Source organism: Lineus longissimus, chromosome 1, assembly GCF_910592395.1.
Source record: "Lineus longissimus chromosome 1, tnLinLong1.2, whole genome shotgun sequence".
NCBI classification, from domain to species: Eukaryota; Metazoa; Nemertea; class Pilidiophora; order Heteronemertea; family Lineidae; genus Lineus; species Lineus longissimus.
The window spans coordinates 9,838,170-10,085,359 of NC_088308.1; the positions used below are offsets into that span (position 1 = coordinate 9,838,170).

General features: G+C 41.3%; 10 protein-coding genes across 17 annotated transcripts; 3 read left to right on the forward strand and 7 right to left on the reverse strand.

Moving 5' to 3' along the window:
* Positions 1-7,526: 7,526 nt before the first annotated feature.
* On the reverse strand, positions 7,527-11,998 carry LOC135499057 (very long chain fatty acid elongase 1-like). 2 transcript variants are annotated; one of them, XM_064789700.1, is made up of 4 exons: positions 11,797-11,997; positions 10,672-10,712; positions 9,212-9,377; positions 7,527-8,814 (listed from the first exon to the last, which is right to left on the reverse strand). In XM_064789700.1, the coding sequence occupies exons 3-4, from the start codon at positions 9,356-9,358 to the stop codon at positions 8,230-8,232; spliced, it is 732 nt and encodes a 243-aa protein (XP_064645770.1). In that variant the 5' UTR covers positions 9,359-9,377; positions 10,672-10,712; positions 11,797-11,997; the 3' UTR covers positions 7,527-8,229. The 2 variants fall into 2 exon arrangements, with proteins under 2 accessions (XP_064645770.1, XP_064645777.1); XM_064789707.1 differs by lacking the exon at positions 10,672-10,712 and having other exon boundaries at positions 11,797-11,998.
* A 1,757-nt stretch (positions 11,999-13,755) lies between these two features.
* On the reverse strand, positions 13,756-16,408 carry LOC135488013 (very long chain fatty acid elongase 1-like). Its single transcript, XM_064772375.1, has 3 exons — positions 15,989-16,408; positions 15,175-15,319; positions 13,756-14,926 (listed from the first exon to the last, which is right to left on the reverse strand). Exons 2-3 carry the CDS (start codon positions 15,304-15,306, stop codon positions 14,339-14,341), a joined length of 720 nt encoding a protein of 239 aa, XP_064628445.1. The 5' UTR covers positions 15,307-15,319; positions 15,989-16,408; the 3' UTR covers positions 13,756-14,338.
* A 12,542-nt stretch (positions 16,409-28,950) lies between these two features.
* LOC135497029 (DNA ligase 1-like) lies at positions 28,951-29,933 on the reverse strand. Its single transcript, XM_064786691.1, has 3 exons — positions 29,739-29,933; positions 29,435-29,598; positions 28,951-29,210 (listed from the first exon to the last, which is right to left on the reverse strand). Exons 1-3 carry the CDS (start codon positions 29,744-29,746, stop codon positions 28,951-28,953), a joined length of 432 nt encoding a protein of 143 aa, XP_064642761.1. The 5' UTR covers positions 29,747-29,933.
* Positions 29,934-51,462: 21,529 nt separating this feature from the next.
* Positions 51,463-64,476, forward strand: LOC135488021 (uncharacterized). Its single transcript, XM_064772388.1, has 6 exons — positions 51,463-51,603; positions 56,428-56,584; positions 57,925-58,034; positions 58,565-58,683; positions 59,151-59,284; positions 62,653-64,476. The coding sequence occupies exons 1-6, from the start codon at positions 51,567-51,569 to the stop codon at positions 62,909-62,911; spliced, it is 816 nt and encodes a 271-aa protein (XP_064628458.1). The 5' UTR covers positions 51,463-51,566; the 3' UTR covers positions 62,912-64,476.
* Positions 64,477-67,001: 2,525 nt separating this feature from the next.
* LOC135488035 (uncharacterized) lies at positions 67,002-84,160 on the forward strand. Of its 6 annotated transcripts, none has more exons than XM_064772434.1 (3): positions 67,002-67,132; positions 78,015-78,284; positions 79,312-84,160. In XM_064772434.1, the coding sequence occupies exons 2-3, from the start codon at positions 78,032-78,034 to the stop codon at positions 79,920-79,922; spliced, it is 864 nt and encodes a 287-aa protein (XP_064628504.1). In that variant the 5' UTR covers positions 67,002-67,132; positions 78,015-78,031; the 3' UTR covers positions 79,923-84,160. The 6 variants fall into 6 exon arrangements, with proteins under 6 accessions (XP_064628504.1, XP_064628477.1, XP_064628495.1 ...); XM_064772407.1 differs by lacking the exon at positions 67,002-67,132 and adding an exon at positions 67,248-67,620; XM_064772425.1 differs by lacking the exon at positions 67,002-67,132 and adding an exon at positions 67,248-67,407.
* Positions 84,161-100,594: 16,434 nt separating this feature from the next.
* LOC135497040 (snaclec bothroinsularin subunit alpha-like) lies at positions 100,595-108,700 on the reverse strand. The gene is made up of 5 exons (XM_064786703.1): positions 108,472-108,700; positions 106,656-107,111; positions 102,604-105,742; positions 101,228-101,393; positions 100,595-100,838 (listed from the first exon to the last, which is right to left on the reverse strand). Exons 3-5 carry the CDS (start codon positions 102,674-102,676, stop codon positions 100,595-100,597), a joined length of 483 nt encoding a protein of 160 aa, XP_064642773.1. The 5' UTR covers positions 102,677-105,742; positions 106,656-107,111; positions 108,472-108,700.
* Positions 108,701-112,828: 4,128 nt separating this feature from the next.
* LOC135488065 (hematopoietic prostaglandin D synthase-like) lies at positions 112,829-151,296 on the forward strand. 2 transcript variants are annotated; one of them, XM_064772472.1, is made up of 6 exons: positions 112,829-113,099; positions 121,817-121,859; positions 123,388-123,542; positions 144,717-144,925; positions 147,806-147,910; positions 148,811-151,296. In XM_064772472.1, the coding sequence occupies exons 2-6, from the start codon at positions 121,843-121,845 to the stop codon at positions 148,973-148,975; spliced, it is 651 nt and encodes a 216-aa protein (XP_064628542.1). In that variant the 5' UTR covers positions 112,829-113,099; positions 121,817-121,842; the 3' UTR covers positions 148,976-151,296. The 2 variants fall into 2 exon arrangements, with proteins under 2 accessions (XP_064628542.1, XP_064628534.1); XM_064772464.1 differs by lacking the exon at positions 112,829-113,099 and adding an exon at positions 116,947-117,219.
* Positions 151,297-160,795: 9,499 nt separating this feature from the next.
* LOC135488079 (zinc transporter ZIP11-like) lies at positions 160,796-172,355 on the reverse strand. The gene is made up of 8 exons (XM_064772485.1): positions 172,189-172,355; positions 170,594-170,800; positions 170,048-170,159; positions 168,514-168,754; positions 167,988-168,086; positions 167,244-167,402; positions 166,377-166,473; positions 160,796-165,481 (listed from the first exon to the last, which is right to left on the reverse strand). Exons 1-7 carry the CDS (start codon positions 172,294-172,296, stop codon positions 166,395-166,397), a joined length of 1,005 nt encoding a protein of 334 aa, XP_064628555.1. The 5' UTR covers positions 172,297-172,355; the 3' UTR covers positions 160,796-165,481; positions 166,377-166,394.
* A 1,158-nt stretch (positions 172,356-173,513) lies between these two features.
* LOC135488087 (pre-mRNA splicing regulator USH1G-like) lies at positions 173,514-197,931 on the reverse strand. The gene is made up of 3 exons (XM_064772498.1): positions 197,637-197,931; positions 195,936-196,120; positions 173,514-181,238 (listed from the first exon to the last, which is right to left on the reverse strand). Exons 1-3 carry the CDS (start codon positions 197,802-197,804, stop codon positions 179,852-179,854), a joined length of 1,740 nt encoding a protein of 579 aa, XP_064628568.1. The 5' UTR covers positions 197,805-197,931; the 3' UTR covers positions 173,514-179,851.
* Positions 197,932-204,856: 6,925 nt separating this feature from the next.
* Positions 204,857-225,658, reverse strand: LOC135488088 (uncharacterized). Its single transcript, XM_064772513.1, has 3 exons — positions 225,225-225,658; positions 209,664-209,930; positions 204,857-208,622 (listed from the first exon to the last, which is right to left on the reverse strand). Exons 1-3 carry the CDS (start codon positions 225,391-225,393, stop codon positions 208,306-208,308), a joined length of 753 nt encoding a protein of 250 aa, XP_064628583.1. The 5' UTR covers positions 225,394-225,658; the 3' UTR covers positions 204,857-208,305.
* Positions 225,659-247,190: the final 21,532 nt, after the last annotated feature.

The following is a 247,190-nucleotide window of genomic DNA, read 5'->3' on the forward strand; positions in this document are numbered from 1 at the left end:
ATGGTGTTATTCTCAGCCATTCTGACTGCAAGTGTTTCTCTGAAAATATCAAATGTGCAGATGGGATTTTAAAGGCCTTCGCTTGCTCAAAAAGTTTGAAAAAGTAGCCTCGAACTTTAATATTTAGTTGTTTAAATGCGCACTGACTATAAATATGAACAATGCCGTTGTGTAGACGTCCATGTACGCATATACATCGGGTGGATAAAAACGCGCCAAAATTCAAGGGTTAATGACTTCTAAGATATCCAGTCTGTGGCAACAACTTGAGAATTAGATTTATTGCAAAATAAAAATGCAGTGTCAAAAAATGCAGTGTCGAATACCTCATCAATACTCTCTTTAAGACCAAATGTTACGCATAAATTCAGAGCGCTGTATCTCAAAAGGCGCCCAGCCCATCCCAATGAAATTTCATGTATTTCATAATCCGCGCATTTCCCCTGCACAGTGCGTTTGTGAGTTCGAAATCCGGCTCGGTATGACCCGTGCCAGCGGTTGTCTAAAGTATTAAAAAGGCCGGTTACAACCGATTAGGTGACTATCGCCCGAATAAGTGACCCAGTGGCAACTCGTGTGTACCCCCTTGGAAAGGAGATCACTTTATTGGTTGATTTTGTGTCACTTATTCGATTGGGTCACTGAATCGGGCGATGTCACCTAATCAGTTGTAATAGATACAAATGTACATTTTCAACACAACACAATTGGTATCAATCTACCTTTCGATATCAATATATACATGTAGCTATCGAATGGACCACCACAATTTCCCCGTGGTGCCAACGTACCCAATTACATTTATGAATGTGCATGGTTGATCTTATCACAAACTTGCAGTAAAAAAAACCCAACTCGGAAAGAAAAGGAAATTGATTCAATCTACAAGTAAGATATCGTTCGCTTGAGGCACTGCGCAGATCGAGTAATCTGCATTACTTACCTGGTATATACTAGTTATGAAACCGTAGCACTGAGTGTGTATACTCGTATTCGAGGTTTTAGAGCCGTGAGTAAGTTATGTCTGCCACATACCATTGTATTGTGTAGTACATCATCAAAAAATCAATCTTTCCATGGCAATTGGATGTGCGTGCCAGGAGGGGAAGACCAGGTGTTCTATCCTCAGGGTTAGGTAATATTTCAGAAACATTATGACTGCTACGCTGTGGCCTGTCACTGTAAACATTGTCTCGTTTTTTACTAGAAAATTGGTCAACTGACATGACTTAATCCGGCTAGGTGATCTACGCCGGAATTTTAAACAGAACACGAGAAGTTAAATTTTCTCATGGGGAGAAAAAGTAAAATGAAGCGGGAAATTGACAGATCGATGGTCTTTGGATGCTCTCACGCAAAGTCTTTCCCGGGGCCTACTCAATTTTTACCATCAAATCTATCACATAGAATTTTACTGCAAGATTTATGAAAAGTATTTGAGGGAGGTACTTTTGCGGGAGGTGAACATATGCGACAGGTATTTTACCGGCCGCATATTTCTTCTTTATGTCTCCTCCCACGTTCCATGCATGCATTTGGTCAAGAGTGACCGCATGTGGAACCAGTACATACAAGGCATACCCCACTGTAGTGGTTCATGCTAGATTAAAGGGAAGGGCCCGCCAAAAAATGGGGAGTTTTGGACGGCCCGGTCAAAACCTTAGGCGGGAATAAGGTTTCATTGATAAATATAAGGAGTTTCAAGGCCCCCAAATTACTTGTAAGGTTCAATAGATACTGGCCTTTCATTGGTTTACCGTTTGCGTATCATTTACATACTCTCATCTTGAAAAATATGACAATATTTACGATCACGTTATTGATTTTTGCAACATTTTCGGTAACGCGCCCCTTGCGGATCTGTAAGGTACCACTCGGATGCTTGAAAAATGTTAGTGGCGTGGCTCCATCTGCTACAGCTGTCACCGCGCCGGTGTTAGTCTCACGTCTTGGCGTCTGCACCACCCTTCGGGGACACCTCAATGCCGTTGGCGTACTGACGAGACCAGCGTCTCTAGAGGCTCCGACATTCGCCATGAGCAGTGACAGGTCACTTGGCTGGAATGGCCCCATCTCCTCTTCACTCATGTTCATTGCCGGCAATTCTGGCAAATATCATGAGTCGTCACGGTTGTCAAACAAGTCTTGGATAATATGCTGCTCCATTTCTTCTGTACTGTTCGGATCAGGGGCCTCGCTCTTCACCGGCCCAGAATCCACCGGCGACTCGAAATCTCTCCATTTTCCATTTTCTCCTCTCTCCAACTCACTACTATCGCTATTGACTGCGTAACATACACTAACATTCTTTCGCTATCATTGCTAACTTCATTTACTAGAACACTGGCCTATGTAACCCCTAGTGGACAAGGAGGATACCGCGGTGACGTCACGGCTTTTCCAAGATGGCGCTGCATATTGTAAACAAACTCGATCCACGGCCAAGGGAAAATCAAGTCATCAAAAAAGTTAGATTTTTCGCATCAAGTCAGAGTTATTAGTACTTTTCTGCTATGATATAAGTCTTCAGACAATAAGCTATCATTTGAATAATGAAAAGTGCTGTTTTGATGGGGAAAAATAGGGTTTTTTAAACCAAATAGCCGGCACCGATCTTCCAAAATTAGCGATGGTTTCAAAACAGTCTCCCAGATATGGGGCAATCTCTTCATTATCATAATGGGATTTGGAGGCATGTTTACAGATTTTACAAGTTCGAGACCTGTAATACCTAAAACTCGCATAGATCCCCATAGATCCCCTCTATTTGTCGAGTTAGCGCCCCTGTAAGATCATGCATTTTCGGACACTAGAACGAAATCTTCCTGCGGATATCGCGGTTTTGGTGATGATTTAAGGAGAAATTGACTGTTCTTAGAGTTATATGGGACAGAAATGAGTTCATATACTTCATGAATACATGAATATATTATGATATGGGCGGGCTTCTAAGTCAAAACAATAACAAACTCAACTGCATCTCTACTGTATATTGCGTAGTGCATTGCCTAGTGTATTTCGTAGTGTATTTTAGCGGAGACATTATTTCCGCACTTTGGCCACGCCAAACGTCTTTTTTATTCGTGGAAGTTAATCTGCTCTGTAAATTTTATTTTACACAGGAAGAATCCATACTAGGTATTGCAATATTTCATGTCTATTGGTGTTTTTGTGTACAGGAGCGCACCAGACAGCGAGACGTGGAGATGTGTTCAGTGCTGGTGCTGTCAGTAGACTGAATCTGATTGGCCATAGCGATCACTAATATGGGTCGGGATCACGTGATGTGACGTCACCGCGGTATCCTCCTTGCCTAGTGGAAACACCTGACAGCGCCGCCCGGCATGATACACGTGCTACTGGCATATTTATAACTCGTAGTAAATAAGGTTGTAAAAATATGCAAATGAGATGCCGTATATGGAAACCATGACGTCACTAAGCAGTGCTTATTTCTGCTACGGGTGGCGCTGGTGCTTGCTTCTGGAGGCGCTATTCAACCTCTTTAATGGTATGTCTATGTGCATTTTCTTACCTTATTTTAGCGAGCCAACAACTTATCTTTTCGCGATGCCGCTCCTACTCCGTCGTAAGGTCACGCCAAGAGTGAGCCCATTCTACAACGGTGTTTACCTCAGTACACATGCAAACACATGCATGCAAATGTTAGCGGTGATATATTGAAAATGTTACAAAAGCTTTCCCGTGGATCGAGTTCACCGCACGAATATTTCACTTCATCACTATGGCAAATATTCAATAGTCTATTCAGCACAACTCAAATCCATTCAGCCGCACATCATTATTAATTTTATCGATTTAATTTTAAGGTCCAACATGTATGCTGCATGTGGCCATCTATACATGTATACTGAACACTTAAAGGGGATATTCAGTCAGGCGAGTGCACATCAGACAAGCCTATGAAGAAAAACCAAATCGTGGCTTTATCTTGTGACAAACCATGCTAAACCGTTGTACAAAAGGTATATGGATTTACTTTGGCAAAAGGTCGGGATGCGTGCAACAGGGTCCGATTTTAGCGACACCCTTAGGGCCCTCTAATCTTAAGAGCAGGAAGATGGACGACTCCATATCCCCTTTAAGTATTTTGAAACGTCCAACACTCTGTCTCTAACTATCTTGAATGTTTATGATGCACCACAAACGAGCGATTTCCGTCGCAGCGACATCTAATCAAGATCGCATGCGACAATATTTCGTTACCTTGCCGTTTTCATTGTAGGTGTCTGTGATTGACAAGAATCAGTCATCGCTGGAACCTGGCCGAATACCAAACAGTTTCCCGTTTCCCGGTGGAGTCATTTGCGGAGCGCACAAGCCGATTCCATATGCATCGAGGACAGCGTTTCAGAGGCGTTGGACTAATTTCGATAAAGGCTAAAGAGCAATGTAAAATCTCACTGGGAGGGGCTGTGCCATTATGAGTCGCCATTTGGGTATCTAATGAATTAAAATTCTACCTGTCCACTTCGGAACAATAGCTGGAAACCAGGTTAGCAGGGAGTGGGCGTCCATGCCATTAGCATGACAAAGTCTTATGGTGTCCAATAAAAATGCAGGATTGAATAGAAAATAACTGTTCAAAGTAATGGAATACAACTATGTAAGTCCAACATGATCATTAATAATTTAAAACGATGAAATGATTTTGGCAAATAATTCAATTCCCAAATGGCGCCTCATAAGCCCCTCCCTTTTAAAATTTCTGGATCCGCCATTGTTCATAATATCACTGGTCGACCGTTGTTAAATCGGGCAGCGTACAGTGTACATTACTGATCTCCTAAATATGGGCATGCACGTCACGACACGCCCACCACACACCCATGATATGCACCAATCAGCGCTCCGCTTACTACGCCACCCTACGGGGCCTAATTGAACTACGAAGCGATGTGATCATACAGGGTGACACAGAGAAGATTGACTACATCATGCAGTACCGGCTGGCACTTATCCGTACATAATCTTAAGCATGACAAGAAACGTATAAGAAGATTTATTACCGAAGGTTTTAGGTGGGTTTGGAGATGAAAAATGAGAACGAATTCCTTATTTTCGTGATGTCACCAGTTCTCAGCGGACACATTTTTTAGTGATTCCCGAGTGAATGTTTGTCTTATCTTCCAAGCTTAAACAGAGCATCATATATACAAAATAATTTTTAGGAATTAGTCGCAGATCCGTTTTAATATTCCATATTTGGGAAAAACCCAAACGTCCTCCGGGTAGGCCTAGTGACCGGTTAGTGACCTAGGCTTGGTAAGGTCCGTATAGGCCTACCCCTGATGTCACTAGCCGAGTTAAAACGAACCGAGTTAAAACCAAGTTTATCCCGGTTTAAAACCAACTCTCTGTCTTAATTTGACCACATGAAACTGCCCTAGGATTAAGACTAGATTGAAACCGAGATAAAACCTTAGATAACTAGAGAGTAAGTGATTGCTCGCAATCACTGTTGATGCCTCCGCTAAGCATTGCAGCTGAGCCATGGTGTCTATCAAACGTGGGAAAATAGTATGGCAATGTAACTGTTCTTGACATAAAAGCATGATGGTGAATCTGATGGTGAACAATATTACAACAACTGCAGTTGTTGTAATATTGTTTTAGGGTGCAGTTAGAATAGACGCATAAGTGATAAATGGCTTAACAAAAGAATTAGGCCATGGCCATGATGAAACCTTTTTGCCAGCACACACTTTTTTTAATGGATAACATGTTCTTACTATGATGTAACTAAAGCCATTGCGGCCATACTGGTCATCCGATGACGCCGAGTTTCGAAAGCAACGTTCCCCCAGTATGTACAAATGTACCATTCAAAAATGTAATCAATCTGCTCAATCGTTCTCCGTTAAATTAACAGACACCAAAATCAAGATGGCTGCCATGGCGGCCATACTGGTCATCCGATGACGCCGAGTTTCGAAAGCAACGTTCCCCCAGTATGTACAAATGTACCATCCAAAAATGTAATCAATCTGCTCAATCGTTCTTCGTTAAATTGACGGACACCAATATCAAGATGGCTGCCATGGCGGCCATACTGGTCATCCGATGACGCCGAGTTTCGAAAGCAACGTTCCCCCAGTATGTACAAATGTACCATCAAAAAATGTAATCAATCTGCTCAATCGTTCTCCGTTTAATTGACGGACACCAAAATCAAGATGGCTGCCATGGCGGCCATACTGGTAATCCGATGACACCAAGTTTCGAAAGCAACGTTCCCCCAGTATGTACAAATGTACCATCCAAAAATGCAATCAATCTGCTCAATCGTTCTCCGTTTAATTGACGGACACCAAAATCAAGATGGCTGCCATGGCGGCCATACTGGTAATCCGATGACACCAAGTTTCGAAAGCAACGTTCCCCCAGTATGTACAAATGTACCATCCAAAAATGCAATCAATCTGCTCAATCGTTCTCCGCTTAATTGACGGACACCAAAATCAAGATGGCTGCCATGGCGGCCATACTGGTAATCCGATGACACCAAGTTTCGAAAGCAACGTTCCCCCAGTATGTACAAATGTACCACCCAAAAATGTAATCAATCTGCTCAATGGTTCTCTGTTAAATTAACGGACACCAAAATCAAGATGGCTGCCATGGCGGCCATACTGGTCATCCGATGACGCCGAGTTTCGAAAGCAACGTTCCCCCAGTATGTACAAATGTACCATCCAAAAATGTAATCAATCTGTTCAATCGTTCTCCGTTAAATTAACGGACACCAAAATCAAGATGGCTGCCATGGCGGTCATACTTGTCATCCGATGACGCCGAGTTTCGAAAGCAACGTTCCCCCAGTATGTACAAATGTACCATCCAAAAATGTAATCAATCTGCTCAATCGTTCTCCGTTAAATTAACGGACACCAAAAGTTTGGTCGGGACGCACCGACGTACGGACGTACGGACGTACGGACGTACGGACGTACGGAAAACCCGAAAACATAATGCCTCCGCTTTCCCTAAAGCGGAGGAATAAAAACTAATATAAAACCAGGCTAAAACTCAAGAATTTGCTGAATCAGTTCTCATGCATCATGCGCTGGTTTAGTCTCAAATGCCTCTCAATTGGTTCTCCGCTGAAGGCAGGCTTTCTTACAAAGTTGTCTCCTCTTTGCTGAGCAACAGCAGCTATTACAGGTAGAGCAAACATGACTGCTGGTTTTATTCTGATATTTGACCTCAGCACAGTCTTAAGTCCTAAGACTTAAAACCGACCATGTACATTTGGTAGTGCATTTTACAAATCTTTTAGCTCTCTGTTCAGATTAAAACTTCCAAAGTTTTATCAGAGTTTTCAAACTTGTCTTAAATCTGTCTAAAGACAGTTTCAAGACAGTTTTAACCAAAAACATGTTGGGAGGTCAAATACCAGTTTTAGCCTAAAACTTTCTTAAAACCGGTTTTAAAATCTGGTTAAACCCAATACTTGACCTCATCCATTCCTACATATTTGAAAATATAATCAGGAGAAGCAGATAATGTAGAAAGAGAAATTTATTTAATAAACGAGAGCGAAATCGAAATAGGTGACGTAGCCTCCATCTAATTTATTCGGATGGTGATAGACACATGAATCAAAACTACATGTCCCTTGCACGTTGTTTAGTGTATCATACACTGCTGATAACATAGAGCACGTTGGTTCTTCATCTGGAACAATTTGCTTGCTAAAACATATAATGGCTAATTATAGTGTATTCAAAATTATATGGATTTCTTGAAGCTATATGTGACTACAGTAGGTGGTCCAAACATACAATATACTCTCAACTCGGCTGTATAAGACCAGGTCATATATTTCTTGCCCGCCCATGTAGGATTACCCAAAATCACGATTCCAACCAATGAAGTCTGACGAGAATTTGTATAGGCCTAACACCTCTAACCTGGATGAGTATCCTTGTGAATAAACATCATAAATGTGGTATTGGGCGGTATTATCAACCTGGTCTTAATTATAGAGCCGAGTTGAGAGTATATACCAATTTTTTTACCTTATTTTTGATTAAGTCGCCTTTTTGTCCAGTACGAATCGTGAATGTATTATGGATAAAAATGTCAGTGACATAGCATGTGCTTCTTGGAGAAAACCAATTCAATACAATGAACGATGTTTGATTTCTGCTGTATGTAGTGATACAGTGATACAGTGATATACAAGCCAATGACAAAACTATCTCTCTATTCCGCTTTGCTTTTTTTTCTCCCAAGATCCACGGGTCTACCGACATAGGAATGGTAGTAAAAGTTTGAAAATAACACAGTCATGATAAGTGCATACAGAATGGAATAGATGCAGAAACTATGGTTGAGATACCCGTAGACGCCGAAACAAGATCCGATCAAGAACTGGGCTATTTGAAGTTGGGTGACTTGTTTTTTCCATTGAGGTGGGTCGTCAGGACACATGGCGGCCATCCCGTAATAGATGTAGAGACAGATATGGACAAAGCTGTTCATGCTGAGGTAGAAAGCTATTGCCGGCCACGGGGTGTAGGCGGCAGCAAAGTTACTCAGCATTACCATGGAACTGTGATGAAACACGTGTAGGAAGGAGATCTGGCGTTGTTTATGTCTAAGCACCATGAAGACAGTGTCCATCAGTTCTAAGTTCTTCGTAAAGTAGTACAGGTAGTACACTTTTCCCAAGCCCTCTGCGGGTTTCATATCGTAGATTGACGGACTTTTGATGAAACCGAAATAGACAAATCCGAGGAAGGTGCAGATGCTTACAAAACAGCAGATGAAGTTGTACACAACTAGTACCTGAAGAGTCGAGAAGGGAAATGTTGAGGAAACTTCGCCTAAAGAATAGATACTGGACTGGAGGCATTGTTGTCTCTCCTGACACCGCAAGGGTGGAGCTAAAATGGTGGCCACAACCGATTCGATAGCTGAGGTCTTGGCAAAATACCATGCCTCTCCCGCGACCCGAGCGTTGTTCTGTGAGACAACCAATACTGACAATGAGGTATCTAAAGTATTTATCAAATTACTTAGGCCCGAGTCGACACACGGCATCAAATAACTAGCAAGATCAGAAATTCGAACGGGATGGGGTGAGATGCATTTAAGACGCTGTTCAGCTATTGCACCTTCTTTGATCCCCTAAACGAATACTACTCCTACCGAATACTGCCTATTAATGATTACCCCGACTTACCGGTCTGACGAATACTGGCTTGGTCATGGCCTGCCACAGAGGCGACATCAGCACCAGAAACATGTAGGCACAGAACGTTTTAAAGGACGGCAAACCAACCACTGTATTGAGGAAGATGGTTAACGTAATGGTGTTATTCTCAGCCATTCTGACTGCAAGTGTTTCTCTGAAAATATCAAATGTGCAGATGGGATTTTAAAGGCCTCCGCTTGCTCAAAAAGTTTGAAAAAGTAGCCTCAAACTTTAATATTTAGTTGTGTAAATGCGCACTGACTATAAATATTAACAATGCCGTTGTGTAGACGTACATGTACGCATATACATCGGGTGGATAAAAACGCGCCGAAATTCAAGGGTTAATGACTACAAAGATATCCAGTCTATGGCAACAACTTGAGAATTAGATTTATTGCAAAATAAAAATGATGTGTAAAAAAATGCAGTGTCGAATACCTCATCAATACTCTCTTTAAGACCAAATGTAACGCACAAATTCAGAGCGCTGTATCTCAAAAGGCGCCTAGCCAATCCTAATGACATTTCATGTATTTCATAATTCGCACTTTCCAAGTGCGTTTGTGAGTTCGAAATCCGGCTCGGTATGACCCGTGCCAGCGGTTGTCTGAATTATTAAAAGGGCCGGTTACAAGCGATTAGGTGACTATCGCCCGAATAAGTGACCCAGTGGCAACTCGTGTGTACCCCCTTGGAAAGGAGATCACTTCATCGGTTGATTCTGTGTCACTTATTCGATTGGGTCACTGAATCGGGCGATGTCACCTAATCAGTTGTAATATATTCAAATGTACATTTTCAACAGAACACAATTGGTATCAATCTACATTTCAATATCAATCTATACATGTAGCTATCGAATTGACCACCACATTTTCCCCGCCTGTGGTGCCAACGTACCAAATTACATTTATGAATGTGCATGGTTGATCTTACCACAAACTTGCGGTAAAAACCCCCAACTCGGAAAGAAAAGGAAATTGATTCAATCTACAAGTAAGATATCGTTCGCTTGAGGCACTGCGCAGATCGAGTAATCTGCATTACTTACCTGGTATATACTAGTTATGAAACCGTAGCACTGAGTGTGTATACTCGTATTCGAGGTTTTAGAGCCGTGAGTAAGTTATGTCTGCCACATATCATTGTATTGTGTAGTACATCATCAAAAAATCAATCTTTCCATGGCAATTGGATGTGCGTGCCAGGAGGGGAAGACCAGGTGTTCTATCCTCAGGGTTAGGTAATATTTCAGAAACATTATGGCTGCTACGCTGTGGCCTGTCACTGTAAACATTGTCTCGTTTTTTACTAGAAAATTGGTCAACTGACATGACTTAATCCGGCTAGGTGATCCACGCCGGAATTTTAAACAGAACACGAGAAGTTAAATTTTCTCATGGGGTGAAAATGTAAAATGAAGCGGGAAATTGACAGATCCTTACCAGTATGCTGCGCGAGCAGTCCTCAAAATTGTCAGAATTATCTGAAACGACACGCAGAACAACCTGACTATTTCATGCAATTACTCGCAATACCATTATCTGTTCTATACGTTTTGAACTCTCTCTTTCTGATCGCGCGTAATCAATGCGGATGAAAAAATCGATGATTCTGGTGTGTTTACAGCCTAGTATCTCAACATCTCGAGACATGTAGCAGCGAGTTATGCAATGCCAGCTCAGATTCATGTGACTCAGTTAGTTATCAAATTCACACATCTTCATATTATATGCATCTCACAGTCTATGAATGTCGTAAAATCTCTGATTAAATTAGCATGGCCATATTGAAAGGGTTAGTAGTTTATGTATAAAACAACACTCGCCAATAAGAATCATACCATAACCTTAGACCAGAAGTATATTAGCATAAAGTTGCATCTCCAAATCGCCGCTGCATATCAAAAACCGCTGAAAATGGTGTACGATTTTCAGATTTTCTGACATTGTAAAAATTGCCTGTTACATAATGAAGAGACAGTATTAGCTGGCCAACTGGATATACCATTCTCTGCTGAAAACCGCATTCAACTATCTTATTCTATCCCTGTGATATTTAAAAAACCTGTGGACATTTACTTTCTGATAGGACTATACGTGTAGCCATAGAAACAGGTTCTTCCGACCGTAAAATTGAAGTTTCAACTACATTGTATTGGCAGTATATGGCGATAAATACTTTAGTACTTCTAACATGTATGTCGAGTCCATTTTTCACATTATTTCTAAAATGGGGAGACTCGGTTGACATTGCTGTGTTCGATGGTCTATGGATGCTCTCACGCAAAGTCTTCCCGGGGCCTACTCAATTTTTACCATCAAATCTATCACATAGAATTTTACTGCAAGATTTATGAAAAGTATTTGAGGGAGGTACTTTTGCGGGAGGTGAACATATGCGACAGGTATTGTACCGGCCGCATATTTCTTCTTTATGTCTCCTCCCGGCCCACGTACCATGCATGCATTTGGTCAAGAGTGACCGCATGTGGAACCAGTACATACAAGGCATACCCCACTGTTGTGTTTCATGCTAGATTAATGGTATGTCTATGTGCATTTTCTTACCTTATTTTAGCGAGCCAACAAATTATCTTTTCGTGATGCCGCCCCAACTCCGTCGCAAGCTAACGCCAAGAGTGAGCCCATTCTACAACGGTGTTTACCTCAGTACACATGCAAACCCATGCATGCAAATGTTAGCGGTAATATATTGAAAATGTTACAAAAGCTTTCCCGTGGATCGAGTTCACCGCACGAATATTTCACTTCATCACTATGGTAAATATTCAATAGTCTATTCAGCACAACCCATTCAGCCGCACATCATTATTAATTTTATCGATTTAATTTTAAGGTCCAACATGTATGCTGCATGTGGCCATCTATACATGTATACTGAACACTTAAAGGGGATATTCAGTCAGGCGAGTGCACATCAGACAAGCCTATGAAGAAAAACCAAATCGTTGCTTTATCTTGTGACAAACCATGCTAAACCGTTGTACAAAAGGTATATGGATTTACTTTGGCAAAAGGTCGGGATGCGTGCAACAGGGTCCAATTTGAGCGACACCCCTAGGGCCCTCTAATTTTAAGAGAAGGAAGATGGACGACTCCATATCCCCTTTAAGTATTTTGAAACGTCCAACACTCTGTCTCTAACTATCTTGAATGTTTATGATGCACCACAAACGAGCGATTTCCGTCGCTGCGACATCAAATCACGATCGCATGCGACAATATTTCGTTACCTTGCCGTTTTCATTGTAGGTGTCTGTGACAGAAATCAGTCATCGCTGGAACCTGGCCGAATACCAAACAGATGTGATTCTTATTGTAGCTCATTGAGAGTAGCAATATACACGGATCGCTTGTTTGCGGTGAAAAATGGGAGCCTCATGCGATAAATACATCTTGATTCCCGGTGGAGTCATTTGCGGGAAACTCTGTGACTGGTCTAGCGATCATGATTAATCGCAGGTTACTCATTTGCGGAGCGCACAAGCCGGTTCCATATGCATCGAGGACAGCGTTTCAGAGGCGTTGGACTAATTCCGATAAAGGCCCAAGAGCAATGTAAAATCTTACTGGGAGGGGCTGTGCCATTATGAGTCGCCATTTGGGTATCTGATGAATTAAAATTCTACCTGTCCACTTCGGAACAATAGCTGGAAACAAGGTTAGCAGTGAGTGGGCGTCCGTGCCATTAGCATGTCAAAGTCTTGTGGTGTCCAATAAATAATGCAGGATTGAATAGAAAATAACTGTTCAAAGTAATGAAATACAACTATGTATTAAAGTCCAACATGATCATTTATAATCTAAAACGACGAAATAATTTTGGCAAATAATTCAATTCCCAAATGGCGCCTCATAAGCCCCTCCCTTTTTAAAATTTCTGGATCCGCCATTGTACATAATATCACTGGTCGACCGTTGTTAAATCGGGCAGCTAAAATGTAGAGGCAGCACAATTCAAGGCAATGGTGCATCCAGATATTTTGGAAGGAGATCAGAATCTTGGAAACGTAGGGAGATAAACAGTTCGGGTCGTCGGACTCCGCTGCAAAATTTGAGGGGCTTGTCCTTTTGCCCTTGGTCCTGACTGCATCCCCTTCCGTGTACAAAATCGTACATCCGCCCCTGATGTAGCCTTGCCAATGATTTGCACATCAAGATTTAGTTGGAGGGATTTTTTTTGCGCCTCTCTTTCTTGAAAAATCTTTCTCAATAACCATAAGGTTGCCTATACACCGCTCAGACACTGACACAAAATAGCGATGGTCTTTATATTCCGAACATCGAACCCAAGACCTCGCGATTATGAGTCCGGCCTATAGCCTAGTATAAACAATATGGCAACAGCTGTTGATACAGAACTGGTACAATACAGTAGCAGTCCTATTAATGTCTCGTTGACCCTTGATTTCGCACTCCTCTCTAAACAATTTGTTAAGTGACTCGAAACAGGACAAATTAAGAATTAAAAAAAAATTGCGATTGTTTCTTTATTCGTTGCATCATAACAAGCAGAAGTCCATCATGGATTTATGACGGGGATTAATTATCAACGCTTCATCCATGGGCCCATCCATGGATCTTTGATGGAGAATCTCCATCAAAGACCCATGTTGGTTCCATCCATGGATCGATGATGGAGAATCTCCATCATACATGTATATACATGGATTGAACCACATACAGTCCGATCTACAATCATGGGTCCATCACTGATCCATGGATGGAATTCGTCATAGAATTCTGGAAGGGCCATCGAAGAACTTATGTAAGAATTGGGGGGATATTAGAATTATATTAGAATCAGTGGATTTGCCATTGACCAACGTAGAATCTATGGGATACGTATATGTAAAACATGGTTTGATGATAACCATCAAAGATCCATCGATGGACCCATCAATGATCCATGGATGGATACTTTTGCCTGAGAGGGAATAGCATGAATATGCATTGGGACATTATACAGTGTGATGACCATTGACAATGACCACGGGACATGTTATTACATGACTTGATGTCATCACGGCGCCTCGTCTGGCACGAATGTGATGTAATGATTCATGAATTTTCGTGAAAGATGAAATAGTTACGGATCTTTACTTTTTAATGGTTTAGTCCTTTCCCGGTGTTGTGTAAGGTAGGCAGCGTAGTAGAAGTTAGAAAAAAGGATCATCATACTTAGTGGATAGAATATTGAGTATACGCAGAATTTATGGAACTGGTAACCATAAAGTGTGAATACTAGTATAATCATAAACTGGGCGATTTGCAGCTGGGTTAAAGCCTTTTTCCACTGAGGTGGGTTGTCGGGTTGCAGGGCTGTCAAGCCGTAGTAAAAGTAGAGGACAATGTGAACGAAACTGTTCATGCCGAGGTAAGGTGCGATTGCGGGCCACGGAGTGACTGTGGCTGCATAGTTACTCAGCATGACCATTGAGCTGTGATGGAAGACGTGAAGGAATGAGATCTGTCGCCGCTTGTGTCTTAAAACCATGAAGACTGTGTCCATTAGTTCGATGTTCTTGGTGAGGTAGTAAAGGTAGTAAACGGAACTCAGACCCTCAACGTACTTCATGTAGTACAGTGATGGACTCTTGACGATGCCGTAATAGATGAAGCCAAGGAACGTGCAGCAACTCAGGAAACTACAGATGAAGTTGTATGCGACAAGCACCTGCAAGTACAACAAGAAAACAGAATTTACCAAGTCAACTCGTTGGCTAATCATGTCGTCACGGACCTTAACTAACCTCAAATGCCAGATATGCATTAACATTAGTGACCAGAAAATCATTGCTACTGTGCTCTGCCGCATTTTCGTCGTCTTCTTCGGAATCGTGTCAAACTATACACGTGTATATATCTGCGGGTTGACTAAGGACGATTTTACATGTACATATACGGTACCGTGGCCGTACTTACAGGTCGCATATCAAGGGGCTTGGTTATTCTCTGCCAAAGCAGCGATAGGAATATCATCATCATGTAGAAGCAGAACGTGATGAAAGATGGCATGCCCATCACGATCTCAAAGAAAACCCAGATCGTGATCATTTTCTTTGATTATCTGAAAATAAGAGTCTATTATAGTCAAAGCTCAATTGCTCGAGGACCAGCCGCAGTCGCAAAATCATATGCGGCTGATTTAGGCGGCTCACAGTCGTGTCCTTGACCTCGGGTTTTTGTCGCAACAACTATTTCAGTGTGTTTTTCATTTCTTTTCGTCGTACTTCTGCCAAATTTGCCCGCTCTTTGTAGAAGCGCAATCAACGGTATTCGACACTTTACTTTTTCCTTGGGTTATGATTCAACACTTACATGTGTGCGAGGTGGTGTGAGATTTTAATGTACCACTGCATATTCGAGTTAGTTATATCGTACAAGCGTTGTGGTCATGGGCGAGCGATCTCAGCTAAACATAGAAACCCGAGAGGTCAGTCTCCCCCGAAAGGGATCACGACACTTAATTTTATTTCAGTCATGCTGTGTTCCGTCTTAATAAAGATTTGCTATAAAAAGTGGATCGTCTTCAAAACTCTCTTCTGAAACACTGCTCATCAGTAGTTCGATACTGCAAAATCAGCCAGGAGCCCTCGCGACGCCTTGGCTTGCATAGAATTACAAGTAGGTCGATAGCCTCAGCTGCCTTATTGATATCCTTCAAATTCACGAGCAGAGCTCGTCCTTTCTACAGTGACGATTCTATAAAATCACAGGTATGACTGGTTCTACTCACGTGCGTTCTCGATTAGATGGTCCTTTCTCAAATTTTCCAGAATTTATCGAGCCAGCTATGAATCTTAACCTACATGTATAAGTACCCCGTCCACGACCATATCGGTCTACAGCCGTCTGATGCCGGGACTGGATCGTCCTCTTTACTTTGTGGCATACATAAATGTGTTTGGGTTGATGAATGATCTAGAGGTCAGGGTCGAGTGATTATTATTACCACAATCTCGCTTATATCCCCGGGCGTATATCAACAATAGCAGAATATGTTGTTTTGACATGTCTGCATTTTGATAGTCTGTAGATAGTACATGGTAATAGAGTGAATCAGTTCTACATGTCGGTTAAATTTCCATGATCCCAATCGTGTAATCTGCGTGTCCGTCTCCTGGGCGCAGACTCATGGCAGACATGTGTAACTGTATGATCATCCCTTTACCTACATTCTCCAACACGTATCACTATCATGAATATACATCACAAAGCAGGGTGCTGCCATCTTTCCGATATAACTATTGGGGATTCCCAGATGTAACTTCCGGAGGTGATCCCGTCATTTGCTGCATTGTCCGCTTTCAGTCATAAATTTGGTAGTAAGCTTATATATTATTGGTAGGTCTGCCCTTTTACCCATGAGTTGGTGATCCATGATACCGTGACTCTTTGATTTAGTTCGAATCACAAAATCTATTATGGGTGTGCGCGCCATGTTAGTATTTATTGGGGGTTGGTTCAATACCTGGCACTGGGAGGCTGGCACTGGTACTGGCACTGGCACTGGCACTGACCCAAGGATGCATTCCAAAAAGGTCTGCAGTCCACTGAAGTTCATACGCCAGTGAAATGAGACTGCTGTCAGTCATCATCATGGGCCTTGCAATCATTGTCTTCGGTATAGTCTCTCTAGTCCAATCTATGCCTTGACCTACATGTACTTACTGCATAGTGTAGCCCATGTGTAGGCCTGTAATTGACATGATAGAATATAAGTTAGTGCAGCAGACTAGGGCTGATAAGCATTAGGTGTAGGCTGCAGCCCACTGGCTGTGATGAGGCTGTGATATATATTTTTTTATCTTTTGTTTTTTAAACTTTTGAATTGATTTAACTCAATGCTGACAATCAGATTTACATTTGTGAGATCTATTTGTGACCCTGAAAACTGTATTTGTATTTTCTGGCAAAGAAATATGTCTGCAGTACCAGTGCCAGTGCCAGTGTGCCAGTGCCAGGTATTTAACCAACCCGTTTATTGGTGTATTGAAAAAGAAAGTATGGCTAGTGGTACACTACATGTAGGCCGCGCGGCAATGAAGCCCGGGGCTGGAAGGTAAAGAGTTAGTCGTATAAATGTAGGCCTACCTATAGCACCCTGAACCACTGCACTGGGTTTTCGACTGCTTACGAGGTCTACTAATTGTGTGCACATTCTCCACAGCAGCGATAATATTCAAGTATATTCTAGGAGTATGACAGCCTCATCACCCTACTATCACCGCGCAAGGAGGACGTTCTAACAAAGTACGACCATAACGCAGGTTGGCACGCGTATGACTGGCGCGAGCAGACGAAATTCAGAATTATGCCACGGCATAAACAGGAATTGTGGTACACCATAAATCAACCAATCAAAACATCGTATCGCGTGAATTATGCCGCGGCGGAATTCAGAATCATGCCACGGCAGAAAGTGGCAATCGTTAATTTGTGATGCGGCATAAATCGCACTTCCGTCCACAATTCCTATTTATACAGCAGTATAATTCACGAGATCCGAGGTTTTGATTGGTCGATTCATGGTGCACCACAATTCAGATTTATGCCATGGCATAGTTCTGAATTCTGTCCACTCGCGCCAGCCATACACGCGAGGTAACGCACTTGCTTGCATTCAAAGCACTCACTGCAGATTTTTGGTAGAGATTCCTAGCTACACATTAGCAATTGTTTTGGGAAATTCTTCTTGGCACGGTGGAACATGTTCCTTGTGGAAGCACAGTTGTTAACTGGACCAATGGAAAAAGCAACAAATAAAAAGTTCTTGATTTTTTGCTGAAAGCATTGCTTATGAGATTGCGCATACATCCGCTTTCTTTATGAAATATATGTTGATGACTAATGCGCCGGTCGGGGAGGGGGTACTGGTTGGGTGAAGATATAAGAAGATAAGAGATGATAAGAGAAATTCCCCAATCCATTATTTCAACTTTCACTTTCTCTTTACACGTGCCTTCCTAAAACCTCTGTGTCATTATCCCGCTTGATTTTGTCACTCTCAACTCTCCTTCATAATATACATGTACCTAATTCATAGTCAATGCCACTCTTACCATCCCCACTCGTAGTCATTACTCACTATGTCATCTTCACCGTCCACTGCAGCTTGATGTTTATAGGAGGTTGAGCAAACTCGTCCCAGTGCCGAAATAAAAAAAATTCAGACACTGGAATTGAACAATTGCCGCCATCTTGGATGTCGGCATCCTGAGATTCGGGGTTTTCATAATCTTACGTCATCTACTGCATCACCAGTTCGGACTGTAAATCTTATTCTGGCCGGATTGGTGCCACTTTCTCTCATAAAACGTTTTATTTTATTAATAACTAAAAAAATATAATCTTTATAAATAAAATCTGACACTTACTGGTGGGTTTTAAGATGATTGTATGGAGAACTATAAACGTAGCGTAGTGCAGCAATCATTTTCGCGGGCTTAGTGGTGATGTGTAGCCACATTATAATAAGAAAGATTCTTTCCTTTTCTACATCCCTACATCCGCGGTACTGCTTTTCAAGATGGTGGCAACTTACTAGTTCTAGAGGCGTTGTAGGTAACGAAATCAGCGCCTCTAGTGTCAAGATATGGAGGTTGAGATCTGTGACTTATCACGGGCTACTGGACTTAGCGCAAATAACGCAAACAACGCAACGGTCTCTAGGTGTATTTTCGTATTTGGTAGGCAGCTCACAGTGGGGACGGGTCCGTTTTGTCCCCCCTCCCCCCCCCCCCAAAGAAATGTAGTTCATAAGGCACAGGTCCTTTCGATGTTCATGAATGGGACCATCCTGTTCCAAATACTATTTACTTTGACGCCCTGGTCTTAGTTCGATTTGGTGATTTTATGAGGCTTACTGGACTTTGCGCAAAGAAAGCAACGCAACGCAACGAACGCAACGGTCCCTAGGTGTGTCTTCCTATTTACAATACACAGCCTGGTCATCCTAGGATCGTGGTTACATGGGGAGGTATCATTGCAAAAGTAGGCCAAACGCAAGCTGGAATCGATCAAGCTAGCACATATAACTCTAACACTTACAAGCCATGACATGGAACTGCAGTACACATAAGTTTACAATATTGACTGGCAGCCAAAGCGATGGAATATATGTACTATTTTTAGTTACAGGTGATTCACTGGCAGTTAAAGGGACGATTATCTTGTTACATTAGGTTAATATTGAATTTGAGTTTGGCTAAGTTCATGGTGATGGATAGGTGGCGCCAGCATCTAACCGAGCATATATTTGCTTTATGGTCATAGAGGGCGCTACCAGTGCAAAGCACTGGCAGTTAAAGGGAGCTTGTGACATTAGGGTAGTTTGGAATATCAATTTAGGCTGATTCATGGGGATTAATAGGTGGCACCAGCATCTAACTGTGCATATATTTGCTGCTATGGTCAGGAATATGGGGGCTACAAGTGCAAATCACTAGGATTATTATCTTGTGACATGGGGAATGACAGGTGGCGCCAGGACGACGAATAGAAGGTACGTTACATATTGAAGTAAACAGGGGGCTGAGACCTGCACCACACCAAAGAGTAAATTTCAAAATCGAACCCATGACCGAAGCACCACACCCCCCCCCCCCCCCCATTGAAAAGAATATGTCCAGAATCGAACCCATGATCGTAGCACTACACCAACCCATTGTAGTGAATATCTCAAGAATCGAACCCATGACCGAAGCACTACACCACCCGATTGAGGAGTAAATATCAAGACTCAAACCCATGACCGAAGCACTTCACCACCCCATTCTAGTGAATGCCTCAAGAATCGAACCCATGACCAAAGAACTACACTGTCCAAAGCTTATGGAGGTAATCTTTGGCCGTGTTAGCCCCCAGATAAGTTTTAGAAACAAAAAACTGGCGGGTTCGAAAATAATGGTAGCTCCCTCATTTCGCGCGTTGCGTTGCGTTGCGCTGCTTTGCACAAATTTCCGTACGCCCTTATCACAGATCCTTATACGTACATATGAGGGGTTCAGGCGCAAAACCCCGTAAACGCCATTCCTATAAAAAATGAGATAGCTGTACCAATGTACAGCTTTTGGCATGTAGATGACGTTAGTCAAATCATATTGTTGCAAAATCCCGTAAGTCCCATCGTAAATGCCTACCTTAAACCCAGTTTGTTTGCAAAACCCAGTAAACGCCACCACCATATTGGTGCAGAAACACGTAAGTCCCTGAAAGCCAATCACTGATGAACTGCATGTCACATGACGCACAAAATGGCGGCGCCCCCGTTCGCAAGGCTTTCGCTGTAGAATAGCGTTTTTTTGTCAATTTCTGCTGAATTTACGCACAATTAAGATGAATAAATTGGATTTTAAAAGTTTGGCTTTATGGGAGGCATTGAATTAAATTGTGCAGAAATTTTCTGAGGTGCCCAGTACTGATTTCATTCACTTATCACAGCAGGATGGCTTGGCCTCCCAAGTGACTGACAGTCGGTAGTTTCTGGTTTATAGACTCCAGGCAAAAAACACTAACATTCAAAACTATTCAGACAGGAATTTGCTCTTTTATTAATCCAATTTGAGTACATTGCTAACTGTGTTGTGTTCTGTTACATTTTCATGCATATTTTTCCAGTGATAGGTTTTGCAAACACAGATTTTTTGGACTTACTGAATTTTGCAAAAATAACGCATTTGGACTTACAGAGTTTTGCCGCCAATATCAATCAAAATTGCATAATAATTAGTTTTCATAATAAAGGTTAATTTTTGAAATTCTGGCCTTTTGTTTACCAACCAAAACACTATTTGATTACAATGAGAGTAAACCAGTAACCAATGAACCTACTCCCAAACAAAAAATCTTGTTTTAAAACAATATGGGTATTGTGGACTTACTGGGTTTTGCGCCTGAACCCCTCATATATATGTATAGGCAATGCTGATCGAATTGCAAACAAATTTCGGCCATCTTTCCGACGAGTTTTATCCGTATACGTATAAGGAGTCGCGATAAGTCGCTGTTCTCCACCTACCTCTTGTCGACCCACCGCCGTAATTCATCCATAGTCCGATCGCATTGTCGTTTTACATTTCAGCACGAGGCTCAGCAGTATGACCCTGATAAGCAGGTCCCTCAGCTTTGAGTCGCGCAAGTTCGACTTGGTGGTGGCGCTGTTTCGCGATGAGAAGGCACATGAGGCGAGGACTATGGTATCCGAAGTTTACAGGCGAGGGATTCAGCTTCAGCGCGCTGGTGCGGGTCGAATAAAAGAACTAGAAATGAAAAAGAGGGAGTGCCTAAAGGACATCAAACGCAACACAAACCGGCAGACAACGATGCAGAGAGAAGTAAGCGCCCTGCAACGTTCGGTAACAAGGCTTTGGGCAGGAATTACTGAGAGGAAGGAGAAGCTACGGACACTATGCGAGAACATTTCCAGATGCAATGCAAAATTGGGCCAAGTCGACGAAAGGTTGAAATGTACAAAGATTGCACGTGCTGGTGTTCTACGCTTAGCTGTTCATTTTGTAGACGTCTGGTTAGGGTTTGACCGGAAAAAGATTATTGACGACCTGGAGCAGGAGAAGGTGAGGCTTAAAAATGTGAAAGAGCAGATGGAGACGTCACTGAAAAATCAGCGATGTCAGCTGACGGAAAAACAAAGATCTTTGTCAAAGTTGAACAAGAAATTGAATCAATGCAATCGAGACCTGTCGAATTCTCACAAATCAATCTCTTGTTTGAAGAAGGATATCTATCTTACGCAGATGGCGTTGACTACGTGTAGAGAGGTTGAAGTGAAGTTGAACTCTGCAGTGGAAAAAACCGCTGGTATTTTAGACATCTGTGACGCTGCACGTGGCGATGGGAACACTTGCCTGCTCTCTGCGAGAGGAACGATGGCGACTTTATATGCCTGGGGTACAGCTTGCGAAGGCATCAGGCAAACTTCTCAGTCAAATGGAGTTTCGTCTCTGACGTATTCGCAATCGCTCACGGGATTGAGGTCTCCATCAGAGAGACCGGAAGCTAAAGAAACTGTTACATTGGTGTACCTTTTCGTATTATTGATCCTGTTGTTTTTCATGAACCAAATTTTGGCCCTAGTCTACTTCTTTTTGACTCTCCCTGTCTACTTGGTGTATGGACTAGCTTATTACGTACTATATTGTCCGTTTTACTATCTGATATGGTGTCCGGTTTATTTCATTGTTGGGAGCGCAATCTGCATCATTCTTCAATTATTTCCGTTCGCACTTATCGTTTGTCCTTTAGTCAACATGTTTTCAAAATGCTATAACAGGAGACAGAGTAGGTAAACGAAAGTAAGTGCTTAATCAACGGTGAATTGACTTTGGTCAGAAACTTTTAAATGGGGGACTATAGGCTGGTGACTTCATTCAGGTGCCGAATGTTTAAAGTTGGGGGTGTGGGTTGTGTTTTATTTAGACATACAAGCGCGATATTGTTTTGATGTCCTGTGAGATAAAAGATACCCCTATTGACGACCTAATGTACCTTGAAGTCAATTGATATGAACAATTTAGAGAATGTCTACACATGTAGATGTCACCCTGAACAGTCGAATGTAAAACGCCCCAAAGCTATGAGCTTGCATATCGGAACATAACTTGTATTGGACCTATTGGGATAGAGTGCATCTGGCGTGTGATGATCATGAACATGTTAAGGAATAGATTTGTTGGTTAGGCTTCAACATGTATTTGGCTTTAACACACTGTCACAAAGGCAATTTGCTGATTCCAACAACAGATAATAGGCCTTTACATGAATGAAGAATACAAGTGACGACCACATTTCTTGGAAGTAAAAACTTCATTGTCGTCAAAATCATGCGTGGATTAATGACTTCGAACAAAAATTCCCCAGGATGTACAGGCACTGTCATTGTGTTACCTTATATTCCTCCGGAAGCTCGGGCGATGTGGTGAGGCAGACACTTCCGTTTTCCTTGTCTTTGTTTTCATAAAATCTATGTTATTTTTTGGTTGCGAGCTCGCATTTATGTAAGGGCTGAAGTGCTATATAAATTGTTGATAAGTCCCGTTCATGCTTGAATAACGTGAGGACTGTCCATTTTTTTGTTTCTAAACATGATATTTGACTTTTTCGATTTGGAATTATGTTAACCATACACTACAGGTTGATTTTGAAATAGGAACTCATTTTCTTGATTTTTCTGGGGTGGAATGACATGATCTTGTAGGCAGGACACATGGTCGTATATTGTCACAAATTCTGACATGTCTCAGAAAAATGCCTTAATGACACAAGTTATTGTTTACGAGTCATTGTTTTATATTGATATGGAAAGCTGTCAAGATATAAGATTATGCTCCTGGAAAGTTTGATAAAGACTCCAGCGTTGAATTTGTTTTAAATCAGAAAAATAGATATACATGTACAGAATGTATGTGAAATTTAATAGTATGGCTGTGCTAAAATAGTTATTACAAACTCCTCTATCATACACAATGCACTAGTTCTCTTTATTACCAAATACAGCAGTCGCTTAGAACACAGAAGTTTTAATGCGACCTTTCTCCGCTGAGTGATGATTCCTGGAAATTTGCCCTTAAATTGTCTTTTCGCTTACAATACTAGGCAAAACCATCATACAATCTAATGACAGCCAGCGGTGGCCGAAGTTCCACCGGTAGACCATAGCTGCGATCGGCAACAAAAATATATCTCGCCTGCGGGGAACCGGCTACATGTATCGCTCGGTTTCTTGTGGCAGGCGCCCACCGCAAACGAGTGACTTTTATACGATCATGATCGTAAATCGCAGAAACAAAGATCGATTCATTTCGGGGCGCGCAGATAGAACCAGCTCGTCTTTTTACCTTATTTGTCGGGCTCACACATCAAAAGACGAACTAACTCCTGCCGGAAGGCTTTACATCCCAGACAATAGAGATAGAAATTGGAGGTGATATTAAGGTAGGCAGTGAAGAGGCCTATTTCTAATGAGACAGACCGCGCGCTGGGATTCGCAAGGCCGGCATCGGGAGAGACCACATGAAAAAATAGATAATCTAGATTGTATGGTAAAAGAAAGATAATGAAAATCCATGTCACCAGAATGAGCATAATGGTCAAAGAGCGTTCCTGAGAGGTTTGCTTGGCCTCATTGCACTTGGCACTTAGGCCATTTTGCTCCTTGCTGCTTGATTTCATCGTTACCATGATCTGGACGTTGAAGACAAGAAGTAAAGTCATCGGAATTAATATATCTATAATCTCGTGTCCTGCTTCAAAGGCATCTGAGAACCAGATTGGAAAATATTCAGTCGGGAGATAGCATGAGCTTTGGTACACTAAGCTCCCGCCTCTCGCTGCTGCGCGGAATAGATGAGGGCAATAGTAGACGGCGTGGATGGCGACGTTTCCTGCCACGTAAATTCTGGCGCGGCGGACGGTGCATAAGGTTTTCGCCTTTAAGGGATATCTTACTGCAATTAGACGATCAAATGTCATGGCGACAACTGTCCAAATGGACGTGTCATAGAAAACATAAGTAAAATATAGTGTCAAACGGCAATAGAGGAGATCCCGAACGAGAAAGGGTAAACCGCCGAGTTGCACGTTTATAATGTTCAAAACAAGGTGGCCGAAAAGGTACCACCCAAAGCAACCGGAATCCGTAATGGAGAGGGCGCGGATGTAGAAGCAAAACACGTGTTTCTTGAAGCGTTGCCGGCCCATGACGGAGAAGGAGAGTTGGTTGCCTATCATGCCAAAGATAGCGATGATTGGTGATAAGTAGCCTGATAATATCCGTGTGAACAGTTCCACCGCTGGATCCACCTCGGACTTTTTCACCTCCGAAGTTATATTAGTTTCCATACCGAATATGCTTTTAGTCATAACTGAAGGTCCTCGACGAACTTGACTAACGTTGTAGCATAAATCTGCCAGTTGTTCAGTTAGCTTTACTTAGATTAGGCCACTCTTCTCCTGTTTTGCCTTTCAAAAGATCAAACTGTGGTTTTATTAAAACGGGTTTAGATTCACCATAGAGCAGACAAACGGGCGTGTTACATTGCTAACATTTTAGGGATGCGTTGAACCATATTGTCTTGCCCCATTCAAATTTGAATTTATTTAGATCGGCTGGATTGCAGAATCCCTGACAAATGCACTTGTTTTGCAATGATAACCCTTTTTTAGACATTGGTCGGGGATTCTGCAATTGAGCCTTACGATTTCCTGGCTTTGTTTTCTTGAGAAGTGACTGGCATCTGCAGGGTGACAATCAAAGCTTTCAAAACCATTGTGTTACAGTAATGAAGGTGATTGAGCGGCCCCGACCCTTCGTATTGGTACATGCGATTTTCGCATTTAAGTCCATTCGTAAATGTTATGTCCGCAGCGTTTAGGAATCTGGAGGGCGAAGTACTGGACGGATTTCTTTTCAGTTTGTTTTTATTGATCCTTGCCCGAAAACCAAACAGGAATTTTTCATTTTAGTAACAATAGTGCATTAAATTGCCGCTCTGTACAGCTTAATTCTCAACCAATCTGGATGAAATATTTAAGTCATTATCATTTTGTGTCCAGCTAACCATGTGTCAAGAATGAATGAGAAATATCCAGATACAAAATACTTTCGCACGCCTAAGGCTGATGTTACATAGGAATGAGCTACTCACGCCACATTTTTCATCGACTCACGGCTCATTTTCACGTGTCACTCCTCATTTGTCACGAGTGACCGCGGCGGTTTACATACAGATCATTTTTCGCTCGTTCATTTGTCACTTGGATTTTCTCGGCGACGCACATGGACTCAGAAGAAGAAGAGATGGCAGCCATGCTGCTCCTGATGGAGAATAGAAAACGAAAGCGGAGGCGACGGACGAAAACAATGTGGTACATAAAAGTGCTGCATTTTTGCATTTTTTGTTTCTCATTTCCAGTCGAAATTAGCTATTGTATTAATGTGTAAACTAATGAAAATGCCGAAAAGTAGCTATACTCACAGTTTCGAAGGCGATATCACTACAAATGCACATGGACGTCCATTTTCTTTGCCAGCTCATTTCACAAAGAATGAACATGTCCATTCATCGCCTCACGCGTGAAATGACATGAAATGACGTGAGGCGACGAATGCGGGCAAAACTTACAAAATTCACTTCAATGAGAACAGGTCAATAGGTTTTCCAATGTCCATTCATCAGCTCACGAATGACAAGTGACAAATGAGTCGTGAGTCGATGAAACGTGAGGTCTATGTAACTTCAGCCTAACGTCCAATGCAGTAAGCCAGTTTATGTGTTCATTTTGGTAGGCCCACGACGGAAGTAAGTTTCTTGATTGATTGACCAGCATCATCAATGGCAATAGTGGCTTGAATAGAAGGCCTCAAATTTCCCCCATTACGGGCCTAGAAATGTGCACTATGTAAGGATCTGGCTGGACGTTAGAAGTGAAAAACTAGAGTATTGGCCTATCCAGGGGACTCTCCAAATGACCATTGGACATTGCTGAAGAATTTTCTTTATTTCTGCCAAGAGAATATTGAACCCCTCATATCATGTTTAGTTTTGAAGCAAGGATCTCCATTTCACCTGGCTGGTCTATTGTCACCAATAATACTCTAGACTCGCTGATCTAAGACTGTTTCTGAATAGGCAAGCAAAGCCCCCGTAGATGTTGTGGGCATTATCGTTCGATGCAATTCACCACTGTTCAATCGGGATGAATAATTGATCGACCACACCATAACCACTGATAGAAGTAAAGTGGATATGTCACAAGTGATCAATTCAATTTGCCAATCACTGTCAATCAACCTACCGCAATTGAAGACCGATACGTTTGAGCCTATCAGTATGAAGGGACCTTTGCCTGTTCAATGCAAATTATACTGGGGGCGGTCATGCCTCGAAGTAATGAACCGGCGGTCATTACTTAGTATTTTCAATGCAATACGGTTGGGCACCGTGATAATAGAGAGGTTGAGATCCACAAACTTATAGCAAAACTTATACTTATACTGATACGCATACATATACGTCACAACGTATAGAAAAATGAGTTGAGAAAACATCAACTTAAGTGACGACGTATACGTATAGATATTGTAACATGAATGCGAATTGGAGGTGCCAAGTGCTCCGTGGCCAATCGGAGCTCGCTTTACAAACGAGCAAGATTATTTGGCAAAATGGCTGTTCCACTTGATGTGATGAGTTTGGCTATGTCCGAAGAGGAGGATTTTGCTCTAATGTTTTTGGCTAAGGCAGAGAAACCAACGAGAATGGGTGTGACTTTGAGTGAGCTGACGAACGAACAGTATAAGAGTATGTTCCTTTCCGAAAGGGACGACATGGAACGTCTGGCCACCAGTCTGAGAATGCCAGCGACCGCCAAGTGCTGCAACGGCACTGTAGCCGATGGTATGGAAGGACTACAACTGCTTCTGTGGAGGCTGTCCCATCCGAATCGTCTAGTTGATATAGCGATCGACCACTGGAGGACTACAAGTGAGGTTTCATACATTGTGAATGAAACATTGGACATCCTGTACGATGAGCACAGCCACCTGTTACGTGACCTCGACCAACCCTGGTTGTCGGAGGACCAGCTACGTTAATTCGGTGATGCTGTACAAGCGAGGGATGCACCGCTTCAACAGTGGTGGGGCTTCGTGGATGGGACTGCCCGACCAATAGCGCGACCCACTAGGAATCAAAGGATCGTGTACAGTGGCCACAAACGACAACATTGCATCAAGTTCCAGTCGGTGAGCACCCCAATCGGAATGATTGCCAATCTCTATGGCCCCGTCGAGGGACGCCGCCATGATGCAGCAATGTTGCGTATGAGTGGCCTCCTAGAACATCTACAGGAGTTGGATAGACGCCATCCAGGGTACAAGATATACGGGGATCCCGCGTATCCCATCCGTCCCTTCTTGATGAGGCCATTTGCTGGGGCCCAACTTCAGGAGGCTGAATCCACCGTCAATCGGAGAATGTCCAAGGTCCGCGCCAGTCTTGAATGGACATTCGGGGAAGTAATTTCCAACTTTGCTTTCGTGGACTTTGACAAGAACCAAAAGCTGTACCTCCAGCCTGTAGCAAAGTATTACATGGTGGCTGTAATTTTAACCAACTGTCAAACATGCCTGTATGGAAGCCAAACAGGAATATACTTTGGCCTCGATCCTCCCGCATTAGAAGACTATCTTGGACGCCATTAGGCAATAGTGATAAAGACGTGTTGTGGACATCCTTTTTCAGACACAAACACAACAAAACTTGTGAAGGACAAACTTATGTAACAAAATGCTTTATGTGGTCAACAAAAACAGATAAAATACGTTACCGGTACAAAACGATTTCGCTTTAAAACTAAAAATATGTCCGGATTTGTAAGAACAAGTAAAAAACAATCTTACGTAAAATACGTTTGCAAGAGAAGGTGTTTTTGTGAGGAACAAAAATAACAGAATAGATAAATCATTTCTTACACGATTGTTTGTTTTGTCCGTCAATCACCGGAGATGGCTATTTGTGACTAAACGGGAAATAAAACCACAGATTTTAACACACGAAAAGGAAAGGTCTCATTTGGGCCAGGTTTTGAAATAAAAATGATGGTCATCCTCGAGCATCAAGCTGAGCTTGGGTTGGATTGTTCTTCATCTAAAATACTTCACCATATGGTGTATTCAGTTTATTTGTCCAGTACAAACTTCTTCATCATTTTGAACGAAAGTTGCTTCTCCTGGTCCTTCCTTTCCATACGTTTCTGTCGTTCTTCCCGATCCAATTTGAACCTTTCCTCTTCAAGCTTAAGTTGCTGCTTCTTCAATTTAAGCTCTTTTTCCTTTAATTCGTGCTCACGACTTGCTTTCTCCGCCATGAACTCGAGTACCTGGCCTGAGGTGGTCTTCTGGCGTTTCAGCGCAGGCTTAGTTTCATCGTCACCTCCATCTGCAAAAAAATAAGCTACGTTTATATTTCAATGAACCAGATACAAAAATGTACATTGTACAGGAGGAGAGATCACCACTTCCCAGATGCCAACACCTTCAAGTTTTTAAGAGAACGAGAGGGTGCGCAAAAAACGGGCCATTTTTTCATTAGGACCTTTTGGACTTCCAAAAACATTCCAAAAAAATGTATCATTGAAAAATAATCACTGGCTTTTCTGTTACCTTTTCGTTCTGTAAGCGTCTCCAAAGCTTTTTTCCTGATTTCCTTTCCTCGGGTCTCATCGTCTGTTTTCTTCTTTGTCTGCTTCATATCTTTGTCCAACTTCATGTCCAAGATGTCGCTAAGTAACTGTTCGTTCTCGGTAAACTCCTGTTCTACGCCGGACCTGAAAACAAGTTATAAATGAAGCTACAGGCATGTGTATTCTGAGGATCCTAAATAGTAAATACAAAATGCATGTATATAATACTGCAGTTTGGACACGCAGTCGAGCGTGATTCATAGAAACAAAACTTTCATACTCACGCCTTCATGTCTTTTTTTTCATCCTCTTTAAATTTATCCAGCAGCAACTTGGTCCTCTCCCGCACGCGTCTTGAATCAACTTCCAACTTGAAATAAAATCAGCCTTATTCAAAGCATATGCGATCTGGGCCCAACTGTTTCCTTGTTTGTACGGATTTTGAGCATTTACTTCTCTAAGCAGGAGGGTATCGTCTTCATCTGAGAAGTTGACCCTTTTTTTTCTGGTGGTCTGTTGTGCTACCTGGTTTGTATTGTCCATGCTGAAAAATGAAGAAAAAAAAGTGAAATTTCACGTCATAGACTCATTGCGGACAAATTTAATGGTCTGTCCAAGTGGTGGATTCAAGATCTTAAAAGATTATGGGGGGGGGGGCTTGCCCGCCTAGTGAATTCCTGGTAAAAAGCAAAGATCGCCCTCCCCCTTCAATCGGCCCATGTCCGAACCCGCAGCAATCCAAAGCCTCGAGACACGCAACACCGTCGATCACACACACTATGGTATAAGTCCTATGCATGCGCCTGGCCTTATAGCAAAAAGCTGAATTTTTAGTGTACTCTATTCAACTAGAAATCGTGTTGTCGGTGGAAGGACAGAACCTTCAAGTAGTGTGATATAGATACCCTGACGATCTAGTAAAAATGTTTCAGAGTGCATTAACTATAGAACAAGAGGCCCAAGGGCCTGGCGCTCAGCTGGATGACCTAATAACATAGGACTGAGGGTATACTATAAAGTAGTAAATATCGGCTTTGTACTACTTGTTTGAAGGTCAAGAGAACACGTTATACCACTAAAATTTCCAATGCAGAGCTGCCAGCTGGATGAAATATGATTGAACTAATCAGCCATGGTATGTAAATATTACAGGAGGCAACGGAAGATATCTAGTTCAGTATGTTGTATCAGTAGCTTTACAGAAAAAAAGTGTCAGAGAGGATGAGACTTCTCCATGGACAACTGTTGTATGGCCAGGCTGGGTTGTACAGCACAAGGATACAAAATGCTGTCTGTAATTGAGAGGTATCCTGATTTAACAGAGGTCAAAATAAATAGAAATTACCAGTTTGGGACTAGCACCACTTTCTTTTTTTTTAATAAGGTAGAGATTACAGGAGTCAACAAAATTAATTTTATTGAGAGAAATTGACCTGTTCTGCAGGTGATTGGAATTTACAATACAAAGGGTCGTTTTTCATGACATTGTGCTCTACTGCGTATTCCTAGTCATAGTGAGTCGATCTGGAACCAATCTATCCTTGGCGCAGACAGGTTCAAATTGGCTATATCTTGAATAGATCGAATTGCGATGAAAATCTAATGCAATAAAGGAGCAATATCGAAGAGACAAATTAATCAAACCAATTGTCCACAGACTCGGACCCTGAAATGGCACGATGTATGCGCGCATATAAAAGTATATCAATTGGTCCCATAGAGATGATGAGGCAATGTCAATATGCCTTGTTCCTTAGTCAGCAATATGCCCCTTTTTATACGGAGAAGAAGGAGAACCCAGATAGGCCTTCACATGTCGGCTTCCAAATGGCTCGAACCAACTGTACTATCACTACTATAACTTTAAAATGCGTGCTCCTCCTAGTCCTACATGTAGCAATGTCTCAGCCAAAAAGGCAAAGTGAGCAGCTCCTTGGTATAGTAAGGCCATGTCAGGTTCCGCGCGCCTCTTCAGATACATCAAGTATTGAAAGCTGTGGTGAGCTGAGCACATAAAAGACCATGGTCACCTTAATTTGAAAATCCCTTCATAATCAAGTGCTACCTCTGACTAAAACAGCACAATAGACTACCAATTTGATCCAGCTCCTAACTGCGGGAAAACCCAAGTCCAGCAACCAAAAGTACCAAAAATACATTTTTGTTTACATTTGAACTGCACACATGCGTTTGTTTACAATTTCATTTCCCGCGAAATCTCGAAAATCAGGTGACCTGCAATCGTGGATTGAAAATAACATTAACCTCGGTTCAGCAGGTCAGCAGGTATACCGGCTGTTCCAATCATCCCCCTACAGCCAGCCGTTCAAAAGGTAATGTTATTCACCCCACAGGGAGTGCAAGTAATTGATTAAGCCCCTGCATAACTTAACAGCAATGGCTTGGCTTCTGTGAGTGGTAAGGAGAACTGACAGTTTTTTTATGGGAGTAACATTATTGTGTTGCTTAAAACGTCTACTTTTTACTCATGTAAGAATCGTAGTACTAATAATAACTTTCAACTTATTTTCCAGTTATGATAACACAACACGCATCTTCATGATCATGATCTTTCTCAAACTAACTGAATGACCTAATCGCCTTGGACGCACAACCTAACCACATATCAATCCGCCCCGACGATCGACACATCCATTCGATTCGATAACCCTCGATAAAGTTTGATAAATAAACTAGAACTGAGATTTCACAGGAGCACCTGTGAATTCATGACTCCAGGGTTGTTTTGAGGGCGATATTGTAAGAGTTGGTCTTGAGTATTGGGACGTGAAGGTCCGTGTGAGGCACCTGGGGAGAGAAGACTAGTTGAACGATGGGATCATGGAGGTATAAATAATTATTTATACCTCCATGATGGGATCTGACACGGACACTACTATTGATCTCATTATATGAATACCATTTAATACAAAAAAGTGAAAACAGATCATATCATATTCCTTGGCATCAATTAAAATAGGAGTGCGGGAACAAGGTTTTTTAGCAGGAGGAAAGCGAGAACATTTTGCGCCGTCATATTCCGATTTGGCTGGTTGGTGGTGAAATCTGCTTTTAATTTTGCAAATTAACATATTCGTTTTTCTGGTTCTAAGGTTGTCTGAATTAAAGATGCTTTCCCAATGCTTGACTGGTCTGGCGACATTGCCAGGAAAACGTGACGTCATTTTGGCCATTCTTCTTACCGCACGCCCATAAAAGCTCTCCGTAAAAGTTCCTGACATGGTGTGAAGTGGGAGGGCGCACAATGGGAACCACACTGCCGCGATGTTAATAGTTTCTATTTATAGAATTCAGCGGCAGAGATTTTAGGCACGGAAAAAGTGGATTAACTCGGCTAATCTCAATGGATTTTACCCAGGAATGTTTTCAAGGCGAGAGAAACATCTGATTTAAGTACTGCGCTTATTAGATTTCATGTTCAGGCCGAAGATACCCAGGAATGTTTTCAAGGCGAGAGAAACATCTGATTTAAGTACTGCGCTTATTAGATTTCATGTTCAGGCCGAAGATTGGCCTAAAACGTGGACGAAAAGAGTGCATTATCGAGTGTTGGAGAGGTCACGTGATTGGACGAGTATGGCAAGCCAAAGCGGAATTTATTCAAGACTTTAGAATAACCATTCAAGAAGTTAAATATAAGTTCAGGAAGGAAATATATGTTCAAGACTAAAATATGTTCAACCTTGAATCAAATGTTTTCAACCTTGAATCAAATGTTTTCAACCTTAAATAAAATATGTTCAACCTTGAATAAAATATGTTCAACCTTGAATAAAATATGTCCAACCTTGAACAAAATATGTCCAACCTTGAACAAAATATATTCAACCTTGAACAAAATATATTCAAGACTCACATGACCATATTCAAGACGCACGTGACCACAAAATTGATGACGTTGTTGCTCATGTTTTGATGCTTTACGGACTTTCCCGAACCCGCGTCCAGACTTTCCCGAACCCATGGTACTTGTGTTGCGTTTCGGAGCTCGAATTGTTCGCACGAAGGTTTTGACACATGGTTGTACACGTACCTAGCCGCCTACACCTGACATGTACTGTAATCCTACACATCATGACATGGATGCCGAGTGAATGTCAGAGTCGATACATGTTTCACAGACATATCAGGCAAATTATAGGTTCAAAATGCGCAATGCCTCTCACCTTTCATACCACTGTATCGGATTCTTGTTGTCTTTTGACATGTTTGAGTGTTTAGGCTATACAGGCAATCAATCACGTCGTGAAACAGAACGCATCAGAAGTACCACAGATTCTACGCTCTACGTCATCAATTTTGTGGTCACGTGCGTCTTGAATATGGTCACGTGAGTCTTGAATATGGTCACGTGAGTCTTGAATATATTTTGTTCAAGGTTGAATATATTTTGTTCAAGGTTGGACATATTTTATTCAAGGTTGAACATATTTTATTCAAGGTTGAACATATTTTATTTAAGGTTGAAAACATTTGATTCAAGGTTGAACATATTTTAGTCTTGAACATATATTTCCTTCTTGAACTTATATTTAACTTCTTGAATGGTTATTCTAAAGTCTTGAATAAATTCCGCTTTGGCTTGCCATAGACGAGAAACCTGAACAAAGTTTTCGTGCTTTTAGCTGTCAACATCAATGGCTATAATATACTCCTGCAGAATAGTAGAATTAATAGAACTAATTTCCGAAGTTTCCAATAGTTTGAACACAAATCAGAACATCACCCATCAGCTGGACTCAGATCTGCATAAATTACGATAAGTAATGAGGTCGTCGCTTCAATTTCGCAAAGAAAGTTGACTCCATTCGAATGTTGTTTTGACCAAATTCTGTTGAACTCATCGTTATGAGGGCATTTGAACACATTCTCGTAGACCTTTTCTATAAACGTGTGAAGTTTCGTACCAAAATACGTTTCCGTAAAGGCTTAAAAAAGAAAATTTGTCACTTTAAAAATCGTCGCTCCGGTAGAAATAAAAAGGTCACCGCCATTTTCTTGATGATAGTACTCCAGGTAACCTCGGCGGGAAATTTAAAGCGGGGTCATCCGGGGTCAAACAACAGTTTTGCTCACTACCGCCAACTGGTGATATAAATCGACACTAATCTATTTTATATCAAAACTTCTGTATCATGAAGACCTTTTCAACTTTATTTCAAGCTTTTATCTGCTGGAATAGAGCGTCAAAAAATTGTTTTTTCATTTACGCATTTTGCCCCCTAGGGAGCTGAATTTGAGTCGAATCGCCCAAATTTGTTTCCGTAAGCAACATTTTCTGCGGTGTTTATAAGCAAGACTAGATTTGAAGTGCCTCGGTTGTATGATTACAAAATGCCCAACTTTGTCTACAGATGGCTGGATGGATGGAAGGACGGACACCAATCGAATAGCTATTTGACTAGCTCCGCTGACTTTGTCAGCTGAGCTAAAAATCGAGTTTTTGATAGCAGTAAAGCTCCACTTACCTTGAAATTCGGATGCGTTGTTTTCATATGCTCTCGCGTATGGAAAGACGATTACGTAATAGACTCGGCGCGGATCAATGACGATGGCCATGAACTACTATCGATAGGCTATGTCATTCGTTTTGTATTTAACTAGGGGCCATGTTTCCGAAGGCGACTTATAGAGCACAAAAGATGTCCAACAAAATAGGCTTTTAGATGCGTATAAATCGTTTTCTCATTTTTCTAATTCTATGTCAGATAATGATCCATCCTTATCAGTTACAGCTGGGTTGTCGGATTTGTTACACAATAGCCATATGAGCAACGGCAACATTTTAATGGAGCGAAAATTAAACTTTCGCTAGAACGTATCAGAGGGGAAAACTCCTCCCATACTTGATGACGTATTTGGAAAAAAAATAAGTATAAGTATCGGTTCTTGCTATATGTCGTGGATCTCAACCTCACTAATGCAATTTTTGCGAACACTCATTCTTCCGTTTACGCTAATCGCACCACGTGGCTGGACTCTTCTGCAAAATTGATTGATTAACGGCTATGACTCCAAACTCGAACATCAGCCTCGAATGCTCTTTCTATGACTTACACTCTGTAACCTGGGTATTCACTGAAAAGCTGACCCCCGAAACCAATTACAGATTAAAGCTATCTGACCCGGCAGTGAACTTGGTATGTTCCCTTTGCGACCAAATTTTATATACCAACCCCAAAACAATAAACCCCATTAAAGGTTGAATGAATGCGAAGTCATTGTTGTTCTCTGATGACGATATTGAGATGATATCAATGAAGTTAGCGTGGCAACTTCTTTAGTAGGCCTATCTACTTTCACTTGTGTCCATTCGATAGGTGCTTAAAATCAATCACAGCGGACACAAAAATAATTCTACAGATGCTTTATTCAAGACGAGAACTGGCGCCGAACAGAATTTGGAGGCAGAATCAATGAGACCTCACCATAATTTTGAGATCAGAAAACTCGGAGCTGAATACGGGAATAATTACAGGATAGGACGGACCGAGTCGCTTGAGAAGGTTTTGCTGCTATTTTGATATCGTATTTCGCACCATTTGATTATCACCATAACGATGACTAAATTGCAATATGTGTTTTTCCTTATATCGTGTGATGTAAATTACTCTCGACTCGAGTGGCTTTACTGTACCGATACCAGTGTAAAAGAAATGCAAGTCCCCCCGGATTCAAAGTCCGGGTCCTTTTGTTAAAGGGAATAGAGTCGCCGAGTTCCCTTGTTGAAAATTATGTCGCTGACCCTAACCAAACCATTAACCACATTCGTTGACAATACACAGCTATTGTATGGGGTCCTGCATTCCTAGGACGTCCATTCCTTTTACACCTGTCTACCCGTTGTTAGGAGTACATGAATGTTTTTCCGCCCTCCGGAAATGTTATTGTTATCCTCAAAGCAGTGTCACGCAACGCGTATTCTATCTAGAGTTATTTACAATGAAGAATGCTTACTCACTAAGATTGGAATGATATACTCGGTTTTTGGCAGCGAATGCACCCACCAGCAATCAACATCAAACTCTTTCACCCGCAGACAAAATATATTTTTGTCGCACGTCACATCGACTATAGTCACAGGTCGCTGCGTCATATATCTCTCCGTTGTTGCGCAGCGCTGAGGGTAGGTTTCCACTGAATGCGATGGTGCTTGACACAGATTCGCGAAACCAATTTTTGAGTGTGAAGTGAGGCGTAAAAAAACAAAGCCTTGTCGCGTGCGCTGTCGCAATCGCATGTAGTGTAAACCTATTCTGAAGGTCAAAGAAATATTTATATCAAATGTGATTTTGCTTATATCGCACAGCGCATTCGACATCGCAAATAAAAAAAATTGTAGTTTCAGTTTGGGTGAAGCGGAGTACAATATCAAAGCGGTATCGCTTGCGTTCTCGAAATCGCACTCAGGGGATCATACTTATCCTGGATGTAACTGCGGTAGCAACTGCGGCGTTCTCCACATTTATATCCGCGTATATTTACGGTCAAGTAAAACGTGTCCTCCTTGAAAAAGTGTCCGGCCCTATTGTATTCTCAGGGATTATGGTTTATGATTCTAAAGCGGCCATGACGGTCAATAGCTCCGAGGTTATTTAAAGCACAATAGAGTCCTTTGTTCCCCGGACATTCTATCCTAGGACACTTTAGACTTCTACACTGGCTCTACATAAGATTCACGCTATCGCTTGACACATTTCCAGTGTGGGGATTCGCACAGTGTCAGCACTGGTTTCACTAGTCACTTGTCACGAGCATGTTTGAATAAATAATAAATCAATAAAATACAGTATATCATAGTGCCCTGTCCAAGCTCTAGGCTTGCTCCAGGGCACTGTACAGAGTTTCAAGCATTTTAAAATGTCTATATGAAAATAATACTCAAGTCCATTTTAGTTAAAAGTGTTCATACTAAAAGTGTCCAAAAGGGTGAAATGTCAAAAGCTGATTTAAAAAGGTGGGTTTTTAAAGCACGACTAAAAGATTTGGAGTCATTTATCACAGCAAGATCTTCCGGCAGAGAGTTCCACAAGTACGGACCACTACACTGAAATGAACGATGACCATTTTTGTTTTTTTGTCCTTGAAATAATTTATCTCTGTTTGAATTGTGAGCGCAGTGGCCTAGTTGGCTGGTATTTAAAAGATTGACTAGTTCGGATAAATATGATGGTGCTGTGCCATGAATTGCGCTTTAAACATGCAATAAAACCTTGAATAAAATTCTATATTTGACTGGCAGCCAATGTAGTGATTTTAAAACTGGAGTGATGTGTTCATCTCGTTTGGTTCTCGTAATAATCCTGGCTGCCATATTTTGAACCCGTTGGAGTCGGCTTATTGTTGTGTCAGGCAGACCATACAGCAAGGCATTGCAATACTCCAAACGTGATGTAACAAGTCCATGAATGAGAAACTTTGTTGCACTGGGAGTCAGAGATTTGCGAATTCTGCCGATATTCCTGAGATACATATAGCACGTTCTACTAACATTGTTCACGTGTTTTTCCATCGATAGATGTCGATCGTAAACAACACCGAGATTTCGAACTGATTCGGCCGGAGAAATAGACAACCCGTCGATGTTAACATTCACGGCATTCACGTTCTCCACGGGAAAATTTGGAAGTATACAGCATAACTTCAGTTTTATCTCCGTTTAGTTTCAAAAGGTTGCTCTCCATCCACGTACCAATCTCACTAAGGCACGCTTCAAGTCGCTGAATCTGAATGGTTTGACTCATCGCATTGTTCTTTTCAAGGAAAATGTACATTTGCGTGTCGTCCGCGTAGAAATGATAGTTGAGTCCATGTCGTCGGATTAAATCACCCAATGGCTTGGTGTACATTGTATATAGCTTCGGGCCGAGGACCGAACCCTGAGGTACACCGAACTGAAGTAATCTCGGACACGAAAACTCATCATCAATTTTGACGGACTGGTAGCGGTCGTTCAGATATGAGTTGAACAACTGGAGGGCCACACCCTTGATGTTGAAATGCACACGTGATCGTTCCAAGAGGATATTATGATCAAGCGTGTCAAAGGCGGCTGAAAGGTCTAACATTACTAGAACAGCTGCATTCCCTTTGTTGAGGGCGTCAAGAATGTCCGACTGAACACGGAGAAGAGTGAAAATATCCGTTTAGTGGGTCCGGGAATTTCACGAATCAATGCTGCGACTCAATTTTGCTCCTCATAGAATGATTATTTGCGATGACGGTGCCGTTTCATGATTTGCACTTTCAGCAGTACATAACCAACGTCATTCAAATTCAAAATATTCGAGGGCTTATCTTATCTAGGTATGTTTTAGATTTAAAAACGATGAGGTTAATGGCCAAGTCTGGTCTATTGCGGAAACAAGTTCGTTTGATAAACTGTGCTAAGATTAAGATTGTACTGTCTGTGATGTTATCATAACGTTCACATTATCAATGGTCCATGCGTTTTCCAAATTAAACGACATCTGGGCCTATTGGAATTCATAGTTCCTACACTGAGAAAATCTATAATCTCAAGATGATGTGAATTTAACGAAACCTCAAAACCTGAACCAGAAAACACAGCGCCACTGCTACACAGGTGAAGAAGTTTGAAATGTCCTGAAGGATAGAATGTATGGGGAACGATGGATTATTCTATGCGCGTTAATCTCCGAGCTTTTCACGACAATGTCCTCTACAGAACCATATACAATAAACCATCAGATGATAATAAGGCCGGACAATCGGGGACATTACTTCAGATGACTCCCTGGCCAGAGTCTGGCAAACCCTTTCATCACGTCTCGGATCGGAACTCTTCGTATGGAGGAAATATCCTATTACCAGAATGCATCTGGATAGTTTTGTTTAGTAGTATGTGAATGTGCCAATGCTGGGTAAAAGCGGATGCTGTCTGCCTGAATTCTTCATCCCCCGCCTCCACAACATGTACTCCGCAAGGGCCATGGAGCAGTGGAAACGGAAATATACGACAAACGGGTAAAACGTGTAAACCACGGCAGTCCACGCCGTCTTGCCGAAGTAGACGCTCTGTGAACTGTTCACGCTCGGGTCCTGAGTCTCAATAATCGTGCCCAAGACCCATTTTGAAAAGTTCTCGACCATCAGGAATGCGATGCATTGTATTGTGGTCGAAGATGACTTGACGTCACAAAACTGGTTCCGTTTCATTATCCAATTGATGTTGAGGACGAGTTTGGTCTGCATGGCCACGTGCAGAGTGTCAAGACAAGCTTCCATTATATCTGTTGCAGACCGAACGATGTCCATCTTGGATAAGTGTACATGCATATGTTTTTGATGATTGAGCTCCCCGTGCAACAATATATTGAAAGCCGCAATAACACACAGAAAATTGAAAATGTTCATGAGAAGTGCGGAAAGCATTATGATAACGGAACCGACAGATAAAGTTCTTCGGACGCTTGGACCTCTGTTGAGTTTCCTTGTCGTCACGATTGCGAGCAAGATGGACGCCCCCGTCATGGCGACAAATTCGATTACGGTCAGTACATATAGTGGAGTGTCTAGATGGAAGCGGTCCTTGTTGTTATGCTGGAGGAGAGTGAGTACTAAACAGATGATGATTATTGCAAAGCCAACGAATGCTAGGAATCCACAGCCGTTGTCAGAACCGTAACTGTGCTCTGGATATGGGTCAAGGCATCCCTGGCAATTGAACCATTCTTTAAAGAAAGCATTCCAACCATTTAAAACTGAAGACGAAGGCCGCTTTGTTTCAGTCATTGTTGATTCTGATGCAGTGCCGTCGCTGCTTATCGCTGTAGATCCGTCTGTGATAGATCCATATCCGCCTGTGATACTCAGATTTGCCCTCAGATTGCTAGCGCCCTCAACATGCAAACTTCTGGGGGCTGTCAGAAACGTTTCTTCTTCCAGCTCCTCACTGATTTCACGAGATTGAATCAGAAGGTTGCTTGTTTCTTCGTCATTCTCATGTTCTTTTCTTGATGTATTCCACCAGAATGTCGGCCGGGCATTACGGTTGACACTGTTTCCTGGGCTTCTCTCATATTGGATATCGCCGATATCCACTGTGCGAGAGGAAGCATTCCAAAGCATCAGGTTGAGTGACGTTGCCAAGATGCAAAATTCAGAGTGATAGGTGTACATGTAAACTTCAAGACCATTTGCGATTTGGAGTATATCTGTCGTGCCATTAGTGCAGGATGTAACATGAAGTAGTTCCTGAAATGTTGCATTCTGGAAGAGTTCATCCGTGCAAAACACATTGCCGCTTATCCAAGCTCCTGGTTCTACTTTAAGTTTCGATTCGTACAGAATGGTATAAACAATGATTGTGAAATTGACAATAGAGTTGATAACGTATACATTTCTGTTTGTATTAGAGCGGCCATGCTTCGTGTATTGATGACTTTCGAACAGCAGAAACATTGTCTGTTCTCCGAGAAAAAGGAGCTTGAGCATCAGATAAATCAACGTTATGACCTGCTCCTTGACTTGGCATTGAACAGAAAGAAAAACACCCAAGCAATCGCATGTGCCGACCAACCAAATTGAGTCATATAGAATTGTCCCTATCATAAATACGACCAATCCACCTTTGGCTACACCGGAAACAACAATTTTGTTGACACAATGCGCCTGAACATAGGAGGTTTGCCACACCCTCTGTCGGCGTTCTCGCTGCAGCATAGATCGCAGCATGGCAGTGTTGCTAACCAGAAGTAGCATGGATAAGTAAAGGTAGAGTGAGAAGTCTGACATCCCGAATCGATCAGTAATGGTCCCCACCCAATGCACGAATATGAATGCCACGGTGAAGGCCAGGAAGATGGACGACACAATGTAGTAATTCGCACGGTTCTCCGCCATCTTGTTTCAGCTCTGTAAACTTGCTGGCGTTCTCTGATCTCCCTGCTGTGTTCCTTTTTACCCTGGAAGTGAATGCAGAGGTCATTGGGTGAGGTCAAATGTCTGAGTAAACGGCATAGTAAACGTTATAGTTGACTATTGTTTTATCTGAGCCCAGATAACTCTAGCTCAGGTTTTCTAAAAGTCATACTCATAGTTTACTCTTAGTTAACACTAAGTAAACCCATGATGGTGCTGAGGCGGCCGCTGCCTGGGGCCTAATTCCAAACGATTTTATTTTCATAATCCTTGACCAGAATTTTGGAATGTCAGGATCTTCGGCTGGGAATAAGTTTTGGTATTTTAACGACGCAAATATTTTTCTAACAGTTAGTTTTCATATGAGTTGTCTGTTTCAGTCGTAAATTTCACAAATGTAATTGTTAGTATGGACAAGCAGATTTAATTCAATAAAATATTCCATGTTTGAAAATCGACGACCAACTTTTGTGATATACGTCGTCCCTACGTATAAGCTCCCGCCAGGTGGCCAGTGTGTAATCACTATTGGCCAGTTCCGGTGTAACATCTGTGGTTGTTTCCCATGTGTCAGTGTTTCCAAACAATAGGCAGCTAGAGAGACCACGACTTTTCAATAGGGGGGATACACAGAAAAACTTGTCAATCTATTTTTGAGCGTTCCAAAACAATGAGGGGAAACACTCAAAAACAGAAACACTCAAAAACATTACACCGGGCCACTCTCTGTAATGTAATCAAGAGAGAGGTTTAGTCACTCTAGGTTAACTCTGGACGCGAGGGCCCAAAGCACCGCGTAGCGGCAAAAAAGCGAAGCTGGCGAAACATTTATAACGGGTCACCGTCACTTATTATTGGACTTATAGCGCATTTACGGGGTTGCAACTATTTTGCTTTATAGTGTCACCAGGAAAGAAAAGCATGCGACCTAACGCCGATCTATTTGTATAAAGTGATAATTGGAAGGTATATACATGTAGTAGGAAAATCAATAAAACAATCATTCCATGTCGTCTTTTGAGGGCATTTTTGATTGTAAAAAAATATATGTGTACGTCACCGGAGTCCTACAATGATAATTTTATCACAGCAGTCTCGCGCAAGAAGAAGTTCTTTACCTATTAGTTCTTTACTTATTAGTCTCAATGTCTGGCGCAAAGCCAGACGTTTTCCATTACGATTTCACTACTATCTTTGACAAGAAGGAGCAGTGCGCGAGATATGGTAATGAGCAGACTTCCCTCGCTTGACTTTCGGAAGAATGTTCCATATCGCGCTAAGCTGACCACTGCTGACCATGACAGGCGTGCATTGGACTGGTACAGGTTGGAACTGAACATTGAATATGCTGGTGGTGACGCTTTCTGATGAGAAGTTGGTCGTGACTGATGCAGTATCCTTGGACTTGTCCACAGCATCGTTCAATCATTGCTCTCTGAGCTGCCTTGATTCTGTACTTACCCAAATACTGAGACCAAATGCCTGTTGACTGTGCTTTAAGAGAGACTGGCGCCATGCCTAGTCTCTCTTAAAGCTTAGTCAACAGCGACCAACCCCCTCAGACTCAGAAACCACAAACGCCAAACCCTTCCTGCTACCTTAATACTTCTGGGTAAACTCTGGGGAATCACCACCGATTCCTGGAAACCCATATACCTGGTATTCTATGCCAAATACGTAGTGGCTTTCTGAATGCAGTGCATTTAAACAGGCGAACAAAGCAAAGCGATTCAAAGTTTTGCTGCCTAAAAGCAGCAACAACTTGAAAAATGTGCACAAACAACACGGCTGGAATTGATCTGTTTTACTTTTACTGAAACATTAGGCCCTTTTCCACTACCGCACAATCTGCCCCTGTTCAACTGTGCCGTGCTCGGTCCGGACCCGGCCCACTTGTTTTGTACCATTTCCATTGCGCGCAATAATATCCAGGCCAAATTCTGGTGTCCACATCGGCCGCTGTCAGTAGCGCTACTCTCCTATTTTTGGAGTTAGGAATGTAAGTAAAATTCTCTAAAGAGGCCATTGTTATCAAGAACTTCCCGATACTTTTTTTTCATTTTTTTCACTTTTTCCTGGCACTGCTTGCCATCACGTCCTTCGAATCCTGACATTGAGAGGGACACGGCGATTTGCGAAAAAATCTGGTTATTGTGGCGAGCCCCCTCCAATTGAGCCTGTATCGTCTCCTCGCCCCAAATAGTAATCAACTGGAGCGTTTCCGGAACGCTCCATGTTGCCCCTCTTGTTGTTGCTGAAGGTGCTGCTGCTGGCATGTTGTAGCGATATAAATCAATAACTTACGACAGAACTGCACAGTGACAGAAATACCGGGGAATGACAACGGTCAAGGTCATTAGTGAGCTTGCGCACTATTACTCAGATAAGTGGGCCCGGCCCAGTTCGCGTTTCCACTGCTGATTTTTATTGCCGAACCGTGCTCGACCCGGGTCGAGCTCACGTCCTTTTGGGGGGTTCGGCCCACATGGAAATGGCACCGTGCCGAGCCCGGTCGACCCATTTCCATTACACTTTTTTTAACCGAGCCGTGCTCGACCCGGGTCAAGGCCCGGCAATTTTTGATAGTGGAAAAGGGGCTATTGTCCACGAACCAAGTAACTAATAGTTTACAGCTCAGAGGTAAAAGTAAACCCTGTACATTTTCCTGTACTGTGATCACGAGGAAACTCAAAAAGCTCAGGTTAACTAAGGGTAAACAACGTGTATACTTTCACTTTACCAAAGTATAAAAGTTGAGTTTACTTGCAGTTAACTTCTGGTTAACTTTACTTTTTGAAAGGTGGGCAAATCGTGTAGTAGTAGTAAAAGTTAACTGTGCCATAACCATTGCTATTACCATAACTCAAACACTTGACCTCACCCATTGAATATGCGCGAAAAAAAGGCACGTTGGCATTTTATAATTTCTGAAATGTGGATTCAAATAATGATGGAGACAAAATTACCAACAACAAACCCGTACTCGTTACCCCAATGTCGGCCTAAAATGGCTTATGCCGACAATACAATGGAACGAAAAGTTAAATTTTGTGCTTCCGTCAGATCGGCAAATTTGGCATTCCAAGGGCTCATTAGGGAGGGTTTTTTTTTATTCATGCGCGGCCAAGCCCTAACCGTAGTTCCTAAAACATCATTGATTTCTTGGTCCTCACAGTATGCCAGTGTTGATTTCGCAGTTGTTTTGGTAAAGACATGTCATTTGGAGTTTCTGAAACCTGGAGCGCTACTCAATAGCTAACAAGAAAGTACGCATTTTACTGTTGTTGCCGACGTATGTGTAAACTGAACTTGGGATGTGCGTTGGGCCCGTGTTGAAATGCCGTCCAGTGCCAGTTGGTGTGTTTTTCGCTGATTTGTGCAAAATTCAACATATCTCAAGAGTTCAATGGTTGACCCTCGATATTTTTTTTTTTTGTGTAACGTAAGCAACTGTCTTTCACGGGGAATGGTCACTAAGAATTATACAGGAAGAAATGTGTAGTATTTGGGGTTTTCCCTGATTGTCCGACCCAATCATGATCACGAACGTCGCGCCCGTGGGTGATGTCATCTGACATCCAATCAATTTTGTCAACCTTGTCACGCGTGAACATCGGTGCCACTTTATAAAGGGGCATGCTGTTCGTTATTACTGGTGGTCTAGGAAAATAGAAATGCAGCTATACACAGTGCCGTAGTGTAGTTATCGTGCTTACGAATTTGCTAATAAATTGACTTTAAACAAAACCCGCCCGCACCTACGTCTAAATTCCCATTGTTCCAATATTTCATCAAAGGGTTATAAATATAAGGGCAAATCTTGATAACATCGACTCCTTTATAACAGCCTTTATGGGGTCGATAGCTAAGCCCAAACCGGTGTAATGTTTTTGAGTGTTTCTGTTTTTGAGTGTTTCCCCTCATTGTTTGGGAACGCTCAAAAATAGATTGACGAGTTTTTCTGTGTATCCCCCCTATTGAAAAGTCATGGTCTCTCTAGCTGCCTATTGTTTGGAAACACTGAAACATGGGGAACAACCACAGATGTTACACCGGCATAGCAGATACAATGGAAACGCAAGGTAATACGGGTATAGTAAGATGAAGATAACGGTTAGATGACTAAGACCCGGGGCGAGAGACAACATCCCCGACATGAAGATACTCATGCAAAACCCCTTTCCAACCTAGGCCCGTGTCCACTGCGTGCGTTATTACGTGCGTTATCATGCAGCGCACTGCGCATATGTAACGCGTTGCGTAATACGGGCGTAATACTATGTCCATTGGTCCGCATGCCTTCCTTGATCCCTTTGCACATATTGCCACCCTTTCATATCCTAGGCCTATGGTCAGTTTCTATTGGCTGATCACATAACACGGAACAGAACTACGTTGCGTGATCCGCTTCATAAAGAAAATTTCTTTATGGGCCGTATTACGTAGCGCAGTGCAGACCGTGTCATGCACAAAAGGACAGCGTTCTTTGAAAAGCTATTGAACTTTACAATGCGCTGTTTCTATGCGTAATACGCTCCGTGATAACGCAGCGCAAAACGCACAGGTGGACACAGACCTTTAGAGGCCCGGGAAAGCGGACTAGCAGATCAGACGATGGGAATGTCATGGAAATGTGCCCTTGCATTGGTCATGTGCATCATATCATTATTTGCAAATCTCACCTTTATACAGACTTTCAAAGCTCTTATATGTCACGACAACAAATTGTGTTGACATACGCCCGGGTTAGTCGCACAATGAATAGACACAGCCTGATCTCATGATTATTCTTAAACACACCCATACATGTTGTAGGCCTATAGGCCTATGCCATGCATGTGTTAGGTGAGAGGACGATCAGGTTCCATTATGGAAGAGTGGCTGCATCACAAGAAAAAATAGCCAATTGTGCTCTTATTTGTTAGTTTATTATTGTAACCTTATTGTGTCCATCGTTAGACATGATCATATTTTGAGGTAAATTAACCAGCGGGTTACATGTTAAACACGCACAAAATCAATCTATGCATATTTTTCCATTTGTTCCGTCGCTTTCCACAGTATTTTCTGTACGTGTTATTCAAATCATGATTTTAGAACCTTGAATAACCAGATGAACACAATACTTCGTAAACAACACTATTTCGTTAAAGACTCCAAAAACCCACTTTTTCCATCTTTACTGAACTTTTTTCCTTTCCAAGGACAGGCCAGCTCGGCAAGCTGGAAGGCCTACAGACTTATCGACAATCTAGGGAATTTTTGGGAATTGATTCTCCAGGGCCGGGTGAGATTACAAAGTAACGCTTCTTTTTTCAATTTGGAGGGAAATTGGGATGGCTGAATTTTAGGGGTATGCGTAAAACGGCCGGGGTTCTTTTCGCTACAAAAAGCGACATTTGCACTTTAGTATGGACGGCATGTTTGACACCTACTACTAACCTAAGAGAAGCCGAATGACTGACGATTCCTACGATTATTAAAGAGGTCCTTAATGTACTCTGGACACTGTAATTTTCAAGCTTTTCATTGGGGTATCGAAAATGCCGAATTATCAATGTTTATCAGATCATTGCAACTTGTTCGCAATCCCATATCTCGATACATGCCAAGAGTGGGCCTACGGCCATTAACAACAAAAATAGAAAGTCCGCTTGAAGTGTTTATTCTTTGGGGGAAAAAGTTATTTCTACCTGAAATGTCCACTCGATGATCGATTCCGGTATTGTTTTTGCTTTTACTTGGTTACTTAAACAGTTGAGTGTAAAATAACTATTATTTTCTTCCCTACAACTGCTTACGCGAAACCCATTGCAAAATGTGTAAACATTGTTCCAACTTCTGCCGTAAGTGGTTTTGATTCAACATGTTCAAAGAATGAATTATCCGAAAGCCTGAAAGTCTATCATTTTAATGGAACAAACCGGTGGGGCTATATCTACCTACGGTGAGCAATACCGACCTTTTGATTTTGAAGACTGTTGAACCGTTTCGTCGTTGATGTCCTCTTTTCACCGCTTCCTTCCGTCCGTTTGTGAATCCTGACTTGTTATGGGGAAAAGTGATTAGAATGGAACGTCTTGTATATTTTCCTGGTTCTAAAAATATATGTCGGTCGGTAAGCACATAACGATTTTTTTCTCAGGCGTCTGACTTACTATCTCAGGCACCTGACTTGCTATCTCAGGCACCTGACTTACTATCTCAGGCACCTGACTTACTGTCTCAGGCACCTGACTTACTATCGCAGGCACCTGACTTACTATCTCAGGCGCCTGACTTACTATCTCAGGCGCCTGAGTTAGTGAAGTCAGGCGCCTGAAATTAAAAAAAATGTCGTCATTGAAGAAAAAAAATTACCATATTCATTCCCAGCCACCGCACAGATCATACAAGTAAAAAATTGGTTGAAATTGGTCGTCGGGAAAAATATTTTTTATTTCTCTCTATTTTATGGTGGCGAGAAAAAAATGTGCCCCCGGCGGATTCGTAATCCAACAAATAAAAGAAAACGAGGCCTAGGGATTATTGAGGCTTTGACGGGCTTTTAGGGTTTTTCGGTCAGCATGCACAATTACGCACCCCATGGTGGTTTAGCTGCGAAATGTCGTTTTGCAGAATCTCACAAACCATTGTTTTTTATTTTACCATTAACCCTCTCTACGCGGTGCATATTTGTGTTGCAGAACAACATAAAGCCTTTTTGAAAAGCTCAAGAACCTTTATTTCTACGAGTGTAATCATGTTTTGTTCTTGCAGTGACAGAAGACAATTGTGTCGAAAGCATTTCAGTTACCCACATGTCATGTCGTGAACAGCCTAGTTCATACTCCGACGCACGACCGCCGGCGACCGACGCACGATCAAATTCTCGACGCCGACGTCGTGGTGTTGATTCATACTTTCGCGTGCGACGGCGATGGCCATCGGCGTCCGGACGCGCGTTCGGTCGGCGTGCGATATTAAAGAGTTCAACAAATTTGAACTCTCTGCGTCCGATCGCGGCGTCGTACCAATGAATGATCACTTTTCTGGTCATGGGACCAAGGACTCATGTTTATGCATATTTTCAAAGGCGCCTAGTTCAAACTGGAAAGACGGGGAATGGGAATTGATTACGTCGTTTTACGCTTGAGCTTCCTCACATAACGAAGTTAAAATGTCGGACGCAGAAGAGCTACAAATATGTGAAGTAAAACGTTACATACATATCTCGTCGGTGGCGTTTCCTTCGCATCCTGTAGAGGACAGCCATTGCCTGGACATTTAAAATAAGCAGTGCGTCCTCCTCCTCCATTTTGACGTGGCAGAATGTTATAATCGCGTGAGCATTCATAGTCACGCGATACGACGCCTACAAAATCGTGCGATGGCATAGGCGATCGACGCAGGACGCTGCGTTCGACGCCGGCGATGGTCGTGCGTCGGAGTATGAATCCACCTTGAGCCATCGCACGATTTTGTAGGCGTCGTATCGCGTGACTGACATAGGACCAAGTACTGAGCATGCGCGCGGGTGTGGTGTTGAATGATTTTAGCTCCGGAATTTTTGCCAAATTCATTTGTTCTCATGACTATCTCGCTATTTATGTCAACTAATCTTGTGCAGTATCGACCCGATGATATTCTGACGGAGTTTCGTGATCAATCATCCATCCTACGTGTCTCTTGGTCCCTCTCGTGTACCTTGGTCCCATGACCAGAAAAGTGATCATTCATTGGTACGACGCCGCGATCGGACGCAGAGAGTTCAAATTTGTTGAACTCTTTAATATCGCACGCCGACCGAACGCGCGTCCGGACGCCGATAGCCATCGCCGTCGCACGCGAAAGTATGAATCAACACCACGACGTCGGCGTCGAGAATTTGATCGTGCGTCGGTCGCCGGCGGTCGTGCGTCGGAGTATGAACTAGGCTATAGGCGACCGACGCAGGACGCTGCGTTCGACGCCGGCGATGGTCGTGCGTCGGAGTATGAATCCACCTTAAGAGTACGTCCCAGTTAATATTTCCAGCAAAGGTTATGAAAGTGTCCCACACTCTGGATGAGGCCTGGTTGTGACGTTGTTTACAATGGTCTTTTTCTCGGCTGGTTGTGATCTGTAGGACCCAACAGTGATCATTGCCTGTGAAATTCTGAGAGAGGTTTGGATGTCTGCAGCCTTTTCCGAGTTTAATATTCTGGTTTGATCTTACTCATAAGAAAACGGATAACCCTTAACCAGAACTTTTAAGTTCTGGTTCTGGTTAAGGGTTATCCGTTTTCACATTAAAATGTGAATCTCAATGGGGTTATTGTCCTGAGCTCCATTCAGACAAACATAATCAGGTTGAAATCGATTTAATGTTACTGTTATTTGATGGGATATTTGATGTATATAGTTGTGATTTTGAAGCCCACTTTCTAGATAAGAAAACGGTTCATTTTCTCATCGATGAGCTTGTTTTGGCACACACATAAGGAGAGGTGTAAGGTATGTCGTTTCAATATTGTTGAACGCGCAATTTGGCGTAAACCTTACAAACATTGTGTACATCAACTTTGGAGTTACCTCATAAAAAAACAATTTACAGTATGTGTTGACAGTGATTACAACCTGGTTTTGTATTTTTTATAACAAATTGCAAACAGATGAGAGTGCATGCATTGTGGTTTGATTATTGTTATGTTTTGCAATTAGCGGCTAAATCATGACTTCCAGTTAATTGCTCAAGAGAGCTGTGCGATCAAAGGAAACTTGCCGTGACTAGACTCTTTATTTGAAAGACTCTACTGTTTGGCAACCAGAAAAGTTCCTCGAGCGCTGACTCTGCCTAAAATCGGCGAACAGAGTCCAGGCAATTATGATTCATTATGTTACACTCCAATGGGTAGCCTGGAATGTGCTTGCCTTGAGGAAAGACCTTAATAATACATATCAGAGACGTCTCGAATAATACAGCAGGTGTTTTGATTAAAACGCAGGGCTTCATTAGTGAGGTTTCGCAACCACCAGGTTAGGCCCTACGGCGACGTTTATCTATTGTGTGAGTTCACCCGAACAATAGATAAACGTCGTCGTAGGGCCTAACCGGGTGTGCGAAACTTCACTAATTTAAAGCAGACTCGTCCATGTGTACCAAGTTTCAGATTCATTGCTTTACCGGTTAAGAAAGGTACTATAGTTACACTCTAACAGCAAATTTATGTGAGCTTTTAAGTAGGTCAAACAAAAAGCCGTATGATGTATGATATATCCGTGATAGGAATACCTACTACAAAATTTTTATCCCAAAAAGGATTCACCTGATCAGCGATATAACGCACTTTGTTTGTTTTCACATATCGCACCCTAGTGGCAAGAGATGAAGTTGAATCGAAATTTTAGTGGTGTTGTACACATCAGTTGAGGAGTACCAATTGGTACGTTGAACAGTCTAGGAGGAGATATCACGTTCGGATCGGCTGACATACTGACGGACGGACAGACAGACTGACGTCGAACGGTAGTGCAATATCTCTCCACTCTTTCGGAAAGCGGGGAGATAACGACATGTAGCTACCAAAATCTCAGAAAGTACGACTGCACTATTTTTAAATCATACTGTATAGCCACAAGGAAATGTCACCGTAAATCAACCAGTTGGAATGACCATATCGAAATATCATTTAGGAGCTTCATTGCCTAGTTATTTTCAACAAATAGGCCAATATCAGAAAGAAATATAAAAGCTCGTTTACTATCTTTTGTTAGGACTTTGCACGCCTTGCATTCTCCAAACAGATCTGAAGAAAAATCTCTCTGCCAACACGGACTACCACTACAGCATGTCATCACAGGCGCTTGTAAATACTAGCGTTCAGCAATCAAGTAGCGATTGATCAACCTTCAATCACTTGAAACACAACCTACAGACAATCATTTATTGTCTGTACGTAGGTTATGTGTATTAGCAAAACACATTACTTCAAATGAATGTGTTTTTGGTATGAATCAATTCAGTCTGGACCGATTCCTACGTTTTTGGTATTTCTACGTGCCTGTGATCTTCTCCACGAATCGTAAAGTTGGTGAAATAAAATGGCGGTCGTTTTTTGCAGACCTGGAACGACGTCATCACTAAATCTAGTTCGATCGCTGCGCAGGAGTTTCAAGATTGAGCCGAGCTTTGAAAGAAACCTGTCTTCATTCCAGACTTGACCTCTGCTAATCGAGGAAGCGCCATCATGAAGACGTTTATCGCCTTTTTCTTACTCGTCGTAGGTAAGTTGAAAGATCGATATTCAAACCAGGATTCTAGGCTATATGGCGAAGTTTGTCAGAAACCCGAGTCACGGTGTCAGATCAATGACAAAATTATTTCATTCGTACTCGATATCGCTCATAAATAACAAATACAGTGGAGACGCTATTAAGCCGGTTGAAGAGTGCCTGTTGAAAAAGCCTACATTACGTGTAACAGGCCTGCCGGACAAAAACCGGCTAAATAGAGTTGACACAGTATTTGTTGTCGTATTCGCATTTAAAGTGGCAAATGGAAGGGGTGACGGGTGATTTACATAATACGCTGTTACCCCATATGCCTGCATGAACAACTGCAAAATTAATCACAACAACTAGATATGCATGAGCGAAATCGCGTACGAGTAAAATAATTTTATCTTTGATTGGAGAACGTGCGAGTTTCGTGTTGGAAATATCAGCGAGTTTCCGCATCGCTTACGATTACGATTACGATTTGTGGTTGACGTCATCGATTTTTGATGCTACGTCATCCCCGCGAAATCGTCGATGGCACATTCGTCTCGTTCTCACGAGGATTCCGGCTGATCTTCGTAAGTCAAAAACGATTACATGGATTAGAGAAAAGTCTATTTTCCACGCTACATATCAAATCGAAGGTGAAATATTCATTGAAGAATACTTTAAAACATATCTGTCAAACATAGCAACTGCATTTAATGTGACCAACGGCGATTTTGATCATGTTTTAGCGCCGAAAAAGGTGCACCCAGAGCATGAGAGCAGAGTATAGGGCCTACACTACAGGAAACCATGTACAGTCGTTGGTGTGAATGCGGAAACAAAATTTCTGGTTCATGCCGGTTTTGAGAATATTACGATTACGACTTTGAAATCGTAATCGTAATCGTAATGTTAAGCGAGGCGGAAACTCCCTATTGTCCCCTGATTGCCGAGAACACGTCACTTACATGTAGTTATGTTTAAATGCTGTTTGAAAGGATGCACGTTAAACCAACACGATGGCCCTGTTAATTAATATACATGTACTCCATTCTTCCCTTTACCTGTCTCACTACCGAACATGGCAAAATAATGACAACGTCCGAGGTAGGCGTATTTTGATTGGGGAGAGCGCAAGTTATAGAAGGGCCTAAGTTACATAAAAAATGTAATGCAAGTTGGACCTTGTGGCTCGATGTGTAAAGATGAGGTTACTTTGGGTTAAGCGTTTGCTTTGCATTTTGGATTTGTGTGGTGATTTCGATGGACAGTGATGACGATTAAGACGATGGGGCGGACGTTGAAGGGGCTGGATATGAAAAGCGGCATCTTCCTGGTTACAGCTTAAATCAGCGGTTGGACTACGTTGACACTTTCAGACTGCACCATGTGATATACATCGACCATGTCTGGTCTATGCGTTCATTTGCGAACCATTTTCGTATCCACTCACGGACTTTCTCTAGACGAGTAGATGAATACGAGGATTTGGCAGAAAGGCGTGATCGATGCACGCAAGATGAGAGAATACGACGACGCAGAATTCGACAACATGGCCGTGACGAACAAGGTACCTCAATTTTTTGTCATTAATTGACGGAAAACGTTTGCCCTCAAGTGGAGTAAAAGATCATTGTGAGCTGTTTCAGTCAGTTGCATTTTCTAGATTTTTGTTTGAATAATTTCGATCTGGGGCCTGTAGTGAATCCTTAAAAACGCTCCGGAGAAAAAAGCAACGTCACTTTGCTTTAGACTGCCAAAGCGATCACGTCATACCAGGAGGCCAGGCGTATCCATTACATGCACACACAGGAACGTTTTGTTTTGTGTCTGAATACGGCTGCACCAAAAATGAAGAAATGCGACACCCCAAAAAGTCTCAGCCGTACTACTCTGTGTGTACCTTGCTTAAAAGAACCACTCATTCTGATGCGGATCACCAAAACTAAAGTTTCATTTTCTTTCTGTCTTTTTTCAGTATTTTGGCCAGAGATGGAAAACCAACTCCCCCCTCATCGCAGATCAATACCCGGCCCATCGGCATCATCTGTCCCGTCAAGAAATCCAACGAGTGAATAGACAGCACTCCCTCATCCCTTCTGACTTAACGATTAACCGCACTTTTAAGAGCCACCTCAGGTCCTTATGGAAAGCATGGGTAATTGGGCGTCCTCATAGTGAGGAATTAAGAAGGACACTGTGATCTGATTTCCCACCAGGAATTGGTGCGTATGATCAGTATCGGTTGGGAAAGATTGGCCGAACGAGTCATCGACAATAGATGGTGGCTGAGCTGGCTTCTTCCTGAAGGAAATGTGGGCGCAGTGATCCCACCTCCAGTAAATGGCGAGCTGATAGAGAATGATGATGATAAAGAGTTGATGTTTGAATCGGATGCCGATGATGATGATGATGATGATGATGATGATGATGATGATGATGATGATGATGAACGATTTAACAATAAACCTTTTTTAGTAACGTTCACTTAGTTTAATCCATTCATTTGTTCAAATGCTGCCCATTACCCCACTATCAGACCAACTTAACAGTTTATCATTTGGCCAGACATTCGTTTGGATAACCCTGTATTATTGTGTCTGTTCAAACTGTGAAATCCAAAATCCAAGTGTCCTATCTTGTGCTGTAACACTGGAGAGCATACGGGAGCTATTGTCATGCTTTGGCCCGGTTACATACCGATTACCTCATAGAGTTTAGGACGCTTTGATGATCATCTCAGTGCTGGGACACCGACTGTATAATCTATTCAACCAGGACATTACTATTTTGACCATACTCCCACCCCATTTTCCTGAACATTGGTCTTAGAAATAATATTTATGGGTTCGGTCGTGGGAGAGGTAAATGGAAGAATAGAGTAATGTAAACTGCACCTGTATTGGTCAAGGCACGTTAACACTACACAGGATTGAGACCTGGGACAATAAAATGATGTCATATTTTTTCTTGGTATTTGTGTTACTTCTATCTGTCTTGTCAGGTACCTTCACTTGGGGTCATGTGCAGGCCTTCACGAGTTCCTCAGGTCGGCCCAACTACAATGTAGCTTTTAAGGGTCGAATTCGGTGTAGAAGTTTAACATGTACGGGGAACAAAGAATTCTATCATGCGCTTCAATATTCAAGCTACTGGTGGTCATGGCCTTTTCTGAATAACCAGAATCCGTCAGATAACAAAAGGGCGGGACACTTTTTCCTTCTACCTATACAGGGTCGCAAATCAGGTCATAGCAAATATTACGTCACGAGATCTCGAGGTGATGAAGCGGATTTAAAATTCAATATTCCAACCTCAATTTTGATTTTGATCCGATATTGATAAATTCATTGAAAACATCGAACATGCATCAGCAAACATACCAGGTCGAGGTCTGAATATCGAATTTTGGCCTTCTAGGCTTTTGTACCGATCTGTAGGGCCCAACTCAAGATCTCACCCGAGCATATTTTTAACAGTCATATTGAATTTCTTGGCACACGACTTTTCTGAGAGTTCAATAATCGGGCTTTTGACTAATGAATGCTTATATATTCTCCCTTGGCCCTGCACTTTTCTTTAAGAATTTATAGAATGTATCATAGAACTCTTGAATTCAATAGATGTATACAGCAGATAGCATGTGATAAAGGTACCAATATTTAATAAAAGACGTTCAACTTGACAATAAAGCTTAGGCTTTATATACAAACTGTATAAACTGAATTTGAACCGCATTTGGCTGGACGAGACGATCCCATTGAACTGGGACAATGAGACATTTATCTTTAACAGCCGATAGTCATGTGACAAGGCATATACAAACTGTTGTTCGTATTCGCTAAAGGGGGTTTCGCATGACCAGTGATTTAGCCTACGTTTTACAATTTCTCGGGCGGATGAACCTTCATATTCCTGTTTAAAAGAATTGCGCAAACCAGTTGGCTATATTCGGCCTGATGGAAATGTGAACACTAGGGCCCGCAGCAGTGTTCCATTCAGAAACTCGCGTTTGGCTTGGTGATGCATCCATTATACTTTGATACCGGCTGAGGTGCGGGGAGGGCATTATATTGCTCGTGCAAAGTTCGCTTTAAGGTTTTCTTCTCCAGCACTGAACAGACCGGAGAAGCGAACACTACCTACTTTCGACCAACATTTTTCATTTTCGGGGGGGAAAGTAAACCTTCTTTTTTCATTTTGATAAGTCCGGCGTAGATCAGTAAGCTAAAATCGACCTGATGAACTTGTGAACATTCGCCCTGCAATAGGGTTCCATGCAGAAACTCGCGTATGACCTGATGATGCATCAATTACTTTGATACCGACTTGGGCGCGGGAAGGCATTGCTCGTACGAGGTTCGCTTTAAGGATGGCCATTTTTGAGCACGGAACGACTAGGCCTATATAAAGGACAGAGATGGACATTGATGATTTTGATATCATTGGCATAGACACAAACCTCTGGGGCCGGAAATGGAGGAATTATACAATTCCGAAAGTACAAGCCAGCAACGAACAGAGACGGCGACCCGCAACTGTATGTCATACACATACCACCAGATCCCCAGATCCGACATCCCCAGAGATCAGCTGACGTCATCACGCGCGAAAGTCAGTCATACTGACGAAATTAGTAGTGTAGAAATGAAATCTCAAGACAAATTTCCTCCATTTCCGGCCCCAGAGGTTGGTGTCTATGCCAATGACATCAAAATCATCCATGCCCTACGACTAACGTGTGCGCGAGGGGAGGAGGATACGACTGACTCTGGATTTCCGAGAATTTTCTCCTTCTTGTCGGAACAGAACAGTTATTTCTTGCCTTTACAATGTTTGCAGCATGCAGGGCCTATGATGTACCAGACCCAATGACCATTGCACAAAAGAACTGGACGTTCATACCTCGCTACCCTTGGTCCCCCACGGTCCAGATTGGCATCAACTACCACTCGCCGAACTACGAGTATATTTACTGCTGCCAACGATATTCGAACTGGTAAGTATACATCATAAGGCTCATGCTTCCCCTTCTAATAAATAGACAGGATTAGCAACCGCCCACTCTCAACTAATAGCCTGAAAACTGCATTGGACGAAAGAAAAGTGTATCTGATTTGTGCAATTGTTTTGATTTTGGGCACTATAATAGTTGTGGAACTATTTGCTGATCTTACTGTTAACCAGACTGTACATATTTCTTTTGTTTGTTGACCTTTTTCAAGGAGCCGCTGTGGTATAGTGACTGGGACTCTCGACTATCGGTCAAGAGGTCCTGGGTTCGATCCCCACTGTCGGCCAGAGACTGTAGGCAGGTATCAAGGCTTTGTCTTACTTGCCTCTCTGCACCCAGGTGTATAAATTGGTACCGGTCAGAAATGCTCACATTGTAGCGCTGGTTGAGCAGCTCATCTGAGGTCTACTGAAAGGTTTCAGGACGGACTGGGGTTAAAGTGTAAAGTCGGATTATAACCTTTATCATAGTTGATATCAGAATATAATGAAATGGTCCAAGGACCATGTGCTCACCTCGGGTAATGTAATGCATGTCATTTGCAGTGGATAGTTTCTGGCTTGTTTCACCAGTTTTGATTCCATTGTATTATTCTTCTCGGCACTAAAGAAAATTACCGGTACCATCTAAGTATAGCATTTTAGTTATAAAGTTGACTGAATTTCAGGGTTATTGAAGAGTGTACATGTCAGATGGAAATTGATTGACATCTGTTCAAAAGTTTAGGAGTAATAGGAGTTCGTTGAATCTTCAAGATGGCGGTCTGGCGGCCATATTTGTCAAAGGACTTAACTGAAAATCAGGGATACTATAGAGTACTTAGATACATATACAATCACATGAAATTTGGTTGTAATCCGACTTTGTTTGATTTTCAAGATGGCCGTCCTCACAAGTTAAGAACCTTCTAGCTCAAATAGAATCGAGACGTCCTATCGGTGATTTAGTGATCTTTGACCTCTGTGACCTTGAAATGTAGGTCAAAACTAAAATCCGGGTGACATGTCATTTAACCTTATTAGATACACCCACCATAAAAATTTCGTCACTCTACGTACAACCATTAGCTTCAAAAAAGCCCAAAAAAAACTATTCCCAGCATGGCGCCTGGAGGCCAGAGAGAAGGTCATATCGCGAAAAAGAAAAATAGGTCTGGGCATATTTCCCAAAGCTACCATCACACCAAGTTTTAGCCATCTAGCCCAAGCGGTGACGAAACGTGCACCACTAACGGACGACGACGGACGACGGACGCCGCGATCTCGTATAGGCTCCCCAGAGGTGAGCTAAAAACTAAACTTTAAATTTAACTTTGACCTTTTCAGGGGACGATATATTACAATTTCGCCTCTATCAAAGGTGATTTACAGACCCATAGAATTACGACAGAAACCACTGATTTATTTGAACTGGCAGATGCCAAGCAGCCTCAATGGCAAGTACATGTATATAGATTTTACGATCGCCACATTATCTCGCCGTGCACCCATATCGAGGCTTATCCAGCATCCGGTACGCCCTTTCACCACACAGTACATGTATAAAGTGGGATGCTCGCCTGCGATTTTATGCGTACGTTGGCAGATTTTTAACCACATTGGAAACACTTCGTGAAAGCAAGGGGAAAGCAGCCTTTTATATCTGGCCCTTCTTTTTCCTCGGGGAGTTGTTGTCGCCATGACGTTTCTTTTCATTGTCTGGGATTACTGTCATGGGCTAAGTACCAGTGATTACCTCGCCCCTCAGAAAATTTGGACTTACGACAGAAACCACTGATTTCTTTGAACTGGCATATGTCAAGCAGCCTCAATGGCAAGTATATGATTTGACGATCACCACATTAACCCCCCCCCCCCCCCCCCCCCCCCCCACACACACACACACTGGGGTTAAGACAAGGATATTTTTCTCATAATTATATACCGTATGGACCACATGTTATCAGTTCCACATGTGCGTTTTCAGTGGCAAAAAACTACACCTTGGTGATGGTCGACCCTGATACCCCACGCGCGGGCGCCAGGGATTTTCCACGTATCCACTGGATTGTCGCCAATCTGAACATGAGGGTCAATTGGAAAAACGTAAGTATGCAAATGCATGAGGTTTGTAAAAGACCATTGTCTTTTTCCCAACAAAATCTAAAGAAAATGTGACTTCCTTAAAATACAGGGGCGCCACCTCAGAAATGGAACTACAATGCATCTTTATGTACATCCTAGCTCATTTTATACGAGTTGTCTGTGGCATTAATATATTCCACGAAATTGGTCGTCATGCGCAAGAATATTTTCATTCAATGAAATATTTAATGATTAAAAATCGACGACCATACTTTGTAATTTACGTTGTTCCTAAATGTACGTATAAGCTCCCGATAGGTGGACAGTTTGTAGCCACTATTTGCCAATCACGGACCACACTCTGAAATATAACGCAAGACAGTGGTTGGAGTAACTCTAATCCCTGGTCATCAGAGGTATTTTTTCTCCCACCGCTAATTCCCACGCCCAAATGGTCTCTTTGAATTATCAGTTATTTTTCTTTGTAGGACACACTGGCCAGTTACAGCGGCCCGCTTCCACCAGATCAGAAGCCTCACCACTACGTCTTCCTACTCTACGAACAGAACTTGGGCCGAGTGGTCAATGCAACAGCCATGAATGAGAGCATACCAGCAAGCAGGTGAGTTATCGCAAGAGCATGTTATCATTTTGGGCAGGTCATTTTCTTAAAGTTCCGATGACAAAATGTCTAGAATGCCGCTTCTGCAACAAAATATTAAGAGAAGTAATCCCTGCATTCTGATGAAGACACTTTCAATCAGAATGGTAGATACTCTAATTTCGCCTGTCTAAGAACGGCTTGAATAGTCAGTTTAAGCTATAGCTATCATGAGCATGGTATATGGTAGTTTTAAAGGCCATATATCAAGGTTTGAAAACATGCTTGATACTCATGAAATATGTTGAGGGTTAAAAAAACAAGATCCCAGACATTAAAAAAATTCTAATGATAAAGTCATTATTTAGTTATTTCAATTTTCAATTTTAAACTATTTGAATTTCCCACCACACACAACTTTAGATTAGTTCCACATGTGGCCGCTAGGGATTTTTGATGACGTAGATCAGGTCAGTCAGAACAAAGCAAGATGGCTTCCGCATACAGTTCAGAGAGTGAGAGCAGTGAATTTGAGGATGTTTTGGTCGATACAGAAGGATATTTAAACGTTGAGCCGTACATGTTCGAGCCATTAATATCACTAGATCATAATAAGAGTGATCATTCGGACGAAAGTGATTAGAATTTGTGGTTAATCAATTTGCATGGCAGACCTGCCGATATAGCAAAGAAGACATTGATAGACGGTTGCAGATGCATAACATGTATGATTTTTGAACAGACTAATGTTGCACAATATTGTTTCGCCTCGTCAGTGTTGTATCGCCAGTTATGTCATGACGCTGAACTACTATTGAAAAGTGACGGTATTATGCACAATCATCTTGACGTGACGATATAATGCCGTGCAACGTTAGATAGGCCTAGATGTCAGATGACAATAATCTGTCATTGACAGTGGCTGTCACTGACACTGACCTGTGTCGCTGTCACCTTGCTATGGCTGGAACACAAGAAGACACTATGCGGTATCACAGGCCCCAATAGGGCCTACACATTATGTATAACAACCGACCTCAGCAGCCTCGGGCATTAAATGCAATTGACATGGTTGGAACAGCTGTTTTTAACAAGTGGCATTTAATATTCAGTTGGATGCAGATATCCGGCTTCATGTGATAATCCGTATCGATAAAGTGATCACTGCAAAGTTTGGCCGAAGGCCCAGGCTTCCAACACTCCAAACGTTTGCACTTCCGAATCCACAGCTTCCTCCTCTCTCGTTCAACTGGCTTTGGAAATTCATGAAAATGGGTCCCATCCGTCATTCGATTGTTCTTTGTGCTATCCTTGACACAATTCGGAGCCACACAATACACCATAGTGAATGAAACACATTACTTCCAGGTGTGCATAATTAATTAAGGCCCTCCTGCTTTTATGATTGCATGACATGTACAGATAACCTGATCTACATCACAACTTTTGCTGAACCCGCCGCCTGGCTCTAACAAGCCAGTTGCTAGCCTGATTAGGTAATCAAGTTGTCAAACACATAATTGGCTATATCTTCAAAATGGATGGAGCTAATTGCATTTGGTTTTCTGTATTGTATAAAGTGTTATGTACACTTTTGAAATCGTCTTACAGCAGAAAATGGCAAAAAACCTTGATATATGGCCTTTAAGTGCCATTCAACATGTTGGATTTGGATGTACATGTACAATGCATTTGCGACACAAAGTTGTCCAGTTGTTTTGCTCCAGCTTGACTTTTGTCTTTGTTTGATGTAATCAACTGGTCTCGGATCGTTGAAACTAGAGTATCGGCGTATAAACTACGGTACACGTTCTGTCTAGTCCCTCGTTGGAGGAGAATAACCCTCGACGAAAACAGTGACAACTTCGGTAGGATCGTCAGTACAATACATACAAATGCAGTCGAAGCTCTTCAAACGAATACCTAGACAGTAGTTCACTAGCTGTAGTCCAGTCAATCTATCTCATTTGCACACATAAGACTGCTATCGTATATACTTGTAAGTGTCCTTATAGTAAGTAAGGGACTATTCTGTTTAACTTCTTCTTGATACCAGCAATGCTCGAAACTGTGAATGATTAAAGTTAGAAAAACAGGTGACCAAAAATATTTATATGGGCCACTGTATTATAGGAAACAATATCCCCTTAGAATCAAACATGAATGGGCAGTAAATCATCATATCTGTTTGCTCTTGCCGGTCTAGGTCAATGAAAGCTTTTTCCTGGGTTTTTCTTCCTTCAGTTTTCCCCTGATAACTTTCTGATGCGAGAGTACACTGAATAAGATTTGATTTTGAGAATTTAGGCTGAGGTGCGAGTATGGGCCGTGAAAACCGCAAAAAATCTGTACATGTTTTTGTAAGCGGTCGTCGCTCGCGCAAACTTGTCTTGCATGTTTTTGTGAAAGAGGACGTCGGAGAACGAGGTCGTATATCAAAACAGACGTTGGGTGGCGCTCGCGCAAACTTCCCTTACATGTTTTTGTGAAAGAGGACGTCGGCGAACGCGGTCGTATAAAAAAACAGACGTTGGGTGGCGCTCGAGACGGGTCATCCTATTTAGCGTCCAGTGGCGACCAGTGGCGTCCAACGCGAAATAATAGGGTGTATATGGTTAAAAATGTTTTCAAGCTCCTAAAACACTTTCAATAAACAAGATTTAGAAGTTTGGTGGAGTTTGCAAACCTAGTTTTTGAATGATTATCACCAGAAAACGATCTTAGTATGCGTCCAGCAAAAGTACTGGACGCCATGTTTGTTTTAGCTGCCGTTCCTTGGGTTTATAGAAAAAGCGGAATCGGGATCTGGCATCAGGTTGGCATACTAAGATCGTTTTCTGGTGATGATTATTCAAAAACTAGGTTGCAAACTCCACCAAACTTCTAAATCTTGTTTATTGAAAGTGTTTTAGGAGCTTGAAAACATTTTTAATCATATACACCCTATTATTTCGCGTTGGACGCCACTGGTCGCCACTGGACGCTAAATAGGATGACCCGTCTCGAGCGCCACCCAACGTCTGTTTTTTTATACGACCGCGTTCGCCGACGTCCTCTTTCACAAAAACATGTGAGGGAAGTTTGCGCGAGCGCCACCCAACGTCTGTTTTGATATACGACCGCGTTCGCCGACGTCCTCTTTCACAAAAACATGCAAGACAAGTTTGCGCGAGCGACGACCGCTTACAAAAATATGTACAGATTTTTTGCGGTTTTCACGGCCCATATGCGAGCGGGGATTGTCTGAAGACAATAGACTGTGTATTGGGATATAGGCATGAAATCTTGTAACTGCGAGGTAAGGGCACAACGCGCGTAATGATGGGGAGGCACGCAAGGTGATTTTGGTATTCGCTTTAAAAAACTTAATGATTCCTTTTGCATTCCAGGTCCTTATTCAACGTGCAAGATTTCACGAGCCGCTTCTCCTTGACTCTGAAAGGCATCAGCTGGTTTCAGGCCCTAAATGACGAGTACGTCAACTACACCAAGATCATGAGGAATCCAGCTTCCGAACCAATGTACTGCGCTGGAAAGTACATGTGGTCCCAGCACGGCTGTATGGTGCACGCTGGAACAGATAAAATATCCATGTCCCTTACCTTCTTGATAATATGCTTCGTTGCCTTGGTCAAATTGTTTAACTAGAATCACCCCTATTACCCATCTTATCACCCAGGGCGCTGTTGTGCCACCTCCGGTGATTCATGCAACGCACATGTAATATGCATTGTAAGAACACCCGTAAGTGTTTCAAAGGCCAAAGCCGTTCATTAAAAATGTGAAATTAGTGATTGAATTTGAAGGTTTCCACTTGAGACGTAAAAACAAATTGACTATAAATTTCAGTACTGAAGTAGTGTAGAAAGATATACAATTACTATATAAACAACGTTTCTGCAAAATTGTACGCATGATAACCGCAATACGGCATTGTGTACAACTACATTCTTTCTATTTTCCTTTATTTATTTATTATTATTTATTTATTCATTCTATTTTCCTGGATCACCAATTATTACGAACAGCGTACCCCATTAACAATATGTGTCACGTCAATTACAACACAAAACTGGCCCTTTGCCTAACTAAAGACATGCCAAATCCTTAAAAAAGTACATGTACATGAACTGGCAAAATTATACTGTGCCGAAACGATACAATTATAACAAATGGAGTCAACAACATTTTCAAACGAGAAATCCAAATCAATGCAGTATTGAAATGACTGTTAACACATTAGGTATACATATATTTCACCTTAGTTTTACATCATTTAGATAAAAACACTACATGTTATATGACACTAGCAGATGTCTCAAAATGTATAACTATCTGATGTGTAGAGTATCATATCTTGAGGTAGCATATCTTGCATTCACGGTTTGTATACATTGAATTGCTTAAATAATTTTAGAATATGTAACTCATTTTGTGTATAACAGTGTACTCAGGACAATTCAGGCTCTGTTAAAAGTTAATGCTCTCTTTTGTCATGCTCGGGTGTGACTTGACTACTAGAAATACGCACCAACAGAGAAGGGGCGTACATGTAGCTGGAGGAAAAAATGTGGTTTTACCATGATTTTTAACCGAGTTATTTTACTGCACCCCCTCCCCTTCTCACCCGAAAGCCTTCTTGAACCACCTTTTGAATCACCTCCCCGGCTAGAAAGCTAGCTACACCCATGATGTACTTCGATATTTTGTGGCGTTGTACTAGAAATTAACAGATTCTATTTCTATGTAACTGAAATAACATATTTTACCGTTTTTCTCTTTATTGGCAGTAATAATTGTACCGGGTCTATAGCTAACTGTTAAAAAAGTTGTACATGTAGGTCGCCGTCCGCGATAGCCAGATTGGGTTGACGTAGGAGCCACGTCAAAGAATATGCCCTTGTTACTGGCACAGCCGGTGTAATGTTTTTGAGTGTTTCTGTTTTTGAGTGTTTCCCCTCATTGTTTGGGAACGCTCAAAAATAGATTGACGAGTTTTTCTGTGTATCCCCCCTATTGAAAAGTCATGGTCTCTCTAGCTGCCTATTGTTTGGAAACACTGAAACATGGGGAACAACCACAGATGTTACACCGGCAATGTGTAGGCCGCCAACCCATGCATGCGAATGCCGCAATTGTTTTGCAATATGCCATCGTTTACGTTGCAGATTGATGTAGGTTGATGAAATAAATAATAACCCGTTCACAAATAATATCCTTCCTTCATTTCTGAGATTTGCTAAACGAGAGATGATATCATAATCGTAGCAACGGTAGCTTCTTTTGGGTGAGTGTTGGGGGTAGTGCTTGTCCTAAACACTTATGAGAGCTACACGACTTCAGCGGGGCCAGTCGAGAGACGAGCACTGATTATGTTGGTTTTAGCACTGTTTTCAGATGGCGCTGCAGTACTTATTGGGCAGAGCCAATCCAAATAGCTGGGAATACATGTTGTGGCGTCGCCCATTATATTGCCTCGATCCGCTACGTTGTACATCGAGCCTATGTGCTATCTCGAAAAAAGTCATGATAAAAGCCATGATAAAAACAGGAGAACCCCACGGTGTAAAAATAGTTTGAGGTCACAGTCATTTTCGCAATAGGCACCTCGCACTTCGTCCCTTTTGGGGATGAAGTATTGGTCTAGTTGTGGCAAGCACTATTCAGCGACATGATTCGGCTTCTCTGGCGAGGCATAATTTAGGATCCACCACAACAGCTGAGGGTCACCACAGTTTGGAATTTTGCCACGCAATTATTCCGGATCATGCAGACCCTTAATTTTGCCAACTCCCGCTACACTCCGGAAGTAGTGGACCGGTCTGGTTGCACACCCTATTAACCACATTGACATTGGTGAGCTTTCTGGATGTTTTGTATCGACGACCACAACGAATTAGCGGGTGAATGCCCGGTGCCGATAGTTTATCAACGGGCTGGAAGGGGCGCTGTAGTCGCAACGACATTTCGTGAATTAATTTCGCTAATTCGCACAAATAAAGTTTAAGGTAGTCACTTATGTAACCTGAGATTTTATAGTACAAAGATGTTTGCATTTAATCGTTTAGTTTGTTGTTTATTCACATGTATGTCAACTAGCGATACAACGCAGTGCATACGTATACCACCTAAACCATGGGAGAAATGCAGTGTCGGGATGAAGTGTATAAAATATCAGCTACGGTAGTATGTATGCCAAAGCGGTATACGTCGAGCATTCTGCTTCGGTGAAAATGTCCTTCTAGTTTCGTTACGACAATGCCAATTGGCTCATCGTCTGGCCGCACAAATTCCCGCTATTTGAGGCAGTCCATAAGGAGACAAAATTAGGATGACGCAATGGGTTGCCCAGGGAGTCTAACTTCTGCCAGCCATATGAAATAAATGCCATGGTTTTTATGGCGGTATTGCATGAAAGAACAAACACACAAATTAGAACACCTTACACATAGGCCTATCCTATATAGGAGAGGGCCGGGCACACCATCAAGTTCATTGTAACGGATTAGGGTGGGAGTCATAGCACTCATCTCACACATGACGGTAACAACCCCTGATTGCGGTCCGCTCCGGCTGAGAACGATGGTGTTAAAAAATGCGACGGTGTCCGAACTGTCATGGTGGAAGGAAATTTCGCCTTGGCATATACATAGTTGTTTGTAAAATCCAAGAAACTTCTTCGTGAATAAAACCCATTTTGTTTTACAGAATCCATATGCGTACCTACCACACTGGGCTAATATCAGCAATCTTTACGGATCATCTAGTTATCAGTTGTCTGTTCTTGCAGTTGGTGTATGGGCGGTTATTACCGCAAACAAAGACAAACCAAAGCAAAAACACTTGTGTAGCATATCAAGGACACGTAGATTGATACTCCTATGTGTGCCACATCAAAGACATCTGGAATGCATGTTTTTACTTTTTGTTTGATACAACATAGATAAAACTAGACTAGACTATTGCATCTATTCGTAGTAGACTGTCGTATTTTGAGATCCCCTTTCTTTTCAACATCATCAATCATACTAGTATATCATAACCATGGATAGAGATAAGTTAGAAAACTAAGTGCGTTGTTTTGTCGTTGAAGATAAACTTTATTGATCTAACAGCATCCGGCCGCCAGCAATCTACAGTGGCGCCGCCTGTTGACTTCGCATCGTTATCTTTGACGTGGTGTATGGTCCAGAGAGGTATTGCGGTCATGTCTTATCTGTGCTGTGTATGGCTCATGAAAACAACTGTCCATCCCAGAGAGGTTGCGGTCTAGTTTTATCTATGCTGTATCAAACAAAAACAAAACATGCATTCCAGATGTCTTTGATGTGGCACACATAGGAGTATCAATCTACGTGTCCTTGATATGCTACACAAGTGTCTTTGCTTTGGTTTGTCTTTATTTGCGGTAATAACCGTCCATACTGGTGACCAGCTCTTCTTGAACACCACCATTACGGCATTTAAATGATAATCACTCCAAGTTCAGAGGATGAATAACGAATGATTTTGTAACCAGGAGAATTGAAAAGGGTTTTCATTCATTAAAGGTCGTGACTCTATCAAAATACCCTTCTTCTTGTCTTTGTCTGTACCACTTTGAACCATAAAGCGGCCATTGCGCTATTTATGGGTGACACCTCTTAATCCTTTTCATTGCGATGATACCCGGGAGGTCTCGGCCATGTTTGCAGCCGGGACGCCCAAAAACAGTCATCGGTCATTCCATTCCGGAGTGCCGGCCGGTGAGGTTCAGGGAGATCTTGTCATTCGATATCACGAAAACACGACGCGATTTTTTCGATCTACCTGACCGATAGTTCCCCTCGCGAGCCTCTCCATGGGTCAACCGAACTATACACGACAAAGGTATGTATGCCAAAGACTCAATAAAATTATCGAATCAAAAATTGGGTCAAATTTTTATGTGCTTTGTGATTGAAATCATTCATCGAATTTCATAGTCACACCAGTGTCATATTAACCAGTGTTAGGTTAGGCAACGGTGACTGGAATTACTTTTTAGTTACATTAGGATATACAGAATCAATTTTTTTATAGTTGTGGAGTACTTTGACGAATTGGTAAACCCGGAATCTGATATCAGAATTGAGTCATCGAGTGCACTCTGATAATGAGCTCAGGTAGGAATGAGAGGAATATTATGTCAAATCAATACACTGTATATGCGTACACAGCTGATGTAGCGAGAGACGACACATCTAAACAAATCGAAATGCTACTGCCATCAGAGTGTCCGAAGTACCATTATTTTGACTCGTCATGGAATGCGTGCCTCCCCTGCAGCAGGTTATGTCGTAACATCCACAAGTGTCGGAGGAGAGCCGAGTGTGACAGTAAGTACACTTCTGTGTCACATAGTTTGTGTGATGTAGGGCGCCATCATGGCGCGTCTGCTCTGTCAACACTGTGCTTGTAGATCGGTCAGAATCTGCTGTGGTGGTGGCGGGGGCTGCTGTTGCTCTCTGGAAGTCACATGCTTCTGACTTTGAGTCATCTTGCAGGATTCCTTTCCGGTTTCTTTTCTTCTGTTTACTCGTCAAAAGTTCCACCGAAAGCTACCTTTGTCAACAACCCTCTAATGAATATGGAGAAGCGAACGGTTAACGATTTGTCGTTAAGGCTACTGTCATGACTGTTCACTGTTCCTCAGCTCGATGCCTATGAACTGGTGAGGTGGTGTTTTTGGCCACAAGCCACTTGTCTACTACAAATAAGTGTATGTACATGTATGTCGGTCGAATCCTGCAACATTGCCACTGAATGCTTAAGACGGGTCATGGGTCAGATGACTTCTTTCAACCCTTCCCAATGTTATTGTTCGATATCCTTCCGTGCTACTCAGCTGAATCCATCTATTCACCAATGCGATGACTGCATCCTGCATCGCCTTCCTTTTGAGCTGTGTCCTGTCTCTCTGTCTGTCTGTCTCTCATCCTCCCAGCTTTTCTTACTTGTACATGTACGTACATGACTTGTTATTTACTGATTTCTTCACTTCAAATAGTGAAGAGGAGCTCCAACTTTTGAGGCATGCTTGAAACATTCCCCCAATATACAGAGGGGATGGCCTGCCCTATTTTTCTTGTTTTTCTTTCGGAACAATGTATGTCATTGACGTAGTTGTGACAACATTTTCTATCAGGCATTATATTCGTTGACCTGGATCATCGTCTGTCAACGAGAATGTCCTCTCTGTCACCCCTGGTTGGGGATCATGGCAGTGTCAACGAGTATCGATAGAGATCCCCTCAGTTGCCTACAATGTGCTTTGGTTTATACACGGTTTGGGGTACAACTAAGTTGGTCTTAGATCCATGAAACTAGAGTATATACATATATGTAAAATGAAAGCGTCTTCTTGGTAATTATATTGTATGCGCATTGACATAAATCTGTCACAGAACAATGTCCAATCGTGCCTAGGGTATGTGCAAGTACACAGGTGTTATTTTCATGTGTTGGTGTGTTGATACCGCAAATTGCACACTTACTTCAAGGAAATGTGAAAAATGCAAATTACAAGAGTTTTTACAGCTGAGTATCGGATTGTCTATCTATCATTGTTTCTTATTCAAAAGAGTATAAATATGATGATAAAGGCTTTTCTTCATGTATGCTTATTCGCATTTGACCGAAGAGGAAAATTGACATTTTGGAGAAAAACCTGCACTTTCAAAACAAGTGTACCTTTTAGTACTAGCGCGGCCATCTGCATTTTTAGTTTTGCAGGTTTGTCATTGAAACAGTAAACTTTACATGTTATGTATCTTCTTGGCGATATTGATGGCAAGCAGAATACAATGTCACCCCCTCGGCCCCTGCAACGCTATACTATCGAAGTAACATGTACACCGGCAACCAGTGTAATGATACTTACATGTATCAGTATTTCACAGCAAACCTTGAAGAAAAAATACCGGGGTAGTACTTATTTGCACACTGCAGATATGAATGCTGGCACAAACGCCACTTGCATTGTATTATCAGACTGTCGGGCGCTTACTCGATATAGGCCCGTTCCAGGAAAATACGATGATTAATGTAGCTTCAATGGAAAGTGATGCATATTGACATAGCAACAAGTTGTTCTCTGCGATCACGGTATTGATTGGGACAATGTGGGACTGGGGACACTCGATCCATGCATGTCGATGGATTGATAATATGGGGGGGGGGGATTATGAGGTGTGTCTTTCAGACATTCGGCCCATTTTAAATTTCAGCGACGAGACCCCGAAAGAATTTCGTCGAGGATATTGTCATTTTACGGCAGCCCGTTAGCGATAAAATAACTTCAATCACCATTGTTTACAGTCGGGGCGGATTTATAAAGCAAGGTCTTCCTCCTCGTATTGATTTTTGGGGCTGTCACACGTGTGCTCTGTCAATCATCCATCGTAATGAGAGTCTAATGAATCATCCGATTCAGCATACCATGTTGTAAACGCCCTGGTCCGGCTGCAGAAGAACAAATTTACTACCGGTATAACTTTGTGTTTGGTCAATATTGCATCAAATTATCATCATCATCATCATCATCATCATCATATCACTACCGACGTCGTAACCCTATTGGATTTTTCCTGAGGCATGGAGTCCTCTGTAGGCTACTGTCCACCTATGTGGGATTTTTTACTTGCCCTGGCATAGACACTCTGGTACAACGGCTTTTAGTCTCATCCGAGACCCTCGAGTATTACATGAGGGAAAGTACGGAGGAAACGTTTGTTGTTGTGTACACAAACATCATCTGCCAGCGGAAGTGAGTCCATGACTGTTTGGCGCTTGCTGACAATTGACGATGATTGATACATACCGCTGCATACAGTGCATGTACTGTCAAATTCTCAGCCTGTGACGGCCAGTAAGGAATGGGCCACGCCGCGAGATTAAGGTGAGAGATGCGTTTCACTTGTTACTGTGACAGCGGGGCTCTGCAACTTCACACTTACAGTGTAACAAAACGTTAAATAAGTGCTGTATCATCCCAGGTTGAAAAAACAACTTCCTTGTTTTAGGCGAAACTGTGGTGACCTCCAATTTGCAAATCTAAGGAACACCAAAAACCGGACAACATATTATTGTTTTGGAAGCCACGAAGACCAAAGGTGTCCTTCGAGTTACTTTTTAAAGTACATTTTCGATTGTGGATTTTGGAGTTCTAAGTGTTTGTATTGTTAGGGGCGCTTTCCAAGTAAAATCTCGCATCCAGTGACGAATAGCGAAGACTGATAGCGACCTTGTAGAAACATTACCAAATTCAGTGGGTTCTCAAAATACAAACAATCAGTTATAAATTTTTACCAACAATGGGTTGTTTTGCCTTAATTGGAAAAGCGTTCGATTGCTCGATCTAAAGAGCTAACTATAAGGTCGCTATGCGCGCACTGGTGAAGTCCATCAAAATATTAGTGATCCCTGACCACATTTATATTGTTGGGGGCTTATGTCCAATACAAACATGGTATAAGGTGTTGGCATAGCTGGTAATATGACGTCGGTCTTTCTGGGACCAGGCTTTCCACCAAGGTCGCCGTTCTCCATATATGGCAAGTGTAATAAATATTGTTATTTACCTATTCTTTTGCTTACGTCGGAAGTGTTATGTAATCGTTCGAGTGCGATTGTATATACCTGTTTAGTTTTAGTCTGAAATCATATTATACCAATACGTTGATGAGTGAAAGACTGTGGTTAATGTGAAGGACATTATGAAACTGGTGAGTAGAGTTTTTACTTTCGATATGTTGATTTTAGTTACCTGATAATTTAGACAATATGTGATTGAAATTTGTAGAAAGAGAGCTCAGCCTGACATTCAGCCCAAAATCTAGCGTGGGTGTAGATCTACATGTTAGACATGTCGGCCTACATCCATGCTGATATATCCGTGGTCTGGTAGGTCCCTAGTATTTCATCGTACGTACGATATCACGTCACTTCACGTATGTGGCAGAATTCAAAACAACAGTCATGTACCACATATGAGCCAGCTGCCACGAATAATAAGCACTTTCAACATGGCAAGTTTCTTATGATATGGTCTCTAGTGGCCTGTGTGTCATACCATGTGCATTGATTGTCATCTTATAGATGGTGTTGGTCACTAGAACGATCCACATACATGTTCCAAAAAGCAAAATTTGATTAAAAAATTATTAGCGAATTTCATCTAAACTCCTATGCAGTCCATTTCATCATCGTGATCGTCCTTCCACTGTTGTTGATGGACGAGGCCAGTCCACTGCGTCCGGTGTGCAATTTTCATCGGCCTAAAATATATTCATCGTCCCAAACCTGTTCCAGTGCAACTGGACTCACCACAGAGACTGATGCATAAGATGAATAAGCTCACAACAAAGAACGACCTTTTCGTGCACCTTACATTAACTGGAAATATATCATTGAATTTCTTCAGGCACTTATTAAGCTCAACTTACACTAGGTGCCATGCACTTCGATGTGTTACGATTGTCAAGTCTTCACCATCTCCCATTGTGTAGCCATTCTGTGGCTGGGTTCACCACGTGTCTTCATTGTTATGCCAAAAGCTATCCAGCCAGTCCGCCATCCATACGATGTGCTAGTGTGCATTGGTTTCTGTATAGCATGGAAGAGTATAAATTCCATTGTGACCGTTAAATTGTCATGGACCGTGTATCGGTTCCATCCTCATTTTATTTAGTGCGGACTTTTTGATAATTCAACTTTTGCTGCATTGATTTGCAACTATACCATGATAAAGCCGAGATACAATGCCCTCAGTCCAACCTATACCCTAGAATTTTGTTTTCTCTTCTTCATCGTTCAAAAACCGGTTGTCAACACCACAGACTCCTGGAAGTCCGTGTCCACACAAAGGTCAAGGACATGTTGTGACCATCATGCGATCGACCACTTGAACATGTTGAATGGCATCTAATAACCACCACTGTGTCCAGGGGTTTTGCTCGATTATTCACGAACGAACTGAATTAGGGCCTATATCAACTCACATCGGAATATCACGCTACATGCCTCGCGGACATGTCTCCAGACATTTAAACACCATTCCAATGCAAGAAATAATTACCTTAATGGTAACCGATATCATTTGTAACTACATTACTATGCAAATTGACACAATAGGCTTGACCAGCTGCATTCCATTCGCACCCGACAGAGTACAATCGGTAATTTCCGTAAGACCCTAGAGACCACAGGTGGGTGTCAGACCTAAGTTGTTCGAGGATTGTACACCAATCTGTCACCAAAATGCAGATTACCATTGTTGTGTACCTGGAATTAAATGAATAATCAGACGCGCATTATTCAGTTCGTGTCACACGCTTTATCACGAAGACTTCAACACATAGCAGAAAAGGCCCATCCTTGTTCATCTTCTATGAGAAAGAATCGTTTAAACATGAGTCATTTTTTGAGAATTTTTTGGACGAGTTGGTTTGCGCCGGAAGAATAGAAGAATATCTTCCCGCGAATATCTCGCTCGACCTCGATGGTTGTTGTTATTCTGACGACTTATTGTCCTTTCGTCCTTGACGCGTAAAATGCAAATGAGCTGAACATGTATTTGTATAATAGAAGTACTATGAGGAAGCTTAACAGCCATTGTTAAGGTTTACAAGTAATCCTGCAAGCAAGTAAGCATAGATATGCACGTAGACTGGGCACTCAGTTCCTGTACATTGCCAAACGGTTGGCCATATGAGCACCAGAAAAATTGCTGGTGCTTGGAATCCCCTTTTCACTATCAAGCTGGGCCCTTCTCGTTGGATAAAGCCGCTGGACCGTATGACGGCCACGTCCATCGGTCCAGTGACAAACAGTACCGGCAGTAAGTCTTCTTATTTTGTTCTTTGCGGCGAGGAATGGAGGTAGGCCCCTATTGTGTTTCACTAAAACTCTCTCTTTGCATTTGTCGGAAAAGGTTTGTGTTTCCTTTACATTCGAGTGCTTTGTGAGTCAACGTATACAAAGAAGGTACACAAACCATCTATTTCTTGCATGCTTTAACTTAATTACACCCTTGGAAGGGTGAGTCTGGGTGCAAGGAGTCATGTCATAGATACACCCTGTTCGCGATCATTTCTTGGATGTTTCTATATGTAAAGATTCACGCCCGATTGTGTCGGAGCTTCCTACGAGTTCAGGTTGCCCTAGGATTTCCAATATAAATACGTATACAGTACTCATGGGACAGCCTCGTTTCTTTGCTTTCCTCTTTGGAGGACAACACTAAAGACCACATTCATGACATTCGGAAGTTGGCCAGCGGGTAATGACGAATGCTCAGTACACAGGCCAATGTACACAGCCAGACATGTATCGTACATTTTCCAATGTTTGGTCCATTGGACAGTTTTAGGCAGGCAACGCGCGGGAATACAGGGGATACAGGGGAAGTTCAGAATGCAAAGTGCCACGCTGCGCTACGCAATGGAGATGTTTGGCCTTGGGTAAGCCATGTGTTACATAACAGTGGCTTATGGCAACGTGTGAAATAAAGTTATCTTGACCTTGAGGCGTTCTGAGTGTGTGTATTGTTAAACCGTCCATTGTAATTATCACCCTCTCCATGTCGGCAAAGAAAGCAAGTAAACCTCGCCTAAATGATCAATCGTCTAAAAGAATGTATCAGATCTGAAACACCTACATGTATCAACGTAATACTGTCGGCGCACTTCAAATGGCCTTTGGTGACCAAACCTTAGACATCATGGATCTTGCTAACTCGGTTGGTCATACAATGTAATATCTTATCGTCAATGATCAAAATTAGTTTATGATGTCCACGTCTGAATTAAATCGATCATATATAGAAGCTAAAATGCCTACAAACGATAACCTTTCAACTTTTGGGTTAACTAATGACGTAAATTGGAATATCAAAAGTTTATTCATATTTGTTTAATTGCGAGTGTTTTAGCACTGTTTTTTGGGGGGGGGGGGGTGGGGGTTAAACACTTGTTGTGACATTGGTTTGCGATTTTAGAAAGTCGTACGGTCATTCGAGAAGTTTTACTGTTCTTTCTCTGGCTAACAGTGCTTTGCTTGGATACCTCCGCCAATGGGTGGTACGAGTAGTGGAAGGATCTAAATACAAACTGTCGAAAAAACATTGGTACCATTTGACTGAAAATATTACCGAAACCAAAAAAATATATTGTGCACAATTAATAGGGGGAACTATTGTCAACATTTCAAGCCTCACTGTCATAACGAACATGTCTTTCCGCACAGCTGGTTGGTGATTGTAATTTATAAAGCCTATTATACAAACCTTGACATGCAGAGGCCTACAAGAATAGTTCTTACCAATACACAGACACGAATAAACGAATGATAGCAGTGTCGTTTGGTCAAGTATGGCGTAGCACATTGGAGCCATTGTTCGATTCTTAAAGGCCGTCTTCCAATATGTCAGTGTGGTGTTTTGGTTATGGGTTCGACTGAAACTAAAATAATTGTAAATTTAACCCGTGACCAAACACTACCCCATCTCAAAAGACAGGCTGTAAAAATCGAACTCATGATCAACACAATTTACCACCATCAATATCGAGGAAGATTGTGACGTGTCGTGTTCCAAAGCCCTACACCACCCATCACCAAATGAGTCCTGCATCACTGCAACATGACCAAAGCACTACATTGGCACATCTCATCCTCTGCCGCTCAATCCAAATGTGTTCTGTTTCGTTTCTGTGTTTCTATGTCTTATTTTACCACTACCCTACGTGTTATATCAGAAGTGCATTCGCCTGTTACAGCATTAGCATGCCGTCATGACCACCACAAATGACTTAGCATGCGTGTTCATCGATATGACCAGAGTCTTTTAAATAAAGGCTCTGATGACTTACTAATAAGACTACGTTTATATAATGTGTTTTTTCTTCTTTCTTTTCCATGTCAGTGCTCTGTACTTTTCAATCTAACGATGGTTCAAACAAACCAAACTTGACAGAACATTTTCTTCTGGTTTGCATTGTCAAAAATGTGGAACGATATCTAAGGACAGTTAATCCGTATTCCTTTCTCAGTTTCTGACGTCGTAAAGCTTTGCACTCAGTTTTATAAGAATGGCCCTGGTAGGATCATACTGAACTTCTAGCGGTATTGGCTCCGTTCCTCCGCCCATACTAGACGCGCGTTGTCTGTAAAGCTTAGCAATGTCAATACAGGGTCAAGATGTGATGAGATGGCATGGTAAGATTTCGCCTTGCCAAATGCCTCAGTGGAATATTGGCCGTTAACAGTTTTCAATACTTTGATATCATGAGATCATAGGTATCCATATTTTGTTATCTCACTTGACACATCGTATTGACGCAAATCCATAACCCACATGTCCTTCGTCCAGCTTTTCTTCAATCTGTCTGAGGCCGCCTTGCCAATGAAAGGTAACCAGGTCAGAGAAAAGACATTAAACTGCCAGTTTTGCTAAAACTTCCGCTCCCACAATGATTCTCACACGATGGAATGGTTCTTTTCCTTATTCGACTTTTCATTGAAACCTTAGAGCGCGTGTTGTAAGTTCAACAGGGACAATCTATACAATTTTATTATGAATACATTTAGTAAATAATGTTGTACGTTTAAATTCAGTGGGGCCCATTAAAGGGGACATAAATACTGCAAAGTATCTAGCTTGTGGCCTATCCGGGCTGTTCTTCAGTGACTTCCATTAAATGCCAGACAGTCCTGTTCTCATTTCTAAGCCATATCCTTGCTTTATTTCTCTGGAATATGAAATATTGAATCGTTCAGTAGGTAGCTGGGAAGATGATGCCTGTGTGTGTATAAATATTTGAACTGCATTGTGTTATAATGATGCACACTATACACACGCAGCAGTTCTGAATTTTTAAACCTGAACGGATTTTGTTTTATGTTCAGACATGTACGTTTTGATGTAGCCTTAGGAACTAGAACTAGCAACCGCCAACTGGAGCAACGCAACACGTATGAAAATAATTATATGGATTCATTGACTATATGTAAGACCAAAGGCAATTATAGTTCTATTGGTAACTTATTGTAGAGGAATGTACAACGCGATGCACTGAATCTCTGGATATGATGTCTCTCTGATGGGTGTCGGAATGAGTATGAACTGCGAGACGGCTTTTAACTCACGAAAGTGTTTATCCTGGAAAGTGTGGTGGGGCCGAGGTTCGGCGAAAGTCAGCAATCACGCTGACGGCGAAGGTAATCATTGTTCGATTTGAAATGCTGCGTCTCGATTGGTACTATAGTTTTGCTATCGTTCACTTATGATTAACAAGTTGCCGTTGATGACCTTAACATCAGTAATCTGATGTTAGTCACCGATTTGACAAAGTGTCCACTTGTCAATATCTACTATCAGTGTGCCAGTGTTGGACTTCAGGATTGAGACTCACTCCTTCTGAATCGCACATTTCTTCGGCGCCTTACCACGCTAAAGGCGCCACTACTTCATAGACCCGTCGGAATACAAATGTCTTCAAGTCTGCCTTGAATTTCTCAATGTCTGTTACTGTTCGCAATGAACATGGCAAAGCGTTCCATAGTCTTGGAAGAATGAAATGCCAGAGTTTCTTCGGTGGCGCCTTATCGGAGATGTCTTGACCCTTTCACTCAGAATCATCTCTGACGGTGTCGTCCAAATAGGAATGCAAATACAACTAACATGCCTCGGCAGTAGCTGATTGTTCCTTGGTTGTTCACCGCTTACTCCTAATTTCCGGGTCGTCGTTCCAAATTATTAAGGATTGGAATAATTGTTAGCAACTATATACAAGTTGTGTTGCAACATTCCTCTCTCCATCCATGGTGTAGTTTGCTGATTGAAGTCTCTTTCCCACTCTCACGGAGTGTCTTGTTTGTCTGTGTTTCCATAAGAGGAGAGCCTTTACTTTTTACTACCGAAGACTTTCCACTAAAAATCCGGGCTCGGTTGTTAGAAAGCATGTTAGCTCTTAACATCATGCAGACATGTCGTTTCATGGACATCAATGCACATGTAACAACTTATCAACATGATGTTATGAGAGAAAATGCTTTTTAACAACCGGGCCCACAACTGTTCTTCTTCAATTATCCCGTAGCAGACTAAGTGCCGTTCGTAACAGTCGGGCCCAACTCTTCTCCAACGAATTTCAATAATGTTTCGTTTACCGTAGCCAGCGGCAGATGGTGCCGGTAAATTGGCGAACATTTTTCGGCCAACTGCCCACGGTGACATAATCTTCGATACCCCATCGTCAAACGTTTATTTGAAATGGTAAAAACGTCAGTGCTCAACGAAAGTACGCTATGAATGAATGAACAGCTGACTCAACTCTACGGGGAAAAAAACACTTGAAAATTTGAAGTGCTGATCAAATATTCTTTCTTCATGTACAAGCTCTGATTTTCCAAACATTGTCAACCCTAGTTTGAGGACTGCCATCAACGTGTACTCTAGTACATGGATTGAAAAATGCTCTTTAATATCAGACAATATTAAGTCATGACTACCTCCAGAAAAACCAACGAATCGGTTGGCATCCTCCCACGAATTGTTCTTGAATTTATTTCTTGTTCATTATGAATGGCATATTAGCAGTCCTCTGACTAGTTCAGAAGCTATGTTTGGAGAATATATATTCCAGGCAAATATTTAGTTTCCTCCATTCCGGAATTTCAAGTAGGTTGACCCCTGAATAGCCTCCTAATGAAACTTTCGTTCATGTCTTTGCAGATTACCGGTCGGACTTCATGGGGCAAAGCGAAGTGCCGCCATGGATAATAGTTGTAATCGTGGTTGTCATTCTGCTCATACTACTCGGGATTAGTGTGTTTCTTGTCATGAAATTCAAGATGAAGCTACGTGAACTTTGCCGAGGATGTAAATTTAAAGACACACAAAGGACTAAGAAGAATCGCTTTGGTGCTCGAGATGGTTCGACAAGGTCGTCGAAGTCACTGATTCTTCCACCAAGGATACCGATACAACAGGGATATGAAAAACGTAAGTACTGGTCGCTGTAAGGTCAGAATTGGCGTATATGTACGAGGCGCAAATGAATGATTTTAGTCGCTGCTATCTGCGAAGGAGCCATGACGCCAATGAAGGATTAATTGCAAATCAACCGATTCCGAGTCATCTGATATTCCTGAGTCCTGAGTCCAACGATTGGTCGTCTTGGAAAACCGCGCTCCTTTCCTTAAAAGTCTAATTCAACTTGTGCATTCGGATCTTGGGATATTGGGGAACACGATAGTTGAAGTTTCATATTAAAGGTTGCATCTGATAAGGCTGCAATAAGTAAAAAGCTTTTGTTTTTCTTGCTTGCTTACTGATCTTTTGCTTCGTCACGTCGTCTTAGAAGAGATAAGATACTTGAAATCAGTCCATATCCGGCCAAGTAACTCTAGATCCGAATGTACGCATCAGTTAAATACTACAATATTTAGGTATGCCATGAGAGAGCCATTTTTGCAAGGAAGATACCGAGGGACTCGGACTCAGGAATACCAGATGACTCGGAATCTAGACTTGGCACGAATTGCCCGGAGTCCAGGATTTTGATTCTCCGGGGGTTCTCGGAGCTTGATATATTATGAATGTGCTGTTGTTGAAACTGCAGGTTAAGCAATTAAAAAACAAAATTACTATTCATTCTTTCTCCGTGGCACCGAGCGACAGTTTTTGGCTTGACCACTGTATCAACATTGCCAGGTCTCCAAGGAAAAGTGCCCCTGGTGTGTTTTTGTGGGACACCTTCTACCTCATTACTCCATGTGATATCTCATAACGCGTACGTTTTAGGCCACAGGAAACATGCCTTCAAAAGTGTCAATCGACACTTTAATGTGTGTAGAATTCCATTGCATTTGTAAACATTGCACTCAATATCGAGTCCCCAGACATTTTGAATAAAAACCGCCCCAGGGGTGTCTATATCTTGCATTTTCCCTGACAAAACAAACACGACAATGTTAAGGATATTGTCAAACGATATAATGCATGAAATATACATATTTCTTTTTTGCAGCTCCTCCCATGATCGACATAGAGTACAGCCGAAGGCGATCCATGATGGATCGATTCTTTAGCAGTATCGCGGCGCATCCGCCGACGTACGGCATCGACGAGATGGAGCCACTGAGACCTTCGAAGCCAGAACGAACAAAATCCAAACCACCAGAAAAGAGAGAGATCCGGCGAAGCTTGGATACTGTCGGAAGAGACACTGATAGAGACAGTGAAAAGAAGCAGTTCATAGTCGAGAAATATAATAAAGAGGATTCTCTCTGTGATATTTGTGTGAAAGGTCCTTCTGACGATAATAAAATGTCACATGATAGTGGCAGCACAACGGTGGACATTAAACATGCCCCGAGCGACACAATCATCTTAAAGAAAAACGAGGTGCCTGTAAATTCTAGTCTCCATAGTTTAAATGGCTGGGTGGATCATAATCCCCACCTACCACGGGACCTGACCACTCCTCTTGACAGGCCGGTACCGTCGTTACCAATACTGTACGCCCTGACGAGAACATCAAATCCAAGCAGCGGGAACTCCAAGACGTCCTTAAACACAGCTAGTGTCAAGGGCAGTGCGGATAACGTGACACGCGGATACCCTCAGACTACTGTGTGAGCATATCAAAACGACGCAGCAGGAACTCCAAGACGTCCTTAAACACAGCTAGTGTCAAGGGCAGCGGTGATAACGTGACACGCGGATACCCTCAGACTACTATGTGAGCATATCAAAACGACGCAGCAGGAACTCCATGATGTCCTTAAACACAGCTAGTGTCAGGGGCAATGCGGATAACGTGACACTGACACATGGATACCCTGAGACTCCGGTGTGAATATTTTGCTATTTGATTACTGGCCCGTGGTCTGTCGTCATTTTTCATAGCATTGGCTCAATGTCAGAGCTCAGGGATATTTTTTTCTTGTGGTGGTCATTTTTATGCAATGACCCAAGAGAATTCGGATGGTGCATTTCAGATTCTGGGTATTGAAAAGAAAGAAAAAAATTCCAAAATTGAATGCCTTTCCATTTTATCACTATAGCCTATATATGCCTTCAATTTGCGGAAGAGCATAGCTACTCATATCGTACAGTGTTGAGTGTGATGGTCTCGTAATTATATTTTGTACACAGGTAATAAGAAGAAAAATGTTTTAAGTTATTTTACAAATGATTTCTTTTCCCAAATTTTCGGCTTTACCAATCAGCTCCTATATGTGATACCTGGATTTAGAACGGACCGCATTTTTCAGTGTAAATGCACTATGTGCAAACGAAGCCTCGTTTTGAATTCAGCGGTTATGGTTGTTAGGCAACAGTAACCGCTTAGGTTGGTGCAAAATGTGGAAGCTGTCAAAAAGCATTTAAAACCACATTTTCGTTGTTTAATTTGATATATTTTAGAAAAGAAATTGATACTTTACTGTCGGTATTGTTTAACTCACCAAATGTTGGTCTACATTTAGCTACACCCGAGCGGTTTTAGTGAGACAACCAATACCTCCAGTGAGGTATCAATTCATTAAACATCACGTTTGATGGATAGCTCTACAGCAATACATTTGTATAGGATACTACTGTTATATCAATCATGCAAATGGTCAACCTTCACCAACTACATGTTCCAGCCTACTGCGCAGTGAAGTAGTTAATCACTGAGAAAAGAAATGGATGCTGAATGAGAACAGAGTGTAGTGAGCAGAAGGGGGGTTTATACTGAGTTGTATTTATACTGAATTGGGGGTTTATATTGTTTGTATTGAAGCTAGTAATCATGAAAGTGTTCAGTTTAATGGGTCTGGTTTTGCATGGAGGTCGTTGAATGATTGTGTTCTTCCAAAAGCAGTGTGTTCAAATACATCTTGAAGCTAAGGCCAACACTCGGCACTTTCGACCGAGCTCAGTAACCTGTGCGAGAGGAGGAGGATACGACTGGCTCGATTTTCGAGAATGATAGTTTGATAGCTTTCTGGTATAAAAGCTACTTATTTCACCATGACAAATGTTTGCTACTAGGATATATATAATTCACCAATAAATAGTTGCTCAAATAAACTTTTGATACGGAATAGCTATACATTTAAGAGTATAGTCTCAGCACGACGCTGTTTATGCCATACCAATATCATACCGTTCGCACAAGATTCATTTTTTAAAAATTTCTCGCCCTCATTGCATTGTTTAGGTCTTCTTAAACTGATTAATGATTTGACAGTGTGTTTGTCTGTGTGCCCAGAACACCAGTCATATCATTTCAACATTGCTGTTCAAGAATAGATATTTTAACCATAACTGCAGCAGCAACGACTGTTTTTTTACTTTGTTGAATATATACATGTAAGGCAAACTTTGCTGACAATTGCCGATATGCTTTGTAACAAATTTTTATACGTGTTCAAAAATGTGTCATCAGCTTGCATTCATTCGTTGGGTCAACAGGCGATTTTCTTGACTCCGGTAACAATTTTGGTCTTTGAAAAGAGTAGTATCAGCAGTTAATCAGAGGCAGTATTAATCTGTATATACCTGCATATCTACTATCTTCTATCAGCAGCACTATCAATCTGACTAGACATTCTCTACATAAACCCCATCCATTTGTTTACAGTGCACCAAGCAGTACTTACGTAATCAGACAGCGTTAATTTTAATGTGGAACCTAGGAAGTACCAGGCGAATCAATGTACGTGAGATTGTAATATCATCCTTAAGCTCGCTGCTCATTATGATGCACTAGGTGATAGGCCAGATGCGTACTATCTCTGATTAACTATTGGCAATATGTGTAGGCTTTTGGCGATGCTGGGTTACTGGCTCCGCCTCAACCACGACATCTGGCGGATAAAGCTGCAGTCTACGCATTATTCAACTTTCGCTTTACTCTTTTTATAGAGACGGTATCGACAGACAGTTCATGATATTGATGGACGATCAGCAAATGTTTCGCCTCAAGTATCATTGCCGGCGCTATTCACCAATGAAGGCAAAATGGTACTTTCTTTCGTTTTAGACATGGTTGCTGCTGTATAAATCAATGTCGCTCAAGAAAATCGCTCTGGCGCCGACTCCCACTGAGATTTCCACTGAACGCGATCGCCAGTTTCAGGCGAAAATCTCTTTCAGTGGAAATCAATCCTTAATCCGTCAAAATTTCAACACAGGGTTCCAAGAACTTCCAAAACCTGTACGCACAAGACTCAGGCTGAATAATTTGTTATCAACCCCGCACTCTCGATTTATCCCGGGTTTAGTCACAAATGTTTGTAATTTACTACCAGTTTTGAATCTTTTTTACTCTTATGGAGGGGAACCAATTGAGTTTCCGGAGGTTCCTGTGATGGTACTTTAAGCCATTACAGGGCAGAACTGCAGAAGGCTTTGGGAAGCGCAATGGCACAGTGGAAAAATTCTCGGTCTTGGTTTCGAAGCTCGGCCAGTGCGCCACTTTGTAATTTCAACTGGCCGGGAGTGGCCAAGAGTACCGCAGGACATGAAGATGCACTCCTTGGGTTCTGCTCCCTGGAGTATGCTGGGTATATGATTATAAGGCGTTTTGAGACAGGACAGCTGTACAGTATGGAGCATTTTCATTTTTTCTTGTTTCATTTTAATGGCATTATAACGAGCCATTGTTAACTTTGTGCGAGCGTCGTTAAAAGAAAAAAGGGAGAGAAGGGGAGAGAAATGAAATGATTTGATCTTCTTTGGCTTCAAGGCATTTTGAGTCGCAGTGCCCTTGGACAGTCAGTGCTGTCATTAGAAAGCTTAGGCGGTAACCAAGGAGCGGGATTACATTTTTTACAGAATAGTCAATGGTCAGTTTATATTGTATTGTATTACGTGCACGACTCGCCATAAAGGCCCACCAGGCGACCCACGGTAGGTAGATTGATATACTTGATTGTACCTTCGATGAGGGCCGGATTGGGGTGTGCGGCTATAATTTTACAATATATCGGTCTTATAAAAACTTTTCAGTGATTGTGCATAATATGAAAATGAAAATGTCATGATTTGTTTAAAAAAGTAAACAGTCAGTCAACCCTATTTGGGGAGAGGTGCAGCACGTCAGAGCAGTCATTCGCGATATGCTCTTGCGAACATGTATAACAAGTTCAGTGGCATAATAGGCTTGGGTGGGAGAGGTCCAACAACCATCTGTTTTGCATTGCGGACTGTACTGCTGAATTAGGCCTTGGTGGACTTCACTTTCACATTCCTATGGCATGATGCGATGGGGAGTTGGGGGGGGGGGGATAAACTGGTAATTCTGTTACGAACAACAAGAAAAAGTTGTCTTCAAGAGATTGATGTGAAACAATCCATGTCTTGTATTCATAGTTGCCATTAGAAGAGATTTGGAATTTTCTTAGAACATTAAAAAAAAATGTTGTTGATTTTTTCCTCTCTATTTGAATCGTTTCAAAACATGAAGGTTGACGCGATTGCTTCAAAATTTGGCAAACAAGCCTACTTTTTATCATGATCCGTGCATAGAGGGGCAGGTCTGGTCGGATTACGATATGTATCGAAGGGGAATGAGACAGTGCTTTTGCATTGGAAAGCCGCAGTGGTGTGTTTTGCATGCATGAGTTCTTCTCGTGCCCAATAATATACCATACATTTTTTTATCAACATATTTATAAGTATGAGTTGTATCAGGCGGCGTTTTAATACATGCAGTGGGATAATTTTTATACATGTGCATCATAGTCATTTTTCATAAACAGACCAGCCATGCCCATTTTGATAATCATGAGTAGTATTATGTATATTAATCTGCATATGGCTCATATGATTAATTATGTTCATTTGTATGCTTTATATATATACATGTATTGTATTGATAATAAAAGGAAAATATTTTAATCCTTGCGAGTTCACTTGGTCATGGCACGCTGTAAAATTCTTTATGTATGCCCCCCCCCCCCCCCACAGAAAAACAATCATACCAACCTGGGAGGGCACGTCATGACGTAGGCCTGCGACACACGGACTCAGTCAAGCAGGCTGATTGTTTACCTGACCAGGCCAATAGGCCTAAGCTACTGAGGTACAATAATTACATGTTATAGCCCGGAGCCCAGTTGTTCACATCCTGACGTAACCAGTGATTTTCAATATACTCCGCCTCTCGATATTTCAAACGTTTGTACTTTTGAATGCGCGGTAGGAGTATCAAAAACCTGTATCTCAGGATGAACATGCATTGGCGCACCTGTCTTCGGCCTTGCCTCACGGCAAAGCTCGAATCCGATTGGTGTGGAACTTCAAACGACGCAACCAAAGTAATGTCACCTCACCTCACCGTACCGTGTCCGGATAATTTGGGCCCTTTTCCCCTTGTAGGCGCTTTGCAGTGAGTCAGATGAATAGGAGAAGGAAACTCGTAATGTAAGTTGTCCTGTAGGTGTATAATTGTAGGTTTAATTATTGCATAGATTGGCTATAAAATATCGAAAGTCGGCAACGTCATCTCGCTTCGCCCATGCCGCATTCGCCGTCTCCGGATGCTGCGTCCGCCCCCGGGCCGCGAGTTTTTTTTACAGGTAGATTCGTACCATTGTGTACATTGACAGCCAATCAAAGCTGTTCTCATCGAAACGTCATCAACTACGTCATGATTGAAATCGAATCGAACAAAAAACGATTCAAATGAGCAATTTCATACACCATGAACTTCATATTTCTGACTCCCAGTGTATGAGTTACAAAGGCAATGCAGATCACTAACCTTTAATTGACTAAATTGGGGATATTTTGTCGAATTATCATCGCAATAACACTCATATAATTTCTGAAGTTTCCAATGTACACAACGGTGCGAACCTACCTGTAAAAAAAACCTCGCTTCCCGCCGGTCGCGGACCCGTATTTCTACCGCCTTCTCGCAGACGGCGCCAACATTATAGTACAAATGATTGTCTTGGAGTTGTGACTTGCCTCTTTGTCAATAGTGAGACGTTGGGCGAAATGAATAAAGACTATGTACAGAAAGGCCAAGTGTTAGTGTAAATAATTATACATGGAGAAGTTTAGATAAAAGCATTGCAAGTCTTTTTCATCATGTCACCCCTAGTCTCAGGTTGTGCCGTCCGACGACTACAGCAAGAAAGCATGATGCATTATAGTGTTTCCTCTCTGGTGGGTGTGCACTGATTTGATTGACTGGCTGTTGTGTTGTTTTGACTGACTTGTATTAAGCCTGCAAGATCAATCACTCAGTGAAGCAAATACCACCTGTAATTCCTTCATTGCAGCCAAAAGAAATGCTCCTTCCAAAGAGTTTATCAGAAATATGATGATTTTGAAAAAAGACTGAGGCATCATAACGATTCAACTCAAGCAATTTTGACTCCTGGCAATGACCCCAAGAGTTGGGGGCACACCAAAACATCTTCGATACCACCATCTGATCTACAGATTCCCAGGCTTGGCTAACAATGTTACATCTCCTAATCCAATGCATTCATACTTACGGGTGTTGTTGGTGTTGTCTCCCTTGCAGTTCATCCCCTGGGTCCTTTATTGGATCTTATAGAATTACATCACTGAATGTTGCCCAGAAGCGGTGCAATTGACCTGAATTCAATGATGCCAGCCATTTCACTCTCATGCGGAAGTCCTTAGTCATATCAAGACCTTTAATCCATACTTGGCCATGTGCACACGGTAGGCCTAACGGTCAAGTACAATGATCAACTGGATAGACTGCTTTCTGGATCTAGATGTGCATATGTCGGTGGACTTGATTTCCCATTGCTGCAGTCTTGGTTTCCTCGGTTCCCTCATTGTTTGCAGTGTAAAGCCGGTGGCATTTGTAAAACAAAATGTTTCATCCATATTGAAGTCAAACTTCATCAATATGTTTGAATCTGTGGATAGTATCACCCACATTATCTCCGAATGTTTGGACTCTTACTGAGAAGGAATTGTCGTGGGTAGTTGATAAAACTTGGAATCAGTGAAACCATGTAACCTGTGCTAAACCATGGAATCAGTCCTAAAAATGCATAAAAACATGAAATAATGCCATGGGATCCTAAGGTGGTTACGAATCAATAATTGGAGCTTTTTTTTACATGATCAGATCGGAATTTGACGGTAGTTTAGAAATCAGTCGCATTTCCGATTCAACAATCTATATTTTAGAACAACCCAGTCATACCTCGCCTCCAGTGTACATTACTGATCTCCCAAATATGAGCATGCACGTCACGACACGCCCACCACACACCCATAATATGGACCAATCAGCGCTCCGCTTACTACGCTACCACACGGGGCCTATTTGAGCTACGAAGCGATGTGATCATACAGGGTGATACAGAGAAGATTGACTACATCATGCAGTACCGGCTGGCACTTATCCGTACATCATCTTAAACATGACAAGAAACGTAGATGAAGGTTTATTACCGAAGGTTTTAGCCGGGTTTGGAGATGAAAAATGAGAACGAATTCCTTCACGGTGAGCGATTTCGTACATTTTCATGTACACCTCGAGGGATGGTAGAGATATTTTCGTGATGTCACCAGTTCTAAGCGGACACTAGTGATGCCCGTGAACATGTTTGTCCTATCTACCAAGCTAAATCAGAGCATTATATATACAAAACGATTCTTCTAATAAAAACGTTTTATTTCAGTATATGGAATACAAAACAATCACAAAACCTTTCTTTTGCTTTCATTGAAAAGAAATCATTAGATATTTGCAATTGCGGCCCGTCATGAATATAAGTTTATTTTTTAACGACAACAACGTATTTCAAATGCATTCCATGATGACGTCATCCTCCACAAAAAGGTGGTTTCTGGAACTACTGGCAAATTGCTATCAATAAATTCAGCTGGGACGAGATTGGCAGTTGGAAGGGTATAAATTGTGGAAGGAACGCACCCGATTTCACGCGGTACTTGCACAGTGATTCCACGGTTTAGTACTGACTATTCCATGGTTCAGCACAGGTTACATGGTTTCACTGATTCCAAGTTTTATCAACTACCATTGTCGTGGCGTTCTTGTTCACCCAGTGTAATACTTTTCCGCTCCAGTGCTAAAACATTTAGCAAGCTGGTGCAAAAAACGTTTTGTTGGATTATTGCCTGTCGTTATTTGCCTTGCAGCCAAACGCACCATTGGTCAAAGATAACTGAGCTGGACAACCAAAACAGATTGCCTTGGAACAGTTGGGAAGGTATATTGTAATTACATTTACGGACATTGTTCTGCCACCATGTCAATGGCCACTGTAGACCTCTAGGGGATGGCAATGATCACTGTTGATTGACTGGGGTGAGAGTGAACAAAATTGGTTTTTAAACATACTATCTAACCCTCAATTTGGATGAATCCCAAGAAATATACTCCCTCCAATTGCGTTCATACAATGTGTACATCCTTTTTTTCAATATTTTCAAAATTTTGTGAGGATTCGAGAACCCTGGTTTTGCATACTGACATCAAATAAAATTTATTGAGAAGTACACTGTAACCTAATAATATGTAAAGTCAAGGACTTGGCGAGCCCCCTTTAGGTCGGGGGAGCACCCCCGAACCCCCCTACGATAGCGTAACGTTTTTACCCAGTACAATGGAGGGGAACCCCCCCCCCCCCCAACCCCCCATGTTGGGACCATCCATAGTTCCTGCCGACACATTTTGGTTTTGGTAATGTAATACATTGGGTGATTTCAAAGTCAGTTTTTAGATTTAGTTTTAAAACTAAATGGAACACTAAAACCCTTGATTAAACCAGTATTGAAATGAATTGGGTTTTAGTTTCATCCTATTTCAAAGTTGGTGTTTGTTGGTTTTAGCATTATGTCCGGTTTGAGCTAAAAACTAAGGGATGGTTTTAGTGTCAAAAACCAACACCGGGACTAAAACTAAAACTCTCCACAACACCAGAAATGAAGTCAGTTCTGGTGTTAGTTTTGACACTCAGTTTTAGCATTATCCTATTTCAAATTAGGTTTTAGTTTCACACTGAAACGAATTGGAACACCAAGGTCTGATCTTAATCCTAGCTCGGTGTTATATTTGGAAGATTTGTAGTGCATTTTGTATTACCAATAAAACTAACACCTTAGGCATTAACACCGAGTGGATTTCAAAGTTGGTGTTGGTGTTAAAAAAAAAATCATGTTGTTTGTACCATTTCAAGAAGTAGTTACTGGTATTTTGAACGCTGATGGGAATGATGATGGACGTGAAAGAAGACGAACAAATTTATATAGATCGGAAGCGGTTACAATAGGGAAACAACAGTAACAACGACAACAACATGCATGTTTGGTTTTTCCAAGGTTTTATCTCTGCCCATCTTGGTGTTAGTTTTACCTGCAGAATAAAACCTCTTCTTAGTTTCAGCCCAGGTTTTAGGAGTTAAGACAAAACCAGGTGTTGGTGTTAAACTAAAACCTCGAATTGGTCTTATCTAGACATAGGTTTTTAGGGGTAGAAATTAAGAGTAAAACTGACACTAACACCCAACACTAAAACCAAAACCAACTTTGAAATCACCCATTGTGATTGTCCTTATTCACGGTAAATGGGTTGTCCTCATGCATTCACTTTCGAAACGCATTTTAAAATAGATGTTACGTCCTGTTAATGGGGCACTTCATCATCGCGTACATTTGGGAAAAACTCCCTAACGAGACCGGAGCAGACGGCTGAAAGTAGTTTAATTATTGGACGCTAGGGTACAGAATGTACGTCCCTCACCCGAATTTTTCACGCAACTATAGCTAAATAGAGCTAGTTCTAGTTTGTGATTCAATTTGATACTTCAGATTTGGGCAGTAGACCAATATAACTTAGTCGTCAGTGTGGTTTTAAGCTGGAAAAACGTATTTGTTTTTCTTAAAGTGCCTTTTTTGGACGGGTGTGTGCGATTGTTTTGTTTTTATGTCACGTGACCTCGATCATGTCGACACAAAATTGAAATAAACCACCCTTTTCTGTCATTATTTAGGACGGATATTTCTCTAATAAAAATATTAATATAATTGGCCAATTTCTTAGGCATATGATGAAGCGAATTCCCATGAAGATTTTAATTAATTTAAATTTAATTTAAATTAATTTCAACCAATGGGATAGCAACCACCACCGGAAGATCGCGGAGAAATCGGTAATCTCAACGGAGTTAATTCAGAAAAATACCAAAAAAAATTGTTTGTAGGATATACAATAGTTACTCTCTTTATTTCTCATCATTCATTTACATTATGTACTCCCGCACACACGTGTATCTTAAGAGCCCCTCCTAAGAGGGGGGCTTAATAAGCGCGCAGCAGAAAAGCCGAAGGCTTTTCTGCGAAGCGCTACTATGATTAACGTGCATACGACGTCATCCAATGTAAACAATGTTTCTCAAGTCCATGGATTCGTTTCAAATGGCTTAAATTTGACTTAAAATGGCCGCCAGAAGAGATAAACGCGCGAAAGTAGTAACTCGACAATTCTGAGCTCCGAGAGAGAACCACACGATTATTCTCACTGTTTTTTAATCAAACTTCAATTTCTGGGGGGTTACCCCCCGACATATGTGTTTTGATTTTTGATACTTTAGTGATAATATCCAAAAGATGCTTAAAATGGATTTAATCCCGAAATAATGAAGCAAAAGACGGGCAGGCGTTTCGAGAAAAAAATTTTATTTTGAGATTTCAATAAACCTTTTGAACGAATTCCACATGGGCCGTGGTGGGATCCGAAGACACCTTAAGGAGGAATGTATGTTTTTATGGGGTACCATTGGTTTTGCAGATCTTCTGGTTTTTTCTAAAGAATAATCAATATTCGCTAGCAGGCTTTTTACGCTCCCAGGTTCTTTGTTCATCAGTCTGGTGTTCCTCAAGAGTCAAGTGTCTTCAAGTCTCTTGGCCTGCAAAAACCCTTTCCAACCAATTTTTTATGCATTAACCATTCGGCAACATGTTGGTGGGGGAAAACCTGATCCCTGACCCCTTGAATTGGTTGCCCAGGTACGACCACAAGCAATTGTCTCAAGGAAGCCACCAGTACGACCTCTTGGGAGTCTTGCCAATATCATGCCAGTGAAAAGGAAGGGTAATGATGGTCGAGGGTTGCAGTTAGGGTACCATCAAAGGAGTACCTCTTCCTCGCTCTGGGTTAAACGTGTCAAAGGACTGCACCATCATGAAGGTTTGGGGGTTCCACTCGAGCGCCCCAGGGTAAGCAGCTCGGAAGGACTTATTGAGAGGCGAATAGGGGGTTTGAGGGGCCTTCCCCCCAATGCACTGGCTGAAACATGTCAGAAGGATGGGGGTGGCGGGTCTCTCCATGGCGACAGTTGCGCGAGTTCAGAGCTTGCACTTTACATTAGAATCTGCCAGAGTCCCAGACTACGATAGTTTGGACACCTTTCGGGGGGGGGGGACATTTTCCATTTCTTTGCCGGCTATTATGACGATGGAGTTGAGTTACTGCTAATGCGATACACGGAGAAAAATGTCTATCAAAACAAAAAATTGGCGGAAGGAACTATAGCAGGGTCCCAACCAGGGGGTTTGGGGGGGTTTCCCCCCCAACCTAAAGGCGCTGCGCGCTTACTAGGGCACTGCACTGATAATATTATGTAAAGTCAAGGACTTGGTGAGCCCCCCCCTTTAGGTCGGGGGAGCACCCCCGAACCCCCCTACGATGGCGTAGCGTTTTTACCCAGTACAATGGAGGGGAAACCCCCCCCCCCCAAACCCCCCATGTTGGGACCATCCATAGTTCCTTCCGACACATTTTTGTTTTGGTAATGTAATACATTGTGATTATCCTTATTCACGGGAATCGGGCGTTTCCAGTGATATACGACACAAATGGGTTGTCCTCATGAATTCACTTTGGAAACGCATTTTAAAATAGATGTTACGTCATCATCGCGTACATTTGGGAAAAACTCCCTAACGAGACCGGAGCAGACGGCTGAAAGTAGTTTATTTATTGGCCGCTAGGGTGCAGTATGTCGCTCACCCGAATTTTTCACGCAACTTTTGCTAAATAGAGCTAGTTCTAGTTTGTGATTCATTTTGATACTTCAGATTTGGGCAGAAGACCAATATAACTTAGTCGTCCGTGTGGTTTTAAGCTGGAAAAACGTATTTGTTTTTCTTAAAGTGCCTTTTTTGGACGGGTGTGTGCGATTGTTTTGTTTTTATGTCACGTGACCTCGATCATGTCGACACAAAATTGAAATAAACCACCCTTTTCTGTCATTATTTAGGACGGATATTTCTCTAATAAAAATATTAATATAATTGGCCAATTTCTTAGGCATATGATGTAGCGAATTCCCATGAAGATTTAAATTAATTTCAACCAATGGTATAGCAACCACCACCGGAAGATCGCGGAGAAATCGGTAAACTCAACGGAGTTAATTCAGAAAAATACCAAAAACAATTGTTTGTAGGATATACAATAGTTACTCTCTTTATTTCTCATCATTCATTTACATTATGTACTCCCGTACACACGTGTATCTTAAGAGCCCCTCCTAAAGGGGGGCTTATTATGTTCTTTTGCAATATTCTCACTATCTTGGCCACCTTCGTCTTGTTTAAACACGTCTCACATAACCTCTCAATCTCGTCCTCATGAAGGAACCTGGATTCAAACACCAGAGAATGAATACGGCTGGAGAGAACCATGGTTTCATGGAAGGCCCCCTTTTTATGATGTTGGTGCGGAGAATAAACGATAGATAGCGTATGGGCATAGGCAATTTCAACAGATTCTTCGATGCACAGCAATGAGCAAAGGTGACTTTTTTCTGAACAGTTACAGTATGTTTTATTATTCTCGTTGATCTACCATCATGTCACATTACGTTGACAACGCGTTCCGCAACGACCTTGAAGTCCACTAAATGCGATATTTCGTGACCGAACGATAAAAAAACAATATGACATTACCGCCTTTTCTCACCGGTATTACCGTAATTCAGCGTTCACCAGATCCACTCAAACATATGGTGCGCTGATTAATTGCTAAATTTGGCCCCAGCAAATAGGGAAGACCCCTGCCACCAGTCACGACCTCACCCTTTTGTTTACAATAATGTACACCCATATTCCCAATTAAACTAACTTGTGTTGAGGACGCAACATTTTGCAGGAAGGTCCCAGGTCCCACACAGAAGCAAAGCTTGTACAAAGAAGTTGACGCTCCAATGATCACAACTCACTGAACATCGTGAGAACAGTGTTTGTGACTTGGCTGATTTTGCCATTCACAAGGTTATCAAGAAAGGTGTCGCCAACTGGTTATCTCTGCAGTGCACCAATTGCACTTTTATCTGCAAAATCTATCCGATGAACACAGAAGTAGTCAAAACAGGTCGAGGTGCTAAATCAGCTATAATAAATGTTTATCCAAACTGGTTTACAAGAAACTGCCATTGGCAATTCGGGTTTTACCATGTGGTGGTAATACTTATTCCCCATCAAGCAGATCCATGCAAAACCAGGCCAACAAGGTTCTGAACAGATCACTTCCCTTAACAAAACTGATGCAAAACCAACTCTCAGAAGTGAGAGATATTCAAAACCTGCGCACGGTTGACAATCCAGATAAATTTAATCTGTGTTTCGACGGCGTTACAACACTCAACAGCGTAACATTCGGAGTCCGTCACAAAGCAGGTCAAAGTTGCTCACAAGCGGTGGGCATCGCGCGCGAATCAACAGCTACCTGAAATCAGGTCATTGGTTTTTGTCTTCTGAACAAATTAGGTCCAACAGGTCAGCGTGTCAAAAGTTTCGTGCCCAGGAGGTCACGAGGGCGAGTGCTTTGCGAATGTCAGTTCTTGCGAGACCATTACAGAGCGCCGCTTGGCCTTCGAAAGAGGTCCGGGTGTCGATGGCGCTGGAATGGAAGTAAAACACATGGTAACTGACGGCGATTCAACATCCGCCGTTGGGACGGCAGAAGGATTATCAAAGCAAACACAAGCAATCATACAAAATCAAAACAAACCGATCCTGTTCACCGCGGACAGACCATCATTCGCGGTGCAGGAACGGCAAGTTGGTCAAAACAAATGTTCCCAAAACCGCGCAACAAATGCTGCTATGAAGAAGGACATCATTGGTCATGAGTGAGTTATTCAAGAAATTCAACGGCAATTAACAACAACTTGATTGCTGCCAAACTTACCAAAACGGTTGAGAGCATAATCTTATGCTACTCTGGCAAGGGTCGGCACCAAATAACGGGTTGTAGTGGTGTTGATGGCACAAGACCGTCCACCTATCTGCTATGCAGTGGGGCCAAGAATCATTGAACATCACCACCACTGATCAGTTGTACTTGAGAGTACTGCTATAGATGAAAGTAAGTATGAGTGCCTTGGTGGAAGTGAAATCCAATCAAATATCAAATAATGTTGAGGGAAGCCACAGAGGTTTCAGCGCACGTTTGCCAAAAAATGTCCTTTTCCCCCGAAATGCGCGTGGTAGGGCTCATGGCAATGCACACTTGCTGAACAACAAATTTGACAAGTCGGTCATTAAAAAGGCTCCATTTGTAGGGGCTCCAATTAGGCCTGCTGCAGCCAAAACCCTGCAAGATATTCAACACAGGTATGAGTTTTCTGTTGAATAAGAACTTCCATAAATTTCAAGCTCTTCGCAAGAATATTTTGCAGGTTCGCGAACACACGCGGCACAAGAAGAGAAGTCCACAAGAAGAGGCAGAGACGAGAGCCCAAGGCCGACCCAAAGTCGAAGAAGACGCCCCAGCCAGGTGACCATTCATAGTCAACTATGAATGAGAGAAGAGCCACCTCAGTGAACACTCCGACTGTAGCACGGTATGCATTAGTATTTAAGTATTACATATTTTGAAATTTTTCAAAATACAACCTAATGACAATGTTACCTTGCTCTGGAGAAGACAACCTTGATGGTCACAGTTGTCATGGTGGTGGTGGCTGCATCAGATGAGAACAGATTCTGTTCTCATTCTTGCACCACTGTCTTGATTATGTACACACGAATGCATACAAACATGCCAAATCAGATGTATTGAATATACATGTATATTCTCAATCATATCAATGAATTTCCTTGATCATTAGCACCTTATTAGTGTATGTTGGTCTTATATAACTTGGTAAGAAAAATTAAAATCTTTTCTCATATGTTTTACAGGGATGGACAGCTGTTATTTCAACGTATTTCAACTGCATTTAATAGTTGTCCTAGGTTGTTGCCATGCATCTAATGGACTGGTTTGTCTCATGCTGAACTTAAAAGAATTTGATGTAAAGGCCCAGACTGCAGTTACCGGTTGTCTACGGTTTTGTGACGATGCATCTACTTGGTTGTGACAGTCCAAGGAACCACCCCCAAAATATCCTAACCTTGTCCATCATTCCCTGATCACATCTAAAAATTGTCCATCTGTCAGTTCCCTGGAGACGAATCTATGCCATCACCTGATGGCTCTAGTTTTCAATCATTTTCACTGTTGACCTACTTTTTGCAGTGTATGGTTCAAATACACTCACATGAAAACTTTGTGCATGCGCAGTAATCTAAATTGTCAAAACTTTTAGCCACACATATACTAAATTCTGATATATTTTTTTAAAGATGATAAGACCCTCATCCACTGCATACTAAGGATTAAATTTTTTAAAGGGACTATTTTACAACCTCGAGCGGACCTTTAAATACAAGGGCGTAACCCGAGGACGGCACCAATTCCTGATCCACTGGCATCGGTGCCAAGGATCATCTTTCCAAATTTGTCTGGATAGGCTAAGATCGGGCTTGCACAGAGTTTGTCTTTAAGGTACTAGAATGACTCTTCACATTCTTTGTAGAGGGGTCTGGCAAGTGCTGCTAAGTCCTTCACAAATTTCCGATAATAGGAGGCGATACCAGTGAAAGATCGGATGTTGGTCTTGACCAGTTTTTGATCACGTGTATATTTCATTCATCGGTCGATACTCCTCCTTCAGATACTTGATGCCCCAGATAATTAACAGAGATCTGGAACAGGAAACATTTCTTTGGTTTAATTTCAGATTTGCTTTTCGGAATCTTAAGAAAATATTTTCCAGGCTTTCAATTTGATTTTATATCGAGGAACCATGCGTCAAGACGTCATCTAAGTATATGAGACAAATTTCCCATTGGAGGCCAGCTAGAACGCATTCCACCAGTCTATCAAATGTTGCGGGTGCGTTCCTTAATCCAAAAGGCAACACTTTGAACTGGAATAAACCTTTTCTTGAGGCGAAAGCGCTCTTCAATTTTGCGTCCTTGCTAATACGATCGGCTCAAATCTAGAGTTGAAACCCACTTGGCTCCATGCAAACTATCTAAACATTCCGAAATTGCAGGCAGACAGTATCCGTCCCCTGTCGATATTTGGTTAAGACGACGATAATCTACAAAAACGGCAATTGCCGTCTTTCTTAGTGATAAGGGTAATCGGAGAACTCCAAGGTGAGGTAGAGGGCTCTAGAACTCCTGCTTTCAACATCTTCTCGGTTTTTTTATCTGCCTGCTCTTGTTGCATCATAGGTAATCTTCTGGCTGGCTGCCTAAGTGGCGGTGCGGCTCCTGTGTCTATTCGGTGTTTCACTCATAGCCCATTCCAACTTGCCTGCGCCACGGGTATAATGCCGGTACATACTAATTCTATCATATTCCAACCACAAGCCATGTGAAGTTTGTTGACGTCATCAGAAACTGTGCTGTCGGGAATAAAAGGGCCTCCCGTCACTTAATGTCTGTCTTGAGTGTTTCCAATTCTACTCGTGAACGGCTGTAATTAATCTTGTTGGCTAAATGCCCATTCCATCCACTTCCCAATATAGTAGTACAAGCTCTAAATGGGAATTCATAAACTATGAGCCGGATTGCAACCCCTCGATGGTACTTAGTTAGTCCCGGACTTCATGAGATATTACCAGATATTGAAGCTGTCAAATTCTGCGTGGGAGCCGAATGAAGACGTATTCCTTGAGAATATCGGGGTCGAATATTCTGACAACAAACTGTTGGTGTCTCCGTCAACCAGTAGCCATGTATTATTAAAATATGTCACAACAAGATTATTTGAGACATTCTGAAATATGGAATTGTATAAAGTGCAGAAACTGCAAATTTGATATATTTTAAGATTCAATTTCAATTTTAATAAATATCCCATTCAAAAAATTATATATTGATATAAGTTAGGAGCTGACCAACAATAATCTGGTGATAGTAATGTAAAGTAGGAGTAAACCTGAGGCCCTGATGGAACGATATGCTGACGAAGAAGATCCCCTCTCATGAATTGTGTGAACGTGATCAGGAATCAAACCGGGACCTCCGAGATGATAGTCGCCGATGTTTCAACTCTGCCGCTGCAACAGCCCTATATCAATATGGCTATATCAATATGGCCATCGTGTGTCAATTCTTCTCTCCTAATCATGGCGTTCCCTCCTAATACTGACCTTGGGTTTAACTTGGCGATGGCAGCAAAGCAATTGGATGTAATCTTTCATTCCACTGGCTTTGTAGTAACTCAATTTTATTGGCCGACCATGCAAATGATATACAAACTTTTTTCCTCAAAAAAATTATCCTGCGCGTTGGATATCGGCGGAAGTCTGTTGAGTACCATTTTCCATTTACTCAGTTTACCGCAATTAACGGCACGGTTTCACTGACTCTTGATTGTCTAAAAAAACGATAAGTGAATATCATCGAAGCATTCGTTAATGCCGACAGCCCTTGTCTGATTACAAGTGTACAAGAAGTGGTTTCATCGCATATGTACGATTATCGACCTGTCTCATGGCATGAGCTGCAGAATAGCCCATTTCCTGGTAATCTTAAACTGGGTCTCTGAAATGACTCAGTGTGGTTCTGGAAGCCCAATATGCCAACTCATTGATTACAGTTGATATGCATGTTGTCACTTCCTTGAAGGCGACACTTGTGGTATGACTCGGCTCCCGCACTTCGTTGCAGGTGGTCATCTGTTTTCAGACACGAAGATGTCACGTGGAATTTAGTTCAGCCCTCATTATATTTCATTCCCGAGAAGTCCTCAGACTTAGGCCGAATTGACATGTTTGTACCTAACAACTTGTTTCAGATTACACCTGATTATTGGATTGACGAGGGAAATCCGCCTGAATCGATGGCCATTCTCACATATTAAAGCACATGTGCAGATCCGTGTATAGGTAAAAAATAAACCAAACCTGCTGGTATCTCTGTTTATTTTTGTCCTATTACATGAGTGGTTCCTTTATTAATCATTGTCACATGAGTGGTTCTTTTACATGGTGTATATGAAAAATTAATCACTCTCAAGATACCTTTCTGATATCAATGTTATTTTTGTTACCCAGAAGTATTAGGGTAGCAGGAAGGGTTGGGCGTTTGTGGTTTCTGAGTCTGAGGGGGTTGGTGTCTGTTGACTGTGCTTTAAGAGAGACTAGGCATGGCGCCAGTCTCTCTTAAAGCACAGTCAACAGGCATTTGGTCTCAGTATTTGGGTTTTGATTGCCATGACTGTACCCCTGTAAAAGTCAGAGGAGGAGAAGTTTGGAATGATGAAAGCATTGAAGAAGAAGAAATGTTATTATATATTGAGGAAAGCAAAATTTATTATGAGACTAGAAGGCAGTGTCCTGACTTGATTATTTTGAAAATGGCAGTCTGAACACATTAAAAGGTGGAACATGGCATTTTATCGACTTTGAAGTGTTCCGCAGTTAAAGGGAGACTATAGGCAGCAGCTAGGTAGGCAAGATAAAGTCATACAAATTTGCCAATAGGGGTCAGTCATATCTCTAGGCATGGCGCCAGTCTCTCTTAAAGCACAGTCAACAGGCATTTGGTCTTAGTATTTGGGTACAGTATCAAGGCAGAATCTAGGCAGCTCAGAGAGCAATGATTGAACGATGCTGTGGACAAGTCCAAGGATACTGCATCAGTCACGACCAACTTCTCATCAGAAAGCGTCACCACCAGCATATTCAATGTTCAGTTCCAACCTGTACCAGTCCAATGCACGCCTGTCATGGTCAGCAGTGGTCAGCTTAGCGCGATATGGAACATTCTTCCGAAACTCAAGCGAGGGAAGTCTGCTCCTTCTTGTCAAACATCGTAGTGAAATCGTGGTACAGTGGGGCGTCCTCGAGGATTGCAGCTGGTCGGACAGACGTGAGGTGGAATGTGGGCGGCTGCACTTCTTCGTTGATGTGCGATGGCAGATAGCACAGTTGTTGCGTTGCATGACAGCTGAAAGTGAATGTGATATCATAGAACTGAGGCGTTTGCAATGAGACTATAGGTGAAGTAGAAGCAAGGAGTGAAATGGGCCATCTTCCAGTGACTAATATACAGAGTAAGGGCACTGGGTGTTGTTAGATTCAGCATTGAATGTATTCCTCGTACAAGCGTGAATAGTGTGGACATACAGTGAGAGGTGAGAGACCCCTATTGACTACTTCTTGTAACTTTATCTTGGATATTATATTAGTATTGAACTTCTAGCCATGGATTATGAAGAAATTGAAGTTGTAGGCATGGAATATGAAAAATTATTCAACGTTGAAAGACATTATTCCATGAGGCTTTGCCGTGATCGCAAAGAACGCGACGCGATTGGTTCACATGCTAATGAGGTATGATAATGATAATTACCTCTATAATGCTACTTGGATAGCGACTGTGTCGTTGATTGCAACAGTGGTCTATGTCAATGTGTGCCTGTAATGTCAATGAAGTATGATGAGGTGATGACGATAGTGCAATTGACTAGGTGGCGCATTTTAGAATCAGCAGTGAGCACTGTGTGTAACATGGTGGAGGCAGCGGAGATAATAACTGTGTCGAAAGTATTGTTATAGGGCCTTCCCTAGGCCCATGGGGTTAAATTTACAATCCACGATTGAAAAGACGTAGTTTGATCGCATTCAACTATAAATCCATTGAACAGTTGTGTTCCTTGGCTTTAGTCAACCGATGACCTTTTGTTGGGCCATGATCGGGGATTGTAAACTGTAAATGTATTATGGACTGGGAGACGGGGGAAACACAAGTGAAATAGACCAAAACAAGTGATTTTGGGGCTTTGGTTTAGACGCATGTCCCACATGCGCCATGCGGGATTATGCGGGATTATACGGTTCATGTGAACTTGTTGACATCAACATGATCTAGTGCCGTTATTGGTCATGGTACATGGTAGGCCTAATCATCATGGCAATATGTTTCAGGAAAAGCTCGGAGTAAAATGAACTGCCGATGAATAATGATGTTGTTCATGTTTACCATGTTTACTATACATAGCCATATGGTATGCACTGGCCAGTGCACTTTCTGCACGTCGTCATGGTCATGTATGTGATACGTGATACCTTGCATATTTTGTTTTTTGAATGCGCATGCTTTTTGGGCAAAATCACTTGTACCAACACTAATGAATAATGTCTTCTTATCCCTATGACTCCATACACAGTGAGGGCATTGTCCCATTCTCATCAAATGGTAACTTATTGTACCGTATTAGGGTGGAAGTTGGGGAGCAGATACCTACCGCTGCACGCCTGTCATAATCAGCAGTGATGAGCTTAGCGCGATATGGAACATTCTTCAGAAACTCAAGCGAGGGAAGTCTGCTCATTAGCATATCTCGCGCACTGCTCCTTATTGTCAAACATCGTAGTGAAATCGTAATGGAAAACGTCTGGTTTTGCGCCAGACGTTGAGACTAATAAGTGAAGAACTAGTAGGTAAAGAACTTCTACTTGCGCGAGACTGCTCTGATAAAATTATCATTGCAGAGACTACGGTGACGTACACATATATTTTTTACAATCAAAAATGCCCTCAAAAGACGACATGGAATGATTATTTTATTGATATTTCCTACTATATACCTTCCAATTATCACTTTATACAAATAGATCGGCGTTAGGTCGCATGCTTTTCTTTCCTGGTGACACTATAAAGCAAAATAGTTGCAACCCCGTAAATGCGCTATAAGTCCAATAATAAGTGACGGTGACCCGTTATAAATGTTTCGCCAGCTTCGCTTTTTTGCCGCTACGCGGCGCGTTGGGCCCTTGCGTCCAGGAGTGTTTCAAGTTTCCCTTGAGAGAGATTCGTAGTCCAAGACTTTTCAGTATCCAGTTTGTTTTACTCTTTCGAATTAAATCTTTGGAGTACACTGTTCTCATATTCATACTTTAACCTCTGCTTGCAATTGTTTGCTCGCCAAGGACAGTGCTCATCATTTAACTCTCGCATATGTACCCTTTAGCCATATCTTTTGGCTCAATAAAGGAAATGCCAGCTTGGGCCCGCTTCCTCCCCTTGATCAGCTTTGCACTGAGTTCCCCTGGCCCTATTCTCTGACATGGAGGCGCCAATGGTGTCCTGAATGCAGTTGAGGACGTGTCTGTCCAGTGGAAGGCCCGTGCTCCAACTCCGCCGGATATGATAATTCCGACCCATGGGCCGATTCCAGACTTTGATGTCCTGCAGCAAGAATTTAAAGAAAAAAGAAGACTGACAGAAGATTAAAATAGTCAAACAACGTGCAATTTGGACAAGCCATTCTCAGGAGCCAAGCCGTCAGGATCAAGTAGGACCGCATGGACCGTCAGAAAGATGACATACCTTTGTTTTTTTAAGTATCGAAGCGGATGAACGAATATTGACGATATTTCAACCTCGCATTTTCAAGAGGTGCTGATCGAAGATCGACCGTGTGTGCATCAAATTTAGTTAGTTTAGCACAACAGTAGTCTGGTGTTTCGTATGCTACTTTCTCTGAACGTGGATAATAGTCCAAAAGCACTGTTTATATTGACCATGCTATTCAATATGCTCAATGGGACCCACCGACTACATCTGGATTAGCTTACCTGACAAATTTCAACAGGAACACGAACTCTTCCATACTGTTGATGCTGGCTAGGTGTCCACCTAGAGCATGGTGCCTACATCGCTTTTCCGCTTGCGTGAAGTTCACATGCTTAGCGAAGAACTTGTAACATTTTCTATTGAATGGTCGCCATTTCTTCTGACAACCTGCACAAAACAAAAGGGGAAAGACAAGATAATCGATGTTTGCAGTTTGCATAGTTTCTTTGGCAATCAAACATGCGTGAACGTCACGTTACGTAATAGTATAGTGCTAGATTGATGGGAATACATTTTCAGAGCACTTCACTAGCATATTTGAAAAACATGATAAAACATTTGAACTGTTTTCGATTAAACTACTAATTAGAGTAGACCTTTAGTAGAAATGCCTTAATAGTTTACCATTCCAAGTTGCTTTTGAAGGCACCGATGCCCATACCTCCTCTTTAATCGCGGGGTGGCAAGAAGTCATGGATCGTCAGGGGACCGAAGCCCACGGCACAAGCAGACATCAGCAACTCCCTCAAGTAGTAATAAAAGGACTTTCTCAAAATTAGTTGATGCCACAGAAGACTTACCTCGGTTAGTCGACTGGGGGGAGGGGATTGAGGATTTTTATTTTGCTGTTTTATAGTCTCTTTGTCTCTTTGTAACATTATTTGGCATCACCCATGTATTTTTTATGCCAATCTACCACAGCATTTAGTCTCTCAAGGGGGAGGAGGTTAAGGTAGAGTCTTACCGAGTATTTTGTGGCGTCAGCTAATTTTGAGATGGTCCCTAAAGGCTATCCTCCTGATGCAAGGTCTTGTGTGCAACCAGGAGAACGCGAGTCCATGGGTACCAATGTAGCTCCTCTTTCACAGAAGTAATGTGGTCCCGCCTCCCGGTCTGCGTGAGAAGTCTTGCTGCAGCATTTTGTGCCTTTTTGCAGCCTGTACAACTGGCAGTCCGGAAATCCTAAGAAACGGGCCATTTTGAAGATCAGGACGAGACGTGACCAATGCATTCACTGTGGTTTCTCTGGTCCTTTCGTCCATTTACTTTCGGATTATTTTTTGATTATTTTCTTTCTTCTTCTGCGTTCGGAATTTTTCAGTCAGTCCGTATCGGTAACGAAGTCGGTTGTCCTAGAGAGTTCCACCACTGAGCCCCAGAGATACTAGTACCAAGCTTTTGAGGATAGATTCAGATTTATACATGTATTGTGTAAAGCTGTAATTTACGTCATGAAATAGACTGCCCAACAGATTTGTTAGTCATGATTTTAGTCGAAGGATGCATTTGCCTCACAGTATGATATCATTTAATTGAAATTATGATATTTATCAATTCCGATAATGGGTGAGTCCAATAATGGATGTGTTTCCCTTACCTGGTTTGGCGTTGATATGGTTAATGAAAACGACAACACAGAGAACGAGAAAGAAGCTTGCTGTCTTTGCCATCTCGACCGCCGCTGACAGTTGTCAATGATCCACGCATCTACCTTATCTTATATTTCCGTGGTGAGTTTATTCCACCACTGTCTGGAGTGTTTACCAAGATAAACTGACCGTCTCTAGCCAGAGGGAAGTCTGCTGTTTCAAGTCGGGGTTATGTAAAGCTACACCATTATAAAATTAAGTCATTGCCAAATATTCTTGTATTCTGCCAAAAAAACAGTCAAAAGTCTTATAGCCATGGGGTAGGCTCTTTGTGAAGTGGCACACGGATAACGACAAAATGAATATATCCAAATTAACCTATTTTGGGGCAAAAAAAGTGGAAAGAAGCCGATATCACAGTATGATTCCATTGAGCTTTCCGATGTTAAACATGTTGCAAGTCATAACACACTCATCTTGACCCGCAATGTTTTGATATCTCTTAATAACTCACCCAAACCCTTGACATTTTCCGCCTCAGAAGCTGTTTTTGGCCCAGGCAAGCATTGATTTTGGACCAATCAGAACAACGATCTCAGCAACTGCAGTAGTATCCGATTCTGATCGACAGTACGATTCTAAGCGACAATACAATTTGAAATATTCACGACCACACGTTTTTAAAATTGTGATAATTCGTGTTTCGCCATGGCGCAGCGGAAACAGGGAGAGGAAAAGACCTTTAGAATTTGTGGAGTTGAAGCTAGTTTTTGTATTGGCTATCCCAGGAGAACGAATTTCTGCCTACAACCCTGTGCCAAGGAAACGGATTCTAAAAATACACTAACAATTGTATTAGTTGGACTGTTGCCAAAACAGGCGACGAGGTTGGACAACGTGTGATCGGCGTTGACCCTCTGTAAGTTTTCAGATCAGCGCTGTGATTGAGGCACGCGCTGAGAGCGAGAAAATCGATGGAATCCGTCATGGGTTTGTGGAGCTCGATAGTGGTGTCGCAAACGCATGGGAGTCGGGATGTAACACACTTGCAACCATGACATGTTGAATTGAACGGTTTCTCTATCGAAGTTGGGTTTTAAATTGGCAGGAACCTTCACAAAAGAGTAGACCTAGAAGCCACGGATTTGGCTTGATAAAGCTGGATGCATACTCTGCCCCACGACCAACACCGGCGACTGCGCAGCGTATGGCCGAGACCGAAGCACGATTCTGTCTGCTGCTTATCGCGAGCCATAGAGCATGCTGCCAGGCCAAAATGGATGAAGTTTAAATTCTGTAAGTGGTTTCGAATATTTAAAAAAAACGAACATTTATAGCATAAGCATATATTAAACGGAGTTTAGTGCGTGGCGTTAGCATTATTACAATGGTCTGGTTGGGGTAAGCAGTACTACATTAAAAATGTTAGGGGTGAGGCTTAGCTTTACATTGCATGAATGTGCAAATCCTGCGATCACGACGTGCTACCCCAAAATGTCAAAATAGAGGTAAGTGAAGAAGTTCTGCTTTCAGTACGTGCATGTCCAGGTCATTGCTGAAGTTTATAGGATGAAGAGGAAACATCCCTCACATAAGATTTTCGGTAGTGACATCCTTGCTCGCGGGTAAAGCAATGTGAGAAAGGTAGACGTGATCACCAAGTTCTTATTCACAAACCTTTGCTTCACCTCACCATTACTGGAAGAGTTATTTCAGCTTGTTATCCCCACATTAATAATCTTTAATTCCCATTGTCAAAGCCACAACAGGAGACATTTGTTGAACTCTTGCGAATCGCCCACCGATCAGACGCGCGACCTGGCGCCGGTGACCAACGATGTCTTACAGTGGAGTATGAATTAATACGACAATCTCTGCGTCTAGATTTTGATCCTGCGTCAGACGCCGATGGTCGTGTCGTGACGGGAAAGACGGAATAAAAGAGCAGAGCCGATAATGCCATGCCGCGGAAAGAGAAATAATTAGCCTTTCCCTGCACTAGCGCTGAGAGATAGATGAATAGCCTTCACCTGCAACGCTAGAGATAGAATAGAAACAGCCTTTCCCTACGACGCCAACAGCCTGTCATGCATGTCCGTCATTCACCTCCAATTCTCGAACTGTGAAAATATTCATGTATCTGAATGTCATCATTTTCTCACCATTTCCCATATTTGTAGTAGAAGCAATCGGCTGGAGAAAGTCTCCATTATCGTTCAGTAATAGGTTCGGTTCTCGCCTGACCTTGCTCTTTGCAATACGACTTTTTATCGTCACTTTAATTACTTCACAAAATCTGCGTGCAGATATCCAGGGATTCAGTGGAATACACAACATTCTTACCATTCTCATGGAAAATAATAATTTGTTGTCGTAGTAGAAAAAGAAGATGTATTTTGAGTGCTTTTCATTGAACATTTGACACGAATATCGAGCAGCGCGTGGCATTCGGATTGATGTGATTGCGGTTTTCCTAAACTTAGGATAAAGAAACTCAATAGTAAAACGACGAAGTCGGCGATTCTGTCTCACAACATCCATGATATGTCCGTTGTCTGGGTTGAAAGCGTGTTCATGCCAATCATCCCAGCTCGGACCAGCCGAAAGTGTACCATGACCTCCTTTCCAAGTTATATTGAATAGAGTAAGCGTTGACTTTCCGTTCTTCGAGTTCCATTTGTGATCTTTACATCTTATCAAGATCATGCCATTATAAAATATCGGTGAAAGATTAAATGTATCGTAAATTGATGATGAGCACAGATGTCCTTCCGGTATCAAAATGTCATTCACTTGACCAGATATGATATCGAACATCTTATAAACTACTGTCTTAGATCTGAGTCTTCCGAATACGTGGTTTGCTAATATCATTTTCATATCATATAGTTTGTGGAAAAACATCACAACATTGAAAGAAACCGATATATTTTGAGTGAGCCTGTAATTACCATATCCATCCGGTCGGTACACAAGAATGGTTTTGATATGGTCGGCAATGTTAGCATCCCGATGATACACAAATAAAATTGAATTCGAATTTTGGTCATGCATGTACTCGATATGTTCGTCATGACCTAACATTTCAGATACAGGGGGACTCAACTGCAATCTGCCGCGTGGCTGATATACTAATATCTTTTTGTGCTGAGTGAATATAAATTAGCGTTGTAAAATCACGAAAGCTCGGAAGGCTCATTCGACAAAACTCACTTCGCCAAAATTCGCTTTGACAAAACTGACTTTGTCACTTCGACAAAACTCACTTCGACAAAACTCATTTATAAGTAGTGTACTCACCAAGCTCTTCTACCTTTAGTGCTTGTGGTTTTGGAAGATAAATACGAACGAGTTTTGCTCATCAGAGATTGATACCCTCGTTTTGGGTGGATCCGTGGCCGCCATGATAGCTACTATGACCTAAAACACATAGGTAGGTATGTAAAACACGATTTGATTGGTCGATTTTGTCGAAGTCAATTTTGTCGAAGTGAGTTTTGTCGAAATCAATTTTGTCGAAGTCTTTGTTGAAGTGAGTTTTGTCGAAGTCAAGTTTTGTTGAAGTGAGTTTTGTCGAAGTCAATTTTGTCGAATGAGCCTTCTGGGCTTTCGTATAAAATACTCCATCAAATTATACGCACAGATCACGAAGACATCTAGGCTAAACAAAGGGACATGAAAATAAACCATGGCTGTTACGGACGTTTAAAGAGGAGATGTTAATGAAATATCAAGGATTTTAGCAACGTATGCAAAACGCCTATCATCAATTCGGCTTTAATAAAGCTCGCTAATGAGAAATAATAAGCTGTTAATGAAGAGCTTAATCATTACTAATCTCGTTAAGTTGTTCCAGCTTGCAATTGCCCCTAACTATTATCAATTTCCTCACCTCAAATACCGTTGACATTCCCGACATTTACAATATCCGACTAAATGTCTGCATGGGTATAAACTATTCTCTGACGCTATATTTGCTGTACATGTATAATATTCAATAAAATTGTAAAGGACTGGACGTGCTGCCGCAAAGCAAAGGACAAAACATCTCTTGTTTTACCTCTATTTGAAACATACGATATCCCTTCTTCGCTTTAACTTCGTCTTTTTCCAAACACGTTCCCCTTTTGTAAAATGTTTGACAAATAGATTTGCCGAGATGCAGGAGTAGAGAAATAGTAGTACAGTTAGGCAGTCCAAAACAAAATGAAGCACATTCGACGGGGGATCGCCTCAGGTTTCCTTGAGAAGGTGTGGCAAATGTCAAATCATTAATTAGCCATTTGTAATTGATATTATTCGGGTTCATTTTCCTTGATCCTCTCACGCCCGAGCTTTGTTAGATAATATGACTTTTTCAAGCTGATTTTGCCGACTTGATCTTACTTATTCGAGATGGCTTAGCATCCCCAAATTTGAAGCGAGATGTATATACCAAACTGGTGTCACACGAAGCCGACTATGTATGCAACAAGTTGCTAACTCCTGGTCATCCCTTAACGCCCCAGCAGGGTGGCTGAAAAAACATAGTTAGAGAGACGTCTCATAGACGGTGGTTGGAATTTCCAAATGCATTTACTTGAAACCTGGTATGCCACATACGGAATGGCGTCTGCCGTTTGATTGATTCTGGCCCTTTCCATTCAGGAGATACACAACTTTTTTCGTTTGGTACGATTTGCTACTTTTTCACAGAATTTTGCCGAAACGAAATCGCAATTTTTCACCACACTTCTATCAAGAGAAAGGGTATATTTCTTTATGGAAAGGGAGGGGCGGTCTGGGGATAAAAGAATATATGAGGATTTTTGAAAATGACAAAAAAATGTAGGTAATGTAAAATGTGGAATACTTGGGGCATTAAATGAACCGTGCGCTTATTCTCTGTTGGAGTTGGCTCGGCCTCTCGGGAAAATCTTTGTAACAACAAAATTTGAAAATTTCGATTATCAAAGGTCGATTATCCAAGGGGTGTTGTTACATTTGAAAAAGCTGTATCTTTACACCTTAAATCTTTAAATGTAAATTCCGAAAGCCGTTCGCTCCTTGTTGGCAAGAGACATACCGAAATTTACTACTTAAAACATAGTCAACGAACATGTATTGTAGTTGTAACATCTTGATCGATCAAGGGCTACAGTCGCTACGCCGTTCCAGTCCACTCCAAGGGGTTAGGCCAGTTGGCGAAGACGACCAGAGGCCTTGATTTGTCAGGATGAGTAAAAAAGGCAGAAAATTAAAATGTAAGCAATCGCAGGCTCACTGTACACGCTTATGAGCAAAATGCCAACACCCTTATAGATGTTTATTCCAAGAAAATTCAAACAACGGACACGAAAAAATAGTGTGGCCATTCTTGATTCAAAACATTCACATCAATCATTTCTCATACGCCGAAAATGAAGGGACCAAACATGTTTCTGCCTAAATGTTTGTGTTCCTATATGTCTTTACGGTTTTTATCGAAATAAGCGCATTTGAAACGAGCTTTTCATTAAACCAGCTCATGTTCAGATATACTCGTTTCAGTGATAAAAACACCTTTCCATTGCAAGAGGAGGTATGGTAACTTGAGCGCACCCTTCAACATTCAGATCTGCAGGGCACAGCGTACACATCTGTCATGTCTGTGCAAAATCAGGTAAAACCTTACTCGTCGGGGACGCGTGGCGGAATGTTTTTCGTATAGTAGTTTAGAACACAGCAACGGTTTAGAATGACGGGCACATAAGCCCTGAGCCAATCAGGTATGAAGATGTCTTGGCCTGTTCAATTGGCATGGTGCTGGGAGTGGTCCTGCCCAGAGATAATGAACCGGTGTTAGATCATATGCATCTGTCATATGAATGTTACGAGATGGCCACAAGTAAATTTACCATTGAACTGTTGAACGAGGGGTATCTGACCGTCCGAATTTAACATTGAGAGTACATTTCTGGTGATTTCCTTGTGATTCAGCGATTCTCCCATGGCTCAAGCAGCACTATCCAGGGCAGGCTGCTCGGTATATGGTCGAAGCCCTGCCTTGAATGCCCAAGATTAAGACAAGATCCACGGCAATCTGGGGAACTGATTCTCCGGGGTGTAAGTATCAGTAAGGATTGATACATCGACTGTCGGTGTGCGGCTTCTATGAACATAAAATCTCATCTACACACATACGAATTGTGACGATAAACACAAAGAGAAATTGATAAAAGAATGGCTTTGAATCTATATGCCCGAGATGATCAATTGTTTACTGATTGATAATCGATATTTGCACTATATTGGTGTAAGGAAATACTTTTTTTAGTGAATGATAATCGATATAAACGTGAAGCACCTCGTATCTCCAATTCAACAACTCAACAACTGTTTTGTCCTTAAAAGAGGAGAATCATTTTACATGCAGGAAATTTCATCAAATCGGTCATGGTGCCGAAAATATTATTCTGCAAAATATATTAGAATGAGACGGCCTATTTTAAGAGCGAGGAGCAGAATCAATTTTCTGATATCTGAATGAAAAATCACCATTATGTCTGATAGAATCCTTTGCAATTTCACATTTCTGAAGAATGGGGCTCATCTTTGAATTTTTGAGGCAAAGTTAAAATGCTCTTGTCGTGATTAGTAAGGTCCTTACTTCACATCTCTATAGCCGATGATGGAATGTTTTATGTTCATCAGTTGCCTCCTAGGTGGCATGACAGAAGGGAGCAGGTTCGGCCACCCGGGAGTCAATCGATGAACTAAAGTTTATTGCTCTTCGCTTTGGGCATGACTAAAGTGCAATTTTCATTATAAAAGGGCAAGTTTACTTTGCGCCCGAATGTTATCGCGATAGACAGCCTAAACACGTCTATGGGCTTGCACAATTCGCTAAGAAAACGGGAACAAATCGTGCGTTCAACATGGCGATGTCTTGGCAACGGAGAGGACTAGAAGTAAGCGGCAATATCTCGGTTCCATCAACGATGGACGGCTTGGTGAGCGCTAAAGATGAGCAAAAAGTCTCTGCTCCGCTTTGCCCCTCTCTCAACCGCGAATCTAGCGACCTTTTTATTCATTTGGCTGCCAGTCGACTCGTGAAAGACACTGCACGTCATCTCGACTGCGCGGCCTGGGGCGACTCTAGAAATCACCGAAGGTTTCATTTTCAACGCACAATCCCTCAAAGTACTCTTGCCCTGTCCAATGTTGCACTTTTTTAATTTGCCCCGGATCGAACCGAACAGCCAGTCCATTGCCAGCTAGCAAAAGAAAGCTAGTCATCCTGGCTCAGAAGGAGTCCATATGAAATGCCCCAAACTTGCATCGTCAAAGAGAAATCGATATTCAATCTCACCCATTGCCGACCTGGCTAAAAAGGGTAATTTTCAAGAATTCTCCCGCAACGAAAGAGTTTTTAGATAAGTGACAAAAGCTGCAGTGGCTGGTGAGCAGCATCAGTAATGGTTGGTCAACACTAAAAGCAATTGGCCTTGGCTCCAGCAGACGAATTATTTTACTCGGAGACATCTAGTCTGCTCAAGCCTCTTTTGAAATCCTCATCTGATAGTAATTCGGTACCATTAATTCGGCTAACTGAGCCAAACGATGCTCCAGCTTATTGATAACAAACACGAAAATCATTGCAGACGTGTCATCACATACCATCTTGACACGGTATATTCGGATATAGAACCGAAGCACATGCCTACCCTAGTTATTCGTGTTTCGAAACAGTGTATGACGCCGGCTTGGCGTGGCCGTGGCGCCTCGATAGATATCAGGAATACTCTGCATGCGGTCATCGAATGGTGCCAAATATTTATTCTAAAACATCTTGATTTATTAGGAACCGCTTTTAACGGCATAAATGCTCTTCGCCTACTGTGTGACGCCGGCTTGGCGTGGCCGTGGCGCCTCGATAGATATCGGGGAATACTCAGCATGTGGTCATCGAATGGTGCCAAATATTTATTCTAAAACACCTTGATTTATTAGGAACCGCTTTTTACGGCATAAGTGCTCTGCGCCTACTAGGCGAAGCCGGCTTGGTGCCTCGATAGATATCGGGAATACTCTGCATGTGGTCATCAAATGGTGCCAAATATTTATTCTAAAACTCCTTGATTTATTAGGAACCGCTTTTTACGGTATAAATGCTCTGCGCCTACTGTGTGACGCCGGCTTGGCGTGGCCGTGGCGCCTCGATAGATATCGGGAATACTCTGCATGTGGTCATCGAATGGTGCCAAATATTTATTCTAAAACACCTTGATTTATTGGGAACTGCTTTTTACGGTATAAATGCTATGCGCCTGCGATGCCTCGTTTTAATTTCAGCGGCTGTGGTTTAAGGAATTGCTACCAAACTGGAGATATATCAAAACCGATGCGTGGTCGAGGTTTTGGCCAACATTTTAGCTCCACCCAAGCGGTTTTGGTAAGACAATCAATACCGGCACTGAGATATCAATTTCTATTCTAAAACATCCCAAATTAGATAACGAATAATGTGGTTTAAATGGTTTTTTACTGCTTCCATCTAACCATAACCGCTAAATTCAAAATGTGGCACCGTAGGAGCATAGTGCATTTACACTGTAAACTGCGGTTCATTATCAATCTATAATTTTTAGAATAGGCAACCAAAACCGCCGGGGTTGTTGCAAAATATGGAAGTAGTAAAAAAAGCATTTTAAAATCTCACTATTCTTTGTTTCAATTTAAGGAATTGAACCCGAGGCGGAGGATCTTGGTTGAGTTACCAAGACACTCTCGGGTGGAGCTAAAATACAGTCCAAACCCGAGCCGACTCCATCCTCGCCGGCCCGGCCGGAGCGCCGACAGCGCCGTTGTTTACATTATGTTACGGCAACGTTACAGAAAATGAGACATGTACATTTTGTACAGCGCGCATAGGAAGTCCGCATCGGCTCGCTCAAGTGATGCTAAAATCCGCGCAAATGGGCTATTTGGAGCGTTTTTCTCGGCAAATATGTGTAGTGCTCATTAAAAAACTTAGGGTGGTTGATGCTTCCTTGACTGATTTGTGTTTGAAGCAGTGTTTTGAGAGCCTCAAACTTCTGAAGTGAGCTGAAATTCCATTGACGTGACGTGTGCATGGTTTCCACATTTTAGTGCAACCCGAGGGAACTTGGTTGCGTGTCCAAAACACTCCGCTCTCAGAACGAGGCTTATGCATTTTCCATTTAAAAGTTGACTTTACGGTACTAAGGTATTTTAGAATGAGAAATTGATGCCTTACTTTGGTTTTTGATTGTCTCACCAAAAGTGCTTAGATGGAGATAAAACGTAGGCCACTGGCAAAACCGAGGCGGGTGGCCTACGTTTTAGTTCCGCCTTCGCGGTTTTTGGTGAGACAACCCGCCACTACTCCAGTTCGGTATTAATTCCTTATACCAAGACACCGATTTTGGTGCTCGTGTCTTAGGGTCATTTTTAGTTCTAAACCACAGGTTGGTGACAGTGCAGTCTTGCTGCTGCAAAATTTGCTTCAATCAACGTCCAATGAATTGAATTCGTAACTGGTTCGTCGCTGCCGAGGGCATTACCCAAGACCGTGGCACTGCATAGTTGGGGGCTAAGCAAATAAATTACAATTTTCCTGGAACTGGGTCCTCAGAACCGCGTAAGGGCCTAGCATTGAATGACTAAGTTCACAGAATAACGGTTGACTTTGGCTAAACAAAGGTCACATGTGGTCAAGTAATGTCATTCATGAACGCTCAACAAAACCTAGCGGATTTATTTAATTGAAAATAAATTTCTAAATATCTTTCTTGTTGCTTATCTTGACAATATTGAAGTGAGCCTAACTTGCAAGCTTACAGCCTGGGGAGACATAAGGAAAGGTTAATTGTTCAAGAAATAACATTTTTTCAATGAAACCCTGTCGCACAGCTAACAAAGAAACACTGGAGTTACGTCTAGTTATGCGCTTAAAGCTTGCAAGGTGTACACCATGCCAACGTAAATGGTAAACTGATTGTGTGATCTAAAATACAATCCTAGGCCTAGCTCAAAAAGCAAACGTCGCAGACCAATATGTCAAAGTACTAGTATGTTGGTCGAAGACGTTATTTACACACCAGCCCAAAACTCAAGGAGAATTTAATCCTACTGCGAAGACGAGTTCTGAAGAGGAATGCCGAAGGACTTTCCAGTATCCTCTTATTGGATCTGAATCATGATTTGAAGCATTCGCCGAAATCCGCAGGTCGCCTGTTGCATAATTTATCATATTGCACCATTTGCTTCTCTGGCGCCGTTGCGATACCAGCAAGGCGTATTAGTGACCGTCAGGACATCACCCGTTATAAGAGGTGGAGGCATGGGGGAGATTAGCTCATTTCTTGAGGTAGTTGCCACCCAGGGATTTATAGCTGGTCTCCAGTTAATCTAATTTGGATATCACCACTACGAATGACTTAAAAGGAGAGGTGGACTAACGGGAGGAGTTCTGGAACGGGCGGCGTCAAGAAAGAAACAAGAAAGTTAACATATTTTTTCGGTGAGTTGCCCGAATTTCTTTAACATTTCTGCTTGAGATCTGTGGTAGTTCCTCTTTGATTTGTGCTAATTTAATCTTTAACTAAACTTAGCTATCATGTTTAATGACAGAGGCTAGCTTCCTCCAAGTTACCCTTATTTATTTAGGATGGAAAAAGAATGGTACGATACGTTTAAAGGTTTTGGTCGTTGGTATTGATTAGGCAGGTTTCCCTCCCCACAAACAACGAAGCAAGTACTACAAAGAACTGTGTGATTTCATCAAGTCATCGACTCATAAATCTACTTCTATGACCGTTCTTATGTATCAGTACTTCGTCACTCTCTTCGTATGGGTTGCGAAAACTGCCAAATGTTTGCTTATGGGTCAGGGAAATTGATATCACACAAGAGCAATCAGATCAGTGCCAAGGGTCAGCGATTTGGCGTGCATGATTTTTAAGTTCTAGTCTCCCACGGGCGCAATTTGTTGAAATATATATCGTATAATATGTATTTACTCGATTGGAAATGTCTTTCAACGAACTGAGTAGATCTTTAACGAAAGTTTTTAAACTGAGTGTAAGACATGTTGCTCTGTTTTTACATTAAAATAAGATGCATACGTTTCCCATGGTCTCCTCGGGCCGCATGCCATTCAAATTTGCGGTTCTTGCCTTTCCTACCTTTAGCTAGAGCACGACGTGTGTGACAAGCGACTTCCATTGAATAGCCCATTGGTATGGCACGCTTTCAGGTAAAAGTGTATTCTGAGGAAAAACACCACCCCTTACCATACGCTTCTGACCCTGTCCCTTCGCATTATCGGTACTAACCGTCCCTGGGTAGGTGCAACTAGTTCAAAATGCAAAACCAACGCATTCGAAAACCAACCGAAATAAACTTTATTTGACATTCCTTCCCTGTTCATATTTGAAGGCATTGTTAAAAGACAAAAGTTTCATCGCTATAACAAGATTATTCGCACCAAAGTGCCAACCAAGCGCTATTATCATCGTCTATAGTCAATACTCGCAGCAGTCGAGTGTTGGTTGATATCAGATATCACTCCTCACCATAAGTACCGATCCAAGACTAAAGAGCATTTACCCAACTCAAATATTTGTTCCGTGGATTCACTCCCACCCTGAAGAATTAGCACCACGACATTTCCCGAGGGCTTTTTTTCGGTTCGGCCCGATTTGAGATGTGATTTCCTGTGAATGTCACCCTTAGTGATTCACATGTAGCACCAAAATCAAAATTTGGTGGCTCGAAAGTACATACATTTGGTGATCCGATAAAAAGAGCATAGAATTTAAGTGTTTTCAGATTTTAAGTAAAACCTGTGACAAGCCAGTAGTAGTTGAGAGAGCCAAACATGATAACTGACCTAAAATCTTTGCAACGGATGAGTTGGGAACGAAAATTTGCAGGCATGACGTGTAAAAATGTACCCCTGGTCAAGAGTCTGGCCTTTAAGGTTCCATAGAGGCCACGACCGTCAATAACTTTGAAATGTCCGATGATAGCATGTCCGGGGAACAAAGATTGTATCATGCGCTTCAATATATAACTTCAGTTTCACTCCCCCTAACTACGACTGCCGCGGCCTCGAATGTCTACCACAATTGCTTTTAGCAGTCAGATTCCCAATGCAAACTCCAGGTTTTTTTCATCAGCGCATGTTGTCATTTTCTTTTTTAGACTGAGGCCTCGTAGTACGAAAGCCCAAAAGGCTCATTCAATATTCAAAATTCAAAATTCAACAAATATACCCAACGAATATTGAACTTTTGATTTTGATTTCAACCAATTGGCGACTTCAAGATACAAAATATTCGAAATTTCAAACATGGAATTTTGAATTGTGAAGACAACTAATATGCAACTTCAAAATTCAAAATTCGAGAATTTCAAATACATGTATTGAAATTTGAATTTTGAAGTCAACCAATTGTGCAACTACAAAATTCAAAATTCAAAATTGTACGATATTGATCTATTGAGGTACCACTAGATTGGGTATAGGGGCGTTACTCTGAGCCTCATCAGCAGCATAAAATAGCAGAAACCAAGATGTGTACAGTGGTGAAAAGTCATTCGTGTTTTTTATAAAAGATGTTAAATTTTCATTGGAAGAACTAGGTAAATTATAATTTGAAATTTTTGAATTTTTAATTTTGAAGTCGCACAATAAGTTGACTTCAAAATTCAAACTTCAATATTTGTTGGATATTTTGAATTTTGAATTTTGAATATTGAATGAGCCTTCTGGGCTTTCGTACTAATGAGACTATCGTACCCTGTTTGCACAGAACACGTCGTGACGTCGGGTAACCAGTTTAACCTTCTGCAAATCTAAATCACAGTTTTCCATTGCCTATATTGGCCTGATTTCTGATTAATCTCAAGCTCATCCCAGATTAAAAGAAGGACATCTTTAATAGGCACGAAGTTACGGAATCCCAAAAATTAGGAATCGTAAGCGGCACGCGATCCACCTTGCCTGAGCAGTTCTACTGAGTTAGTTCGACTTTTTATCACCGCACGGCAGTTACAATATGTCTTCAAGCCGTCTACGTTCTAACGATTGGTTCCCACTAGCGATTCAAATCTATACCAGGTTACGGGAATCCTTTGTGGCTGGTGAAGTTGAGGGCGAAAGGAACTGACTGAAGAGAGTGCCTTATGCATGAACATATTAAAAAAAAGGAGACAAGATTTGTGGCCCATTACCGTTGTATTGAATCACCATCGTGATTTCTTTCGCTTTATGACAGTCGGAGTTGGATTATGAAAAGCGTTCTCGTCAGTTCGGTTATACTCAAGGTTCCGATAGGCTGCAATAAGTGAAAAGCTTGTCCCTGCTTTATACGTTACGATCTTTTGCTTCGTCACGCCGCCTTAGCAGAGATATGGTGCTTAAAATCAGTTCAGAGCAACCCTGAGATCCGGATGTATACTTGTACATCAGTTAAATACCATTAGGTAAGCACTATTTTCGACAAAAGACTAAAAAAATATAACGACAAAGGACTACATGTACATGTATATTTGATAGATATTGTCCATAGTTGTACTATAATTAGTACTATTGTCAGGTTTAGCTAAAAGCACTTCGGACGGTGATGATACTATTATTTTCCACTTCAGCTAAAAGAAATCATCTCCAATATCCTCTCTGCTGTGTTTTGTTTATAATCCTGATTACCTTGATTGCCGGGGAAGCCTTCTCTAGTAATCTTAAGTCATCAGCATTTGGTCTGGGGGTGAGAGACCTTGCTACCTGATGGGCTGGCACTGCAAACTACCTGAATCAACAGACCACATGCTGTCAACTGGTAGAACGCATGAGTCCAGACTAATGTCCTCACAGAATAAGAGGAAATGTGACGAATCGGACGAGGTAAAGTTTCACCTCACTGGCGCAAGTTTGCGGAAATGCTTGTGATTATCAACACTCCGCCCAGTGTCCACTTCAGAAATCGTCACTTGTGATTATCAACTCTCCGCCTGGTTTCCACTTGAGCTATTATCTTGTGATTGTCAACACTCCGTCCAGTTTCCACTCATGATAAACTGTTTTCATTTGTTATTATCAACACTCCGCCTGGCTTCCACCGAGTTCTCCACCCGCCTCAAAATACATTGTATGTTTGCGGTTTTGAGCATATTAAAATAATGTACTAAAACAAGACCACAAATCGGCAAAGATATTTATGCATATGGAACCATTAAACCAATAAACCGACATCAATAGACCAAGGAAGGGGAATCAAGTGCAGCGTATTCCCGAATGATCATATCGATTTTGCACGAGCTTGAACGACGGCATCAGGCCCTTGATATCAGAGATTTGGCACGACAATCACCTTATAGTCGTGCTAAGGCTTTAGATCGGGGGCAACGTCTAAATGCACTAAGTGACCTTGGCTTTCCGATTTTCTCTATAGATCTACGCACAATGCCATGTGTTCGATAATGTGGGTGTTCTATGTTACTAGTACTTGATTTTCCTCAGTACGGATTCATTGACGGGTTCGCTTCGCACTAATCACGTCCTTCGATTTATGGATCCGATATTGTCAGCGGACTTCCTCCTTCCGCTGGCAGTCCTTCCTGGATAAACAGGAGGAGAGGTAAGCAAATTGTCCCCGATGCGAGATTTTGGCCATTTCAGTGATACCCGGTGTGTAAGGAAACTCTTTCCCCAAAACATCCCGGGGCAAAAATATTAGCTTTCCAGAGAACCATACCTTACCTATACCTTCCGGGGACATGTCTTAGCTTTCTAGACCATAATTTAATTCGTTACCATACAATAAGGAAGGGCACTATTTCAGAAACATCTTTAATTCCGATCGAATTAAGATGCTATGCCAATGTCATAGTCCCCCTATACTATTTTTAGAGTGATCTTGCCGGGGAAGGCTCTGACAGCAGCTGCCTCTGTTTGCAATTTTAAAGTCAATTTTTTTGACATTTTAAAATTATGCGTTCAAATTTGCACGATGGGATATACCTGGATAGTCTTCTATTCTACTTGAGTTCATGACGAACGAAGTTTTAAGACACCGACCATTGGCCCTTAGTGGGAAATATCTTGGGCCCCTATGTGTATAGTATATAACTTGCCTACTTGCCGTGTCAGTGGAATATAGCGATACCATCCGTATCTCCGTAGGGCTGTCGTAATGGCGTAAAAATTAGCTCAATGGTACAGTACATAATAATGACGTAGGCATGATGGGGGTCCCAGGATATCTCCCATTACTCTTGATACATACGATACCATATAATGACAAAATCACAAGGTCTGATCTCTGGAAAACAAAGAACTGACTCCCACCAATCAAATTCGCGTTCGCTTTATTATCATAGAGTCTAATTGATTTAGTATTTCGAGTTCTGGCCGAAATGGAGGTGCCTATAAACAAACGTCTGTAAAATCATGAATATTAATTTCTTGTAAATCATATGCACCCAAGCCTAAAATACTTCGTGAGCACTACATAGGGTTTTAGACATCCCATTTTCAAAAGGGATCGTCATGTGCATTTTGACATAATGTACACCAATTCAGTCAACAGCTGATGGAGGATTACACGCATGTTTCCAGTGCTTCCATTCATGCCTATGGTTATGTACATGGCACCAAATAAATATTCCAATCTTGGTTTTGTCAACACCGTAAAACTATGAGAAAATAAAAATATGATCTGCTCTTAATAGTGTAAATCGTATAAATAGAATTTCAAGCCATCTGTTAGACTATCGTGTTAAAAAAAGGGGGCAAGAAAGAATAATATCTGTCTTCTCAACGTTGGTAGCAACGTTTAACATTTGGTTTCGAGAAGTCGCTCATATAGATAAATACCTTAATTATGATTGTTGCTTGCATGCACCCTGATATGATGTTTGCTATGTACTATATGCCCAAACGAAGAATACACTTGGCTTGTATCGATTCAGCTACATTACGATTGTGTACAATGTCACGTACCGGGGTCACCAAACCACATGTCAACGCTTTTCATTACCGCAGCCATTCTGCACTTATTAACCTGCCGAAGAAATCCCAATCAATTATTTATTATTAAGGTTGATTGTTTTGTTCATTCTGTTCCTTAAATCTGAGTAATAAAACAGGCCAGATTACGTGTCAATAGGAATGGATCTCGTATTAAGGTGAATGAGTATATCACAGCTGCACGTACCAGGTCACCGAGAACGATTTATTCCGATATCTCGCTGATCGCCTACGATAGTCGATACAATACTCAGTTTGCTGTTATGCTTATTTATGTTTCATTCCTCTTACACCCCTTGCCTATCAACGGCATTCTGAACCCCATTCTCTATACCCCCTTTATATGTAGCCGAGGTATGTATCAGTAAGATGCATAAACCTTGGTGATCAAGATGATTAACGGCGTGACAACTTCAATTGACGAACCCCGCGTGAGCATCCAAAAGGTCACCAACCCGATGCATCCACGCAGTATCTTCACGTTAAAGGGTAACTCGGCAGGAGCTCAGAGTTCAAACAAGTGGTATCCAGATTAACAATACACACATTTAGGGAAGTGGTGAAAAGTGCAGGTGTAAAAGTTTTAAATGTCCTCGAATAGAATGTCCGGGGAACTAAGTATTCCATTAAATGTATGCGCTTTTAATCACTGATGTATTGACAGTTGTGGTCTCTATAGAATCATATACATGTACATAGCATAATCCGTCAGGGCAGGACTCTTTTTGACTATTTAATATTGGTTAACAGAGAAAACGGGTCGATTTGTCATCAGCGTTGATCCCTAATCAGTGAGGAGAATACTCAGAAACGGAACACTACAATAATAGAAGACAGACTGTCCGCTATGGTTACCTGTGTGCACTGTCATGATTGTCCACTATGGTTACACTTAGCGAATGGGATTTGCTCACAGGTACAGTCCTACCAGAAAGTAAATGTCCACAGGTTTTTGTAATATCACAGAGATAGAATGAGATAATTGAATGCAGTTTTCAGCAGAGAATGGTATATCTAGTTGGCCACATATCTGTTGTATTTAGACCCAGCTAATCCTGTATTTTCATTATGTAACAGGCAATTTTTTAAAAAGTCCAAAAAGTAACTTTATCTTATTTCATTTTCGGTCTTTTTCACAATGTATGGGTGAACTATGATGCAACAAAGGTTTTTTTGCTTTCATTACTAGAAAATTCCTGCTAAATTATATCACTTTAAAGATTAATTTTAGCTCGCTACAGGTGATTGTTTTTTTCAGACAGCTGGTGACCTTTGTGAACAACCCTCATAGTCAACAATGCAGTCAGTCAGGGTCTTTATGGCCAACTCAGCTCATACATGAAGGATTGGGGGTCTTTATCAAAGGTTATGGAAGAGATAAAAAAAACTAACATATAAATCCTAAGCAAAAATGTGTATTTGTCATGACTATCGAACACACGCTATGGAATTGCAAATGCCAAAAAAGTATGGTCACAAAGCACAGTTCATCGGCACATTTGAATTTTTAGACCTTTTTGATTTTTAGACCTTTTTTGAAATGTTTGTTACATAGTGAAGGGATAGAATTAGGTGCATCCAAATACAACTGATATATGGCTAAATATTACATACTCTGCTGAAACCGCATTCAAATATCTTATTTTATCTCTGTGATATTTGTTAAAAACGGTGGACATTTACTTTCTGGAACGCCTGTACATGTAACCATAGCAGACAGTCTGCTTTCTATTATTGCATTTTAAGTCACTTTATTGAGTACTTCGAGCCAAACGCTTGCAGTCACATAGGCCTATTTTGGTGTACATGTTAATACACAACATGGTACATGCAATATTTTTCACATTTTAGGCAGATATGGGAGAAATAAGCGCAATTTGTACCCTGAATTAGGCATTGGATAAAAAAAAACCTGCTTTCTCTACATATCCAGGATAGCTACCCCAGTTGGGTGTTCAAGATATCGTCCAGAAATACAGTACCTACCAGCAAATCCACGTTGAGTGCCATAGAACAGGAAATATTCGCTGTTGAATCTGCCTGTGTTTGCAAATGTGTTGTTGTCGTCTGCTTGCGCTATGGTAACCCTTGCAGACGCTGTCCGAATCTCCACTGATATTCATGACCTTCTGTAATTTCGTCGATTTGGCCCACATTGCTCCTGCTTATAGTTATACATTGTAGCCGGCTTGGATGAAGCTAAAACAGCTAGTACAAAGTGTATGCATCTAGAGCTTGTTTGTAGTTTAGTATATGCCACGCCAATTCAATCACCAGTGACGAAAAATTTATAATATCGCACTTAATATTTTAATTACAAAAAGATATCGCCTGGCTATAGGTTTCGTCAAATTAAGTGTAATCAAGCCGGAATCGAACGCTAACGAATTGAGTTCGCCCGTACTATCCAATACAGATATGATATATGTAATACCAATACATAAATGTATATAATTGACAGTGAATACATAAATTGACGATAAGTTACGTAATCTAACCATTCCTTGTTTTCACGAAGTGTCACATACATGAATAGAGGCATACTTAAGCTTGGTCGACTTGATAGACCTAGGATAACTAAACGGAAGTACATGCGTCGTCCACTAGAATATGAAGAACATAGCACAGCTTGTCGAAGGGAACGATTCCTTGATTTTGGACTATATTTGTGAGACAAGATTTTTGCTTGTTATAGAAATGTTAGTTTTTCAAACCGCGATCAGCGATTACAGGTTTTAAGTACTGGTAAGTTGCCGTTAAATGGTGTTTATCCTCCCCCCCCCATATACCCACCCACCTATACCCACCCTCCAATTCAAATATCCTATGTGCATTGGCGTTGCCTTTGAAAATGTACCAAATCTTCTTTTCTCTCGTTGGACAGACACTCCCAATCTGATGACAAATTCAGCTGTTCTTCGGAGCGTTCTTTGTCTTCATAAAGCGGTTATATATGTAGGCAAGTTCCTTCAGGCAAATATCCTTCCTGACAGTTGGCAATCTGGTACATCTCCTCAGTCGGGATGTGCTCCAAATGTACCCAATTACTTCCGGATACCTTAAGAATCGGCCAAGCTGAGCACAATGGCCATTGTTGTAATGTAAGGACAACGAAACACATCGTTGCATGTGGTGAGATTTTGTGGTGTCACAATGATCGTAGCTTTTTCCCGGGGTGCTTAATCATTTCCTATTTTTCTTTGCAGGATTTGTCATAAGTAGAGGCTGGGCGATGGGGAATAGTTGTGGGTGAGTAAGAAAATACAGCCCCTTAAATCTAAATACTCCCCAAATTCAAATAGTTTCCGGCGTGGCCAAAATGCCATTTATTCCTTTCCATTCTATTAAAAGTGTGAGTTGTTCTGTCGAATTCGAGTCGCTATTTGCCAGGTACAGGCCATTCCTTGAATATATGCAAGCATTTGTCCAAAAATTGTTAATAACAGTATGCGCGACCCGAAGCCTCCCTACACAACTGTTAGAGGTCGCGTCAGAAGACTGGGTATCAATCTCTCGCAGGGATTGCGTACATGTGATAACCCATGCTACCAGCTCTGATGGTACAAAATTAACAGCTTCTAAAACATAATTTCTTCCAAACGAACTATCAAACGTTTTTTTTGTTAAAATTAGACGATCTTGATTATAATTCCTGCATTAAAATGCCTTTTTGCTCGATATTTTTAGAATCTATATCGAGTATCCCTCCACGTGTGCGTGGCAGAGATTGCGCATGTGTACAACATAAGAAATTGAGTAATTGAGGTTAACATATCAGTCACGTGACGGGCAGCCCTGAATGGTAATCTTGAGCGACTTTACTGCTTCTCAAGATAGTGGCTTCTTACAAATACTAGGGCGTTGTAAGGTGCGAATTCAGCGCAAGATTGGGTCAGAGTGGTTACTGTAACTTTTGCCTAAAAAGCGTGTTTTCATCACAATACATGTACATGTGAGTTTTGGTTACAAAATCAGTGTCGCACAGTTAGTTTTCATGACCTTGAGGAAAAGTACGCGTGACGCAGTCCTCGGGTTGATTAAAAAATAATCGGCGATGCCTGGGAATCGGAGTTGGAGTGATGTGTTTTGAAAGCGGTTATTCTTGCACCTAAGGAACCCATCGTGCATTGATTAGATCGCTGACGAAATCACCCAGAGGGATAGAAGAGGCGTGTCTGAAACAATACAGCTCGGAATGTATAATAATCCACCTCCTACCTTCTGCAAATAATCAATTCTTCGAGGAAAACTCCAGTTGGAGAACATAGTAAGCGCGGCTACTACAACTCATTACTCCATTCATTCATCCAGTAGATGGCCTGGTGTTTTTGTCCAGGTTAACCTCGCTTCCCGGGGGCTGATTAGCTGCCGACCACGTGATACATTGTACCTGGAGTCTGCTGAGGTTTCGTGAAATCTACAAGGAGCAGTCTGTTGTGGAGGTCAACGTGAATGAATGGCCGTTATGTGCCGTGTGACGGAGTGTTCAAGTTAAACGTGACAAAGGTCAAAGGCTCCATCAATGCAAAATGACTCTATCTGTATCCGAAGATAAAATGGGAACACAACAGCAATTGTTGCAATTCGACGGATATAGATGAATCTGGGATTTAGATACTTGGTCCCGTGATACCCTCGGCTCCAGAAAAGTTGGTTACGTCACCATACCTGCAAACGAGGTTGCCGCAGTTTCGTTGGTCAGTTTTGTGAACATGTGACCATAGCCGGGGGCTACGCGCCCACATAAATTGATGGATGCACCCTTGTAATGTTTCAGAACTAAAGGGAAAATTATGCCGGGACAACGGTACCGCCTGCTCTACTTCAACGCCCGGGGACGGGCCGAGCTTGCCCGGCTCATCCTGGCGGCCACTGGTGTGGACTATGAGGACGTCCGATTCGAAAAGGAAGAATGGCCGAAGATAAAACAAAGTAAGTTTAATCAATATCACAATTCATTATAAATTCATCATACCCTTTATTCTTTCATTCTTCCTTTAAGCTTTTCAATTTCATCATGAAAACCAGTATACCTTATCCTATGATCTTGCAGCATCGGTTAAATATTTCTAAGGGATTTCAACAAATTAAGTGGCGAATATTTTCATAACCTTCAACCCAGTCCTACTGTCTGATTGTCCCATTCGAATAGAGTACATAATACAGCTTCTCCCTCTGAATTAGTCGTCAACGGTTATTTGACGACCAAGAACATGTCTCATTGTTAGTTTCCTCTTTGGTCATTTTAATCCTGATGACGCGAAAGTGCCGAAAAGTTAGTTCTGTCATTGCGCGCTCTTCGATGAAAGCGTTATTGAAGAAGAATAAGAGAAGTATATGAAACAATAATACGTAAAGTACGATCACATGGAGGGGGGGGTATACATTTTATAGGCCGTATTCAAGAACGTATTTCAGTTAAAAACCTCCATCATTGGATTTGTGAGGCTGATGCATGGCCAACAAATACATTGTATCTAACGTGCTGAGGATATGCAGTAGTTTCCACCAAACCCCTGGTAAAAAACACACCGGTTTATTCCATTATTACAGAAAATAATCAACAAACGCGTTAAACGTATTAAATCAAGGCATTGTCCTATTGTCGTCATACTAAGTTCTCTGCAGAGAGTTATCATATCGTTGAATTCACAGCTGATTCAAATCGTTGAATCGTCCATGCAGTGTGTGCATGTGTGATGTACATTGCCCTATCCTTGGCAGGATTCATTCCAGCTATGTAACTTAAGAGCCAAAGCAGGTTTCTGTAGCTTATAGTTAAGCTTTTTCTTAATCGCAGAGAGGGGTGTCCGAAGTTCACCAAGAAGGTAACACTGATGCGTTTTGAGGCACCTGCTGTAACAAAAAGAATGTTTTTCTGGTCGCCCTTTCCGTTTATCAAAATATCATATCACCGAGTGACGGCATCATTGGCGTACCTGCCGAGCAACTGCTTGAAACACTTCCAATGAAAACTACAGTCAATAATCATCTTGAAAGGGGGAAATGCATAATTCATTGGTTGCTGATACATGTAGCAAAACGTCATTGAAAAACAGAAGAAGAAAACACGTTTCTCTACAATTGAATTTATCATTGTTGAATGCACACAAAGTCTCCAAATTATTTACACGTTACAGATTTCAGCACGTCATCCGACGCAATGATTATGAACCATCTCATAAACATCTTTCAAACTGGCCATTTAATATCATCCTATACATGTAGCTCTGACTGACTCGTTCTTCGGGGGCGTTAAGGGGAAGAGATACTGGGTGAATTTTTACAAGTCTGAAACCCAATTCTTGAAATAAAATGAAAACTGTTGTTTGCTAACTTATATTTAGTATCAATTTGAGATATGAGATATGAGACAGTCTTTCAGGTTCACAAATCATCACAACTATGAGAAACAAAGGAATTATTTTGGTGCAAGGAATAAGCAAACCTGTTGATTTTTCACTGCCAAAAACCTTATCAATATCTTTTCTGTGAGGTTTTGTCCCCATCTTGATACGCTACCAAGAATGCTGATAGGCCTAATTAGCTACATGTGTCCAAGCAGCATAAAGCTGTGCAAACCATCGATGAATGGAAAAGTCATGTAATATGAATAACAACATATCATGTCACCAAGCTCTTACATCGCTGTTTCTGGGCATGTTGGCTGTTAAGTCATCATACTTTAGAATTATCTAATAAAATTCCTGGAAAGGCCATATATTGGCCATATGCTCCGCATAAAAAAATTGTATGCCTCTGTCCATGTCTGTTCATTGGCCTTTAGGTCAAAGTGGGTTCAAAACTGGTTCCTCTCAAAACCTCATGATTAAGCCCATTGGAAAAGTTTGAGCAAACTGCAAATAAAATCACCATTTACTCATAAACTGTAGGCGATTGCTTTCTTAAAAATGCTAGCTTGCCCTAGCAATGACCCTTATTCACGCATTGATAAGGCTTTTGGCAGAGAAAAATCAGCAGGTTTGCTCATTCCTTGCACCAAAAAATACCTTTGTTTCTCATAATTAAGAAGATTTGTGAACCTGAAAAGACTGTTTCATTTATTCAATATATGTGTTACTGACCCCAAACACATCTTTGATATAAGTAAGCAAGCAACATTCTTTGTTTCATTTCATGTTTTCGGTTTCGGACTTGTTAAACGTTCAGAAAATTCACCCAGTATCTCTGCCCCTTTTAAGGGGCAGAGATACTGATTTGTCGTCCCTGAGCTGTTAAAACAGCTTAGGGACGACAAATCATTTGGATCATAGAGGGCAGGCATCAGAGTAAAAAGCAGTTACACACTTTTTGCTCTTTAGCTCTTTACCTTTTCATTCATGAAGCATCGTTAGCACAGCGAATAAACTGACTCACAGCTGTGTATGCCTTGAACCACTGACAACGATTTGTCTGGTAGACTTGGTTTCTCAATAAACATCACTATTCGATTTCAGTCCGATAAGATCGGTAAACGGTTGAATGGGTAAGAAATACAACTGGCAGCGGTTGTGTGTAGTTCAATACATCGCAGAATCAGAACAGCTGGACTTTGCTCAACCAGCAGACCAAAAATAATCAGTTGATTCAGGTCATCAACAGACACCAAACCTTCGGTTGCTGTGACCTTTCCAGAGGTCATAGATCTTGACCTACAGTGCCCGATAGAAGACAGCAAATGGTCAGATCGAGGTAGTCGCATAAAACGAATGATTCGGAATAACTAAACTTTCTATGACACCGTTTTAACAGTGTTCGGTAGTCGTAGACTTTTTTTAAACTTACCACCCGGGGTTACAACCAGTACATCACACCATGTACTATTTTGAAGCGATGGAATGAGTTGCACAAGAGATTACGAATCCTCAATATCGACCCGTCAGGGAATGCCAAATCATAATCACGTTTTGGCGATGTTTGGCCTTTATGCAAGCCAGGTGTTACACCATGGGGTTACAACCAGCGGGACAACCAGTACATCACACCATGTACTATTTTGAAGCGATGGAATGAGTTGCACAAGAGATTACGAATCCTCAATATCGACCCGTCAGGGAATGCCAAATCATAATCACGTTTTGGCAATGTTTGGCCTTTATGCAAGCCAGGCATGACGTCCCGTCTATCCTTTATGGCGACAACGACCCAAAAGCAAGCGCGACAGCTGTGAACTTGCTAAAAAAACAGTTTGAACAACTCTGACCCAACTCAACTCAAATTAGGCCTGTAATTGAAACTTTTCAAATTTACATCAAGTACTTGCTTTAAGTTAAAAATATATAAGTAAGTAAACTATAAAACATTCAAGAATTTATACCCTATTTGAGGTGAAAGTATAGTGCCTCCATTTTGCCAATCTAAGAAACGCCATAACGCATCTAAAACCCACAAAATGGTAAAAGTATCATTTGGTGGACATTGTCACATTTGGTCTCCATGGCCTCCTAATAACATATTGCCCAATTTTTGGTGTTCGATAGTGGTCTAGCGTTTCTGAGATTGGCAAAATGGAGTCACTATTGTTTCACCGTAAGTGACATCGTCGGCAGATCCTTGCTGGTATAGAAACTCGCCACTCGCCTTAAAGAGGGTGAGACCAACATAATAAATTGGTAGAAACATGTCTAAACTAAAGTATGTAAAATTTCATGAATGTTATTTGTAGAAATATATCATTCAAATAATCTACCCAATCCTAAAATATTTCGTGAACACATGAAGGTTTTAGACATCACGTTTCCAAAAAGGGCAATTTGACAGAACCGAAAGCATACTAATTTGGTAAACACTGAGCTGCTAAATGATTTCGTCGAATGTTTCCAGTGTTTCGTACGGTTTTTTGCTCGGGCCTCACATAAAAGTTTAACAGCCGCGCAGCCCCTGCCGAAACTATAAGGTGTTACATCGAAACAATAGTGTGTGACGGCTTGAGTTCAAAACAATCCTTCTAAAGAGAACATTATGATTAAACAGCATTTGAAATTCACCAGTGAAATATTTTAATCTTGGTTTTGTCATAGCGTTAAAAAAAGAGAGATGATAATTGATCTCCACGATTATCGATTAGGCATATAACTTTCGATAACGCAAGGAGGTTTGAGAGAAACCGAAATTGCGCAATAAGAAGTTTAAGAGATGACTTTAGTTTCTTATGGATAATGCAACTAAGAGTTAAGTCATAGCTTCACATTTCATCTCCTGTAAAATAATGACTAAGTGAGAAACCACTGGTTCTGAAAGTAATTGAAAAAAAAAGATCGAAGTACTCTCCCAGCAGGCTGGTATCTTTACTCTTGGGAATCGACAGCAACTTTTCCGTGGGTCGCCATCCTTTCCGATGATGTTGATAGGTCAGCAATGGGGAAAAATCAGAAAACGGACTAAAACAGACCACATTGCAAAAATGAACAAAATCTATTTTTTGGATATTTCCCTGCGCCCGAAGTGAACGATTATAATTCACTTATGTGACTCTTTGAGTAATGGCTTAAAAAGTTGGAAATTTCGGCCTCCTGGAAATTTCGGCTTCAGATCGTTTCACTCCATTTTGCGGTTCATTTATTTCAACAAAGGCTCTTTCGGCTTCCATCCTACGACGGACACGGGAATTTCTATATCTTGTTTTGATAGAATAGCACAGGGCTCGTCACTCTGCTGTTTGTCCAGGCGCAGCACCCGGACAAAATGAAAACAAATTAGCACCTGGACAAATTCATGGAGTTGGAAATGGTTTTATTGTCAGAGCACCCGGACAGATTTGGCTGCAAACTTGGAGAGAATTGAAAAGAATTCCAAAATTTGCTAACAGCACCCGGCCCAAGAAATTTGCTGTGGAGAACACTGTAGCAAATTTGAACTTAAATTGGACAGAAAAATTTATCCCAGAAAAATATGTGCTATTACTACATCTGACATGTGTTATTATTTGCTTCAGGAAGTAAACTGTAGTGGTCTAAAACTAGCACGAACATTCCCAAATTTGTCGAGTGAGAGGATTTTCGGTTGAAATTGCTGAGAGAGTTGCTTCAATAAGATACTTCTCCGCAACAGAACGTTCCCTCAGCAATACTGTTTGAAATCCTCTTGCAGCGCCGTGTTGCATCAACACGAGGGTAATAAGCTCTAACCAATGTGCACACATCATGCTGGCTATACTTAAGTTGGTTTGATGTTCTCTTCACTTCTTGGGGTCATTGAGTGCATTATAGTTAACAACTGATCGGGAGGTTTGTATTTACAGTCTAAAAACTGGTGTAGAGAGGTTAGACTCCAATTTTCTGCGCATGTTTTTGTTTTTAAGTGCGGTTCATACGGTTTGTTGACGTTTTGAGAAATCAAGTCGTGGCTCATCATGTAAATAGTTGAATACTTTGACATGATCTGGCTACGTTTCGCATTGGCGAAGACGAGGCCATTCTGGGTACCTTGTCAAATAGCATTTCAGTCAATCATGATCTTCCAGCTTCCAAAACAGTGCCTGGGGAGACATTTGATATTCCAATCTCGGCATCGTTAAAATGTAATAGGCCTAGACCTCCTTCAAAACGAAGTGAATGCCCATTTCAAGGGTGGCAGTCTGTTCTTTGATTTCCAGATAATTTTAAATGAGCATTAACTTCATTTTTTAAGAAGTTCTAATTGCTCATAGGATTCTAGCAAGAGGCATTCTGTGGTGTCAAGCGATTTCCGCAATTTCAGCGCTCACCTAATTGAAGTTTTATATTTTGAAAGACGAAGCGGCCACCGCGAGGAACTTAGTTTAAACCATGCAGATACCTCTCAAATGAGATTCGGACACCTTAAAATCGTTAACTGTAACTTGAAAATCGTACAAGGCAAGAAGGGTCACTGATTATTTCATAAATCTTAGAAACTTGTTCAGCGGTTGAACTTGCTTTCTTGCACCCTGGTTCCTTGGTACGCTACGAATTCATCACGGAAAGTACGAAGGCCAATAATTTTCTGACCGACCCGTTGATAAAGGTTACATTCTTGGTTGGTCTTATCATTAGCAATGGTGTTTATAATTCTCTTTTCATCTTTGATTATTTTTGAATGAGAAATTACAGAACTCAATATAACACATTAAACACCAGGAATTAATCAAGACATCTCTTTATTTATTCTTGTAAATACCAGTACTGATATCAAACCGCCTGTTCGTTATTCATACATGAATTCAGGAATCAAATATGTATGCCTCTGAGCACAATATTACAAACATACAGGAGAATCTGGGAATCTCAGAACTGAAACACTTCTGGATAATCAATATGGTTCCAATCGGATGACGTCGGCAAGTGCATCCTAATCCATCGGGTACTTAGGCAATTTGAAGAAATCTGCCGACTACTGTTCCGCATTACCTCGGCCTTATGCTGCTTAATTTCACCTGGCGCACTCGCTATAAGTGCATCTTTCTCCAAAACAAATCAAACCCGGCGTCTTACCTCAGAGGTGCAAATAAACTACAGTTGTGTACAGATCATAATCAGATAGACCAAGTAATTAGCCAGAACTCGCATTTTCTCTTCAAGAATAAGTACAATTATTGGCTTAAATTAACTTTGGATGTTTCTAATCGGAATTCTTCAGATTGCTCCAATTTTCTGTTTAGCGGGATATTAACGAAATCAAACGCTTACCGCCGCAATTGAAATTTCTGAGGTTAGACCGGGGAAATAGTTCAGAACTCTTTCGATTGAACCGTATGAAGAGCATATTTATGGTCTGGAGCGAGGCTGGTTACTCTAATTTGAGACATTAGACAAAGACACAGACAGGAAGTTGGTGTGGGTGGGTGGGGGGGGGGGGGGGCATTTAAGAGCTCTACCTCTCACGATGTGCCACTAATATTCGATATACCACTGATAACAGATTTCGTGCCCTTGAAAATGATTTTTTATGTCAGACACATTCAATTTTGGGACATACACAGCATAACAGCCTTTGGGTCTTGCCGGCCTCGCACAGAAACCGTCGTGCATGTGCACGTCACAGTGAGTTCTTGCTATCGTCAAATGCAAGACTTCACGTGCAGTTATAGGGAATGAACCTCTGATGTAGCCCCTCGTCTTCACGTAAGGTTTCACGTTAGGGGTGCCAGCTTTTATCTCAGAGATATCAAGCTTGTATCGATCCAATTTGTCATCAAAATTGTACTTTAATATGTTCTGTACTCTAGCGCCTAACTGCTGTATGAGAGCTGTATAACATGCCTGGATGATGTCGTCGGGGTTGAGAACTAGAGTTGTGATCAGCTTGTGATTAATTAACACATTTTCATTAATGCGTAGTGCCTGCGTAATGCCGAATTGATATCTGCTTTATAAAAAGCGAGAAAATGTACGAATAAATGTGAGTCTTTTTTCGATAGCTAGTTGGTAAAAGACGACCAACAGCGCTACATTGTGTGGTGTATTAAGTTCTACATGTATTTGTGGTTTCCTGGCACTTGTGATTGGCGTCAAGTCAAGTGGTATACAACACAGTTAATGGCCCCTAAGATATATCGATGATATTGAGTCTAATGGTGTGTTCACACTGGATGCGAATTGAAACCGAATTCCGTAGAGCGCTCTCCGGAATACGAATTGGTTAATCCAGTTTTAGAACGGTCGCGTCACACTGGCCCGAATACGCATTCAAATCGGTTTAAAACGCGCCACACTCAATGCATACTAACGACGCGCCATCTATTATTATTATTATTATTGTTATTATTTATTAACCTCCCATATGGGGGAATAAAATTTCAAGTACAAAACATATAAGTATATAATATCACAGTTTCACACAGTCATTATTAACAAGTTAAAATCGCGTAAGGTGCTTGACCATTTCCATCTCCCGGCCATGCCTATTGCCAAAGTTCGGGTCAAAGAGGAGTGTCCTCAGCGAGTCGACACCACCGTCGCTAAATGCGGAGAATCCCGGCCTCGCCCTCGAAAACGAGGCCAAAACCGGGGAAAACCCCGCCGCGACGATGTTGCTGACCAGTGTACCTTTGACCAACGAACCGGCGGCAACATACCTTGCCAGGAAATGGAAATGCAAGTCACGTGCAAGGGAGTTGATTTTTCCCTATTCTATGGCATAACGAAAAACGATTTGAGTTAATGAGATCATTTAAATACATCAGTTAACTAGTTCGGAGCACTGGTTCCCGCGGTCAATTAAGGTCACTTTCCATGCGCCGGGCGCATGCGCAGTGCGATCGAAAACCTTAATTCGTATCAAGCGCGTCACACTTGAAATCTCAATACGGTTTCGTTGATTCGGATTAGCTGATTCGCATTCAATTCGGTTTAAGAACCGTGTTGGTTAAAGCGGATTGAGATCGGTATGAACCGAATTGAGTGTGACGCCCCAATACGTATCAACGTTTTAATTCGAATTCAATTCGTGTTAAAACCCCAGTGTGACCACGGCATTAGACTTGCCAACCACGTTACCTCGGCTTCACACGGCAGAGGAAAATTAACGCCATACTATTGTACAAATCATATTAAGACAACAATCTGAATTGATATGGTCTTAATAAATTATTGGTACTATCTGTATGATAACAATCTAACTAAGAATATAACTTGTTAGGTGTCTTAATCTAGAGAACGAACTCGCGCAGTTTCTGAATCTGGAAGCAGTCTCATATGCGCTGTATCTGAATATGAAGATAACAATCTCATTTGCGCTATATCTCAATCTAGTAGACAATCTCATTTGCGCTATATCTCAATCTAGTAGACAATCTCATTTGCGCTGTTTCTACATCTAGAAAACAATTTCATTGGCGCTGTATTTGGAATAAGCGCAAATGCGATTGTTCTCCAGATTTATAGAACATCTCAATATTATTCTATATCTAAATCTAGAGAACGAACTCACTAGCGCTGTATCTAAATCTGAATTAGTGAACATCTCACTTGCGCCGCATCAACACGGGTTAGAAAACTCTCATCTCATGTGTGCTGTTATATGCATCTAAATCTAGAGAAAAACCTCACTTGCGTCCTAAATCTTGAGAACAACCTCATTTGCGCTGTATCTAAATCTAGAGCTGTATCTAAAGCTCATTTGTGCTGCGTTAATCTCATCTGCGCTCTGTCTAAATCAAGAAGACAATCTCATTGGCGCTGAATTTACAATCTACGTTAAAAAAGCGCATGTTTTAAAAAGTGATTGTTCTCTAGATTTACAGAGCAATATCAATCTACATGAAAATCATGAGGACAAACTCACCAGCGCTGCATGCATCAAATCTGAATCAGATATCACCTCTACATGTCAGATGCAGAGAAACTGAGATTGTTCTCCAAGATTAGATACAGCGCAAGTCTGTAGCACAATCTTTCTTGCTCATGAGCTGACTTACTCTGTATGTAAATTAAAAGATAGTGGCTCACTTGCTCAGTATCTTAATGAAAAGATATTAGCTGCTCTGCATCTAACTAGACCATTAGCTTACTTATTCGTTGACTTAAACCAGGGTACGACTGCTCTGTGTCTAGATAAAGTTGACTTCGGCGCATTTGTCCACTTGTATTACTGACAACGAAACACGAGTGATGGTCGCTTGTCGGGGATGAAGTCATATAAAAAGTATTGTGACCGATATGTAGTGCTAGGAAGAAGTATCTTTGCGAGCACGTATATTCCATTATGTATCCCTAGTGCTGCGTTGTTAAGTTTTCTTTGCGATTCAAACATATTTGTTATGAACTTAAAAATTGTCCAGCTCAGTGAGCCTGGTATCTTTCATGGCTTAAAGAGATCCAGTCGTGGCACAAGACTTTATTTAGACTAGCTGAAGGTGTTAGAAATAACTGAATTGGTGATTACTTCTTATGCAGCCTACATAATCAATTACTTGAGGGGAACTCGAAACTACTAACATTTATCAATGGAAGCTGATTCCCGCCTTAATTTTTAACAGGGACGTTCAAAACTCCTCATTTTTATAAGTGTCTCGCTATAGGTTTAAAGTACATATTCACCACTATAACTACATGCATCAAGGCTTCTGGGTGCACTTCAACATACCCAGTGCAAAATAGTTGGTAATCTGCCGATCGAAAGAAAAGGAAGAATGCCCTTGTCACTTTTGTTGTTGTTTTTGTTGTTGTTGTTGTTGACCAGCCCTATTTGAACTGTTTGCCCCCCCCCCCCCCCCACCCCAATTGTTCATTTTATCCTTTTGCGTACATTAGGCCTACTAATCGAAATCGTTTTCTAATCATGGTCTTGAGTTTATTGCATTGCTGTTGAAAGTCACAACTATACATTCATCGTCTTCAGTCATCTCGGAGAGATTACGACCACTGTGGAAGCAGTATTACTAGAGTACGAAAAAAAAGAATCAGCTGCAGACCAATTTGTGGCCATCCTAGGAATCCCTTGTTTTCTAGAATCCTGAAAATCTAAATGTCCCCTAAATAGGCAGTGCTATCAAGCTCTAAGCACTACACTCTATACAGATTATGGTCAGTGCTTTCAGCTATACTCTAGCCTCACTCTTCTAACACCGTTTTGGACCCGCTCTACCAAAACTAGGCGCTTGTCGCATCTGAACTTGACAGGTTGATACGGACTTGTTGTTCATTTCCCTATTGTAGACCTTTTGTGAAATGTGACCAAATCAGTTTGTAATAGATTTCACAAAAGGTCTACAATAGGGAAATGAACAACAAGTCCGTATCAACCTGTCGAGTTCAGATGCGACACGCGCCTAGTTTTGGTAGAGCGAGTCACATATGCAAGCCAAGCCCCAACGTATAATGCCTTTTGTCGTTCGATGCCATTCAACATTGTTCAACCGAGATAACCAATAGGGGGTGACATTTCTGATGGTCATGACATCATATCTTGCCCTTGGCGTTTTTGTGTTGATTTCACAGCAAGGGTTCAGAATGACAGGCAGATAGGCCCTGAGCCAATCAGGTATGAAGGGGACTTGACCTGTTCAATGCGCATTGTGCTGGGGCCAAGAGATAATGAACCAGTGTAGAACGGTGAGTTTGGCAAGATAAATCTATACTGGCTTTTGGCCATAGCGCTACTGTCACTTTTTAGGCAGTGCTATCACCGCTGATGTATCGACACTAGGGTGGTGTTAGTTCCAACAGCACTGCTTTCACCTCAATATATAGACAGTACTGTCAGCTGTTCATGCAGAACTTTCTTTCCCGATAGACAGTGCTCTGTCAGCTCTAATTGGCCGTTATGTAAGCCGTCTCGGCTATACGTTTCCGTTCGGATGACAGGAAACCGGAGACGCGTCAAAAAATATTTCAATCAGACATTTCTCTGCCGTAGTAGAACCTTGGTAAGGATCTCGCCTAACAAGGATCGCAACTTCATTCACTTCAAAGGTGAGCTTCCAACGGCAATGTACCCTGTTAACCTCGATTGATATGTGGAACTCCTTCATAACAACTGATAGTGTAACAGTAATCAGGGGAGCTCATTATCCCCTTATCTCTGCAAGAATTCCTCGAGGAAATCTTGCATATCCGCCATGTACACTAAACGTACGCTGTAAGGGGTTGGGAATACTTCGGTATAAACCTTGCTTCATTCCTTCATAAGAATGCTAAAACAGCCCTTCGTGAACTCTCGAACGTCGTCGCTTCATTTATACAGCGATCAAAAGGGCAAAGAATTGAAGATTTGGGAATCATAGCTGATCAATTTTTAAAGAATACACGAACATGTGGTCTATGATGAATGATTTGCTTTATTTTAGGTTTTTTTGCGGTTGATAGAAAATATTAATCTTACATATTTCAAAATCATATTTCTATCGTGAAACAAAGTCACCTCATGGCAAATCTAAAAATCGGGTCCTTGACGTAATTGGTGTAAGTAAGACTACATGTATTTTAAAACTCACTCTTACAAGTATTTTGAATGATGCTGATTTAAACGAAAACGCACATTGTGACCCAGCAGTAACTTTGGCCTTGATGGCTGTTAGATAAGCAAATAACGAGGTGCAATGACCCTTATCAGAAAGACGATACACACCGATTGAGTGCTGTCTCTTTGGAGATCCATGCAGATGTTAATTTACTTTTTAAAGTTATTGCTACTCAATTCAGCTTACTTTCTTGTTATGCAGACGTTCTGGTTCTGTGCCCCTTGAAAAAGGTCGATAGCTCATCATGAATGTAACAAGATTCCTAGATGATACTCGGAAAACAACTACCACCAACGTCACTGTTGTTTCTAATATCACAATTGTTGCTCTTATTCCAATCAAACGATATATCTCATATCAGCTACCTCCAACGGTATATTTACATACTAATGTATATCGTTCATAACATATCACTTTTTCGCCCATCTGTACCTCAAAAAGTGTAATGCGTCTTGCAAGGATAATATTCTAGGGACGAGCTAAGATTTGCATTCCAGTCGCGCACAGTCTGGCTTGTATTGCTCGTAACATTTCGCCCACCACTCAGATGCCAGGACGTAGTGCTATTAAATTATGAAATAAGATATGTGACGAATGTTAGCATCGTGTCTATTTCATAGTTTCTATTTCGAATTCTTCATCAACTGAAAAACAAAGTAACCCTAACATATTCATTGTTGGCATAGTTGGAATATTCGTATCTCCCGAAGTTTATCAACCGCATGACCCAGTTTTGTCGGTACAACTGTAGCAGCGCCAAAGGCAGACGACGACGATCGGCTGGAAATTTCTCTGTTTTCTACTTTATATTTTTGGACAGGCTTTCTGTTTGTCACAATAAAGAAAAATCCGTCGGGCGTACTCGTTGTCATTTTGACAAATCACAAATTGAGAACTATAGTGGCTCAGACGGTTATGGTACCTCTTTAATCATTCGATATTTGAAATTAGAGGCGTCTTTTTCAATATGTTTGCTTCATTTATCACGATATACCAGCCGTTTCCTTAGCATGACCCGGTGTAAAGGTAGAAAATGTTCCCCTGGAAAAACTGTCCGCGAATATTGTATTCTGACGGATTATGGTAAATGGTTCTTTCGAGACCATATGACCGTCAATAGCTCAGAGATGCGCATAATATAATCATTTGATCTCCGGACTTTTCAAACTTCTTCACCGTCACCTTTATTTAACGGTAGAAAAACAATTAGGTCCATAAATCGGATGCACGATAAGCTAGAAAATACCAACTACCCATTAGTAGCACTAACAGACAGCTATAATTCGAGTTTGACAGTTAGTTCTCAAGTTTACAATTCCCATGTCTCATCCCGAAGCACCTTCAAGTTACAGAGTGTTGATAATCACAGTTGTCGAGAAGTTGATTCCTTTTCCTTGCGGTTTTCACCATCCCTCAAGAAGATTTATCTCAAAAGAAAAAAAAGTTGTTGCAAGTTCGGATAACATGTTGCGTTAATCGACAATCCCAGTACTCCTCGGCGAACTTTTCGTGAAACAATCTTAGATATATTGATATCGTGGGTTCGAACGCACTTAAAATTGCACGCTCGGTTCTCTTATCGTTTAGCCGATAACAAGGTACATGTAAAGGGAATTAATGCCATGATATATCTTTTGGTTATGTAATTGAATATCGGCGGCACGAGCTAAACGATCGACCCCTGCTAGGTTCGATTTCTCGCCTCCTGCGGCGACTGCGATTGCGCTCATTGCCCGCAAGCAATTTGCTTGGCTTCGGTTGCAGAGTGCGTCAAGTGAGATTGGCACCTAACAACTCCTCGGGTAACTTTACCTGAAGCGTTTTCAGTGAACCCTTGACAGTAACCATAGCCAGTGCACCCCATGCGGTGAACCCATGATGAGTTCACCCACCTACCACCTGGGGTATGGAACGGTCACGTGATACAAGGTACAGTACTGATTATGGTGTCACGCAATGTTGTCCTGATTCTGAGGCGTCTTGGATCAGGTTTTGGCTCACTGCACTGTTTTCGTTATTGGATGAGAAGGCTCTACCTACTTGCCATATAGGGAGTTCGGGAGGGGCGGGGGGGGGGGCAAGACGGGCTCAAGAAAAAGCACCGAACTGGTGGGCAGTTGGGTTATCCATGTAGCTAATTTAAGTATTGCATCAGATGTGTCACTTTGTCCTGAAAAGGCCACTTTCGTCAGCCAAGTATTTTAAAGGGTGGGCCATCTCAAGGGTTAACGATAGGCACCACCATTTCGGCTAGAACTTTAAATCCTAAATAAAAGCAATTAGAACTCTTTCAAAACAAAGTGAATGCGAATTACAAGGGTGGCAGCACACGTTTTTTGTTTTCCAGAGAAAAGACTCCTACCCTTGCAATAGGCATTCATTTCATTTTGAAGAAGTTCTAATTGCCTTGGGGTTTGAACTTCTAGCCAAAATGGCGGTACCTATATGGTCAACCCTTGGGGGGGTCGGGGGACCCTCTTACTCCCGCCAGTTATATCGTACAACTGACTGACGCATCAGGCTATAGAATCAACCGTTCATGTAATATTACAACCTGCTAGACTGCCGCTAATTCATTGTACATAGTAGATTCTGGCCATTTCCTTCAGCAATCACCCTGATGAGGATGATACTAAGTTCGATTTTTACTTTGGTTGGGGGCGTAATCAGTTTGAACTATCATGAGAGTCTAGTTCGTCGATCAATGCGTTGATCACATCGATATTCTTGCCAGCTGCCTTGGGCGCCGATCAATGGAAGCGTACTGACAACCCTCAAGTGTCGTCAACAGCATCATCGACAACCGGTTGGTTCAAACTCAAGTGGCATGGCGACCTTGAGGTGTACATGTATTCGAGAGGTGGGCGATGAAAACTCGTTTATGCATGTATACTGCCAATCAATGCCAATAAGGAAATAATGTCAAGATGAAACGGATAATTTTATATCATTTTATATCGGGTGATCATAAAATTTTCTGGCATTGCAAGAAATAGGATTGTCATATCCGTGGCTATTAATCACCATATACAGTTTGTAGTGTCATAAGTGTGTCAAATAAGGCGTGGGTTTCATTGTCCTGTTGTGTCATATTAATTGGTTGTCAAAAAGGCTTGGATTTCTACTAACTGCGTATCATATCCAAGAGTAAGAAACCCTGCCAACACCGATATGTAAGGTACAATGTGTAGTTCTGCGTTCACTTGCCAATAATTACATGTATCTCTTTGTGTCTAGACTCAGGAGGTGACATTTCATAATGAACGTATTGTTATTTTTGGTTTTTTTGCAATATCATTTTCATTCAAAAGTTCCACCCAAAACTTTTAAAGGGACACTCACCCGTCGAGGATGTCCGTTGTGGTAATCAGATGGTTGTGACAAAACCGAAAGGTGGTGTCAGCATAACCTGTATGTGTATCTCAGTGCCGTATCCATAATCTGGATGCATGCAGCAGAGACAAATCTTACACCCCTCGGCTTGAGTTAGAGGTGTTCTAGGGGCTGTATGAAAGGGTCCCTCACTATGGGTTTTCTCACTTTACAGCATTTGGTCACATTTTTTGTCTCGAGGCTGAATATAAACGAACTAATCAACTGATTCATAACAACAGACGTCTTTTCTGCGCCAGAATTTAAGATGTCGTGCTTTTTGCTCATTAAATTCGACTCTGAAAGATAACTCTTGTCAGTCTAGGAGTTCTCGTTGTTGCATTGAAAGGTCAATGCGTGCAACCACCACTCCAACTACTTATACGCCAAAGGTAAATAAAAGCTCAGAATGATGGTTTACTCGTATATCATCCATTTTTCTTCCTGCTAGAGTGAGACATAGCATTTATCATTTCTTTTACGTTTGAATCCTGTCAGCCAACAAACGAAACTCCAACCTCGTCACAGTGCTGCAATATCAGTCGTGGGGGAATGCACGTTCCTGAATCAGACAATATCGTATGAACGAGGTTCATTTGAGGCTCGCAGCCAATTGCAATACGCCCCTAAAATGATATATAGCACAAAAATTGCCTTCGAGGGTGGGCATTCGGTGCATTATAGTCTAAGTAGATACATGAAAAGGGCAACTTGTCTAACTGTGGTATAAGAAATAATTTACCATCTCAATGGAATATAAATAATGATTTTTGAACGGTGGTTGCAGGTACAGTCGTGGGTCGACATGGCCCCGTGATTGAGATTATTCGAGACAGTTAGCGTTGCAGGCTGAACTTTGACTACCTCGCTGGCTCAGCATCAGAAAAACCTACATGTATCATCTTTCGTTCGAAGTTGATGAAAAAAAATGATTTAAATGTACAAATACTGAAGCGGGCCAAGAACACCATTTGGTTTCGTGTTGAAATGGTAACGGACGATCTCTCATTGCCCAAACCGCGCGCCTCTGATTTATATAGAATACTGTTAAGTGTCAAGGGGGTTATTCAGACCCGATTATTTATATCGCTAATTGAAAGATAATCGGAAATAAAAACAATTATGCGTTGGCAAATACCAAGAGACGATGACTATCCTGGTTTTGTGAGGTTATTGACACCAATTGAAAGACTGCTGGCAATCAAACGGAAGTAGCTGTCAAACAAATAAGGTTTTTGTGACATCTACCGAATTACAATTAGCATTTCACTTATTCATGATTAGTAAACTGGGTACGTTTCACCTTGGTTAGAAAACGTAAGTAAACTTAGATTCAACTCAGACTTTAAACGTACATGAACATAGATTCCAAATTGCGTTGAACTAAGTTCAAAATATAGGCCTAGGTCTATCACCTTAAGAACTCTCTGGCGTAGAAACATAAAACACACACTACTCGGTAGACTGATGAGTATTTCTGCATGGTCAGAAAACTTTAGGCCCAAAGTAAGTTGTAACAAAGAAAATATGAGATAAATGTAGTGTGACACCAGGGCTAGTCAAGACGCTATGTTTGTTCTTAATCAAGAACTTTGAGCACCGGTAGACGAAAGGCCTACATAAATACAGATAGTCTGTTAATTGGAAACTCCCATTCCAAACTTTAAGTTGGGTGCAGACAGTGAGAAAGAAAAACAAGACAGAATCATGTTGAAATATTTGAGTGGAATTTGCCATGTCGAAAAGAGCAAAGTGTAACGAATTTGTACGAGAGTGCAACAAAGTGCTTTGTGAACCTTAATCTTATTAAAACATGTTCAAGCGAAATAAAGGGCAACGTATTACACAGGTCGAGGCGCATCCAATTTGGTACTTTGGGGTTGAACCGTTTCAGGAATGCAGTTTTCGTCCAACTCTCAGATTTCTGCAGGTATCACCAGACGTCAGGGAAGACACGTTTGAAATGCCTTTGGGTCCGATGTCGGTGCATGGAGGTATTCGTTGAGCACTGCACTTCTTAACCTTTTGTCTGACAAATAAATAATAATGGCTTTTGGCAGGTGTACTTAAAGTTAGACCAATTACACCTCAACAATTCGACCTCAGTGACCACAAGCAAGTCTTGTGGTTGCATCTATCATCAACAACGTCAAATGCCAAGTTGCCTACATCTCTCAATGTAACAGTTCCAAGTCGACTCCTAATGGTAAACAATCGATGCATCAAATTGTACCCCTGTACCACCTGGGCCGGGTATATACAAGGTATATAATATGTTTGACGTTAATCGTTTATCAAATGAAACAAATAAATGATAGGTGATCATGAAACTCTTTCACTGTGACCATATTAGTCCGGGAGCTGAGCGACTTTCATTCAACATGCAGGGTACATGACTTGCACAAATGATTTTAATGTGTTGTGGGATACGGTAGAAACCCAATTCTTAAGTATAACAGATAGAAACATGGTGCTTCTGAGTGAGATAAGCATGATTTTATTTGTTTTTAAGTGGCAGAGTGTTTGGAAATGACTTTCTATGTATTTTGCCTTGATTTCCATAGAAACCAATTTAAAATTTGATTCCCTGTAACATATCAAAAGAAGGCTTTTGAAAATGTGCTTATCTCACTCAAAGGCACCATGTCTCTATCTGTTGGTAATACATTTATAGAGTCTAAATCCAACCGTTCAAGATGTACGTGTACATTGATGCTGGTTCTTCTGTACAAAGCTCCATTCGGGATCCAATGATGAAGTAATTGACAAAAGTTCTATCCCCTCTATCTCCTAAACTTGAGATAACTTGCTTTCTATGGTCAGGTACGCGTTATCTATCCCACAACACATTAAAATCATATGTACCCTGCAGGTTGAATAAAAGTCGCTCAGCTCCCGCGGACCATGTAGTCAGGCATTGATCTCCGTTTTGCGAGTTGTCGCCAATTCGGGCAACAACTAGAGGAATTTGACTATCCAATGCATTCACTTCGGGGAATTCGCTAAATTTTACCGATTGACAAGTGACCAAGCCAATTGACAGTGAACAATGGGAATTCGTCGTCGTTGAAATCACCGAGGACATGCGCAGATGTGCGCTTTTTTGCGCAAAACTGGTTTTAGAAAATACAACGCTAGTAATGGTAGTATGTAAGGAGTTAAACGACCCAAAATGACAAGAAACTAAACTACACATGTAGACGACCCAAATAAACAATCAAAGCATAAAGTTGAAGATCAGGATTAGATGTCATTCGGCGCACCTGTTTGGCTTAGTTTTTAAGAAGCCAAAAATAGTAAATGTGCAAAAGACTATGTGAATGATATTATATTTTATACCATGAACATACTTGACCTCACAATGCAATGAAAATTACATGTGAACTTGATCTTTCATTTCAGGTTTAAATCGTTTATTTAGCTCTTCAGTTTGGCTTGTTTTATTCGACTCGTTTCAATATTAACACACTCCCCAGTGCCAGTGCGACAATAATCGTCGGCTTACGATCGCAAATCGCTGGCCTCTCCGAAAGAAGGCTTACAACCTCAGCAGCAATAATACATGTAAATCGGTTAACACACCAACATGTGGGCTTACAACGAGATGCCACAGTGTCAGTGGTAATCTCTCTTTCCAAGCACCCAATGTAAACTAATGTACCATTGCCTCAGTGACAATTGTATCTTTCAGCACTTCAATTTGTAGGCTTACAACCGCCATCATCACGGGAAAGCTTCGTCATCATCGAAATCAATCAGCAATTGCTCTCACTCAGCTGTTCTTCGATGAGGAAGTGAAATGATATTTCTTCAGCGTAATGATAATTCAAGTTTGCGAGATGGTACTAAATATTGATCCATCACCCTCTGGCAAGCCAGGGTCACCAAGTACACAACATCGACTCAAGTCCGCTGACAGGTGTTTAAAGTGCACTGGAATGTTGGGCGCCCTTCAGTAACGTTTACGTTCACATTGGCGATATTTATAGAACAACATGTCAAAAATACGGCTTGGTGCTCAACCTCGGGGTAAGAAACACTCAACCAATTACCAAGGGTAAACAACAGTAAATAATTGTCATATTCTGCACTTGGAGCCTGTCGATCTTTCGCTTATTGTTTTACCAAGAGAATAACATATTTATGGCAACCAATAGTTTGTTGAGGCTTCGCTAGATTGATTTACGGGTGTTCCTTGACGTGGCCTTTTCTCCGTACGCATTTGCAGTGACATCCAATTATTTGTGTTGTTGCTGTTAAACGTTACTCTGTAGCCAGCGAATACTTATACTATATTATGACGCTTTCATATCCATACGGAAACGAGAATGTTTACTTACAAATAATTCAAAATTCACGAGACATCCAGCCGGGTGGCTCTCGATGGCCCTAGCTCTGATCATAAATACATGTACACTCTTAGAAAAAAGTTTTTTTAAGCTTTTGAAGAAGCGTTTACATTTTTTTTCGGCCAAGACAACTGTGAACCCCGTAAAGTTTTTTTCGGTAAAATGAAAAACTTTAGGTGATTTTTGGGATTGTGAAAAACCTTTTAAAGGCTTTTTGACTTCGCTGAAAAACCTCTACGTGACGAGGTGCGTGTTTGTGTTGGCCGAAAAACCATCAAAGCTTTTTCAAAGGTTCAAAAAGTTTTATTTTTAAGAATGTAAACAATATTGCTACCAACAAAAGACATATATCCATACCGAAGTGATGTTCCAAAGATTCTTTTGTTGGATTGTTGAAGAGTTCTTGACCGCCTATCTAATTTGATTATAAGGACGAGGTGATTTACCAAGACCACAGTTTCTTTTGCTTGTCCCCGTCTCATCAGAAACCAAGGCTAATGAGGTTTTATTTTGATTGTCATGAAGTAAATGCGATGATTCTGGCCGGACAGAAGTGTATGTGACTTGCAGCTAAGCCTATGACCCTGCGTTTTCTGGGTACTATCGATTCCACAATGTAGCTAACAGTAAATGTGCATTAAAAGTCTCTGTGCGACCCTGATGTTTAATAGAAATGACTGTCAGTAAAGCAAGAACACGTTGATTAATCATATGCGTCGTTGGCAATACTAGTAACATGCTTGGCTCTAAAGGTGATCATAAATTTCAATGATTACTGTAGCAAGTGGTTGTTTTTGATGGCAAAGAAACAGTTCACCAGGTAAAAAGGATAAATAACACAGGCTTTCACGGCAATTACACGCATTATCATCATGGGGAGAATTCCTCGAGTTCTTTAGTTCGTAACTGTTACATTCCACCAATTCCGTCTTGAGGCTTTCCTGAAGGCCACTGGCCAGGACAGCCGTACGTGGGCATAGTTGCTTCCTCGAAGACAAGGGGCATTTAGTTCACACCTCAGGGGGCTACTACTTCCTTGTTTGCGGCGGGAGTTGATATGCGTTTGAAAGGTGAAAAACGGTGCTTCTAGCATCTTCAAAATACATGTTAAAAGTACATGAACCAAACGCCCTGAAATGGATAACAATGGTGTACATGTATTCCAGCTTGAATCCAAAGACGAATTAGCTGCACAGGTATATGGGCAAGACAAGTGCATGCACTTTTAGAAAATAAAGGTTTTAGAGCTTAATTTATGAAGAACCGCAAAGGGCTATTACTCTTTGAATTGATACCTCATTGATACCTCACTGTCGGTATTAGTTGTCCCAACTAACACCGCTCGCGTGGGGCTGTCATTTCCCCAGAAATTCTTATTCCGCCTCGGTTTAAGCCAACATTTCTATCATGCCTTTTAGCCAATGCGCAACAGAAACATTAACGAATGTTTTATTTTTATCTTTTCAGCAATCCACTTTGAAGAAGTGCCAATACTAGAAGTCGATGGTAAACAAATCAACCAGAGTTACGCCATTGCCCGATTTCTTGCCAGAGAGCACGGTCTTTACGGGAAGGATGCCGTGGAAATGGCCGGGGTGGATGCTGTAGTTGACACGTTAGAAGATATGATGAAACCTATATACACGATATACTTAGAGGAGAACAAAGAAAAAATGGTAAAAGGAACATTTTAGTGAAAACAATAAACATATCACACTGTAACACTGATATGACGAATACGCATTTGCAATTGCGACTTCAAATGATTTAGGCAACAAATGTGCCCTACTCTACTCCTATCGACTAAAATCTGAGCGATTAGCTATATTCATTCAAATCATTTTCGCAAATGTTATGCAAGGCTATTTTTTTGGTTGGAAAATTCTTATTACTGTCCATAAATAGTTTTTCTCAATACATTCTATAACTATAAATTCATACTTGCTCAATGAAATCGAATCCCTGATTGATTTCTGTGGAGACCGGAGTAATAACCTCAAAAAGTATCTCAAAAACGCTTTGAACAGGGAGACAACAGAAGGAAGGTAATATAAAGGTTGTGCAGCCTCCCGACTCCCACTCCGAGGTTGAATCATAGTCACCTAGTGATATATTCAATTCCATTTAACTGACGAACGTTTTCGAATTGATATACTACCTGCATCATTATCATACCACATCACTGCGTCGGGTGAAGCCGTCTTTAGTAATTCGGGTTAAACCCCCGTTTCATCAGCAATGGTGAGACCCACCCTGATATAAGACAATATAGTGTTGTGCAACACCCTATCTTTTGATAAATGTGATCTGGTCACATTCCGAGAGTTCAACTAAGCACCTTTGCCCACAACGATATTATAACACTTTTTATACAATGACTTTGATTAGGCAGAGTTTAGTGCCTCTTGTTTGACAATGTTTATAGATAAAACGAAATAGTTTCAAAATGTGACATTATAAACTACAAGAACAGATAGATGGTTGGCGAATGTCTCACTTTTTTGAACTCTTCACCAAGAGAGTAATTGAAGTCTAATCAATTCGGCACCGATGTCAATGAGATTAACATTCAAACTGATATCAAAAAGGTACATCAAGTTCTATCGTACTATTGACCCGAAAAATGAACTCAGATTTGTTAATAAGTTGGTCAGGATATCATATTATATCTTATCAAAACGGTCATGGCCAGAAAACATCGTCTGGGAATTTATTAGCGAACGTACTTAGTTGTCGCACGTTAAGCCGGAATTGGCTCTTTGAGGCATTCTTTTTGGGGGTCGAGGGGGAGCATTCGTCCAGATAAATCCCTTCAGAACTTTATCGGTGAATTCGGTCGGTTTAACTTCAAGAAAGTCAAGAGGAGTCCAGTAGAGGAGTTTGTATTCCTGTAATGAGTTTTGTTTCATTTGTTCTGACTTTTCGAATCTTCTCAGAAGATGTGTAAGAAAAATACTGTACCAAACCTTTTCATCTCAATAAAAGTATAGCATCGTTTCAAATACGTTTCAAATACGTTTGCACGTTTCAAATACAGAGTAATGCACAATATGCGTTTTTGAACTTCAAAGGACAATACAACATCCTGATTTGCAAATCTACATTCATATTCAGTGTTTTCAGAAAGCAAAATTTGAGGGTAGCTGCGGTGGTATTTTCAAATCAGAATGCCGCATTCTGCGTTCCCGGATTGTTCATGGGAATCGAGCCTCTCAGGCCGCCCTATTTGGGGTCTAGATCCAGTCAATTTTGTGAAATGGGTGCATACGAGTAAAACAACCTGATTAAAAGGGGGTTGATTTGTTGTTCGGCAGAACTCCTTGTCTAGTCTCGAGGGCGTGCCTGTCAGTTTTCATAACAACCTGAATGAGAACGAATGTTCTAAACACTTTTGATGATCTCTGCACTGAGTGCCTGCTCTATTTCATTAAGTCTCTGTCACAAATCATTTAAGTTATGTTTATCCTAAAACGTATACTTTCGACCTCTTTATTAACACACTTATTACACTGTTATTGAGGCCAGAAGAAACATATTACTCTCGATTTATCAATTTGAAAGAAGTATACTCTGCACTGCTATTAATCATCATCAATTTGAGGCAATTTTATAGCTAATTTTCCTGTCAGCGATGATATTGCCGGGTCTGTCAATCCAAGAAACCTTCTTGGTGATTGGGGCTGTCAATTTAGTACCTACGCCAGCGGGGGGGGGGGGGGGGGGGGGGGCTACGATTTTCTAATTCATTCGCCGTTGCATTTTCACTAAGTAATGAAAAAGATGAGAGGTTTAGTGTGTTTATTGTTTTCGAACGTTACATTACCTTTTTACAAAAGTAAGTTTGACAGTGTTTTATCATGCAACATGAAAACATCAACTGTGCTGTTGACTACATACACCAGTATCAACTGACTATTATTTTGCTTACGTACATATAAGAAGGTGGTAGTCTGCGCTTTTGCGAGTGAGGGGAGGTGATAGTGAAAAATCGGAAAATTGTGCCCATACATACCAAATAAACGGCCCAAAGGGGAATACACCCACATCCACTTGAGTATTCTACACGCTATCACAAATAGTATGATACCGTACTCCAAGCAGCAAAGTCATCAGCATGTAGGGTGTTGGAAACATGCGTTGGTGCAGAAGGATAATGTCATCAATGAAGACTTAGAACAGAACAGGGGATATAACTCCTCCTTGCAGAACCCCCTCTCGGAGTTGAACTCTGTGACATGGTCTGCCATCAACCATTACTCTTGCAGACATGTGCTTATGAAGTAATCTTTCATTGCCTAACGATAGGCCACCTGATTGACCACCACAGGGACAGTATTCGAAGTAACTACCGAACAGTTACGAATTGGGAATCACCCCAGGAATGGTTTTACTTCCCCCAAAACACGTCAACCGCTTTTGATACTAATGCTGATACTGATACTGATACTGTATAGTTATAACGCTGTACGAATATTCCTGCCAATTAATCAATTAATTAATCCTAGTTAATTAGAATCATCGTTTACCTCCTAACTCCAAACATTATATCATTTCAGAGTTCGATGTTGCAAAAGTATAAGGAAAATACGTTAAAACATTACATGCAGAAATTTGAGGAATATCTTGCCAAAGAGGACACTGAATACTTCGTTGGGAGTAGTGTGAGTATGAATGGCCGTGTAGATGATTGAGTCAGCGGCGAAACATTATCGGTGAAAGCCTAGTATACCAATAGAAATAAACGGCCCGGGGCCATTTAGCTCAGTGGTTGAACTTCAACTGAGAGGAGTGCTATAGTTACGAAAATCCAACAGCCAAACTATGTCATTTGACTCGTGTGAACTTGAAAGACAGGTCAAATCGAATACCTGGGTGACATATTATGTGGGTTCCTTGAATGATAAAAAATGATTAAAAAAATGCATGGCAATCTCCGGATAGTATTAGAGGACTAAATTAAAGCACTTCCAGGTGTTCGGATTTGGCCCCCTGGTGGCCAAATAATGAAAGACATCAGACCCAACGTTTATCCCTGAGATAACCTGATGTAGGTTACATGAACAGTAATTCAAAGGTCAGCAGTCGTCGTGATGGAGAAACTTGCCATAGCTACTGAACTTAACAGCAAGTTTACTCAATTTCACCTCTCTGACTTTGAAAAGTGTTCGGAAGATATTCAAACAGTATATTTACTGGGATTACCTGCCATAAATATTTTATATAAAAGAATTTGTTTTCAGTTTTGGTCCCTGGTGGACTAGTCAAAAACAGATTGGCACGTTCCTTTCTTTATTTTACCCGTATGTGTGTGTGCTCCCAGCATTAGACACACATCGGTGTAGAAGTAAAAAATGTCTCCATGGAAAGGGTTCGACCTTATTTTCTTCTGACGGATTAAAGGGCGTATGGTTCTAAACCAAGCCGTCAATAGCTCTGATATCAAAAGGTACTCAAAAGAATCCTTTGTTATCCGGACATTCTATACTAGGACATTTCAAACTTCTACAATGGCAACTATAAAAGTAACAGTCTAATGCATTTTGTCTCCTCTTCAACTTCAGTTGACATGGGCTGACCTCCACTATATCAACTGCATGAGTTGGGTGACACTTTTCGTACCCGACGCTTTGGACAACCACCCACGGCTCATCAACCTCAAGAACAAAATCGAGTCACTCCCGCGGATAGCTAACTGGCTGGATACAAGGCCTATCACGAACTATTGAGGAACTACGAATGACGGGGAGCCGCTGTGGTCTAGTGGCTCCGACTGTCAGTCAAGAGGTCTCTGGTACGAACCTCACAGTCGGCGTGCGACACCAGGCCTGTCTCTTTTCTAATTTGACGTACTCCACCCAGGTATAATGGGTATCAGTCAGAAGTGATATGGTTGTAACGCTGATTAAGCATCTGAGGTCTGTACTAAGAACTTTCAGGATGGACCGGGGTTAATGATAACTTCTACTGAAGTAGATATCAGACTATAAACCCAAAACTTTTCTAACAAGTCTTGAATGATGCATTGAGAAGCATTAATTGAAATACTTCTTGGTACTTGACATGTACTAAGTGGTAACTTCATTAAGCTATTTACTCGCTGATTTTCTCTTGGATGAAATCTGACTGATGACGAGGCGTTTTAGTGCTCTTCAAACCGAATGACGGAGTGCTCTATCTGATTTGACATGACGCGGTATGTACCGTGATAACAGATAACTTTGTAATAATTTTAACGCCCACATTATCGATGACTTGCTCAGTTTTATCCAGTTGTTGTGTACTGAAATCAGGGTAATGTATAAGGCAAGTCTAATCACCCCGTGGGGTGTGATGTCCGTCATTTGAGAGGTACAGGTTTTGATCCGAGAACGAAATCAAGGCGTTTTTCTCTGGTTGATGCCATCAAGTCATGTTGATTGTTATGTATCGTTGTTACCAGACGTTAAAGCAACACTTACTGTTTCAATGCAATTCTGACAACAGGCAACACGATATCCGTCGATAAAATGTCACCTCCGTTCTCGTTCTCAGATTAAGTTCTGAACCTCTCTATTGTCTTTTAAAGCTTGTTTATTTATTGTAGACTAGCACTGTATATTAATGTCATACCCTTGCCAGTCTAATAAGTGATCTTTAACGCTGTGTCAAGAATTATTTTCTAGAAGTGCTGAAACGTACACCCTCATCATGTGTTGATCATCTGTACATGTACATGTACATCAAGATTGTATGTACACTCCTTGCAGGCGCAATACTGTGTCACGTGATGCTACATTGATATTTCTTAGGCATATGGTAAATTTGTTTGGAAATTCTCTTCGAGATGCTCAACAAAATGTGCTGGGGTTTTTGAAGGAACCTTTGGCATAACGCTCGTGTTGACAGAGCTAGAATTAGGGCCTACTTCATGACTTGTGTCATGCTGTGTATCTCGTCAGGGGTGCATGTTACTGTAGAATTTGGTTTCAAAATCAGATATCCATTCATATTTTGTCATTTTGAGAGAAAAAATCACTTTAAATTCAACTAGATCAACAAATATCGTGATGAAATTTTCGACAATAAAAACGATGGCTTGAACAAGAGCATAAAGTTCATGTAATTGGTTTGCACCGCGTGGTCCGATGGCTCCGACTCTCGGCAACGGTTCGATTTGGTGAGCGAATCAGATATCCCGATTGCATGGTGTTCTTTTCGTTTTTTAATGTTAACTCTTGGTAATTGTAAATAAGATTATTTGTACTGACTGAATCTAATGTGGTTTTTTTTCTATTTTAAACAAAACTTTGCGTTTCAACCCGTTGTCCAGGGATGAAGTGTCCGGAAACAAAAGGTTATTTTAAGCGTTTTCAATTTATGTGGCATTGAAGGACGTTCGTCTCTTTAGAACCATGCTAGACCAGTTCTGGACCTGCGGTAAGGAGGTTTTATCCATGCCCACGTTTCTCTCTGTCCCCTAGGACGTCGATCCACACAACGATTTGTCAAACCCGGGACTTGGGGAAAATAAGTTTACCGCAGGTTGTGGTTGTGCTGCAGCAATGGGGTATGGCAATATCGAGTTCAATTTTGCGAATGAACGAAAACCATAGATTTGTAATATTTGGTTTGGCCAGTGGAACTGATAACATTTCCATTTCTGACTCAATGTCGTATATAGTGCGGTTATTATGCATACAAATTTGCTGAAACTTGTTATTTTTAAATGTTTTAACGAACTGCGTAGGCATCAACAACTATGGTAACGTCTTTCAGTTTTTCCGGTTTTCTGGCCCCTGTCATAAGTCGTAAAGGTCATGATCAGGGAAGAAGTCGTCTTCTAAGCCGACAATTGTTAAAGCACGGTTTATTTCGCCAGTCAGCTGCAGTAGCGGCGAACACTCATATCTCCTTTATGTGGAATCTGACAGAGCCTACAGCAAACGCGAAATGTTTTTCATTTTTGCCGGGGCATTTTTGTTAGAAGAAATAATATATTCAGACTATTGGTTAACTGTAAATAAAATTATACAATATGATATTGATAAATAAACCTTGTAATTTATGAGTTGGAAAAAGGATTATTTCGTCATTCTATCCATCACACGACAAGAAACGGGCCGTTTGTACGTTCAATGATTTATCACGATGAAGCAAGTGGTTGGAAGATCAGACCGGGGAAGCGATTTTATTCCTCCGGCTTTAATCTGTGATGTATTCAAGGTTGCGGGTCAAAAGAACCTTAAAGTCTCCTGCCCTATTTCATGGCGATAGATAAATCCATCGCCCTGATATTTGGTAGAAGACTCTTTCCAATGGGGACATTTAAAAGTGTTCGCCAGCCTTATCTTGATGGAAATGCAAATGCGACCACCAGCTGATAGAATTTTCTTTCCTGGCTTTTTTGGCTTTCTCAAAACAGCCTGCAGTGTCCCCTGTGTCACAAGCGTCTGGTCATCCTAGGCAACTGCTCGTTCGATGTCAGTGCCATTTTGAGTGTGGGACAGTGTTTGATCGAACTTCATTGGAGGTTCGAACCTCCTCCTGTGAGGACAGGCCGTTTTTACAAAAATGTTCTGGTCGCTTTCTTGGGTGTTTAGGAATCTCGCATAACAAATGTTGGCTTTTCATGCAAAAATAGCTTACAGTAGGACCGTGACTTCTCCAAACAGAATCATTGAAAAATCATAACTGTAATAAAGACGTCACCCAAATGGAATGTAACCGTTAGCCTACCTGAAATTCGCAAGCAATGTCCAAAACCACCTCACTACACTTGCGGGAAATCATTATTGGAGATCACCATTTATTTGATGGTACATTGGGCGGCGCATGGTGGCTCATTATCCCCCTTGTCAAATAAATCCAACGCCCAAGTTGTGTCTTCAATGCACAATTAGAAAAAGTGGCGATTTCGGAAAATATCCAGCCGTGAGAGGGTTAAACGAACGCTGAGTATCATTTCTGATTTTGTAACGCCATATATTGACCTGATAAACGAATTGACTGTGAAACCAAAGCCGTGTGTTCCGGGTTTAATAGTCCCCGAGGACCTGTAATATTGTGCTTTGCCGTTTTTGCAATCCGTCAAAGGTAGTTTTATACAGGCCACCGGGAAAGGTCAAGGAGTTCCCGTCATCATTATTTTCGAATATGTAATATGATCCACTGTTGGTCCCAAGTGATGCCATTTGCATAGAAGTTGGCGGTTATTTTATTCATACCGCTGCCCTTTTTTCTCGGCGCATCAAACCCACTTATTGTTAGAGTGTACATGATGAGGAAAGAAGTGGAGTAAACATGGAAAATGACCCGGGTGTCTCCTCGGCTTTCGGCGCATATCATGCCACCCAGTGTGAGGAAAATCACCATCGATTCTCAACTTTCAAATGGCGATGACACATCATTATTTCCCAAGCAACTAAACAAAAACTAAAAGAACTGTATTCGACTTCGACGAGAAGTTGAGTCCACGCAAGCTACTCGTGTTTCTCACTTGGTGGGGTCTTCAACCTTCCCTGGCCTGATCATGTTAGAAGTACAGTGGTGCTGCCAGGCTAAAGGTGGACTCCCTGTGATTGTCTTATTTATTGCATCGTATGGGCTAGACGGTTGTGCACCCTGGTTCGATTAGGGCTAGTTGTGCCTGTCTCGATTCTCTCACCCAGTTTGCCACGCGGTGGACTTGATAGATCCATTTCGATGTGATTGTAATAGACTCTAGCTCTCTCTCACTGCATTTGCAACGCGGTGGAGCCGCCAGGGCCGATACGGTCTGGATGTGACACTCATCTCTCCGAGAGAGTTGGTAAGACGGTATACGGCTGCTATAGGTCCAATTCGTCCTGGTCTCTTTCACTCTCTCATCGTGTTGCTGCCGGGCATATAATTCGGTCCCCGCTCGGAAAGATTAGTCTCACATCCACTCCGAATCGGACCTGACAGCACCAACACGTTGCAAATGCAGTGAGAGAGTTTGAGACAGTCACAACCACATTTACATGGGTCCTGGCAACTCCACCGCGTAGCAAACGGGGCGGGAGAATCGAGACAGTCACAACCAGACCGAATCAAATCAGGCTGCACAACCATCTAGCCCATACGATGAAATAGGCGAGACAGTCAAAACCAGACCAACTTTGACCTGGCAGCAACACTGTGTTGCCAACATGATGAGAAAGTTTTGACGCTCAGAATCTGACTGCACCACAACAGGTAGCTCAAGAGAGAGAGTTGAGACGGTAGCAACCAGACCGAAGCGGACATGCTAACACGGTAAGAAGGTTGAGAATTTTACTTACAGGCCGAGTCGGATCCGGCCGCTCCAACGCAATGCTTCCGTTTCCCTACAGTGCTAGCAATATGCTCATAATCAGCACGAATTTGAACCTGGCTGAATCACCGTCTTACCGATGCGATGATAGAGTTGCGACAGTCACAACCGGATGAACTTGGATCTAGCAGCACTACTGTGTCGCCAACACGGAGAGAGCGCTAAGACAGTCAGAACCAGACCGAATTGCAAATGGCAGCTCCGGAGGGAGCTTTGAGCCAGTAACAACCAGCCTCGAGACCAAACCGGATCGTCTTGCAAACACTGATAAAGCTGAGACATTTACCTCCAGATCAAATCGGACCTGGCCGCTCCACCGTCTTGCTGCCGTCTTCCGACAGTGTTAGCAAGAGAATAATTCGAACCTGGCTGCTCCACTGTCTTGCACATGCAATGAAAGAGTTGAGACAGTCACAACCAGACCGAACTGCAATTGGCAGCTCCAGAGAGAGAGAGTTGAGGCATTAACAACCAGACCAAATCGGCCCTTGCCGTTCAACCATCTCGCTGTCTGATCTGTCTCACCGGATGGGAAGGGCGGTGGAGCCGGCATACCTAATTCGGTCTATCTGTAGCTCCCTCATCGCTCTCAGCACGATGGCCTTACCGTGGAGCTCCCAGGTGTAATGATTCGGTCGGCATTTACCGTCTTACCAGCACGCTCGGAGAGATGAGTGTCACATCCACACCGAATCGAATCCGGCCGCTCCACCGTCTTGCTGTCTTATCTGCCTCACCGGACGGGAAGGACGGTTGAGCCGGCATGCTTGATTCGGCCTGGTTGTGGCTCTCTCATCGTTCTCGCCGTGATGGTCTTACGGTGGAGCTATGTACCATCTTACCAACTCGCTCGGAGAGATGACTGTCACGTCCACATCGAATCGAACATGGCCGCTCCACCGCGTTACAAATGCAGTGTGGGGCTATAATTTGTAATTTGTAATTTATTTGGCCAACATCATAATTAAAGGACATGTATGAGATTTTTAACAGTGGAAATAACGGCCAGTCAGTCAGTCACAACCTAACTGAATTGGGTAAAACAACTCCACCGCGTTACAAACTGGGTGAGAGAATCAAAATAGTCACAACGAGACCGAATCGAACCTTGCTGCACAGTCGTATTGTCCATAAGATGAAAAATGTGAGACAATCATAACCAGACCAACTTGACTTGGCTGATACACCGTCTTACCAATTAAGAGCGTCACAACCAGACCAACTTGGCCTCGCAGCAATACTGTGCTTCCAACACGGTGAGAGAGCTGAGACAGTCACAACCAGAACGAATTGCAACTGGCAGCTCCGGAGAGAGTGTTGAGGCAGTAACAACCAGACCAAATTGCTCTTGCCAACACTGTGAGAACATTGAGACATTTACCTCCAGATAAAATCGGACCTGGCCGCTCCTCCATCTTGCTGCCGTCTTCCCACTTCGTTAGCAAGATGGTCACAACCGGAACGAATTCGATCCTGGCTGCTCCATAGTCTTGCCGAGACAGTCACAATCAAACCAACTTAGAACTGGTAGCATAAACGTGCTGCCAACACGGAGAGTGAGCTCAGACAGTCACACCAAGACCTGTGCAACTGCAGACCGAATCGGACCTGGCCGCACCACCGTCTTGGTGTCTGATCTATCTCATCGGATGGGAAGGACGGTTTTAGACGGAATGCCCGATTCGGTCTGCCCGAGGCCCGCTCATCACTCTGACCGTGAGCTGCCAGGCTCCGTCTACCGTCTTACCAACACGCTCGGAGAGATGAGTGTCACATTCATACCCAATCGAACCTGGCAGCTTCACCGCGTTGCAAATGCAGTGAGAGAGAGAGCTGGAGACAGTCATGGTCACATCGAATTTGGCAGAGCAACTCAAACTAGGTGATTCAATCGAGACAGTCACATCCAGACCGAATCGAATCAGGCGACACAACCGTCTTGTCCAAACGATAAAATTTAGATGACAAAGCCAGGAAGAGACCAACTTGAACCTTGCAGCATCACGATAAGAAATTTGAGGCGGTCACAAGCTGACCACCCTACAACTGGGAGCCAATGGAGAGAGTTTTGGCAGTAACAATCAGACCGAATCGCACATGCCAACACGGTGAGAAAGTTGAGGCATTTACTAAGAGATCGAGTCGAACTTGGCCACTCCACCGTCTTGCTGCCGTCTTTCCACTGTGCTGGCAAGGCTTTCACAACCAGAATGAATTTTATCCTGGCTGCTCTATAGTCTTTCCCATACAATTAAAGTGTTGAGACAGTCACAAGCAGACCAACTTAGAACTGGCAGCATCACTGTGTTACCAACACGATGAGAGAGTTGAGACATTAACAGCCAGACCGAAATGCAATAGCCCGCTCCAAAGAGAGGTTGAGCCGGGCAGTAACCAAATCGAATCGTCGTGCCAACACTGTGAAAAAGTAGAGACATTTATCTCCAGACCGTCTTGCTGCTAGTATAGTTACCACTGTGTATTATAAAGCAAGACAGTCACAGAACGAATCGACGTTGGTGCAGCCAACGTCTTGACACAGTCACAACCAACCAACTTCGACCTTCCGACAGCACTGTGTTGCTAACATGGAAAAAAGTTGAGACGGTCACAAGCAGACCGCAGTGCAACTGGCAGCTCCATGGAAAGTGTTGAGGGAGTAAAAACCATACCAAATCAAACCTGCCAATACGATGTGACCGCCTTGCTAACACAGTGGGAAGGCGGTAGCAATATGAAAGAGCGGTCAGGTCCTATTCAGCATCTTAGCAATTTTTTCGACTTTCTCACCGGGTTGGCAAGTCCGATTAGGTCTGGTTGTTACTGCCTCAACTCTCTCACCGTGATGCCTGTAGCTGGTGCTGCCAGGTTTAATTGGGTCTCACAACGAGACTGCAGCAACAAAGGTGAGCCCGATTCAGCCGCTTTAGTGCTGTTGTACTTGTCTCACCGGATGGGAAGGACCGTGAGACCGGCATGCCAAATTCGGTCTGGTTGTGGTTCAATCATCTCTCTCTCACCGTGATGGTCCGACGATGGCGCTGCCAGGTTTAACTCGGTCTCACAGCGAGACTGCTACAATCAGAGTGAGGGGCACTGGCTGTTCAAACTTGTGGGTGACATCGGGAGAGAGAGACACAACCCGACCAAATCGAACCTGGCTGCACAGCCATCTTGCCAACACGATGAGAGTGAAAGAGACCAGGACGAATTGGACCGAGAGCCGCCGTATACCGTCTCACTAACACGCTCGGAGAGATGAGTGTAACATCCAGACCGAATCGAATCTGGCTGCTCCCGACCGCGTTGCAAATACAGTGAGAGGGCTAGAGCCAGTCACAACTACATCGCATTGGGTCTACCAACTCTACCGCGTTGCAAATTGTATGAGAGAATCGAGACACCAGACCGAATCGAACTATGCTGCACAACCCTGAAGTCCATGCAATGAAAAAGGTGAGAAAGCCACAAGCAGACCAACTTTGACCTGGCAACAACACTTTGTTGCTAATAAGATTATAAATTTGTAACGCTCACAAGAAGTTGTACCTCCATACCGAGTCGAACCCTGCCATGGCTGCTCCACCGTCTTGCTGTCTGATCTGTCGCAGTGGATGGGAAGGACGGTGGAGCTGGCATGCCAGATTCAGTCTTGTTGTTGTACCCTCACCGCTCTCTGACACCGTGATGGTCTGACTGTGGAGCTGCCTGGGGTATAATTCGGTCTCCGTGAACCGTCTCGCCAACACGCTCGGAGAAGTGTCACATCCACACCGAATCGAACCTGGCAGCTCCCCCGCGTTGCAAATGCAGTGAGAGAATAGAGACAGTCACAACTAGACCGAATTGAACCAGGCTGCACAACCATCTAGTCCATACGATGAAATAGACGAGACAGTCACAACAAAACCAACTTCGACATGGCAGCACAACTGTGTGCCTAACACGGTTAGATATTTGAGACGGTCACAAGCTGAAAGCCTTGCAACTGGTGGTCCAAAGGAGAGAGTTGAGGCAGTAACAATCAGACCGAATTACATTTACTAACAGACCGTATCGGACTTTGCAGCTCTTCCTACTCTGCTTGCAAGACGGTCACAACCAACACGAATCGAACCTGGCTGCTCCACTGTCTTTCTCATGCAATGAAAGATTAGAGTCAGTCAAATCAAGGCCAACTAAGACCCGGCAGCATTACTCTACTGCCAACACGGTGAGAGTGCCGAGACAGTCACAACCAGAACGAATTGCAACTAGCAGCTCCGGAGAGAGCGTTGAGGCAGTAACAACCAGATCAAATCGGATCGCCTTGCCAACACTGTTAGAAAGTTGAGACATTCACCTCCAGATCAAAACGGGCCTGGCTGTCGCTTTACTACGGCGTTAGCAAGATTGTCATAACCGACACGAATTTGAACCTGGCTGCTCCACCGTCATTCCAATACGATAAGAGAGTTAAGTCAATGACAACCAGACAAACTTAGACCTTCCAACAGCACAGTGTTGCTAACATGGAAAGAAGGTTGAGACGGTCACAAACAGACTGCAGTGCAACTGGCAACTCCATGGAGAGAGTTGAGGTAGTATTAACCAGATCAAATCGTACACGCCAACACGGTATGACCGTCTTGCTATTAAACACAGTGGGAAGGTGGCAGCGGCCAGGTGTTATTCAGCCTCTGAGCAATTGTCTCAATCTTCTCACCATGTTGGAGTCAGTCACAACCACATTGAATTGGGCCTAACAACTCCATCGCGTTGCAAACTGGGTGAACGAATCGAGACAGTCACAACAGACCAAATCATTCGAGGCTGCAAAACCGTCTAGCTCATACAATGATATAGATGAGGCAGTCACCACCAGACAAAATTCAGACTGGCGGTACCACGGTATTGCTAAAATTATGATAAATTTTAAACGGTGACAAGCTAACTGCACGAATTCGGTGGTCACGGTGGTCACAACCAAAATGAATCGAACCTTGCTACTCCATAGTCTTGCCCATGCAATAAAAGAGTTGAGACAGTCACAACCAGACCAACTAAGAACTGGCAGCATAACTGTGCTGCTAACAAGCGAATGAGCTGAGACAATGTTACGGGTTGATTACAAGTAAAGTGTCATCATTATGTCACTCTACAGAAAGAAGTGTCACATCATAATCCTTGTGACGACGATGTGACAGCTTGAATACAGAGTGTCACGACACACCAATTATATACAGAAGACAATGTCTCATCTTGATATTAGCAAAGACCGTGTGTAACAGTTTTAGATGGAGTGTCATACAGAAGACAATGTCATAATCCTTATATTAGCGAAGACAGGGTGACAGCTTGAAAATTTAGTGTCATACAAAGACAATGACACATCCTAATATTAGCAAAGACAACTCGATACCAAGTGTATTTCTAATCGCTATGTTACCAGGAATGCCACAGAGAGATGACACAGTATCTACAGGAAGGGCAACGTTTGTGGGGTACAATTTATAACCGAATCATATTGACAACATAAGTTGCAAGCCACGCCAAATCTGAGAAGAACATAGAAAACCTAGCACACACAATCTGTGCCATGTGACCACACGCAGATTTCAAACAGGACGGGGCAAGCCTCGTCGGTGCTTGAAGAGACGAAGACTCCCATTACACCTTGTGGGCTTGAAAGCGACGTCTGTCCATCACGACAAGAGCGATGAGGGAGTCACAACCAGACCGAATCAGGTAGCCAGCTCAAACGTTCTTCTCATCCTGTGAGACAGAGCAGACGGGGGAGGTCAGATTCGGTCTGTAGGTGTCTCCCCATTAAACCTTGAAGGCTTGAAAACGACATCGGCCCATCACGGTAAGAGCGATGAGGGAGTCACAACCAGACCGAATCAGGTAGCCAGCTCAAACGTTCTTCTCATCCGGTGAGACAGAGCAGACGGGGGAGGTCAGATTCGGTCTGTAGGTGTCTCCCCATTAAACCTTGTGGGCTTGAAAACGACATCGGCCCATCACGGTAAGAGCGATGAGGGAGTCACAACCAGACCGAATCAGGTAGCCAGCTCAAACGTTCTTCTCATCCGGTGAGACAGAGCAGACCGGGGAGGTCATATTCGATCTGTAGGCGTCTCAATTTTCCCACTACACCTTGGGGGCTTGAAAACTACGTCAGCCCATCACGGTAGGAGCGATGAGGGAGTCACAACCAGACCGAATCGGGAAGCCAGCTCAAATGTTCTTCTCATCCGGTGAGACAGAGCAGACGGGGGAGGTCAGATTCGGTCTGTAGGTGTCTCCCCATTAAACCTAGCTTGTGGGCTTGAAAACGACATCGGCCCATCACGGTAAGAGCGATGAGGGAGTCACAACCAGACCGAATCGGGCATGGCAGCTCAAACGTTCTTCTCATCCGGTGAGACAGAGCAGACGGGGGAGGTCAGATTCGGTCTGTAGGTGTCTCCCCATTAAACCTTGTGGGCTTGAAAACGACATCGGCCCATCACGGTAAGAGCGATGAGGGAGTCACAACCAGACCGAATCGGGCATGCCAGCTCAAACGCCCTTCTCACCCGTTGAGACAGAGCAGACGGGGGAGGTCATATTCGTTCTGTAGGCGTCTCAATTTTCCCATTACACCTTGCGAGCTTGAAAACGACGTCGGCCCATCACGGTAAGAGCGATGAGAGAGTCACAACCAGACCGAATCGGGCATGGCAGCTCAAATGTCCTTCTCACCCGGTGAGACAGGAGAGGTCAGATTCGGTCAGTAGAAGTCTCAATTTTCCCATTACAACTTGTGGGCTTGAAAATTAAAGTTGCCCCAGCATCCAATCTGTTCCAGGAGGAAAAGATGAAAGGAGTCAACTTGAGCCGGAAACCAATCAAACAGTGTTCAGTGAACTTATCAGCGCATTCTGGTTGTGACATGGTGCCCCAAAGACAAATATGGAACAACCTGAAACTATGATAAACACCACAGGACCTCTTTATTGTGATAAAGACGATTTTCTATGCGACGTCATTGTCATTGTACTCAACTAGGCCCGGCCTATTGTTGAAGGGAACAAGCAGTAAATTGGTACATTTTCACTGCCAACGAAAATGCACTTTGTGGTATGTATTTCAATATTTGAATGGGGATCAGAAGAGCTGATCTTGACACAGCATTTGGATTAAGACATGGGATTACCCGCTTTTTCTTTTAAAAAAACACATCAAATGAAATAACGTTTGTAAGTATAAAAAGAAAAATTTATTCACCATCAACCTCAACAATAGTAAAATATCTAGTATTTAATAGTGTTACTATACTACTGTAATACAAAACTGCTGAACTCAAAATGAGAATATTCAGACTTTCCATAACCCAAAGAAACCCACATTACAATAACTTCTACATTTCTCCCATTGTCAATATCAAAGAATATGGATGATATCAAATATATGTGCTGTTGGCAAGCATATACGCCGGAATAAATGGCAGCACATGTGGGAAATCAACAGATTTTGGGCAAAGCGATTTCCTTACACTTGCCAGATGGAGCAAACTTGTCATGCTAATAATTTTAGATGATGAACAAGAGCAAGAACATCTTCATCACCAGCTTGAATGACAGATTGAATATGATCTACCCCTGTTTACTGGTAAAAAGATTTCTACTATCTTTGTACTGAGCACATCCAATATCCTCAAATGAGGCACCATTGATAGTAGAAACCTCATGTATTCAGGTGTAGTGAATATAAAATGAGAGTTGCAAATCCAAGCTACGTTCATTCAAACTAGCTATCTCTTCTGGTCAGTTTGCTACATCTAACAAGCATGGGAAAGTGAACTAACCTTAACTCCCTGTCAATTTCCCAGCTGGTGTCAATGTTTTTTTAACTCGCATCACCATTTTTACCGGTGTATATGCTTGCCAACAGCATATCATTAGGTAATGCGCACATTATTTGATACTGATCAAATGGGGTGCATTCACTCATAACATACAGAGATACTTCAGAGAGTAAAAAATTCGCAGAAACAGAAGATATAGTGGTTTTGAATGCTTATGTTTATCAAACTGTTCACATGAAATAGCACCGTCAATGACGTGTTGGTCACCTACATTGTATCACTGCAATAATTTTTTTTAAAGTATTTTTGAATGCACCGAGTATATTTTTTTGTGAAGAAAACATCTAGTCGGTTATAAACCGTCTCAATATATCTACCCGCTATGAAGAAGAAGTAGCTGGCCGAAACAACCTGAGGCTTCCAGTTCATGCTCATCTTGACCCCTCAAGCCTTGGATCAACTCCGCCGACCCAGACTCCATTACACCAAGGGGAGGTAATGGACCGACTAACAGAATGGTTCCTGCTCAAACCTGCAAAAGTGGTAAATAATCACAGATTGCACTATAGAGTGTAACAATAAAAATTATACACTTCAGAAAATGGCTGTGCATTCTTCATCATATTTTATGGACACAAGGTAAACGTGTTGCTTGACTTCAGAAACCACACCATCTGACTAACCAAACTTGTAAGTCATTCACAATAGCTGTTCAGAGAAAAGGTGTCGAAAAGGACTTGCACCGGATTTGGGCTTGCATCACCATGCAGAAAACGAAATCACTGTGCCGTTCTTTCTCACTTCTTCTTTCGCGCAAGCCACTTTTCACACCCTTCTCGTACACCATGACCAATCGCCGAATACTGATTTTGATGCTGCAACTGTCCAGTCGGTACCTTCATAGAAATGCATTGTCAGAATTACTGGGTGTACCAAAAAACAACTGCAGTCTTTTAAGTGTACCATTTTCATTGACACACCCTGTAGTGTATTCTAATAGTCCAGTCAAATTATGACTAGACCCCCCACCACTATTCGCAATTAGTGGTGGTTAGGCCTTTTTCATATTTTGACTGGACTAAAAAAATAGACAACGTAAATATCACAGGTTAATGAGTACCCATTCTTGGTTTGTACTGGCTGATCATAGCAAATACCATCAGTTCAGAGATAACCTCAGTTACCCAACTCGTTGACTGGAGCTGGAAATGTTATTTAATCCCATGCAAATCCCATCTTGTGCACTAGCCGTTTAAGTGCATCACATTTTTAATAAAGTTTATCCATGAAAACATATCTCAATTGAGGATTTTGACTTGGTCTATCAAACACATTTTTACAGGTGCTTCTTGACTGATACATGCTTTATGAAGTATGAATAAGTTTTTTCAATGAACGTGAATAGACTGTGGGTCATCGGCCCAGGAATGTTCAGCTGTGGGGCAAGCAGTTCAAAAGATAGGAAGTATTTGTCAAGTATAAATCAATCAATCAATCAATTTCAGCTTAACATTTTTGACAAATCTGCTCAGAGACTTCTTATACATTGTGGACAACAATTGGGGAAGACAACAAATTTTTCTAATCTAAAAAAAACCTTCCAGTTTCAGTATAATAATATTGGTAAGCAGAATATGCTTGACATGCATCACCCTGGAGAATGAAATAAATTTCAAGGTAAATTAACCAGCAGGTTTAATACTCTGTGGTGCACGCTAAAAATCCATCCATTCATATTTTACAATTTGTTCGCTTTCCATAGGACAAACCAGCAGTGAATTTTTCTCTTTATTTGATGCAAATCATGTTTGAAGAATCTTATCACCAGATGAACAAATTTCGTTGAAAGACTCAACAACGCATTTTTTCTAACTTCATTAATTAAATTTACCTTTCCCAGGACACGCACTCGGCAAACAGGAAGGCCTGATAAGATGCTTGGCAATGTTGGGAATTGATTCTCCAGGGTGTGCATGACTTTTCATGTCCTTGGCTGCTCCGAGGCCAGGACATGGCAATGATCTTGGTTACAAGTAGCTGCGAGTAGATTAAGCTGTATGGGGCCAATCATTTAGTAGTATGCATAAGTCTGGATTTTTAGATACATCTCCGCCTGCTCCCCATAAAATGGTAAAAATCTACAAGCACTTTTACCAGGGAGATGTGAAGCAATGCCAAAATTTTCAAACCCCTTCTATTCCCTTCCCACTCAGATGCATAGCACATACTACCAGATGGAAGGCTCCTATGGCGAAAAGTGCGAAAGTTGAAGTTAAATTCTAGTCGTACATTTAAAGTTACTAAGCGACTAAAATTATCATTTGCTACCATCATTTCCAACTCCCAGGCATGGGGAACAGAATTTTGGAGCTGTTGACAATTGATTTTCACAAGCGTCTTAAAGTTTAACCTCTATCAAGAAAGTTTCACCGGCTACCTACAAAAATAATGCCAAGGGCACTGTGCCCGCTTGGCAGTAGGAATTCGGGGGGGGGATGTTTTGGAATTCGGTAGAAACAAAAATATGTACTAATATATATGATGTACCTTTAGTAGCTGCACCTATAGTAGAAATATGAGCATCATAGCTCAAGGGATATACATGTATACCTCAAAGGATATGGGAGCTAGACCAGTTTCAAGTTTTTCAGAAAAAGCCACCTAGTTGGCAAACTAAGAATCACATCGCACCAAAAATCGAACTCGACCTACATTTTAGGGTCATATACATACATATGAAAAATTGAAAGGATCCGTCCAAAACATGATGACGCCAGAGCGCTGACAAGGGCACCAATAAGGAATCAACCATTTTCCGCCATTTGACCAAGTTTTCCCTTTAAACAAGGCCAATTCAAACACCCGTATTATATATGATGTATCCTCAATAGATATACCTAAGATATAATTGGAGCACCCTAGCTTAAAGCATGATTAACAAACAGTAATTTTTAGTTTTTTACAAAAAGCTCCCTGGTAGCCAAATGAGGAATCGAATTGCACTTAAAATCGAACTTGGCCTATTAAGCGGGCTAAAACAACTTTGGCAATGGTAGCATGTATTTTGGTTGTCGTATCGCAGTTAGTCTGGCAAATGGAAGGGAGGACAGGTGATTACATAATACGCTTTTACCCCTGCTGCCTACTTGAACAACTTCAAAAGTAATCACCACCATTAATAGTTATGCCTGAGCAAAATCGCATACAATGATTTTGTCTTTAAGTGGAGACCGTTGTGATTGATTGTAACATCATCTTGACCTGCAATTTTTTGAGATCGCTAAATCACTCACCCAAACCATTGACATTTTCCAACTCAGAAGCTGTTTTTTGGCCCAGGTAAGTAGCCTCGATTTTGGACCAATCAGAACAATGATCTCAGCAACTTCAGTTGTATCGAATTCTGAGCAACAATACGATTTGAAATATCCACGACAACACAATTTAAAATTGTGATAATTCATGTTTTGCCATGGCGCAGGGGAAACAGGTAGAGGAAAAGTACCTTAGAATTTGAGAAGTTAAAGCTAGTTTTTGTCTTGAATTTCTTGAATGAATTTCTGCCTACAACCCTGTGCCCATTAAACGGATTCTAAAAATACACTAACAATTGCATTAGTTGGTCCGTTGCCAAAACAGGCGACGAGGTTGGACAACGTGCGATCAGCGTTGACCTTTGCCCTCTTTAAGTTTTCAAACCAGCGATGTGATTGGGTCACGCACCCAGAGCGTGCCAAGAAAACAGGAAAATCGATGGAATCCGTCATGGGTTTGTGGAGCTCGATGGTAGTGATGCAAATGCATGAGAGTCGGGATGTACATGCGTAGTACCATAGGAGAATAAATTAACCTCTAGAAAATTGAAAATAATCTGTGATGCTATTTTGTTACCCTACTAAGTGATGAGCAATACGTCGGAAAGGGAAAATAATCAGAGCTGCCTGGGCGAGATCCGAGCTGCCTGGGCGGGATCTGATGATTAAATGACATATACTTCATCGACATTTTCCTGACAGTTCTAACAACAAATTTTATTCTGAACTCCCGACTTGATCAGCAGGACAGATGTTCTCTACCTTTCTCATTAACCTGAAAGAGAAAGAGAAAATTATGTACAGAAGTTTAAATCCTTTTCGGCACTATAAAAAGATTTTTCAGGAAACCGACAACAGACGACATGTATATCAGCGGAAAAAATCTCACTGTCACTACTTAGTTAAGCTTATTACATTGCACGTACGTTCAATTTGAATAAACTAAAAGGGCTGAGAGCCACTGCATATATCATCATGGTTCATCAACAAACTGTGGGAAAGCAACAGATTGCATCAAACAAATCTGTGACTGTGTGTTTTGATGAGAAAACCTGCAAAAATACCATATGATACAAACAGAGTGAAATATATGTTACATTGTCCATAAACTCAATACTACATGGACCTTTGTGCTTTTGAACAACCGGGCCCTGGTGACTAAATACCAGATTTGATGTTCATGTAATACATTTTGTATATCATAAATATTAAATTTAGGCTTTTGTTCTTTGCAAGGTTTTGAGATATCTCATAAGTTTCTGATGTGAATATACCTGAGTACGGTGGCTACATTTTTACAGAACATACTTTGTAACAACTCTTAGACGCTGTCCCCAGCTTCACTTAGACAAAGAAATCTCTCCATAAACGACAAAATAGTGCAGCATACTATTATAAATTATAAGATTTGGGGTGAGTCCCTGACAAATTCATTTCCTGGGTGAACAAGTGTTGAATCTTGGTCCATGAAATATATGCCAAATGACGAACTCCTGACGGGTCGGCGAGGGGGGGGGGGGGGGGGGTACAAGGTTGACACAATGTGCTGCTGCTGTAAATAATTACCATTGAGAGTAAAGAGTAAACTCTACTGACCCAAGTGAATATTGCTTTGATCAGCTAAGACCAATGTCTATAAACATCATGAGAGTCAAGTGAAATAGACATACCTAACTGATATTCCTGGATCAACCTAGACCAACGTCTAACGACATCATGACTAGGAAGCCTACTATCGTCCACCAGGAAGCTATTTTGCCATTGCCTCTGAAATATGAAATTAATCATGAAATATACAATGGCAAAAAATTTCCCCAAAAAATCACCATTTATATTACGGAGATGTTGAAATATTGTACAATGTTCGAATTGAATCCATTATGCACATGATACTACAGTGGAATCTCCTTGAGTTGAGACCTATTTGTTATTTGTTATTTCTATTCAATTTGACCATGGTAATCAAGACACTTCTCTATCAATGCATATGTTGTGGTCTTCCCACTGAAATTTGAAATTAGCCACACAAAATAAACAATAAGAAGACATTAAAAAAAAAACACACTATTTCGATGTTGAAATATTGTAGAACCCCATGAGATAATACAGTGGAATCTACCTTTAGTTGTGACCTCAGTTGGCACCTTCACTATGAGACATGTAAGACACCAATTTTGGTCCAAATTGGTCACTAATTCTGTTATCAACCTCTCTAGTAATGCGATCATGTTGCCTGTTCTCAGAACAAAACCTCGGCTCAAATATGCATGGTCAAGCTGTCACAGGTTGACTGGGGCAAAGCTGGCATACACTCAATAGGTTTTTTTACGATACTGATATACAATACAGTGGAATTTCCCTTAGCGGACACCTCTCTAATAAGGACAACCTCTTTATTAAGGACACTAGTTTTGGTTGTTTCCATTCAATTTGACCTCACTAATCAGGACACCACTGTATTAAGGACAGCACTTGTCAGTCCCGAGGGTGTCCTTAATATAGAGGTTCTACTGTATATGAAATTAAAGCTGACCTACCCTTGTTGAGCCTCAGGAATGATATCATCGACCACAACATAGATCATGGCACCAGCAGCAAAGGCAAGAGCATACGGGAGAATGGGCTCAGCCACTGAGACAGCAAAGGCACCAATCAAACCTGCTATTGGTTCAACCATACCACTTAATTGACCATACCTAGAATAACAAAGAATGAGAGGTATTAAAATTCAGGCTGCTTGAGGAAATGGAATAATCTCATTTTATAAAAAGCATTTTTTTTATTTTGCAAATTCCCTGTCCAAAATCTGCTTTTTATCGGGGAACTATAGAGAGGAGGAGAGGGGCTAATTTGGCCATCTTCAAGTGACTAGTATACACAGTAAAGGGCCTTGGTCATGTCAGACTCATCACGAAATATATTCCTCGTACTAGAGGGAATCATTTCAACCTACTGTAAGATGTGAGAAACTCCTATTGGCGGCTTTGTGTAACTTTATCTTGCCGGCCTAGCTGCTGCCTATATTGTCCCTTTAAACTCTGAAAACCTCTAATTATGTGGTATGGCAAATTCTGTGCGCATTTTCCAATTTACAGATTTCGGGGGCCCTTGACTTCCTATCGATCCTTCCATCCATGAAATTATTGTAAAATTATGAAACTGAAAAATGGCTCTAAAGGTTGGTTTGGTTGCTTGCTGTGGTTCCAATAACACTCGTGTGAGTTTTGATACCTGGTTTGGTAGCCAAGAGCACCCAATGTAATTTAAAACTACGCACATACCAAAAACTTTTCCAGACAGAGAGTCCTGCTCCCCTCAATGGTAAACTAACTGCCAGCCCCTCGGGGAAATTTTGGATACCTATACCAATGGCAAGATTCCTGAAAGACAAGGACAAGAAGATCACTGATCTGTACATGCAGAAGGACACTAACAGTGGAGCCAACCTCAGGACTGCGAGCCACAATATATAAAATCAGTTTATGAAATGAGAAATGGATGATTTGCGTGTCATAGTGCAAGTTTTTATGGAAGGTATGTGATATTCATAGTGGTAAACTATTGACGATATTTGAGACCAACACCGGCAAAAAGACACAATTTCATGAGCAGAATTAGTGTTGTTGATTCAACTTTTTCCAAGTCAAAAAATGTTTGTTTTCAGCATGAATGCCTCTCCATCACATATATTACATGTATAATCATTGATTCATTTCATTAAATGCTCTGGGTAATTTAAGATGTTTAAAATTCATCAACCTATTTTACCACTTTCTTTCAGCATCCAAACTGACCTAATTCACCTACCGTGCATTTTCAAAAGTAGCCTTTGACGACTTCCCAATCGCACCAAATCCGACCCCCACTGCAAGACCCTCAGGAATGTTATGTACAGTTATTGCCACAATTAAGAGTAAAATTCGCCGCCAACTAGCTGTGTTTTGCTTCTTTTCAGGCTCGGAGTAAATGCCATCATTTATCACAGAGTTTGGTGGAGTATCTGTCAAGCGGCGTTTTGTAGCAGTTGTTGTGGACATAGGGTAGACACCTGGAAATATTTTTTAGATTTAACAACAAAATACCAAAGTTATACTCTGCTGGAAAAATAATTATTCATTGCAAGCTAAAATAAAACTTCTTAACCAGTTGAATACCGGCGACAACAATAGTCGGTAGCTATTGAAGTCAAGTTTTTACCGCTGCACGGTTTTTTCGGTCGCTGCCTAATTATTTTCTGTACATAATTAGGTATAGCCTATCGTTATTTGATCGGTGTATGGAGTTGCTATGGGTTGTATGAAATGGCGTGAGAGCCTCTAGTTTGACCTAAAATGTATAGATGGCGAAACTTTTGATTATTTTTGGCGCTGAATCAGGAAGCCTCTCAGAAGCACATGGGGTGTATCATGACTTTCTGGATCGTTTCTATTGTATTATTTTACGTTGAATATGAGCTCGTGGGCTAAGTTTGGGGTGAAGGAGGCAAAGGTTGATGTTATAGGACGTTGAAAATCCCGATAAGTAGTGATTGATTATCGATCAATATCGATCAGTAACTGGTCATATATAAATTTTTCATTGACAATAAAGAGAAGACATGGTTTGCAAAAAATCTGTTTTTTTCCTGTTCATATAGAAAATCACAAAAATCAATCAATCCATATTGGTGATTGATCACCAATTTACAGATATGAACTGGCAACCAATTCAAATCGATAGGCTTGTCGATTCCCTTCACGAAAATGTATAGTTTTTGGGGTCTATCACCAAAAACCTAATTGATATAATTTTTGGAAAATTGGTATCATAATTCTGAATAATTACTATAGGTAATACGGTATAGACGCGTTCGGACGGTACCGGTAGTCAAGAGGTTAAGCAAGGCTTTGGGACACAGTCCCCCATGTTTGTGTGGACCACTGTGGGTGACATGTCCAAAGGCCATCTTTAAGACTAACATTTTATCCTTGCTTTTTCAGAGTAGGGCATTTTGCCTTTAGATATGTCATGAACTGTGTTTAAAATTCTCTTTCTAGAAGGAAGTGTCATTTTTTTATGTCCTCTTTCATAGGAAATTTGATTTTGAAATAGAATTTGAAATTTTCAAATAAATTGCATCATCTACATAGTCCATTACATAAACGGCATTGAATATTTTAACACTGCGGTTGAGGTGACCGTTTTAGAAACTGTATAGAATGAAATTTTGATAGAGCGCTATCCTGTCTAGTTTAAAACTGCACAGTGCACTACGGCCACGGTATTGTAATTTCTATTCACTACCAGGACACATGCAAACAATGTACACAGTGAACTGTGGGGTGCCTGAAACTAAGCATACCTTTCACATTTCCGTCTTCAACTGTTCCAATAGAGTTGAGGTCATCATTTGAGTCTGTTTCTTTCTTTGGCTCACTCTCCAGAGCAAGGGCAAGATTTGGATCAACGATCCCCTGAAACAACAGAGGACATCCGCCATCACAATTGAATACCGGTAGAGTTGATTTATGATCTTATCAACTTTTTGTGGCAAGTATAGATTTCAAATCCTATACTTGGTTTGGGCCCTAAATTACGTTCTACAGGGTGCTGGTAAAACATTTGTTGAGCAAATAAGCATTGATAATGCTGTATGCGTTTTCATCAAGGAATCGTTTGAAATCATTTTAATTTAGTAAAGGAAGGTGAGGCAGACTCAGGTCAAGAAACAACATGACTGCATACATGCACATTGTAGTTTCTTGCAACCAAAGACTCTAAAACAAGTAAATTTATCTTTCATTTGTGTACAAGTAAAATATTTCATGGACTGACTCCCGTGCAATTTATTATTGATAAAAATTTAGTTATTAACTTTTTAGGAAGCCTTAGGACCACAATAACTTACAAACATTGGCATGAGTATATCAGCAGCATACACAAATGCAGCTCCCACTGCAAAACCAATGGCAACAGGTACAAATGCCCATTCTCCGTTTGAGCCATAGCTTCCAGAATTTTCTGCCATCTCAATCGCTGGGGCAAGCAACGACCAGTAAGAGGCTGCAGTCATCACCCCGGCGGCAAAGCCAAGACTTCCATCAAGTATCTTTCGCTGGAACAGATAAATTACGCAGAGCTGTTAATATTCATGAATGGTGTTTAAAACTGTTTTAAAATGACTCTGCTCCCTTTTTTTGAACTGGTGGGCTAATTTTTCACATCTACCACTAGACAATGGACCCTTTGCCAGATATGCCGGTACCACCTAGGGTCGGCAAAAAAAAACATCTTGACTATAAGTCTTCACGGTAAAGGTGCCAGACAATGGCTCGACAGGCATTGACTGCCTGGGCATTGACCACCTGGGCATTTGACTGTCTGGCGTCATTCATGACCGTAAAAACCTTTTGTGAAGATAGTTTGTTTTGCCGACCCTAGGTGGTACATGTATATGGCATAGGGCCTATTTTTCCAAACATACCAGTACCACAATACCATTTTCTTGCTGCATAGCAGCAACCCACTCGGAGTTCACCACCTGACCAAAGAAAATTGACTGGAGAACGTTGGATAGATACCAGGGGCCAGGACGGCCTTATCAGGCCAAAAACTAAAAAGATTGCAGGCCTTTTCACAGGCAGCGTAAATTTGCAATGACATAAAAATCATGTTTTATAAAATCAAATCATCACCAAAAGCATTCAAAATATCATTAACACTGGAAGAAATGGACAACTTCAAAGCTTAAGTATATTTTTACAAAACATACCTTGCCTGTGAAATTTATTTTTTGCAGGTTCCAATGTCTATACGACACTTATGACTAACAGAGTTGGCCCGGAAGATGGCAGACTGCTAAAATGTGGAATCTGCCAAACTGGCAAAGCGAGGATGCAATCATTCCCGATTCCATATATTGTCTAAAGCCGTATCATCGTCATTTCCGGGCCAACTTTTTCAACTTCTTATGTGTCGTATAGGCCTAAAGCAAGACCAGCATCCATCCTATCAAAAGTCTGTCTGCAAGTGCAATAACCTGGACATTGATTAGGATTTTTGGTTAAAATTTACAATCCCCGATCGGAAATGACGTAGTTTGATCGCATTCAACTATAAATCCATTGAACAGTGGTACTTCGTTAGTCAACCGATGACCTTTTTTTGGGGTGTGATCGGGGATTGTAAACTCGTTCCGGATTTTTGTACTCCTATCCTAATGATCTCATTATCTTCAGGATCAACACTGTGCCTGCCCTGGAACTTGTGGAAGTGCCAGCCACTGCCCATGCCCATGGCCTGGGTTTGTGTTAAACCCTGTAGGCCCTACGCTCAGTAATGAGTAACAGTAAAGCAGCCAGTCACAGTGTACAGACTACGTCCAGTGTAGGCCTATCACTACGGGACACTATCACTCAGGCATGGCAATTGGCAATGATTAGGCATACATCTGACATACCAAATGGCATGGCAGGAAAAAAATCGTGAAAAGTCAAGTCTTACACGGCCTCTCTTGAAGACGAATACCAGTGCAGCTCCCAATGCAGTTAACCCCCACGTGAACAGGGTTCCAAAGAGGGCTTGCACGGTTGGACTGTAACCGACAAGCATCTTATCATATCTAAATTCTAAACAAATCGATGAAAATGACACGTTTGGAAATTTTTAGCAGTCAGTTTTTGGAAGGAAGTGACGACAGAAAATATGGCCGCGCCATAGTGCGGAAGAAATATGAACTCTTCATTGCTGAGCCGAAAGGGAATTGGGAGTTGAGATGATTGACACTTCAAGGTGAAGTAGATATTGATTGACAGGTGGTGTAGCGTTGGTGAAAGTCCTCCAGTGTTATTTTGCATTGTCATGTAGGTTATAAAGCGCGGGCACATCAGAAAATTTTGTTATATTTGATGCAAAGGTTATACTGAATAACTTAGTCTTGGCCTCTGTATAATATGGGCCTCTCCATTAACTGGTCATGGGTCGAGATACTGGTGGATCATTATGTTTGTATATAACCTGCCGACTTTCAATCGTTTTGCCTTGGGAATGCATCCTATACGATGTGGGAGTATCAAAAACCTGTATCTCAGGATGGGGGAATGGAGACTCGACTACTATACCCCTGTTACCGTGGCAACTACACTCTGGGTGAAATGCCGGAAGCGGCCTCGACCCGGCTTTGATGTTATTGTTGTATGGTAGATGGCGCCCACAAAAGGTAACAAGAACTGGATCTCCTAAAAAGAAGGAACTATGGGAAGATTATGCAAAAAATGCAACCTTCGGGTTAAGGGTGATGAGTTCCACTCTCTTTTTGAATTTTGCCTTGACAATCTTAGAGCTCAATTCATTCCTATATATTACAGGCGAAGATCCAATATATTTCAAATGGGTGAACTGTTAAATAATGAAAATAAAGGCATCATTGAATAGGCTAGCAAAATTTATAAAGCTGGGCATAAAATTACTTTATTTCACTTCCTGTTATAGATGAAATTGAGCCGGGAAGTTCTTATCCCTCCTTTATTTTTTAACAATTATTTTGTATGACTTTTCTGATATCATGGTCGTCATCATAGTTCCAGTGTATTTTGTAGTTGAAGTTTATAGTTTGTAATTCAAATATTGTTTATTTTCATATCCTCTGTGTACTGGCAATCTAGTTAGAGAATGATGAAATTCGTAAGTCGTAAGTCGTAAGTCGCGCTTAAACTGACTATGCCCGATATTGGTGAAGATGCCGTGAATTAAGTCTGAGACTAATCACTTGGCGAAAAAAATGGAGAAATTTGCATTTAAGACAAAGAACAAAACGTTTGACACATATAAGAATTGAAATGACTGACTTTATTTTACAATGTTTTCAAAACTACAGAACATGAATCACAGACTAAACATCATTTTATAAGAGGTGTATGAAAATACTTCAAATAAAAGTGAACGGATTTGAAAAACTTTATAAATGAATATCAATATATTAGCTTACATTCTTGTTCAAAAGACACCAACCCGAATACGCTAGAAGGCGCAGTTAGTCACATCCCTTTTCTACTTCTAGCAGCCAATATTCTGTCATATCATGCATGACAGTGTTGTTTTGTTTGATGAATCCGTTATTTTCATAACTTCTTGTATCCTCTGCAAGCAGTAGTAAGAAACAAATGTAATAAAATATTCGTAATTCGTAATTCGTTATTCGTAATTCTTTTCGGGCTCATACCGAAGTAGGTTTGTACACGAGAAAAACAACAAATTCAGATGCAACAACGACATTACAGTGAAAGCAATCATACTTCATAGCAAAATCCATTCCATTGTTCTGCTTGCATTTAAAGTGGCATTTTCCAGGTGTTAGCTCACCCCATGTGCCGTCATTTACATTATCAGCTGTTGTCGTTGTCATAACAAAGTGCTACCGTACAAAAATCACACAAACCCCGAGAAGGTATGTGACTCGCTTTTTGCGCCATCTACCGGGATTTTAAAATATCACTTCCTCATTGTGTAGAATGAACTTGAAACAAAACCTCATCAAAAATATGCAACATATACATCCACTTTCCACTTTCATACTGTCCATAAAAGTCATCCTAATGTCCAGGCAACATAATTCACGATGACTCAAAAAATTCTTGGTTTCCTCACTGGCTTAACGATTTAAAGAGGGAACCTTAAAACCTTCGATGCTGTATTCATTTTCTACTTTTTTACTCCCCATGGACAGTCGTCCTCTAATGTCCAGGCACATAATTAACAAAAACACAACAATATCCTTAGTATTCTCACCGGCCTGAAGGGAAACTCAGAACTAAAATCTTCAATGCATCTTAAAATTCTGGAGAAAAATTGTCAACGTTTTTATAGTAACTTCATTAATTTTAACTCCATTTGAAAAAGAAACATTTTGAAACAACTGAACATGAACTATTTCAACTGTATCAAAAGCATATTTTTATTTTCACACCCATTGTGAACTATTTCAACTGTATCAAAAGCATATTTTTATTTTCACACCCATTGTGAAGGGTATAATTGAAAAACAGTTATTTGCAGGCATGGTTGAAAGTATTCATTTAAAAAAATTATCTAATTTAATTAGCCAAAATGGAATAAGATAGCCTAACCATCGAATTCTTGGTAGGTACTGTTATCCCTAAAACAACAGACCTCGTCAATTTTTCTGCTAGCCTATAGTTATCCGTATGGTGCCGTCATCATCCTCAAACACGTTAAGTGTTTCCGAGTCCCTAAATGCTACTGAAGTTTGGCATTTTTAACCGTATCAAGTATGCATTTCATCATGTTAGTATTTGTCTCTAAAAGGACAACTTGGGCGTGGGATTTATCTAGCCCGGAGGATAATGCCCCTGCTTGACACCATGCACCGCCACTGGTAGCATCACACTGATTCTGATCTTTGTTAATAATTTTCGCCAGTGTTGCGAGACAGTTTTGGACTCGGCTTGCACACATTTCAGGCAGGCCAAAGGCTAGCCGCCGTTATTGCAGTGTTTAAATTCAACTTAAGATTTCAACCAAACAGTGTAGCCTTTAAACAAGAACAGTTCGACATTCTGGAAAACACAGAATAAACACATCGCCCAAGCAGATGACACTGCATGTGGAAAAACAAAGCATAGCGCAGAGCCAAATCAATACAGTTATTCAAAGAGGACATGAAAATACATCAATGTACATGCAATTTGCACATTTGTGTTCCGTTGATTTAAAAATATCTATGATGCAATCTTTTAACAACATCCGCACCACACGGACAAAACTTACTAAACCACAACCATAAGTTGTACTTTCCCTCATTACCTTGTGTGGGCATATCAAATAAATAATTCAAAAAGGAGCTTTGTTATAATATTCTGGTCAAATATACCATTGTTTTCGAAATCAGTATCATAATGTTAAACGTCAAATAACTCATGAACTTGCAGAAGGGGACTCATGTTTCCTATACACTGACATCCTCTACAGGGTTCTTGGTATGTCACTGCTGTGCAGGTGCACCTGTAATATACACTCTTGAGAAAAAATAAAGGTTTTTGAGACCCAGAAAGCTTTCATGCTTTTTCGGCCAACACAAATAGGCACCTCATAGAGGTTTTGTGGTAATTAAAAAAAAAACAAATGGTTTGCAGAAAAACCTCTACGGGGCCCATTGTGTTGGGCATTACTGATTTTTCAGACGCTCGAAAACTTTTATTTATAAGAGTGTAGCATGCATTTTAGGTCTTATTGCATTTTCATTGGACTGGTAGAAGTTAATAGATTCCAACTTAAATCCGAAATACCACACACTATTTTTGTAGTTAAATAAGAATGCTGACAGGGATCTCACTGGACATTTTCAATGAGAAGATATGAATTAACATTCATATCGGACAATATTCCCAAAACAACAGTTCATGTTTTGCAGTCATAAACATCATTGAAAAGAGGCAATATACACTTACTTTAGACCAAAACAAATCAAGTTCTAGTATTGTTGTGGCATCCTGGAGAATTCATGTATTGTGTTGGCTTCTCTGCCTCCTAACATGTGGACGACGCGGTCGGTAGCACACGATCTCCCAAATGAACTGTACGAGTGGCGAATTAGTAAAATTTCACATATTTCGTCACTCGATCTATTTGACGCAAGTGGTAATATTTTTACAACACATCGATGGATTCTGTGTTAATGGACTACACCTGTGAAGCATCAGTATGACTTGTCTTCTAATCCTTTTGAAACTTGAGACAAATGACAATGTTTTATGACGGATAGTAGTGATGGATGTACCATCTAAGTTAGCCTGATAAAGGAATTCCTAGACGTGATTGGTACCAGATTCAATCTTTTCGCATTCTTCTATACGGTCATGTTGCTGAATGATCCTACTTCTGATAATTAACATTTCTAAGAATTTATATGTGAATAATTTATTCTGTAAATAATTCAGTACAAATTGGAATGTTTCTTTTTTGAATGCATCCATGCCACCTGCAGATTATAGTATTTACATATTAACATATATAATATATGTACAATACACATTTGTCAATTAAATGGTGCCGGATGAAAATGAAGAAGAAAAAGTACAAACTCTTGAAAATGACTATGTCTTTGACTATGTCACAATTTGTCTGCCTTTCGTAATGGAACTAAAGATTTCAAAATATCAAATGACCACATGCTTGTGTTTCCATAGCAAAAGCCCTTTGGCATTTGATATGAGCTGAAGCTGCTAAACCTGCATTGTTGAAACCAGTTTCAATGTTGTGCATTGCACAGAGTAGCTATCCATTATTCAATGTTTTTAACACCCGAAGGAAAAACCCACTGTGATCCAAGACAAAAAATTATTGGTTTTCACAGCTTTGCTGTGATCCACCAAAGAAGATGTTAATGGCAGTACATAAGGTGTGTACATCAAATGACTTGTAGGCCTAAATGAAACAAGACCACTGTAGTTTTCCTATGCATTTTAAGACCATTTGACAGGGTATGACTGCACCATACACAGTCATTGTCATCCCTATGCATTTCCAGTCAATTTGACAATGCATGACTGCACCATATTTGCAAGCATCCACTGAAATTTGTGATATCTCAATTTCTTCACTGGTTTCGTCATCCATTCCATTCCTCCAGTAATCTACTTTCAAAATCAATATCATTCAATTATTCCAGACAAACAATTTGAAGATAAATCCCAATACTGCTGGTTACATGTATATCAGATGACACTGAGGGGAAAATCTGCCCAAAGATACTTCAAAATGGTGATGGATACCAAAAAATGAAACAGACCTATTGCAAGAATTAGGTACTAATCGACTAACGATATATATTGTGCATAGACTATCAAAAGTGATCAGACCAGTCATATTTGAGACCCGCATGGCAGTGAAAGAAGCTCTTAAACTGTTAACTGGTTGACAAGATATTGCTGTAGAGGGGACCAACTTTCATAATCGTATGAACTCCCTACAAGCCAGCTCTCTAACACAACATGAAAAGCTGTGTTTTTCAATATTTATAAGCTTAGGAAGAGGTCAAGCGACTAGAAGTAAACGCCCAGTCAACCAAAGACTGTCCCATTCTCCGTTAGTGATAACATACTTTCAAATGGAAAAGAAGGTAGCACCTTCACAATTTACATTTTCTGTGAGTCTGCTGTTGGCCCTAATCGATTTTTTTTAAATAGGTGCATTTGTTTTAAAATCCACCAAATGATGTATTGCCCAAAAGCTGTGCTCTATGTGCATACACAGCCATAGGATTCCACATGCATAAAACAATAGCCAGGTGACATGAAGTCAATATATCTCACGACAACGCATATACAATGTGTAGTAATTGGAATGTTTCCAGACATAACAACGATACCAGGAATTTGGGAATGGCAACGGCCTGGGCACAACCATACATTTCACAAATGCTTTGATTTTGCATATGACAAATGTCGCGCTTATATGAAGTAGGCCTAACTTGAATTTTAGAGTGCCACACCTACCTAAATGGTTGTTATTGGACCTGCAGGTGGTTTTGAGATGGATAGTTCATGAATTATTACAAGCGTAGGTGGAATGATTGGCGAAATGATTTTGGTGGTTATCATTGGCAGTAACTATAGAAAGACATGTTTGTAACAATATAATTGGAAAGTGTCCCAGATACTTGTACTCCGGTATTCCTAAACATATTCAGATATCAAAAGCCTAAAACTTTGCTGCTAGCAAAAGGTTAAGTGATTTGGTTGACACGATATTGAAAAGAAGTTTACAACTCTTCATTCCCAATGATTAACTAGACAGAGAATGCTTATCTTATGTTCCCTGGTTGACTGATTTCACCCATCACTGGTAGAATACTTCTTTAATAAGTGCTTTATGAATCCAAGTAGGCATGCTATGAATGCTCTGTTAAGAATGCATAAAAAACGTTTGCAATCAGGTTTTGTAAATACATTTGTTTGTAAGTTCAGAACCTTGACATATTCTTAAAAAGGGAGTTTCAAGACCTTTTTGTGTTGCAACTGCTGTCAGAATATTATAGTTAGCGACTCTCTGGATGATGGTGCTGAATAACTTAGAAACAAATTGGCCAGGTTTTGCCAATCAATGCATGTTTGTGTTTCCGGCCCTTCAGAACAGGTGTAGTGTTTGGAGTAAAATGTACTTTTTCTGTTAACCACAAAAATGGCAGTAAAAGTTTTTCAAGACGGAGTGGAACATTTCTTGAACGGAACGGTCTTTCAGTAATAAGGACAAATTGATTTCAGTTGTATTTGAACCAAAACCTGTGACTTGGACACTTAGTGGACTAGAGAATATGTATCACATCATGCATCACAGAAAGCAAACAGATGTTGAATGGAGAGGAGAGGTTATGCTGTAACCAGATCATAGAGAACCAAAAGGATCGCAAACGTGAAATCTACACTGTGTGTGAACCATAACCCATAATTCGTGGGCCACATTACTGCGTGTTACTGCTGACTGTCACAAATCTAAAGTCAGATACGGTTCCTGTGCGGAGGATGCAACAGATAGAAAAGTGTAGGCTACACAACATTTGAATGTGTGCGTGCACCGAGTAAGCACTATTTTTAGGAAAAAGGACTTCTAGGTACCATCTATTGCACTGCCCGCTAATGACTGAAATCAAAAGCATTGCTAGATATTAAAATTGACTCTAAAGGACTAGACACAAACAGCAGGGTCACTGAGAGCATGAACTCGCTATATACATGTACACTGCTTTATGCATAAGGATGACATCACTGCCGCCAAATGGTTTGACATGATGTGACCTAGTAATGACTGGAAAGTCACTCACCGTGTCACCTCCAACTTAAGGTGGTAGATTACTTGGGAAAACTTCTCTGATGCATTCCAGAACCTCTATATACCTACACATACAGGAACTATGTAACTTTGCGTGAGTGACAACCAGCAGTAACTTGCACAACCCCTCTAATTTAGTGTAGTGAAGACTCATCAGAAGATTGCTGATCAGACACCATTTTTATAGCCATTTTCTTAGCCATATTGGAGAATGTCTTGACGATCGTCACTTCGACAAAATATTGACGCTTTCATTCATACCGTAATAGTCGGTGGCTGTCATTTGAAACTTTACAAAACATAGCTCCCATCATGCCCAATGTTAGAGGTATGAATCTTGAATCACGTCTGGTGACTTGAGCATAAATTTACGCTTTTGTGCAGCATCAAGAATCTTCCGTCGAGGTCCAAGTGGCACACCTATGTCTTTCAAATCACTGTCTGAACATAATAACAGTGCTTGCAAGTCTATCTTCTCCTTCGTAAACACCGATATAAACTCTGTAAGGCCATACGATGCCAAAAACAATTCGATTGGTGACGATTCATTCACCTCAGCATCATCATCGAGACTTTCCACTTCATCCTCATCCCAAGGTAATTCTTTCATGCGATGAGCCAAGCTACCTAAAGTTCCGATGCTATCCGTAAGACTATTTCTCCGTCGAGGACCATGCCCGTTCACCTGGTGACGACTTTGGTTCCGTTGGTATAAATTATTAGTTTTTTCCCCAGTCGAGGACGGAGAAAGGCCCTTGCCACTGTCAACAGTGTCTTCTTCATCAGCAGTATGAGGCAGTGACATCATAGCACCAGTCGCGAGAAGATTATGGCGGGTAAAAAATGCGATGGAACCTAGACCGGGTCGTTCAAATAGACTAGCAGATTCATGCGGCTGAGAGTCATAGCTAGCAATCCCAGAATCGCCATTTGAATACTGAAAATCTGGCTCACTATGTGCCTTTGAAATAGCACTTTTTGCATCAAAGAGATCGCTCTGAACACCATTTTCTTTCACATACAGAACCTCAGTACCACGTTGAAGACCCTTTAATGACCGCACAGACCGTCTATCACTCTCACTAACTTTAAACTCACTACCATCGCTCTTCTTCTTTTGTATCTTTTTCATTATCATGCCACTAGTACGCTTATTACTAGAACTTGGGGCAAAATGGTCAGAATACGGTCGTGATTGACTGTACACAGATGAAGTCCGCCCAGGTTTAGTCAAAGTGTTGGTACTTTCGTTAGTGTTCACATGTAGCGAAGGTAAACTGTTTCTATGAGGACTCTTCCCCAATGACGTCCCAGAACTTGACACACTTGGCGACATTGTCGTTGTTTCTAATCGTTGGTCCATCTTTTTGATCTTTTGATCTTCCTTCATAGCTCTTTTCTGAGCCTTATCCTGCATTTTCATGTAAAGTTTTACACGTTTCTGTGCCTCTAATATTGCCTTCTCCTTTAATTTTCTCACAACTCGTTTGTTAAGCGCCGACTGTTTTGCCACAACCGTGTCTAAATACCTCACGATCTCCATGTGTTCATTTATCGCAGCGATATCTAGAGGAGTGTGGAAGTCGTTGTCTAACGCCCAGATGTTGGCACCAAAATTGACGAGGAATGTGACGCAGTTCATGTGTCCGTTGCCCGCTGCACAGTGTAGGGCAGTATTGCCAACATAATCAGCCTTGTCAGGGTTGCCTCTGAAAAGACAGAAGAAAATCCAAGAGTAAGAAATCATCAGAAGAAAATTTGGACGATCAAAAATCCAAACTCACCTCTGCTTTTAACAGAGGAATTACCATTACATTTGAGACGTCAATCCTGAAAGTGAAATGGTGGTTATATATCGTTCCTCAACAATCAGCTTGGTGATAATTGCTTCAGTAAAGAAAATTCACTAAGAAATCATCAAAGGAGTACCTTATATAGCGGTGATATGTATACAGACATAGAAAGATCAAGGGGGTTATCTTCTGTCTCTCTAAATATCATACCAAGTCGTACCTTTAAAGAGGACAGTATTTTATATTGTTGGTGACTGAAACCATTTACCATCCCTGCTAATTATCAATGCATTTTTTTGAATTCCTGTGGATCTCCTGACATTGCCTGATAGCCTTATGCCCTGCACTTGGAGGTTCATGTGAGGTGAGACAGAATTATATTTTTGACTACAGCTTGTCGTCAATAAAATAAAAGAATCTTCATGCAGAAATCGATAGGACAGCGAAAGTTCCTTAGAAATCGATAGATCACTTAGAGAAATATGAACTTTAATCAATGATCTAAAAATATAAAAGAACATCTGTTATACCTCAGACAAACTTGTGCAACTTCGTTAGTGTTGAGAATTTGAAACCAAACTACGGTACTAGCATTATTATGTAAAGTGTATAGCCTTCCTGTTCTGTGAGGGGGAATGGGGAGGGGAGGGGAGGTTACTTGTCCTGCGCCCCATTATAAATATGGCCACATCCCTGCTCTTGATAGTGGCAACGTCCAAATCCAAATTCCCGCTAAAATGCAATTACTGTCGTACAATCATGCAAACATTTTTTCTTCTCTATCCCAAATTCCATCAGTAATTTTTGGGCGATCACGGCGTCCCATAAAAAATACCATTCCACCTCTGCTGCATTCAAAACGCCCATCTGTGCCTTTCCCATTCTTACAGTAATACACCCATAACGTGTGTTTGCCCTCAACCACTGTTGGCAGATTAGAAGTCACTGTGTACTAGTGTACTGAGCTACTGTATAGTATGCGTTAATCGGTCTGCCCGCGAAACTTGTTCGAATGGAAAGTCGTTGAATATTCAGGCTCAGGTCACTATTGATCAGCCCGTCATCCGCGAGAACAGTGGTCTGGTCAATTTCATCAGTGCTCAGGCCTACTCGTCTGCATTCATTGCTTTCGTGAATGACCATCGTGCTGAACTGCATTAACCCTTGGCATTCCAGTAGTGGTATTGAAGAAAAACTGATGACACCTGTTTTATGAATTCTATTTTGTCCAGCAGACTTTAAACTTTGACCATTCGTCACAGGATTTTTACACAGGAGAAGAATTGTTAAAAGGGTATGGTAGGTTTATGCCAAATCATGGTCTAAATCTTCAGCTAAATTTATAAATTCAAGACCATCGTCTTCGGCATTTTTGAAAAAAAACGTTATCGAAATCAACGATGTCTTCGTCAGCGTGTTCTGAAACGGGTGGTTCATCAGGTTGCAGTAACCTACATGCACGCCACGACGTGCGGACTGCCTCTTCATTTATGAGGGCCTAGGAGTCACTTATGATTTGCAAAACTGTCCGTCTGGTTATAGGTTCGCAACGACCATTTTCATCATTGTTGTCGATTTTCCAGGTTTTCCACCTTCTTCGCGTGTTACTTTTAAAAGATCGGATGATTGTTCGATCAAGGGGTTGAACCAGCGAGGTACATCTCCCTGGGACCATTTCTACAAAACCCGGTGCATCTTCAATCTGACACTGCACCTGTGAATTTCGATCGGCCGGGAACATATCCCATATCAACAGGAACGGAAATTCGTCCCCATGAAAGAAGGGTCTGCCAGTAGGCCCAACCCGTTTCGGACGCCGGTACACGAACGTTGTTGGGAGCATTTTCCCACAAACACTCAATTTCTGCGCCGTCTGCCCTTAGGCCTTTGCAGATGACACTTGCAGGCATTTTCCTGCCATTTACTGTTATACCCAATGTGACAGTGCACCCTAAACACCGGGGCCGACCGATTAACGCATACTACACAGTATATACCGAAGGAGAAGAGTCCATTGATCACACTCTTTGTTATGCACGGTGTTTCAATACCACTTGGACATGTTTTTCTTCTTCTTCATCTTCTTCTTCAGCGTTTGCTCTGCACTTGGAGGAGATTTTCTCCAGGGCGTATTTCCTCCTCCAAGGCGGGATGAGTGTTTATAATTATGCGTGACACTACGGTTATGCGCCAATTGGGTTTACTGGCTGGTGAATCCGACTTCGGCGCGAGGTTGAGTCCACGCAAGCTACTCATGTTTCTCACATGGTTGGGTCTTTAACCAGCTTAACGCTAACTCCATAACTCCAACCTTATGCCTCCAACTTGGGACATATAGAAACCAGAACACATAGAACCTTGAACACATGGAACCTTCCTTATTTGGGAACACATAGAACCAGTGAAACATAAAACCTGGGGATGTATAGGGATGACCACGAAAATCTTCCCCTGGAGATAGCAGCATGGTTTATATACTGCCCAACGCGACCATAGTATGTCCCTGGAGTTAGTTAAAATTGTATACTTCCTACATGTACCGGGTTTTGATTCGACCTGTTCGTTGGTGTTGTTCATCCCGCCCAAAATGTACTTGTGAACACCACTACCCACTTGCTGATGTATGTATCTCGTTGCCACCAAATCATTGATTACCACTTACACTAGTTGCACTTCGTGGAATAGCTGTGCAGTATACGCAGTGCTGAACAGCCCACCGCATTGGAATTTATAGATTTGAGTTTGAAACAATTTATACGGTAATTCATATTTACAATGTAGCTCATGTTTTCATTACGCCTTTACTGCTGTAGCCATCTTCAAAAGTTCTTTTTGAATTATATTGGCACTATGGCCAAATAACATCCCAATTTTGTGGTCTAGAACTGCCATTATAGCAGCAGAATAAAGGTGAGCACAAGGTCCCTGTGACCTTCAATTCGACCTCTTGACCCTCAAATCTGGTGTCTTTAGGACACTGATGCAGTAGCCTGAAATAGCTGAAGGGCAGTCCTTCAAAGTGACATGTGGAAGGTGACAATAAAAATAAAAACGCAAAGTCTATGTAAACCAAGTCTTGTGCCGGTGTGCAAGGGATAGTAGTCCTAGGGCTGATAGTCCGTGTAACAATAGCCCGCATTGCTAAATGTTTTGGTTAGGGTTAGCGGTACAATAGATCATGCTGCTTAATTGATCAAATACAATGCTACCGGACTATGACTCCAGGGGGACTATATCCGCTGTCACACCGGTTTTCATGGCTTAGATATGAGCTTAAAAGGGCATACGGGTCAAATATACATTCCCGAGGTTGGCCGAAGCGAGAATGCGGTCGGGATCCCAGTCTAGGCGGTAGTTGAATCTGCGGCTGTGAAGGGTAAACAAATATTGAGTTTAAAGCTGAGCGTCAAAGAGGATATTAATAGCTCTATAAACAATATTGGGCGATTGTAATGTAATGGGAATCGAACCCGGGATCTCAGAGGTGACAGGCGCCGGTGTAATATATGTGAGTGTTTCCCGTGTGTAAGTGTTTCCCCTCATTGTTTGGGAACGCTCAAAAATAGATTGACAAGTTTTTCTGTGTATCCCCCCTATTGAAAAGTCGTGGTCTCTCTAGCTGCCTATTGTTTGGCAACACTGACACATGGGGAACAACCACAGATGTTACACCGGTGCTACCACAGCGCCACTCCGACAGCCCCTCAAAGGTAAAAACTACCAGATTCGCCGACAACTCGCAAGTCAGGTATCCTTACCTGAAGGCAAATGTGACCATACAAGCATGCAAACGTACAAAGGTGAATCTAGAAATTTCAGAAAGAGACTGAAAACACTGATGCATTCTTACATGTCGTGTAGGATTTTCTTGAAGTCCTAAAGCAATTAGAACTCTTAACTTCGAAAACGAAGTGAATGCCAATCTTAGGGGTAGGAGTTTGTTCTTCCTTTCCCGGGGAACAGCCTCCCATATTTTAAACGGGCATTCACTTCATTTTGAGGAAGTTCTTATTGTTTTGGATTTCAAGTTCTCGCCAAATGGTGGTGCCTATGGTTAACACTTAATCTGTCACTCCAAGGAACTAATACTAATAGCCAACTATAGTCACCCAGAAAAGAAATATTATATTAAGCAAAGAAACCGTTAAGCTTGTTTTTTAGAACACAATGGTTCTAACTAAGGTTATGTTCAGGCATATATTCACATATCATCTCCAAGCATGTTTGCACCATATGTATGCCAACGAAATATTAAACCACTGTTTGTTTTGTTGGTTGTTTTCACAACTTGGGAGACTTCACAATCGAAATTCCATTATTTTGGCCAAGTTGTAAGATGAGTTAGCCACTTGTAGGCACGTGTAATTTTGCCTTAAAAGCTAATGGCATCTTTGGCCCTGAGCTGGTCTTTTAACTAAACAATTGTTTTTTTCTACATTCAAATGTACACTAAACTTTATACCTCACAATTTGCATCTTGACAGATTTCCTTCAAGTACTTAGCAGTTCCTACCGCTTGAATGGTCTTTAGTGAAAGTCTACACTGCACACTATTTCAAGCCTGAGAGCCCACTAATCACCGCCACTAATTTAACCATTTCCACACACAACCAAACAATACCAAAACATAATTCAAAATTCCACAAGATCAAAACCTTGACGATCGAGAGCAAGAGCTATCAAACTGGTGTCACCTGATGACTGTCATTCTAAAGAACCGCAGTGAACCCAAACTTTCTAGGAATGGTCAGAGCTTAGAAATATTCTTGCATTCTACCTCATCTGTGGAAATAAAATGAAGCCCCTCATGAAGCCCCTCAACCCCCTTATGAAATAGTTTCTTGGGAGCTGGTCATCCTCCTTTAACAAGCTACACGTGGTTTACTAATGAAGAGGAGATCATCGGCTTTCCATTGATACCATTCTTGCATTGCAGTCTCGCATGACGGAGTAAATTGTAATTGAAAATGACGAGCTCAAATCCGAAATTTCCGAGTCTGGTGAATTGAAATGAACGATTACAAACTGATCTCACACCATGTGACTTTTTCCTTAAGGGATACATGAAAAACAAGGTATTCGCGACTCCTCCCCGTGATGTTAATGATTTGTAGGGCCGAATTCAACACAAAGTGGATGTTTTACGCGGGCATCCAGCGATGGTCAGACAAGCAGTTCAGGGCATGCTCCATCGTTGTGAACTTTGTGTTGTAAGAGGAGGAGGGCATGTTGAAGGTGTGGGTGCATAGTAAGACAAGATTGGAAGATATTTGGATAAAGCCCAATAATTCATGAGAAAATCGTGTTTGTTTTAATCTTTTGAAGTTGGTAAATTTTGCATTTGAGCTCGTCATTTTCAGTTACAATTTACTCGGTCATGCGAGACCACAATTATGCAAGAATGGTATCAAAGGAAAAGCTGAGAATCTCCTCTTCATTAGTAAACCACATGTAGCTTGTCAAACTAAATAGTCTTGGCATATTAACCGCTTGAATTTGGATCACCTTTTTTATTTGCACTGTATAACAGCAAATCTGGACACACCCACTTTAATTTGGGCAACAACGCAATTTTGAGATTCCTGCATGCAAAGTGTCCATTAATCTTTTTCTGGCCAAAGACCGAAGAGGGTATGATGTCTAAAGAAGGACTGACCCAAATTTAAATCAAGCATGGCAAGTGTCTTCCCCATCCTTTTGTGTCGGTCATTGAAACCGAAATGTTGTTCCTCAAATAGCCATTGGCAGTTGAGAGAAAGTTTCAAACCATATCAAAACACAGTGTATTGTGCAATAATTGGTTGTAGATGAACAGACTAGACAGCAGTACGGCTGATCTATGACAAAGGAGTTGGGTCACTGTCGGCTGAAGGATGAAGGAGCGAGTTGCTGTTGACTATCACTTTCGATTTAAGTGGTACAGATAAATAGTGGTAGGGAACAAAAGGCTGATAGGGGTTAACCTGCAGGCGGAGGGTTTTCTCAAGTAACAATTAACCACGGTGAGGAAATTAGGAGACCATCTCAGCAGTTACTTAGTGTTGTTATTTTGACTAGAACTGAGGTCACTAACTAATTAACTAAAAAAAACTAATAGATGACCTGAGTATAACATGTATATTGGGGGGGGGGGGGATTAAAGAAAAATTCCTCTTATCATCTTTATGATGACAATATGTTTTCTCTACATATTTCATAATGACATACATTCCCTGGTATCAACAATTTATAAAGACTACAATTCTTGCTGGTATTGAGTCTTGCCAAAATCAATACATGAAGATACAGGGTCTTTTTATAACAGAAGAGTTGGGGACAGGTAACCCCCCTTTCCCCTCTCCAATGAGCACGTCCGTTACAGAAACATCACAGAGCAACCCAAAAGGAAAAGGATTGACGCCGAATTGTAGTTTTTTTAAACATGCTCAGTATTTCAATGCTTTTGTTCTAGTGCTAAAAATGTGGCTCGGGGACACTTTCTAGACTATTTACTTTTCACATTTGAATTTCCCTTTCGGCACAATAGTTAGTATATCTTGGACAGGCATGTGTTTATGAGAGGAAGCACGAGCTTCACATCCTTGAACAATATTGACACGCCTTGGGGAAGATATGAATGTAATCCTTACCACAGGCCTGGTGCATGTACAATATGAGAGAATGATGGGTGTGGTTCATTTTAAACTGGAGCTCTAAATTGTAAAAGCGCAGCGCTAACAAGCAACTCAAATGGTTTCAGCCTGCAATACAATTGCTACTGTGTGCAACAGAATAATATCTTGTCTGCGGGTTCAAGCCATAATCCGTGGATTTGATATTGCTGACTCACACCTGGTAGTTGAGATTAAATTATTCAACGAGGTAAAGTGTAAAATCACTTTGACTTTTCACATCAACATAAAGTATGGTGTTTGCACTTTCCCTTGATTCCTGATGAGAATTGACATTGAAATGGAGGTATTGGTTGTCTCGTGAAACACAGCACGGGTGAAGCTACAATTGAAGTCAAAATCAAGGTAGCGGCTGAGGCTTTGGGCAAAAAGACAACGTGTGGTGAGACAACCAATACCAAAAGTGAGATATCAATTTCTATTCTACTCCAAACATTAACTTGAAAGCTTGGTCTTTTCCCTGAAAATATTTTTGAATTTCACAGGCACCATGAAAGATATATCAATGGTAGAGGTATCAAATCAGGTGCTGGTGACATCTAATTGGGCTGTTTCGTTTCGACCGCCAACAACGCGCCTGAAGGGTGCCCTTTTCGCCAGGGGTCTGAGTTATTGAGAGGTGGAGTGCACTGAAAAACCCTGGTACAGTACACCGTGACATCTTTGCAAGCGTTTTACTTTCGCACGTAAAATTCAACTCGAAAGTACATTAACCATTAGGCAGCAAATGCGATATTTCCTTTAGTCTATCACCACGTGAAAAGGAGGAAAGTTAAAAACAATTTCACTATCTTGAGGAGTTTGTCATGGTGATTCTTGTGGAATGTCTAAAATTGCAACGCTCCCAGGGTTTGAAGCAAGACAAAATGAACAAATCAGGTCAATTTCAATTCATTGTTTTATCATAATGAATGTTTTGGGCTATGGTGTCATCCATGCAAGTTTCAGAAATATCGCCCTGGTAGTTTTTGCGCAATCCAAGGACTCAGCCAGCTCCTTTGTCAAAAAAAATTTAGCGTCGCGAAAATTTCGTTGTGAACAGTATAAAGAAGGATGTATGTATACGAATGATTATAAAATCACCATATTTAAATGCCCGAAACCTTGATGTGATTGGTGACAACATGTCAATTACGAGTTGTTATGATCGGGTTGGAGTATCAATTTGGAATCATTACAATGTTATATGGAATAGCCATGTCAAGTGAAGGGCCATCATCTAACAATTAAAAAAAACAGAATGATTACAATCGACTATTGATCCAGTCAACTTATTTTATACCTCTTTAGAATTGGGTGCCTTGGGTGTAGAAATACATACTGATAAATCTCTATATGAACCAAAATGACATTCAGTAGAATTATTACTTGATCGTATCATTTTCACCCTTGATACCCCAGTAAGCTTTGAAAGAGGGTCCTTTAGATAGTAAGGCATTGTCGTATTGCGTGAAAATGTGTGTTGTGGACACTTGAAAGATCTCAAAATCTGTGCAAGAACCTGTCGATGTTTGTATTAAAAGACTTGTCATTCAAATGGAGCATCGTGTATATGGTACTATGCCAAAATGGCTTTCTATCCAATCTAGAAGGTCAATTTCAACAAAAAGGTTGGCAGGACAAAAATCGATGCATGTTCATTTCTGGAAACAAATTTCAATCTAATCATCGGGTTGATCATTGGTATCAGCCTATCGAACAAACATACCCAAACCCCAGATCCAAGCATGCCAATTGGCCTGATCGATTCTCTGCTTAATTTTGTTTAGCTGATAATTATTGCAAAATAAGATGGGGCTTATTTGGATGTTGTTAGAGCAGGGCCGTAGCTAGCTTTATACTCGGGGAGGGGGAGGGGGCAAAAGGCTCTCTCAAGGCTCTCTCGGGGATGGGGCAAAATGACACTTTGGAGACTTCTGGGGGGGGGGACATGGGGTTAAAAAGTCTAACCTGCAGTGGACTGACATGGCAAAATGCCACATATATAGGGATAAGATGCCATAATGATCGATTACACTGTGACCCGATGTAGGCCGCAGATTATGGTTATATTTATAACCACTTTTAATCAATATTAATCATCCAAAGGCAAAATCAATCCCCTTGAAGGTGGTGCCAATCAGCTTTTCTCGGCAATGTCGGATAATTACTGTGATTTTGCGCAGTAATATGCAAGATATATGCAGGGCATTTATTATATGATCAGACCATATGTCACATCGCAAGATGCAGCATATGGTGACTTACATGTGTGTCACATCTAAAGATCCAGCATATAGTGAATCAGAAGATCGGACAAGAAGAGTCTATTGTATGGTCATCCTCATGTCCCTATATGTATTTGTAGTAAGAAAAGGCCGAACTGCTTATTGACTCTTACATATTTTGCACCAACCTTATATAGCTGTTATGGTAGCCAAACCACAACTGCTGCCACCAAAACGAGGTACAGTGCATCATACACTGTAAACAGTGCTACCTTCAACTAAAGGCGCTTAAGCATTAATTTCAAAATGACAAACCCTGCGTTGCTGCACAGAAAAGGGGTAGTCTACAATGAACTTTCCACTTTTCAGTGTGATGTATTATTGACATATGTTCAAGATAACAGGTGGTTTAAAGATTCATGAGAATTTAAGTTAGGTGTACATGCCTTGTAGTTAGTATAATTACCACGACCTGTACGGGGTTAAACATCTGCAGGTCAATAAAATGTGCACATATGCATTCCCATGTACATGAGAGGGAGAGTAATGAAAGTGCTTTACTAATGCTAATAAGAGTAAGGCACAAGGTTTTGTAATTTGAACTTAAACAAAGAAATATACAGGAATTTCACAGTTACAAGGTTTTCCTCTAAATTTTCCTCAGTCCAATTCTAGGCCTACAAAGGGGAATGGTTTTGACTTTCTTTACCCAATTCTTTATATACCCTCATTTATTGAATAGGGCATTTAGTCATGTACCCGAAACTTCTCATATTCCCCTTTGTGGGCCTAGAATTGGACTTAGCAAATATAGAGGAAAACCATTTAACTGTGAACTTCCTGTATATTTTTGGATAAGAATTTCCAACCAATCACAGTAATCAGTTATGCGGGTGGGAAGGAGTAGAATGCTGGGTGACATTCAATGCCCCCCATAGCTGAAAAGGCAGTTTACTGATAATGCAGTTTACTGACAAGTGGCGTGTTGTCAGTAAGCGGGCATTGCCAGTAAAATGCCTTACAGCCCTTCATGAGGGAGGGGGGGGGGGGCTGCATTCAGTAAACCAACAATGTACTCCTCTTCACCCATATGACTATACCCGTGCACCAAGCCTGATAATATACAATCTCAAACAAATATCGAAATATTGGATTATGTGGAACAGAATGTGGAATATATTAATACACCTTTATAATTTATTGGAAATTACTCTGAAAATTATTTCGGGATTGAAAGCCTCCTGTGAATCTGTCATCACCACAAATCATTACAATAAAGAGAACCAGTGGTCAAATGTTTTTCGCAGGTGCATTGTAACTATAAGATTGTGTGACACACTTGGCTTACTAAGGGACATGGGCCAGTCATTGATGTATCAAGACATTGTTATCCTGTTCTAATGTTTAGGGTCAAAATAATTGTACGTAAGATTCCTATTGTAGAGGGTTAATAAATAAAATATGAGTTTTTCTATGAAGTGTAGTGCACGCCCTAGCGTTACAGCATAGCTAATGGGTAAATGAACTAACGAAGTGTCCTGTGTACAGTGCTGTTCCTTGATGACTCATGTCAACACAGGAGAATGTTCTCTCAATTAATCCTGACATGGTCAATAATTTACCTGGTAATTCTACTAGAATGGGGTTCTGGTGTTTGAGCATGGAATATTATGCGAGATATTTCAAGAGTTGACAGTGCTCGTGTTTTGAAACTCTGCACCAAATTTCACTTCACAGGGTGTTCCAAAAAAGGTACACTCATTTCACACACACGATTGTGAGTTATATACGGAGCAATTTGCAGGAAATGAAGAATAAATCAAGACAAGTCTTTCTTCATTCTTGGTATTAGCCTTTGAAAATACGAATTCCTATTATTAGTTTCATATTTAACTTCTTGAATTTCTGTACTGGCCTCAATAAATCAGAGTTAAAAACCTTTTGGGACAACTTGTATGAATGGTTTGGAGATCAGTTACATCAAATTCATTACTAAACTATTACTACGGACAACATAAGTTTCATGCAGTTTTTACCGCACATCATGAGTTCTCGTTTCCTAAAGCTGCCTGGTCTTAGTGCAGTGACAGTCATAGTTTTAGACCAGAAAATTATAGGAGGGATGGGTTTTGAATTGGTCACATGGAAATTATGTGGACTCGTGAAATTTTGCCTGTTCATAGCAAAAAGAAGATGGGCCAAGATATTTCTGGGGGAGGGGATTCAAGGAAATTCTCAATAATTCCCTGGCATCAAAGGCATAGGAATTGCACTAACTTTTTTGCTGATATTGGTCGGGCAGGTAATTGGTTTTCAGATAATTCTATCTCACTTTTCCACACATTGTTCAACTTCAATCTCTGATGATTGGTTTCCTCCGGGGTCTCCAGTTTCCTCCTACATTACATTACAAGTTTTCTGATAATGCTTAAAGAGACATAGTCCTCGTTGATGCTTATTGTAGCTCTCAAGATAATATGTAAGGGGGGGGGGGGGGGTTAAGAATTTGTGTTTTTGCTTTTTTATTTCAAGAGGTGAGTCCAGTGGGGCTTTTCTGTTTTTAAAAAGCTTATCCAAAGATAGGCAAGGATACACACATTCATCATTAGTCTATCAAACTGTTGTTCGCAATAACCCCAGTGCTATATACTGCCGGAGAGAGGACGGACTGGTCACACATTTTAGGCATTACTCCTCGTATCTCCAACTCTAACGTTTTCATTGTAGTCATTATTTAGTCTTGGTATAACTCATAAATTAATTCAAATCCTGAGTATCAGATATTCAGTTATACTGGTATGAAATTTCAGTTTTAAAAACTTGATACGTCAAGTTGTTTCTGCCCATTTTGCTGGCGTCGATACTACGAAAATATTTGCTCGTCTGATTGCGATAGGTAGAGTAATGTTTAACATGCCTACAATGTGAACGAGGCCTAAACTCCCTAAGCACATTATTGACAAATGGCCATGGGGTGAATTAGTATTCCTTTTATCGAAGAATAAATGTCACAACGGGAGAGTATACAGTATACCTGTGAAAGTAGCAGAAATTCTTTATTTAGAAATAAAGCGATTGATTTTAGTACAAAAGCTGTAAAGAATGATGTTTATAACTAATATTAAGGCATAACACATTAATTTTATTTAGGAATACATGGATAATCAAATGTGTCGCTACCTTCCCAGATTAGCTCAGCAGGGTTAAGAAGAAGAAGTAAAAAGTCCAGGGGCCATTATGCTCACCGTATAGATATTCGGTGGTTGGGAGTTCATCCTGGTTAAGAAGCATGCTACATGTATAGCATAGGTCAAATCCAAATCGGTAAGACATGTGATGTATTCTTGCTTGCAGTACCTACCATAAAAATATCTTTTAAAACAAGTCACTTATAAGTGAGACATTGCACTTTTCACCTTTTTTAGTTTTGGCCCCCTGCTGGCATAGTCGAGAATCAGAGCAAATCGACATAGGGGATCACGTGTACCAAGTTTCACGTTTCAAGTTCATAGCTTTAGCAGTTAAAAAACGTGCCATTGTTACACCCAAACGGCCAATTTATGTCAATTGACCTCTGTGACCTTGAAAAGTAGGTAAAATCAAAAACCCGTATGATATTTGATGTATCCATGCTCGGAGTACCTGCCATAAAAATATCATTGAAATCAAGTCACTAATAAGAGAGATCTAGCATTTTATACCTTTTTTAGTTTTGGCCCCCTAGTGGCCAAGTTGAGAATAAGATCGGACTGAAATTCGGTGTCAAAGGTTATATGAAGTAGAGAATCATGTGTACCAAATTTCAAGTTCATAGCTGGAGCGGTTAAGAAACGTGCCATAGATACACTCAAATGGCAAATCTTCGCCATTTGACCTCTGTGACCTTGAAAATTAGGTTATTCAAAAACCCGTATAGTGATGTATCCTTGCTAGGAGAACCTACCATGAACGAGTCACTTATAAGAGATATATTTTCGATGTCAGGGAGTGTGACTCTCAAATACCATCAGGAAAAGACATCCCTTGTCAGGGACTGTGACTCAAATACCATCAGGAGAAGACATCCCTTGTCAGCGACTTTGTTGCTGAAAGCCCATCAGGAAAAGACATCCCTTGACAGGGACTGTGACTCTTAAATATCATCAGGAAAAGATCCCTTGTCAGGGTCTTTGACTCTCAAATATCATCAGGAAAGACATCCCTGTCAAGGATTGTGACGCTCAAATACCTTAAGGAAAAGGTATCGCCTGTCAGGGACAGTGACTCTCAAATATCATTAAGAAAAGACATCCCTTGTCAGGGACTATGACTCTCAAATACAATTAAGGAAAAGATATATCTTTGCTAGGGACTGTGAATCTCAAATACCATCAGGAAAATACATCCCTTGTCAGGGACTGTGACTCTTAAGTACCATCAGGAAAAGACATCCCTTGTCAGGGACTGTGACTCTTAAGTACAATTTAGGAAAAGACATCCCTTGTTAGGGACTGTGACTCTCAAATACCATTAGGAAAATGAATCCGTAGTTGGGGATTGTGACTAAAACTCATTAGAAAAATACATCCCTAGTTAGGGACTGTGACTCTCAAATACCATCAGGAAAAAGTATCCCTTGTTTGGGATTGTGACTCGCAAATAGGAAAAGACATCCCCTGTACTCTTAAAATAAATTGGTAAAAATGACTGTTTTTATTATTTTGTACTACTTTAACTCATACTGCACCGACTGTGAAACTAGTTGTTTTTTCTACAGAAATAGTAATTCTTAATCATTTACATGGTTATTTTTACTACTTTTTTTAGCTAGAACAACTGATTGGTGCATTAGTTTCACTTCTATTTTTGGTTAGTGGCTCTCACTTTATAACCCATTTTTCCATCCAAGCTTGTGAACATGTGTGGAAATCTGTATCATATCTTTGCATGCTTTTAACACTGACCCAAACAGTGAAAATTGACTGGAGTCCACAGAATGGAAATATGACAAATTCAAAGCACCTATGGTTCAATTGAAAAATAAACTTGTGGCAAACTGAAAATGACAACTTTTCCATTGTTGATATTATGATTAATTTGCCAACTGTGGTCATGGCTAAGAAAAAGTCGTCGTATGGGTCAGATCAGAAATTGAAGCTATTCAAACCATGGGAAATTAAAATATGTGAAAAAATAACCTGGAATAAACACCATTAAATTCAATTATATCCGTATGCCCACATCAATCTAACTGACGCTCGGCTCTGCCCCACAAAAAGCGTCCCTTGTCTTGGTGCACTTACCCTTTAAAGGGAAAACATGGGATGAGATATGTTGGTTTTACGTACACATATGGCTTCCAGGACCCTGACTTCTCAAAATCATCAGGACAATCACAATATCGTTAATTGCAATAATGCACAAGAACAGGGATGTATGAAACAGTAGGCCTGCCTGAAATTCACAAGCCATGTCCAAAACTGCTCGCGACACTGGCGAAAATGATTGTCTCAGACTGTATTAGAGATCTGCAGTAGCGTGATGGCAAGCAGGGTTTTTTTACTCCGGGCCAGGTAAATCCCAAGGCCAAGTCAACCCTCATTTCCGAAAATCCATTCGGTTGTTGATTGTGATTACTTCTGTCACACTGCTGCCCCGCATTGACAAAATAAATAAAGTTTGTACAGCACTGCGATGAGGTAAAAACTTGGAAATACCGAAATAAGGAAGTTGACAAAAAGCATACCGAAACTTACCCTCTTGCCACGATAAGTCTCAAAGCATCCAAGTTTCCGTGATAAGCAGCCCACGCTGTCGGTGTCATGCCGTCTTCGTCAGGTTTGTCGCAGTCTTTGCGAGTCGCCTCACGCAGAAGGTCCAAATATCCATCCCTGGCCGCACGGTGAAACCTGTCAGCCATCCTCAATCGTCCAGTTACGCACTAGGAAGAAAATGGAAATATTTCACAAATTTTAGTCCCAAGAATAACGCATTATCCGTGTTTGAAGCGAGTGCTTCCACCCTCGCACTCCCATAGCGAACGACTGAATGCGTTGAATGGCTCGACGCAATGCCATGCATGTGTAGGCGTGGTCAATAGTTGGAATGTAAACAACAACATGTGCTTTCGGTGCCCGCAAAAGCCGGTCCCTGCATGTGCATAATAGCGCAGATTACTTTGAATGAATAAAGCAAAACGTTATGCTTCCCGAGTATGCTTTAAATCAGTATTGAGATGTTATGTTTTATATCAGACGGCTTGAGTATCAAGTGTCAGCAAGCACAAGAAATACATGAAATATCCTCCTAAACATCCTTAGATTTAATGTTGTTCACTTCTTCGTCATGACAAAATATATATCGAAATATAGACAGGGGGAGTGATATTGAAAACCACTGGTTATACCCAAGTCCACTGCGGGGGGGGGTCTAGGCGCCAACATGTTTATAGTTGACACCGAAAACGTCAGGTGCATGGCCAAATAAAAAATGACCCGCATACAGAACAGACAGCTGGCTCTGTGCGAGACAATCAGAACCCCCCCCCCCCCCCCCCCACCACCACCACCCCATTTGGCCTTATTTGATAAAGGCTTAAGTCCAAATATAAATTCATGCAAGTTGGCCAGCTGATGGAGGGTACACAGTATATAGTTGGGGCTATTTCAAAGCCACCCCACATACAGACAAATTACAGTTTCGTGGTCGCACCTAGATTTCATAATTGTGATCAAGAGACAATGATGCGACTGATAAGACGGGCCTGACGGGTGCAGTATACATGTAGATAGTCTAAAAGTATCACATTTTGGGGTTCAAAGCTCATTCGACACAAAAAAAATTACTAACGCCCTCCAGCTGATACGGGTTCTCTCGTCATGATATGGGGACTGATACGGCTCTGATGCAGTGGCAAATTTCGCGCTCTTATGACGTGTCCGTATCTATTTTATATCTACATGTACATATAAAATACGGATACGGGGAGACTTTTAGATTTGCTGAAACTCGTTATTGTCTCCATGAAAGTTATTAAACTATGTACTATAGTCCGGTACAATATTTCGCATTTTCACCTCAAGGAGGCGTGCCAGATTCTTCGCGAGTGTGTATGGAGATTTATATGAACATTGTTAATATAGATTACGATAATGGCCAAGTGGATAATGGTAACGATGGTTATATCAGATTCTTTCAAAAATTTTTTTGAAAGACTCTGGTTATATAGACCATCAGCACATTATTAGGCCGACTTCACATATGCTGGCGACACCTGTCGGTCGTGTTTTTACTACAATCACAACTAGCAAATTAAAATCACGGACAACTAACACGACATGTGCCCCTTTTATCAAAACAACAGCCCTTTCAATGGTGCAAAGTTCTCATCAACCCGACGGCCCGGACAGACGGCAACTGAAAGCATTGACATTGACAGTATGACAGAAAAGACCTACCTTTTCCCAATCGAATTTTGGCCTTGATTTTATCCGCTGATTCCTGATAAACTCTTGTATTTTGTGTAAATCCACACGTCTCTTCCACGAATCAGTGGCATCATTGTCAGTATTAACTTTATAGCGGTACATTGTGTTGGAGGGAAACTTGTGTGTCATCCAACCCATAGTTCCCTAATTAGTAGATCCAACACCCTCTTGCGCATTCTAATTAATTCCTTAGTTTACCACACTTCGTAGTTAATTGTGATAAATGTCCGTTGCCATTGACCGAGTAATTCCTGTTGTTATGGAAAACGACATCATTATATTTGTAGAACAAATTGAAAGCTGCTGTTCAGGAATTTTAAGGCAGACCGAACGTGGCTGACGTTTAATAGTGTACGCTAATGCCATGGTTTCAGTTCAGCGGATGTCTCTTCTGCATAGTCATGGGTCCCCAAATGAATACGTCGTCACACCACACGTTGGTTTCCACATGTCTACATATATCAAAGGCCAGATGGTGAAGATTCCAACCAAACAGGAAGAATAGTAGGCCATTATCAAAGGCCTACCCAAGAATGGATTTCTATACGATCATCACATGTATACGGTAGTACCATTGAACACCACAATGAGTGAAACGTTTCCAAATGACACTCATAAATCAACAGCACTTAATATTCCAAATGTTGTATTCTAAAGGCTACTTAAAATGTAGATTGACAGAGAAACACAAGTAGTCAGTTCACATGTTCTATTCGCTCCGTCATTGCACGAAATATTTTTTGTACTTTAAGGAATAATAGCCTATTATAGAAACGTTCCGACCTGGAATCTCTGGTATCTTTCAAAATTCATCGTCCAGCCGTCACTCATTAACCGCATCAAGAGAACCCACTGCCACCGAATCTCCAACTCCCCAAATCAGAAATCAATTCTGATTACGTGTATAAGGTATAAAGCACCAGATTTAAGTCCATGTAGGTCTACAGATCTTCTTTAAGACTTGTCGCGATGTGCGCTCCTTCTGTTCATGTATCTACTGAATACAAATATAGGCGTCATTGATTTAATTGCTGTCGGTATATATACCAATTCATTAAGTTTTTTTCCCTATCTTAACAAGCATGGATGAATGCATTGTCTTGATGTTATCAATGGACAGCACAAAAGGGTCTTCATCCCCGCAGAATTTTTTTCTTTTTAAACAAGCCGAGTAATGTCAGATGAAAGCAGAAAAAGATCCCTCCATCGCGCCAGGCTTATTCCTTCTTACGAATCCTTGCGCAAAGCTTCGTATTCCCACTACCTATCACTTCTACATGTACATGTAATTCCAACAATTTTTCATTTATTTGACAAAAGCCAACATCTAGAATTTAAACTACTTTAAGAACACCATGGGCTACCTATGGCAAATTATTGCTCTCATATGACTATAGTCTTCGATCTGCGAACATATAAAGTGCCATAGCACATCATTGCATATTCATTGGTTGCTATTGCAAACCTCACAGTCAGTGTGCGGCAACTAATGGTAAAGAGTGCTCAAATTGCTTTTGCGTACATTTCGTTAAGCTAGCCCGGCCGCAGAGAGTTGTTCACAATTCCGCGAGAACTATTCATCAGGTCGGACCGATCGATACAACATGGTAGCGTGCTTACCTTTAATTGACATCAGATATTGACTTCTGTTGCATCTTAATAATCCATTTGATTCATTTCATTAATCGTGATGAAGAATGGCATTCGATATCAAGCTGTTCTTGGGACTGGCGCCGGCCCACTCCCTTCGCAATGCGGTGTCCGGTTATCGTGGTCATCCTTTTCGGTGGAAATCATGGAACTTCATGTATCATATCAAGAAGCCCGAGTGATGAAATAATATGGAACCTGACCAGTACATTATCTTTAACCATTAAAACAAATTTTTTTCCAGCTACTGTGCCCAGAATTATACTTTACATGGATACATTGATGGCATCTAGGATTATAACTACAATACCGTACACCTAAAAAAATAGGGCAACTGGGAAAACGAAAGGGCCAGAATACTATGAATCCCGTATACATCCGTAAACTGCAAGTTTGTGTCAAGCTTCTCGTCAGTGTGAAACGATTCCACTGCGCACTGAGCTATAATTCGATACTTTCCAGAAAATCACTTAACAACGCCGCATTTCTGCATTATTGACGCGTTTTATCAACTCAAATATTTGACATTTACTTGGAGTACCGGTACACGCCATATTCAATGATGCTCTTGGAATGGGGATTTTTGGTGGTACATCACGATCGACTTTAAGCCTATTATATGCGATTTAAAGCGAAATTTCTTTTTCACCATTCGCATGAGTACTCCACTGTACAATATATATGTTTTGGGTACGTTATTCCCTCTTGGAACGGTACCTACATGTACATTGGTTTTTTTAAAACAAATCACGTTCATAATGCCGAAAGCGTAATTAAAAGATTCTCGGACAGCGGCTCATGATTTGGTACCCCCGTTCTCAGCATTGGCCTGTCAGATCAGATAATTCCGTCCAAAATCTTTTCGTTCAGACCTCGGGGGAATTGCAATCATTTTCGACGTGCTTGATATTTTCCTTGGTACATATACGCTTTGGCGTTTCCTCCAATCCGTTTGTTGCCGCCTCTGACCAATTCGAAGAAGGAGTGCCTAATCTGAGAGCCAAGAGCCCAAGAGCCCAAGAGCCACGAGTCACAACGTAATATGTCATCGGTCTTCACCGCCTGGAATTAATAGATGTGAAATTATGACTGGTCTCCTCTCCCACCTGTACACTTTGCATAGGAAGTCTTGATTTCCTGAATCTTGTCATCTTTGGTACATGTAAATCCATGATGATGTCTGAACGTCAAGGATCAGTATAAGTATTCAAAATATCAATCTATTGCCAGCCCTGATAAGATTCCTCTCCTCACAACTGAATTGGCTGGAGGTGACATGGACGAAAAATGGAGAGATGCCTTTCTACCCCAGACCCTCCGAGGTTACCTTGGTTAAAAATCCAGTACACCGCAAGTAAAACTGCAGGCCAGGGCACTGGAATTCCAACTGTCCATGGTGGCATTGGTGTTGGTTCGAGTCCCGCCGAATCTTACTAATATTTTTTCTCTAATCCTTCTCACACACACCAAAGGCAAAGATTTTGGTAGAGTGACTCTGCTTCATAGGGACTACATCCCCTTACACACCAAACATTTTGGTAGAGGGACTCCGCTTCATTGGGACAACATCACCTTACACACCAACAAAATTTCGGTGTAGGAACCAGTCTACTCAAAAAAGACTCAATTACGGTTTTCCGTAATTAGGTGGCTCAGTAACTCTTGGCTCTTGGGCTCTTGGACTCTTGGGCTCTTCGGCTCGTGGCTCTCAGATTAGGCACTCCCTTGGAAGAAGACTGTGTGCATGAGGTGGGCAGTACCTCTTGGCACAGACAAGATGAATGGCTCAGGTTGCTAGTATTGATGACTCAATCTACCAATTGATTCAGTTAATATTACTTGTCATGAATATTTCATTTCCATCTGATCAATATCATAAAATATAGATTATCAATTAACTGCTTCTTAATTACAAAGATCGTCAACGTTGTTGGCATACTGCCAATTTGGCGTTAAACGATACTTTTGATATTTCTTAGCGATTCATTATAAGCGGGGTTTTGAACAGATATTTTCAGTACTGCTAGAAAAAGGAGCAGGTACAGTCGTTGGCGAGTGCGACTTCTTGCCGAATGAATGATGGTGGACGATGTAAGTCGCGTTCGCTGCTGGAAGCCGGGGAAAGAAGTTCGATAAAGGGACGGACCTCTTGGTGAACGGAAGATGGTGGCCGATATTAGTCACATGCTCAGCTAAAAGAAGATGTCGGGCATGGGGTCTTTTGGCGAATAGAAGATAGTTCGTGGATGGTTAGTCGCGTCTGTTGTTAGAAACTAGGGGCGAGATGTTGGACATCGGTGTAAGTCCATCCACTGCTGGAAAACGGGGAAGATGTTGAGGGCCCTCTTGCATGACCGGAAGATGATGGACGTATAAGTCACACGTCCGCTGTTGGGCAATGGAACCTGAGCATGAGGTGTTGGACGGTGTTGGCCACGTCCACTGCTAGATGTTGGGAAATAGGACCTCTTGGCGAGTGGAAGAGTGTGGACGTCTGGTCTAACTTCATGGGTTGACCATAGGCACCACCATTTTGGCTATAACTCCGTTTTCCAGAGAACAGCCTCCAAGATTTTAAATTGGCATTCATTTCATTTTGAAGGAGTTATAGGCCTAATTTGTTTCGAATTTCAAGTCCTGGCCAAAATGGTGGTGCCTATGGTCAAATGTCTTCTGAAACCGTCCCGTCCTCGGCAAGTTGGCAGCTTTCCTTTTCGAGAATTGTTTGTCATCGAAAAACCAGATGGCACTGCGAATAGCGAACTTTTGAAAGTGTTGTTTGAAAGATTCACACATTGAAACAAACAAGCACCTGTACGTTAAGTCGGGATACCCTTGAAAGGAAGTAGCATAGCAACAAGGTAAATTTCCTTTTGATGACTCATTGCAAAACTTCGGGTTACTGCTTGTGAGGGGCGAGTATATGTATGCCAGGGTTATTTTATGGGGGGGGGGGGGGGGGGGGTTGGCGCATCGCCATAACTTTTCTCTGTATCACAGGCTGGAAGGCTCACTGCTTTCACAGGTGGTAGCACAGCCTGACTGCTTCTTTAGGTCAGTGCTATATACAAGTCCATTGGGTCATGTGATCAAGTTGACCAATCCGCTTCGCCAGGTGACCCACCTAGATAGTCAGTCGCCAAGCCGATTGGTCAGTTGTTTCGTGGAAAGAGGGCTTATGAGTGGAGTATTTAACGGAGACTTTAATTCAGAGGATGACAACAGATTTATTCAGCTCAGCGGCCAGCGAGGTTTTTTTTGCAGGTAGGTTCGTACCATGGCGTACATTGACAGCCAATCAGAGCGCAGTAACTTCGCCTGACGTCATCAAGTAAGAAACGCACGTCTTGTTGGTCAGTAAACAAGATTAGCGATGCACGTTGACAAATGGTGCGAGTTCGAATCTCGGAAGGACCCCAAAAAATATGCACTTTTTGTTTTTATTGCTTTTTTTTCATTTACTTAATTAATTTAATAATAAATATCTGGCTGTCAATGTACACAATGGTACGAATCTACCTGTAAAAAACCCTCGCCAGCGGCCATGCTAAAACGACAACACAACATTATACAAATTCCAGTACAACCGATTGTCTCACACTATAGCCGAAGACGGTACGGGTAGGATACCTTATAATAGCATCACGCAACATCAGTTGACTTATAAAATTGGGCAATTAACTGACAAAATTGGACAGTATATATTTGAATTGGTCATTCTATTCGTCAAATTGACCAAGTTATGTTTACAGTTAACCTTTCTGTGACAATATTCCCCGACATTATAATGAGCCATAAAACGTACGACCAATGAACGATAGATATATGCACCCGTATGCAACTCGAATTCGTCGAATCCGAGATACGTGCGGGACATGTCTCGGCAGGCGCAGGCAAACAAGGATGCCGGGACGGCGAGGTGTCGCCAAAACAAGCTGTTTTTCCATTTCGACTACCACTTTAATACATGTAGTCTGGGATCCACTGTCGCTATTACTGCGTCATACTAAAAGGCATACCGTGCTTCAAGACGCTGGATCACGATTTTGAACAGTACTGAACACGCCGGTACTCCAGCTCCCACTCGACAGTCCCATGCAGTGCTAGAATTTGCCCGTTGACTGGCTGAATAACACCGCTAAACAAATGCCTCAACATTTTCCAGGAGACTTTCAAGGCGGCAGCCACCTATGGCAAACTCATGACGCAGATGATGGATCGGCCTCCTCCCAGCCAGATAGAGAAAACATTAAAAAAATACTTCGTCATTGATTGAAGAATCTCTATTCTGACTTGATTACTACATGGCGGATGAATCTCTTCAACGATGTTTAAAAAGATAAGGAAAATGGCTGCCTCGGGAGTTTGACGCTACAATGTAGCTGTTGATTCCGGATTTACCCATTTTCCATCATGTTCATCAACATTAACAATCAGTGCTTTATTCATATTTTGCCTCGGAAGAAAGAAACCGAAATGTTTATGCAATTATTGAATTGGCTACTTTCCCAATTACTTGACATTAGAGATCGTCGAGGTCATATCGGGATAGGCCATACCGCGGAAGTGACAGTCGATGATAATGCGGTAACAATTTTGACACCACGGCTATCTTAAAACTTTAATTGCCCATCGATTACACTACACGTCCTTATTTTGATATCATGTCACATTGCTTTTAAAGTAAATATAACCGACATCGAGAGCAGAAAGATTGTGCCAATGCCCTCTCGTTACTCCATATTCACTATCACCAGAAAATCTAGTTCCTCGGTGATTCAAGATCGAAGAGTCATTCAGATAAACAGTCAGGTCACGGTAAGTTTCCTCTGATCCCACAGGTCTCTCGGGCAATTAACTGGAAGCCATGATCAAACCCATTTTGATTCAGCTACACTCTGATCGATGAGATGCAAAACAATAATAGAACGACGAATAATTAGACGAATAATAGTCTCTGCACATTTACAACAATGTAACCTTCAGACGGCAACATTCTATTGTCTGAGGTCTGAAGTCTTCAGATTGTTCCTTATTGTCACTATATACAGCGTGGCCACCAAAAAACGGACCAGCATATTTCCACCACAGGAGTAATTCCCTGTCGACGAAAACTGAGACCAAGGCGACACGATTCGGTTCAGTAGCTTCAAAGCGAATAACTTGTATTCTGACGGAGTGTGGTAACGTACATGGTATATGGTTCTATAGAGGCAATGACTTTCATTATTCTTTGTTCCCCGGACATTCTATCATGGGACATTTCAAACTTCTACGCGGGACTAGACCTTGCTCCACTTTACTGCTAGTTTGATCGATGTTGACCTGTTTTTCGTATGACTTGTGAATGAAAAACTTGGTCTGTGCATTCTTCGAGTCGGGTGACTTTTAATAGGGGCCGAATATGTAATATTTGTACAGAAACACCAAACACTCCGATTTTGTTTTATACATGTACCTCGACAAGGCCAGCATTTACTGACAAGAAGTTCGACTCCCCTGCTGATGATGACACAAAAACATTAAGAAAACACGACACGTTCTTCATAGTGTTTAATATGCCCGTTGCTCTATTCTAATTTACAACAAATCTACATATATACAACAAATATCAGTTTGTGATTTGGGACATCAGGGACATTATTCTGATCACCCCACTATAAACTTTCCCATCCTGCAAAACTGATGGTTTGCTACAAGTGCGCGACACGCTGCGAAAGATTGGTACCCAGTTTCTACACGCGACCTCTTAGACCAACAGCTGAATACCGAGGCTTTGCGTAGGACATAAATATCTAGATTATATAAAGCATGACACTTCCTATTTCATGGGACTCAAACGCTCTTACCAACATGATCGATGATATCGCAGTGCGGACCACACAGCACGCCCTGCTTTTAAAGTCCTAAAGATATGATAAACGTTCCCCCCCCCCCGCCCCCCTCCCCCTACACAATAACACTGGCAGCTATTTTTCTGCCCTAATATTAACCATAATCAGTCAAGTGATTAACAATTAATTGTTATTTTTACAGATGAGAACGTCGGGATGTCATGTCACCCTTGAGTAATAAAAGGTCGTAAAAGAGATACGTGTATTTCTTTTCATTCCCCAAATGAAAATTGAAAAATGTTCTTCAAATTGTCTCAACATGCATATAATGTATTATTTTGACCCAAACATGTACCACATCAGATGATATCATGTTCCGAAAAAAATGAGTTGCGAATGAAACTACGCTACCTTTCTGACACCTTTTGGGTAGTTTAAGAGTCATAAAACAAAATCCAGAATGTTGGTTACGCCCCTTTGTTTCTTAAGGGACGTGCAAGGTAGCCTCCCGGTGACGCACCTGTAATAAAGTTTTTAGCCGTTTTCCCTTTGTAATGGTGTAATATGCTAATAACTTTTTCCGAGGGAGGAACGCTTTCACAGCCAAATAGACCTATCCTAGCCTGTCAAACCATGACATTTTCGTTGTACGTTATGCACGATATGATTTTTTTACAGCATTTAACCTGCGAATCACATTATTCGCCACGACCGCTTTATAAATGGAGCCTCAAAACCACACAAGTAAGCTATTATGGACTGAAAATTCATCATTTTCTTCATTTTTTTCACACAGTTATTCAGAACTCAAGAAGAAATATATCTTAAATGGAAATTACCATTCAACTGGTATGGTTAGACCACGCATTGATCTAAAACTGAACTATTTTCGTTTAATACAGGTGCGTGACCTCTCACAACAGACATTTGCATCGTACCTAAAAATACACTCAATCAAAGTGTGAGAGTGTCAATGGATTTTTTAGAACTACCCCAAAATCCTGCTACAATGAGAATGACTGAAGGTTTAGGTCCCTTTAATTATTAATTATATACACAAATAAAATGAAATGCAATGTTTACAGATCTTTCAGTTATGACAGAAGTTCCTCTAGAGCATGGGTGACCGCATTAACGATGAAATTCTCTCTAGTTTTAGAGTGATTGCCTCTTGCAGTAACAAATAAAGTTTACCTTAGGCCATGGTGTAGTACGTTTTTCATCAGTTAATTGTCAGAGATGTTGATATACCATTCAGTCAATGGCAATCTCAGTCTTTTCACCAAAAGGGAACCGTTTCTTCAGTATAGGGCCGTTTGGAATAGCTTCAGTTCCCTGAAATATTCATCCTGAATATGATACCAGTACCACGACCTTTGATGATACTGCTTACAAGTAGCTATATGACTTCCTCCCCCGCGAAATATAACCTTTATTACAAGCATGGTATCCCCTGGTCTATGGGGCCCTAATGCAACAAAGTTATCAACAGACAGACTGTGTACATTTAAGGTTTCTCCTCATTCCAAATGTTACAAGAAGGCAGCCAATATTCGCCTCAAGCTGTCCCAAGATTGCAACAACAGGATCAAGTGTATTCGTCTCGATTAGAGTTAGTCAAGTTGGTATCAGATCAAATCCAGTCAAATACTTAAGCCTGGTCTACATAACAAACATTTCTTGGCAAACATCAGCAAAGTTTGTGTTTGGTCGTGTTTGCCACAAAACAGTTTGATATCAATGTGAATGTGTTTCCAAACACCAGCAAACAGTAGCAAACTTCTTTCGAAATAATTTGACATGTTCATTCTTGAAAACATGTTTGCTGATGTTAAGCAAATCTCGCCAATCCTCCCCAACAGGCGGAGAAGCATACTCTGCGTTTGATGATGTAGGTCTACTTGCAGATGTTTAGAGGAGTTTGCTAAAGTGAAGGTGAGGCTTAAGGGACCGTCACAAAATACTATAAAGCCATTGAAGCGAATGTACTTGGGTGAGGGGTTGCCAATTTCAGTGTCCTAACTTAATTTCTTTTCAACAGTGACCTTAGTTTTTATTAGCGCAATATGTACCGCCTACAGAGCACTGTCAGAGATATAGCAAGAACAGCGTCCTACTTTCACTTGCCTTATCACTTTCTTGACCTACATCTTAGGGTTTTTCTAACCATCTCGTATCTAACAAACATATACATGTATAAGGCGAGCTTATACATATATCAGTGAAAGTAATGAAGCAAACATATAACAAAATTTCAGTTCTAAGGAGGGAGGTCTAGTCAGGGCGGAAGAGTAAACATTTTCGCTTAATTGGCATTAAGATATCTTTGAGACGGTCCCTTCGTTACACCAGAAGACAGAAACTTGCAAGGTAACAGCGGAAGCTTTTTTTCTTACTGCTGATCTGAAGTCTGGTAAACCAATGATACAGTCAATCGGTCCTGCAAAACATTTGCAACGACTTCGTTTAGTCAGGAAATAAACAGAAAATGAAGGTGCGTGCAGGAGAAAAATCTGAGTATATACTATATCGAGAATGGCACGCATGCAATAGGCCTACTAGTAACAAACTCTAGGGTAAATTCACGAATAATCAAACAAACGCATGCAATTCAGTCCTTTTGCGGACAGTTGTCGCACTCTGAACAGAAAACCGATACAGCAGTTAATAGCCTACATGACAGAAAACCTTCATCCGAAAGCCAACTTTTTACTGCTAGTGTCACAACCAGAACGAATATTCTAGGAGTAGTTCAACTAGTTTATTCTTGCTCCGTATACCTGGACCAGATTGCTGTGAAAACCCGCACTACACCTCCGACAAATTTCAACTTTAACCAAAAGTCAAAAGCCGTGTTCTTCCTTTCGGTCCTACAGCATAGTGGCCCAGTCGTGTCTCTCATCTCTAACTACTTCGTCCAATAACCAACCCATCGCACGATGTACATACCGTCCTGAAGCACACACATTGTTCGTTAACGGTGAGAAGAAACGCAATGAGATCTCTCGGAAACAACCGTGAAGGATGTAGCAAAAGCTGCGTTCCTTTTCCCTTCATCTGTCATCACAAAGTTACCGGTACTGGGGCTTGCCCAATCTTTGAAAAAAACATCCGAGGTCAACGGTTAAAAGTCTACTCAGAGCATACAATGTAGTCTAGTTTCCCCTAGTCCTTGAAACGAAATCTCTGTACCGTCTCCATCGGTCCATCTCCATCCGTTCCAGCGTGGCGGCGTAGCAGCATTTGTGGAACTCGGCAGCGCGGCGCTCCACGCACCCTTGGAAGTGGTACATGATGTCTTTACCATAAGTGGGATTCCTATTATGCCCATGGAACGGCATGCGTCGGTTGTGAGAACGATTTCGGTTCCGAAGGACGATTCTGGCTGCGTAGAACGATGCCTGGCAGTGGAAGCCTTTATCACCAGATAGAACCCCGAGCATGCAGCAGGACCAGTGTTCCCTTGGCACATCTGAAATGATGAAATGGACGATTTCTTTGTAATTTCAGTTTTTGTATAGGGGTATGCTGTCAATGAAATAGAAATGCAGTTATACACAATGCCGTAGAGCCGTTATCGTGCATGCAACTTTGCTGAAACTTGGAATGTAGTATCTGTATATCTGTCTCTGCAACGGCAACTCGATATTCATATCATTCCGTACGTTTTTACGCAAAAGAAAGTTTTCAAATTCAATTGCAAATTTCAAAGTTTCAACGCATGGCGTAGACCTCTGATGAGTGTGTGTTAGCCAACGAATTTTCAAACTATATTCATATATTCTGGGATTTCTCTGATCAAATACGACGATGACTTATTCGCATCTCCAACGCTCTAGTATTTTTTTCTAAATTCGGGGATTTCTTCAACTTGCCGGATCAATCTTGGAACTCTTCCAAGTATAAGACAAACGACATCGTATGTTCGACGTTACTTAGCAATTCGTCACCCTGTCAAATCGACTATGAAAACTTGACCCAAGAACGTCACCTCGGCATTTGTCAAGTTAAATTACCCCTGCTCCCACTAATCATTACAAATAGCCTTCAGGTCAACTGGACTTCGCATAGTATCGTTATGACCCATGGGTCATGTTGGTCACCTTTCTTTCCATACTTTCAACTTTATCGCCGGATGAAGCGTGAAGATAGCGATCAAGGGACAAAGTGGTTAATTGATAATAGGCCTCGTTATTATATATGCCCTTGGGGTAAGTGGTCAGTGACAGATGACTGAAATGACAGATGACAGTTCACGAATCACGCCATACAAAATCATGGTCAGGAGAACATAATAGCTTGACACTGAACATATCTGCGTAAGGAATAGTAAGCCTAAGTAAACATGTAAATAAGTACACGTTTCATGCACCTTTTAGTCAAAACTTTGACATTTCGGACAAGATTTTACCAAGAATTTCAACAAATCACCGTAATTTGCCGCGTTTTCACCGAAAATCTAAAAAAAAGTGTGATCTAGTTTTAACTAGGACGACTATGCATTCTAACTTACCTCTGAAATACGCCAGTATATTGATACTAGGTGTGGAGACCGCCGATACTGTGTTTGATCGATGCCCATCACTGGCCTCGCTGCCGCTTCCCTCAGTTACATCTTCATCGTCGGATGTCGATAGCAAATGGCTCAATCTGCCCACTAATTCGGTGGCGTCATCACCGCGGTGATGTGTTCGGCTGTGATGGCGGGATTCGGGGATGTGTCTGGCAGGAGTCACAAGGTCTTGATTTTCGAGGTCCTCACTCATACTCATCAAGTAGTCTGGAAAGAAAGAAAACACAGGGATTGTCGTTAAAAATCTAATATAATCAATGATTCCTGTACTAAAAGTTTTTTAAAATGTGGTTATATACATACTCCATGTGAGTATTTCTCAATTCTGCCCTTCCTCGTTCTCATCGGGTATATAATTGGTAGGTTTCGCATGACATGCGAAGTACGAGAATGAAGTACGAATGGTGTGTCATGTCATTAGTTTTTTTTTGGTTTACCTAGCTCGTCCGCTTCCGATTGTTCGGTTTTGTATCATATGGTGTTTCGTATCTTTAAGTTGCCGAGTTTCGCCTATCTCGGCTGAATAATGTCCCGGCTGTCAATGACGTTATTGTTTTTTGCCGTGATACATTTCAGGCTTTAGTAGTTTGTAAGAAGAGCTTTTTGGAAAATCCGAATGTCAGCGCTACGAACTCGGCTTTATCTCCCTTTCAAATACGGCAAAGTATTTTATTATTCATACGAAACATGCGTTAATTGGGTTCTTTGATGCAAAATCCGGCTCAAAATTGAAATACACAAATACTGAAACGTATCCTTAATAAGTCTGCTTTGCCTATGATGACGTCGCTTGAACAAAAACCAATCAGAGGGTCGTAAAAGTGTTTGATTAAAAATACCTGATACATGTCGCAAATACATGTAACAACTCACATGAATATTATTATCAAATATGAACCTATCTAGACGTTTTAAGCCCATTCGATATACATGTCTCGTTCAAGCGAGGCTGAGCGCTTTTGGAGTATCTTTAGGACGAGCGCTACTCCTTGTTCGCCTTCTTAGCAACTGCGTGCCTTAGATTACACATGAAGACTTCGTTGTGTTGGTAACAAACGCTTTCGTATACCGTTCCTTGTTCCTTATTAGGGCTCAATCCAGCAGCAAAGGCCAATAATTCTGGATGAACTATTGCTGATAGCGCATGAGTTCCTACTCTTAAAATAGCAGTTCAAGCGTTATTCTTTACACGTTTCTTCTTGTTTATCAGTGAACGGACGTATTTGGCTTGCAAACATTGTGTAGATCAAGACACTATCATCGAAGCTTCTTAAGATACATAATGTAACTCATCAGAACTGTTAAACGGTGCGCTATCTCTGATCTGTTGTCAGAAGGTAAAACGTATTCTATCTTAAAATATAAATACATTTACCTTCTGACAACAGTTACAACTCGAGATCAAAGGAGCGAAATGTCATATACCAGCTTTTGGCACTTTCAGGGATTGTGTTCTCCTGTCCATAGCAATAAACTAAGAGGGAAAGGCTGTTCTACAACCTTCATGTTCTTCATTATCATACAATGTAGCATAGAAATGTATGCTGGTTAACTATTATCAGTGAAAAACAGATAACGATCTGACTCAAAGTCGACGATATGACTCGATGATATAGATGTACGTCTGCACTCGAATCCACTCCGTCAAAACTTAGACAAAGAACCGAAAAAGGTGATTGTTTTATCTGAATACTTTTTGGCAAAAAATGACAAATTTCGGCGTTTTGGCGAAATAACCTACATGTAATCTTTAACGAACGGTTAAAGAAAGAACATTTTATCAAAACCTGATTAACGTCAGGCGCAGTCTTCATTTAATCATAGTTTTTCCTCACTCGTGCGCTAATAAGCAGGTTAGCTACCCCTATGAACGATGAAGTACGAACAGCGGAGCCGGGTTGTGTTAATTGATTTACGGGACACTTGTAAATCATCTTATATACATTTTTTTCTAGGGGAATCGGGCAAATATTTTTAAGACGTCGCTGATAAAGTGGATTCGCATACTTCGTGCTTCGTCGTTCGTGGCTCTTCGTAAGAGTTGCGAAACCTGTCCCAGGCTGGCGAACGCCGGACACATAAGACCCTTGGCGACTTGGAGTATCAAAACATGATGCTGGTCTATCGCAGATGAACTCCCCAGGAAAGCCTATTACCCACTGGTAAACCGTGAGGGGCCGGGGAGAAGCAAGACTAGTATAATAGGTTTAAATATCGTGTCTAGGACACAAATGCTAACAGCGTCAGCGTCGTTTTCTCTGAGAGTCGAATGCACGACCACAAGATAATTGAGCCCGGCGCTCCACCCATAATGTCACTGATCACTGTTTTGTCCTTTAGTAATAAAGATATGAACAATTCCAAATCGAATTACTCAGCCGGCCCGAAGAAAACAAACAACAAGGATAGGGATGATAAAAGCGTTGTTCGAGTCGGTAAAATAAAAAAAACCAAATAAACAATGGTCTTTGAGAATCTCGAAAAGCTCTCATGGCTTTTCATGTCACTGAAAAACCTCTACGGGTAGGATATTTGTGTTACTTGAGGTTTTTGTGATCAAAAGCTCAACAAACTTTATTTCCAAGATTGTACAGCATTCTTTCTGGGCCCGCTATTTGACGTACCTATCTAACCGAAAGGAGAAACGCTTAAGAGAAAACGCGGTAAGCGTTTCTATCCCATGAATGGCAAGCATTTTCCTTCAAATTCTTTTGGTTAAGGTGTGTGGGGGGAAGAACAACAGGAGTAGAAACAAATCCGTCCTGTAACTATTTTAATGTATTACAAAACAAATACCGAGGGAGATTTACCTATCGATTAAGATAGTTTAGTCACAAGCAAGCAAAATTACTCGCACCTGTTGCTGATACCTGTTGTCGAATTCCTGGAACGAATCTCGTTCTCTTTAAAGGAACAAGAGGAGATTCCAGGGCCAGAAGGTTGCCATACCTGACCCAGGTGTAACGCAGCTTCCAGATGTTACGCTAGTTAGCCTTGCAAGAAATGTAAGAGATTTCTGATGTTTTCCAGGTTTTAACGATCGAATACCATCGGAATGGCAACTGTGGCGAATATTTGTAATATTTAGCCGAAAATACGTAGAATGTAGAATATTTTAAGATGAGGACCCTTGCACTTAACGTGAGGTTCCCCTGGAAAGCTGCAAACAGCTCTTGAATGTTTCCCAATATAGATGGATATGCCGAGGAAAGAAATGTTACCGTCCGGAATGTTGAAAGTGAACAATGAAGTATGAACTCCCTGAAAAACACAATGTAGGGCTGCCAAAATATTGTTTCATCTTGTCAAAAAGGTTTTTGTTCCCAAGGCTTTCTGTAGGCCTATCCATCTTTTGCCATATTGAAAAAAAAATGGAAAGGAACTTGCGAATTCAACGTGTCTCCTAGCATCATGACCAGAAGTGGTCATCGGTACATTGTACATGCAGTTGTTGGGTCCATTTTATCACCACCTCATTAGAGCTGTACGCGGGGTGGTTGACGAAATGCACCCTCCCCCAGGCTCACTGAAATTTATTTCCCCAGTATGCAAGAATATCGCCTGGATGTGGTATAGAATTGACACCGAACTGAAGGTATTGGATCTCTTATATCATGGATCGAAATGGTTACGGTTGTCTCACCAAAACTTACGAAGTCAAAACGAGGCTAATGTATAATTCATTTGATAAAAAGTTAAACAGAAGTGTTTCATAATGTATGAAAAAATCAACATCAGGTGAAATAACAAATGTACGTTACTTTTCAAATGCATGATATATCTGCCTACTTTTACGCTATTTGTGATTGACAGGTATTGTGATTGACAAGCAAAATCGTCCTTATTTGTAATTGAGCGTGATATTGACGAACAAGCATAGTCAACAGCTTTAAAAGTACGATGTTTAATAAGACAATTATCAAGCTTAAACGAAGATAAGACACGCACTGTTATTGAATTAGTTTTTTTCAAACTACTTGCTTCTGTTTACCACGAATTTCACCCCAGAATTCCAGGGTCGGACACATCAGTGTAACACCTGAGTGTCACTCATTCAGGAGAGATACCGATGCACAACGTCGATAGATAGGCACGAATCAACTTCTGCTATATTGTATAGTAATGCTTTAGAACCTTGCTAGTTCGGTACTTGTGAGAGGAAAACTTAGTACGAATCAAACCTCCTGAACCCACTCCTCGAAAGCTTTCTAAAGACTTTTAATTCTACGGGATGGGTGTGAAGCTTGTAAGGTGTAGGGAACAAAGGGCCAGTAACCCCCGAAAGAACAAAACCATGCCATGGAAGAATCCATTATCGAAAGAGATGCACAGCAATTAAGCGGAATGGGAATCGGCGAATTGGTAATAGGTGAGTGCGCAATAGGCGAAATGGAAGTAGGCGAGTGAGGCAGAATGGCAATCCGGGGAGTTGTCGATAGACGAGTTTACAACAGGCCAGGCGAAATCTGTGTGGGGATTCGGACAGTCAGGAAGTCACTGTCCACTATGGTTACAACAACTCTACAGCAGACGACAATACAGCAGACGCTACAGCAGACGACAGATTTGAAAACTCCGGCAGATTTATCTATGGCACTCGAAGTGGATTTGCTAGTAGACATTTCTCGATGATAACTTAAAGACATCTGTTAGTAGGTTTATATTGATGAAGCTGTCTTGAATAAGTAGAAAAAGCAGTACTTTTATAGACCAATGCCTAATTCAGGGTACAAAATACGCTTATTTTTCCCATTTCTGCCTAAATTGTGAAGATTATTGCTTGTGCTGTGTTGTGTAGCATATGCACCATAGTAGGAAGATATGATAACAAGCACTTTTCGCTGAAAGTGTTCTATAAAGTGTCTTTAAAAACTGAAATGAAAGAAGGCAGACTGTTTGCTATGGTTACCTGTGTCACTGTCTTGACTGTACAAGTGCAACCATAGCGGACAGTCATGGCAGAGCATGGACCATAGTGGACATTGACTTGCTGACACTGTTCGAATCCCCCACACTGGAAATGGGAATACATGTAGTTGAAATGGGAATACACCAATTAGTTACTGGTAATAATCCATTTTCAAGTTGTTCATGTAATTTTACAAAGTTGACCTCCCGTTTGGCTTCGCAAACATGCATTTCATATGAAACTACCTGTATGCAACTGCTGTACTTTCACTGTATTGAACATGAGAACTAAAATTGTCACTGAAAGTACCAAAGCTCCTTTTTTCTTCTGAAATAGAACAACCCTTATAGTTATTGGTTTTTGCATAGTTCCATATTTGATAGCGTACTCTTTTTATGGCCCACCCGGTTTATAGATGCTGTCAGTACCATTTTCCGAGAACTTTCGATTATGTCTCGGGTTTTAAGTGGGATTCTGTGTGGAAAAAAGAAAACATCATCGTTGTGGAGCACGGTTGCGTGTTACTGTTGACGGGTCTGAATCTCAAAAGTGTGGATTCGGACACCAGTCTGGTTCCCACTTTGTCCATCACAGGTCGCACTTATATGTATGCGATGTCACAGCCCTTCGAAACCCAGAGTGCCTCTCTGTCGTGACAAGATATGTGACAGACGCAGTAAAGCGCTTTGAGACAGACTCCGGTTAATGGAAAGCACTTAACAATGAGTGAATGTCAGGGATTGATCACAGCATACACGATAATGACGTGCACTTCCTGTAGCTTATGAACAATTATTGAAATAAATACCTAACGATTTCGATTACATGATCAACAGCGGAGAATCTTTGTTGAAACGAAACGTGTAAGAATGACACGTACTCGTATAAATCGCACATTAAACCCCTCATATAGCAAAACTTACTTTCTTTTGGTTTATATTATCACTTCCACGTGGTGTTTATGTTTTCTGTTAAGAATTCCTTAGGATATAATGAGAATATACCTTTACTCATTAGCCAATCGGTTTGCAATGGACATTATGTTGTTTCTTACTATTAACTGCAATGATTTCCACATGGTGAAAGTATTTAGGAACTGCGATGAATGAAGGAAGTGGAATTCCATTCCATCTTGACCTGCAATGTTTTGGTACAATATTCCAAAACACCTTGGTAACAAAACAATGTTTATAAATCACTGCCTCATTTTCGTGGTAGCGGGTATGGTTAGGCAACCATACCATACGCACTGCATGTACATTGTATGTTCTAATTGCTTTGACTTCGTTGCGAGAGCTAAGGTAATATACGATGCAGCCATCAAGATGTAGGATACATCCTAGTCCTAGATTCGTCAATATCGGAGATAACAAGTCAGTTTGATTTGTATTTCTTCGAAAACTGACTTAAATGGTCCATTAGGCCGTGGTAGCAAAAAAGTCACGTTGTCAATTGTCATGCTTCGCAGGTTACGCTGCACTCAAGTGCATTTCCGAAGTGCCAGTAACGTGACTATGGACTATACGTGACCTCTATGCAAACTCGCCCTGAAACGACCTGCTGGAAATAATCGAGGCTTGCTAGAAAGGACCTCTTTCATATGCCTCATCATTCACCTTAAAAACCACCGTTTTTATGATCTAGGTACTTGTACTACAACTTCTAGGCATGCAATCCAGCAACACGTCGAGCGACGGCAAGCAAAAAAACAATGACAAGCGTAGGTTGGCAGTGATAGGACCCCTGCTCAACCAGGCACCCAAGGTCATTTGCTTCGGCAGAAAAGAATGTTCCAGGGTAAACCTTACAAGGTAACACAGGTGTGAAAGCAAGACATGATGTTACTAAAGCTATTCGTGTTATGATTGGTATTTGCTTGATCCAGGGTGAAAGAAAAGCTAATGATAATTAGACCAGGCTCCCGTCTTTTTCGACGAATAGTAGAAAGCGATAAGGAACGATATAATGCATGTGATTGGCCAAGGATAATGCTTTCTTACCTATTTTCTTACTTAAAAGCACCACGACAAGTGATTTCAGCTATAAAGCGCTCATTGGGGGGGGGGGGGGCAAGTATAGTGACTCAGTCTGTAATCGAACCGACGGCCTCTCGATGATTAGGCCGCACTGACTCAGATGTAATTGAACCCACGGCCTCTGGATGATCAGACCGAAGTTCTTGCCTGCACCACCGCTGTACTGGGTAAGTCGGAGTAATTCTAGCCCCTAACCACCACTGCCCCACTGAGAAAACCTATAATGCGCAGGGCTGATCTCGAAACTCGAAACAAGGTTACAAGAGATGATCTCTGACAGAGCTATCAGAGAACTTCGAGCCGGTAATTCTATCAATTTTCTTAGTTTCTAGCCCCACGGAAAATAACGAATGTGCGGGGGACGCAGGACGACCTGCTGAAGGCAACAGCCCGATTCTTGACAGCCACTGAAATAGGAATTTGATACTGTCGCCGAACGCTAGTGAAAGAATACTTAAAAAATAGCATCGCAAAGCGAACATTATTCCTCAGCTCATAAATGGTGTGGGTGGTAATGGTGATGTTGGAAGTGTCGTTACTGTTGTATGGCACTGTTAGCATAGGCCATTCTGGATTAGGTTCCGATGAGGAGATGTTAGCAATAATTACAACAACTGAGATTTACCGATGTGAATGAGATATTGGTAACGATTACAACTGCCGAAAATGGCATTCATGAGCATGATGATGTTGCACTTTTGATCCCCTGGTGGCAAAGTAAACAACCAGACCAACCGAAGTTCACTGCCGGAGGTCACCAGGTTTCAAGAGGGACTGGTCGCTGTTTTGTGAATTGTCCACGGCAGAGGATGATTGACACTGCCTTTGAGCCAAAAGAGCTTGTGATTAACTTTTGTCTCGGATGAACTTAAGTCACCTTCTAGCCATAGGTACTTTAAGCCATTCCAATTCACCTCAAACTCTTGTAAACTTGCTATATATTTTTTCTGAAGAAGAGATTAAGTTATCTGATATTAAAATACTTTTTGTTGATTTATCTGTCGTAAAGCCATTATAGGAAATGTTACCATTAAAAAATTGCTACCTCTTCGTCCGAGAATGCCTTAGAAAGAACTTAAAGAGGTATACAATGTGCCTAGATACTCGGAAATACCCCGTGGCATGATCTGGTCATTAACAATAAAGAATATACCAGTTGTCAAAGTTGTCAGAGCCAAAAATAAACTCATTTTATAGCATTTTTTTCTATTTTGTTGCACGAGACGATGCATTTATCAGCCATAAAGGAAGTAATTATTCTCTCATTGAATACTTAATAAATTCTCGGTCTATGAGATCATTTTGTTAAAGGAGCATATGAAAAAGCGGTACCGGTAATGTATTCCGGATGATGACGGCCCGCTTTGGCTAGGGATTCAAGATTACGGATCAGTGCAGCGCCGAACAGTCCATTTCGGAGTTTCTAATATTCCATGATTCATAAACGAAGTGACGCACTATACTTAACGGACGGGTCTGATAACTTAAATAAATGTCTTTCTCGGAATTCCAACCGGAAATTCTAAAAAGAAACCGTTTTCGATTGGCTGATTAGAACCACTAGCTTGAGTAGTCAAAAACCACCGGAAAGCGTAGGCCAGAGAAATAGGCTCCGATCCGCTGCGGAGGGATGGGCTTGTCGATCTGCGGAAAGCGGTTCATCTCCCAACTGCCGCACCAAGAGACCAAGTGTCGTTTTAGGGCCCGGGACGTCAGCAAGGCAACATGAAAACAAACGGCCGATTGCTCTCGCCGTTAACTTTTGATTATTTAGTTGTACAAACAATTATTTTTGCATTTTTATCGAAATAAGGGATCACTGTTTTGAAAAAAAACTCTCTGTTAAACCAGTACGACTCAGGTTAAACCGCCCTCAATATTTAATGTCAGACGTGCATCTATGCTACAGGGTCATTTTATGCTACAACTGAGAGATGAAAAGCTCTGATTATTTCACAAGCTTTTCAAAAATGTAAGTCAATCGCAAAAACAAATTTCAGATTGAAAGTCTAAGACAATTTTAAAGTTTGCCAACCCATCCGCTGAGTATGTGTAACTGTGTTTTTATTTTTGAATGTTGATGCTCAAAATTGGACAATTCTGAATACTGATTCCAGGGGTGTAGCTAGCTTTTTGGGCTTGGAGACACCTTTTGAATTTTTTGGGCCAAAATCATGGTCAAAAACACATTTATGGTGACTCCACCCCAGCCCCCCCCCCCCCCCGCTAGCTACGCCCCTGGAATCACTGACTAGGGTGAGATTGGCTACGACAGTACTTCCCCTGCGTACCTTAGTCAATTGGAGTATTGTCAAGTCCGATGTAACAGTTAAAATGTCCACTCTGAAAACAGTGTCCTACCATGGTGACGGGTTAGCGTAAATTTCTGTAGAGACCCCAAGTCTTCAAAGATTAAAGGCGCATAAGATAATCATTTGTCCCCGGACACCTTATACTTCGGATTAAATCTCGTACCACACCACAGGAGTTCGTGTACTTTTTTCCTTTTGCCAACCTCATTAGTATTCAGGCCAACTTTCCAAGTAAACCCAAAAACGACTTCCGTAAACAGTTTAAAATGAGGTCGTTAGTACTACAAGCAATACTGGTATCATAAATTGATGTTATGTCAGTAATGCAAAAAGGACTTCCGGTTGTGCCTATCGTGCGGCGGTGTAAACATAGGTATTTTCATTCATGCATTAGCTTTGTGTATCAATGGGTGTTTGTATGAGTTTATCTCTCTTAAGGCTTGAGCTCACCTACTACTCTTTAATTGTGTCAAATGAAAATCATCCGATCCTTGACCTAAACGGGAACGATAATATACACTTAATGGGTCATGTTATCAGCAGACCAATATCGTACCATATAATTCAAATAGATCTTCACAAATCTCGGCCAATTTGCATGACGAAATGGTGAACATAAATCTTAATTTGTCAAGACAAGTGGCCTCAAAGATTGCTTGGTGTATACAGTTGATTGATCCGTTGACCCTTTACCTCAATAATCTTCACAGGAATCTTTACGTCGACCACTCGAAAACTGACTGTCACCTTGTATTGCTCCCATTGAATGTGGTAACCGTATGGTATAAGAAGTATGCCACAACAAACAGACAAGGTGTAAAAGAGGTATTTGGTCAATCTTGAACGAAAGTTGTAACACTGCCAATGCGAATCAGTGGGAAACACCTACACTGGACCACTCGACATCATCAGATATAAATACTTTACGCAGATATCCTATATGTAAAACGACTATACGACAAGGGGCTACGATATCGGTTGGCTAAATAATTTTACCAAAGAATCAGTGGTCTGGAAAAAAATGACACCTCCTGGCATTTTTTAACTTTGTCTTAGTTCCTTGTTTTTCTCACCACAAAATAAATATGATACATAGACTACAGAAATCCCTCAATGTTAACAGAAATACCAAAGCGGGTGCAAAATATGTTTACAATAGATTCAACTGTCCATGAGTTTAGGGCCCTTTCTGGGGGCCACTCGATATTAGGATGATGCCGAGAGAAGAATCAATATGGTTGGATCGTTTACCCTCAAACACAGTGGCCTATGTATGGTACAAATGTACGACACACTGTATTAAGTAGAGAAACTGGTGAAAGTCTTTTAAGACTTGGCCGACCCCGCAACATCGAGCGACAGGGATTAAAACTACGAATAATCACCTCAAATTCCAATGTACTAGTTGGATTTCTTTGAAATTTGGTTTATATTGGTCTTCACCTAATAACCAAACATATTTTTTTCATTTCAGTAACCATGGTAACGAAACAAAAATGTGTATGCATTTGTGTACATTGACGTAGTGTATTGAATGACCTCAAATTGACCATTGGACTTCGCTGAGGAATTTTTTTTATTTCTGCATTAAGAATGCTGAACCCCCCTAAAATCCTGATTGGTTTTGATGCAAGGATCAGTAAAAATCAACCTTCAAAGAAATCCGACCAGTAATTTGCCCTCCAGAGCCCCAAATGATGCGGACATTTATGAATGGACATTTATGGACATTAATGGACATTCATGAATGGACGTATACAGATAGATTTATTATGAAATGAAAACAAAATCCGTCCTCTTTCTACAAAGTTTTATCCATATGCGTATAAAAATCCGTGATAAGTCGCCGTTGTCAACCTCATTTGGTAAGAGGACTTAACAGTCCCAAGGTAAGGAAGCGCGCTATTTTTGCTGTTTTAATTCGAAGGCAATAAGCCGCGGGGAATGAAATTTTGATCTATCGGCGAAATAAAAAGATTATTTTTGATGGGCGAAAATAATTGGCTTCATGCCTAAATCCGACGTTTGTCATGAATAAAAAATCGCCTAATTTGGCTTGTGGCCAAGGTTGTTTCGTTGTTTATGGCTATGTCTTGTACTATCAATAGTGACATGTGTTATCATGAATGACAAGAGATTAACGGTCAGGTAATAAAATATGACCGTTATGGTCGAAGCGTTATATCTTTGGTAGTAACACGTCTTCCAAGTAGGTCATTACAGCCTGACGTGAGCGATTCGGTCCAAATATTGAGGGGATTTATTGCTGGAATAGATATCGATTTAGGTACCATTCTCGTTCGATTGGAATTACATAACGACCTCCGCTATTTGATGTGCAATTATCTTAGTAAGAAGGTAGAAATGTCACACTTTCAAACTAGGTCATAACTGGGATTGGTCCTAATAACTGATAAGGCGACCCAAGCTCCAAACCACACAAGGAAATGCTCCAATCCCCAGGACATGTAATGGAGAATGTCAACACTATCTTGAAGCTAAAAAACGGACAATCTTGGTCTAAACAGATGCTGTCTCTGGCACAAACAGTTAGTATACAACGTACGATCTCAAAACATGCTTTCATTAGACGACGTAATGAGGTCCTGGAAGTAGGGACAGTTAAAACAGAACATGTAAATGTAAATAAGAAAGGAAACTTATCAGTTGATGACAAAAAATGTTTAAAGACAACCACAGTATGCTAAATGTGTCGACCCTGACCTCTCCCTCACCCCCCCCCCCCCCCCACCCCCATCCCAAGACGAACAAAGTTCGTTTTTTGGCTTGCTCCCGAAACCTACATTTATATCGCAGCCTTCTCGTGTCTAATGCATATCTCACAAGGAATGCGCAGGCACCGATTTTTTGTTCTATTGGTGTTATTGTTTGATAAACCGACTCGAATTAATGTTCCCTTTGAAAAAAGTAAGCCGAGATGTATAGGGGGTCCAGGTATATACGCGTTGCGCTACGGGACACCCTGTATTTTCTGGTAATATCGTAAACAGCTGATATCAAGATGACGAAGTGTTTCCTCATGATTATTATTCTGTTTGAATCGCCCACTTGAGGTGGGTTATTCAATGATTGTTCCGGTCTCACCCCACCTACAAGATGCTTGACCCAGAATGAATTGAATGGGTTTGCAGGATCCAGTCAGTACCTGTGAGGATAAGTGTTTGCGCCACAAAGAAAAACGTATGAATCACGTTGGGTCAGGGTGTTGCGCACTTATGTGGTAGATTTATGATCATGCAGCGAAACTCTTCATTATCATCAAGTTAATTAAGTTACTAAGAATACAATGTAGAATAAATAAAATTATTTCTTAAAGGTTTACCATAATAAAGAATAAATATGATGTATTCTTTTTAATTTCAGAACCATCAGTGTATAATTTACATGTACATACACCATTAACGATTTACCAGACATAGATCTGATATAAGGATATGGTTTGTCCTAATAGAGTAACCAACCTAAAGCTCTAAGGTATCGGAAGTGCACACGGCCGAGTTCATTCGTAAAAATGTTTAAAAACACAGAAGTTATTGCAAACCTCTTCCTCGGAGAATGAAACGGCGTTAATAGGGAGTTTTCGCAAAGCCCCCAAAACGCCTAAGCGAACGCCTGTCCGATTGTTCGCCATCGTGATTATGAACTCGAACAATTGGATAGGCGTTCGCGTTGGCGTTTCGGGTCTTTGCGAAAACTCCCTATGTTGGCCTTTAGGATACATGAACGTGAATTAACTGAAGTAATATGCTTTATATCTAAATTATGCCGTTGAAGGCGACCAATCCAGCAACCTTTGATTTCGCTATTAAGGCCTCGCGCGAATTCAAAGCAGTCCGTCCATCAGTTCCGGACCAGGCCATTCAAGGTGTTATTGCAGTGTTGGTGAACAATGTGCCGCTTTCGTAATGGAAGACTATGACAAAACACTCTAATTTATTCTAAAAGATCAAAAATCTATATCAAGCTGCTAACATGTACATGTATTAGCGTAAAGAAGGCTCGCGGACGTGACGAACCTCCGGTTTCCTCTTTGTGGTTTGTCGAAGATATGATTGGATCGAATTGAAGAAATAATTTTTGTAACACAACCATTCAGATAATTACGATCAAATATGAACCTTTTCAAAAAATCGAATGGCTGTTGGATGAAAGGGGCGATAATTTCCTCTGCAACCGCGTGGCAGGCCAACAACAGAAAGTAGATTTTAAATTAACGGCGAGCCTATGTCATAAACATTTTAAGAAAACCCACTACTTCCGCGATCGTGAATGCGGTATCTGGCAAGCTTTTCCGACCCCCAGCTGCGTTTTTTTCTACTCTAATAAAGAAATGTTATGGCAAACAAACTCGCATTCAAATTCTCTACGCCTCGGTATGTCAAGCATTCAATTTTTTCAATAAGAAGGTTCGAATATCAACTTATTTTTATCGTAACGTGCGGTCTGGTAGGTCAACCACGACACCACAATCATCAAACGGGTGACAAAATCCATTGTCGACAATTTTTTTTCACCAAAAAATATGATTGGGCCAATCGAGGTAACACCCTATGCTATTCATGAGCAATTTTTAGTGCACATGTACCAATTTGTTGGGAATGCGGTGCCGAGAACGCACGCTCATGGCTTTTATTTATTTAATTACTTCTCACTGTTCAAACTGAACCAACGAAGCTTTTGCATTGCAATTCCGCGAGCGCTGTAAGATTGAGGCAAAATCGCATTCAACGAACGCCTACCCTTATTTTATGCTTTACTGCACCCAACCGGAACTCGACCAACAAAAGCTCTTGCTTTTGCGATGTCGCTTGCGCTATGCGATTCGAGCAAAGCCGCATACAGTGGAAGCTTGGCAGGCCGAATTCATACACCAACACACGGCCGATGGTCGAAAATATAAATGCGGGAGATTCATCTGATCGCGATTTTGTTTGTGATGAACTGCGGACGAACATGCAGTAGAGGTGTGCCGGGTGAAGTTGCAAACGCATGCGAAAATGCTTTGTTGTTTCATGCCGCACTGCATGGACCCAATGCACTTCACAACGCATGCGTTTTTTGCATTGTCTACAATGGATGCGGCGTCAGATAATAATACACTGCCGCATGAACCTATTGCACATGCGACATTGCTTTGTTATTTCATGCGGCGCAAGTTGCACCCAAGATCGGCCAGGCCCTTCCCACTAAATGTCAACTCATTTCGTCAGCCGAGGCGGACAAGTGGCACCCGGCCAACGAATGCTAAAATCGCATGACGTTATATCACGTTAATTTTACAACGCATGTGATTTTAACTGTAGTATTTAGACTGACACAAGGAACGTTTTTATTTTGTCAGATGGCTTATTTTAAGACTGGTGTTTACGTGATTATTTATATCAAATATACAGACCATATATAATTTCATTATTTTGATGTGACTCTACAAATTCGAAAGTGTCGCCGAGGATCCTAAATTTCATAGCTTCCTGAATTTCATAGCGTTTGAAACACGTGATTTTCGCAATGTATCCCAGGTCACATCCCGTGCCTGTGGTCATGGCCATTAACCGGGCACCGAGAAGAAATATTATGAGAAATTAGACATTAAATCGTTTAATCAAAGTACATGTACATGTGTATAGAGCCCGAAATTATTGCTCGTCTAACTAAAGATATCTTAAGTACCGTATCGAAATAGTTCAAGTTATCTCTCTCGTTAGCCACATATCAAAATACCTTAAACTACTAGTATACATGTACATCTATCGTGAGCCGAGCATCTGCTGGCGTGAAATGAAGTGGTGGGCATTGTTAGATTATGACAACGAATGATAGATAACTTCAAATAACACTGTATTAAAATTGGTAGGAGTTATTATCAAGTTTCAGTTTTTCATTAAAAAAAGTTGGCAAAATCTCACTTATGTCATAATAATGATGATAACACGTAATGGAACAGGGAGATAAGATAAACTACACATAAATTATAGTATTATAGCGCAATTAAAATGGCGTTCTCAAAGGTTTTGCCATTTTAAAAAGGATGTTAAAAATGTATCCCCGAACATCATTGCATCACCTTCGAGGAAACTGACTTTATGAAAAGAAGCACTCTCAGTTGATTCTAAACTCTCATAAACCTTCCCAAAGGGAAATAATCCAAAAATAGAAGTTTAAAATTACATTTAACAAATCTGAAAGTTATACCATGTCGAGAAATGAAAGAATTGTGACTTACCGTCAAAATGTTCATATCGGACCTGTCGTGCCTGTCCGACTGGTCTGGCCTGTCTTGTCTGTCCGCTTGGTAACGTTGCGTCCACTACCGCTGTCCCCAACAAGACCACAGCTAAACCAATTGCGGAAGCAAGTAAGTTTGTTGAAGGAACGTTCATTTTGTTGCACATGCTTGCAATCAGCTGATCGTTACACACTAAGGAATGTTATGCAAACTATCTATGTCAGGTAGCACTTCACTGCGAGCGAGCGAGATAAAAACTGACCGTGAGTGGTAACTCCTCTCCTTTTATTCTCTCAATAGCGTCCGACTTCGTGGATAGGCAACAACAAACAAAACCAACAACGAAATTCCCACTTCCTGGCATGGTTCAGATTGCGCGGATAGTAAAATGAGAATGTGGGGTGATTCGCTGACCAATCACCTCACTGGAATGGGGCCACGGGGTTTCCTGACAGCTCGTTGTAAGATCTCTGCCAGGAATGTTCCTCCATTATTTATTGTGGCACGTGGAGTTGGGAGAAAGAACAGGTTATCTTCTATTGCATTGTTTGACGTTTTGGCAGCTCACCTCACATTCCTGACAATTCCAGGACCCATCAATCATCTTGAAAAGCGAGGAGCCGTTTTCCACTCCAATAATGTGCAACAATGTTGTTTATTCCATACCATTTGCTCTGATAGTCTCTAACTATGTATATTTAATGGGCTGTAAAATAAGTTAATGAATTGGTTACCATTAAAAGGTATGCCAAACTACCTCTTTCAGACAAAAACGTCCCCCCCCCCGCCCGAATGCTACTGACTTACACGTAATGATTAGAATAATAAAAGTAAGTAAAGTATTATTGGGAAATGAAAAAGAAGTGTCATGGACGAAGTCACTAGACCAAAACATACTTGGTGCCCAACTGTAGTTGCACGCAAAAACACACACAAGCAATGACGTTGTCCATAAGCCCAACTGCTGAAGTAACATTTCATTTACTGATATCGGCTGTGGGCGCCGTCAATTCGACGCACAACGCCGATAGATCGACATGTTTACTGCTACTAGTAGGCATCAAAAAGTTTCGACACCCATATTGAGGACATCTGACTGAGTGTAAAAAAGGTCTTGCACGCGCAGAAAGACATATTTTAAAACTTCCTTTGTCTTTTTGGGCCTGGTTTCTCAAAGACTCCTAAGCTTTTGTCTTAAGTCATAATATTCTGTCTAAGCCAAGTCAAAAACTTCAGTGCGAATCTCAAAGCATCTTAAGACAAATTATTAAGCTGTTTTTCTAAAACGACTTCAGTCAGGCAAAACGTGCAGAGCTGGCCGTTTCAACCAGCCTCCGATAGTTCCATTAAGACTTCGGGAGTTTCCGTGAGATAACGATGATTGCCGAGTACGTTTCCAAGGAACTCTTCAACTGGTCGCCAACGAAGGAGACAGGAACAAGCTTCCAACAGTGGGCGTGGCACATTTTTGTGTTTACTCTGCGACGGCTCTGGCGGGATTTAACGCTGGGCATGGGTAATTTAAAGTTTAAAGTTAAATAATGACTTTTTCCTTATTGACAAGCATGTCGGCGTCCTATATGAACTTGTATTATTTTCATTATTTATTATTATGTCACTTGTTCTACGCCCACTACTAACAGAGTTGTCACTATTCAGCCGTTTTGTGGGAGATTATTGACACATCAACCACACCAGTAAGTTGTCTTTCTTCGCATGTCAGTCAACGCAGTTACTCAGGATGCAAACTCCTGGGGGGGGGGGGGGGGAGGGGGGGTCATCTCACACTAGTCCATCACTAAGTGATCTTGTCTCTTTTTTTTCTCTTTGGGATATTTTCCTCAATATGACCGACTCACCAAACATCACCCCACCATTTAACAAGGACAATTGGTTATGCCCTTATTTATCACAGCAGGGTCATGTTGGGTTCCTAGTCCCATTTAAGGGACAACATATTTCACACACTACAACAATAGACTTTTCTTTTTTGCATTGGGAAAAAAACACTTTTTCATAGGCATCCAAAGTCAAGTCACAGACGAGCTCCTGCCACTGCCACTCCTCCTTGCCTTTTGGTGACATTATCAATCGCTGGCGCCGCTGTGGTCATACTTCAGACCACATTCATTGCCAATGAATGTCCAAATAGTAAAATTTGAAAGCTATAATGAGCTAATAAACCTAACTTAATTTCAAAGTCGTTCATGTAAGTAACTTATAATTGATATCAAACTTTCATCATGACTACAGTAATTCAGAGAGAAACTAACAACACCACAATCTCTGTGTTCAGTAATATAGGTCTATACAGGTGTAGTTTGGGCAAAACTTTACTTTTAAAGAGTGCTACACTTCAATTTGTTTACATTTTGACTTCAAGCAACAAGTAAGCTTATAAGATTACTGGAGAGTATAATCTGCTGTAATGATAAGTTGTGGACACCGTCATTGTCACCTAATGAACGAACTGTCGCCAAGCTTCAAGGCCGCATCACATGGATCCCCGTAGTCGAATTCCTTGCAGTATGTTGGCTGTACCAGCCTGGTGAAGAAGGAAGAGGCCTATTCACTTTGGTGAAATGTACTTCTGGTGCATTTATATGTAGCTTACATCACGCCTCATCACAGAATTTGAAGTGGAACTGAACGCTTTTAGTTTTCAGAGCATTCTTTGAAAACAGAATAACAATAATAAGCAGCAAGACAGATGAAGAAACCACGGTACATACGGCACAAGCATAACCAAGTGGAAATAAATTTTTTCGTTTTCGCTGTGCATCTGGTTCATGGTTTTGTCGTCTCATCTTGGTACACACTATGTCCTGGAATACGATTCACAGGTGCACTATGCGCCACAAAGATAAGCACAGATAGTAGTGAGTTGAAGGAAGAAACACAACCGAAAGGGCCTAACAAAAGTGATACTGTATTGACCGGATTTCGATATTTTCTTCTTTCATCAAATCGTCATTAACTCAGAAACTGAAAGACGTCATTATCTTATCATATGACGTCAAGCAGAGAAGAGTAGGGAAATGTGTATCCAAATAAACAAAATGCTAGTAAAGTGTCAAATCATTGCTTGCGAGTCACTTATACAAATCCCTCTTAGTGACGAATTGACCCACCATCCTGCTTCCATACTGCCCTTAGCCTCTTCTGGCCTTCATTTTTTATTTGATGGAAATATTGTTTAACGTAATAGTCTGCTTTTTATTGCAGTATGTTTGTTCTTCTTCTGGTTCACCAGTAAACTATTTTTCTGAACGTTTTTGATGGTTTTACAATTTTGTTTCAGCTCTAAGATAGTAGAAAAACGTGTTATTCGTTATTTTCAGTGCGCGCAAGTCCTGGTGCGAACGACCTTACCATCTACGCGAGTGCACGCCAAGATCTGAGTTCACGTCACCCCGCTATTAAGATGCCACGCCATTTCCATTTGTCGTCGCAGTTGCGGGGAAATCAAGCGCCATCAGCGTGACGTCGGAAAATCTATATCAATATCAGCACCATGACGTCAAGGGGTAGATCCTAGCTCAGGGAAAGGCCTCACTAGTGCATCGTTTCAAGTGGAAAGAGGCGATGTGTGGAGAGCCAACTCGGGTCAAATCGGAGACAACATCGGAATAGCGCGATAATTCAGTCATATTTTTCCTTTTTTTGTGCAATTTGTTGATGGAAACTACTTGTGTAGATCTAGAATAGGAGGTGACTGGGCAGCCGACAACTGGGTAATAATGCCAATGGTCCTTTAAAACTAAGAACATTATCCGTCTAGAAAAAAACAAATCCAAAAATTATCATGCCGGTGTTCCATGACTAGACTCTTAATTGACAGGTATCACCTGGGATACCTGATTTTCGACATTGCAGTTTTTGACAGGTTTTCTACAAATGGCTGTCAAATAGAGAATAACAAAGCTTTCTGCACCAATTTGGAGAACATCTCAGAACACCAGATCTATATGGAGACTAAATTTTATCACATGTGAAAAAAAGATGCCGAAGTTCGGCAATTTGTTTTTATCCACCCAAAACAACTGAAATCAAGCTTGTCTGGGCACCATGCGGAAGTGATGAAAGATTGTAGGTTTCTTGCTTGTGTATTGTGAGCGAGATAAAAGAAGAATTCCATTTGTACTGATTGCAAATATTGGATATGAGAAATGGCGAGCTAGAAACGACACTTCGAAGCCATGAACTCTTTTCAAATGCATCAAAGTGTTATCCTCGAGCTCTCTAAATGACACCCAAACCAGTGAATAGGATTTATAGTTTCCTTTTTTCTTCCCTTCCAAAAATAATAATACCCTGTTGACATGATCCCATGTCCCACAATAGATTTTTCCTATATGTAATTTCTGCGTGTGAATCAGCTTGTAGTAACCTTCTTTGTAGTGAAATACAACTACTAACCTTTTCTTTTTAAAATATATAAAAATTGTTTCATTCGGCCACACTGCCGAAGGAGGCACGACATGATATTTTCTTGCTGGGACGGTTGTTTAAAATTTGGATGAGTAAATGCAATATCATGTTCGGAGCGATGGTCAATTTCGAATAGAATTAATTCGATATTAGGCTTGTGGCGTTTGGTTGTTCCGGTAAGATTTACAGTCCAAACTATCACATGACGCATTTCATCTGAAATCACTGGGCTGAATCTTAAACCAGTAATGGTGTAGCCCACTGTCACGTGAGACATCAACCTTCCGCTATAACTGTATAAATCTACAGACAACTTACTCCGTGGGGAATGTGAACAGAACACAAGCAGGTATGCTTTAAAACATAATACATCAGTGACCCATTCTTGAAGGTTAAAAATATTTTTTTGTGTAGGAATTGAGCATGGGTAATATGCAATAATGAAAGATGGTGGTTTCATCCACTGCTTTGTCCCGCCACGTGAGTGTAAGAGAAAGAACCGTTGTTCAGGACAATAAGTAAGACTCAGTATTTTCCTTGGTGTTATTTGCATTAGTTGAAACTTTCGTTGCAGGTGAAACGTACCGAATATATTCCGACCTAGAGAAGAACATTCTTTTTGTGGTCACGCACTTGCAATAAACTTCTAAGCCATTTTTCTGTTACATCGGCACCATTTGCATGAGTACAACTTTTTCCCAGACTTAATCAGCGAGGAACGATTTCAGAGCCAAAATAGCCTGTCAAGCGATGAATATTTCGTTGTACGTTATGTGTGATAACTTTAAGGCTTGGGAGACCTGGACAAAGGTGGCGCTCTTTTCAATGGGGGGCACAACATTTTGTCATGTACGTGTATGGTGAAAACCCACCGACAGGAACATATGTGCATGCTTAGTGCCCCTGCCGCGGGACAAAGGCATATGATCTCTTCATGAGACTTTGGTGGATGCTAGTTCGCTCTGGAAATCCAGACATATGCTTCAGTCGACACTTTTGTAGGCGAAGCGTAGCGAATCTATTCGGACCTAAGATGAGAAGAGAACAAAGTTGCTTGCTATCTCATAATCTTTCCATACTTGAGACTTTGGCGGATGTTTCACTCTGGAAATCCGGAGACCTAAATTGGTCGTGGTGATGGGTTTTAATCTCTAGCCCTTGTACTAGCACGGAAGGTCTATTACTCAATCTTGAAAGTTATGGGATAAAATATCAGAGAGGAAGTTAATGGGCAGAAAATAACTTTTTGGTCGTGACCTTTATCTACCCTTTCCATCCAGATGCCTGCTCCCTTTTTGTTTAATTTTGGACCCGCTACATCCTCGTGTTGTGATAAATGTATCATGCAAGTGGTTTGCACTTTGTATTCAGCACTAAAACCTGCCACACGTCTTCCTGAAGTGAATATAATAGAGCACTGTAGCAAAGATCTCGACAAAGATACCTTCTTTGTGGTAAGAAAGCCTTCCCAATGCACTCGCTCAAAGATTCTCAAAGATTCGACTATTTGGAATAAGAGTACAAAATAGATAGCCATGTATATGTATAATGTATTGCTGAGCAGTGGAGACACGTGATAAGGCATGGCATGATAAAAGTGCTGCCGTATGATTTCTCTGATTGTTTCAACTAAGAAAGAGAGTCAGTAAGCTGCAGATAGTCATTTATTTCAGACTCAGAGAGGTACACTGGCCTTGCGATATCTTGGTGACTATGAAAAGATTTATTAAATCCCTGCGCCGTGTTTTAAAGAACAAGGCGTGTTATTCAAATTTTTAGACGGTTTTTTCCAATTTTGTTACGCATCGAACATCGTAGAAAAATTGCGTTTATTCGTTTTAGCACGGAAACTCGATCCTGGCCTGCAAAATCTTTTCGTTTCTCCCATATGTACATACTGTTATGTTATTATAGGAATAATGATTTAAATCGAACGATATTGATTGTATTCATTATTGATTAGCAAAATGCTCAAAATGCGATTGTGACTGCCGCCTTTTTTAATTATACAGTCATCCACCATGTTGATTAGGCATGCTACTAGTACTTTGAGGTTATTACTGTTTTTTTCTAAAATACCTGGATTAAGAATGAATCGCACTTTACAGTGTAAATGCACTATTTGCAAACGAAGCCATGTTTTTAATTCAGCGGTTATGGTTAAGCCACCAAAATCGCTTGGGTTGGTGCAAAATATAGAAGCAGTCAAAAAGCATTTAAAACCACATTTTATTTGTTGTTTCATTTGAGATGTTTTAGAAAAGAAATTGATACCTCACAGTCGGTATAGATTGTCTAACCCAAACCGCTCGGGTGGAGCTGAAATGTTGGCCAAAACCTCTGCTCTGCCTTGGTGTTGGTCTACATGTTAGCTCCTCTTTCGCGGTATTGGTGAAACAACCAATACCTCCTGTTCGGTATCAATTCCTTAAACCATAACCGCTGAATTCACACCGAGGCTACGTTGGCGCAAAGTGCTTGTACACTGTAAACTGCGGTTCATTATATATCTAGATGTTTTAGAATTGCCGACCACGGATTGGTGGGTTTAAAAAGTGCAAAAATATGTCAAGCATAAAAAAGGTACTGACACGTTTCACTTCGATGCTCATAGTCAGACAATCAGCAGTATTGAGCTGATTACGATCTGTTCTTTTCCTCAGACAAGACAGGATTGGCAACCACCCGATGACTCCGATTCCGAGTACTAGTCTGCGTCCTACTGGGAACCGCGCTCGAATGTTCAGTTCGACCGGTTAGTAGACTCACTGCTCTCCGTCCGAGTTGATGTACAAGAATGTCTGCACACCAGTTTTTAAAAAGGCAGAAATTGCACCCGGCAAAACGTACATTTTACCGAGTGTTCTAGTTATCAAAAGTACATAACTAGCCACCATGGCCATTAGCATTTCGCAAAGATCCCACAGCTTCAGAAAAAGGTCCGACAAGTCGTCGGACTTTTGTCAGATAAATCAGGAAAAAGTCAGAAAAACCGTTATAGGCATGGGCGGCTTTTTTACTGCAGTATGTTTGTTCTTCTTCTGGTTCATCATTAAAAAAAATTTGAACGTGTTTCATGCTTGTCCATCTCTTAGAAAGGAGAAAATTGCATTATTCGTTATTTTTAAGTCCTGGGTCCGGTCACTCAAAGATTCTTAAGTCTTTTTCCTAAGTCATAATATTCTGACTAAGCGAAGTCAAAAACTTAAATTGCGTTATTCGTTATTTTTAAGTCCTGGGTCCGGTTTCTCAAATATTCTTAAGTCGTTTTTCCGAGTCATAATATTCTGACTAAGCCAAGTCAAAAACTTAAATTGCGTTATTCGTTATTTTTAAGTCCTGGGTCCGGTTACTCAAAGATTCTTAAGTCTTTTTCCTAAGTCATAATATTCTGACTAAGCGAAGTCAAAAACTTAAATTGCGTTATTCGTTATTTTTAAGTCCTGGGTCCGGTTTCTCAAATATTCTTAAGTCTTTTTCCTAAGTCATAATATTCTGACTAAGCCAAGTCAAAAACTTAAATTGCGTTATTCGTTATTTTTAAGTCCTTGTGGTCCGGTTACTCAAAGATTCTTAAGTCTTTTTCCTAAGTCATAATATTCTGACTAAGCCAAGTCAAAAACTTAAGTGCGAATATCAAAGCATCATAAGACAAACTTAGCCAAGTTTTTCTTAAAAAGACTTAGTCAGGCAAAACGTGCAGAGCTGGCCGTTTCAACCAGCCGCCGATAGTTCCATTAAAACATCGGGAGTTTCCATGAGATAACGGAGATTGCCAAGTACGTTTCCAAAGAACTCTTCAACTGGTCGCCAACGAAGGAGACACGAACAAGCTTGCAACAGCGACAGCACGTTGAAAGTGGGCGTGGCAAATTTTTGTGTTACTCTGCGAGGGTTCATTAATATTACTATGTCACTTGTGCTGCGCCCAATACTGACAGGATTGTCACTATTCAGCCGTTATGCCGGCCTTCTTCATCACAGGGTCATTGTTGGGTTCACCTAAGTCTCATTTGGTGACATAATCAATCGCTGGCTGTCGTCATCCTTCAGACCAATCATTGCCAACAGTAAATTTGAAAGCCATCCTGAGCTAATAAACTGAACTAAATTTCAAAGTCTTTCATAAAAGTAACTTATAATTGATACCAAACTTTCATCATGACTACAGTAGTTCAGAGAGAAACTAACAAAATCACGATCTCTGTGTTCAGTAATATAGGTCTATACAGGTGTAGTTTGGGCAAAACTTTACTTTTAAAGAGTGCTACACTTCAATCTGTTTACATTTTGACTTCAAGCAACAAGTAAGCTTATAAGATTACTGGACAGTATAATCTGCTGTAATGATAAGCTGTGTGCACCGTCACTGTCACCTAATGAACGGACAAACTGTCGCCAAGCATCACATGGATCCCAGTCGTCGTTGTATTTACTGATATCGGCTGTGGGTGACGTCAATTCGACGCACAACGCCGATAGATCGACATGTTTACTGCTAGCAGACATAATGACATTTCGATCCCTATGATGAGGACGTCTGACCCGGTGTGAAAAAGATCTTGCATGCGTAGAAAGACATATTTCAAAATTTCAATTGTCTTTTTATTTAGGCTAATTACTATTGCACCAATATATTTCACACATTAGCTCCTTGCCCCATTGTCCCTTAGCCAAAAGCAAGTACGAATCATCGCAGAATCGTTTTCTACGCAACGTTTCATTTAGGAAGGGGATCTGGGGTCCCTCTCACCGGACATTTTTTCAAAAACATCTACATCCTCCAAGATGCGATTTCAGGCCGTTTCTGCTCATAGAAAATTATGATAGCGCTTCTACCGCGCCCATCCCGATCAACGCAAATATGGGTGGAAACTCTCCCACATGGATGGTGACCATAATACACGGATACTTCGCATGTCAAAACCAGTTCAAACGTCATCGATATTCATTTATTTCATTATGCATCACATAATATTCCATTGATACATGTGGTATCATTAGTCTTTGATCATAATCGCAATGTAGCAATAATAAGCTCTTTCAGCATTACCCCGAGGCATAAACAGAGCTAACGTTTGTAGGCAACAGTGGCATGGTCAAGGGGATGGGGGAAAGAGAGGCTCTATGAATGGTCAACTGCAAGGCACATCAGATCGCCGTCATTTGGGGCCGAGTACGAGGCCCACGGGGATGCCTTGGCATGGCTTGTCAAAGCAACAACGCCTGAAGACAGAGCATATCTTTTAACAGACTCTTTAAGCTTTATCAGTAAATGTCAAGCAAGCCGCGCAAAAACGAGATGGATTCCGCTCTGTCACGAATCAAGATCAGAGCCACTTTGTTGGTGTGTATATCCCTGGACACTGCGCAATATCTTTCAGTGAGAACGCAGGCTGGTATTAATATAAGCAGGCAAGGCAAGACCCCTGTGAGACCTCCTCTATACCCTCTTGTAGATGTAGCGGTGCTAATGTCAAGAGCTCTAATTGACTGCTGCCGAGAAGGTATAACAGCAGGAATACTGGTTAACTGACTTGACTGAAAGTAGTCCGTTTGTGGTTACTCTTCATCCCCTAGCGTCGATCTTCTTTTGGTAACTGCTGTCTTCTGGCACCTTGTGCCTCACGTCCGGAGGGTCCGTGTGGTGTTCTGTTGAACCCAGGTCTGAGTGGATGCAGAGGTCTGGCAATTTCAAGTACGTTTGGTCCGTATGGTGGAGGCGGTCGTGGGAATGGTCCGACTGTTCGTGGATGTGGATGTCTGCCGTGTGGTGATGGCCGCGTCAGGGGTCGCATACCTGGAGGCGGTGGACGGAACGATGGATGAGGTGGTCCTCTGTGGACGTGTGTTGGCATATACTCTCGGTTGGGCGTATTGAGCTTGGTGACCTGGATAGGCTTGGTTGTGAACCGACGGATAGCATTGTTAAAGTCCGACAGTTGGTTGGGTGTGATACGCCTGAAACGAAATATTTAGACGGTCTGGAGATAAAATTTAGAAGATGTTCAAGGACGATTTTAATCACTTTGACGCACTTCATAGTTAGCAACCCAAGCCAGGCTCCATCCGTAACTTGCTGGTTGCCCCAAAGGACAAGACGCCCAATGAACTAAAATGCGGCGCGGTGTACCGGATCGGTTGCACTAACTGTGAGGACGTCTACATCTGGGAATCTGACAGGTAGTTGAAAACGAGGATGGATGAGCACGCTAAGTCAGTCAATGAGAAAAGTCTCAAGTCAGCTGTATCGGAGCATGCCATGTTGCGTAGGCATGAGGTGGACATTAGTGAATGCAAAATCCTGTGCACAGAGACGAACGACAGGCTCAGGAAGTGGAGGGAGGCAGTTAAGACCCGAAAACACATGCCAGCTCTGAACAGAGACGGGGCCTGCAGCTATCGAGTCTTCAGTTCCGAGAACCCCAGCAGAAGTCACGAGACGTCAACACGACGATATTCAGTCTGCTGAAGAAGATTGTAGTGTACAGTCGAAAATTTCAGGTGAGAAAACCTTACTGCCCTAATTCATGTGTACATGTACATGCACATGAATTGTATATGTAGTTCAGACACAGAACTTGCCATCTCAAGCTTTTTTGTAACCATCCCGACAAACAAGTAGGATGGAAATAAAGAAAAAACACAAACTATACTGCGCACTACAGTCGTCGTTATAAAGTCTAAACATTGTAATTATCTTTACATACCTAGTGCTACGGACTTCTGCTTCAGCTGGACGCACTCGTTATCCTTCTCCTAAAACTTATTGTCATTATACGTTGTATCGGCCATTTCGGCAATCATCTTGGCCACGGCTATGTCGTCTTTAAGCCTCGCCGCATGTGACGCCAGTCGTCGTGACTTTAATAGAACGTTCCTATTCGATCTCCTGTACCATCCTAGTCTCTTAAGCTGCCTTCTCCTCTTTATTCTCTTTCTCTAATTCTTCGCATGCCTTCTTATAATCTCTGCAGCCTCATTTCGATAGTATTCCTCAATCTTATATTTTCCTGCTCGAACTTCATGTTACACTCACAAGATATGAGCTCATAGAGTGTCAGCCATCTTGGATTTTGATGGCATGGCCTCCTTTTCGACATAAAGGTTCTTCTTCCAATGCCAATGATATGTATCCACAGAGCAAGCGGTTGCTTGGGAACGTTGACACTTGCACACACACAAGCGGTAGCCATCTTTGATTTTGGATGTAGTGAACTACATTTCGATCGGTTCTTAAATACTAGGGCCTATTGTTATGTACCTGCATACCAAAGTTGGCTTTAATGAGTTGCTGAATTCTGCTGATATCGTGTTCACACTTGCACTCGATCACATGATTTCAACGGATAAGGCTGCAGCAATCTTGGTTTTGATGTAACCTACATTCGATTATAACTAATGCCTATTATTTTTATTCATTTTTATTTCTATTTATTTATTAAAACCTCCTTTTCAGGAGAAACAATATACAATGTCATACTTGTAGGACATTACAGGACGGTAAATCAGACAACTAAAATACTTTAACTAGAAGCCTTGCTAAAAGGTTAGTCGTTAGCTACATTTTTCATATGCAATTTTCCAAGATCGATCATGATGATATCGATTGTACGACAATCAATATATCATGAAATCTGTTCGTGTTCACGACAATAATTGTATAATTGATCTTTATGTATGCCATTCAGTTAAAATGTACGTGTATTCTGCTAAACAAAACGATTTGACACTCCATAGTATTTCATTGTGTAATGACGATTGAAAGGCAGTAGCATTCAGTGTTAAAACAAGAACGAATATTCATGTTATACCTGCATGCGTCAATATCGCAATTCGAAGATGCGAGATTCGACGAAGTCGTCAGGATTTCGACCGTCATATCAACATACAGAAGTCCTGAGGATGAAGTGATCTCATCGAAACTGCACAAACACAGATTTACGTTAGACTCCGGAGTGTTGATTGAAAACAGCAAAAATGGTCAAGATTAATCGACTAGTGAACCATAATGCCGGTAGGCGTATCGAATTTCTTGGATGCCCGCTGAAAATAGTAGGAGTAAAATGTCACTAAAATGCAGGCCTGATCCCAATTATACAGTTGTGGTAGAATTTTTATAGGTATCAAGATAACATGCTTGTCGTTACCAGGATCAAACAGTTATCACCCCAATCCTAACATCAAGATAAAGGGCGATGCATACAATATTTTTAACAACAGCATGAACATTCCTAAAGAATCTTTGGCTAGTGGACGTGATTCTTACCATTATATCTCAACATGCTTGAGTTAGGGGACGTATTTCTTACCTTTATATCTTGGGTAGGTGGACGTATTTCTGACCTATCTTGAGTTAGTGGACGTATTTCTGACCTATCTTGAGTTGGTGGACGTATTTCCTTCTTATCTTGAGTTGGTGGACGTATTTCTGCCCTATCCTGAGTTAGTGGACGTATTTCCTTCTTATATCTTTAGTTGGTGGACGTATTTCTGACCTATCTTGAGTCAACGTACTCTCTACTATACCACAGTAGAGCATTTCACTGTTGTCGATATCGCATTAAACAGTGAACATTCTACTGTGTGTTTGCTTTTGCGCACATTCTCTGCGCAACGAAGAATACCATTGAATTTTGAATATTATATAAATATTGCATGTCAAGCCATAGAATAGTCAAAATTATTTGTCAGGTCAAAAATTATTTCACGAGGCTTTAAACCAAACCTTGAAGAAATCGGCCCAGCAGGTTTTGCACAGCGACCCAAACCACTGTCAAAGTGATTTTTAATCGGCGGATACGCAAATCATGTATGGAGCCAAGACGTGTACATTATGTACTGTAGACAGTGTGTGTTTACATTAGCAGACGATGTTTGTTTGAAGCGAGTCCAGGCCCAACTTGAATGCCTTGTACTTTCTGTTCGTGGATGTAACAGTCCCACCCAATGCAACCTACCTACTTTGTGGGTGTAATTCAAGACCCTGACAGTATCACTGTGCAACTTCCTGGCTTAAAACGCCGTAAATATGCTGTTTTTTATCGCCGATTTCGTCGAAATCTTAATAGCCGCCATTTGCAATATCGCGTCATCGATGACGTCAGCCGTGGAATAATGCCGTGGAATAGTCAAAATTATCGCATGGCACGTGGTCGTGAATGACGCGACGTGATTGGCTCACATTCTAATGAGGTATGATAATCTGGAATATTGTTGAATGACCACGTGTTTTTAATTTGTACTATATATATAGTTTTTGACTGTAGCCGAATAGATGATAAATCAATGAATCAATTTGAATTTGAAATTTTGACTCTTTTATTTCATTTTAGCAGTGAGGATGGGCGGCTACAGGCGGTATCATTTCCAACAACATGTCACAATAAGATACCTTTTTCCCCTATGTGCCAGGAGTAAGAGGGGTTGGGGTGGTTAGGTCCTCTCATTCCCAGCTGCCAGTCACAGTCTGGTAAATTTTTGTCTCAAGTATGAATTTTGGCAATGATCATGGGTCGGGGTCCTATCATTCCCAGCCACGAGTCACAATCTGGTAACTTTTTGTCTCACGTATGAAGTTTGGCAGTGATCATGGGTCGGGGTCCTATCATTCACAGCCACGAGACACAATCTGGGAACTTTTTGTCTCACATATAAAGTTTGGCAGTGATCATGGGTCGGGGTCCTATCATTCACAGCCGCGAGTCACAATCTGGTAACTTTTTGTCTCACGTATGAAGTTTGGCAGTGATCAGGGGTCGGGGTCCTATCATTCACAGCCGCGAGTCACAATCTGGTAACTTTTTGTCTCACGTATGAAGTTTGGCAGTGATCAGGGGTCGGGCTCCTATCATTCCCAGCCACGAGTCACAATCTGGTAACTTTTTGTCTCACGTATGAAGTTTGGCAGTGGTCATGGGTCGGGGTCCTATCATTCCCAGCCGTAAGTCACAATCAGGTAACTTTTTGTCTCACATATAAAGTTTGGCAGTGATCAGGGGTCGGGGTCCTATCATTTCCAGCCACGAGTCACAATCTGGTAACTTTTTGTCTCACGTATGAAGTTTGGCAGTGGTCATGGGTCGGGGTCCCATCATTCCCAGCCGTAAGTCACAATCAGGTAACATTTTGTCTCACATATAAAGTTTGGCAGTGATCAGGGGTCGGGGTCCTATCATTCCCAGCCACGAGTCACAATCTGGTAACTTTTTGTCTCACGTATGAAGTTTGGCAGTGATCATGGGTCGGGGTCCTATCATTCACAGCCACGAGTCACAATCTGGTAACTTTTTGTCTCACGTATGAAGTTTGGCAGTGATCATGGGTCGGGGTCCTATCATTCCCAGCCGCGAGTCACAATCTGGTAACTTTTTGTCTCACGTATGAAGTTTGGCAGTGATCATGGGTCGGGGTCCTATCATTCCCAGCCGCGAGTCACAATCTGGTAACTTTTTGTCTCACGTATGAAGTTTGGCAGTGGTCATGGGTCGGGGTCCCATCATTCCCAGCCGTAAGTCACAATCAGGTAACTTTTTGTCTCACATATAAAGTTTGGCAGTGATCAGGGGTCGGGGTCCTATCATTCCCAGCCACGAGTAACAATCTGGTAACTTTTTGTCTCACGTATGAAGTTTGGCAGTGATCATGGGTCGGGGTCCTATCATTCACAGCCACGAGTCACAATCTGGTAACTTTTTGTCTCACATATAAAGTTTGGCAGTGGTCATGGGTCGGGGTCCCATCATTCCAAGCCGTAAGTCAAAATCAGGAATTTTTTTGTCTCACATATAAAGTTTGGCAGTGATCAGGGGTCGGGGTCCTATCATTCACAGCCACGAGTCACAATCTGGTAACTTTTTGTCTCACGTATGGGCCCACTCATTGTTAATTCAAGAAGCGGATAATAGACGGCGAAAGCATCTGGCCAACTGTGAACTGTCTACTGTGTAAGTGGAAAATGGAGACAGTGAAGAGTTCACTGTTTTGTGCGGAGCATGCTCTGCTTGAGTTGGTGGACGTATTTCTTACCTATCGTGAGTTGGTGGACGTATTTCCTTCTTATCTTGAGTTGGTGGACGTATTTCTGACCTATCTTGAGTTGGTGGACGTATTTCTGACCTATCTTGAGTTGGTGGATGTATTTCTGACCTATCGTGAGTTGGTGGATGTATTTCTGACCTATCTTGAGTTAGTGGACGTATTTCTTACCTATCGTGAGTTGGTGGACGTATTTCTTACCTCTCGTGAGTTGGTGGACGTATTTCCTTCTTATCTTGAGTTGGTGGACGTATTTCTTACCTATCGTGAGTTGTCGGACGGATTTCTTACCTATCTTGAGTTAGTGGACGTATTTCTTACCTATCGTGAGTTGGTGGACGTATTTCTTACCTATCGTGAGTTGGTGGACGTATTTCTTACCTATCGTGAGTTGGTGGACGTATTTCTTCCCTGTCTTGAGTTGATCGACGTGTTTCTTACCTTTATATCTTGAGTTGGTAGGACTTTGGAGGGAGCCCTTTAACTATCAGCATCACGATCAGTGGCGAGGTAAATAGTCGCTTGTATTCTTTCGTCACGATATTTGGTCCACCTTGCCTGTTTTAATTTTATTTTTATCAAGGTGACTGTAGGCGGGGTCGATTGAAAGTTCCCTCCTTTCAGTATTATAAACAGATAGAAGTATGCAATCATCAGAAAAGCTCTTTTTTTATCAACGACAACATTGACGCCAAAGTTCGTACATGTATAAGAATTGTTAAAAAAATAGTGCTCATCAATCTATTACTGGGAGGAGACGCACATGGCAAGCCGTGCGTCCAATAATTAAGAAAACCTAGTTTTATATTAAAAACTTAGTTTTATTGAAGAAAACCTGGTTTTATATTGAAAACTTGGTTTTGTTGAATAGAACCAGGTAATATACTTGTCTTCATCAAAACCTAGTTTTTATTGAAAAAGACCAGGTTATTTCTTATAAAACTTAGTTTCGAATCCATATGCTAGAAAACCTAGTCTTTTTAGCTCGTCTCCACAGCGGGGCACGCAGGGTTCGTCTGGGGGAGAGGTTGTGTTGGAGATCAGGAGCTTTCATTACTCCACATGCGCAGTGAACCCGTCAGTTTTGTTTCAGCGCGCGCATTTAACCCCGTGCATGCATGCTGTGTAGATCGAATGTCATTCCCGCGAAAACGAAAGTAAGTTTTAGTTTTTATGTGTGCTGCCTGATTTGAAAATGATACTTTAATCATTCTTTGAATTCGAATTTGGAAAATTTACCATGAAGAGCAGCAGAAAAGAAGTACCAATGTCTCCTGCGCATGGCCCCTGCGCATGCTCTGATCCTGGACAACCCGGGTAAACTGTAACCTCGCACCAGAAGAGGAGACGAGGTAAAATGACTAGGTTATTACAGTAAAACCTGGTTTTCTTCTTTCGAAACTTAGTTTAAACTAGGTTATATGGAAGAAAAATAGTTTTTATCTTCTTTGAAACTTGGCTTTCATGGAACTTATACTTTTTCGAAGACGAATAAGTTGTTTTATCAACTTAGTTTTCTTGAAAGAAAACCTGGTTTTCTTCCATATTAACCTGGTTTTAATAAAAACCTAATTTCATTGAAAAAAACATGGTTTTCTTCCATGAAACTAAGTTTTGAAAAAGGAAAAACCGGTTTTTTTCAATAAAACTAGGTGTTCTTAATTATTGGAAACACGGCTTGCCAAAGACGCATGACTGTCCGTATGATTGAATGGGCGAGATAAGGGCCTGACAAGTTAACGCCAGGTTTTGACCTGGGTATTGCGCATGCAAATTTTAATTCTATACCGTGAAGCAAAATAAGTTTAGATCAATAACATATGAAAAGCAGTTATAGAGTGACACAATGGACAATATCGTCTCACATCATGTACCAGGCGCACAGGAATATCAAAATAATTTCAAAAAATAATAGTAATTTCGTGCATGAGTCTGGCGTTTGTAACTATTTTCGAATTCGATCGACCAATGATTTTAGAAGTTCCGCTATAAATGCTCATTAAGGGTTCGCGGGTCCTTGTGTCAGCCTAAACTACTGAAGTGGAAAAAAACACCAACAAAATGATGATCGATTCTTTGTCAGCTGAACTTCCAGTATTTCGAAGTCTTGATTCCTTTTTCATCACGGCAATTATGTGCCTCATTAGCTCAATAAGAAGTACGAACTTCGCTGTGATATTTGCGCCACTTTCAATTGACGCTAAGATCGGATTTATATACCGACAAAACGGTAACTTGTTAGACTCGAGGTCACGACTTCACTGCTCAATGAGCTGCGCACAACACGATTTAGTAGCCGGGTTTAGGTTTGAGAACCAAGGCAAAACTAACGCTTGCTTCTTTCTCGGTCGTTCTTGTCACTTTGAATTCACAAATAGGTCAATCGATATAATCATGAGAAAAAAGGTAAATACTTTTTAGCTAATACAGTGAGAGGTACCGGAAAGCTACAGGGTGGCCCAGAAATATCTTCCCTCACATAGTGGATACACAGTAGACTTCTAATGTGCAAGAGAAAATAATTCTGGGCCATCCTGCCGTGCCAACTAGCTACTTCATGCGAGGCAACAGAAGAGCAGAGTGCCAGAGCGTTGCCCTCATTTGCCACTTTCCTCAAGCAGCATTTTGGTATTGACCAATCAGAAGAGAGCTATCATGCTTGTTCGGCGCAGACAGCACGACATTTGTCAAAACCTGTCACCTGACAAGAAGTCCAACATGATTTCAGCTTATGGAAAGTGGTGAACGATGAAGTGGTCGTGGTTTAAGGAATTGATATCGAATTGGAGGTATTGGTTGTCTCAACTAAACCGCGAGGGTGGAAATAGAATGTAGACCAACAGCGAGGCGGAGCCGAGGTTTTGGTCAATATTTCAGCTCCAACCTAGCGGTTTGGGTGAAACAATCAATACCAACAGTGAGGTATCAATTTCTAATCTAAAACATCTCAAATTAAATGTCGACTAATTTTGTTTTAAATGCTGTTGAAATGCTCCCACATTTTGCACCAACCCAAGCGGTTATGGTTGCCTGACCCAAACCGCTGAATTCAAAACGAGGCTTCATTCGACCATAGTGCATTTACACTGTAATGTGCGGTCCATTCCAAACCAACTTGTTTTAGAATTGAAAATAAATATTCATCGTCTCGATACATTCTAGAGAAACGTTTAATATGGCAGCAAAACTGCTGAGTTAGAGCTTCGTTGCGGAAATTCTTTCTAAATATCATTCCAAAAGGAAGAATTTTTGGAACATATCTTTATAGTAATGTTGTTTTTAATTAATTTTGGTGAAACAAACTCTCCAACACAAAGCATTTGTTGGGGATACCCAACATAGAATTCATGTTGGAGCTAGCCAATATGAAATTGACGTTCGTCCAACATACATTTTATTTCTGATATCCATTTTAAAAAATAGATTTGGTTACATGTACGTCTACATTGGACACCCAACAAAAATCATATGTGGTTCATGCAATGAATTGCATGGAGGGCGCAATTAACTGTGCACCCAGCCACGAGACCAAATTCACTTTTTTAAAGCGGCAAATATGAACCCTAAAACGTCAGACCTACAGACGTAGGTTATCACGGTTTATGTTAGTTATTCTAAAACACCAGAATATAGAATGAACCGCACTTTACATTGAAAATGCCCTATGCGCCAAAGAAGCCTCATTTTGAATTCAGCAGTTATGGTGAGGCAACCATAACAACTTCGGTTGGGGCGAAATACAGTAGCTGTCAAAAAGCATTTAAAACCACATTATTCGCTGTCTTAGTTGAGATGTCTTAGAATAGAAATTGATCTTCACTGTCGGTATTGATTGTCTCCCAAAACCGCTCGGGTGGAGCTAAAATTTTGGCGAAAACCTCGGCTACGCCTCGATTTCGGTCTACATTTTAGCTCCACCCTCGCGGTTTTGGTGAAACAACCAATACCTCCAATTTTGTATCAATTCCTTAAGCCTAAATATAATTATTCTATAATGTAAATTTTGAAGACAAATTGATACCATGTACATTGTATTAATAAAACGTGTTGAAGCAGGTTTGAATGAATTGCTGGTTTATTTCACTAACCACATGATTTTGTTCAGTCTTAGTTGGACGTGTCCAATATACTCGATCATATACTTTCTCTTCAATGGATACTGTTTCAAGGGAAAGCGACAGCTGTATCATCAATACAAAACATTGTCCCTTTCATCGCGTTTCTGGATGTCGTCGCCCGGGAAAGGTGCCTTCAACGGCTTCAAGGTGCTTTTTGATGAATTCTCAAATTTTCATGTGGTAGAGAAGAGACAAAACAGAAGTGTGGTTTATATTTTCCGGAGAAGACGGTATGATTATCAGAGGAAGATTCTGTTCACCACAGACATTTTTTTGCGCGGTAAGCTTAAATTTCTTCGGAGAAATTTAGCGATATTTAAATTCAGATCAAAAACGACCCGCATCGTAAATGCTAAAAATGGGCATGACGCTGGCTCTTATTCCTTAGAATTGCCACGAAAAGATGACGAGTTGCTTTGTTTAAATGAAATAACAGTCAAGGGCACTGCAAACGAAGCATTTGTGATGTACCACATACGGCGAAATGGGAGGAAGCTTTTGATATTCGGACGTTACAACATCGTTATAATAAAACACAGTCGTGACAAAGTAAATTCATTTGGCCATTTGATGCAAAATGGAACAGAGTTGAAAGTCATCAATTCTGATTCGAATAAAATGGGAAATTCTGATTTCTTTGTTCACATTACCAGTACCGGTGATGTTATTGTTAGAAATTTGAAATGTATACTTCTGTTTACAAGGAGGAGCAATTTCGAAGAGAGTTTGGTAGTTCGAGGGATGATATGGCTATCAGAGCTAAAATCACCTGTTTCGTGTGATGGTGTTGACTCTGAGGGGTGGAATGGCAAGCGCCTGTTATCAATTTGTCGCCTGGGGAAGAAAAAAACATCTGCGGTTTTATCTCTTCGAATACCAACATTACATAACATTTGGCACGATGAGGAAATATCGGTTAGTATTCTGAGGCAAGTTGATCATGACTTGAAGTTGGTGGGTTTTGGGCGTGATGGAAAATTTGTGACATATCACTGGCGGGGGGGAAAACCCATTACAATCCATAGACCAAGCGGGCTCAGGTGACATTGATCTGTTCATTTCACAGCCAATCAATTGCCATGACCACGCACTTAGAGCAATACATTTGTGCCACGACACATTAATGCCAATGAGACCAACCAATTAGGCCCAATTTCTTTATCAAATATCAACCACAATAAATTGGGCATGCTGATTCAGATGAATTTGCGGAAACTGAGCGGAAAACATTTAAAAAGATGAGATATCAATACAAAAAGCATGATAAATATTTGTAATATTTCATAAGTATCAAATTATGTTTAAACCTCATAATCTCTTGAGCTTTTCTCACAGTTCTCTCCTCAATCCTACCTGACAGCAATAATCTTAATTGATGTGTTGCAAGTTTTTGAATTTTTCTCTTTACAATAAAGTTTTCGAGAAAAGAAAAACCTTTTCTCAGATCATGACTATTATGCAGCTGTCGTAGGAACTTGCTCATGCTCAACTATCTGATACTAGACCTAACCAACTTTATATGACAATGGTGAAACTAGAATTGGGTGCCGGTATATAGGCGTATCGAATTTCTTGGATGCCCGCTGAAAATAGTAGGAGTAAAATGTCACTAAAATGCAGGCCTGATCCCAATTATACAGTTGTGGTAGAATTTTTATAGGTATCAAGATAACATGCTTCGTCGTTACCAGGATCAAACAGTTATCACCCCAATCCTAACATCAAGATAAAGGGCGATGCATACAATATTTTTAACAACAGCATGAACATTCCTAAAGAATCTTTGGCTAGTGGACGTGATTCTTACCATTATATCTCAACATGCTTGAGTTAGGGGACGTATTTCTTACCTTTATATCTTGGGTAGGTGGACGTATTTCTGACCTATCTTGAGTTAGTGGACGTATTTCTGACCTATCTTGAGTTGATGGACGTATTTCCTTCTTATCTTGAGTTGGTGGACGTATTTCTGACCTATCTTGAGTTGGTGGACGTATTTCCTTCTTATCTTGAGTTGGTTGACGTATTTCTGACCTATCTTGAGTTGGTGGACGTATTTCTTACCTATCGTGAGTTGGTGGACGTATTTCTTACCTATCGTGAGTTGGTGGATGTATTTCTTACCTATCTTGAGTTGGTGGATGTATTTCTGACCTATCTTGAGTTGGTGGACGTATTTCCTTCTTATCTTGAGTTGGTGGACGTATTTCTGACCTATCTTGAGTTGGTGGACGTATTTCTGACCTATCTTGAGTTGGTTGACGTATTTCCTACCTATCGTGAGTTGCTGGATGTATTTCTGACCTATCTTGAGTTAGTGGACGTATTTCTTACCTATCGTGAGTTGGTGGACGTATTTCTTACCTCTCGTGAGTTG

Excerpts from the sequence above, each read along its gene's own strand:
- LOC135499057 (XM_064789707.1), bottom strand. The coding sequence starts at position 9,358 with ATGGCTGAGAATAACACCATTACGTTAACCATCTTCCTCAATACAGTG. Across the intron at positions 8,815-9,211 it reads AGCCAGTATTCGTCAGACCG|GTACTAGTTGTGTACAACTT; the intron begins GTAAGTCGGGGT and ends TCGACTCTTCAG.
- LOC135488013 (XM_064772375.1), bottom strand. The coding sequence starts at position 15,306 with ATGATCACGATCTGGGTTTTCTTTGAGATCGTGATGGGCATGCCATCT. Across the intron at positions 14,927-15,174 it reads AGCCCCTTGATATGCGACCT|GTGCTTGTCGCATACAACTT; the intron begins GTAAGTACGGCC and ends TTGTACTTGCAG.
- LOC135497029 (XM_064786691.1), bottom strand. Across the intron at positions 29,211-29,434 it reads GACGCTTACAGAACGAAAAG|ATGGAGGTGACGATGAAACT; the intron begins GTAACAGAAAAG and ends ATTTTTTTGCAG.
- LOC135488021 (XM_064772388.1), top strand. The coding sequence starts at position 51,567 with ATGAAGACGTTTATCGCCTTTTTCTTACTCGTCGTAG. Across the intron at positions 51,604-56,427 it reads CTTTTTCTTACTCGTCGTAG|CATGCAGGGCCTATGATGTA; the intron begins GTAAGTTGAAAG and ends CAATGTTTGCAG. Across the intron at positions 58,035-58,564 it reads GATGCCAAGCAGCCTCAATG|TGGCAAAAAACTACACCTTG; the intron begins GCAAGTACATGT and ends GTGCGTTTTCAG.
- LOC135488035 (XM_064772407.1), top strand. The coding sequence starts at position 67,398 with ATGAGCTCAGGTAGGAATGAGAGGAATATTATGTCAAATCAATACACT. Across the intron at positions 67,621-78,014 it reads GAGGAGAGCCGAGTGTGACA|ATTACCGGTCGGACTTCATG; the intron begins GTAAGTACACTT and ends ATGTCTTTGCAG. Across the intron at positions 78,285-79,311 it reads ACAACAGGGATATGAAAAAC|CTCCTCCCATGATCGACATA; the intron begins GTAAGTACTGGT and ends TCTTTTTTGCAG.
- LOC135497040 (XM_064786703.1), bottom strand. The coding sequence starts at position 102,676 with ATGGCAAAGACAGCAAGCTTCTTTCTCGTTCTCTGTGTTGTCGTTTTC. Across the intron at positions 101,394-102,603 it reads CCATATCAACGCCAAACCAG|GTTGTCAGAAGAAATGGCGA; the intron begins GTAAGGGAAACA and ends TGTTTTGTGCAG. Across the intron at positions 100,839-101,227 it reads TTCCTGTTGAAATTTGTCAG|GACATCAAAGTCTGGAATCG; the intron begins GTAAGCTAATCC and ends TTCTTGCTGCAG.
- LOC135488065 (XM_064772472.1), top strand. Across the intron at positions 123,543-144,716 it reads ATGGCCGAAGATAAAACAAA|CAATCCACTTTGAAGAAGTG; the intron begins GTAAGTTTAATC and ends TTATCTTTTCAG. Across the intron at positions 144,926-147,805 it reads AGGAGAACAAAGAAAAAATG|AGTTCGATGTTGCAAAAGTA; the intron begins GTAAAAGGAACA and ends ATATCATTTCAG.
- LOC135488079 (XM_064772485.1), bottom strand. The coding sequence starts at position 172,296 with ATGCTTGTCGGTTACAGTCCAACCGTGCAAGCCCTCTTTGGAACCCTG. Across the intron at positions 168,755-170,047 it reads TGAAGACGGAAATGTGAAAG|GTGTCTACCCTATGTCCACA; the intron begins GTATGCTTAGTT and ends AAATATTTCCAG. Across the intron at positions 167,403-167,987 it reads TCTGTCTGGAAAAGTTTTTG|GTATGGTCAATTAAGTGGTA; the intron begins GTATGTGCGTAG and ends TTGTTATTCTAG.
- LOC135488087 (XM_064772498.1), bottom strand. The coding sequence starts at position 197,804 with ATGGGTTGGATGACACACAAGTTTCCCTCCAACACAATGTACCGCTAT. Across the intron at positions 196,121-197,636 it reads CAAAATTCGATTGGGAAAAG|TGCGTAACTGGACGATTGAG; the intron begins GTAGGTCTTTTC and ends TTTTCTTCCTAG. Across the intron at positions 181,239-195,935 it reads AGACTTATCGTGGCAAGAGG|AGGCAACCCTGACAAGGCTG; the intron begins GTAAGTTTCGGT and ends CTGTCTTTTCAG.
- LOC135488088 (XM_064772513.1), bottom strand. The coding sequence starts at position 225,393 with ATGTGCAACAAAATGAACGTTCCTTCAACAAACTTACTTGCTTCCGCA. Across the intron at positions 209,931-225,224 it reads CCGATATGAACATTTTGACG|ACTACTTGATGAGTATGAGT; the intron begins GTAAGTCACAAT and ends CTTTCTTTCCAG. Across the intron at positions 208,623-209,663 it reads TATACTGGCGTATTTCAGAG|ATGTGCCAAGGGAACACTGG; the intron begins GTAAGTTAGAAT and ends TCATCATTTCAG.